This window comes from Xiphophorus hellerii, chromosome 19 (genome assembly GCF_003331165.1).
Source record: "Xiphophorus hellerii strain 12219 chromosome 19, Xiphophorus_hellerii-4.1, whole genome shotgun sequence".
In the NCBI taxonomy this organism is placed as follows: Eukaryota; Metazoa; Chordata; class Actinopteri; order Cyprinodontiformes; family Poeciliidae; genus Xiphophorus; species Xiphophorus hellerii.
In genome coordinates, this window is record NC_045690.1 from 9358746 (window position 1) to 9589276 (window position 230531).

The 230531-nt window shown below is 39.0% G+C and overlaps 7 protein-coding genes across 15 annotated transcripts; 6 read left to right on the forward strand and 1 right to left on the reverse strand.

The window, feature by feature from the left end:
* Positions 1-3637: 3637 nt before the first annotated feature.
* ipcef1 (interaction protein for cytohesin exchange factors 1) lies at positions 3638-14527 on the forward strand. Of its 3 annotated transcripts, XM_032546717.1 has the most exons (11): positions 3638-4243; positions 6066-6119; positions 6468-6507; positions 7011-7180; positions 11099-11172; positions 11590-11661; positions 11750-11814; positions 12021-12145; positions 12651-12999; positions 13143-13333; positions 13447-13647. In XM_032546717.1, the coding sequence occupies exons 1-11, from the start codon at positions 4169-4171 to the stop codon at positions 13645-13647; spliced, it is 1416 nt and encodes a 471-aa protein (XP_032402608.1). In that variant the 5' UTR covers positions 3638-4168. The 3 variants fall into 3 exon arrangements, with proteins under 3 accessions (XP_032402608.1, XP_032402611.1, XP_032402609.1); XM_032546720.1 differs by lacking the exons at positions 3638-4243; positions 6066-6119 and adding an exon at positions 6221-6359 and having other exon boundaries at positions 13447-14511; XM_032546718.1 differs by lacking the exons at positions 3638-4243; positions 6066-6119; positions 6468-6507 and adding an exon at positions 6535-6808 and having other exon boundaries at positions 13447-14527.
* A 1805-nt stretch (positions 14528-16332) lies between these two features.
* scaf8 (SR-related CTD-associated factor 8) lies at positions 16333-45096 on the forward strand. 2 transcript variants are annotated; one of them, XM_032547213.1, is made up of 20 exons: positions 16333-16467; positions 17176-17259; positions 34390-34434; positions 34793-34954; positions 35225-35381; positions 35466-35593; positions 36096-36272; positions 36355-36434; positions 36521-36632; positions 37217-37348; positions 37437-37546; positions 38087-38280; positions 38365-38465; positions 38985-39098; positions 39282-39438; positions 39725-39855; positions 40925-41066; positions 41150-41197; positions 41307-41507; positions 41889-45096. In XM_032547213.1, the coding sequence occupies exons 1-20, from the start codon at positions 16438-16440 to the stop codon at positions 43730-43732; spliced, it is 4149 nt and encodes a 1382-aa protein (XP_032403104.1). In that variant the 5' UTR covers positions 16333-16437; the 3' UTR covers positions 43733-45096. The 2 variants fall into 2 exon arrangements, with proteins under 2 accessions (XP_032403104.1, XP_032403105.1); XM_032547214.1 differs by lacking the exon at positions 16333-16467 and adding an exon at positions 20835-20928.
* Positions 43728-145326, forward strand: tiam2a (TIAM Rac1 associated GEF 2a). Of its 3 annotated transcripts, none has more exons than XM_032547212.1 (27): positions 43728-43746; positions 94155-94245; positions 95480-96658; positions 100711-101155; positions 101588-101760; positions 102500-102724; positions 105637-105822; positions 105898-106041; positions 109485-109541; positions 114932-115108; positions 116731-116835; positions 116935-117013; positions 117132-117221; positions 117314-117532; positions 119788-119882; positions 132791-133009; positions 134127-134195; positions 135502-135627; positions 136032-136140; positions 138966-139145; positions 139286-139404; positions 139626-139734; positions 140010-140068; positions 140184-140286; positions 140466-140559; positions 142175-142329; positions 143435-145326. In XM_032547212.1, exons 3-27 carry the CDS (start codon positions 95486-95488, stop codon positions 144127-144129), a joined length of 5205 nt encoding a protein of 1734 aa, XP_032403103.1. In that variant the 5' UTR covers positions 43728-43746; positions 94155-94245; positions 95480-95485; the 3' UTR covers positions 144130-145326. The 3 variants fall into 3 exon arrangements, with proteins under 3 accessions (XP_032403103.1, XP_032403101.1, XP_032403102.1); XM_032547210.1 differs by lacking the exon at positions 43728-43746 and adding an exon at positions 68457-68633; XM_032547211.1 differs by lacking the exon at positions 43728-43746 and adding an exon at positions 89704-89831.
* A 327-nt stretch (positions 145327-145653) lies between these two features.
* Positions 145654-179846, reverse strand: tfb1m (transcription factor B1, mitochondrial). Of its 3 annotated transcripts, XR_004336798.1 has the most exons (9): positions 179755-179846; positions 179100-179246; positions 177856-178007; positions 177658-177766; positions 177418-177569; positions 176764-176883; positions 150063-150190; positions 146152-148504; positions 145654-145980 (listed from the first exon to the last, which is right to left on the reverse strand). XR_004336798.1 is itself a non-coding variant. In XM_032547215.1 (8 exons), the coding sequence occupies exons 2-8, from the start codon at positions 179230-179232 to the stop codon at positions 148240-148242; spliced, it is 1059 nt and encodes a 352-aa protein (XP_032403106.1). In that variant the 5' UTR covers positions 179233-179246; positions 179755-179846; the 3' UTR covers positions 145654-148239. The 3 variants fall into 3 exon arrangements, 2 of the variants coding, with proteins under 2 accessions (XP_032403106.1, XP_032403108.1); XM_032547215.1 differs by having other exon boundaries at positions 145654-148504; XM_032547217.1 differs by having other exon boundaries at positions 145654-148504; positions 179759-179832.
* Positions 160863-166768, forward strand: LOC116709004 (claudin-20). Its single transcript, XM_032547218.1, has 2 exons — positions 160863-161675; positions 162165-166768. The coding sequence occupies exon 2, from the start codon at positions 162295-162297 to the stop codon at positions 163021-163023; it is 729 nt and encodes a 242-aa protein (XP_032403109.1). The 5' UTR covers positions 160863-161675; positions 162165-162294; the 3' UTR covers positions 163024-166768.
* Positions 179847-188082: 8236 nt separating the features above from the next.
* On the forward strand, positions 188083-219238 carry LOC116708903 (filamin-A-interacting protein 1-like). 2 transcript variants are annotated; one of them, XM_032547037.1, is made up of 6 exons: positions 188083-188261; positions 208328-208619; positions 208955-209128; positions 209320-209498; positions 215981-218786; positions 218966-219238. In XM_032547037.1, the coding sequence occupies exons 2-6, from the start codon at positions 208338-208340 to the stop codon at positions 219170-219172; spliced, it is 3648 nt and encodes a 1215-aa protein (XP_032402928.1). In that variant the 5' UTR covers positions 188083-188261; positions 208328-208337; the 3' UTR covers positions 219173-219238. The 2 variants fall into 2 exon arrangements, with proteins under 2 accessions (XP_032402928.1, XP_032402927.1); XM_032547036.1 differs by having other exon boundaries at positions 208333-208619.
* A 951-nt stretch (positions 219239-220189) lies between these two features.
* On the forward strand, positions 220190-224384 carry LOC116708904 (cell cycle control protein 50A). Its single transcript, XM_032547039.1, has 8 exons — positions 220190-220264; positions 220374-220687; positions 221490-221609; positions 222025-222132; positions 222212-222305; positions 222443-222589; positions 222681-222890; positions 223700-224384. Exons 2-8 carry the CDS (start codon positions 220439-220441, stop codon positions 223891-223893), a joined length of 1122 nt encoding a protein of 373 aa, XP_032402930.1. The 5' UTR covers positions 220190-220264; positions 220374-220438; the 3' UTR covers positions 223894-224384.
* The last annotated feature ends 6147 nt before the right edge of the window (positions 224385-230531 follow it).

Consider the following 230531-nt stretch of genomic DNA (forward strand, 5'->3'; position numbering starts at 1 on the left):
ACAAAAGAAATTGATCATTATGAAGTGGGGGGGAAACGATTAATAGTTTTCAACATGGTGGAATAAATAAATAAATAAATAATAACAAAACAAAATAAAGCTAGACTCAACTATTTATCCTTAACCTTTCACTTCATAATTATGTACTTTGCAATGATCCTAGCTCATACAACATTTTACTTTTATGGTTTTAACATGAGGAAAAGTTCTAATGATGTGAACACTTTATGCAGTTAACTCTTGGGACTTCCTGTATCCAAAATGTTCCACACACTAATATATCCGCCTCTGATTCTCTTTCAATTGCCAGAAATCGTTCTAGAAATGCCAATACTATGACAAATCCTGATTCCTCTAGCCTTCCAAGTAGTGGTATAAATACCTCTCTCCCACTGTCATATATGGCACTGTAGGATGGCAGTCTCCATGTCATCCTTGGCCCTTTTATCACTTCCGGTCTGTAATACAGATCATTGAAGAGGTGTGACTCCCCACATTAATGCTGTTGTTTAAATGGTTTGCACAAATCTATCAATTCCAGGCAGTTCTATTCTAAGGGCCGCAGCACATCCAGTTTGTTCCATGCATGATCAAAAGAAATTACACACATTTGGAAAATATAACGGTAAATCTCATTGGAAAGCAATTTGACTCATCGCCGTTGGCTGCACAAGCACAGGGCAATGGCATGAAACTGGATTTGACTGATGTAATCAGGTGTCACCTTGATTTTCCCTGGTCAATCCATCCAGTCTGGATGGATTGACCAACTGCTCTTCTGCATCCAGAAATACAGCTCATGCAGTGGAGAAAATGAGCATCTTTTAGATCGGAGATGAAAGGAGGTGAAGGGCAAGAAAATGTTAGCTGCTGAAACAGGACTCAATAGTCATGTCCTGAAATTGCAGGGTGAGGCCAAGTTGAGGTAAACTGACTGTTGTGTGCAGTGGGACTAAGCTCTTTCTCTGCCAATGATGCAGTGGTTTGTGTCCAGAATATTATCAGAGCCACAAGGACTGCAATTAAATGTAACTGTGTCCATGGATGCTCAACTCAATTGAATCAGATAAACCTGATGAGTAGCTACAGATCATTTGGAGGATGTTTTTTTTTTTGTTTGTTTGTTTGTTTGTTTTTTCTGTTTAGAAAATGTGATCTTATTTAAGCCATGACTGGGATTAGCTTAAGCTAAGATAATGTTTACTGTAAGGTGCATACTGACACATTTTTGGAGAGTGTGTTTCAAACCAAAGCTCTCTGTCTTTTGCTCCTACAGATACAACCAACCTCATATGCGATCTTGGTCTTTCTCACAAGCAGTAAGTAGATGATTATTCACCCCTCTGTCTGTGACACCATCTGAATACACCAGTTGCTAAATGCTCTCTGCAACCTGAGGAATCTCTCTGGGCTCTGTGTCAGTACAGGAGCAGAGAAATCAAAGGCATCACTTACTTTTTCCCACAGAGATAAGACAACATGCACACTCTCTCAAAGATACACTCTACCAGAATGGAAGAAAGAAGTGTGATCTACCTCATGTTGTTGTTAGCAACAGGCTTCTTCCTGTCAGAAGAATCTGATCTCTGAAGGCGAATTTTGCTCCTATTCACCAATGAAACACAAAAGATGTGTAAATAATGCAAATAATTTAGTGGTCTATGCAACCAATAAGTTCTTGCTTTCTTCCCCTAAATTAGAATTTGCGGCAATAGTTTATTAACAGATTTGTGCTTTTAAAATAATACACATCTGGGTTCGTACACTATGTGGGATTTAACTCAGGATTTTCCAGGGCTGGAAAAATGGGGAATATGAAATGTATAAAATATTTATATATTTGGACTCATGTCTGTCCGTCCTCAATATATAAATCCAGACCACTATTGGAATATCAACAATGTCATAGAAAATCTTGGTATTTGTGCTTTGAATATTGTCCAGAAAGGTCAGGGAAAATTGTTAGAATCCTTGCTAATGCATTAGCCAAAAGCAACTTCCAAAACTTATTTACTAAATGTATTTGGATAGTTTAACGTGAGTCTTCTTTTATTAATAAAGACAGTTATGGTGTAACAGACATTTTTCATGCCCTGAAGTATAACATTGTAAAAACTCAAAAATAGATTTATTTATTTGATTGGATTGCTTATAGCTGCAAATTACAATGGAAACAGTCTTTTTTGTTTTTCTGCTAAGGTCACATGATTGCCGACTTAAATAAAAGGTCCCCACTTCTAGAAGTACAGGTTAATTATTTGAGTCAGAACTACGCAAACATGAGTATTTTACTGAGGTTCCTACACAAAAAAACTACTGTCAGTTCCTCAATGCTACACATGCCGTTCACAAACCTTTGCAAATACTAGATACGCTGCACACACAGTCACTAGTGGAAAATGAGTAACACACTTGCGCAGATTTGTCAACCAGTAATGATTTGTTGTTGCACAAAGAAAACTCTTGTCGCAGCCTTTAACAAGGAAAAATTGCATTTTCCTGATAGCTTTTGTTTAAATGAGGTACGTTTAGCACAAACGGAATCCTTTTTTTTTTTTTTTTTGTCTGTCGTTGAGTGGTACATTTGCACCCAGGTCAAAAGCAGGAGGTATGCAACCACCAAACAGAGCCTCTCCCTTCCCCCTTTTTCTCTCCATGTGAGTTTCACCTGCTGAATAATGGCTACTCTGTCTGACCCCCTCTCAATCATGCTCTCAGTTTCTGGTTATCAACTAAGGACCATGACAGTTCTCAGCATGAATCACGGTGAGAGATGGAGATCCACAGTGGTGTGACCAATCCTGTCAAGGCGTGAGGCTTTTGACATGAGTCACAGCCAGGATTACCTCACTTCCACCTAAACACAGACAAACAATCTAAAATGAACTTAACTTAGAGTTACTAATGAAGATGAGAAAGGCAAGGAAATAAATGGGAGGGGGAGGAGAATGCTGCAGTTGGAGACTGGGGGACAAAAAAGAAAAGTGTCTCTCAATAGCCACTTCAGAACACTTTTTAAATTCCAAAAACAAGTGGAAGAAAGGATAAAAAAGAGAGGAGGCTCTCTGTCTTCTTCAGCACAAATGTAAGTGAGGCCTTAATAATGCTGGAATCAGAAATGTTTTTCCCATCCCAGCATAGGAAATGTACTGTAGGCCAGAATATCCATGCTTCTGCACACAGTTCAAGCAGTGATGTTGTGGCTACAAACTTATTCCCACTGAGGCAGTGAGGAGTGATGAAAGGCAGGACACAGATTCCCACAATGCTAACCGAAAAAAAATCTTAAAACATATTTTCTTTCCTGATTCTTCCTGAAGAATCATAAGATGATCTTATGTCAACTTAGCTTAGCAGTAATTTCGAAGCACCCTTCTGACTCTTATGACCTTCACACTATGAGACATTTAATTTCAGACCAGTTGGTCCCTGTTTCTGCACAGAAAAATGTTTTACTTGACATTTTGAAAATCTAAGCAGCTGAAATTAATAATCGAAAGAACCAATTTGTTGAGTCCAATCTAGATGACACTAGAATAAAGCAATTGAGATTAAATTTTAATTTGAATCAAAAATGGTTATATTTAAATATTTTTATTTGAATGTAAATGTAATTCACGTTGAAGCAAATTTAGTCTTTAGATCGAATTACTACACTTTTAAATGATTCTCAATTTATTTGAGATGCAGCTGCAGATATTTGAGTTTTGTTCCGGTTGAAGAAGTATTTATTTCACAATGCAGCCTATTGGATCCAATGAAGAAGATTCCCATCTCGTTGCTGAGCCATGTGAGAATCAGATGAGACAAAAGTGTCAAAAGCTTTTGTCTAATCTACGACACAATAAAGTTCGGCATTTTAAAGAGACTCATTTTCAGTCCATTTCACTCTTTTTTTGTTGACGTGACTAAAGATATTGAATAGTGGGGATGTCGCGACACCCAGTGGTAACAAGCTGTAACTGCTAGTTCACCTCTCCGGGGAGAAAGGAGGAATTTTGCCTGCCTGGAACAACACGATAAAATGCACCTCTAATAACCATTAGAAAGAACACAGCGGGCGAAGAAACCTAATTTGAAATGTGCAGGGTTACACCCAGAATAACCTCGACTTCAACTAAAACCAGTAGAACTTCCTTGTGCCCACACTAATTGTCTTGACACAAACATGCTCATCAAGGTTTGGTCAGACTTTGAACGGAGAATTCGGGTCAAACTACATTCACTGAGATTGTGGTGGCAGGTAGAGTACGTGCTTCATTTTAATTGTGTTGGAGTAGCTTTTGAATTCTCTTTACTGACTTTACTCGGTAGGGAAAGGGGGAAAAAAAAGCAATCAGGAAGCTATGTTACTTAACACCGAGAGTTACATGCACAGCTCACAGTGTCTGGTTTTTTGCTGTGGTTAGAGTGGCGATGTTGATCAAAAGAGCTCAAACGCACCGGAAACACGATTTGATAGCTACTCACGTGTTATGTAAGAGAAGTGGAGAGAAAACAACTTTAGGATTAGAGAATTGAAGACACCTGATGAAAATCTGTATCCTGGATTTATTTTCTTCCGCAGTGAACTGGTACTAAACTGGGTGAAAACCACCCTGTCCTGTACTGTTAGGAAATTGTTTTGAGTGATTATTCCATTTAAAGGAATAGCCACTTCTGCGTCTCCTAAAGATCTAAATCAGCTGAAGCGTCTCTGGAAGTTGAGATATAATCAGAAAGTTTAGTTATTTACAATTTTATGTTTAAAAATGACAGATTTGTTACATTGATGAGGCACGTATTTCTCACAGCTACTGAAAACACAAAAAGAAAAAGGGGGAAAGGGGACAGATACTAAAACTGATTAATATAGAAATGCTATGCTATGGCCTACACAGTCATGGAGAAGATTCTGACTTGACAGAGGCCAAGCAGACAATACTTGAAAAGCACTTCATGCTTTCTTATGCGAAAAAGGTTTATGATGCTTATTTCATACTCTAGCAGGACCTGCCGATTCTGTCGCTGCATTTGACTGCAGAAAACTTACCTCATTTGTTGTGCATGGGCATACTTTTCAATAACCCAACATTTCTGATTTATAAATACTTTTTATTAGATTTTTTTTTATTATAAATATGTTGGTTTCATTTTCTGAATGTCTGAGAAGTAAAATTTTATGGTTTAATTCTCAAGCCATAATCATATGAATATGCATTTTTAGCTTGTGCACCTTTGTCTATCATGCTTTTTCTTCCACTCAACTTTCCACTAATATGCTTGAAATACGTCAGCTGCCTGCTTGACAACTGTCACAGTCAAATTTTTTAATGATTGTGTAGTCTTTGAAATTTTTTGAAGTTTCATCATTTTATTCCAATTCATTGAGATCCACCTGTAGTTTCGGAAGATCTGCATCGCAGAGATTTTCTAAATTCTCGGAAAATGTAGAAGCAGTGCGAGGCATCATGAAGGGGTTTTCAGCTGTGAAAATGGTTAAACTTATTTGCTGGAAGTGTTTGTTCACAGTGGGAGCTTTTTAACTTCACAAATGAGGAACTTAAAAGCACAGAGGAAGTTTACCAATAATTGCAGGCTAGATTTCTCAATGCAGCCTTGTTCTTTTAGGATGTTGAACAGCAAAACTGAACATGTCATGCACGTCCCCCCAGAAAATGAGTTTTGGTACCTAGAAACCGAAAAGGAGTTCTGTCTGCGCTGCTCGGATTCCATGTTACTTACTTCATCTGTGTGTCACAGTGTGACAGAAACTTCTGACAGTGGACATCTTTGCACAAGCTGTGAGTCAGTGGTGTGTGTGAGCTCAACTTGATAGGTTTTAGCCTTTTTTCTGACTCAACTTCCCGTTGCATGTTGAAATTCAACATTTTCTTTATTCTTCTTCTTTATTTCTGCAAAGGTTTGAAAAAAAAACATTGTCAGTACTTCTGTGCCTATGACGCCACTTCCTTTTGAAGAAACAAAAGGAAAAAAAAAAAACAATTACTGCCCCATTATCTGGGGAGAAATGTTGTCAACCTACACACCTGTCAATGCGTTTTTCTTCTGGTTTCTTTCAACAGGCTGCCTTCCCTTTGTCTGTGAGTCCTTCGATGGCTGCTGACGACTACAATCCTGTGAGTACCCGTCTTTTTTTTGTGTGACATTTACAGAGGGGATACTTCTGCTTCTGCTATTTTATTATGACAGAACTTGATATACGAATTATCAAAGCTTACAAGCCTCTACAACAGGCGAGAGGGCAGTTTCCTGTCTTTTTCTTTTCTCGTTTTAAAATCCCATGGTGGCAGGGGAAATGAAGAATAGATAGAAAGACTAGGCAGAAGCTGAAAGTCAGAGAGGAGCAAGAAAAAGAAGTCGGTGCATGTGAGAAACAGGATGTTCAGCGAGCGTTTTCGTCTCAGTTGTTGCATGTGACGGTTTTCTCTTCTTGTCTTCCTTCTCGCTGTTGTCCTCTCTGAAAGGTCTCCCTGAGGCACAAGTCGAAGAAGAAGAACCGAGGGGGTAAGCTGGCTCTTTTTGCTTTGCGTCTGCAGCAGGTGCTGCCTTTCCGCTGTAGGTTTGACCACCGGTGGGCGTGTGTGAGAAGCAACAGGACAATTAGTGTGCGCAGAGGGATTTTAGACAACCCACAGTTATTTTCACTTCACTTCTTTTATGCTCTGCTGTTCTGCATCGTCTCTCTTCATCTCTGAATGTGTAACTTTTTTTTTTTTTTTTTTTTGCTTGTCAATGGTGTCTGGTAAATTATCTCATCAGGGGAAGATTACTGAACCACAGCACTTCAGAGCAGACCAAGTTCTAGGTGCTGTGTAGGGAGGGGGGTTGTTTTTTATTTATTTTAGTTTTGTCATTTCAGTGACCTACATTGGCTGGGATGGAAATTTTTTTATTTGTGTGTGTGTCTCAGCTAGGATGCTGGACTTCACCTAGGTGCTTCAGCTAATGCTTCATTTGCTTGTAGCGAGGTCTCTGTGGACTCACGTACAGGCCTTATCTGTGCACAGGCAATGGTACCATGAGTAGAAGACGAATCTCCGTCAAAGAGCTTGGTCAACCGGACCACCAGGGCTGGCTTTACAGAAAGAAGGAGACCAAGGGTTTCCTGGGAATCAAATGGAAGAAGTACTGGTTTGTCCTTAAGAAAACTGCACTCTACTGGTACACCAACCAGTTGGTGAGTAAAGAATAATGTTTGATGCATAGCCTGCTGCGCCTTTTTTTGTGTGAAATGTTTTAAAAAGTTGCTCAAGATGTTGAACATGTAGAGTGTTTATTAGCTGCAGTTATCCTGTTGTCTAGGTTACAAGCACAACATCAACATTTATATTATTGGGATGTATTTTAGGCTGCACAGTGGCACAGTTGGTAGCACTGTTGCCTTGCAGCAAGAAGGTCCTGGGTTCGATTCCCGGCTGGGGTCTTTCTGCATGGAGTTTGCATGTTCTCCCTGTGCATGCGTGGGTTCTCTCCGGGTACTCCGGCTTCCTCCCACAGTCCAAAAAACATGACTGTCAGGTTAATTGGTCTCTTTAAATTTTCCCTAGGTGTGAGTGTGCGTGTGCATGGTTGTTTGTCCTGTATGTCTCTGTGTTGCCCTGTGACAGACTGGCGACCTGTCCAGGGTGTACCCCGCCTCTCGCCTGGAACGTAGCTGGAGATGGGCACCAGCAACCCTCCCGACCCCATTAGGGACAAAGGGTGAACAGAAAATGGATGGATGGATGGATGGGATGTATTTTGTTTATGATTCTAACACGACAATGGTTGCACTTAATTTTATGGATTGGTATCAAACTGTTGTGGGATAAATACAAATGTAGGCCACACTTTTGAGAAGCTTAGTTTTAAAAACATTTGAAAATGATGGCGTATTCTTTTCTCACTCTTTTTATGCACTACTTTGTGTTGCTCCATAATCATATTGGAATTAAATCCAATATCATTATTTATGGTTGTAATGTGACAACCAAGTGAAGTTCTCCACTTTATTTAAATAATGGGGCTTTCGGTGTCCTTTGAGTATGTCCCACAATAAAAAGCCCTTATTTTGGCATTTTAGAAGTTTTCAATTAAAATATTCTATTAGCTTGCCTTTCTGGATTTTATTTAGGGTTAACAGGAGAAAAGGGGCAAAATACGATATCACGCAACATTTTACAAATCTTATTTTGTTTAAAAATAGTTCAAAGCCGTGCGTTTTCAGTCCATATTTGGACATTATTTTAGTGTTGGTTTATTACAGTGAGGTAGTGTGGGAAAAAAAAATATACAACAAATGACCTTTCTTTGGTTTGGCCAGCATGGAAAATTTGTTTCTCACTTTGGATGTTGTTTATCGAAACGATATCACACGTGGCTCTGTAAATTGCTGTTAAGTGCTGTGTCAGGGTGATGTGACATGGGAGCTGTAGACTTTGTGTCTGCAGACTCTATCTTTACTGAAACGGTAAAGAAGAACAATTGCTTTGTTGCTAGCTCTTACTTTTAGAGGTCACTGTGGGCAGATGCGATGGCATGCTGTATCTTTGAGTGTGCAGTTACTTTAAAAAACAAAAGAATTTAAGAGTTATTTTAAAGAAGGAACTAAATAACTGAGGAGTTTGTCATAATTATTTGGCAAATAGTCTGACCAGTATTCCCTGAAGAATGTTGACTCTTGATCTTATCTCTGAATATGGATGTTTTGGTAGTTCTCTGCAAATCTCAGCTTTTTCCATAAGGACAGAAACTGGAATCTCAGAAGAATCAAAGAGTAATTTTATCATTCTGTGTTTCACCTTCTTGTTGTCTACTGCTCTCACCCTTCCACAGCATGAATGATTCAAAGACATATTAAAAATAAATCTGCCTTTTAAATTGGTTCATAAATCTTTAATGTTCATTCCCTTTTATTTCATTTTGTTAAACACCAGGCAGCAACTAGAAGTCTTATTCACTTAGCAACCGCATCCACATTGAAGAGTGTTGTCTTCAGTGTGATCTTGAAGCACTTGCGATGATAATGTGTTCCCTGGTTGGAATCATGAATAAATACATTCATGACCAAATAAATGTGAGAATGAGAAGTGGAATTGCAGAGTTGTTCTATTTTATTTTTGGACAGTAGTGGAGATGAGTTGCATGAAGCTTTGGCCACAAATTATACAAAAAAATTTATTTTGGTTTTGCTTAGTCAATAATTTTCTAATGAAGCTGTTATTTTGAATAACTACTGGGGTTCATACTGATATTTCAGCCTATGCAAAGAGATTAATTTTCTTATTCACATTTATTTAAGACAAATAAAAAAAAAAACATTAAAATGTTGTCCTTTTATACATTCTTGCTTGCAGTAGCAAACAAAATCGTCAGTAAAGCTTTCGATCTGTTTAGCACTTCACACATTTAACACCCTACCTTATAAGCGCACAATGAAGTGGTATGAACGTCAGACGAGTCATACTTGCTTCTTCAACCTCTGTCACGCTGCCGCAACAGGAACTGCACTGTGTTTCCTGTATGTGTCTTTGTCACTACCAGACTGTCAGCATAGATGCAGACAGACATACATGCATGCATAAAGTAAAAATGAAAAATCTTTTCCTCTTTAGAGATTTCTTCTGTTTTTGCTGTTTTCATCACACTTGTGTGTTTTAATTATCAAACAAATGTATCAAAAAGATAACCTGAGTGAGGGGAAAAAGGCATCTAAATCAAACTGGTCCTATATAAAAAAGTAATGACTCCTTAAACCCAGTAACTGGTTGTTCAAACATTGAGTTGCTGTAGAGAAATTTTGGCCCACTCTTCTTTAAAGAATCGTACAGTCAAATTGGAGGGTTTTTAAATTTCAACAGCTTGTTCAAAGCCTTGCCACACCACCTGAATTTCAATTCCTTTTGACCAAAGCGAATTAGCAGTGCGCTTGCTTGTGTGATTTGTATTGTATACTTACAAGAAAATGTACACATGCAAGTTCTCATTTGACTTTATTAAAATATAAAGATCATTCATCAGATCTGCTTTCAACTCAACAAAGGTATTTTTCTGAGATTGTGAGGCCATTAAGTGGTCTTGTGAAATGATGGTCTATGTGAAGTGATAAATTTGTGCTTGCGGATAATTTATTGTCTCTAAAAATCATGTACACTGTGAGAGTTTCTGCTGTATGAGCCAAGTGCTCTTAAGCTTAGGCATTGGAAATAATGGCCTTTAAGTTTCATCATGTTATTCTGCCATTTTTATTGTGATCACTTTAAAGGTGATTTAAAAAGGTTTTTAGACAATTCACACCACATACTTTTGACTATAAATCTATGTCTGCCTACAATCAGAGCCCCACAAACACAAATACTACTTAATGATAAAACGCACACATTGTAAAATATGTCATGGCACTGCACTAGAAAAATAAGATATTGATCAAATAAAATTCTTAAATCAAATCCTAAGTACGGTAACCCCCAATGATCCTCATACTGCTCCCTCCATGTTTGACCACAGGGATGAAGCCCTTTTCCAGAAATTGTGTGCAGCGAACATCTCTGCAAACCCCAACATCCTGATCACAAACTGTTTAAACCTTTACCTTCAGGTCAGCACTACAAAGAGCTACTGGCAGAAATCACAGAGACATTTCTTCCCCAGGTTTTCTCTCCGGTTGATCACTATGAACAGCTTACAGCCAGAGTAGTCTTCTACTCTACTGTGAAGCAAATATGCATATTATATTACTACAACAAAATTTCTTGTTTCATGATACTGATCATAAAGACCGACCTTCACTGAGGCAAAGGATCGGTTACATGTTCTTTTCTGGCATCTAGGATGAGTCATTTCTGTGTTTTGTATTAGTTTGCCCTTTTCTACTATTGAATTCATTTGATCTAAGACATTGAAGTGTGATAAATGTCAAAAACGGAAGCAATCATCTAACAAATTTGTAAGTCGTCAAATACTTTTTTTCATGACTGCTACGGGTGTGATGGCTTTGGTCAGGACTAATGTATGTCACCATCACCGGCTGCAGCTGGGCGACAGGTGTTGCCAGGAAGTGGTTTGAAAACCATCGCTATGTCTTAGAGCTAACTATCATTCAATTCCTGTGTTGCAGGCGGAGAAAGCAGAGGGCTACATTGACCTCGCAAACTTCGTGATAGATGTAGCCATCGAGTGCAAGAAGAAGCAGTAAGCTCAAAGTTTTCCTTTCCAGGATGATGATGTTGTGATTGAGCATCTCATCTGTTTAGCTAAACATGAGACTTAATTTATACCAACAGCCTGGGTGTCATAGGAGGTTTTCCCACACACTGTGCCAGGAAATGTTTATTTACGAAATTGTTCTGAAACGATCTTTGAAATTGAAAAGTCACTTCCTTTTTCCACTGATCACATCTCATCATAGGATTAGATTCTTTCTTTATTTTTGCATATCTCTTACCAGAAAAAACATGAAGCTTTCTACTAAAAGTAGTTTGGAACCACAAGAAATATCATTCATGTACTGAGAACAGTAATCCACAGTTGCTAATCTGTGGGTGTTGCAATCTTGTGCATTAAAGTTTCTATGAACTTCCTCTCTAAATGCTCTCCTGTCTCTCACAGTGCATTCAAAGCCTGCCATCCTCAGGTCATGATGTTTTATTTTGCTGCTGAGAACCACGAGGACATGAATCTGTAAGTTACATTAGGATATAACTAAGATGAAAGCTGATGGTTTTTCTTAATATCGTATGTTTAAAGATGAATTGTTTGTTCTTCTCAGCTGGTTGAACAAGCTCGGGCTGGCCTCCATTAATTATGAGCAAACAGATCAAACCACAGCAGCTGGTAAGCCCCCCGTGCTCAACATGTGTTTTGTTGCCAGGTGTGGTCTTAAATTTAGAGCAGCGTTTGTGGCTGATTCACAGGAGATATGCCACACTGCCAAATTAGAGCAACGTCCTGTGGTCAATTTTTGTTTTCTAGTCAGTGCGTCATCCTATAAATTCATGCATTTTTATCATGTTTCTCTTCAAACCAATGTGGACGTTCAGAGTGTTACAGTGAAGCCAGCGATCACGAAGAAGCAGAGAGCACAGAGATCCCCCCTCCGCCATACTCGGAGCAGACCCTACGGGACTCTGTGGATGCATCTAATCCACCTGGGAGCACACATCAGGTAAGGGAAGATTCCTAAAAATAGCACCTACCTCATTCCTTGATTTGTTTTGGTCGATGGGTTTAAACGTGTGTCTTCAAAAAGTATTTGCAAAAAGTATTGGAAAAGGGCTGCGAAGTTCCCTTTTCAAGTTCATGTTACAAAGGTAAACTCCAGTTCTTGCTGTTATCAAAACACTATTTAGGGCATAACTATGAAGTGAAAGGAAAACACATGGATTTCAATGTTCTTAAGTAAAATTCATAAGTTTAGTGTCTCTGATGCCTTCATGGACCAGCTACTTTCAATACCGAGATTAACTTACACGCTCGTGAAACCCATGTACTACTTATGTGACTTCTATGTGTTGTCATTGTGCTTCACACATATGTGGCACTTTGCATTGGAATATCACATATAAAAAAAAAACCCAATAAAATACAGATTTTGGTTGCGACTTAGCCCAATTTAAGAAATTTAAGACATACGAATGCCTCAAACACATAATTTCTTTTCTCTCTTTAAGGGTACTGTACCACCACCATATTCTTCCACAGCTCCTGCAGTAGCCAGCGATTCGCTCTCCTCCCCCGTCAGTACGATGACGTCGCAGAGCTCCGCCTCTTCGCTCGCTAAGCAACGGCAGTCCTGGATGGACCTTGTCTCACAGGCGTCCTCTACTCCAGCCGGTGAGACAGCAGTGGTGTGCTCGGTCCAGGTTCACACTCAACGACCGCCACAAGGGAGAACGGAAGTGGGAGCAGTGTCGGAAAGCTCGGTTCCTAAGAGCTCCACAGACTCAAATGGGTCCAACAAAGAGAACCCAGCAGCTCATGGGGAGGAGCAGAGGGATGTTTTAGGTCCTCAAAGTGCAGGTGAATGTTTCTTGTTTTATTCTATATTTGCTTTCCTACCTTTATGTGTTTTTCCCCAAAGTTGATGTCTACCTTAAAACCCCCTTGGACTTTATGTTATGCAAATGGGCTGCATAATAAATTGTAACCTTATCCTCTTGCAGGCAGTCGTGGGAATAGCTCTGATGAGATGGAAAAGCTGTACATTCATCTAAAGGAGGCCAGCCTTTCACCAATAGGGGATCGGAAACCATCCACAAAAAGGGAATTCAGGGCTTCTTTTGTTAAACGCTGTAAAAACCAGACCGTTAACGATAAGCTACACCATATCAGGGCACTCAATAGCACGCTAAAGGTAAACAGTACAGAAACACTTTTGAGGTTTTGAAATCATCTGGGTATTTTGTTGTGTGGATTTCAAAAGGATAGATTTTCTCTCTCATTTTTCTTTTCTTTCTTTTGTCACAGTCTAAGGAAGCGGACTTGCAGGCAATAGAGCAGGTGCTGTGTGACCCGGAGCTTACCTCAGACAAGTTCAGAGAGTGGAAGGAAGCCAACGCACCACTGATGGTGGAGATCTGCGTCAAAGACGACCAGAAGGGGGCGCCAGAGGCTGTGACAGCTGCAGCATCAGTCACCACTGCCCCTGTTTCAGAGACCAGTTTATAAGAAGTCCCCCTGACTTAGTTTACTGTGTTTGGACTTGGACCTCATGATTACATACACTCACTGCTGTGATTTAGTCAGATGACACTTCAGTTCCATGTAAACGCATATTTAACTGCTGTTTAACATGCATCTGTAAAGTGTTTTTTTTTTTTCTGTTTTAGGTTTCATATTGACTTGGAAACATGAGCAATACACATGAAAATGTGATTTCTGTTTTAGTATTACTTTTACTTGCCATTTGGTAGAGTCGGCTAATTTTTCAGAGCTTAGTCTTTTTTAACATTTTAATTCACAGAACCTTTGCATAAACTCTGATTGTATGGAACAGAATTTACAGAAACACTGTTTTTTGTTTGTTTTTGGTATTGTTTTTTACTGTGTAATTTATCTACTTTGTTTTCATCTGCAGGGAACAAATTCCCAGAATGTTGTTGTCTGCTAATTATTGGTGCCATGCACCATCTGTGCCTGTTACAAGCAATCCAGGAGCCATGATTCTTTCCTTGTGCTGTAGATGTCACATCATGCTTTATATTAACTGTTCTGACTGAACAATAAACCCTGTAGTTAGAATAAATCACATCCTGATAATTTCAGATAAATAGGAGTCAAATTATTGTCGCTATTCAGTTTAAAACTCACCTAAAACACTAGACATTTGCCTTGAGACCGTAAATGTTGGCAGTATGTTTATTTTAGTGTGAAAAAATACTTGGTAGTATTCTTTAGCATTACTGCCCTGTATGTGTACAGAAAGTGCAATCACTATTGGCTAATGCAATGAAATATTAGCACCAACTGTCTTTCAGATAGGGTCAAATTTTAACTGAGGGAACCATCAAAGTTTAAATACAAATAGGTAAATAATTCAACTCTAAAATATGCAAAAATAAAACTAAAGTGACATTTAACTTCACATTACCAATAAACACAGCATCTCTGTTTAAAGAAGAAGTTTGTCAGCTTTCAGTTTTGGCACTGTTAATTTTTAGCAAACCTTTACAAATTATTACATTTGTCCTGCAAAACTATTGTGAAATATTTTGTAAAATGTCACTAATTTTAATTTGAACTTTTCATTAGATTTGAGCTTATCAAACAGCAAGAAAGATATCCCTTATTATGTGATTTTCCAGGAACAGGTTTAGGTACCTGATTCAACCTTGAACATGGATTATTACAGAATATGACAGAGAGTCCAGACTGGCTCCATGTGCACGTTTTTATATATATATATTTCCTTCATGTTATAGTTTAGTATAAATATGTTAATAATAATGAATGTGTAATTGTAGTGTTTTTTTCTTTTGTTTTTGCTATAAAAAGAAATAAAGCGATGCCAAAAATTCCAGGCTGTTCTGTCAGTTTGTATATCTACAGAACCTTGATTTGCAGAATAAAAATAACAAGACAAAAACTGAAAAGTTCCATGCTCAGTCATATTGAATGAAGGATGCAAACAACAGCTTTAAACTTTTGCAAATGATTTTCATGTAGATTTATGTCTAGGTTATTTTAATACAGTTGTTTTGACATAAACAATTAAATTGTAGCTCCAGTTGTATATTTAAGATAAGTAGAGTGTCATGTCCCATTCTTAACTCTTTTGCAGGGTTACTTCATAGATTTGGCCTGTATTTACCTCATTTAACTTCCCTTCACTTCTGACCACCCATATTATTGAAAAAGAAAATGTTCATGTGCCATGATGCTGCTATCACCATGCTTACCTATGAATATAATTTGTTCAGTTTCACATGGAGTGTTTGTTTTTCTTCAAACAAAGCATCTTCATGTAGGCCAGAAAGCTGAGTTTTTGACTAATCTGACCAGAGCACCTCCCTACACATGCGTGCCGTGTCCCCTTACAACTGATGTTTCCACCTGTGCCTCTCTGATTAATGGTTCATTTTGCTCAGACCAGGTCAGTATTCATACTGTTTTGTCTAAATGTTCCATATTCTCTCCATTTAGTTAGATGATGAATTAAACAGTGCACTGAGAGATGCCTTAAGCCTTGGATATCGCTTTGTAGCATAACCCTGTTTTAAAATGTATTACAGATTTATCTGGGACCTTTAAACAAGGAGTATTTACATTTTCTGTCTGATGAAATTGTTTTAAAATGTTAAATCAGATATTATAATCTGTTAGTATTTGAGTTGCCTTTTTCTGGAATACTTTTTGCTCTTGAGTGATTTCTTGGACTGGAATTATTTGCTTTTACTTGAGAAAAAATATGAGTAGTGCTACTTTTACTTGTGAGCAAGTTTTGGATACCCACCTCTGTTGTTTATGTTCTGCAGCAAAAGTACTCAAGCCTTAATTTATTAATTAGCCAACTTCTACAGGCATTTTTTGTTTTTGTTACTTTTAGGGGTGTCAGACTTAAAGAGGTTGAATATGTATATATGCCACATTTCTCAGGATTTTATTTCCAAAAGTTTCTTTCTACCTCCCATTTAGGTACTACTTTGTGTTGGTCAGCCACATAAAAATTGCAATGAAAATAGAAGTATGTGCTTCTAATGTGACGGTATTTAAAAAAATTTTTTAAAAAAAGCTGTGGGGATATGAATACTTTTGCAGGGCACAGATGATATTGCTGTGTTACAACATATAGTTCCCAAGAGCTGCCTCTAGGAGTCGCGCGTCTCACTTCAAATTCCCCATTGAGGTTATGCGCCATATTGCCACTCTCCTCCATCTCACCAAACACCGAGCATGCACCGGTTATAGAGGAGATATATTTAAATATTTACAGTGAGCTGCGAGCCGAAACGCAACACCATGGAGGCCGTCAAAGCCTTTAACAACGAGGTTTGTGTGGAACCAGTGGAAAAAAATCCCGAACAGTTCGCGTATCTGTTGTCTGACTCTGATTTTCAGAAGCTAGTTAGCTTACGTTAGCAACGGGGTAGTAAAGAGGGAGAGGAGGGTTGTATCACAGAAGGCCGCACACTATCATTACCTACTCTGTTATTCATATGTAATACACCGTCATGTGTTCAAATGTGAACAGGATATTGTTCTTACGCTACACCCCATTTGAGTGAAAATCTCTTAATATTAATTTTGGGAAGGCAAATGTTAAACGCTACAAACTAGCTGCATGCTAGCGAAACAACGCCAGTTACGTGATAACTTGTTGTGTTAACTAATATTAAAGATGATAAAACACCTCTTCACTAACTTTTCTGTGAATTTGACATTGTATTTTGTTTATATTTGCATTTATTAAGAAGGCTATGCTAAATGAATTATATTACACGTCCAAATGTTTTCTAAATAATACGTTTAGCTATAATGTGGCTCATTGCTAAAACAAGCACTGCTGTACAGACACAGACATCCGTTTGCTATCTATTCTCCACAAGCTACAGAAAATGTATTATTTTTCTCTGCGTTAATTTTGTGATAAGGCTAATTTGTAGATGAATCTGCAGAAGAGTACTTGGTCACATTTGGTTAATGGCAAAATATTAAGTTTTCCCCTTTTGTGACGTTGTGTGTTCTCTTATGTTTCAGCTGTACACATTGACTGAGTACAAGCCACCCATCTCTAAGGCCAAGATGACTCAGATCACCAAGTCAGGAATCAAGGCCATAAAAGTAAGTATATTAATGGATGAGACAGGTAACTAATGAATAAAGCAAACTTCACTGAAGCAAATTGTTGTCCACTTATTAAATCCTACCCTTTATGTTTGCTAAGCAATCAACTTATGTAGATCCAAAATTAACTCTGAAATAAAAATGACCTCTAATTTCAAGATTTAATTCTTTAAATCACATTTATTGTAGGGAATATTTTCTGTTCAGCTAGAAATAATAAAGGATTTCTTAAAAGTCCAGCTTCCAAGTATTGAAATAAAAAATAAAATATTATGTGTACTGTTATAGTGCATCAGAATGGACCAGTTTGTGTCTTGGAATTTCTTGGTATTTTTACCCATGTGTAGTATTTAGTCGTCAAATAATATTGGTGGCTCACAGTAAGAGCTTCTTTCTATGTCAACTCATAATCATCATCAATTTCGCAAAGGACTGCTTGGATGCAATATTTAGTAGAGCATCATTTTCCCCTGGGATCTATTAAGGTGTAAGAACGTATTTTCATTTCCATACCTGATAGAGAGTTTGGTAACTGAGATGCTAATGCTCACATCAATTGGAGAGGACATCTAATAAACCTTTAAAACATGTTATTAATGAAAATACCAACAGAAATATTGCAGCTGTATGTTTTACTGATGTCATAAGAGTCGTACCTCAAATCTGTGCTTATAGCTCCTGAAACTGTACAGAAACTATTACAGAAAAAAAAAAAAATACAGCTTGATAGGGCTGTTCGGGTAAGTTTCTGCAAGCATTCATAACTTCAGCTGTAGTTCAGTTTTTGGCCTATTTTGTAGAGGTTTAAAAGAGTTTTAAAAGATTTGTTCATTTTAGACTAAACTCACTAAGAAAAACAAAACTTGTATCTCACCTCAGTACTGGTTTTATAGAACATCTGTTGGATGTAGAAAAGTTCAGTCTAGCTTTGACCTGCCACAGTATTTTAGAGTTGGAGTTATAGCCAATTAATAGTTCTTTGACTCTTCAAAGGCAGTAAAATAGCTCTTCAACCAGGAGCTGAATTACAGGCTGCAAAACTTATATTAGGTTCAGTTTTGTCTTATTTACTTGTGTAACTCCTACTGGGTTTGGAAGCATAACTTAATGGTATTCACTTATGATAAAATTGCTATGCAACTTACACACAAAATGTACAAGTTGTGAGCATAATGCAGTAATAGTAATTGCTAAAATGTACCTGGCCAGAGATGGCTACTACTACGCTTTTTTATTTTTGAAGATACTCGTGTGTTCCAGTCGTGCTACTCTGAAAGTATTACACAAGTGCTATTTTATCTGTGAAATAAATTAGCCTGCCTAATTTTTTTATAGATCTCTTATTGTGGTGAAAATATGATCTTACTTCTCATATGAAGTTTATGCAACAATTGCCATCTTTGTCTCTTCTGATTTTGTGGGATATTTTAAACTATTGCTTTTTGTCAATAGTTTTCTGTATACTGTCTTCAACATTGATGTGATCAATGTTATTTTTCTTGGTTTACTTGTTTTTTAATGGTTGGCTTAAGATTCTTCTGGCATTTTTGGGGGAAAGTATATTTTATGCCAATAAAATCAAACTTGCACATACGGGACTGTGAAAAGTAATGGGCACCCTTACAGATTATTTCTGTTTATGCCATTTCAGGTCATCGAATACATTTTAATACCAGACAAGGATAACTTGTAGCATTACAAAAAATCTGTTTTCAATACATCTTTTCTTTTATCATGTATTGATAAAAGAAATCATGTATAGGAAAAATAGTTATCTAAGCCAACTTGTTTCTATGTGATCAGGTTGGTAAATCAGGATATTCCTGTCGCTTAATTTATTTGGAAAGCTCCTTATTCTACTTCCCAATCCCAGCCCTGATTAGTGCAAGATCTGTAGTATCAATAATAGCTTAACTAGAACATGCCTGATAATATAAAGTAAGCTAAAAGGACTCAAAAAGCAGCAACTCATGTGACCTAAAGAAATCTTTAAAAAAATTGAATGAGAACTAATGTTCTTGACATCTGTGAATCAGACGGGAATATGCCTTGATTTGTAAATACTTGCACAACTTTGTAAATCCAAGGTTTTTTTGTGTGTGTGTTTTGGAACCTTCTTAATTTCTATTCCTTAAGTTATGTCAAAGATCAATCTAAACAAATGTAGCGATAGTGCAATTTTTATTATTTTCTGTTTTTTATCCTATTTTTTTAAACAAGAAAAGCAAGCTTCCGAAGCGAAAAAAAATATTCTTTACGGATATGAAGAATTTTATTATTAGATCGTTTTATAAAATGTAAAACATGGATTTTCAACGGAGCCTGTTTCAGTAAAAATCACATCCTTTCAGAATTTTAAGCAACAGATTATACAAATTATAATATTATACTGGTTGCAGAATGTGAATCCCATACTAATATATGTGTTTGCATGTGTCCTAGAAAGTGAGTGTTAGTGTGAACCATTTTCTAAATAACCTGAGTGGTTTGCTCCTTCTTGCTGTACTCCATATGACATGTTGAGGGAGAAAAGGAATGTTGTCACACATTACGTTTCTTAAGAGGCAGCGGACTAATGACTAGAACAGTAATACAGGCAGTTTCAATTAACTAACTCCATTGGTGTCATGTTTGGGCTGTCCTTGTGCTCATTTGTATTGAGGAAAAAAACATCTGGCTCAGCCAGTAACTTAATGCATGCAAAACGACTGAGTTTTTCTAAGCACAGCAAAACTCAGTCTGTCAGCAGCATTTTAAAGACAGGACTGAACTAACCAGGATGCAGGAGAGTCTGAACTTACCGGAAAGTTCAGAACATCCTGACTTTTTGAAGCAGAGTTCAAAGTAAATATTTGACTTGCTGAAGTAAGATCAAATACTTTTGCCAACTTGTTAATTTAAGTCATCATGCAGCTCAATAAGTTGTTACCTATCTATACTTATTATTTTGCACATTAAGCTCACTCTTGAGCTGAAACTGGGAAATCTTTCGGAAAGTAGATCTGTCATTTCGATCTTTTTAAAATTCCTTTTTGAATCATCATTTGTCTTTAATTCCTATAAAGTTCTTTTGGTAGTTTGTCTCTGTGGCTGGTTTCCTGGATGCTGGTCCAGTCTGTAGGCTATTGCAGAAGAAGACTGATCAGGAGTTCCTGACCCATAGCCTTATTTAATCTTAATATTAGCATTAACTGCTGAACTTATTAAAAATGAGTTTTTTTAGTTAAGTGCAGTGTTTCTTTCATTAATAAAATCTTGGAGATGCACCAATCAGTCTTTTCCTAGTTGATACCAATTTCTATACGGATCATATGACTCCAACCTCTGGCCAATAGATTGATTGGCCAGAGGTCAATCAATCTCTATAAAAACGTGATCAAATTGTTCTTGTGGTTTGTTATTCTACATTTATTCATTTACAAACTAATTATTATTTCAGGACATCAGCCATCTACTGATCCTTACTTTCTTTGCAATCTGTAATAGCACTTTTGCCTCTAGCAGATCTGTTGTTTTTGGTGTTCTTTTGCTCTGTGTTGCCTGTGAATAACTCCTGTTTCCCCTTCCCTCAGCAGCTCTCCCAGCTCCCCCAAAGCACTGAAAGTGAAGCAGGAGGATGGGGTGGAGAGAGTTACAAAGAGATAAGAGAGTCCCTAACCAGCTTAGGTAGGAGTATGGGTTGTTATACAAGGAGGATGATAGAAGTCTAAAATCACTTGATCTTAATTTGCTCCCACACACCAGGGGAGGCAGAGTTTGTGCTGCCGTGCGTCGGTGGATGTTGAGCTAATAATTGGTTGAAGCTGAATACAATATCTTGGATACTGTCTTCAGTAACTGTATGAAGGCAGCAGTTGTTTTGGTGTGATTAATTCAGTAGTGGGTTTTTGTTGTAAGGTCATATTGATTATGCTTGAAGCAATCATTTGCTTGTGTTAAGGCTGCTTTACAATGTCAAATTCCTGACTTTTAGGTTAATGGACATGCAGGTTGTATAGTAAACATTAAATACAGTTACCTGTCAGGTACTGCATTTATTCACTGGGCGTGACAGAGCATTGTATTGAAAATATTATTAAAGTTTCTGTGTTGTAGTAAATATTAGGAATGCATTTTATACATTGGTGGATGATTATCATATGCAGTGAGAATCATTCTCTTCCTCTGCCATGAATCTGATGGAGGGTAGTTGTTTTTGGTGTGTATTAAAATACAACTTATTAGAAGAAAGGGAGAGGCTTTTTTGTCTTTTGGACTCTGGCATTGCTTTCTAAGTTGAGCTCAGCTTAGTATCATTTGGACTTTTGTCTCATTTGTTGATTGCTTTTTGATCAGCGGAAGTTGATCATGAAATATTCAATCAAATGCTATAAAGAGATTACCATCTGCTGCCGTTTTATTTTTAATTACGGTGTGTGCTTCAAATTATTCTGAATTTTTTGTTGTTGTAGTTAGCATTTCGTACACTAACAGGTCTAGATAAATTTTTGAATAAGTGAAACATTTTAAGTGCTTATTTCTGTTACATGTGATGATTATGGCTTCCAGCTAATGAAAAACTAATTGCAGAAAATTCCGTCATTACATAGGAATATTAAAAAAGGAAATTTTACCCCTGAAATTCCTGTTATGGAACATGTTCAAAAGTTTGGAGGGGATGTTCACAAGACATGTATTGTAGCTGGAGTAAAGATCCGTCACACATAGATGTTGAGATGTATACCTCTGTCGCAGTCCTTATCTTTAAAGCACAGCAGGACCAGAAGCTAAGTGGAAACAGGACTGGACTGTTTCTCAAAATCCTTTTTATAAAAATAAAGTTTGCATTTCATTTGGAAATCAAGGGACCAAAGCCTGGAGGAACAGAGGAAAGAGATTAAATACAAGTTACTTTCACTACACTATAATGGTTCCACAACCATGTCATGTGCTGGTGTTGGTCCTCCTTGTTTTTATCAAGTCCATAGTCAATGCAATCACCTACCGGGACCTTCTAAATGATCACTGACCATGTTTATTAAGATGCTGATTTCAATTTTAAGCAGGATTTGTCACTCACTGCCACTGGCAAAAGTAACAATGCCTAGTTTAATCGCCATTTCCAGGGTTTCCCCCAAAAAACTTGCTAATCCTGGTGGTCGGGGCGTCGAGGCGGTCCACCTTTAGGTCTACTTTGTTTTTGTATTAAAGATGTTAAGTAGACAGGAAATGTAAAAATATTACTGGGTAATTATATGTTACGAGAAAACATCTCCAGTGAAATGCTATCTAAATCCACAACTAGTCTTAAAGACAACTAATCAAAAAATACAATTAAAATGAATATCACTGATTTGCACTTCTGTTTAATCCAAATTAAGTCAGCTGCTCCATCAGGCTCCCAGACCTTCAGGGGCCCATAAATGTTAATATTTTAACACAGTTTACAGATATATAAATGTAACATTTATTGAGATGATCAATGCTGCTAAATTTGATTTAATGGTTTCAACATACATAAATTAAAAGATTTAAATTGGTTAACATTTAAGTTTAAGATTTTAAGGAGCTGGCAAGTTTACTTTGTAAAAGTTCAAACAACAATATTCATAGTTAAATTCTTTTGTTACCATAGCAACAATCTGATGCTTTGAGTTTGAGCTCTGTTTCCTCACAAATACAAATTAATAAACTGCAATTATAACTGATTGCTTTTTAGGTTGGCCAATTAAACTACTCCCTTCTCCCAGATTAAATCTAACACAGAAGCTGTTAGAGTTGCTGAGGTTTTTAGCAGCAAGAGGGGCCCATAAGTCAAATTCTGCTCCAGGCCTCATACAGCCTTGGACCAGCCCTGCATGAGTAAAATGTGCTGCACTACTCAGAGATGCAACAATCAGGAGATTTAATTCAATGGTGCTAATGTGGCTCTAGTAGCTCTTCCATTTCGTGTCTGTTGAGTTTTTAATCAGAATCAGAGAAACTGTTGTGGTTGCTCAAGTTTGAGGGACAAGTTTTTCAGATCTCCACACAGCCATGCACAGTAACTCTGTCTGACTAAGTGAACAAAGCATTTGATATGGTTTGGTGCACTGTTTAACCGGAAAAATAATACTAATAATAATAATAAAATAATGTAAAATCAGCGACTATGAGGCGAGCGCAAAAGCTCCTCACCGGGCTGAACCTGCATGATGAGGTTAGCGCTGGTTCGTTAACCACTAACACAGCGGCCAACCGGGACCACATACATAAACTTTACAGGGAAGACAGAGCCACACGTTGGGCAGCGTGTGGCACGCTAGCAAAGCATGGCGGGCCGCCAGGCTTATAATACACTGTGGGAAACACTGCGTTTCTGAGCTTGTGATTGGTTAGCTGTCTGGCCTAAACTAAACTTCCTATAAATTCTATGAAAAGGAAGAAAACAGAGCAGATGTAGATAGGATAAAGGCCTCTATCAAATCAACCTGGTCTCCCCTAACACTTCAGCAGAGACTCAGGCTGATTGCCTTCACACCACACATTATTGATGAAGCTTTTCATTCAAAATAAGGACCAACCAAATATTGAGTATCTATGTTGTACAGCACAAGGCATACTGTTTAGTTTCAAACATTGCACCTTATTTAAAATGTAAATTTTCTGAGAAAACAACATTTTGGTTTTTATATTAGCTGTAAGCCACATTCATCAAAATTTACAGAAATCACTTCTTGACTTTTATTTCTCTTTGAGTAATGATTCTATATAGTACAACTTTGACTTTTTAAGTTGAATTATTGAAATAAATTAACTTTTTGTTGTTTTTTTATTCTCTGTGCTGTGAAATTATATTTCACATTTTCTCATGTGATGTTCTCGTGTGACAGATGTTGCAGTTATACATAAAATGAAAGTCATGTTTTTCAAAGGACACTGGATAAGAGAGATGGATCATTTTGCTAAAGCTGCACAATATCAGGAAAACATCCAGTTGTAATGCAATCACCGAATAATGACATAGTGATATCCATTACACTCAACTCATACGTCTTTTCTTTCTTTTCTTCATCACACTTTTTCTCCATTCTCTGAGCTTTAGCCTTTCACCCATTGAAAAGATACATCAATCTAGAATTTGAAGGCAGTAAAGGTTTGCCCACCCATTTTATTTTATTTCCATGTATGGGATTTGAAACCTATTTGCTTTCCAAATCCAGTATAGAAGCAATTCAATAGATTTTTATATAAATAAATATAAATTCACATTTATATTGAGATTACTAGTGTGATTTAATATACAGTATATTGTAGCTCTAATTGGTTTTAATTCTGTAGGATTAAAATCTAAATTTAGTGTTGATTTGACAGTTATTTTCCACATAGCTGTACTTTTGTTAACAGGGAAATTCAATTTTTGAATTGAATTTCTCTCCACAGAGAGACACGGAGCAGTTAGTATCTCCCGTACAGTAGATGACAACTTCAGATAATAAAAAGACCAGGGTGTATATCCGTCAGCTTCAAATTATATTATTACGCTTTGCTGTTTAAATGGCGTTATAAAGCAAAGTATATTATATATTTGCTTACATAAAATATTTGGATTGATATAGATTATATGTAATGAAAAGCATGTGCTGAAATACAGGATGTAGTTTAATTAATCTAATTTTGCTTTGAATGTAAATCATTACAAAACTCATGGGTATTTCTTAAAAGAGAAAATGTCAAATACAGGGAAAAATATTAGACCTTATCTGGCAAACTTGCTGTCTGATAAATATCAATGATTCAAATGTGTGATATTGCAATCACTTCAACTGCTTGAAGCATTTTTACACCATTTAATATTTGGATCAGTTTAGCATTTCTTGAAAAATGTGCTTGACATGAAATATTGTTGGTAATGGACCAACTTTTCATTGTAACTGAGCACTTCTAGGTAAATAACTGCACTATCCATAGTGACTGCTGTGTGACATTTAATTTAATGTCTCAGAAAATGTTCATATTACATTTTGAAGGTGGGATAGATTAAATATGTCAGGGTCCTCCTTTTTTTCCTCCGTCTGAGTTGACTTCAGTTGTTATTCCTATTTTCCAAACCGAGCTTATTAAAGGGTTAGTCGGCTGCAGGTGTGATACTAACTGCTCACAACCTCTCAACAGCCCTTCTTTAAGAGAATTATCTTATAAAATATTCTAAAGTTGCCCCCGAACCTTGATCTTCAGAACATAAATAACTTCAGCATTCACTCAGTTTTCTTTATCGAAAGCTGCCAGATCTTCTGCTCAGACAGTAAACAAATGAAGAGACTTCCATTGCTGTTACCTCAAATGCATTTTTCTGACTTTATGTTGCTTTTCTTTACCTGGTAATAGTTCAGAAATTACCCAATATATCTCAAATATGTTTTTATATGAATTGAAGCTCGTAAATGTGGTTTGTCAACTGTAAAAGACAAGCTGGTTCGAGAGATTAGACCTCTTCCTCTATATTTCTTGTTGTGAAATTCACACAAACAACATAAGCAAAACAAGTTAAAAATTCATTACATTCTCCACATCTCCCATGTTGATGTATAAAAGCACACAAAATAGGCGACAAGCGGTGAAGTTCATAGTTATTCCCTTTATGTACAGTTTACTTCTGAATACGCCAATCTCAAAGTAACTTAGTGCAGACCACAGAAGTCATCAGCTGATGTCTTCTGTTGTTTGTTGTCCTTCATTCATTGACTCAGTGTTTTAATATATTCAGTTGTTTAGGCTCCTGCACAGCCAAAGGAACCCGTTTCTTTTTTTTATGATACTCATTTGTGCTAAATCTCTTTAAACAGGACATTTGATGTTAGAGCTACAATATATTGGAAGTAAGTAGCCATTGTGAAATCAATGTGTGCAATATTCATTTTGCAAAGAACTGTTTGGACTGCAAACATTGTTGGCTAATATATTAAATTTGTTATGAACTTGCATTTTACATGCTAATGTAATGATTAGCTAATTGGACAGAGTCTAGTAGCAGCAGATGTTCATACTGGACATAAATAACATTGCCCAAAATGCTACAGGTCACTGAATTTAGGAAGCACAGATGAGAAAGAGCTGAAAGAAGAAAATATATATTGTAAAGGATATCGCTATTGCTCTACTTAAAATTTACTTACAATACAAAATAGCAAGGCGTTTTATTTTCACAAACTGAAAATAAAACCCCTTCCCAACAAAGGTTGGTTCAAGACCAACCAACAAAGTCTTGAACCAGCCTTTGTTTGAAAAACACACACTGCAATAGCCATTTTGCTCAACATATGATTATTCTGTATTTATACAATCTGTAGAAAATCAGGTGTGTTGGTTCATGAATCTGCAAAACATTTAATATTTTGCATGAGGGTACTGTTGCATAGTTTTGCAACATGTAATTGATATGTATGGTACTGTGAGAGAACATGGTAAAAATTGCATAGTGCAGCAGTTACTGAAAAATAATGAGATCTATAAAAGTTTGAATAAAGGAACTATATTTTCCAGGTTACAAAGTGATAAGATTTGTTTTTAGAAATTCAATCCAACTTAATGGGAATTACAGTATATTGTCTTTCTTAATTAGAGTGTGATTAACATTATTATTACATACCACAGAACATAAAATGTGAGCGGTGTAACAAAATTAAACAGTTGTACTTAGTTAGCATTTAGCACTATAAAGGAAAGCTGTTGCCTACTTTGAGCCGACATAAATCTTTAGACTTTCATAGAAACTGTTTATTTTTAGAATTCTTTTTCATTTTCTTCTAACGTAGCGTGTCACAACCTAAAAAGAAAAATTAAACCTTATTACTACTCTATAAAAGAGGCTTGATATTTGATAGCAATTTTTTGCTATCAACATGGAAAAAAATAAAGTGGCAGACTTTTTCCTTCTCCCCAAACTGCTCTAAAATAATTTCTAGAAGGATCTCTGGAAAAAGTTTAACTGCTTTTAACATCTTAGGAATCTCTTCTACAAATTCATTTTTCAATCTTAAACCAGCAGCTTGATATATCTAAGACAAAATGTAATACATTTCATAAGGAGTAAATTGAAGTATGATTCTACTATATTAACTAAAGTAAACTTGTTGAAACTGAAGATCAGGTTTTTCTACCCAATACAGATTTCTAGGTTTTGTTGGTCTGCCCTGTTGATTACAGTTTTGGCTTACTACAGGTTCTTTGATGAAGTCAGAAAATTATAATTCATTCTGTTGGTTCTGTGTTTAATTCATAAATGGTAGGAATGATTAGTTTTGATGCATTTAATAGGTAAGGAAAAGTAATTTTGTGTATTTTACTTGCTGGTCACTGATCAGAGCTGTCTGAGGGAAAATTTTTCTGATTCTGATCTCTGACTGTCTTACTGATGCGTTTCTAATGTGTCCACGTATCAGTACTGACAGAAAAGGGAGACAGTTGATAGACTATCACCACAATGTAACTGAGACTGGTGCACCTTTGCACACACTGTTGGGTCTAAGCATAGATATAAAATGTGATAAAATATGTATGATTAGGAGGAGCAATGATGCAGAATAACAGTCCTGCAGTATTTTATTAGTTTGATCTTTACAGTACGAGTTGGCTTTTGAAGATGGATCAGTCCTTGTGTGGTATTTACTGTGAGAGAACAGCTGTGGTGACTTGTTATGCAGCTGTGCAAAGTTATGTAACAACATGAGTGAATTAATATGGCACAGCAGGCATTGACATGAAAATATATTGAGTATCTACTAAATAGAAAATGTTATGATGTGTTAATAGCTGACTATAATTTTTGTGGTTCTTCTATATTCGATTTTATTTGGAGAGGGTCAGACAACTTCTGTTTTTGTTTCTACAGATATTTAAATAGCTGATATCTTCCTCTCAGTCAAACTTGTATCTCTACATCCTCTATGAAACCATGAAGTAGCCATAGTTTGATGAGTGAAGCTAATAAGTTTCTCTTCGGCTCTTGAATTTCTTTAGATTGGTACATATGTTGCTTTGCATCTTTTAGCCTACTTTATGTTGTTAACATGGTTCTATTTAGGATTTCTTTATTCTGTTGGTCAGAAATCAGGTCCGGGCACAGCTAGTGAAATTGAACTAAGCTTAATCTTAGTCAGCTCATGGTTTAACAATGGCAATTGATGGACTAATAAACTTATAAATAATAGTTATTTTGAGTCTTTGCTGACTTGTTGTATGTATTACTATGAAAAGCCTGAGCAAGTTTTACAAACCTGAGTGTTACTGAGCTCAATGTTGAAAACCCAACCTCTGTGATGGATATTAAATGCTTCTTTTCTAGACAAAACTCATGTCAACTGTTTGCCTTTTACAGGATGTTGAAAATGTAACAAAAACACATGCTGTTATATAAAACTCCAGAAATTATTTTGGAATTATTTTCCTGATATGGTATTTCAGAGCTCTTTAGTTAGTTAGTTAGCAGAACAGCACTTATAAATCTTACTTAAGTTAATTCTTTAGCATTTTCTGTATTAACTTTTTAGCCATTTATTCCCTTAGTGGCTGAAAATATTTAGTTTTTCATATAAAAAAAACTCCAGCTTTAACATTGGAGGAAATGGCGTTTTTATTTAGGTTGAGCTTTTTGTTCTGATATTTACTGGAATTCTATTGGACAAGCCAAACAGACATCTTCTATTGCAAATTATGTTGCATGAATATAACTTTTGTAACTTAAATCTCAGCACTAATTTTAGGGCCTCTAAAGGTTCCTGAAGTCTTTTATTCAATTGTCTGAATTTAATATATTAAAAGTTGTTTTATTCTACCCTAACCAAACTATAATGTGCCTAATTATGAACAGCAAAAAAAGAAAAGAAAAAAAAAAGACCACAAATCATAGGATGCATTAGCATAGATGATGTACTCCATGCTTGCACTGCAGCAGTTGCAGTACAGATCCCTTTCTCTCCAAGTTATTCTGTTGCATGACCTGGACTCCAGGTTTGGGCTGGTCTTGACTTAAGTCAAGATCTAAAAAGTGTTGCACCAAAGATGGATTTTTAAAATAAAGAAAAAATAGATACAAATATTTATTATTGTCCATTTAACAGCTGGATTATTAACACAATATAGCTGAGAATCATTGTTCAGTTCTATTGTCTTAGTGATTCTTGTGATGCTGTGAGTTTATTGAACTCCAGAACAGTGACAGAACCTATGATTCTCTTTTAATCATGCTAAGACTAAGTGTTTCAGCATGGATATTGTTGCCAGGAGCATAGACATAGACAATTTTTCGCTACTAAAAATAAAGCTTCAGACACACAGAGCTCACCTTTCTGATGCACTCATTGATTTAGTTAGGTGGTAAATTTTCATAAATTTCTGGTCTAAAAAAATGGCTATCCTTCTTTTTTTTCTATATTGTCTCCTGTAATTTAACTTTTGAATATTAGCTGCCACATGTTTGGATTTTTACTAGGCAATTTTTTCTTTGTGTTTGTCACAGATTAAATATAATAAAAAATATCAGATTCTGCAGAAATTTATAATAGTCTTTTAAACTCCTCTTTAAAGTATTTCTACTGAATTCCAATGATGTCTCGAAAAAAGTTTTTTTATTTTCGCTAAAATTAATACTTTAGAGGGCATAAAATTATCTTACATTATGCACTACCAGTTGTTTCATCACTGGAAACTGCATTTATGGAAGTATGCAATAAATGCAGAGAATTTACATCATACATTGCAATTGTTTTAAATAGATCTTTATGGTTTCTTAAATTTAACCCACTTCCAACTTGCAGAAAACCTGCCAGTAATTACTTTTTCTGGACCTCTGATCCAACCAATGAAATGTTTTTTTTGAATTAGTCCCTTTACCCACTCTAGTCCAGTCTGTCTAACATCTCCCAACTGGTAAATTGTTGTTAAAAACATGAATGAAATGAAAAAGTGCAGTTTGCCAAGCATTACAGCAGCTTACTCCCACAGCCAGCATGAAGGATTTTATAAAAGCCTGCTGAATGACTTTTAAAAGATTATTTCTAAGCTCTGAATTGTTATGCAAGTCTTAAATCAAGAAATATTATGAAATGACTTTTTTTGTACCAACAACCAATTACAATGAAATGAAAAACCAGATTCTCTGAGGGCTACACTCTTTTCAGAATATTTAATTTAAAGCCTTTAAGAATATTAGAAAAGATATTAAAACCTGCCACCATCGCTTTTATATGCATACACAGTAAGATTTTGTTTTATTAAAGCGAAAATTTGGAATGTTTCCATCTGCTGTGGTAGAAATTATTTTATATCATGTGATGGAAAATAATAATAGACCTTTATTAAGAATACCTGCTGTTTTGTGAGTTTTCATTTGGAGCAGGAGCTGGCACCTTTTGCACCATTTTTTATGAACATGAAATGTTTGAAATAAATGTTAGTTTGTTTAACAAATTGTTATATTAAACTTGTCAAGTTATTGTTCAAAATGGGTTTTTAGTTTGAGGACAAGGGGATACATACTTTTTACTGATCACATTAACTGGAGTCAAAGGCCTCTGTTGAAAAACAAGTTAACAAAGTTGTGCCTGACATCTAACTTATAAAGTAAAGAAAATAATTTATTGAATAATTATTTGCAATTTATAGAGATCTTAAGTTTAAATCATAATGATCGTAGATAGGTGTTGGTCCTAAATTTTCGGAAATGTGGCAAAACCCTATAGATTGCTTTTTTAGTATTTGGTAACTTTTTAATTTTACTGCTGCTCCATTTTGTTGAGTGTTGAAAATCAAAGTTCAATTTGGTGACAACATTCTTGTGATTATTTATGAAATGCTGATCCAGACAGGAAGATGATGTGTTGACAATAAGACAGAAATGTGAGCCGATTTAGGAGGATTGGTCCATGACAGGCTTTCAGATTTTTATATTTACATGCTCACAACAGTTCTGTTTAATGGCTAGTAAAGAAAGGAATGGCATTAAAGCAGTTTTAATAAAAATGAATAATTATGTTTCATAGTAACAGAATAGTTAGGTTTTTTTTATGGTGAAATATAAAGTAAAATAGAATGACGTCAGATTTTAATGGTTGTAAGATTTCGCTTTTGTTGTTGGTAGAAGACTGCAAGTCACTTTTCACTCAAGTGCTAGATTCGCATGTTTGTTTTGGTTGTATTTAACCAGAATGTACTGCATTGTAGTCCGGTTACCGCTTTTGGAGCGATCTCTAGTCTGGCATTCACACATGCATTCGAACCACACCAGAGTTCAATTGTGCATTCACACCTTCCCAAACAAACTGGACTTTCTAGACAAACAAATCAGAGTTTGATTAAAGCAAACTAAACTGAGCTGGTGTGAATGCACTCTTAGTCTAATTAAGGGTGAAGGACTGCAATCATTTTGAATCTGCTCCTCAACCTGTTTTTAAAACCATCACAAATTGATAGTCATGCAGGTACTTGATCATTTTCTTTAACAAAAATGAAAAATAGTGAGATATGCCATGAAAATAAGCATCACATGCCAGTTTTTTATTGATATTTGACACCCTGGGAAGGATATTTAATTCTATTTTGTGTGTTTAATGTAGAAGATAAGGGTGTAACATTTATGCAAAGTCTGACTTTGACTTGTAGAGAAAAATGGTTCTCTCAGTGGGTATAGAAATAGACACAAAATAAAGACCAGGTATAGAATTTTTTTTATTCAAATCCTTCTCTGGACCTTGTCTGAACAGGAGGAATCCTCAGATGTAGAACATTAAAAAGATTTAGTAATTTTACTGGTTGTTGCAGTGTTTTGGAACGATATTGAAACATTTAACATTAAGATTTAGGTAAAAATGTCTTACATTTTGCAAACTGAGTTTACTGGACATTTTAAGCATCCAATTTACTTCAGTTATTCAGTTTCACTATGGCTCCATCTACAGGCTGATAGCAAGATTTACAATTGGAAGCTCTGACAGCTGGCATTAATCATCAGTACTAAGATGATACACAGAGTAAAAATTTTGAATATACACTTCAGTGACGTTATTAAGTGTAAAATGGAGAAATTGAGAGTGGTAGATATCACTGGCACCCATAATGTGATACAACATTCATGGTAACTCCATGTTACTGTAACAGTTAGTGTAAAGGCTAAAGCTGGGACTAAGCTTCCTGTTAGTGATTGTGTTTCTGTAGGAATTGAGATTTGGAAGAAACCTGCTTTAACTGACTGTATATCCAGATGTATTACTTACATATTCAACATGTACAGACACAGACGTGTTCTGATGAGAACTCATCAGATTTAATTGACTTAAGTTTAATCATTTTTCAATCTTTATGTTAGTTGCTGCAGTGAATATGACAGTCCTTAAAACTAAACAATTCATGGTTGATGTAAAAATATTTGCAGACCTGTGGATAAAAGATTCCTTGACCCCTTTTAAATAAATAGCCTGATTTATCTAATTACACAAACAAAATACTATGTCAAAGAAGGTTTCACAAGTACTTGATTCATATTAAGCATAAACCTCACATGAACCTCATTAAATTAATAAAAAAATTATTAAACACATTGTGTGTTTAATTATAGGTCAGAATTATCCCTTTGCTGTTCCTTAATTGTGAATATTCATTCATTGATGTCTTCTTCTTTTTCTGGTTTCCCCATCCTTATCAAAGAGAATCATCCCCCATAGCATGATTATGCCAGTACCATGTTTTGTCAGTGTTTTCAGTGTGATGTGCAGTGTTTGTTTCTGCTGCTCATACCATATTGCATGTCGGGCAGAAAGTTACATTTTGGTCTCACTTGGCCAGCACAGCTACCACATGTTTGGTGTGTTTTCTGCCTGGTTTGCAACAAACTCTTAAGCTGGATTTCTTATGGTTTTCTTTCTACACCGGATTTCTCCTTGCAGCTCTTCTGTAAGGGCCAGATTTTTGAACTGCACGACAAATGGATGTCCTGTCAAAAATTCTCCCATCTAAGCTGTGGATCTCTACAGCTTCTTCTAAAGTTTAGTCTCTTGTCAGCTGCCTTTTCTTTTTATGTATATTATGGCTTCTCTGATTAATGCTCTCTATATCTGACACTTCAGTTTAGGTGAATGGGCATTTATTGATATTTTTGAGATTGTGCAGTTTGTTTTTCATTTTCAGATGACAGATTGAACCTTTCTCTGTGAGATGCTCAATGCTTGGAATGTTTCTTATGTTTTTGTAATTCATGTCTTTGAATGTTAATCATAATCTAAAATGGTCTTGGATTGTGACATTTTTTTGTTGTTTTATCAACTGCAGCTTAATTTTTTTTGCGTTTATGTGTTTATCAGATTATCTAACAGAGCAGAACAGAACCAATGTTCATCACATGGTGGTACAAACTGTTTTCTGTTCTTTTGTCTTTTTATTGGATTTGTCTCAAAAAAGACACAAGCTCATTTCGCAACCCACAAAGAATTGGATTTATCTGTTTGGTCCGTTTTGCTTTTTATAAATGATATTCTTTCACAGTGGAGCTGCACCTTCTCTTTAAAATATATTGCCATTCCAATAACCATGTGTGCAATAGTTTATGAATAGTAGATTTATTGGCTGGCAATAATAAACTCAGCCTGTTTGGTGGCGTCTCCCTGCAATAGATTCCCACATTTGACTCAATGACCAATATACTCCAGTTCAGAGTGCTGGTAGCTCTTTGAGAGAGTGAGAAATCTGTGGATTTGCATCAACTAATGTATTATGGACAATAATCAGCAATGATTATGCTGGTGCATTATTTTTCTTGCATCAAGCAACCCTTTTTGACATGACTGATCATGTCAAATATTGTGGCTCAATCTCAGAAGTTTCCAGTTTAACTTTTGGGCATTTTGCTGTTTGGAGTTTGCATATGTTTCTAGGTTCCTTCTTGATACACTCGTGCATGCTAGGTAATAGGGAACTCTCCAAATAAATAATCTCTTACAATGACTTCATTGATTAGTTAATGTTCAACACGTTTTTTCCTAAATAAAATGCAGTTTATTTTTTTGTTCATTTCTCAGATTTTCATCAGGCTGAGCTTCTGCATCCCCCTCCGGCCTTAGGTTGCTGTGGCTGCAAATACAGCTGTTAAATTCATTGAAAATATTTTCTTTTTTCTTTCAGTTCTACAAGCATGTTGTCCAGAGTGTAGAGAAGTTCATTCAGAAGGTAAGTTAAATTATTAATTAGGATCTGTCTGTTATGTTTGCAAATGTAGACATCTTTGTAAAGAATTTTTTTTGTGTTTCTTTATGAAGAATTGTATTAATTTATGAAGTAACTTTGGATGGAATAATTCAAAATCATATTTTTTTTTAGTAAACATCAGCTGCATTCTACTTTGAAACAGCGGACATATTTTCTTTTTAATCTTAACCATCTGCAGAAAGTGTGTAGAACATTTATGTTTTCTTCATATTTGTAATTAGTGTTTTTAAATTGGTCTAAATTTGTGTTCCTGAAGTATCAGCTGACAGAGAATTCATAGAAATCTCTATTTTAATGTGAATTTGTGTTTTTCTCACAGTGCAAGGCAGAATACAAAGTCCCTGGGCTGTATGTCATCGACTCCATAGTCAGACAATCCCGCCACCAGTTTGGGACAGAGAAGGATGTTTTTGCGCCACGGTTCAGCAAGAACATTATCACAACGTTCCAACACCTTTATCGCTGCCCTCCAGATGACAAGGTCAGAAGATTTTTTATAGTTTTCTGGTTGTTTAGCTTTGTTGCCCTTCCATTTCTCTGGTTTGTAGTGATGTGATTGAACTTCATGTTACATGTTAAATTGGAATTTAAAAAACAGGTTTCTGCTGTTTATTTAATTCCAATTCAATTGGTCTAGTTTAATTTTAAAATGGAACAAACCCTCAAGGACAGAAAGTATAATCCTGTATTGTTTGAGGTAAAGCTTTACTCACTGTACTGTTATGTCGCTGTCATCTACCTTTTTTTCCAGAGTAAGATAGTGCGAGTCCTGAATCTGTGGCAGAAGAATGCTGTCTTCAAGAGCGACATCATCCAGCCTCTGTTGGACATGGCTGCAGGAATTCCCCCTCCCAGTACGACGCCTGTCCTGCCCAGCAGCACTGCGCCGATCAATAACACTACACCTGGTAAGTAAACGCACATGCAGGTAGCGTAAAAACACACATCAGATAACTTCTGACACCAGTGTTTACCCTTCTCTGTCTATTCAGGCACCCCAGCTACGCCCGCCACTCCAGCAAATATAGTCCAAGGTCTGCCAGACTGGGCCTCCCAGATCACAAACACAGATACTGTTGCTGCTGTTGCACAAATCCTGCAGAGTCCCCAGGGACAACAGGTGAGCGGATATAGACTATTTGTTTCAACTGTAAATTGCTTTTTGTGCAGCAGTGGACTGCCGTTGTCTGTAAAAGTCTGCCGTTTGACTCAAGTGTATCTCTGCTCTGGATAATTGTGGGAAAACAAATTAGAATACAAATATTTGTGCCTCCAGATTTGATTTCTTACTCTATTGTCTAAAAGTTTTCCATACATTTATTTGTGTTTGCCCACCAAAATCCATCCGTCCAGTTTTCAGAGTCCATATTTAAAGCTCGACTATTGGAGGAATATCAACCATGATATTTTAAAATTGCACAGAAAGGCCAGAAAAATATAGAAGTTGATTATATTTCATTCTTTCCTCTCTTCCTTTAGTGATAAAAAGTATATCTTTCTTAAAGTAAGAGAGGGCATAGAAGAAAGTGACATGTAACGGCATTATGCTCAAATGTATATAGATTTGCATTTTACAAGTTGCAGTTAATGCAACGTGTCATGTTCTGTGCATTATGCCACAGCTTCAGCAACTGGTCCAGAGTCTGCAGATGCAGCAGCAGAAGCCCCAGCCTTCCCTGCTGCAGGCCTTGGATGCTGGCCTGGTGGTCCAATTACAAGCTTTGACAGCTCAGCTCACTGCTGCCGCTACAGCCAACAGCCTCAACCCCCTGGAGCAAAGAGTCTCCTCTTTTAATAAAGTAAAGCTGCAGTCAGCAACTATTGCTGTCTTCTTTTGAGTTTGCCAAGTGTTGCTAATGCGATTACTGGATTTTGTTACAGAAACTGTTGGGTCCTTTTGACTTTGGAAACGATTCAGAACGCAGTGAGGAATCTAAAAAGGATTCCTCATCTTCTCAACTGTAAGTTCAGAGTGCTTTATTCTTTTGATTTTCATTCAGTTGCATGTTAGGTCTATGTATTAAATGAAGCTTCTGATCATTTCCAGGCCCATGGTGTCTGAGCCTATTAACAGCTCACTCTTTCATCAACTGGCTGAGCAACTCCAACAACAAAACCTGGAGCAGTTTCAGAAGCAGCTGCTAGAGCACCAGCAGAAGGTAAATCACAGTCAGAGACCACTAATCTCAAGAAAGGGGATTCTTTATTCCTTCGTATAAGTGCATTTAAGTAAATGAAAACATAATTTAAAAGTTAACTTATTTCATTGATGCAAAAGGCTGAATTATACTTTTGTTTCATCACTCTGAAGTCCTGGGGATCACCAAAATTAAAAAATTTTTGTTGGCAAATTTTTGTCCAGTCTTTGACTTACTGTTGAACAATGAAAAATAACTGAGACAAGTAAGGCCTGATTACTTTGTCAGATAATGTCAGGTTGGTTTGGATGGGCTTGTTTCTCTTAACAAATCAAGTCATCATTTGAAAACCGCATTTTATATTTAATCTGGTTGTCTTTGTCTAATACTGGAATTAGTTTGATTTGAAACATTTGTGACAGAAAAGAAAAAAAAATTGAAAAGATAAACATCAATGTTTATGAACTAAGGTTTACTGAAATAAATGTTTCAATATCATTCTAATTTAAGATGCACTTGTCTAGGACAAGTGCAGAAAAATTGTTAATTTCTGTTCACTATTTTATTAGAAAGTTGTGTGTAACTATTTCTGTTGCTTCCTCTAGGCCATGAACATAGAAGGGCAGGATTCCATCTTTGGGCAGGAAAACTCGGTGGCAACTGCTCAGAGCAGCGCTCAGCCACAGCTTCCTGAGCCAGAGAATAAAATGGACGACTCCATAGACAACCAACAGCAGGTATTTGGTTTAACAACAAACTGAACTGTTGAGTTATGGCGAATTATGCTTGCTACTTTAATCGTAAAAAAATTGCTGACTTCCCAAGGACATGGATCTAGATGAGGGCCCCGAGGGAATGGAGGAGGAGATCTTTGAAGCAGAGGAGAAGAAGACCTTAAGCGCACGTTCTCGGACACGCTCAAGGTCACGCTCTAGGTAAGCCAGTTTTTTATTCTGCCTGCTGTGCTTGTGCTTTTTCTTCTTGTTCAAAGGCTAGAGCAGGGGTCTGCAACTTGTGGTTCCTGAGTCGTGTATGGTCCCTTTGGCGAGACGAAACATTTGACAAGACAAATGTCTTGTATTGAAATATCAGTGATTGAAAAACTGGCAAAAAATATATAAAATTAAGTCTGGAACTTTGAAATAAAGTTACTGTAGAAGCCCTACATGCAATTTCAGTCAACTGTCCTGGATAGTGACACTAATGGCACACATAATGATTTGTAGGTTTTAAGCTGCATCCTGTTTTTTTTCATAGTCATGCAAATCATAAATATTAACAGTTTCATTCAAGTAAAGGTTTCCATTCTCTTTTGGATATGTTTAATTTTTTTCTAGAATTTAAAAATGGAAATAAAATAATATTTTGTCAAACATTAATCAAATTTTATATGATAGGTGTTTCCAATAGTTGATGAGTAGTGTAGGTTCCGCTCCGAGATCATTTTCAAGTATTTTTGTTTCGCCTTGCCCTAGATCTCCCAAACGTAGAAGATCCAGGTCCCGCTCTGGTTCACGGAAACGTAAACATCGCAAGCGATCACGCTCCCGCTCCAGAGATCGCAAGAGGAAGTCGTCACGTTCTTACTCCAGTGAAAGACGAGCACGGGAACGAGAGAAGGAACGGCAGAAGAAAGGATTACCCCCCATACGATCCAAGACTCTTAGTGGTAAATATAAGCGACTTTGGGTTGGTGGTGAACTCTGTAATTGTATTTCTTACCTTATGTTGTTGTTTTTCACTTTGTGCCTAGTGTGCAGCACTACACTGTGGGTGGGCCAGGTGGATAAAAAGGCCACTCAGCAAGACCTCACCAATCTGTTCGAAGAGTTTGGCCAGATTGAGTCCATCAACGTAAGTAGATGCCCTGGTTGCCCCTCTAATGTAATTGTCAGTCGGTTCTTTGATGTCTGAAATTTGTCCAGTAAAACGGCTCTTAATGGTCTAACAGTTGTTTTTTGCTTTAACATATCTGTTATTTTTCCCAAAAGTCACACAAGTCTGTCAGTATTCTGTGGTGTGTTTATTTGTTCAGATTTTTACTTCATGTCTAATACACAGGGTTTCTGTATATACGTTCTAAGTCTTGAATTTAAATATATCCCCTGAAAGTCTTAAATTATTTTTTATTTTGCTTTCTTGAGAAATGCATATTCTTTTATTAGGTTTGTTGTAGACAAATTCTCCTGTCTGAAGAATTTAGAGATTACTTTACAATTTGACAGCACTACAAATGCACATTCTTATTTTGTCATTAAATAATTAAGATAGCTTTCCTAACTTATTTCTTGTAATTTATGTAGGTCTTGCATGTAAACCACTAGGAAATTTACAAGTGTAAAGCAATGCATGTAACATAATGTGTGTCTGCAGATGATCCCACCCAGAGGCTGCGCCTACATATGTATGGTTCATAGACAGGATGCATACCGCGCCCTTCAGAAGCTCAGCACTGGTTCCTTTAAAATCGGCTCCAAGATCATCAAGGTTCCCATTTCCTTTATAATTTGATTTGTTGTAAACTCAATCCTTTTAATGTTTTCATCTAATTTAATCTCACTGTTGACCTCTAGTGGTGACAGCATACCTTCATATAGGTGCATCCTTTCATGCTGGAAGAAAATTGTTTTCAAAAGGTTGTTTTGACCTTTCTGCGTCCTTGTCTTTCAGATTGCTTGGGCTCTGAACAAAGGTGTAAAACAAGAGTACAAGCAGTTTTGGGATGCAGACCTGGGTGTCACCTACATACCATGGGAGAAGGTCAAATTGGATGACCTGGACGACTTTGCTGAAGGGGGGATTATTGATCAAGAAACTGTCAACGATGGTAAAAACATCTTGTTTTATTGATCCAGAAACCTGATTTATTGATTCACTTGCAGTTCTTATTCAAGTGGAAGTAGTAGAAAGTCACAACCACTCTGACAGGAAATATCTGGAATTTTATTAAACTAGGAATTTTGTTTTATACCCTGGTCACCTGTAAAACTACTGCAATAATCATCCCTAGTTTCTTTAAAAAGTGTTTTTCATTACGGATAGAATGTCTTCTAAAACACATTGAATACTTGAATTTTAATCTTTAATTACTTTGTTTTTGTCTGTGACTGCAGAGTGGGAAACAACCAAGACTTCTGAACCAGCCAAGGAAATTGCAAGCCAGGCGGTTAGCACTGAGGCCACAGTGGTATCTAATACCCAAACTGAGACCTACAACCAGCAGGTCACTATGATGCCTGTACAGGTGAGAGGAGCTTTGTCTGCAAGGCCAATATAGCATAATTGTACAGGAGTGGAAACTAAATGATAAAGATTTTTCAGTGCCTTACAGAAGCATCCAGAACCCTTCATGTTTTTCTTATTTCACCTCTTCAAATATTTGCAAAAACAAACTTTAGTGTATTTTGATGATATTTCATCTGATCATCTGATCAAAATTCTTCTTGCCTTACAATTAGAAATCTGAAAAGTGTGTTATGCATTTAGCCTCATTTCATCTGAATAAATAAACTCCAAATTAACCAGTTCAGAATTCTCCTGATAAGTAACTAGAGTAGTAAATCAATCTGGGTGGAAAAGTGCTCTCTGAAGACCTCAGAGGTTTGTTAAGAGAACATTAGTCAATAAACATCATCGTGAAGATCATCATCATGATCTTCATCATGATCTTCACGGCAGACAAATCAGAAAAAAGGCAATGCAGAAGTTTAAAACGAGTGTAGCTCACAAAACAACATCTTAAGTTTTTGAAGTCTATCATAGCTTCCATTTTCAGATGACAATCATCTGAAAATGGACAAGTTCGAACAATAGCAAACCTTTGACAATTTGGCTTTCCACCTAAACTTACTAAGCTGGACAAAGTAGAGGATTCCTCATAGAAGTTACCAAGAGGTCAATGATGAAAAAAAAATTATTCTGCTCCATAAAGCTCACCCTTATGGAAGAAATACAAGAAGAAAACCTTTGCTTTTTAAGTGCCATTGGATCTCCTATTTAAAGTTTTCTACAAGCCATGTAGAACACAGCAAATATGCAAAAAATGTTTCTCTAGTTAGGAAAAAACAAAGATGTCACTTTTTGTCTTTACAAAGCAACAAATAGAGGAAACTAATACTATATAACAACACAGAATCCTCAGCATGAAATATAAATCTGATAAAATACATCAAAGTTTGTAGTTGTAATGTGAGAAAATTTTGAGTATGAACGTTGAAACCTATCCTGTGATTTTTTTGTGTGTATGTCAAAATATATAATCTGAAATCTAGCTCTTCTGTTAATTAATGATTTTCATCTAAACTTAAATTTAGCTGCCAGTGGCCCAAGCAGTTCCTGGTGCCATGGGTTTGGTGCCTCCTACGTTTCCTGTCACAATGGGCATACCTCCACCAGGCTACGGACCGCCGCCACCATTTTTAAGACCAGGCTTCAATGCCTCTCAGCCTCCACCAGGTAATCAACACAAATTTATAATTAAAATCTGACTTCCAAAAATCTATGAGCTTACACTGAATTTTTTCTCTTCTTTGTTCTAGGGTTTATGCAGGCACCACATACAGCAGGAATAGCCTCTGTTACCACATGTGAGTTGTTTTCCTTACATTTTTTCTTAGCCATTCATAATGATTTATAGTGTTTTTTTACATTTTGAAATGATGTTTTTTCTTTTATTTTTTTTCCTACCTTTTGTAGCTCTAGTGCAGCCGTCAGTGGCCTCCAACCAAGATGCTGTGATGCCTCCAACTAGCACCATTCCTGGCAGCTTTTTGCCATCGGCCATCCCAGGAGCCGGTGTTTTTAACCCTGTGGGAGTCCAAACTCAGCAGGCCAACAACGATAAAATTCCACCATCTGCAGAGGGCATGGATGCTGCTGCAGAGCTCACACTACAAGGTGAGGTAGTTTTGTTATTGTTCTAGAAATGTCTATGTTTGTAATTTTTCTATTCTGTACTAGAGATGTGCCGATCAAAGAGAGCGTATTTTTATTGCCTTTGATTGAAATATTAAATGCTGAAAATTTTGATTTAATTAAATGCATCTGACCATTCAATTAGGGAAATGCATCATCCAACAACACATACGGTACTTTGGTACAAGCTTTTGTATTAAAAGCAACTCGTGTTGATTTAATAGCTGAGGAAAAGAAAATGCAAGGTCACACCTGAAAGTAAATCAGAAAAGGGCAGGAAAAGTCTGATCAGTCCATCTGGAGACTTTAGTATTTGACTCTGAAGACTTAACATTTCTGTCTATAACTTGTTTTTGTTCGCAGGCATGCAGAATGCAGTCCGCAGTGGAATGGGTCTCCTTGGAATGCACCCCTCGGCTTCACTACCCCATCCACTACATCAGACGGGTCTGAGTGCTCCACGAATGCCCGGCTTGTTGCCGCTAGACGTACGACCCAACCTCCTTCAACCTGGGGCAGCTGCCCGTTTCCCCCTGATCATGCAGCAGGGACCCCCTCAACAAGCATCCGGCCTCCTTGACAATTCCCTTCATGCTCGTCCCAGGGCGCCTTTCCCTCAGATGGACCCATTCAACAGAGCCCCCAACCTCTCCAATGAAAATGTCTCTAAAACAGAAGACGAGTCCTCTGGAGCGGATGAGGGCAAAGATCAAGACTACCGCTTCCCTCCGATGGAAAAGCCCAGCACAGGGCTCCTGCCGACCCCTCCGCCAGAGCATAGGGAGCCACTTGGAGGTGGTGGGGGAGTTCCAGGAGGAGGGAGACCTCCGTTGCTTCAGACCCCTGGAACTCAGCCACCAAGGTCCAGCTTAGTGGGGCGTCTGCAGGCTCTGGCAGGATTCACTCCTGATAGCCGCTGGAACCAAGGCAAAGGGGACTTTGATGAGCGAGACAGCATGCGAGGAGGACCGCAGCCCCCAGGTGGTCCAAAAGGTTTTCAGGATGAGCGGCCTCCACCCGGTCCAAACTTCCCCAACCGCTTTGATAACCGACCTGGCGTTACAGGGGGACCAACAGGTGTAAATGCTGGGCCTGTTGGGGGGCCACAGCCCTGGAACAGAGGAGGTGGACCCACACCTCCTTTCAACAGTGAACATCATAAAGACCTAGATGACCGAAGACGTCCATGGGAGAGGCAAAGAGACCGAGATGAACGAGATTTTGACTTCAGGAGAGACGTGAATGGTAATCGGCACCACCGCGAGAGAGAACGGGAAAGGGAGCGCGACAGAGACCGGGACAGGGACCGAGGCCGAGACCGCCCCAGGGAGTCTGACCGCGACAGAGACCATGAGAAGGAGAAAGAGCGTGGAGGCTGGACGCCTATCCTCCCACTACCTACGCCTCTTCTTCCCACTCCTCCCATTAATCCCAACATGGCACTTAATCAAGGGAAACTTCTTGCTCCTCTTAAGTTAAACCCCCAGGTAGCATCAGTTTTCCAGTCTCATGGTCAGGCCAAACCTCCTCTCCTGAGTCAGCCGCCCTTTCAGCTTCAGATTAGGTCTCCACCCCCATCACTGAACCCCCCACCTGTTTCTGAGACAAAGGAGGAAGCCCAAGTTCCTGCTACAACGCCTGAGGCGAAGTCCCCCCCCTCTGCTGGGTCACCCCGTCGCTCTTCTGACGGCCAGACTCCGAGCACATCAACCGAACCCCCCTCTCAGTCTGAGCCATCCCACCCAGACACCCCTCCACAAATGAAATCACCACCTCAGCCCGTTGCCGAAGCAACCCCAGAGACCACCGCCTCCCCAGACTGCGAGAGGTCACTCCATGACTCACCTCTAGGCTTCTCTCACGCCAACCACACCCAACAAGATGGCCGTCACACTGCAGAGAAGCAGGAGGAGCCACAGGAGGATGAGAAAGGGGCACGAGAGAGAGCCCCCATTCCTGAACCCCTGTGGCTTAACGGACCGGGTCAGCACAGTGTCAGTATGGCCGAGCTCACACCAGAGTCCTCCCCTGAGCCTGAGTCCACTTCAAGCCCCGCCTGTCATTCTTTGCAGCTTCAAAGCGAACCGGAGCTGCGGCAGGAGAAAATGTCGTCTCCTAAGGACCTAAACAATGAACAGAGTGAGCCCCAGGAGGACGCTCCCAGTCAGCCAGTGGTAGACACTGTCACAGACACTGAGGGGACATAATCATCACTCAGTAGGTAAAAGATCATTTTGTAAAGTTGTCTCTTCTTCTCTGTACTCATGTCAGAAAACTACTACCACAGCACGGGACATGACGAATATTGACTCACACCAGTTGTTGTCTGATAAGCAACGACAAAAGATTTTATCCCTGACAAATACCGGTGTACTTAATATAGATGGCTTATCAGGTGATTTATTGATAGATTTTGTTTGTATTTTATTTCCTTATTCCTTTTTTTCAGTTGTAAAACCACACCACCATTTTTAACTAATATAAGCTTGGTAAGTTTTATTCAATTGCCTGCCAAAATGTTTCACTTGTATATTGGGAAATTTAGCTTTGACCTTCCTATGGAAGACAGTGGGAAATCCCGGTTGTTCAACAATGGATTGACTGCAGAATATGAGATACTTGAAAACAGCAGCTGCTCGCCCAATCTGTCTCCTCAAATGTTAAATGGATGTTGCAAAGTTTTAAAACAAATGCTTTTATGTTGTTTTATGAAGATTACTGTGTCTTAGCAGAAGAAATTGCCTACATAAAATCAAAACGCTTTTATTTGAGGAAAATAATGATTTTTACTTTGAATTTTAAAAATATGTTTTACTTCCTAAATTTGAGAACGATCTGTAATTTGTTTCAAATAATTCATTGACATCAGATAAATCACGCAGTAGTGTGGAGAAAAAAGCAAATAAACAGAGCGATATTCTGATGTGGGGGTGCATATTGTTCTAGTTTGAAATAAACCTGCTCTTTCTGTCTAAAACACATGCTTTGGCACTGTTTCTGACCCAGGTCCAGTGGAAAAATAAGACTGCTCTGCTTTTCAGACTCATACACACTATATGGTGTGACGTCAGTCGATTTGATGATCTCAAGTTGCTGCTATACCATCCATCCACAGTACACTTTGTTGGATTCAACCGTGGAACTTTTAGATTTTAGTTTCTGATCATCTCAGCCTGTATGTTTACCTAAGCTTTTGCTGGGTGACTGTTGATGATGGCTTTGTGCCTTTTTGAATGGATTTGTAGTTCACAATGCTACCCAACGCCTCTGTGTGACATACACCAGACTGTGTGTGCAACTCGGTTTCAGAGGGCTCTCTGAAAAGAACGCCACCAGCACAGAACTGACTTACCTGTCGATTGAATGGTAGCTGCACAGCTTGTACAGCACTCACCTGTGCATGCAGGCCTCCTGTAGCCATGTTTTTAACCCTCTTTTCTCTCTTCATTTCATACTTGTAGTGGTTTTCTGTTGACGCATAATACCGGAAATCTATAGTCTGCTGTTCCTCTAAAACCAAATGTCTACTACAGGAGTTGTGATGTTAAATAAAAGTTGAAGGTGCATCAGATTTGTTAATCCTGTTATTGTCATATCTTCCAGTTAAAGCTGATCGGATGAATCATTTCATGCACAACACTTAATAGATAATTAAAAACGCTTCTATTAAATAGAAATAATATCTAGCATGGTTCATGTATTTAGGTACATGTTATAAATATTCTTAAGTTTCTAAAATTACATTTATTTGCACACATATTAAAAGTTATTTAAAAATAAAGATCAGGTTCAATTGTTAATTTTAACTTGTATAGGCTTTTTTCTACTCATTTGCTTAAAAAGAATTGTGATGAAAAGAATAAAACAGGGAAAGAAATTGTCAACTGCACTTCAAGCTACACATAAGTCAAGTTAATGTGCATAGTACATTTCAGCAACAAGTCAGCTCAAATGATTTATTTTATAAAAACAACACAGTAACCATCAAAATAATAACCTTTAACCAGGTTTGTCACATTGAGATAAAAAAATCTCTTACAAGAGAGACCTGGCCAAGAATGGCAACACTTAGTAAAAAAAAATAAGGTGACAACACATAATCACAAAAAACATAATGTGCAATAAAATATGGCTATTTATTTTGATTATGTGTTGTCACTTGTTTTTCTGTTTAGTGTAAAAAAATCTGTTATAAATTTAATAAATCCAGATCTTATGGATTTTTGAAACAGAGTGGATCCAAGCTGGCTCAGACGCCAAAAAATAAAATAAAATGGCCTTATACCACATTAGCGAATCAAAAGCTAGCTCAGCATCATGTTTAGTGATTTCTGTAACATCCAGATAATAAAATCCAAGAAGAGAAATGGTTTGTTCTCAAATTTCCAGAGTATTATTAAAACGTACCACAAGAATCTATAAATTCAAGTCAGGACAAGTATGAAATTTTCAAACATTAAACATGTAGAAGCCCTTTTTTACTACCACTCACTCCTGTCGATTCTGTTTGCAAGAAATAAGGCTGGCTGGTTGGAAAGTCATGGCGTACAGACACTAAAGGTGTGCTGCTCTTTACTCTTATTAGGATGATGCTCTGCAACAAGAGCAAGTAAAAATTAATTAAAACAAGTAATATCACCTTGTTAGATCCACTGCATTACTCTTTAAAAAGCAGATCTACAGACAGCAAATGTCAAGTACAATAAACATGTTTACTGAAAAACATAAATAAAGCAGGTGCTTATTCTACATGTGTTACATCTGACCTGTACATCTGTAAAATCTATAAATAAAATTGTTAATTTAGTAGACATTGACCTAAAAGAAGAAATTTCACAATTTATAACTGACATAGAATAAAATTTGTGTTTTTATATTTTAAAGTATCTTACTGAAAGGGGTGATTGATAAATCAGTTATGAGTTTATAAAATAGGTTGTAGTAAGAACACTATCAAACAAACTTACCTGTGCCTTTTCTTTCCATCAGAATCCTAACAAAAATGTTATAACATTTTTATATTAATAATTTATAGTTTACCCACTGGTTAAAAAGGATCAATGGTTAAAATTAGCTTGACTTTTTTTAACAGCATAAATAACCAAAGATTTTTTTACTCTGGGTTGTCATACCTGCAGAATCTTACTCTGCCCAATGTCTAATCTTTAGAGGATCAACAAAATAAGCACTTATCCAGTATTCGCTATTCACTAACCACTATTCATTTAATCAGTAATTAAGCAGGAATATAATAACTGTTTATTAGATTATTTTATACTTTGCTGTTTTAACATGGAAGGAGAGACTCCTGCACTCCTTTTATGTCCTCTTGGATCTTCTTCACATTAAACATGTGAACAGCAGTGAGGCACACCCATTTAAAGATGCACTCCACAAATATAACGCGTTTCTGCTGGGGACACGCAGCACCCAACACCATGAATCACAAAATGCTCACATGTATCTCATTACAACAACAAAAACCCATGATTGCAAAATTATTGTAAGCAGGCGTGCCATGGTGGCGTAGTGGTTAGCGCAACCCATATTTGGAGGCCTTGAGTCCTCGACGCGGCCGTCGCGGGTTCGACTCCCGGACCCGACGATATTTGCCGCATGTCTTCCCCCCTCTCTTTCCCAGTTTCCTGTCAGCCTACTGTCGTATAAGGGACACTAGAGCCCACAAAAAAAAAGACCCCCTGGAGGGGTAAAAAAAAAAAAATTATTGTAAGCATGTCTCTTTCTAATACAAAACTGAATGCACAATAACAAAAGACTAATTCAGAACTTAAATGAGGTCTATTCAGTAAGGATCCAGAACCTGCATAATCCGTTAGCATTTTAAGGTCTTATCAAGTATGTGACATAATCATCATAATTCACAATAATGAATAAGACAGTACATAGTGTATATTTTGAGTTCTACCTAATTGTAAGTCTTTTTATTTATTAAATCAAAAATAAATACTTATGCTGCAAAAAATACATTAATAAAACATTACCATAATATTATTATTCTTATGATCTTTCTGGAGTGTCTATATATGGGTGTGCCTCATCACTGCTGTTCAGATGGTTGCATAACGAAGATCCAAATGGGATTGAAAGGTTAATAAATTCTGTGAACACCAAATGTTCAGGCTTCTCTCCTTCCATATCAGCATATAAACTTGTCAACCTGGCACTTTCTGTCCATCTGCGGAGCAATGACTTCTTTCAACCATCTTCCTTTTAACATCCATGACACAATGAAATAGTGATCTTTTCACTCAAAGTTAAAAATCTCCTGACTGATGCTGAAGACGTTGTAGAAACATCATGTCCAATAAAAAGATCCAGATCATGACTGATGGTCCAAGTGTTGCAGCAGAGAATGCAGCAGGACTGAATAACCTCCATGTCTTTTCTTTACCATCCAGTGATTCTGGAAAGATGTTTACTTATCAAGAGTTAGAAAAGAATTTAATCAAGGCTTGTTTGGAAAATTCTTAAGTAAAAATATGACTCAATCTGCCCTGTTCCCTTTTAAAGTAATTTTTACTGTAAAACTATTGCTTTGGCTTTTAAAGCATTTAAAGATGAGGCCCCATTAAGTCTGAAATACTGGATAAACTACTGTCTACACAGAGCAATGCATTACATTTAGCACCTAGCAAGAAATGTGTATATTATTTGATTTATGCAACCGTAGCATTAGCTAATTCTATGTAAGTTACACGTTGACCTTCATGCAGTGTGTGTATATTTAAAAATACCACCTGGTGCTTAGCTCTGCAAAACAAAAGAAGAAACCAGGTAATATAAGGGGGCAGGGAGTAGATACTGACTCCCTCCTCCCTTCTGCTACAGCTGGAGCAAGTGCTTACTCAGCACGTCGGAACAGGCTACATTGTGCTCACTCTTGCCCTGGCCAGCATCAGAAAACACAAGCAGTAGGATTCATGTGAACTATAATCTCACATTCTAAACTAACCACAATGATGTCTTCTGCTACATGCACTATTTCTACTAAAATCAATTCAAGATGAGTCTCATCAAGTTCTGTCCTCCGTTTGACCCTACACTAAACAAAACTAAAATTACATCCATTTAATTTACTATATCTGAACTAAAAATCCACAAAACCTGAGTGGGAGTGGAGACAGGCAGAAAGAATCCAGTTGCGTGTCTTTAATTATTCCGTTCATAACTATGAAGTGCACACCTGTTTTCCCAAAAACCCAGACAGTCAGCCAAGATCAGCATCCCAGTGACCTCCAGACTGAGAGGTTTGACTGGCTCAGCCTTTGAATCCACTTTTATCTGCCTCCAAACTGACATGTACACACACGAGCTGGCCGCTGCGCACACATCCTACTATACACTAAATATTAATTCTAAAGCTCTTCCAGTAGCTAGGTATTTATTTTTCTATAGTGGGGGGAAAAGGACAATCTGGTGTTGTTTTCATAAATTAAATACATTTAATATGATTAGTAGATTAAAGTAAACTTCTGCTTTGAGTTTTCTCTCACTTGAGTCTTCTAAAATCCAACACGCATATGGATTTTAGAAAATCAACGTGGATTTTCTAAATATGTGTACATACTGAAGGCTCATGCTTCAATATGTTTACTCTCAATATACACTCCCTGACCACTTTTATTAACTTACTAGGAGGCTTTTTAAAAATCTCCGACACTACATCAGCCAATTACATAGCAGTAACTCAATGCATTTAAGCCCACATGCGGTGAAGTTCAAACCGATGAGGAGAACAGGGGATCTGATAGGATTCAAACATGGTGTGGTTGTTGGTGCCAGACATGCTGGTCTGAATATTTCAGAAACCGATGAGCTACTGGGATTTTGAATGCAAAAACGTCTTTACAGAGATGGTCCCAAAAAAGAAGAAAATATCCATTGAGCAGTACTTGTGTGGATGATGATGATGATGATGTAAGGGTTCAGAGGAGAATGGTTTCTTGATGATAGAAAGACAGCAGTAACTTAAGCAATCACTCATTATAACCAAGGTATGTGGAGTACCTTCTATGGTTAAACACTTTGAACCACGAGAGCTTTAGCAGAATAATATTACATTGAATATTACCACTCTTGTCAGCTAAAGATTGGAAACTGAAGCTACAGCTGGCCTCCAGTATCTAATAGGAAAACGTTTTCCTGGTCCAATGAGTCAGACGCTAGGGTCAGAATACGGTATAAACTACAAGAAGTCGTAACTCCATCCAGGCTTGTATAAATTGTTCAGGCTTATTGAGACAGTGTAATGGCGTGACAGACTTTCACTTTGCACATGCTTGGTTCCTTAGTAAAAATCAAGTTATTCAAACATCACAGCCTCCCTGTGTATTGTATCCATCTTCCAGTGACAACTTCCTGCAAAATAATGCTTTATGTTATACAGTCTACAACATCTCAGTCTGGTTTCATGAACAGGACAATGAGCTTGATGCTTCAGTGGAAGGTTTCTGACATTTTCATATCTATGCCATGAAGAATTAAGGTAGCTCTAAAAGCCAAACAGAATCCAATCTGGTACTAGTTCGGTGTACCCCAAAAAAGTAGCTGGTGGGTTTAAATGGTAGAGAAATCCAAAGAAAAAATACCAAAGCAGACCTTACCTTTGTGTAGGGGTTGCCCCTGCATGAGCATCTAAATGATAAAGGCCCCAAAATACCAATACTCTGCTGCCTCTTTACCCTGTGGGAGTATTAATGTGTGGCTTAAGCTGTGGGTCAGATGTGGAAAGGTTCCCATCTGTAAGGAAGTCAATTAGAGGGATTGCTGAGCGACCAAGGCGACTCATAAAATGTTCTAGTCAACATTAAGGCCTGATTTATTGTGAAGGAGAACATTTTTCAGTAATTAGTTCTATTACAGAGTAGAGATGTCATACACCTGCTGCTGTGATACCTTCAGTGTCACTACCGTGTCTGACCATTGGAGGTCAGTGTGGCACTGTAGCACCATCCTGCATAACAAGAGCGCACACCGGAGCAAAATCTGCAGTCCTCACCTCTCCTGCCTTCTGTTTTTCTCCTCTTTTACCACTGCAAACCCAAAACATATCTATACAGGACATCTTTTGTAACAACAATGCGATTAAAGTCGGAGCAGAGAAAATCCAGTCACAACGCTTCTGGAGTCACCTTTCTTAAATTAAATGTATTCCATCAGACCCTTCTCTCCACACCTCTTTTGGATCAATATCAGCGAAGCATGATAAATGGAGCCCGGTTCTTTGAATTTGAGATTTGGCTCATTTTTGCAGTTTCTCACTTGCTGCATTCCTAATTGATTAAAGCTATTGATTCGGCCTCCCAAAGCCACCTGGATAAAACCAGACACTCAGACAATGAAAGTCTATTCTAAATGGACAGAAACAGAGTGACTGTGTTCTGTGACCATGAGCACACATTCATGAATGCAAAAGATGGAGTCAGTGCTAGGAGAAAAAAAAAGCCAAGACATCCATCTTCTGTCCACCTAGTTATGCAGAGAAGGAATCCCGTATCTCAGCTCACACTCGGCCTCCACAGTAATTACTCAACACTACGGGAATGTGAGTAACTTTCCCTTTGCCTGCCTGGCTCTCTGTTATCACGGCCAGCAGACTCTTCCAGACAGGGAGGAGTCCAAAGTTCCCCAATCAGACTGCAGACTTAGTCTCATAACAAGTCCAGCATGGACTTGCAAATTGATTTAGAGGGTAAAGGCAGGTCACATTTGTTGTCACATGGCAACTAAAGTGGCTGGGAATTTAGGGGCAGGTTGGTAGTTTCTATAGTTCCAAACGCTCAGAAGTTCTCAGGGTTTACACCCAGCAACATTTATTACCCTCATAAGTTTTGATTTCCAAAATGAAACCATAACGTGCTACACTTTTATTTAAAAAACATGATGCAGAGGTTTCGGTGGGGTTCATTATGAGACAGGAGGCAGCGCTTTAACAATTCCCGGTCAGCTCCTTTACTGTGTTTACTTTGCTATATTAAATGCTGACTGTCCTTTGTTATTATCAAACGATTTCCCTGTTTGTAGTTCATGCAACAACTCTGAGTGGCTCTGATAATCGAGCCTTTTTTCAATTAGAACAGTACATCCTGGTTTATTTTCCATGCGTACACCACTGATATGGAAGTATCATTTACCATATTATATTGCTTTTATAAGCATTTTTGTTGTCTAGAAGCTGAACCTGATGGCTTTGTTAACCTTTTAATGAACCGAACTGAACTATCGATCTACTGGTAAGAAACGTGCACACCTATTGCAATGTACACAGTATATTAAGGGAATGTAAATTTACACCAAGGGTCTGCAACCTTCCGATCTTCAACTACAAATGGGTCTTTGGACCTTTCACAATGACTCTTAAGGACTTTGACTAAAAATGCTAAAGAACCAAAAACCTAATGTGTATAAGCATACAACTAAAAATATCTATTTTAACAGGTGTTTATTCTATTTTTTTGTGAAATAATTGCATAGAATTTCCAGAACAAAATTATACTAAAAGTACCAGTGATTATTCTTTTTAATCTCATTTTCTCATCAGTGGTTTGGAAACTTTAATCTTTTTACAACACTTTCAACAAATATCAACAACACATTGCATTTATCCATCCCCTTTTTGTAAAAGTTTTTACATTTTTCTTAATTTTAAAACCTAAAGACAGCTTGGTCCTTTAAAAATTATTAAAGATTTACTTGCAAAGTATTCATATCCCTACAACACTTCATGACAACCACAAATTTTATCATATTTTATTGAGATTTTCTGAGGTAAATAAACACAAAGTAGTAAACGGCCATGAACTATAACAAATTATTCATGATTTTATTCATGTTTTTATGATTAAAAATCTCATTAGTGGGTGTATATATGTATTCAGCCCTTTAATTGGATACCTCCACATGAACATCACACATCTACTTCTACAAGCAGTTCTACAAGCATCATGTAGAACCAATGAAGATATCAGGTCAGCCAGGGATAAAGTTGTGGAGAAATTTAAGGCAGGGTCAGGTTACAAAACATCAACCCAAGCTTTGAACAACAGATTGCTACAATCCGTACACATGTACACAGCAACATGTGGAAGAAGAAACATGAGACGAACACTCACATTTTTGGCCTATATGAAGAGGACTGCCCAACACAATAAAATCACCATAGCTGTGCTGAAACAGGGTGGTAGCATCATGCTGTGGGAATGCTTTTCTATAGCAGGAACCTAGAAGCTGATGGGAAGATGGCTGGGGACAAATGCAGGGTTGGAAAACCCGTTAGAGTCGGCAGGAGACTTGAGACGGAGGTTCACTTTCCAGCAGGACAAAATAAACACATAGCCAGAAGTAAATTGGAATAGTTTAGATTAAAGCATACTCATGAGCAAGAATAGCCTAGTTAAAGTGCTGATCTAAATGTGGGTGGACTTATTAACATGAGCTTGCGGATCAACCTGGAAAAGCAGTGATGACAGTATGCGATGGGCGCAAAATAAAAGCAAACATTTTGATGGCGGAGACAACATGTCAGAGCGACCTGAGTTCACGGCTTCGTCTACTGGTGCCAGTGTAATTTTACACTATAAATAGCTGGGGAATTCTCATACACAGCCTGTAACTTATCATATGCTGCTAATGTATTGACTTTCAGCTCTTGACCCAAATAAATATGTTTATATTAGTCACATGGTTGATGTGGGGATCAGTCATTTTGAACAGGCTATCCAGATCATGACCCTGCTCATGCAAAATGTTGTGTAAACACGATCACCCGGAGCACAGATTCTGTCACCAGGTAAAAGAATTTAACAAGGTTTAAAAATGCATATTTACAGAAAATTGATTCAATCAGTTTCAGCTATTTTTCTAAATGTGGACAAGTATATCAAAGCTATAGTAGACACACCCCAAAAGGATAAAAACAGGCTGAAACAGAGGAGCTGAATACAAATGCTCACCACAATCTCCAGGTATAATTTTCTTTCCACCTTACAGTTATCAACTATTTTGTGTTGGTCTATCAAATAAAATCCAAACATAATCTATTAAAGTTCATGGTTGTAATGACAGCATTTTAAAAAGTATGAATACTTTGCAAGGCGCATGGTAACCATGTGTGTCTGTCAATCATATCATACAGAGGCAGAAATATGTGATTCTTGTTCTTACAGTCGCTGATTGTAGCTTATCTTTCCTGTTCACTGCTCCTTCACATCTGTAAACACACACATCATCTGTTTACATGACCGCCTGCAGAACGGGGCAACCCTAAAGGCTGCAGGTGGTTTTTGCGTCTTGTTTTCTTCTGTCTGCTTGTTTTGCTTTTGGTGGTGGGCATGGAGCCGCTGGGATACGCGGGTTACTAGTCCCCGATGTTGGAAACACAGGGACCAGAGTGGGAAAACAAAAGGAGTTGTCAAGGAGACAGAAACAAGCAACAAACACCCTCTCTGATTTTCGCCCAGCAGTGATTCAAGGCAGGCAGACAGTAATTCGTCTTTTTTGTGTGCGGGCGTGTGTGTGTGTGTGTGTGTAATCGGGGTGACAGGGGAGCTTATTAAATCTGCCAGCACAAACGAGGACTGTGCGTGTTTGTTTGGGGGGAAAGTGGGAAGGTGGCTGCAGTAGAGGGGGAGATATGTAGAGGAACAAGGTGCGCAGAGATGCTGAGCAAGCGGAGAGAGCTGCTTGACAGTGAAGCACATTGTGCTAGAAAATGGGGGGGGGGGGGATCAGGAGACATGAAATGTATTGGGACAGACAGGCAGGTACTGGCTGCAGCCTCCTGCAGTCCGCTTCGCCAAGGGGATGCAGCCCTGCTCATTCATTTAATCTTCTGAATATGGAGGCTCTGCCCCCTTCTTCCTCTGCAGCTACGGGGAGTAGTGTTAATACACTGCAGGTGTTTTATTTCTCCTTTATTCCCCTCCAGTCTGTGTCGCCTCCTTTCACATGTCTGTCATCATTTAGGAAACCTTATAAAAGCCGGTTATTAAAGGCTGACTCAGCTCCTTCCTGCAGATGTGACACCTGTCTTATCCGCCGCAAAAAATAAGCCTCATTGTTTCCATAAAGGTTCTTAGTGTGTACCTGCCCACACTTGAACAAACAGCTAGTGTTTGTTCGCCTCTTGCTCTCCCCTGTCTCCCACCCCTTCCCACCAGGTCTCTTTTCTTCCCCCCTTCTGTGCAAATTGTTAGAGGTAGCTAGCTGATTATTAGCCTTGAAGGCCTCCTAGTTATCTGCTGGTTTGTTTGCGATGGTAAGGAGCAGAATCCCTCCTGAGAGTCGGAAGGCGTTACTGAGAAGGATGGGCAAAAGACAGAGCAGATGGTGTCAAATTAGGAAACTCCTGACTCACCAGAATCATGTCGGAGCAGGATGGTAAAGATTCATAGAGATCAATATAATATAAGAAAACCTAGTGAGGCACTTAAACCCCAAAGATAAGAGATATTCAAGAAATTGTAGTTGTATGAAGACTGGTGCTGAAGTTTATATATGGCCATGGGTGGTTCTAGACAGGGGCCAGTGCCCCTGTAGAACTGGTCCTGGTCCGTGTTATGCCCCCTGTACTGAAAAGTTAATAATAAGTTAATAAATCAGTGTCTAATGATGATATGTGTTGGTGCAGAAACTGTAAATGATTGGTTCCTCGGACCACTTTCATTTTTTACTTTCTCTGCAGACCCCCTACTAGTTTACAGATTCTTATTCTTTTTAAACATGGGGAACCAAAATGTAGGTTTATACTTTTACCTTTTCGAAACTTTTTAGATTTTTCTTTTCCCCTTTTCTTTTGTTATTTTGTTTGTATTTCCTCTAAATCATGTAGAGCACTTTGAATTGTCTTGAATTGTCTGAAAATGTGCTGTAAAAATAAAATTACCTTACCTTATTTTACTCTGGTCTATCAGATGAAAACTGTGATCTTATCCCATTAGGCTTCAGCAAAAACTGAAACTTAATTGTTAAACTGTGTAGGTAAAAATTAAAATTCTACTGGGGCACTGGCCCCTGTTTGCCCCCCTGTTAGAACCGCCCATGCCTTTTGCTTGACTTAAATATTTACAAACAAATCGTGTTTTTTAATCCTTTTTATTTAAAAATGACCAGAGCAGTTTAAACTGACCAGAAATTACTGTCATTTCAAAAGCACCAATGTGTTTATTCTGTCCTCTGATGGTCACACACAAAGGCTTCGTCTGTTTAGCTGTGGGAAAGCGCTGACATAAACTCCACGTTGTGCTGCAAGCTGAGATGTTGGTGAAAGTCCGCGTACGAGCAGCTGCTGCCGCACATCATCAAGCTAATGTAATGTGATATAAACAGTTTGTGCTCAGCACCGTGTCCCTTTTAAACCGATGTTTCATTTAGGTTACATGTAGGCGCTTATGTACTGTCAAGAGGTGAAGCCAGTAGCTTTATTTCTGCTTTTGCTGTAATTTCCAATGAAATTTAACAAAGAACACTGGATTGAGATGTAGAATTTAATGAGTTCAGATAGTTCAATGTATCAGCTGCATGTTTTTAGGGCATTTACAGATGCACCTATAAACGTGAACAATGTCCAAAAGGCACATGGAAACTCAAGAAAAACCGATAGGATTTTCTGCCTGCTACAACATCGTCTCTTCAGATGGTATTGCCTCGGGGCCTTGACATACTTCTCCGAGTTTGTGTGCCCAAGCCGTTGGGACCGTGCTGACGTGCCTGTATTCATACAACTACTGGGCCTGTTGAACCACAATTTTCACTGTATAATAGCTGATAATAATGTGCAGCTGTCTTTTTGAAGAAGAAGTTGCAAAACTTACCCTTGGGGGATTATTGTCCAACTGGGGATTACAGCACATCTTCCCTCATGCTATCTCTTTAAGTTGCTTAAAACCTTTACGTCTGTTTTTCTGTACAACAAAAACACAATAAATCAGTGTTTCAGTGCATCTCAAATAAGAAAATAAATGAAAAGCTATTTCCCAAATTCCATTTATAAAGTAAAACTCATATATTCTATAGATTTATTACGCACAGTTATGAATTTCTTTATTCTATTTTTATATATATATATATCATTATGACTTTCAGCAAATAAAATACCAAAGTTTAGTGTTTTGTCAATTTGAATATTTCTTAGGACCAATTTAGAAAATGTTGTGGTCTACTTATTTGATAGTTGTCCAGTTGACAATCAATGGCACTCTCTACAAGAAATGTAAGTTACAAAAGGCTGTTGCTGTAGAGGTGGTTCTTCACTGAGTGATGTATGCAACAGAAGGTTTAGTGGAAGGAGAAAGAATGTCAGAAAAAGGTACATAGGAAACGGGGTTAATCCAACATGAAGAAAAGTAAAGATAATTAAAGGGTCTGGGTGAGATTCCTGTCTGGAACAGGAACCACATGCAGATTTATCCAGGGCATGAACAACAGCTGGCCGGACAGGAGGGACAATCAGGAAAAACAATGACGTCATGTTGAACCCCTCAACTCCATGCTCCCATCACAATCTCAAAACAGTTTGACAGCCAAAACAATTTTTAACATAGAGTTCATGAAGCTGCAAAAGTAGAGTTTAATTTGATCCCAGAGTGGAGAGGAAGATTGGACAGGCAGAGAACACTAGTTGCTTCAATTTAATTTCTGAAAACACATAATTTTGTTCATTACCTGCGTTACTGACCTTTTATTAGAGCTTGATTTCAGATTTGCTTGGATGAATTAGTCACATAAATGCAACTAATCGCAAATTATCCTTGTACAAATCTTGTTGTAAATGTTTCTCTACAAAATGCTAACCTTTTGATTTTCCCACCAGATTGAGGGCATGAAGCTAAATTTATGGTCCTGTACTTTGACAGTGGAAAATAAGATAATAAAAATCTTAATGACAAAGATGTCTTGCAATTTGGCCTTTTACATTTGGACGGAACAAACTGTACACATATAAACCCTATTTTATTAGAGCGAATTAGATGGCTAGTGCATAAAAGATGCTGCAGGGGGAATCATTCGTCACACATCTGGTAGCAGAACAACAGAACCAGCATCCTTCCCAGGAGTCGTTAACTCCATGAGGCGCTCTTCAGAACTCCTTCCTGACTCTTCTGCTGGAAGTGTGTGTGAGTGTGTGAGGAATTTTGTCGATATCACGCACAGGGGTTTCCATGCCACCTCGCTGATGGATATTAAACATTCATGATCATGTTTATTAATGACCAGCAGGCAGTAGGAATCTACATCCTGTCACATAATTGAGCACACACAATCGTTTCCCCACGCACACATTTTCACTTTCTCACTCTCTTTTGTCAACGTGTTTTTTAATGTATCCCCGATTTCACTCCGGAAATAAAAACAGCCACTTATGCCACTGTCATAACGCGTTACACTCGATTCATAGTTGTTTCAGACATTAAGTGTGTGTTGTATCTCTGGATCCCCTTCGATGTCAAATTGAAAACGAACAGATTTCCTGTCTCTCGGTCTCTCTCTGGACCGCCGGCCTGATCCGTCCCATGGGTGGAGGGATGAACCGTGGACCCGGCTGAGAACATCTGTGACTGCCGGCCCCAGCAGAGACTGCAGTGACAGTTCCTATCCACAGCAGATGTCACACCACCAGTGTGTGTGAAAGACAGAGAGTGCATGTGTAGGTGTGCGTGGGGGTGTGTACGGGTGTGCCTTATGGGTTTAGGAGTCCATGACCTAGAGACAACGTTGAGGAAACTTTCTGATCCTTTCCCCTCATTAATCTTCTCTTTTTGGAAAGTCTTGCATATTTCTTGGTAAATATGAAATTATTATTAATGGACACAATCTGTTACCTCAGCTAGAAGTAAACTGCGCTATATTAAATTTTCGGTGCTATATTTTGTTCTACTTCTCAGTTTGCTTCTCTTCACTACACAGACACTATTAGTCGTCCTCTAATGTGACATAAAAAGTATGTTCGCTTTGCCCCACAGAGTCTGAAAATGAAATGACAAATGAGCGATGAGCACAGAAGTGCTGATGCTGCACTCCTTACACCCGACCATCTGATTCTGGGGTTAGATTTTGCGCACTCCTTTTACACTCATTATTCTTTCGCTCCAGTTCCCTCTCATATGCTTTTCTGCTCCTTTTGCCATTTTGTCTTCTCTACTTCTATGCTCTTTCCATCACTCCATGCTCTGCTCTCCATCCCCCTCACCTTTCTTTTCAGCTCATTTCGATCCCCCGCCAAAGCGAGTCACAGCCAGTTCAAATTCCCTGTTAACAGATCCTCTCAGAGGGAGTTACTCCCCAGATCATGAAGCCAACTAAAAATACAGTTTCAAAGATTTTCATCATGTCAGAGAGGCTGGAAAGCTGTAAATTACTCCTGCAATTAAAGCAATTACTGGAGCTGCCTATTAGCTGCCCTTCTTTTTTGTTCTATTTTTTAAAAACGAAAGTTTAATTCCTACTTAAGCAGTAGATGAAGGCAGCAATCTATGCTGCATGTTTTTTGTATTTCTTTTCCCATAAATATAATGCATTTTCTATTATTTGTCACATTTTTATAAATGACTATATATATTTTTATATGTGTATTTTACTGAGCTTTTGCATAAAATGTCATCACATCTCTTACATTTCACAATGTAAGAGAAAAACACCGTTTAAAAATAAAAAAATTAAATAAGATCTCTGGTTTCCAGCTTATCGCAAGCCAAGTTAGAGGCACAGCAAAGATGGAGATTGTTGCTCTGGTCAGATGTTATTAAAATGTAGCTTTTTCTGCAACATGTAAAATGTACGAGCTGTTTGTTGACAGAGAAGCAGATCTTTGTCTTTTGAGAAAGAAGAACACTTTCCAGGAAAACGTAATGCAAACTTGATAAATTGGAAAAGGCATAAAACACGATCTATCAAAGACGGCAATTAAACCAGAAGACAAGATACTTTCACTTGGTCTAACACATAAAACCCAGATAAATACACTCAATTTTGTAATTTCACCTTGAGAGGTGCAACAATAGTTTGAGAGTCAAGGAGTAGCTGAGGTACAGGGTCTGTTTGCTTTTTAAAATTAAACAATTATATAAAACAGAAAGTAAAATTTCACAAAGGGTTTCTACTATAAGGGTCATACATACACTCCTTTTTTTCAGATTGAAACTAGAAAAAAAAGGTCTAGGATTTAGAGGGTTGTATGAAATGGTTGCTGTGACCCCTAAATCTCCAGATTTAAACGACATTAAACCCCATCTGGGATGTCCTGTGTGTTCCCTTAATAACTAAAGCATGCCCCTCTCAGAGAGCTCCAATATCCTGTTAGACACAGTTCAGGATTTGTAGCGGCAACAGAGAAAACATGGAGCTGTTTGGAGGGTGACACGAAGCAGCAAGGAGGTGTTCTCATCACTGTTGCCTTTAAATGAAACCAAAGGAGAACATCTTGAAGATATGTCTGAATTTTTGTTCTTTTTTTTTAAACTGAACACACAGTCTTACATGCATTTGACTGATACATGAGGCCTAGTTGGATTTTACAGCCCAAGTGGAAAGAAATAAGAATGTGATGTACATTTCCATAGCATTCACTATGTTACTCAGTTTTAGGAGATCAGCAAGTCTTTCGAAAATAACTTTATTCTTTAAAATTGGAGCATTTTACGTTCTTAAAAGTTACATTTTATTTCTGTGCCTTCAACGTAAACTATTGTTAAATCAAAAACGTCAAACCTTACCCTTGTTGTGGAGGTAGTCTGCTGGCCAACTTTAAATTCTTCCCCATGACTGCGCAATCCATAAAATAAGATTTCTGTATTATTATTTTTTTTATTATTTTGCAAAAAAAAGTATAGGGTTAATCCTTGTAATACTCAACAAATAATGAATATAGATGTGTTGTTTTTCTACTTCATTTTTATGAAATTGATCTACCTGCTAGTACTGATCTTTTCAGTAGGACATGTTAACAAATGCAAATTTCTCTTGAACACAACTTCAGATCAGATCTTCATAATGTATTTTGTACCTCTCTGCAGTGATGATTGAATAAACACGATCTGTGATCAGTGAATGAAATTGTGTTTTATTAATCTGTATTATGAATCACTTTTCTCACGTGATTTTCCCCAAACTTGAGCAGAAACAGTTAGGAAGGCCTTAGTAAATATTTAAAAAAAACACGTTCATAATCCGACAGTTTAGATTTGGACATACGAAGTCCTGGAGCTAATCTGTTGTAAACAAACCAGCTTGGATAGTTTTAGATCTTCGCTTTCAAATTGCTACTCTTGGTCTCTGATTTCCTACTCTCTCTACAGTCGTGAACTCGGACTCGGTCTGGTCCGGTCTCTCTGCGTCGTACTATTAGGTGTTGATTTTGTGGGAGAGACACAGGCCTGAGTTTGTGTGTTTTCAATTACAAATGTGAAATGAGCAGATTTTAACAAGGCCTGCACTCTCCTCTCTCTCACATGGGTGTGAAAATGTCTCTCAGCGGGGAGCGAGGAGGTAATGAATGCAAGAATGTTACCTTAGCCTGCCAGGGCCAAGGAACAATCACACTCCTAATGGAACAATAGGAATATGTTTCCAGCACTTTGTCCTCCAGGCCTCTAATATCTAACTTAATTAGAAAGGGCTAAGAGTAATATTGTGGTTGAATGTTGAAGCAATAAAGATTCATTCTTGTTTTCTGTACTCCACTTTGTGTTGCCTGGCTTGTTTTTTTGTTTGTCTGCCTTTTATTGAATTTGAATGAGCTGAATTTAGCTCAATGGAAATAACATTATACTTCAGAGGGGATGATTGCATTTGGCTCATTGGAATCAGCCTGTACTTTTTGAAACTGAATAGAGCTTTTCTATATCTAACCCGTAACTTTGCTTGCAATGCGTTGGTCTCATTTGACTTGAATGAACTCAATGATTAAACGTGCCTTTGTTTACTCTTGGTTCTCCTCCACTGGCTGTAATCAGGTAACTAGGAGTGAAGCGATTTGAAGCAGATTAAACTGTCAGACTGGCCTGAAGCTGCAGACAGCTTCTTTATTCTCTGCTACTGGACTCAAACTAGGCCTGTCCAGAGCTCTATCTTCAGTAAATCATTCATATTCTTTTCCCATGCATGTTTTATTTGATTTTTTTTTTTAAGTGCTTTGCAAAAACATTATACCGTTTTGATCTCCAGTTCTCAGGGTGCTGTGCCCTACAACTTTTAGATCTTTAGCAGGGCTTTGTAGAAACCGATTGCATGCTGACAAGGTAATTCAGCCATTCTACTCAGGTGTATTAAACTAAGGAAACATCTAAAAGATGCAGAACACCAGCCTTTTAGGACTGGAGTTTGAAACTGACATTTCAACAGGATTTCTAAAAGGAATTTCCTCTATTTAGCTCTATTTGTCTTCCTGTCGCCTCTGACCAGCTTAGCTGGTATGCTGAAGAAATACATCCCCACAAAATGATGCGGTCACCACATTTTGTCACAGTTGGTATGGTGCAACTGTGACAAAATGTAGGGTGATAGTTTTCTGCACATAGGATCTTGCATAATTGTTCAGCCATAAAGATGGATGCTTCTGGCTTCCTTTAAAAAGATACGCAATATTTCCACTCTTCCGTTGAGGTCAGATTTTGAGGACAAATGATAGTTGTCTGGTCAACGATTCCTTGTTGACCAGACCAGTATAGTAGAATAATACTACTGATGTATTTTTCAAATAACAACTTTGTATTTGGAGAAAATTACAATTGATCACCTAAAAAAAAATACATATTTACAAAAATTCTTTCCTACCTCTTTTTTTATGCCTTAAGAAAATAAAAAAAAAATTGGAAAAAAATTTTGACACAAAGGATCATAATTCATGCAAGGGTTAATCATCATCAATATAGCTTCCAGTGAGTTTTTTAGACTGTATGTTACTCTGCCTTTGTATGCTAAGCTAAGCAAAGCAAAGCTTTCTTTGGAATAAAAAAAAATACAACAGTTCTTGCAGCCAGAGAGAAAATCTGTCAAATGCAAATAGAGAAGATATAAAACACAGAAGCTTATAGGGATAAAGAACATGTTGTTTTTCACAGAGTTTTCCTTGTGTCGCTCTGTAGTGTAATAGGATTCTGTGAAAGATCTGATTTCACACAGCAGATGCTTACACGTATCCTCAAAGTGAGTCACAGTGGGCTTTGCTGGAAAACGCCGCGTTTCGGATCTGCAAGTCTAACAAGTCTCACACTGAGGTTTCTCTCTCTCTCATTTTATGTATATTTTGCAGACGTAGAGTTTAGTTAGCTTTAAAATAATGTGGTCCAGAAGTGAGAATATCTGTGACTGAAGGGAATCATGTTTTTATTGGTTAATTCAGTGTTTTTATTTTTTTTCTATTTCTATGCATTAGAAATTTTCTATTTAAAGTGTGATTTTTAATGTGAGAAAAGTTTCCATAACATTGTTCACATTAATGCTCCCACACATCATATTCACTTATTTTTTTTGTCTGAGCAGCTAAAAAGCCAGGCTAGTGTCATAGTAGATCAGACTTACAGAAAGTTTGCAGATACCTTCCAGGGTCTTTACAAAAAAGATGTGTTATGGATGGTACTCACATGAAATTCCAGTCTTTTCTGTACTTTGCTTTCTAACCTAATCACATTGTTGCCATAATTTGAATGCTTTGGCTACATCTTAATGTTAAATGTGTACAAAACCTTTTTTTCCCAGTCCAGTCCAGTTTCTTTTTTAGTGCAATAATAAAGTAGATTTTACACATCCTTCAATAAATTTCTGTAGTTTATTTTTTCAGCATTCCCTTTATGGTGTATGGATAACAGTACAGTCCCTGACTGATGGGTCAGAAAGCTACTGGCACAATGAGTAAAGTTGGTGAAAGCAGAAACAAAACTAAAGAAAGACAAAAGTAAGTCCATTCCAAAGAGACCTGCTCGACATATACACGGTCCGCAGCCTGACACAAATTCATTTATCCAATTTTATAGAACGTGAAGCTAAACTCGTGCAGCCAAAATCTGTTTCTCGAAAGTTCTGCATTGTTTATTAAGCAGCCATGTAAATCCTTTATTTCACATGCAGCAGCATAAAGAACATCATGCCTTCACCACTGACACAAGGCAATAAAATCTCAGCTGTCTCCTTTTCCTGCTGGCCTCCATTTCTTCTCAATAATGACAAATGTGGCTGACAGACAGGTAGACAGATGATGCAATGTGTGAGGGACAAATCCTTCACCCAGGCAGTTTCCCACCCAGGTTTATACATTCTCTGATAAAAAAAGAAGAAGAAAAAACAAGCCACAGAAAGCTCTCTGCTAGTCTTTTCTATCAGCCATTACCTTCAACTCTGGGATTTTTTTTTTCCACAGAAAAGTTTCAGCTGAGTAATACTAACAGCTTTGCAGCTCAAGAAGCATTTAACACACTTAACTTAAAAAAATTGTATTCTTTCATTCAATTACATTAAAATCACAGTTAAATGTTAAATTAGGGTGCTTAAGTGCTCTGCTTTCACTCGTAAAGCGCTAAATGACCCTGGCGTGAGAGGTTCACTCGTTGTCGTCATCGATTTCTCATTAGTTTGACCCGCAGGAGGGTGCGAACTATCACTTGGATCTGACCTGTCGTGTTCAATTAAAGGCTTCTCCAACATGGCCCAGTTTTTTTCTTATCCAGTCTCTACACAGGCGTCTTCAAGCCCTTTCTGGGAAAACATCTCCCTCATCAGTTGTTTGCTTCAGTTGTTTTTTTATGTTTAGGCTGCTATTTTCAGAAGCCAGTGAGTAGTTGTTTAAGGGTGTAGCTGGTTAATGTGACCAGCGCTAAATACCTCCTTTTGTCTGGCAAACACACACACCTTCAGATAACTTCTGCCTTTTGTTTCTGGCAAACATAACCCGTTAGGAGCCTTTTTGTCCAGCTGAAACAAGTCACCCAGAGTAAATGTGAGAACTGTAGCTACACGTGGATGCTGAGCAGGCCCACCCTCCTTCGGCTGGTCGTAATTGCAATACTTTGCGTGAGATTTGCAGGCTTTTCTCTCAGTTTCTGTCACTGCAACATGCACATACTGGGACAACCCTTAGTGTAGCAGCGGGGGTAGACCAGCGCAGTGATTGTCAGAATAGCTGCAATGGAAGTATTAGAAACACTTATTTGAAGACCCAGAAGTGAGGTTGAGGTGTTGATTGGGGTGTGTGTGAGTGTGTGTGTGTATTACGGAAGGTCCTATCTGACTGCCTGGCTGTGACCCACTTTTGTGTCTGTCAGCATAAAATAGAACATTTTGGCTGATTTCACCATTTTTTTTCTGCTCCCCGATGTCTTTTAAACCAATAAAGTGACATTACCAGAGATTTATTCCAGTTGCTATAGTTCCTATGGGAGCTGTACAATTGTCTGCAACTGACCAGCAGGCTGAGTTATTGTAAGCTTCGGGCTGTAGGATGTTGTTTAGAACCAATTATTTTACATGAGAATATTCAATGCAGAAAGCTACCGGGTTCATTACAGTCAGCTTTTTGTGGATAATGTCTCCTGATAGTATTCATATGTGCTGAATTATTAACTATTGTGTAGTTTTGTAGTTTTTGTAGTTTTGTGCAGTTACAATCACAAACTTTGATTAATTCCATAGTGATTTTATGTGATACAGCAATATAATTGGTGTAGAATTGTGGAAGTAAAAATAGGCATGAGAATGAGTTCAAGCTTTGAGGAGAGAACCAAAGTCTGCATGATAAAAACATGCAAACCTGGTGCAGAATGAACCCAGACCTACCACCTGTGCCACCATGGATCTACAGACTTTTGCATTTCTACCAGAAAATGTTAATTTTGGTATTATCTGACCACAGCACCTATTTTCATATTGTTGTGTCTCTGGCTTATTGCAACCAGGAATCCCTGAGGCTTTCTTCAAACAACAGCTCACTTCTTCTTTTAATAAAGGCCAGATTTGTGGAGTTCACAGTTACTAGTTTCCTGTTGAGTACCCTTGTGCAGCCCCTTCAGAGTAACAATGGAACTTTTGGTTGCTTCTCTGGTTGATCTTCTCCTTACCTGTTGTCAGTTTAGGAGCTCTGCCATGTTTTTATTAGCTTGTAGTTGTGCCATTCTTTTCCCATTTTGAACATCTCTCTGTGAGATGTTTAAAGTCTTTGGCATTGTTTTATTTAGTTTAAACCAGGTTTGAACTCATCTATAACTATATCTCTGACAGATTTCCTTTGTCCCTTGGTCTTCATAATGCTGATTGTTAACTAATGTTTTCTAACAAACCTCGGCGGCCTTCACAAACACCTTTATTTAAAGTATGTTGTGATTAAGATAGATACAGATGGACTTTTTTTTTTTTTTTTTTTACCAGTTACGTGACTTAAGACAGTGATTGGTCAGAATTTTATTTAACAATATCAGAGTTTGTGTGTGAGCATATGGTTGGTAGATACAAATGCTTTTTACAACTTTCACATTTTTAATTGTAACAAATGTTGAAATCATATATTTTTCCTTCCACTTTTACACATTGTCAGTTTATCACATAAAATTCTAATTAAATATAAAATGTGTAAAACTTTAAAGGTACCAATACTTCAGAGGCATTTGTACTCTTATACTGGTTCTTTACCAACAGAACAGCAAAGTCCTTTCAACAAGAGTTTGCAATTTAGCCATAATCACTTTTCCATTTGTAGTGATTCAAATTCTTTCATTATCTATTTACTTGAATAATTCTTTTACACGTCTGAAAATGTGAAAAACAAGATATGTAGATTTGAAGGCAAGTGTTGTGACCGCCTGGAGCTTGAATCCCAACAGCTATATCCAAACTGTAGGGGGATGAAAGACTGCTTGTTGTGTAGACAGATCCTGATAAAAGGAGCTGAGTGTTATGGGATCTGCTGTTACAATGGGAGGAGGAGAGATAAGCATCTTCATTTGGGCCCTCATTCTATGGCAGCTGTAAAGAGGCTGATGTGGAGATAGCGTAAGTCCGGCCAAAGAGCTACGCTACAAAACCCAGAACTTACGACACTGGGGAGAGGAGAGTGAACCAGGGCAGCTGATTATCTGGGAGTGGAGGCATTTAGAGAAGTAACCATTAAAAACAAAAGGGAGAAACTAGTTTTAAAAATAGCAATGACCACTAGCGCAAACATGCTGTCCGACTGTCTAAGGAGCTCAAACCTGTTTCTTATCAGCCTGGCCATCAGTTCATTGGTCCTTATGACAGGTGGACTCGTTAGTGCTATGCAAAGTATGCATCATCTTGTTCCTCTTCTTAAGTAAAATTGAAAACTAAAGGGCTGAAAACTGTTCCAGTAAGGAGCATAAATGTACACTTTTGCAGGGAAGCAGAAATACTTTTAAAAAGGAAATGCCTGTACAGTAAAGCTGGAGATAAACAACTAAACAAAATTGCTGTAAACACAGCAGAAAGGAAATTAAACAAAAGTATGCAACTACAATGTATTCTAACTGAGTCGACAGTTAAATAAGGAAGATTACAAACAATTCCTGGCATATTTGGCCGTGTTCTGGCATTAGTTCATGAATCTAATCCAGCTCTAGTCCTGTAATGGTTGCCATACTTCAAAAGATAGCATCGTGTGAAGACTGTTAAGAGGCTAGATGGAAGCTGAGGACACTGCGACCTGAATATTGGTGTTATTTTGGGGGTGTCCAGAGATTTATTTATACTCCCCTTCAGAGTATTAATATCTCATCAGCAATGTTTGTATCAAATACAGACTTTCCGAGAACAAAATCAGAGATGCACCAATCAGAATTCAGTGTCTGATTGGTGCGTCAGACACTAAATTCCAATCTCCAGTTTTTATGAGCTTTCACATGCAGATGCTAATTTCCCTTTAAGAGTTATCATGCAAGAAAATATGACAAGTTGGTATTCAGCAAATTTTTCCCACCTTTCCTGCCTTGATAAATCAGTTATTTATATTCAGAGACATTTCAACTTGACTTTAGAATCAATATCAAGAAGAGAACAACTTCTATTATCCCCAAAGGCCAAATTACCAAGGTTACTAATCCTTGCCTTAAATCTAACATATCCAAAATGCCGTCAATGTTTCCTACAGCATATGCTCCATAGTAGAAGTTAAAACCCGATAAGTATGAAATAGAACAACTTTGTTATCTCATGAGACATTCTGGTAGCTGGGTAAAGTCTTACTGTCCCTCTCACTTACTCTAACTACTTACTCTAAATGTCTCAACGTGTCAAAGAAAATACAGTTTCCTTCTAAAGAGCATCATAAATATCTTTGCTTAATCTAAATTAATTTTAATATCTTACCAGCAATAGAAATCCAATAATTTTACTTTCTCAGTAGCATCCATGCAGAATATTGTTGGTGCTGCAGTCTTGTAGCTTATGGTGCATTTATGAATTAGAAAAAGATTGAATTTTTGAGTTTCCAACTGACTTCTCTGAACCAATCCAGGTGAAAATCAGATCGATTCCCATCTCAAGCTGATTTTTCGGTGCATCTTTGCATAAAATACACCGACTACCAATCTTTAGGTCCCTGTGGATGGACAACTGAAGGAGGATGGAAATCTTACAAATCCGATTTTACATACACAAAATGTGAAACAGAGAAAAACCACAAAGGATGCTAAGGAACTTTTATGTAAAACTATAAGTAAAATCCCATGTTTTTATTTTATTTAAGTAGATATATTGTGTTGCAGAAGGTACTTTCGCTTCCTTCCCTAAAATATCTCCTTAAGAAACCCAGCAAAATTCAGCAACCACTGATTGATCCTTTTTAATGCCTATACGGGCAGCTCCACCTGTGAGTAAACCCCCTGGTGTTCAGTGTAGCATTCAAGCATACGGCCATCCCCCATCAGTGTCCGCGGGAAGGAAGGAGGAGTTTAACCCCACATTGTCTGGGAGGAGTCCGCAGTCACTTACCGCTCCGTCCCGGGATCGTTTGCTCGGATAATATCGTGGAAGAAGATTCTTTAATACAAGTAAAATCCTACCTTATGGTTGCAGCTGTTTTGTCTATTTTACTGTAAAATGCTCTGAGGACGAGGAACATGCGAATGCAGCGACAGGTAGAGGAAACATTAAACGGTGAGTTGGAGGCGAACTTATTTCTCAGTCATGCTGCTTGTAAAGGACTCTGCTCATAACTCTTATTTGTCTGAAAATGCAACATCCGCTTCCAAGTATTGGTGCGGTTGTTTTGTGGTTTGAATAAAAGTTTGCATGTCTCGTTTAAACATGCGCCGAATTGATTTCTCCTCTGACTTTTCATTGGCCGCAGTGAACATTAATCCCACCGTGGCAGAAGAAATCCCGTAGAAACACGCGATTGAATGGTGATTTCCATTGTGTTACGTTGAAATGTTTTGTTAGAATAATGGCTCTATGTTACATTTAACCAGATCATTTGTACTTTTCCCATTCAGACCTACATTAATGTACATTATAAATATTTAAAAGTAAAATTAAATGTGTGAATGAGAATAATTTTTATTTATAGTTTCTTTTCGTAATAAAATAATCAAAAATATAAAATCCAAAGTGAAATCATAGTTGGGCCATTTTGTCATGTTTTGTCACCCTCCACATCCCATCATATGCTAGCAAGGTGTTTGCTTCATCCTGTGATGTCACAGTTGGGGTGGGGGGATTGCTTTGGGCTCACAGAATAAAATATGTTTTGATTAAAAAAAGAACACAACCTTGTAAAAGCTTATCAGATGTATTTTATGTTTCTACTCTTTAAAGCTTAAGTTTCTTGGGCATTTTATAAATTTGCAGATTTTGTTAATTTGACTCAATTTGTAGTCTGCTATGGCGACCCTGCTAGAGTTTACTTCCGACTTACCACAACAGTCGACAGTTTAAAGTAATGTCGTATATGTTTTTTACAGTCTGCTGGTTAAGTGACTTATATGTCATATGGGAGCCACTTAGATTTGTTTTTGTTTGATAAGGGTTGTTGTATATCATATTTTATGACAGTAATGCAAAATTTTAATATAATAATACCAACTTAAATTGTATATGAGATTTGGGCATTTTTATAACCATAAGAGAATACCTAACTACAGTGAAAAATTAACTCATACACCATGGTTCAAGTACGAAATGGTCTGTTCAAGAACATATGAAATGGAAGTAGGAAGTGATAAAGTTGTAATTGTAGGTGTGAAATGGCGGAATGAATTGTTAGAACGGTCCTCTAGAGTCTTTTGTTTCCATATTTTGCTTGTATGGTGAAATAATGTAGAAGTGTACTGAAGAAACAGAGCCTCTTACGTTCATGGGAATTGATGGAAAAAAAAATGGCCATCATTGGTTTGTTTCTCATGGCGAGCAACTTGTTTTTAAACAACCACTTACTGTATTATTATTATTTTTTATTTTTTTATTTTTTAAGTCATTTTGTTTTTCATCACTGGTCTATGATGAGAACATTCAATTACCAAAACATTCACAGACCATCACTGTGGGGATTTGTGATTTATGCATTGGGAGCAGAGCTCATTCCACTAAATTTTTGCTGTTTCGGGTTTCGATGTAATCTGTTATCTATTTGTATTGTCGCTTCGCTGTGTGCTGGGATGGAAGTGCTCTTCAGCCACATACAGAGGCAACAAAAGGGGCCATAGGACCCCTGAAGTGGAGGGCCAGCCCAGAGCAAACAGATCTATGAAACAGTGAGGGGGGGTCCAGCATGCCTTTTGGCTTATTAGACCCTCAGTCATGAAGATGGTACACGGGAAAGTGTCAGACCATCCAGCTACCTTTTTATATGGGTTTTAATAAGAAAAACACAGGCTAATGATTAACTTATAGAGGCTGGTTGTGTTGCTCATCTATCTGTGTTGTGGTTCTAGTTTAAACCATAAAGTCTTGTCTTATGAATCACTTAAGAAAGTGGTGATTAACTTGATTGATGATGATGTAGTTCCACCAATGTCATCTATTAATTATGACAATGGGAGAAAATAAGCTAAAATGCCTTCTATTTTTTTCTTCAGGGAGGAAACATCCTGTGTGATTGGTTTAGTATTTCATCTCTCTTCAATGGACAGAAATCATTAATTACCCACGTAATTACTGCTGTTCTTTTGTCTATATGTGAGTGTGTGTGTAGGGGTGAGTCTCCTACTTTTTGTGTGTTTTACTTGGAGATCAGTAATTGAGCTTCGGGTCACAACCACCAAGCACATATTTTGGGCTTTGTGTTCTGCATTTTCCTGTAGTAACCACAGGGAACATCAGTTTTTTTCCCTCCTTGCTGGAACCAAACAGATACTGATACAAGTGCGAGTAGTAATTTCCTCTTCATGGAAAACACAAGCTTGTTTTGGTGTTTGGTTTTCAACTTGTGAGTTGTGTAGCTGGCAGGTCTGTCAGTTGTTATAATTGTTTGGTAGTGAGGGAAGAGTAAACCGAGTGTTGCTTTCTCTCTTTTTATGTCGCTTTGGAGACGCAAACAGCTCATTGCTTGTGAAGCTGACATATTTACCACTAAAACTTCCCTAATCAGAAGATCTGTTGTTTTTTCTTTAAGCCAGTTGATACTGTGTGTGGGTCTGCTGCTAAATAAAGTGCAGCAGTCTGAAAGTGTTCCCTGCTCTTGTCTTTGGAGCTTTGATGCTTCATGAGAGCAGCAATGTTCTGACAGCCGGCTGTTTGTAGGTGCTTGTTAATTCTAAAGCTGCTGAGCAACACCAATGTTTCATGTCTTTCCTCAGCGTATTGTGTCCATATAAGGGCCTGTGCATGTGACCTGTAAGGCATGGATAACATCTGTGCTTCTTGTCACGGGGAGATGAAGTTCTCTCACTGCCTCTTGGTGGGAAAGACGCTGCAGGACAGTCAGGATAGTACAAACAGAGGATCAAACCAAAAACTTCTGTTTCTCAGAATCTTTGCCTCAGTGAATTCAAAGTTGAAGCCAAAATTTTGACACCATGACAGTGATATATATTTCTATTTCATGAAGCAGTATTTTAAACTTGTTTGACTTTCAAAGCATGTATAGTTTGTGTAAGGCCTACAGCGTCCTGAGTGGCTTTTATAAAAAGCCGTTGAAGTAAAATACAGTGTTGAGTGTCTCAAGAAAAACCTTTGATTTGGTGGTAAACAGAGATGACAAGCGAGGCCAGGATTGTCCCTGTTGATTTTTGATGCCACACTTTACTTTCAAGGGTACTTTCAGCAAACACTGTAGATGTCACAAATGAATAAAACTCAAACACTTGAATAAGTCTTGCTTTGGACTGGATTTAAACTTTTTTGCTAATGGGTTGTTTTTTGCTTTGTGCCCTTTGCATTTCTTAATCCAGACCTCGTCCAAATGGAAGATGTGTTTCCCAAAACAATTTAGTAATAGTTTTTAGTAATGATTTCATTGACCTTAAATGTTGTAGAAACTGTACCAGGCCTGTCTATGGCGCTGACATACAGCCACGAAAGACCAAGAGAATCACAGATTGTCACGGAGCTTGTGCATAAAACACACTCTGATAAAGCACTAAAAGGAATGTCTGCTTGAGGTTCATGACTTAGAGTTCAGCTTTTTGGGGATATTCCACAAGCTTTACGTGTTCTACCTGTGAATGCCATAAGTTGCAAGTCTTTTGTTCAGCAATCTCAATAGCAAAATGTAAAAACATACAGATAGTAGGTTTACTTTTTAATTATTACTGACAAATGTTGGTCTAGTCTACATCAAAATATCAGTAACCATCTGGTACAGATAACATTATTACAACTGCAGTGGTTTTCTGTTTTAAGTAAAAGCAACTAGATCATATTACACATTTGTGTTTACATTTTTGGTGTTACTACTTCAATATTTGCAGCTAGCTCAACGGCAGGGTCCAAAAGTGGATGACACCTCAATGCTCTCTTGAACTACAGGAACCTTCTGTCAAGCTAAGCAGAACAGCATGATCTTATCCAGCTTAACCCATTCATTCTCCTCTACAGCCACAACCTAAAGGCCTTTGAGGAGATTAATGTGTAGGTCTAAACTGAAGTGAACTATTCAGGGTCACTAGTCTAAACAATACACTAAAAGAGCCAAGAAGAAAATAAAGATTAAATGGAGACAGACTCTGTTTGCCAAATGAGGTATCAGATTAAGAGTTACCAAACTGGTAAATTAGGGAGTGTATGTAATTTAAATTGCACCAGATGACTTAATTTGTGAGTCAGAATTTCATTAACTTCAAAGAAAGAACTGAAAGAGGAAACACACTTTTTACTGATGGCAATATAAATCAATAAGGGGAATCTTTTTACGTAACACGACTGCAGCTGAGCAGGGGTTCATGTAATTCATGCAGGCAAACAATATTTCAATCTGATAAAGCAGTTTGTTGAACCTGACAGAGTTACGTACAGGGTGTGGATAAACCTTTCATAAAATATGTTAGTCAGTGTTGGAGCAATGAGAATATGACAAAGACAAGAGTACTGAAGCTGTTGGGGGGGCCTACCATATAGGTAGTCATACCTATATGGAAGTTTAAGTTCTGTATGTACGAGACATTTTTGGCGATGTATAAACTACGTCAGAGGCTTTAAATATAAATTAAAAGATGGATGTAACTTACATAGATCACGTTTGCAGATCAGCTACAGCTTTGAAAGGCCATGTGTTGCAAATTTACTATCCTTGTTGGTATGGAAATGAATGAATCTGCAACGCTTACTCATTAGCCCTAAGATGCCATATAGGTCAATACGTCCAACAAAAGAAATTGTGATTGATCCGCCCTGCCTCTCTCCGGTAGCCATAAGGTCCACCTTACTATCTTTGTCCTATTGGAAAAGCAAACGCAGCTGGTGCTACAGAGTAAAGTGCTCTACTTCTGGGATGTTCAGTTGGCGCCATGTGTCTTGTATTGTCACACATGATGGATGGGGGAAATTTTAGGTACACGTTTACTTAAACACGTCCCCCCTGCTCCTCGGTAGCAAGGGACAAAGACTTTCATTGAGTAAGGAAGATTAAATGCCTACTTATTTTTATTTTTTAAAATTGCATAGCTTGGTGTGTTTAATCACTGTACTGTTTTTTTCCAACTGTGTGAGAGATTTACTGGCCATTTTACATTAAATAAGATATTTTTCCATCACCAAAGCATAATTGCCTTGCAAATTAAATGCAGCCAGCATGTCAGATACATCTTACTCTTGCGTAATTACAAAAAGCAGCAAGAAAAGATTCTGATGCACATTAACGGATCATTGGCCACTTTCATATATTTATTTGTCTCAGAATTGGCCTGTCTTGTTTTGTAACTTATGATTACTGTTTTCTCTCTCAGAAGCTTGTAGGCTCTGTGGAGCTTTGCCAACCTTCTTCTGCACTGCTTCTTTGGCGAGCATGACATTTTGGAGGGTCTTTGTCTGATGATGTATATTTGTGTTTTGTCGAGGAACATTTTCAGGCTCATTAGCACTTATTCCCCGGTTTTGCCACCAACTTTGCTTTAAATGCTTGGTGGCTTGATCTCCGATCAAGATAAACTCATTTTTCCACTTCTCAGTCTTTTGTCATGTTGCTTCAGTCATTTGGAGTCCAGCCAGCGCAAACAAGAAGACGAGGGTCTTGATTGCTTTAGGTCACTACCAAACCTTGCATCTACACACTAAACACGCTCAATTAAGGCTCCCTTGATATTCCTTTTCTCCCAAAAAGCTAAACAACTCTAGAAAACCTGTTTCCTCTGATGGTATCAACAGCTTTAGCTGTTTAAAGGAAAAGGGTACAGCACATGAGTGAAGGTTTTTAATGTAGCACTTGTTGAAATGAGGTCAAAGAAAATAAAATGTCTGAACATTTTATCAGTATTTGCAACTTGGTATTCTATGAATTTGTAGCTAGCAGTTCCAAGACAAATTTGAGTGCGTCAGCCTTAAAGAACTGAAATCAAATCTCAGAATATTGATATTGCCTGAATATCATTTAGTGGAGCACATGCCAGGGAGGCATTTCTCCAACATAGAACTTAACTTATTTTTAGTGTTTTGGCAATAAATGCCAAAGCAAGGTGATTTGGGGGCACAATTATATATTTCAGTTTTGGAAGCCGAAATATCAAACTTCAGTATTGTTTTCTGGCCAGTTCAAACAATGCACATGGCAAAAACATATTGTGTTTTTTTAAATATTCAGTATGGGGTGAAAAAAGTAGTATATATATATTTTTAAGTCATTTTATGTTGGCTCAAAAACTCTTTCTAGCTCTCCTTTAAACTCTTACTGACTTGCTGTATGGGACAGATATTCTTGAAGCATAGAGTCTACCCCTTCAACAACTGTTGTTGTCTAAAAAGCCAATGTAGTTTGCAAGATACTGTGATAAATCATTCACTTAGCAAATCATCATTATGGTTAGAGAAAAACATCTTTTAGATGAAAAGAAGTATGACTCACACTAGGCAAGGAAATTTTATTTGTACATAAACATGTAAGCACAGGAGCAAACACATTAAACCCTGCTTCCTCTAGTGTAGCTCTGATCCGGGGGACATTGTGAACAGAGCTTTAATAAAATTAGGGGTCTGCATAGGAAAAATAAAAGTTGTTTGTCTTTAGCATATGTACGGTAAGAAATTTAGCAAAACTTGATATTTTGAGCTTGGAGGAGCATTTATGTATTAAAGAAAACAACCCTGAGATCAGAGCCATGAAAAACTCAACATGTGATCTCTGTTCTAAGTTCTAAATGATGCAAAGTTGTTAAAGTTTCATGGTACCAGACAATCTCACCCCTTTCTTTAGCCTTTCAGTCGGTACATTATGATCAACTTTATCATTGATTTCACAAATTCATCCTGTAGCTCTACAGTTCTAATTATTTATTTAGCATTTTCTTGCTGACTGTGTAGAGCTCTAGCTTTGTGTCACTACCACAAGGTCCATTTATCTTCACATTCACATCCGGTGTGGTAACCTTTTCAAAAAAAGTTGATGAAATTCTCTGTTGAGATATGTGTCATCATAATGTAATAAGTGTATCCATAGGTAGAGCTGAAGTAAAGCAAATTACTGAGTGCAGGTCAAAGCCCGCTGGGTTGTTGTTTGGGACTGTTGTCGATATTAATACCTCTATCTCCTCAGACGGTGTCGCAGCTTATGGTACCAGGCTCGCTCATAAGTGCTGCCTCTCAGCAGTCTAGCCTGTGGGGTCACAGTCATGTCAGTGGATTATTAAATCTATTCACGTGCAGAAACTCAACACATAACCCTGTGTCCCTTAACCTGATGGTAGGTGTAGGGCAACCAGCTCACCAGGCTACTGTAAACACACGGAAGGTGGGGGAAGGCTATTTATGGCATCACATATTCCGTTGTCATTGAAATGGCGTTTTTGCAAGCTAAAATGTGATGTTTCGAAAATTTCTATGGGATTCTTTAGTTCAAAGCAGCAAAAAAACTGATTTTAGCCTTAAGTTGACCTTGTTTTCTTAATTCTCTACACAGTAACCCTCTTTTCTTACTGTGTCCCATAAGACATGACACCTGTGGCAGTACCTTGTATGATGCATCTCATATGATTCACTTCAACCTTCTGGTGCTTTAAAGCAGTGGTCCCCAACCCCCGGGCCACGGACCGGTACCGGTCCGTGGACCAATTGGTATCAGGCCGCGCAAGAAATAATTAAATATTTCCGTGTTGGGCGTGCCGTGGTGGCGTAGCGGTTAGCGCAACCCGTATTTGGAGGCCTTGAGTCCTCGACGCGGCCGTCGCGGGTTTGACTCCCGGACCCGACGACATTTGCCGCATGTCTTCCCCCCTCTCCTTCCCCGTTTCCTGTCAGCCTACTATCATATAAGGGACACTAGAGCCCACAAAAAGACCCCCTGGAGGGGTAAAAAAATATATATATTTCCATGTTATGTATTGAGTCTGGAGGATCTTTTATTTTGAAAATCCTATAACCGGATTCTGTCGGTTACGTCTTGCGCAGCAACATTGAGCCCACAAACAACATCGGTTTCGGTCTCCTCCATACGCACACCCCCGGTCCTCCCGACGCGCCCCCCCCCCCCCCCCCCCCCCCCCCCCCCCCCCCCCCCCCCTTAACTTTGCGAAGTCTTAACCGGTCCACAGTTCTAAAAAGTTTGGGGACCACTGCTTTAAAACACTCAAGTTGACCATTGTTGGCTTTTCTAAAAGGAGCTCCCTGGATATGGACGGTCTTTTTTAGGTTTTTATTCTTTTTAGTTGAATGAGAAGATATCTGCTTTGGCTGTATAATCTTCTAAATACATGCTGGTTTTGATGGCCAGCTCACCTGCTTTGAGAAATTGTTCTAGCATATAATAGACAAAATAACAGCTCCTCATAAGCTGTATAGTCCTTGATATTCACCTTGGCTCTGACAGAATCTGATGTACCGCAGTGATGTCATTCAGTCTAAATTATTTCCCCCTTGGAGGGTGAAATCATTTATTCTCAGTCTCTTAAGGTTGGTGAACCGGGGAGCGCGCCCTGACTGCTGACTAATAGGTGAGGGATGTTGTGTCAGTCAACCCACTGACTTGAAGCGGATACGCTTTGGCATCTGCGTTACAGCAATTAATCTTCACTGTCAATACAAACTGGAACTAGAAAGCTTAATTTCACTTATCTGTGCTCGGGTGCTTTGTGTTTGCTTTTTGACATGTTGGTTTTTATTGGAGATTGCTTGTTCCTGAGTCCAAGTGGATATAATTTTTCATTTTTTGAAAATCATTTTCTCTTGTGTGTACAAATGAGCTATCTTTTTTTTTTCAATGGAAACATGTGGTTGCTTATTTTAAAGAAATAATTTACTGTACATACATGGGTTCAAGCTAGCTTCAAAGTCCTTAAGCTAGTAACAACAGTTGTGAACCACCGGGAACTGGGTTTTCCATGACTCGTGCAATGATTGTTTGGAGGAGGAAGCCTAACTTATTCTGTCATGTTGTGTTATTGGGCTCATTTTCTTTTCTCTATGTGATTAATATGTTCAGAATTTAAAACTTGAACGCATTCCAGTCTTGCCTTACACATTGAGCTGGCTTTTAAATGTACCCCAACACACAATAGGCCATTATTTTGTGGGAAGCTTCCCTAAAACGATGTGTTTAATGCATTGGATTCTCTACATGTTCATGTTTGGTCCCAGACATGCCTGCTGCTTTTGCCAATTATGCTATCATAGTGTGCCAAAGGCAAGTATTTTAACAAGCTGGAAGACTGTACTCACTCTTTCCAAGCGTCATCCATATCATCCTGCTTAATGTCCTGGCCTCTTGACAAGCTGTGCAGTAAGCTTAGTTTAGCCATGGGAGTTCTAGGCCAATGTATTTATAAAAGGCATATACTGTACATATATTTATATGTATATGTATATCACAGTTTTATACAGATCTTCCCTTTAAATTGTATTGCTTGGATTGTAGGATTGTAGCACATCATAGATTTATTCAGAAATTTAAGATAGCCCATAAAAGCAACAAAATGCAGCCAAGGAAGCAGCTGAAAGTTACAGAAGACCAATGATGTTTCATCTGAAATGAAAAATTGGGGCATCACTGCATAATTTTTCACCCAAGACAAAATCGTCACCACAAAGTCTCAAGCTTTATCTTAAACTCAAAACTCAAAACTCAAATAGTTGTATGAAGATTTATCCATATGAGAAGCTCAACAGTCTGCCTGTAATTTATCATAGCATGTACTGACCACTTGTGACAAGAACGGTACTTCAGAACGCTAAAAATCTGGCAGTGTTCAGATAGACATATTTGTTCCAGTTCTGACCAGCAAAGTTAATCTGATTCCCACAAGTGTATACTCTCCAAGCAACCCTATCACAACCCCCAGTTAACCCCCAGTCTGCTTGCTTTTTCAAGCTACTCATCTGTTTAACTTTATGCTCATAAGCACCACTGATGGTTGCCCAGCAGGTCTGGCTGTTGACTGTCTGCTCGAACTAAATGCTTCCTGTTGGAGGATTTTGGTTTTTGTGGGTGAGGAGAAACTCATCCGCCCAACTTGTTTACTCCCACAAGCTAACCAACATTTCTGTCATTGATGATCTATGTAGCAAATATACTACCGACATCCTTTTTGTGTGGCCAATATGTGGGAACCCATTCAATCAACATATTTCCATTAAAAGCAAATTTTTTGGAAGCAAAACAATCCACTTGGTAAGTGCTTTAAAATTCAATAAAAAGGCTCAATAAAACAGTCTTTTTTGAGCATTTTTTTGAGGAAGACTGTGTGCAGCCTTTTTGATTTAATCTGACACAAAAGAACTTTGCAGGCTGACAAGTCAGATCAAATTGTGTGCCTTTGTGGACATTACTGTCTTTAAAATTGGGTTAGTCTTGTGAATGTAAATTCTCTGGATCACTTGGAATTCAGATTGTTTATGAATTTTCATCTACAGTTCATGCTTTTTTGTCTTTTGTTGAGAAGCTTTTCTGAACCAGTTACTGTATAACAGTAGTAATGAGAGAGACAGTAAGGGGTTTGTGATTGACTTTTACCTCAGGGGTTAAGTGTCCCCCTCTGTTCCCTCTAAGGCCATCCCGGCTCAGGAGGAGAGGCCTGTGAATAAATGCCACCCTTGTCCTCTCGTAATGGAACAGCTTGGCCTTATGAGACCTCTGCTGGTCTAAGCATCTGCCTGTCCCCTCTTCCCCCAAAGTTGTCCTGTGGGACCCTGCCTTCCTGTCACATCTGCCTGTAAGCAGTAACTCAATTAGTCGAGGAATTTCTTTCTAATGAATAAAAATTCAAGACTGGCCTATCATTTTTCAAAACCACAAAAGAAAGCCTGTCAGCTAGAACATGTTGCTGATTTATTCTGTAATTGTGTGAAAAGTTGTTTCCTATGCGCTGTGCGTGACAACTGCATTATGAGCATGATCCTCATTGACATTCTTGAGCCTTCCTGTGTGGATGGGATAATAATGAGTTTGGCAGTGGCCTTAATTTAATCATGCCGGTAAAAGAGGTGCACATGTGGCACATCTGCTCGTGCTCTGCCATGTTTCGCCGTGCCCTCAGACGAGATGGCATCTGGTGCCAGCAGTGGCTTGTTCCTGTTTTATCAGCCCTTTCATAAAAGCACATTCCTCAATCAAAAGGCTGTGTAGCGTCGCACAAAGGAGTTTGTTTTCCAGAGATTTGCCTGTGACTTCTCTGCGGCAATCAAATGCGCTCACGTGGGTCATCATCCTCGTGAATGCTAAAACTGGTTGCACAGGTCAGTCTTTGTTTTGTGTTTGCGTGTGTTTAACTTTATCTGAGGAATACAAAGTGAAGGCTTGACTGCTTTGTTTAGCACCTGTGGAGGATTATAGGTCAGTAACGACTGCCAACTAATTTCTTGTGATAATTCAGATCTGGAGCAAACATAGTGTTATTCAGTTTGATTCTCTGAACTTAAGTGTACCACTGTACTAAAGATGCAAGATTTGTTTTTATTAAATTATAATTTTTTTTTTTATTTCTAAGCAAACTGGAGTCTTTTTGTGCACTCTCAGCTTCTTGCCAGTAGACCTCTTGCCCAGTTTTGGTAACAGAAAGAAGGTTGTACACAAACTTTAAAATGAGGCTAAATTAATTATGAAGGTTTGTCTCTATAATAAGATAATCACTGGCTGTAGGTTTTGAACTAGTTTTGAACTGTTGGCTCATGTGGCATTTATATACAATATCTCCACTCCCCAGAGTCAAACCAAACAAACCAGACACAGGAGCTCCAAGCAAATTTATACACACTGGCTGCTAAGTGGACAAACTATAGTAAAATTAAAATGACTGATCTTCTTTAATCTAGAGCCAATAAGCATCCACACCTTTGGGTTAATCTGTGTGAGAACTTGGCCTTGTTTGTGTGTTCCTGGATCCAAGACGTTTGTCTCACCCAGTATCGGTGCTATACAAATAAAACATGCAGCCGAGCTCATGTTTGTCTCTGGTATTTAGGTTTAGATGTTCTTGTTAGGAATGCACCAGTCAGAATCTTTCTGTGCATTTTTGATTTACACATTTTAAAAAGCCTGACCAACTTATACTGATTATTGTTTATTCTATTTTCTCTGTGTTGATTTTTTTTTTCTTATCCATTTCTGCTGTGTGCAGCCATTACAAGCAAAGGTGATGTCACGGTGTATGAGAAAGCGGACACTGAAAGACAGAGTCTCACTGTTTATGCAAAGACAAAATGGGCATGGAGTTAATTTAAGTTGTCTTTAGCATCTGTTGGTTATTAGTGCAGTTAGCATAGCTGGTAAAACAGCGGTTTCTATGTGGGTACCCTGAAGCAGTAATTTTCAGGCTTTTTCCACATGGGCCAAATCACCAAAGCTTGACAGAATGCTCAAGTTTGCTACTAAGTAGCAGTTACTAACAAGTACTAAGTTACTATAAAATTAAAATGTATCATAAAATGTGATCTATTAATAAACATACTCAGCTTATTTATATTTTTTAATTTGTCCACGTCCACCTACTGCCTGTGCTGGCTGTCCAAATCTGTGTCATTCTTGATTTCGAGCTGGTAATTCTGCAAACAGTTATTCCAAGGGCCAGACGTGGACCCCTTTGCCTGTACTTCAGATTGCCCTGCTCATTTCTTTACTCTGAGATTATAGAAAGAGTGTCAAAATCCAGCTTGATGATAGAAAGAGGTTGAAAGCGCAAAAGAATCAGAGCACTTTTATTGTACTGATTATAGCCTTCCTGCTATTGGGTGAAAATCTCATTCTAGTGTACATCAACTGAAAGGCAATCACTAATATAGAAACTGGCTAATTTTGAGTCTTCTTCTTAGTTGCAATCATCACCCTGAAGAGGGTGGTGTTAAGGAAGGTGTATTCACTAGGTTTGAGGTGATCTGATCTTTGATTGTTATTGATTCATTCCAGACATGTCCCCATCACTGTGTCGAGCAAATACACACCAACACTAGGATGAATCCATACATGTAAACACACATACTCATATGCACCCCCACATGACTGAACACACATAAAAACAGAATGCACACAAGAATAACTCCATAAGATAAGTATATACCCAGTATGAACACATCTATCCATACATACGTACATACACACAACAATATACATAACCCAAAAGTCCCACTTAATGTGTCTGAAAAGGCATAGGAAGAAGTAAGAAGGTTTTTGTTCAAGTTCACAATATTGTGATGCTGAGAAGGTGTTGAATATAACTATTCAACTATAACGTAAACAGAATTTTAGACTTTCCTTTACACTGTGAGTTTGTCTTTACCTGTCAGGTTTGACAACTCAGACTTTGATTATAAAGTTGTGCTATATGCTATACATCCAAAGAAAGAACATATATGTTTCTGTGTTTGATATGATGTAAAGCACTTTGAAATGCCTTGCTGCTGAAATGTGCTATACAAATAAAATTTTATTGATTGATTGAAAACTATGCAATGTTAAAGAACATTTAACATTTGACTGTACAGAAATATTAATGGGAGTGGGCAAAATACTAATCACCTGAAAGTCTTGTTTTTCACTTTGCTTTAATTTGAGCCCACAATCTAAGAACAAAACTTAGCATTAGATGGTTTTCAGGCGGCTTCATTCACCATAGAAGTTCTACTTTGGATGTTAACTTTCAACATTCACTTATTTCAGGCTTTTCTTTCTGAATGTCTGAGTTTGAAAAGGCAAAACAGATTATGGATTGCACGCTAAGCCAAGATTAGCACATAAAGAGAGGGTTGATTTAGCGAAAATGCCTCACACATGCACTCCTGAATGTGTACTCACCAGGAAACATCAATCCAGAACACTTAACTGGGTCTGACTTGTTAAATATGGAGGAAGAAAAGCTAATAGTAGCTCCTTTTGTTCTTTGCTAACCTTGACCACAAACCAACCAGACGGGCCCAGGCTGGTCTAAGCACCACTAATGCACTTAAAGCACCATCATGGCGTCTTCCTGTCAGGTTGTCATGGTTATAAGCTTAAGCAGACGTGTGATGAATAAACTGCGGTGAGTGACATTAACCTGCTTGTTGGATATATTTTCATTTCCCGTCTATTAATCATACCAAGGTCTACTGCTTGTGTTGTAAGTCGATCAGAGTGACCTGAGTGATGCATGCCATGTTTGGCCTGACTGTGATCTACAATTTGGCCTTTAATAGGCCATAAAAGTTGAACGACTGCCAGTTTTACAGCTAGTTTAGCATGAACATATGGCTCAGCTTGACTTAGGGAGAGGACGTTTGCTCTCTGAGTCTGAATCACATGCTGGTAATTCATCAGCTCTGGCTCTGCCAACATATTTGGGGGGAAGAGGGTCTTTCCTTGGACTGGGTAGAGTGGGCACCCTGTGAAGGGGAGGCTGCAGGAGCAAACTCCCATTTGGCGTCAGTGCTCCTCAAGAATGCAGAGAGGGATTAATGCATGCCTGCGGCAGTGATGGATGGAGCTTGGCGCGCCCCCCTCTCCCCCTACGCAGACATACACTCACAGAGCATATGGATGGAGACTGTTGGGCCCTACCCTGCTGCTGAATGTACCAGCTTTGCAGGTACGTTTGTATGTCTGCTGAGAAGGAGCCAGAGTTTGGTTGTTTGCCCCGCTACCCCAGATAGAGCTGTACTTAACCAGTATCAGGGCAGACTGAGCTTCTACCATCCCAGGTCACCTTTGGGACACTTTTAGTGCTTCACTTTGTAACTTTTGCATCTTTTATATCGACCTCTTCCCCTCAATGCATTTCTCTTTCCAAACACATCCGATGATCAATGTTTCTGACAGATTAGTACCTGTTCCCAAATCGACGTAGAAGCTCTGCTGCCGCTGTGTGACGTTCAGCAGCAGACTGTTTGATTTCTTTTTGTTTTGCAGTGGTCAATGATCTCTGATGGATCACCTCAGGGAGTGATCGGCGTATCTCACAAGAATGTCACAGTACACTATGGCAAATGTTGCTACGATAATGAGTGAGTGAGATGTGGGTGGAGACCATTAATCACTCACACCTCGTAGCGTGAGACCGATTATCCTGCATAGCACGAAGGACAGCAGCAGTCAATTCCAGTAGGAACAATAGAGCATGTTAATGGGTTTAATGCAGATGTTGCATGCTCCAACGAGCACAATGTAAAGTCATGCTTTAACTCAGCAAAAAAAGTTAGTTTGGTAAAGTTTCTGCCTTATTTATGACGACATAGATTAGGACTGCCCTTCCTGAAGGGTATCTGTTATACTTTCTCCTTATTTCTTGGCCTCAAAGACACTCCTTTTCTTCTGCCTCTTATCATGTGTGAGATAATTGAGAATCACTCCTCTCCCTTTGAACGAGCAAACTGCCATGCTTTGTCCCATCATCCTTGAGCATTCCTCCGCCCCCTTAACCTTCAGGTCTCTTATCTGACCCTGTGACTGGGCACATATTTGCACCATTTGCCATTCATTTCATCACTTGTCCTCTCATCATCCAGGAATTTTCTGTATAACCCTGATGAAATCTGGGACTCTCATACATTTACAGAGTTGATTTTCAGGGATTTTGCGCTGCAGGAAAGATCTTGAGACGTGAGAAGTGCTGCATCTTTGGAAGTGGATTAAGTCCTTTATTGTTCCTTGACCTATCAGATGACATTAAACTGTTAAAGAAATTGATGACGAGCACAATTGTAAATGCAGTCATCCAGCTCACTAGGTGTTTCACACTGCACCTTCTCTCTTTTGGGTCTTTTGCTCATTACTGAGTCAGATGAGTAAAAGAAAAGAGAACTTTCCTACATTTTGTCACATTACAACCACACACTTAAAAACTAATGTGTTTTTTTTTTTAATAAAACATGCATTTGTATTTAATTTGCCTCAAGCCATAAAGGATACAAAGAAACATTTTGTGGCGCCCTGGTGAGTTGAAAATGAACACATGAAGTGCTCTGTTTGGAGAAAAACTAATGCAACACATCATCTTGGACTGCACTATAACCTGTTGTTATAGTGCAGTCCAGTTTGGTAGTGGCAGCATTGGGATGTGTAGATACTTTCACCAGGACAGAGAAGCTGGTCAGAGTTGATAGAAAGATGGACAGAGTAAAATGCAAGAAAATCCTAGAAGAAACCCTGTTAGACACTGTGAAAGACTTAAATCTGGTTTGGCAGTTCACTTTCAAACTGAACGGCCCTCAATAGAAAGCCATTGCTAAGGTGGGATAGTTTAAATTAAACCTTATTTATATGTTAGAATGGCCTAGTGACAGCCCAGAGCTAAATCCAACAGAAAATTACATGTACAGTAATGAAAAATTGCTGTTCTTAGACGCTTTATCTAATATAAGAATTTTACAAAGAATAAGGAAATATTTCAATTTCTAGATGAGTAATGACAAATGAAACATGGACATCCAGCTATAATTGGTTCTAAATATTATTGATTATGGGGTGACTAAATACCAATGCATGTCACACTTTTTAGATGTTTATTCATAAAACCACACGTGTTTAACTAATTTGTCTCAACCTTCCACTTGTGCTTCACTGTATTGACCTATTAAATAAAATCCAACTAAAATGTATTTTATGTTTGTGGTTATAACATAACCCAGTGCAAAAATAAACAAAAAACTAATCTAGTGGAATGAAAACTGTTGCAAGGCACTTTGCGCTTGCCGTGAAGCAGCAGATGGACAGTGACACCCCCTTGAGGACATCTCGAGTCATTGTCTTTTGTAAACAACGCCTTCAGAAGAGGTTAATACCTCATGTCTCATTCTGAATTATTACACTAAAACCTGCACCCAGTTCATTTACAGTCTGCATGCAAGGAAGCATTTTTCTAAAAGTAAAAGCTGAACTCTATCCATCATGGGCTGACTTGTTTGAAGAGATGTGCAGATTTCACAATTTATGTCATACTGCTGTTGATGTAACATTAGGAGATTATAACGTTTTAATCATGTTAGAAAAGCCAACCAAAAATACTTGGAATCCTTCACATGATGCATCTCACTAGTTAAATTGTCAAAGATCGGATAGGGATAGATTTTAGGGTGGAGCCCAGTGTGAAACAAAAGCTTTGACCTTTCACCCTGATTCAAAGCATCCCAGCTTAAGTAAATTCCATCTGTCTGTCTCTCTTTCTCTCACCCCCCACATCTCCCATCCTGCTAATTTGAAATGCTTCTCCAGACGCATTGATCTTTTTTCAAACCATTCTTCTTATTGCGACACTCTACTAATTGCCGCTAATATTAAGCAATTAAGATGCATTTATTTGTTTCCGAGGGATATTTTGTTCACAAATTGCTGCCCATCGGAGTCCCCAGCAAGCAACAGTAATCAATGGCATCAAACTGTAAACGGCCCCCAGCTACGAATGTGGCTCCATCATGCTGTTTATGAGGAAGCGGTTGAAATATTAGTGAGCCAACTAAAGAGTCATATTTCTCTCTCCCACGATTCTGCCCCAATGCTCTTCCTGTGCCCCATCTGTCAGATCTCTCCCATGAGCAAGCGCTGCTTCAATATGAGTTTTTCATCAGAGATAGATTATCACAGGCGATCGGCCTGAGATTAAATGCAACGTGATGAATGTGTTTTGCATAAAAGAAATGATTTACTCAAAAGGTTAAGATGTCTGCAACACCACATTAAGGGGATGGATGCTTTTACTCTAGTTATTAAAATCAGATGAGGCGCTGCACAGTCCCTAAACAGGCTGCATTTATATGCATCTACAAGCTTAGAGTCAGCTGGAATGAAAAAGATTAATATTTGTTTGGTTTGGTCTAAAAAGATGCACTGAATTTGTGGTTGGTCTCCAGTATTGATAACGCTTCGACCTTTCAAATCTCAACTTTGATTTCCTTATTAAGACCAGAATTTTAAATATTTCTCTCTGATCTTCCTCCCATGAGGGGTTCTTAATTATTAATATGCGAAACAGAGGGGAGGATAGGATTTTACCCTTTTGAAATTTAAAAAATAATATGGAGTTGACATTTTATTTAGCTTGGCATGGCTAGTGCTAGTAGAAACACAAAGCATTATTTCTATCTCTATAGAAATTATTGATTATTTTAAGTCTGAGGTAAAAGTTTGACAACATTTTAAAATCCATTTTTCCCATGACATGTTGAAAACTCAGTAATGAAACAGATCACCCATGATGTCTTATCAGCCTTCCTGTTATTGACTAAAAAGTCTTGCTCTCTCATTCTTTTGCAGCCATTCAGTTCCTTTTTAAATAGCTTCTTGCATACCTTCCTCTGGCTTCATTTTAAATACATATTGTTCATAGTTTTTATTTTGAATCTTCTTCATGCAATATCAGAAATATGAAGAGTGTTTCTGTTAACAAGACTGGTTAGCTTCTGATCAGCCGAACAGCCGTAACTTGGTGTTGAGACCAATCTGGTTGGAAATTGGCAGCTTCCTCGGCACATGTCTATCCAAAAGTTATAATTTTAAAACAAAAAATGACATTCCAGGGCCTTTAGATTATTGAGTGATACTGTTTTCTGGCTTTACAACCTATGTTTCTAAATGCAAAGCGTAGTGAAATTAAATGTATTAAAAGCTTTGCTAAAGTTCTGTTTAGAGTACTCCCTGCTGTGATGTTCTGTTAAATTGTTGTGGATCTTCGTAGCATCTGTGTGTGATGAAGATTCAATCTTCTTAGCATTGAATTATGTGACATCAGGCCATCAGAAGTCACCTGAACCTCATTATGAGGGTAGAGTTACCTTTTTTCAAAGCATTATTCTGCTATTGAATGAATCCTTTGTCAATACCCGCAAACATAAAAATGCTACTCCTGATTCGCATCATGTGAAATTGTTTGACATGCTTTCCTTCATTTTTTCTTGTATTCCTTTGCTCATAAATAGTAGTTCAAAATATCTGTATGTTGAATCTTTGACCTTCAGATTCATGTGCTGCATTCATTTCGAAGTGTAAGACAAGAATAAAAATTACCTTAGTTGTGTGTGTGTGTGTGTGTGTGTGTGTGCTGTGGGTAAGTAAGTTGCCTGGAGCCTGAATATATTGGGATTTAATTCAGCTCAGGAGATTAGAGCTTATTGGGGTCTTAATTGATAATAATTAGGGGTCAGACAATTTGGCCGGGTGGAATTAGATCTAGCACCTGCTCTTCATGAATATGCATCCTATCAAGCCTCTCTCTTCGTCTGAGTCTGAATGTTTTCATGTCTCTCAGTTGCTTGAGGCGTGGCGTTGGCCAACCCTTTCTAAGGTGCCTGCTCCAACAGGCGCACAAAAACCTTTGAGAAGATCCCAGACTAGGCCACGAGAACTATTGTGCTGCTAACAATGTTGTTCAGTCCTAGTGAGCGCGGCTGATATTAGGTCTTTAGGTTGATGTCTCTGTCGACAGCAGGCCAGTTGAAGGCTGTTCCACAGCTGCTCCTGCAGCGTGGCATGGATAAGACTTTGAATTGCAATTCAAGACAATGGTTTTCTAGAGCAGAGCTCAATTTGGTGCTTTAGTAATAGACCAGGCAGCGGCTCTCATTTGTAAGGGTGATTCGAGTGACTCAGACACAAACCACTGGCACGTGAAAGCTTTCTAAACTGACTTTTCTAGCTCCGACTGTGTTTTGTGTTCTTGTGTGGCTTTCTGCATGGTCCAGTTTGACCACAGTTATGTGAACCAAAGACAAATGGAGGCCTGCATGTGCTTTTAGGCTGACGGCGGTCTTGGGTCAGTCTCCACTGAGACAAGTCTTAGTCACAACACATTGGAGAATGTGATTCCAGGGAATGTTTTTCCACATTTCTTTATGTTCTGTGATTGGCCTTAGTTTGGAAAGGGATAATGCATGTCGTTGACTTTGTTTCCTTCTGTGCAGCTTTAGTGGAATGTTATGTGATGAACCAACTCCAAGTATCACAGAGCTGTGAAGTGGAAGGAAGATGAAGCATGGGATTCAAAATTTTATGCAAAAAAAATCCACAGGTTGTGGAATGCATTTGTTTTCTGTTTACCACTTACCCCCTACGGGACACATGCCCCTGAAAACAACATCCACATGCTGGTACAAGGTGGCGGGAGCATCATGCTGTGGGAATGCAAGTACAGAAAAATGAAAACATGTCTATTTGTGCTTCTAAACTGACAACTTCACACTTTAATCTTTACTGCAAATATTTTGCCATATTTTATGTTTTGTGATTGATCTCTGGTCAGACTGCTGTGGGCATGCTGTTCATTAGTAGGTTGTAAGAGTTGGGAACATACAGTAGATGTAGCTAAATACAGGTCAATCATGGAACATTGACTTAAAAAAATATGGTAGAAGTCATGGTGGTAGTCCCATTAGGTCGTGGGGATGACCTTCTTGATGCAAACCAGAGACAATTAAACATGTCTTTGTGTATGTTGGGCTGATGGTTAGTTGCTGCTGCAACATGTTTTGTCACTTTGGAGAAACTAAACTAAATTAAAGTTTTGCCACATTTCTTTATGTCCTCTGATCAAAAGACTGGCTTAGTCTTTTGATCATCTGAAAGATTATATGTCATTGACTTCAGTTCCTCCTGGGTGACTTTTTTTTTCTCCCCCTCCCTCTTGATTACCTCTAATCACTCCATGGTCTTTTTTTACTCCCACTTACCCTTACTCATAGGACACTTGTATGCTCACATTCTTTCTTTCCTTCTCCTCTGGCCTCCTCCTGAAGTCATTGTGGTATTTAGGGTCAGACAAGAGCTCCAGTCATTGCGCCCTCCCAGGCAGTACTGCAGCCATTACACGCCAGCTTGTCTCGCCCAATCGCCTCAAACTGCTTTGGAAAAAAAACAACCCTTTTTGGCTGCTACAAACCCTGCATCCTCCCTTCTAACGGAAAAGCTGAATGATGGAAAAAGAAATCAGTTACCCAGTGTAACATTTTTTTTTTTTTTGCCTTGCACTCTTAATAGATGAGTGCTAAAAAACCTCTTGGTGTCTTGTCCTGAGTGAGCTCTTATGTTAGGAACTTTTCACTTCTCCCTCCTCTTTGCTTTCTGGCTTTCCCTGCTGCCGCTGCGTAACCCAGGGCCACCCTTAGAGGACTGTGATTCGTTGCTCCTCCAAAGTCGGGAGGGAGTTTCCACGTGTCGTCCAGTGTGTCTGGGTGAGTGTGAGTCAGATGGCATATGTGTGTGTGTGCTGCTTTAAGACTATGAGCACTGGTAGACAGAATCCACTTTGAAAGTCAAGAGAGCACCAGTGTGATTTCCAGTTTGCGAGCTCTTCAAAGAGCTTCTAGATTAAAGCCTTTGCCACGGAGGTAAGCCATGTTATGGATTCTGTTTTATCTTTCTATCCCTTTGTTTCTGCTGTTTGGTGGATTAGTAGAGATCCAAGGTGAGGAGGTTGATTCCTATTGTTCATCTGCACAGGTGTGGGTCCCTTTATGTGTTTGCTTGTGAATCCCCATTTAAATCTGGTAGATAAGTTTCATTTCTGGCCTACTTCCCTGTGGATTCTTCAGGATGCTGCTTTGTAAACACTGATATGCTAAAGTGACCTTTCACAGTCTCAGGCTTTATCACTTTTGTTGATGCATTACAAGGTTTTTGGCATCTGTTGCCCCAAACACAATAATCTGAGGAAAAGTTATATCTTGATGCATGGATGCATAGTTTAAACTGTTTGGAAACTTTAATTTTCTTCAGGTCGCTCTGAAACGAACATAGCATACGTGTATAAATCTCTGCCTGGGGGCTGCCATGTCACTCTTGGTCGGTAGCCAGCCACGGAGCTTCGAAATGCATAATGAGAAAGTCCGAAAAACACTTAACAAGCACTCTGATGGATGTTTAGTGGCTTTGCTGGATTCACCACACAGTAATATGAGCTTTCAGAGTGATTCATAGACAGACATTTCTACTCATAAGCAAACTATTGTGTGATTCTTTAAGTCTTCTTCAGATGACAGAAACACAGCAGGAGATGGGATGTTCTTTTCTCCAGTTACACAGCTTTCCTTCACTTCCTGTTGTGGTTGTTTTCCTTTTTTTCTAGGTTTATAGTTGCAAAAGCAACTATAAACTTTGTAACTTTAAGAGCTTTGTTTTTGCAGCCCCTGAGAAAAGTGATAAGAGTCTCATGGGCTGTGATTTGACAGGAGGAAGGCAGCCCGATTCAGCCCCTACGAGCAGATGACCTCATAGCTATAACTCTGCAGTGCTGGAATACTCAACCTCACTGAGAATTTGTCACTTGCACTTCTTGTTTCTGATCTTTTTTTCTGCTAGGAAAAAACCTCATACTTTTTTTTTTTTAAGGAAACAACTTAAAGGTCAAACAAGATTTGTAACATTCCTAAAATGTAGCTGGAGTTTGTTGAAAAACAAACAGGATCATGATGCTTTTCTGGACAAAAACCACGTGCAGGCTGGACCATTCATATGCAAGGTAATTTAAACGGCTTCACAGGAAAACAAAGAAGCAAAGTTAAATCAAATAACTGAGTACACAAGAAGAAAGAAACAATAAAATACTAAATTAAAGCAGATTCATATTATGATTAAATAAAAGTGACCCAAAAATGTTGTCTTAAGAAACCCACATTTAATCTGATTTGTAATCCATAAATAACATAGTTCTGATTTGCTAAGTAAGATCTCAGCCAGTCCCATTTGCCTTTGAGGCATTGGAAATTAATTATTTGATGGTATTCAGCTATTGTACTGACAATCCTATCCAGACTTGTGTTTTGTATGAGAAATATCAGGTCTAAAATACAAAATAAAGATACTGCAAATGTAAAACAAGGTAAAAGACTAATTCAAATTGAGATTTTACTGAACAAATTGTTTTGGAAGTTCTCAGGAAATCTGGAGGGAACAGTAATGTTTCATTTAAATTAGCCAAATGTTTGCTACCCATTTAATTTATGGAAACTCTGAGCTGGTTTCCAGTGAAACTGTAACATTTTTGTTGTGGTCCAGCATCTTGCTTACAAGTGACCATTGATTGGAGTCTCTGACACAGGTACTCTTTGGAACCGGATCTCAGAGTGGAACTTTTCAGAAACATTTTGATGAGGCGATAAAATCATAGCACCATGTAGTTCTCTGGCATGACAACTACAGTGAATTCAAGGTGTCTCTCGTCCAAACAGTGACGCAGTGCCATCTAAACATGGAACTTTTCCCCAATCAACATCCGAAAATACCAACAGTTTCCAGACAGCGATTTAAGTAAACAAAGCTTTAGAAAGTGGAAGGATTGTTGTAGACACATAAACTTGTGAATAAACACAATGCAAGATGTAATATGTAATCTGGGTAGATAAAATAAAAAGGATCTGAAAACATAGCCTTAAGGAACCCCACTTGAGGTCTTTGTTTGTCCAGATTTATATTTGCCATGTTAGACAAGTGAAATCTGTTACGAATGCTAACTTGAGACGGGATGTGTATAAATAGTTTGGAGCTAAAACAAAGACTATTCAACATTAGACTCCTCATTCTCATATGGGTTTGTGTTAATAGTTTGAAGCTAAGCTTCTGTTTAACAAATACATGGTGGTCTTTATGTAGGAAAAAGTCAGTTACATCTTTAACACTTGAAGCACCTTCTGTGTTTATGCCGCACCAAGGTGTGCCCCATTCTTTTGCAGCATCCCTGTCTGGAGGCACTGTTAGACTAAACACAAGGCTTACGTAGGAGTCACCCAGGGTGGTGTGAGAAGAATTCCAGGTCATAGGGTGTGCCGAGGGGCACAAAAGTGGCAGTGGTCCCTTGGCCCCAGAGCAGATGGTCCTTAGCAAGACTTTTTGATGAGAACAGAGGGCTGAAGGGAAAGAGGGAGGGTGAGTTCAAGGCTGGGCGCAGTGGTTTGCTGCTAAAAAGGAAGACGTGTCTTGTTTTCCCAGTGAAGTCACACAATGCGCCAGTTCAACTCGCAGCAGACGGCGAACGTGTGCGTCCTTGGAGTTTGTGTGTTGGGATGGCTTTGAGCCTTTCATACTCGCTGGCCTGCTTTGGCTGAATAAACCTTTGCAAGAAAGCATCAGCAGTGGTCCTCAATGAAAGCAGTGATTGTGACAAGTTCGACAACTGGCTTTATGTTGACTCCTGGTGTCGTCGGCAGCTGTTTTCTCAGTCTTCATTTAACAAACAGAATTGTATGCTACAATTTATTCGTGTAAAGGCATTTTAAAACCTTTTGGTTTGACTTCTTCAATATTTGTAGTAATTATATGATCTTCTGCCTGAATTAGATTATTGCAAGATGGTGGTATGCACAAAAAAGGGAGGTCAAGTTAGAAAGTATCTCATCTTCCCCCGAATTAACAAAGGTAATTGAAATATTTACATCAAGACCTCCCATACAAAGTGAGTCCATATATAGTTTGGCCTTTGGATTCATTGGTAATATGGCTCCAGCAAGGGTGAAAATTATTGGTGTTTTACTGCTTTAATAAGTGAGTCGAGAATTATAGTTTGTCTTCCTCTCGGGATCAGTTCTACTTGAATTCAGTCTCTGCTGATTTTGACTCAGTGAATGAAACCAGTGTTTAGCTAATCTTCCGATCAGCCCAGAATGATGGTTCAAGTTCATTAGGAGCCTTGAATGTCTGCAGCCAAGTTTCCACTGGACTATCAGGTGCTGCTCTCTATCAAAGCAGAAGGAGAAAATCCTGGTGGCTCTTCTTGGCTTGTCCTTGAGCTTCAGGACCCCTTGCATATAAAATGCTGTGGATTCACATATGAACTGCACTCTTCAACAGCAGTGCTTTTACACTGCCAGTACTATTTCAATCTTGCTAAACAGTCAAGGTTTATTCGTACAGAAGCAGTTAAACTCCTACCGCAGTGGTGCAGATCACTTAAGCCAGGAGTTTAGGACTTTTGGCAGGAGTATATTTACCCTGCAACCTTACACATGCTGTTCATGTGTTGCAAAGCTCAGTGGCCTTACCACTATGTGTTTGAGCTAAGTCTGTGCAGTTAGGTTACATTACACACAACATTCATGCTTCCTCAAGATGCCAAAAGGCGCTTCAGTTTCTCCACAAATATCGCTCCGCATTGCTTCCTATGCCCTGGATCGTGCTTTCAGACAAATTTGGCACTGAGGAGAGGGAGGGGGGAGAGAAAAAAAATCTAAGCTAGCGAGAGGAATCCAAGGTTTAAAAATAAACAAATGGTTAAACTGTAGCCGGCTTTGATAAACCTTCCCGGACCTGATGAGAAGAGACATCATTTACATGTGGGGAGGTGGAAAAATGCAACATATGTTGGATTTGGATGGATGATTAAACGAGGAGTGATTTTTTTTTCAGACCAGTAATGCTGTAGGAAGTCTATCCTGAGATTCCTGGGTGAAATCCCATACACTTCTACATTACTGTGTGTTTGTCTTTCAGGCAGTGCCTGAATATGTTTTTGCAAAGCATTTTCCAAGTTTTATACCAGCAGCCTTACCCTTTTTAAATTCAGCTGCGGGACTGATTTATCTGTGTGAACAGACACAAAAAGTAGAGGATTTGTTTTGATCTTTAGGTTGCACACCTTTTATGAAGCACAGAGCTCATTACACAAAGTAAATTACAGTGCAGCGGAAAGACTAATTCCTCTTCTTCTGTTTGTGTTCCAGGTTCCAGATGAGCCACACAACCAAGGAATGAGTTAACTTTGGAAAATGAGGCACAGATAACTCTAAATTGTGAAACAAGACTTTCTAAGAGGTGAGTTTTAACAGCTTTTTGTCTTTCTTTTTTTTTAATCAGCATGCATGTAATGGTCTATGCTCCTTCCCCGTCCAGCTTATTTGTTCTTAATCTGCTTGGTGAGCTAAATTAAAGTCTTAAAGTCGACTGTAGGGGTTGATCTGCACCTGTTATGTAAGAGCAGTCTTCCTGCGATTCATGTTGTACAGCTCTCTAATGTAATCTTGGTCTGGTCACGGCTCTGACTCTCCAATGAAAACATGCTTTGGACAGTGTGGAAGAGATTTCCTATTGTTCTGAGTACTGTCACACATAACAGCTATGACAGCCCAAAAGCCTGTTTATCTCACAGGGGTTTTCTGTTTCTAAAAAAGTAGAGGTGTAGACCTAATCATTAATGACCAGATGAGATAGAATTATTGTTATCTTCGTTTAAAAGCATATGGAAGATATTAGACACATAGCTGCTTTGCTGTGGAAGCAGTCACTACATTTTGAATGATTATCTGTCCTTGTCTGTGAGGTGTAGCATTACGTTTTCAAGCAGGATTAGATTATGGGTGCATCATAATAAGTTAGAGCATAATCTAAAAAGTTTTTTTATTCCAGTAATTCAACAAAATCAATTGATGGAAGTGAAAAGTTGAATTGAAGGAAAAAAACATGATTTGCACAACAAGCATAAACTTTGGACCACTGAACAGTCCAGTCCTTTTTTCTTTTGCCTTGGCAGGAAACATATGTTTTGCCAAAGATTGAATGAACACAAGCAATGTGGTAGTTGTAGCCCATATTCTGTTTGCATCTATGTTTGGTGGCTCTCAAGCATACACACATTGCCTTGTCAATCTTCCCCAAACTCATGGATAGTTTTTACTTCACCGTCTTCTCAAGGCCACTGTTATCATTCCCAATTGTGCTAATTTCCCTCCCTTCTACTAAACTTTCCATTACTATTCTTGAAATCCTCAGACTTTGAACAGCAGACTTTTTCCAGTAATAATCTTTTGGCATATGACTGTCTACTGGTCAGCTCTGAAGTCTGCTATTTTTCGATTGATTGTAAAGCACTTTTATATGATATATTCTACAGTACAAAAATGTAAGTTTAGCTCTTTGAATGGAGTTGCTAAAATCTCAGTCATGTTCTAATTGACTGAGATGCAGGTGTAAATGTCAATTATAGATTTGTATGCATTTCCCTTGCATTTAGTAAAGGTGACCTTTATGGTTTGTTCATTTACTTTTCCAGTGCAGGATGGGGAATTCAGAGAGCCAGTACAGCATTGATGGTCCGAAAGGCACAAGCTTCATCTTCCCAAGGAAACAAAAGCCATATTCACTGAAACTCGGCTCAACCAAAGATGACGTTCTTTCCCCACACACGTGGTGGAAAAACGCCCCACTCGGCTCAGGGTACAAGGCAAAGTGTGTTGGTCGTGGTTGTTTGTCACCTCCTAAAAGCAGACACTCTTACTCTGCCCAACGCTGTGATTATGTTTGCAAAGGAGCGAGGGGCAGCACTGAACATCACTGGCATCGCTCACCTGGATGCGGCATTCGAAGACGGCAATTGTCAGATGATTATGAAGAAAATCCATATGGGGCTGAGCTCAATGGGCACTCTATGAACAGACACGGCAATGAGCAGGAAGTTCTGGAGGAACAGAGCAGCCCAAGAGTGGTGATCAAGAAGGATGGCACTCTCAGGGTAGAGTTCACAAACACCTCAGGAAACCCCTTGCTCTTGGATGAGGCCTCTGGCCCAGTCCAGCTGCTCAAGTTCTCTCCAAATTTGGAGGCTACTTCCACTCCGAGCTTGCCTGGTTCCAGTGGCAGTAGACAGGAGGCCCACCGGGGTGGACCACCACCAGCTTCTACCTCCTCCACTGCTAGGACTAGCAAGGGAAGCTCACTGAGCTCTGAAGGCTCCTGGTATGATTCCCCGTGGGGTCCCAGTGCAGAACTATGTGATCAGGACCAACCATGCTGTACTAACAGAACATTAGAGCGTTCCCCTATACATCAGCTTGACTCCTTTGCAGAAAACCCTGCACCTCCATCTAGTTCAGAGCTCTACAGGGACTCCACAATGGCTGCTACTTTTCCTACAGCCAGCGAGTTGTCCTCCCAGTCACAGCAGCCTCCGTCAGGCCGAAGGCTGCATCGCGCTTCTCTTGCGTCTGTACTGGATGTGCCTTTGGTGGAAGAATGTGCAGAGCCACGGCAGTATTCATCGTTCACCTTGCCTTGTCGCAGGCCCAAAGCCCATACCATTAGTTCAAATATGGACCAGTACCAAGAGCCGGCGCAGCAGCGGCAGCAACGTAGGCATGACTTTGTTTTCAATAAGAAAGACTCTATCAAAAACCGGATCAGACGCTTCAGTGACTGGACGGGCAGCCTCAGCCGGAAGAAGAAGAAATCTCAGGTGAGTTGGTCAATATTATTCTATTGAGAAATACAAAATTGATTAGTTTCTTTTTTCCCCTGTTTTTGTGAAACTTTGACCTACAGAAGACGATTTTGTCCAATTCCTATTTAAGAACTGTAGAATTAGGACTCAGAAGCAGCAGCATTAAAGTAGTTTTTTTTTTAGTCTTCCTGCTGAGTCGTCATTAATTATTTATTTTGAGAGCAGAGGCGTTGTCGTGTTGCATATGAAAGAGAACCGTAATAAAGGGTTTTGCTGAAATTGTAAAACAAAGATAAATGGTTTAAAATAAATTGTTATATATATTGATTATCAACTTATATTTTCAAAAATTTAACTTGCATACGTCGAACTTCAGTGCCCCTGTAATATTTAACATGGCTACCTTATCTTATCAACCTTCTTCACTTAGTAAATGCTCATAAGGGTGTTGTAGTGAGCATGATTCAAGGTTGGATTTTTGAGTTTCCACTCTGCCTTTCATCATTCAGAACCAATTAAGCTGAAAATTGTCTGACCATTGTCTGATTTCTAATTAGGTTTTTAGTTTTGTTGGTTTTTTTATTTTGTTTTCATGTTTATGTCAGCCATAGACTAAAGGCAGAACAATGTGTTCTTATAAATGTCTTAACTTCAGTCTCTTTTTTGCTTCATAATTAATAAGATTGCTAGATTGCAAGTGTCACAATAGTAAGAAATGATGCAAGATGGATGACATTTTTGTCCACACTACAAGTGTCTATATTTTTCTCTTTTTCCAAATATTTGACTGTCTTTCTTGTAAGTGAAGCCGTCTATCAGTCACCTGATTAATTGGGGAATGGGGAGTGCAAAGGTGCACTGTGCCACCAAACACCTGGAGAAAACTTGGGTTATTCCATCACTTTCTCAATGAAAGGACTTTAAACCACAGGAACAGTGTATTAAAAGATTTTAGCACATTTGAAACTGATTTTATAACCTTAGTATGGCTTGATAACAGTCAGCTCTGACTGTTACATTGTTTCCACACTTTTTTTTTTTTTTGCATGCTAGCTGCACGTGTAAGCTGTAAGTTTGTTCATTTGGCTTTTTGTATATGGGTGTGCTAGGTTTTTCTTGAGACAAGTTCAAAGATACTCCACTAGATATGATTTCCCTCGAGTAATATGATCCTTGGACTGCACACGCACTGATCAGAACTTGGATTAGAAAGAACTACAGTTTGTCTTCATGTTTCACGCACTTGTCGGAGTTGTGTGATTTTTCTTGGCTAGTCTGCAGCTTTACTAGCTGCAGTATGATCCAGAAGGTTTGTTTAAACTGAGCCTGCACCCTTGTCCTTCGTCTTCGCAGCTTGAGAGCAATTGTTTTTGCTTTAATTCTTTTTGGCTTTGCCTTGTAAATGTTTTAAGAACGCTGGTTGGGTTCTGCCTGAAGGATAGCTGTAAGCCTTTGAGACGCTCTGCAGAGTGAAACTAAATCCTTAGCTAAAGATTTAACCCCACCCGGCCTTTAATGTTAATGAAGGAGCTGTGGTTGTTCCAGTTGTTGTGCACAGATTTCCAGGACTCCCCTCATAGTCTTTGTAGGAAATATCTGCTAATAGGTATTTGTGCTTAATCATTGAATTTTGCTTCAAAACAAATAAGACTGGACTCATTATAATATTCATAAAGTGTTCTGAGTATTTTTAGAATATTTGAGCCTCCCTTTATGCTCAAATAGCAGTGATTTTGCACTACCACAGTAAACTTTTCTAGACTAAAAACACCCCTTTATTCTGCTGCTAAATGTTCTATTGTCCAGTATGTGTTAAATTCATGATCAGGTGCTGACGCTTAACCTCTAGACTTACTTCTCTTGTCAAAGAAAATGTTTGTATCAGACAGCTTTGCTGTTTTGTCCAGAAATCCTCTCAAGAAAAACAAAAGAATAAATCTACAGCTGATCTGCTTTTTTACAGTGCAGGTTAGATGCTTAACATAATTCATTGTGAGAAAGTTCACACAAGTTAAACAGGGGGAAACGTTTACTTTGAGATGCAAGGACTCTAAACAAGTTTTTGTTTGAGTTGGTTAGGTTTTTCTCCATGGTATATGTCCTAATTTTCCCAGGACTTATTCTGCTGCTGCTGGTATCAGGAGCACCTCATCTGCTTACCCCCCTACCACCTTTCCCTCTAGGTAAAGGTCATACTTTGACCCTGATGCCAAAAACCAAGAACCTGCTTCTAATGAAAAGCAGCTGCAGGGTTAGAACGTTAACAGCAGAACATCTGGGGTGAATCACTACAAGAAAATTATGGAAATCTTAGAAAAATTCTATACTCCAAACCAGATGTTATTACAACTTAAAGAAAATATGATTAAAAATCCACAAAGTCAGGTTCTCTAAATTCACAGTTATGGTTCTTAACCAGAAAGAGATGGATTTCGCCATACTGGTTGTGAGTCTTTCTATCCCACAAGCAGAGGTGTTCAATTATCTTGGTTTCTTGCTAAGAGGTGATGGTGTCATATTATTGTTTATCAGAAGATTTGGAGGCACAATGTTATAAGAAAAAGTCTGTCTGTCCTGGTGAGGAAAAATCAAAATCTAAGACTTTGTCGAACTGGTAAAAAGTGGTTTCTCACAACCACTTTCCCCTGTGGCTGTGAGATATGGATCACGACCAGATCCTGTGGACCCAGTGTGAGACTGACCCAGAATCACATACTGAGATGGCATAATGCATTGGGATCCACCAGAATGAGATGGGCAGTGTTAATTAATAGGCAGAGTAATGTTCCGGACCTGTTACTCATAGCTTGGAAACTGTACTTTTAAATCCATCTTACCTATGATTTATGAATGGATATAGAAAGAAACCCTAGATCAACATAAAATGTGACTATGACACAGATAACATGCTTAGAACTGAGCATGAGACATAAAAAAAAACAAACAAAACAACTAAAACCCAAAAATGAACTCCGCCATGACGGCACATGCTGAGAGCACTGCACTCTGCTGTCAGGAGCAGAATCGATGCTGCAATCTAGTCAAGTGTCAGTAGACTGTCATCAAGGATGAAAAGGAGGCATTTCCATCAAGTGTTCATTTTTGGAGATTGAGAAGCCACATAAGACCACAAATGATGTAAAATTGTCTGATGCAGAAGGGATCCACACTCCCCGATGTCTTCACAGGAGATTTATTCTACTTTCTCTGCTTAGTGAAAAGTTTAGTAACTTTGAAGTAGTTTTGAGCTAGGCTACATTTTAAATTTGTTTTATATGGCCTCTAGGCTGAGTGAAAAGAGAATATTTAAATACTGTTCCATCTGTCTGTATAGATGGTTGCAAACTGGGTGCATTTTCTTTACATATAGTTGGGAATTCTCTGAATCAGCCGAGCACTTCCACTGCCAAGTAGTTCATAAAAAATGTCCTTTTATTGTCTTTCACCAGGCAACAGCAACATTTACAGCCCAAACAGTCTTTGTTGCTCTTGTTCCTACCAAATAAAATCTGTCTAGACCTCCAAAACCTACTTGACCCTTTAGAAACACAGAAGTACCTTTTAGATTTACATCTAAAATAATTGTATTCAACCAAGAAGTTTGTTTCTGTGAGACGTATCTCAAAAGACGAGACAAAGGACAAGAATGTTAGATTTGAAGAATTTTTTAGTTTTTTTTACATTTTAGCAAGCATATAGAATGTCAAATCTTTTCTACAATTCTTAATAAAGGTAAACCCTATACTGGAATTTCAATCAAATGTTTTCATCTCCAAATTGCCTATTTTACCTGACTAAAAATCCCAGGGTTCATCAAACAAATTTGCTATGAATTTCTGGTAGATAGTTGTCAGGACCTAAATATTAATAATATACTGTAAGAAGGTGGGAAGGTTGGGTAAATTATTTTAAAAAGATGAGAAAGAACAGATGGATGCTATTCCTTAATACTATTACACCTTTAACAATATTATTTATTTGTAATTGTTTTGCTTTAGGTTATTAAGAACAACTTTGGGTGTGTTCTTCTAAATTTTAATCATTGTGTTTACATTGTGCCTCCCTAGGAGACCAGATACAAAGATGCAAGCGAGGCCTTCGACAGTGGTGTCGACGGCCTTACTGCTGACACCAGCTCCCCCTCCCAGGTTTCCAGCCTCCTATGGTTCCCCGGAGCCTCCAGAGCTCAGTCGTCAGGGGCCATTCACCAGACAACCAGCGATGCTGTCCGCCAGAACATCTACGAAAACTTCATGAGAGAGCTCGAGACGGAAACCGGAACAGGAGGGGGCGATAGGAGAGACCCATCAACTGGAACGGAAGAAGACGGAAGCAGCAGCGAGTCGGCCGAGGGCTCCATGGAGGAGCTGGACCTTTTATTTGAGAAGGAGCAGGGAGTGGTCAGAAGGGCGGGGTGGCTGTCCTTCAAGCCCCTTGTTACCCTGCATAAGGACAGGAAGCTGGAGCTGGTGACCCGACGCAAATGGAAGCACTACTGGGTGACTCTGAAAGGTAAGCCTCAAACTCGTGAGTTTTAACGTAATGCTGAAAACATGAGTTGGGAGAAGCTGAGGAGATTATTCTAATATCCTTTCTCAAATGTTGCTTAGCTAAGCACAAAAGGTTCCTGTTTGCGCTCAATCAGGGTTTTTACTCTCGTTCCAGATCAGTGAGTTACAGTTGACTTTAAGTAACTTTTACTGTAAATGCTTTTAGGAGAATTATGCTGATGCTTTAGGCCACCGGGATAAAATCATTCAATAAAATGCATGTGTGCTTTTACTGATGGTAGAGAAAAATCTTGTAGGAAATGAGAGAGTGTCAACAAAGCTTATTTTGTTATTCTCTAACCTTTCAGCAGACATTATATTCATTTAAGAAAGGTACTCTACACTTTGGCATATTCAAAGAGTTCACTGAACATCTTTCCCTTTTTTTCCCCAGGATGCACATTGTTGTTCTACGAAACTTACGGGAAGGGCTCTACGGAGCAGGAGCTGTCACCCCGCTACGCCCTCTTAACCGAGGACAGTGTCGTCCAGGCTGTCCCAGAACACCCCAAGAGGGAGAACGTCTTTTGTTTGAGTAATTCATTTGGAGACGTCTACTTGTTTCAGGTAAACCCTTAACTTTTAGTCATTACTCCATGTGTGTGTTATTCTACAGTAGTGTAATAGAGACGTACATTTGTCCAATAGCAATTTAAACAGCTTCCTGCTTCTTTGCTTCCTGTGACTTCAGGTCACTGATACAGAAACTAGCCAGCTTTAGATTTTCTTCACTCAGTAAGTGTATACTGAGTGAAGTATTATTGTTAACACTCTTAACAATAACAATGTTCTTATTGTTAACCTGTTGCTACTTAGATTAGTGAAATTTGGTGATTTCACTGAAATATGGAGTTTATAGCTTCCTGACCTGGCAGTTGAGGCCAGTTTCCCTCAAAATTGACCTTTTGCACCAGTAGATTTCGCAGTGCATTGCTGATCTTCTCACAATGTATTTATACTAGGTTGCAAATACATTAGAGTATATGAGAATTGGATTATGAGTTAAGTCATTGTCATTGAAAATGACCTTCAATCAATTTCTGAGCCAATACTTTGTCTCCTAGACACGTTATTTCAATAAAATTACGGGACATTTATGCTGATGCTTTCTGATACTGGTGCATTTGTCAACCAGTCATCCAGTGATCCTTCACAGCCTATCTTGGACTCATTTATTGAAATAATGCAACCAGTAATGCACTAGCCATGCTGCAACATTTATTATCCTGCTGGTTTTGAACTTTGTCACTAAACTGAATGTCAGCCTTAAAGCCTTATCACATCCCCTTCTCTTTGTTCATCTCAGGCCAGCAACCAGACAGATTTGGAGAACTGGGTGACAGCCATCCATTCAGCCAGCGCCTCGCTGCTCGCTAAGCGACAGGGAAAGGAGGACACGGTTCGTCTGCTGCGGAACCAGGTACGCACGCTGCTGCAGAAGATAGACATGGATGGAAAGATGAAGAAGATGGCCGAGCTCCAGCTGACCGTAGTCAGTGACCCCAAAAACCGCAAAGCTATTGAGAACCAGGTGAGTTGAGAGGAAAATACAAAAAGAAATATTTTTAGTACTTTAAAATGTTTATGAGAATGAATCAGCCTGTGTCGGTGAGGATGCAGGTTAATTTTGGAACATTTCAAAAACCTTTAGTGTGCCATGATGCCCGAGTGGGTGCTCTACTTATTTTTTCTGATTTGGTGACTGTGGTGACAGGTCTGTGCGCTTAATTTTAGTCTGTGGGTGGTTAAAGTGGCCTGGATGCATCAGTCCCCAAATGCATAGCTAGGGGCTCAGGGGAGCTGCTTGTTCCTGGAGCATCAGATTGGGATTCCAGATGTTTTCTGGTAATAGGCTCTCAACATGCATTATCCTATTCCTCCTCCTCGAACAGCCTGAAGGGGGAAATCCAAAGCACTCAGTGCTGTGCTGTAGCCTACATACAGCAGATTACAGAGAGGCAGAAAAAAAGCCCATAGTTTAACTAGAAGCCTAATTCTTTTTACAAGAAACTACTTTTAGGTGAGGAGTCAGGCTGCTTATTTCCACAACTTGCAAGTCTTGTCAATTGACTGACATTCTGCATCATTTCTGCTGATGGTACTAAAAAAAAAAAAAAGCAAAACAAAGTCTCATAGTTATCGTAAAATGAATAAAAATCTAATCTTGCATGATGTATTCTCAACAGCTCACTGCAGGCATAACCATTAGAAATGTCACTGCCTGACTACCACCAAGCTGCCTGCGCTCACGTCTGTTTCCAATTAGCCAGCATGCCACCGCAGAGAGACAAGCCGGAGTTGGAGTGAATGATAGGGTCAGAAGTGGTACAGGACAGAACTCTGATAAAGGCGCCTCGAGGCTGATGATAAATTTAAGTTTCAGCGGGGTTGTCGAGCACCGACAGGGCACCACTTTGATGTCCCTTCCTACCCCCACACCCGTGTCTGCTCCAATCAGTACCAGCAGACCTTGTTTGATGTTGCCCTTCCCCCCCCAACCCCCCGACCCCCCCCAACACACAAACACACAAATGCCCATATGCACTTACACACCGTGTGCTCAGGTTTCACTAAAAGAATATTAATGCATTCAGGCTTTTGCAGATATTAAAGCAGAGAACAAGAAAAGTCAAACATCTGGTTAGAGAAAAAGTTTTCCAGACTGAGGTTCAAGTGTTGGGTCGGTAATCACTTCTGAAAGAAAGCCAGATCTTAAATCAAATCTGTTTCATTCATGAAGAAACAAAAATTTCAAACTCTAGCAAACAATCTGCATGTAATCCACTCTTTGCATAAATCGTCTAAGAAATTTTACACACAGAACATTTCAGGAAAAAAACTGACTTTTATTTTCCTGTCAGATCTGTTTTTGTTTTGAAATTTGTGCCACACGTATGTAAATAAATGGCTAAACTTGAAGAGGTCTCAGCCAATCTAAACAGGTGTGGGCTGCAGCAACATCAACAGTTCTCGAGTGCCACCATCCTGCTACTTTTGGATGCATCTCTGCTCCAGCGCACCTGAATCCATTGGAGGGTCAATAACCCAGACCTTTGCAAATGTTGCTGACTTGCCAAGGAGGTAATGCAGACTTTTATTTAAGCAGTTTTGGAGCAGAGAGGCATCCAAAAGTTGGAGAAGTGGAATTACCGATTGCCATTAATTAGAGTGTAATGGAAATGAAAGAAAAAAAGTATTTAAAAAAATCTGAAAACTGCAATATCAGTTTTATAAACACTTTTCTCTGACACCCCTAAATAAATCCCACTGCACCAGCTGCAGTCAGAAATCACCATTGTTTTTTTTTTTTTATTATTTGTAATTATTTTATTACAACAGTTTTTAGGGCCTCAATGATTTCCTTAGATGGAAGAGTTTGTGAAAAGAACAACTATTAGTCTTGGACCTTACAGATCTGATCTTTCCTTTTCTATCTTCTTAAATCTAGTCACTGTTAATAAAGAACAGGTATTTTCAATTTCTATATTTCTAAAACATAGCTAAGTAAAATCACCAGATTAAGCACATATTTTTGTAAAATCCACTTGCCTCACAGCTATTAAAACCTACGATTGTCTACATATTGAGACCACCTTACCTATCCACAGGGAAAAAAAGCAGACCTTTCGCCACAGTTGACAAGTGGGGGACATAAATCTGGTCCTCAATGACCAAGTAGTTTGCCAGATGTAGTATATTTTCAACAAGAAGAATTCACAGGGTAAGCTGGTCTTCCTGGCCTACTTGTTAACTGTGCCCACCTGCACAGCCACATAATTGTTCAGAGTGCATTAGCCGCACAGTAATTTCACCACAAGGCCTTTGTTTAAGATGTTTGTTTAAGGTGTTCATAAAATACCACCCTTTGGCCCTGTTCACAGTTTGCTCTTAATCCCGATGAATGCATGTTGATGTGAGCAAAACCCTAATGGGACATCGCCGTGGGTCCATTTTAGTAAATGAAGTCATAGCGCAGACGAGACCCATTAAACTCAGTTGTTATGGGGGGTTGTTTTAGCTTGAGTGTTCTCGTTAAAACCAGTCTCCAGCCAACAAAATGAGCACTTTTCTATAGCTAAAATAACATAACTGTATACTGGCAGTGTGGTGGAAGTTTATATGCGCAGTCTGTTCAACATCCCCCTGGTTCTCAAGACATAAAATGTGCATTTGGGTTTGCTGCTCACATAGAAACGCCTCTCTGTGAAATATACAGTCATTTGTCACCAGCAAACCTCCACCAAGACATGGTGTTGCCCTCCACCAGCATCTGCAAGCTATTACACTTTAAACTAAAACACTTGCCTGACCCTGCATCTCTTTTGATCCCCAAGTCCCCCCCTTCCCCAAAAGCACTCCTTGTTAAGTCATCACCCAAAGAAGTACAGTAATTCACATAAATCAAAATGTAAGCATTGTTTTGTTTTTTTTCCTTGCCATCAGATTCAGCAGTGGGAGCAGAACTTGGAGAGATTCAATATGGACCTCTTCAGAATGCGCTGTTACCTTGCTAGTCTTCAGGGGGGAGAACTGCCCAATCCGAAGAGCCTGCTTGCCATCGCTAGCCGTCCAACCAAGTCCACTCTGGGACGCCTTGGGGTTTTCTCTGTGTCTTCTTTCCATGCACTGGTGAGAAAGATGACCTTAGAATAGAGACAGACGTTGTTTTGTTGACTCTAGTCCTGATTCCGTACATCCCTTCAGATCTGTTCCAGGGACGAGGCCACAGCCAGGAGGCGTTCGTTGTCGGTGACTTGTGGCCAGCGAAAGAGAAGCATTTTCTCCTCTCTTAAAGGCCTGGACAACTTGACGAAACGTGGCCGGGACAAGAGACCCTCTGTAGCGCAGGTATTATTCAGCACAAAGACACATTTTAAACATAATCATCAATACTGACACCGTCACATTTTCTGTAAGTCTTACACTTAAAGGTTTCATCAAGCCTTTGAGTAATACGTCTACATTATCTTGTGAAAGTTTGGACACTTCTCCATTTTGTAACATTAAAACCACAAACTGAGTGGTTTGATGATGCTTCTCATCTGAGGATTTGTAGAAACTCTGCACTTGGGTTTCTTATGTATGAAATGTCCTGGTCAAATGAAAGTTCTTGCCATCTCTAGTAAAAGAACAATTTCTCCCTTCTTGCAGGTAATAAAAAGGCAGTGCAATGAATAGTTCAAAAAAGTAATGAAACATTTTAGGATGTTCTGTGATCAATTATCACAGGTCTGAGATGATTAATCATTCCATCTTATCTGTTCAGGAGAAGAATTTCACAAGTATGACCACAGAGTATTAGCATGCAGAATTGATGTGTGGACAAAGTGTATGCATACATATTTGAACATATGCTCTCGAGTCAGCCCTTCCATGTAAGTTGTACCTATTTGTTAAGAAAACAACCTGAAACCATGTTGCACTTTTGCTTACTTGCATGTATTTCTGCAGCACCTTCAGCACATTTTCACCCCCCCCCCCCATGTGGGCGTTTATTAATGAAGAGCACATAGGCTCACATCTCTCCTTGCTTCTTTCTAAGTCTGAGAGCAAACCTCTCATCAGCATGAGCACACGGGAACATTCCTTACCCAGGTGCAGATGGGGAAGTCTATCCTCTCAGGTTAGTAATTAGAGTTGCGCAGGCTGCCTATTTCTTAGTGCTAAATCAGTTATAAATCCTCCACTCGGCGCCCTCAGGGCCATGGACGACACTGAGGAAACACTTATTTACTGAAGCGTTTCATGGACCCCTGGGTTTTAGTTGAGAAGAGTGGGGTACATCTGAATGCCAAGACCTCAATATTTTTTATGAGCTAACAGGACAGCTACGAGTTAATTATAATCTTTAGGTGAACCCGTACTCCTTACGGCTTGCAGAATGTTCCCTGTCCTCTTTTGCTCCCTCTCATCTATCCCACCACCTGCTGTGTGATATTTATGTTTATGCATTTGTGCATGTCTGTCAGCATCTAGGTACACTTCCCCCTGTGTTGTTATTTTTCTATGGAGTTCCTGCCGCCAAGCTTAATTTAGGTGCAGTTCCATTTTGCTGTGCAGATGGCCAAGGTGGCGCTGTATCACACAGATGAATTATTAAAAGCTGTGTGTGGTAGATGGCATTCTCTGCTCTCTATCCTCACTCCTGTAGACTCCAGCAGATGGTTGGTGTAAAGAAGCTTAATGTTATGTATCATAGCTTCATAAACTTTCATTTTTCAAGGGTCCAAATCTGATTTGTAGATGAGATTAAAGGTCTGGAACAACTTGTGATGAAAATATTTATTTTATAAAATTTGTTTAAATCTCCTGCTCTCCTGTTTTATAACTAAGCACTTTGATTTGAATTTCAGAGCTATTAATGTCTAGTTTTATTGCTGCAATATATTGTCATGAGTGTTGTTGACCAAATGGATCAAATCACAGAGACAGAGCCTGTAACAGCAACCAATACAGTCTCTCTTCTTATTAAGAATGTCTGTGTAAAAAGTACACTGTCACTTAAATTTTAATTACCAAATTTCTCATGGATTTCAATTGTATTTTACACTCCACAATAATAGTAGTTTCTTCTTATGCTTCAATCTGAACTGTAAAAATCCCTGCTACCTTTTTGCAGTTCTTAAGGTTTAATTTGTTGCCAATAAGTGTCAGTACAGCACTTTGAATAGTTTTCAGAATGCTGGGTTTCACCTTTACATTCATTTTGTTCTCAGCATGACAAAGATGAGTCTATTTTTTATTTATTTTTTATTTTTTTGGATTTGAACTGAGACTTTTTGATGAGACAATCTCTCCAGAACACATCTAACTTAATTTCTGACTGTTTTTGTGACATATCTCTGCCTTTCTTGTCCTAAATCAAACATGTTGTCTTTTTACTCTTTACCTCTCCATCCTCTGCATAGGTAATCACTAGAATCTTGTGTTTTCTCTCGCTTTCCCTCTCATCATCTTTCTTCCCACCCCCGTTTCCAGCCCAATTCTCTAACACAAACAGTTCCTCAGAGCATAAACAGAGCGTTACCCAGCAGTCCTTCTCTGACAATTTCCATACTGACTCATCTATGTTGACTAAGCCTAAATCCCATTTACCACAGCAACGCTCTGCTCCAGAGCCTTGCCCTGAAGTCATGCTTTCACCCTTCCACTGTCCTTCCTTCTTGGTTACTGTTCCCTCGTCTATCTTAGCAGTGCTACAGTAGGGAGCTGGCCGTCGGTCGGCTGTGGGAAATAGGCCAAGGTCTGAGGATTTGTGGAAGCATTGGTAAATCTTTCTAAAATTAGACAGTTTACGGCGAAGCGGCACCGTTTATTGCCAGGTTATAAATGTACGCATGCTGAGGGGGAAGAGGAGACGTAAGATGAGGCCTCCTGCTACCATAACAGGGACTGGAAAGCTTTCTCTTGGATTGTTTTTGTAGTTAAGTAACTTCATGGCATTGAGTGTCACTTTCATATCAGTTTTAACAGTAGTGTGCATGCTATGACAGGAGTTTAAGATAATGGATTTGCTACTTGCATCTTTATCACTAAAGATACAAGTAGCAAATCTCGTTTGCTACAAGATTCGCAAACAAATCTTGCATAAAGCAAGCAATATTTCTTATTGAGCAATTTCTATCACATAAAAAATCATAAAAATATTTCCATGAGTTACAGTATTTATTTAAATTCAACACTTAAGTTATGGATTGTAACAGGCATCGAAATAAAACTTTTTTTGAGCATAACAACAAGGTCATATACTGCACGTATTATATCTAAGGGGACAGTGGAGCTTATTTTGACTAAACGTTTGAAGGAATGTTTTAACATTTTGTCTAGAACTATTCTTCTAGGTGAAAGGTCAAATATGAGTTGTCTGCTTCCACTATAAACCCCACAGTTTGAACAACACCATGAATTGGTAAAAGGTAATTGGTTAGAGAAGCTGGAGTCAATCAAGAAGCAGTCCTGGAGGGGAGAAATAGTGAGGATGCTTGTCCTCTCCTCTCATCTGCTATTGGACAATTTTCCTCTTTCATCTCTGCAATTGCTCAGCAGCCAACCCCTGTCTTCACACACACACATCACATTTCCACCATGCCCCCTTCAAAGACTACAAAAATCTAGTTTGGAAGCAGTATCAAAGTGCTGTTCTCGCCATGAGTAGTTTTTAATTAACTACCTAACTACCAGTGCTGTGTGTTTATTATTGTGTTACTGATGCCAAGGCTTTATGAGTCAGTCAGTCAGCATGGTGCCCTTCTGTCTGTGCTTTCTGACCATCCCTTCTTTTGATTTTTCAGGTCTTTGAGAGCGATGCTGGAGGTCAGACATCCATCCTGCCCCTCAGAAGTACAGAGGTGAGTCAGAAAATGTATTAATTCTGTCCACACACACACGCACACAAAAAACAAAACATTTCTGTCCAAAACGTGTGGCTCTGTTGATTATAGCATCATATAGCCTTAGTGCAACCACTGCTCTCTTTCCTGGTTTTGATTGTGGGCTGTGTGAAGATATTTTTACACACAAGGTGTTTGCATGATTGAGGGGATTAGAAAGCATGCGTGGGTCTGGCTGAGTATGTTACTTATTGAGGTTCAAAGCAAAGACTCCTTTCATGTTTATCTGTAGGTGTCTGCCAGATAAACACAGCAGATCTAACAGAAGAAGTTCAACATAGCCAAACTAGCACCCTCTTATACTCTGTTGTGCACTGAGTTTAGAGCATTGAGTGTTTGACAAATGTGTCAATCTGGGGAGACAGGAACATCAACCATTAAAGATTATCTTGGGATTTCATAATTGGGTCATTTCTAAATGACGTGGGCTGCACAGTGGTGCTGTTGACCTGTTGCCTTGCCTGTCTTGCGTTTGAATCTTGACCTGGGATCAGGATTCAAACCCAGAACCTTTATTGTGCTCACAAAGCATGATGTCGCATGTGTACTCTAACAATAGAAATGCACAAATTGGTGAAACCAATATTTCTCAATACTTCAGATTGTCTTGGTTTGGAGGATATCCTTAAACCAGGGGTGTCAAACTCCAGTCCTCCAGGACCACTGTCCTGCAGTTTTTAGATGTGCCACAGGTACAAAACACTGGAATGAAATGGCTTAATTACCTCCTTCTTGTGTAGATCAGTTCTCCAGAACCTTGCTAATTACCTAATTATTCTATTCAGTTGTGGTGCAGCAGAGGCACATCTAAAAGTTGCAGGGCAGAGGCCCTCCAGGACTGGAGTTTGACACCTGTGCCTTAGACAATATACAGGCCTTAGCAGCTTTAATACTGTACATGGTTCATCATTGGAGCAACAACTGAGATGTCTGTGTTCCATCAAGTCATCGTACTTTAAGTAATAGGTTGATGGCATATACTGCGAAGTGGTTTTGCAGAGTTTCGAAAACATACTTTATGGCCCTTTTGGATCAAAGATATATGTTTTGCAAAATTTACGTTGTGTGCAGAGTTAATATCAGTTTGCAAACATGCTTTAAATTTAATTTCTATGTTTCCGATGATCTCAGAAAGCCATAGAGTATCTGTCATGAGGAAATAACTCTTACAGACGTGCACAATAGATACTTTCAGGCATGGTAGGATTGGTGTCATGGAGATCATGGGTTAACTCACTGGAGGTTATGATTCATAGTAGGAGTCTGTGGTCAATGTGGCAAGTGTTAAAACTGGCCTCATTTAGGGTCTAGAAAGAGACTGATCAGGAAGTGGTTTAGGAAAACAATAAAGGCTTTCTTTAACTCTGAGCTGTAATGTTGACTTTAACGGTCTGGCTTCCTCTTTTAGTTAAGCATTGTAACTTCTCTCCATATATGGAAAATCTAAATCTTACAATAAAAAATTTAAATCATGGTTAAATCTCAAGGTATTTTTGATATGTTTATAGCTGTGTTTCCTCACAGTGTGAAAAAAAAAAGATTTAACACATTAGAGCAAGACATTTGTGAATGACTTTGTGTGATGTACTACTCGGTACTTAAATTCCCCTAAAAAGTCATCATCTTCCATTAAACCTTTTTTTCAGTAAGGCCAACTTGTGTTGGTGTGAGCAAGTGTCTAAGCTCCATTGTTACTTAAATGGTTTCTCAGAGAGCCGACAAGATATTCCAGCAGGCTGAGGATGTGCAGATGCTGTCTAGCTGTAGCTTGAAGGAAAGAAGCGAGCAGCTCCATGTGATGGGTCTGTCAGCTCTGCTGCCCTTATTGAGAGGTTAAAACTTATTCTGACTGAGATAGTTTTGCTCGTGACATCCACCCTCCACCCACTCGTGCTGTCTGCTGAGTAGTGAATTGATATGCTGTGACTGCATGAAAAATGACAGGTTTGACAGCTAGCACCACTTAAGAAAGTTATTTTATACTTAAAAGGTATTTACATCCAGTGCCTTTCTAAAATAATAATCCCTTGATATTTTTTGTGTTTTGTCATTTTATAATGATGAATATAAAGGTTATTCAGACCTTATATGATGAACTGTACAGTGAATAATTGTGACGTTTTACAAATAAAGGTTTCAAGCACAATTTGTTGTCTTTCCTAATTTGATTTTTTTTTAAATGCTCAGCCTGATTCGATAAAAAGCATCAAATTTTCAAGTTTTTTTTGCAGATTTTCATTTAAAATTAGGAATATACTTTGAGTAGGCCACTCTAGCAAATGTTTGAAACCATTTCATTGTAGCAAGGGTTAGTGTTAGGGAATTTCTTGCCCTGTTTGTAGTCATTTATAGACTCCAGCAGGTTTTCTTTCTTCTGGGGTTTCTCTGTATTTAGTGCCATTCAACTCCATATCAACTGTAATCCCTGTTAAAGAAAAGCATTCCCACAGCATGATGCTCTCACTACCATGTTGTACTAGGTTGATAAGTGCTCCAGGAGATATTCAGAGCTTTGAATTTTGTTTTATGACCTTAATCTGAATGTTGTTCCTGACCTGTGGTGTGTTCATTTTATCTACATTATGCTGTTTGTTAGTGAACATTTGTTAGGTCCCAATAGGTCTGCAGATAATAGATATATTTAAATTTGACTCATGTTATCACCTATTTACTGATAAGATCAAAAATGTGTTTTTCACAAGAAATACCAAAACAGTACATTGTAGCATGAGGTTTCTAAAGAAACAAAAGGCAAAACGTTTTGAAGGATATGAATACTTTAAGTGAGCATTCGTATATCTATTGTTTTACAAATGTAGTTTCATCCATTTTCTCTCTCTCTTTCTCAGTGGCTGGTTCCCAGACTGAATTAAAAGCAGCTGGACAGATTTTTGTCTTTTCTTCCCTGGCTCTTGTCCAGTGTCCCATCACCTCCCATCCATAACATACTGACCCTCTTTGGCTGTCGTTGCCTCTCAGCACACTCCACTAACTCCAAATGCACACATGCAGCTTTAAATCCTAAATTCTGGCAAAGATATTGTCAGAAACATCCAAAGCGTTTGCTGGGTGGCCACTGAAATCACTTAGTCCAAGAAATAAGGTGGATTAAGGAAGTTTGGGTGGAGCTTTTGGGAAATGAAGAGTAAACTTTTAAGGACTGTAAAAGATGAAAGTTGCTTTTTTGAGGTCCACTTGTACTCAGCGCTGTAATATTTGTGCTGCTCAGGGTAACAAGATGGCTGTTTTTGTGCACCGCCCGTTACTCTGCGACTCGTAGGGGGAAATGGCTTACTGGGAAATAATTTCCACACTTGAATTGAAACACTGCATTCACACACACCACAACAGAGCACCTGTTGAAGTCCACCGTCAAGGTGGGGCCTCCTGCTAATATTTGGCCGCCATTCATGGAAACAGGCAACCGTCGGCCCTCTCTCTAACCATGAATGAGCATACAGTGTTAGTCAGTTGTTGGTCAAGCTGCCGTTGGAAACCACATTTTGAATTTCTGGGTGCACGTATGTTTCTGGGAACACGTGCGAGGTCGTGTTGGGAACCATGCTTCAGTGACGCAGAGCTTGCTCATCCTTTGTCACCACATTTCACCTCGCATTACATTTCAGAGAAATCACTAGTGAATCTTGACATGTTCCCTCTTTACGACAGGCAGGGGGCGCGGGGGGGATTTCATTCATGCACAAACTTCTAAGTTGTCATTTAGCCAGAAAAGGAGACAAATGTTTGTATGTTGATGTTTCTTGAAAGAGCATGTGTGTGTGTTTGTGAAGCCATGCAATGCTCTGAATCAGAGATGTTTGCTTGTCCCTTTAGGCGGTTTGTCTAGCAGGGGGAAAAAGGTCTTTTTCCTCTTGAGCTGATTCATCAGACCAAGCAAGCAGCATATGAAATTGACAGACCTCATACACATTGGATAAAAAAAAAAAAAACTCAGTCACACACACATCACTCTCCATTTATTGGTCCCATAATGCATTTGCAATTATCCCCCCTCACTGCCATGTTTGGGTTTAACTTGATATTGTCGGTATATTTGCTGCGGAGCCTTTCCTCATGATCTATGGCCGTAATAATTGTGGCTTTAAGCTGCGATTGTGGTGCCGGCCCCCGACTCCACGACGCAGCAGTGGTGTTTTTTTTTCCCTCCAGAGACACAAAGTCTCAACCAAAAGCCCCAAATGGCTGCCTGAGAGGCCTAGAGAGGGGCTAACCCCCCACCTTAATACCCAACTCAGACCTTGCTCCTAATGCCACAAATACTGCAGCTTGTAATTACCTCCAAGATCTTGGAATCATTTCCAAGCACATTGTCGATGTACATTACAAGCCTTGCAAAAGTCTTTATACACTCTTGAACAGTTTCACATTTTTCGTGTATAAACCACAAACTTGAATGTATTTTATAGGGAGGTTTTTTTTTATTTTTATTGATGGACCAACACAAAATATTGTAAGGGGAAGAGGAAAAAAAAACGTGTGGAATCTTGCAACATTTTGTTTATGCAGATAAAATCTGAAGAGTGTGGCATGCCATTGTATTCAGTTCCCCTGAATCACTCCTGAAAATAAAAAAACCCGAAACATTTTGCTGAGGTTACAGCTGCAGGGCTGCGTCTCAACCTCTTTTGCATTTCATTGATTGAAATTTGACCTATTTTTCTTTGCAAAATATCCCAAGTTCCATCAGATGGTATGTTGTTTCTAACATTTTGTAGCTCCAGCTTTATATTTGGGGTTGTTGTCTGGCTGAAAGGTAAACCTCTATTACAGTCTCTGTTCTTTTGCAGTCTCCAATGGATTTTCTTCCAGCACTACAGTGTATTTCACATCACTGCCATTTTTCATGGTGGATATGTTAGTTTTTCAGCTATTTATTAAAAATATTTAGGGAAAATGTTTTTTTCCTTCTACTGTTCAATTATACCCATACTTTCTGCCTACAATAAATGGGTATGATTACTTTATAACACATTGAGCCTCTATCTGATGTCAGCACCAGGCAGTTTGGCCCTTGTCAATCATCTTGTGTACAGAGCTATAATCATGACTATAATGTGCAGCAACTGCCATCTATGGATGTTAAATGAATTTCTGAAAACCTAATTGTTGGACATCTTTGCTCTACTGCTTGATCTGGAGCCAAGCATTCAGACTAATGGAGCTGTATTGATTTGTGTGCTTTGACTCACAGTCACTCCCTCCTCGATTACCTTTTGTATCTCGTGTTTATCCCTTTATACTTCCTCTCTTTCTAATGCTGCTTATCCTCTTCACTCTGCTGATCCCTTTTGGGACTTACCTTAATTTTCCCCCCTTTTTTTCCACAGAAGCTCAACATGTTGACCAGCATTTACTCCATGTCGCCACCCGACGGGGGCATTTGGGACAACGTCGACGCTTCCTCAGACATGCTGACATGCGTGCACATGCCGGATGGCCTGACGGTCCAGCTTTCCATCAGAAAACATCAGACAGCAGCCGACCTTCTTTGTGCAGCCTGCAAGGTTGGTTTTCAAAGAAATGACATGTCGCCAGAGTGAGAGGACAATATTTCTGACAGCTGAGGGGAAAAAAGTGAATAGAAGCAGTGAGGTCATTTGGATTTCATTGTGTAGTGTAGGAATTCATGCAAATTTAATAGGCAAATATAATATTTTGAAGTCATGCAAGCTTTAAATATTGAAAGTATGAAGCATAAATAAATCATATGTGGTTGCTAAATTGTTTTTAAAGCAGTCAAGTCTTATCAAAAGCACTTTCTGAGCCATGGGTTTGCAAAAAAAAAAAAGTGTGTGCAATATATGGATGATGACGCATCATCTATATCCTCAGTGTTGGGGGAATTTATTGAATGCTGTGTGATCGCTTATTGGAAGACAGGAAAAAAGTTGTGACAGTTTTTCTAAAATAAATTTGCTAAATGTGGGTCAGCTACCACAGATGGCACAAGTGGGGAGTGAACTGCCAGACCACCTGTTTGTGAAAGTTTATCAGCGAAAACAGAAGGGTGTTTTACATTGCAATCCTTTTTATGTCCTGTGTCAGTGCAAAACGCCTGCTGATGTTTTGCAGGTTGCGTTAAATCAGCATAGCGCTCTTGCTTTGCTTAAGTAAAAAATATTTTTCTGTATCTGAGGTAAATTAAGGAAATGGTCTTTCAGTTCAACTATTTTCTTTATCAGTATTTTAACCTCCCTTCCAACCACAGCATATTGCTCAAAATATGACTTAATAAGCTGTTCATTTCAAAATGGACCGACAGTGTTTGAGTGACCTGACAAATCACTCTGTGTAAAGCTTTGACAGCTATGTTACTGTAGTGTAGTTAAAACCTCATTAGTAAAATATGATTTTGTGGAGAATAGCGAGAATTGCACAATCACTGCCAATGTTATAAAGTAAGTGACGCACATGTAGGAGGAAATGCTGATGCATTCCTGCGCACAACAGGTTAACAATGACGGTCACAATGACAGCAACATCAGAATGTTGACAGACTTCTTGTATTTTTTCTCAAAGTCATTTACTGCTGTGGTATATTCCAGGTACTCTCTGCTCGAGTCAGAGCTTTTAGGTCCCTCCGTAAGATGCCAGTTTGTTAGGTCTACAAGCTGAGCATGTGCTGGGGACCCTATTATCACCGTGTTATCACTACTTTTGTTTTAGTTAGCTTTTTTCATTCATGCTTATTCCATATTTTGTATTTTATTTATGGCAACAAATATAGTTATCATGACCAACAAGCCGTAACACAGCTCAGCCAAGTTGTAAAAATTGTGTTTGGCCTTTAAGTAAACAGACATTTAAACTTTGTTGTTAGAGTTGAGTCACAACTTCTGAAGCTTCTGCAGCAGTATTTGAAGTTGCACTGTGTAGGAGTTGTTTAGTTTCTGACTTTGTACTGCTCCCTGTGAATGACTGCACAAACATTGACACATGCACGCCCAACATACGAGCAATTGCTTGGGCAATGCATCTTTGTGTCTCTCCGCCACGTGAAAAGTTAGTAAATAATTTACACCTCTGCTGCACAGCAGCTGCACAGCTAAGTACTGGTCCATGAAATATGCTACATTGTTGTGTTCATGCAGACTGCTGAACATTAAAGGGCCTCTTGTGTAAACAGGTGAAGCAGCTGGACCCAGGTTTGCACTGCATCCGGCTACACAGACAAGCAGGGCAGAATGTGGAAGTTCGATATCTGGCTCCTGCCGAGCTCCTCCACGACGTGGTGAGAAGGACGTGCATGCACTGTCTGAACAACACAAATAACTCTTTATTATTCTGGCTTTTTTATTGTGTATTGATTTTATTTTCTATCTCGCCTTAGGTCTGGGATCAGCTGGAGGTGGTCTCTGCTAATGTGTTTGCGCTGCACATGAGAAGGCCGAGCAGCACCCCTGACTTTGGTGAGCCAGCTTGTGGACAAATTAATGCTTAATTAAAATGATGTTTACTCATGCCTCATAAGTTTTATTTAATTCATCTTCTCTTTGAACTTTTTATTTTATTTTTTTCAATCCTCAGGTTTTGCCATAACAGGACACATTGACAGTCAGAGGAACAGCAGGATTTTTGTGAGCGAAGTTCTCTCCGATGGGCTGGCTTTCAGTGGAGGTGGCAGCTTCTCACTTTCCCTCAAGTTTAAATCATGTCGCAGGTGCTCCCTCGGCCGCTTTTTCCTGAAACACACCTGCGTTTGCATGCAGGTCTCCGTCCAGGCGACGAGATCCTGGTGCTGAATGGCCAGTGTGTGTCTGCTCTGGACCTGGCCTTGATCCAGACTCTGTTTTCTGAACGGACCCTGCACCTGAGGCTTCGACGGGATGGCCCCACGCCATCAGCTCGGATGTCGGACTGCCCTGCTCCTTTAGGCAAACGCAGCCAGGAGGTCCGCAGCAAGCATCACCGAGCCAAGTCCTCTTCAGGTGCATTCATTTTTTCACATTCGAGCTGTGTCTCCTTACATTAAACACTGGGACAATAAGTTTCACTGAAGATCTGACTAATTTTGCAGCTTAGTCTGTTTTTGTGATCGGATACTTCTAATGTATATCTGGTCATCAGTTTAACACTGTATCGAAAAATCCTTTGTCATTCTCCAGAAAAGATTATGCAGAAGTGGAAACCTCAAGGTTATTTTCTCTTCCTGCATGTTTGCAGCTTTTGTTTATGTGCATGTAAGTTTATGCAAATAGAAAAGTTCTGCTCTGCTGCCCAACATTTACTGTAATGCCTGAGACTGTTGGTAGTTTTGACACTTGAGCCACAAAATTACCAGCTCACTTCTGTTTTAGTTAAGATCTCCACTTCCTCAGAGTCGGTCTTTTTCACAGAGGAAAGCTAAAAGAGAAATGCAAAAAGAAGTTTAGATGAAGCTTAACAGTTTTACTTGAATCGGAGGTAGAGAAAAGGCTGGAAGAGGTCTTTGACTGCAGGAGGCTCATAATCTCCATGAGTGTATGGTGTCCTGTCAGGCCAGTTTAATCTCCCGGTGGATGCGAGGTGACAGAGGTGAACGGTAAGGTCATTCATCACGCCACACAGGCACAGCTGATACCGGGCAGGCAAAGCTTTTCACTGAAACAAACAAAAAAATGTTGTTCTAGGTGCCATTAACTTGGAAACTTAACCTCAGGATGTTTATGATATGAACTTTGACCCTCTTGATGCATTTTTTTTCTTCCAATTTTTAAAATGTTGCTGCTGTCCCTCATTTACAATCTACAGAAGATTTTGTGCTGCACATAAACAAAAAGCTTCAGTTTCACTGAAAGTGTTAATTGTCATCTTAATTATAGCTATTCATTAGCGTTTCCTCCAGCATAGACATAATTGAACACAAAGGGATTAATGACTTGAAGGCCTCATTATGGCAGTTTTAAGTGATCAAAGCGCCTGCAGTTTTTGTTCTTCGGCCCTAGAGGGCGTCTGCTCCAAGGCATGGCTGATGAGGAGAGGAGGAGGTAAATGCTGCCAGCAGAGGAATTAACGGTTGTATGACAGGAATTACAAAAAGCCTTTGTTTTCTCTGGAAGATAGCATTCTGTTTTATTTTTAGAGATCCTGATGTACAAAATAAAGGATGAGAGAAATGGAAGTTGATTATATCTTTAGAAAATCTGCTCCAGCAGTAAAAGATTTGTTGACAGTGATTGCAGGCTTAAAAAGAAGTTTTTTTTTCTTTTGTTTCCTGCTGTTACTTTGGCCCGTCTCCCAGGCTACAATCACAGTTTATGTGTTTTATCTGCCAACTGCTAGAGAGTTTGCCCTTGAGATGTTGGATCTCAAAGCACTCACTTTCCTCTTTTCTGACACCATCATCCTGCGATCAGCAGTAACATGCAAATAAGCATGTTATCTAGAAGAAGCTTTATCTTTTTATCTTTAAGTAGGATTCAAAAGAGATTTGTTGGTGGATTCTAATAAACGTATTCAAATAAAAACTGAAACTCATATACATTCGTTACACACAGATTTGAAGGGTTTACTTCTCTAATTTTGATGATTATGGCTAACAGCTAATGAAAATTAAAATGAGATTTTTCTGATTATTTTATTACATGTAGACAAAAATGTTAATCTTCGTACAGGAATGTGATGTTATTGTTGACACAATCGTGGAAATTGTTCAGCAGGCAGGTATTGACACTCTACACAGGAGGGTAATCAAAGAAAAGATCGTTGCTAAAGTCGCAAGCCATTCAGAGAGCAATGGATCCTGGCATGTTTAGCTTCCACTAAGCTTTAATGGAAAGCTCAGTGGAAGGATGAAGTGTAGCAGAAAGAAAAGGCACAGGCATAACTGCATCCTTCAGAAGATTGCGAAACTACTCTTGAATGGTAGTTCTAAACTCTTGAACTACCATTCAAGAGTTTAGAGGAGATTTATTAGAAGTGGACTCCAGCTGGGACTGGTGCTTCACCTTTCTTCTCCTGATTAACTAGAGGTACTTGTCTCTATTCAGAAACTCCCATGTGTGTCCTGCTTGGCACATCTCTGTGAATGCATGCCTCATTTGTGGTATGAGAACTTTTGAAGTTTCAGGCAACAATGTTGGTTTAAAAATGGAACAAACCAGCATTGTTTTTGTGGTTTGGTAGGATGAGCTGCAGCAGAAAAACCACAATAGTTTAAATGAAACAGCTGTGTGACAACCTTTCTGTTGCTCTTTTTCTCCAGATGTGTTTGCTGCAGCAGACAATGGAGAATCTTTACGCGTAGGCCTGGAGAATGATCACTCCCACTGTGCCCACAGGCTCGTACAACACAGCAAGGTAAGATGGGCTTGAGTGGGTATGCTGTACCTTCTCCATCTTTCCTAGACCGTGTGTGTGTGTGTGTGTGTGTGAGTGAATGTCTGTTTGTGGATGGGAAGAAGGTAAAAGAACCGTACACGTCGCTTTGAGCCTGCGCCCACTTGTGTGGCAGCTATGGGGCCATCACAAGGCAGACTGGCACCAATCCGTAGCATTACCATAATTAGGATCCTCCGTCATAGCCACCAGTATAAACACAGCTTATTACTGTCACACAGACAGGAGAGGAGGCTGTTGTGCTCTCCCACTTCCTCAGGCGCACGTACACACATGAAGATGAACACATGTGAGAGGAAGGCCTGCGAGGGCTGAAAGTGACTTTATTTTGTGTGGTAATTAATCGAAACAGACTGGTTTTTCTCACCAGTTGTTCTTTAATTTGTCTTAAAGAGTCTTGGCTTTGGCCCAGTGCACTGCAGATAATGTGACCAAATCATTTTATAGGAGTTCTGTCTTTTTTTAAATAATTATTTAATAACATTTGGTGAATTCTGATGCCTATTTTTGTTTGATCATGTTTTTTTCGTAAACTGCTTTTAATTGAAGTCATTAAAGCGTGAGCCTGCCCCCCGGGGAGTTGTTCTTTTTTTCCCTCTGCAATGTAGAAATGTAATGTGCTAAAATCTGTACAGCAGTGTTTATTGAGAGCACTAATGAGTGTGTGTGGTCACTGGAAAAAAAGCCAGGTGTTAATGATGTAGACATGGCTCAGTGCCTGAAAGCTTATGAGCGCGTACGTTCATACATATTCACCTTCTCTCTGCTCACATTCTACATCCTACCAGACAAAGCCGAGTACTGTGATTGTTGTTGCAGTTGTGAGTGCGTGTTTGGCTAATTTCCTCATTGTGTAATTTGTGCTAAACGGGAAGGGATGCCTATTTACTGCAGGGACTTTTAGACAGAGATTTTGTGCCAAATATTTGGAAAGCTTCCCTAATTGCTGCTTGCCTAATTGCCTGTGCGGGAAAAAAAAAAAAAAACACCACCCAGCGTTTGACCTGAGGTCAGCCACGAAGAAGCCTGGAGAGAACAAGCCTCTTCTTCTCTATTCTTTTTGTTTGCCCAGCGACATGAGTCAGTCCTACTGTGCTGGGATCTGCACTGCACCACTTCTGCTGCTCAGCTCCCTGCCGGTTGTGTTTTTACTGGGGAATGAATAGAATATAGGTGTGTGTGTGTGCAGGAAGGATTCCCTGCGATGTGTGCCACTTGCGTCACTGAGGCACAAAAGGAGACAAATGCCACTTTTTTGATCAGCTATGTCAGGCACTGTGATGGGAATTTAAAAATAAATGGAGATAAAACACAGGGCAAGATATTGCTGCTAGTAAATCACATTTTTGCTTTCATGCAGAGCTGGATTTAATCACAGTGCAGCCGTCTGCTCATTCTCCACGGCAGAGAGAGAGAAAAATTGAGTCACCGGGTAGAAAATCGTCCCCACATCAGCAAATGGGTTTGTGCCTGCCTGCACGATATAAAAGTCAAGGGAGAAAGATAGAGGAGAAGGAAGAATTTCAAGTCTCTTGTTGCATCTTGTAATCAGCGGCCTCATTAGAGAGCGACCACCTTTGATTAATTGGTCGGCTGCAATGCAGTTTGCTCTAACACAAGAGAGATCTTCACGTGTCTGTTCTCGTTGTAGGTGTCGTTTACCATCACTGTAATCCATGTGTTGGTGTTGCATAATGAAACATTTGGATTGAGAGCACCATAGCAAACAGTTTAATACAGCGATGTGGTTCTGTTATGAGCTGAACCAATCGATTGTTGATGTCAGCTAAAGTGGTCCTGGATAACTCCCACAAGACACCTGAAGCTAAACTGGTTTGTTATGGATAGAGGGCGGAAAGATGCTTACAGGCAACATTAAAACAGATGGGTTTTTTCCCCCTATTTGTTTTCTTATCCCTCTAAATCTAGAAGTAGCTGAACATTGTGTTGGGTTGGTGTGATAAACTTGAGTAAATATATGCTTTATTAAGAAAGTTTCACAAAAAAACCTAAAGCAGAAATACTTTACAGTCCATTTCTACTGCTACCAAAATAATATAGGATTATGTAAAATAATTAAGAAAGATAGATAAATTCTATATGATTCATTAGTGCGCTCTTATGTAAAGAGCACACTAATAGAACATAGGTGTGTGTGTGAGTGTGCATCACACACACACACACAGCCGAGTGCATCTAGCCTGCACTCGGCTGCTTAACAGACATCCAGCTTATAGTTTGCCAACTGGACTTTCAAAAAAAAAAATACTTTACTTAGAATTAAATTAATAAACATTATGGCATGTTAGTTTCCACACCATGACCATCTGTGTATTTTTGTCACCAGAACTATTCTCAAATGGTCAAATTTATCTTTTTGAAATTGTGAGAAAACTGAGTGATAAAACTGAACTCCGTCTTGTTGGAACTGAATCAGTGTTATCTCTATTGACAGCTCCAAAGTCTGTGTGTTCTCCTCGTTACCTCCAGCATTGATTATTACAATTCTCTTTTTTTGTGTGTGATCTCCCTCAAAAATCCCTCCATGAGCTTCAAATGGTCCAGAACTCAGCTGCTTGGGACATCTTCATTTTATTATGACACCCTAATTATACTAGAGCTTCATTGGCTCCCAGTCAAGTTCAAAGTGAAATTCTAAATTCTTATGTTAACATTCAAGGTCATCCAACACCTCCCCCCTCTCTCTTCTTAGTTTATCTGACCTCCTTCATGTTGCCACCTCCTCTCCCTTCCTCAGATTCTTCTCTTCCATCCACCTCACTGTTCGCTCTGCTCGCTTCGGTACCACGAGGAGCAGAACTCTCTCCTGCCCTGCTCCCTAACTCTGGAATGATCTCCTACCAGAAATCCGCAACATTGATACTCTTCCTATTTAAATTCAGATTTAAAACCTGCCTAGTTAAGACTGCCTACTCATTGTGATACATATCATGTTTCTTTATGTTTTTTTGTTTCTTTACGCTCTTTGTAGACTGACCTTGAGTGTTATGAAAGACCCAAGTCATGCTTTATTATTATCATCATCACATTGTGAAGGCATCTTCAGTAAAGCCAGCGCAAAGTTCACAGAATTGTACAAGACTTGAACTTATTGCTCTGTGCTGCATGATTAAAGACGTCAGGCGGCACAACCTCATTAGACAGATCCGTTTCTGGGACTGTTCTGAATACAAGAAATTTATGTCTATTTTCAGTACTTTGAGCTTACTAGTAAGGCTTTACTTCAACTCAGGCTTCTTAGATGTGTTAAAATGTTGGTTGGTGCACAGAAGTCTCTGAATGTGCAACAAAAACACATTTCCTTCTTGCTCACTTTACTTTACGAGCTTTTGTGATGTCATTTTACTAATAATTTGCATAATATTGTTACCACTGTCCTGTCCTGTTCTTGTTCCTCCAGCCTGCTATTGTGAAATTCGACATTCCCATCTTGATTTAAGCTAAAGGTTATACAGCGAACAGACATATTAAGCTTCTTTGCATTCGTCCAGACTAGACATTTCCGTAAGAGCATTTAAATGGACTTATAAAGAGAACCATAGGTGGAGTCGTGCTCTGTCTGCCTACCAGAGTGGAGATCCAGCTTGATTCATCTAATTTACACACTGATGTTATTAGGCTTTGTATAAAACAGGCATACACACACTCGGATGGTTGCAACATTTCTGGTTCATGCCTTGTTGCAATATCATTTCCCCTGCCCTTCTGATGCTGTTCCTTTTCTACTCCTCTTGGTGGACGAGAGGAGTATGAAGTGTTATAGCAGCTTTTTAAAAAAATGTGTAAACTTTAACTTCAAAAGTTATGCCTGCAGACATAAGCATAAGTGCCTTCTTGATGCGTCGTTTTAAACTCGAGAGATTTTCCTTTACTCGGGTGTGTGTGTTTCCACATCCAGGAGGAGGGAATCATTTGAAGATGTGCGTTTGTATTATGATTAAGCCCATCAGTCGCCATCTGGTCATGAGCAGGCTAATAATCAGGGCTTAGTGCTGGCAGTCCAGTTAATGCAAGCCTCCTCTTGTCAGTCTACCCATCTGTAAACAAGACAGCGCTAAAAACTTACTGTAGGATCCCACATGGACCACGGCCCGTTATGATCCCAAGGAATGGCTACTTCAGAGGGAGCTGTGCCGACTGCAGGCCTGACCATGAACGATGAAGACCTTCAGCCGTCCCTGTACCTCACCACATTTTTTGAGGTCTTCATGCAGGAGCAGTCACCGGCCCATACCTTGTGCTCCCTGTTTGCCATGTGCTGGTTCTGGCCATCCGGCTCTGAACCCGAGGAGGACAACTTGAATCTGGGGTCTGCTCTACTCGGTTTGGGGCGTCTCATCAAAAGCAAGGTGGCCTGTCTGGCAGAGGACGTTTCTGCTTGTCTGCAATGCCAGAGAGGGTCCAAACAGGCGGTAACTATGTGCTATCGATGTAAAGATAGCAACGTTTTGTGTCATAATTGTGTCTAAATTAATTATGGTTTTATAAAAACATTATTAAAGTATGCAGAAATTATTACTACAGGAGTCCAGATTGTTTGCTTCCAGCATTATTAGTATCTTAATAGTATTATAGTAATAGTACCAGTATTCTTTCCTTCCTTTTCCCATAAATTTTAAATGTTTTTAGTGCAATATATCTGTTTTTAAACTATAACGCATTGTTTTAGGAATGCTGTGTACAAATAATGCAGAATTCAGACTAACTCTGCATGATTTTAAGAAAATGTGTCATTATTGTTCAGTCTTGCCATAACATTGCAATGTTTGGACACAATCTGGACATTTATTGAGTTTTGGCCTCCAAGTCACTGAGATTTATATTTCTGATGTGGGCATCACAAAAAGTAAAAGGCAGTTTACATAGCTAGCCAAATATTAGCTGGCAGAGTTTTTGGTATCTGACATATTATAGTCTGCCAAATATTGCATCCGAAAAGTCTTCTGCATTTGCAATATTGGACACTTTGGAATTCTGTTTTACGCCGTTGTTTTTTTATGTGGTGGATATTTTAAATGGTTTTAATTGACTTTAAAAGGCGCTTCTGGAAACTGAGTGTATAAAATGTTCCTTCAGGCAGGGATATCCAAAGTGTGGCCCGTGGGCATTTTTAGCCCTGAAAGGCTTTTCTATGGATTCTGAATGCAAAGCAAGACAGCTTTGAGTGTGACCTTAACATAACCTAACAAAGCATAATTAGTGACGAGATTTTTACTGTAGCGAGGCCTTACGAACAAGAGACAGAAAAATTAGGATTGTCTTAAATGGAAATGTTTGGAACAACAAAAAGTATTTGACCTTCACTGAGCACGTTTTTTTTTTTTTTTTTTGCTTTCATTTTTGTTTTCTTGTAAACAGAACCACAAACACGCAGCCACTTTTACTCAAAAGAGGACATGTGGACAAACCCACTTATCAAACTTAGTTACATAACTCACTGTTTCCAAGAGAAAATTGGTTTATGGTTAATGATTTACAGATCCATTTGCTATAAAAGTCAGATCACTTTGTTTCATTAAAAACATCAACAGCAAGTTTTGCTTTATTGTTGAGTGGATAAAAATAACAAAATACTAATGAGTACTTTCAACTTGAAAATTTTAAGATTCAGACAAAAGAATGTTCTATTTCGTCCCTACGGCAAAAACACAGTACCTCCAGCAATCAGGAAACCCGACTCGGGTAGCAAACTCATTACCACTACCGCCTATTAAAAGAAAAACCAACAATGTACCAATCGAAGAACAAAAGTTGTATCAGAGAGGAGCTTGCGCAGCCTCTGGAGGGCGAGATGATCCTCACAGCTCCAATCGTAGTCTCAAGGCCAGCGACAAGTAGAAGAAAACAGAAGGTCTTACTACCTGTTCTACCTGCAAGCAAGAAGATGAAAAGAGACTGAGCTGTCATTGTCACGTGACTATTTAGAGTCGTAACTTTCGTTTTGGTTTGTTTACAGTTCAGTACACTCTGGTGTGACAGTAGATTGATTTGATCACTCGTTTTTAGGGTTCCATTTCTATTTATTTGTACTTTTTATCTTTATTTACTTATTTATTTACAATTTTGAATAGCGAAAATCATCAAACTTTAACTAAAACTTGAATTTTGTATTTGACGAACGAACGGAATATTACATTAAATAATCTACCTTAAAATAAAATAAAATAACTAAGCAAAAAAATATTCTTCCTCCATCAGCAGTGCCATTCTGTTGTGAAAATATATACTTGTACTACATGAAAAACACTGAAAACTGAATAGTAGTACTAATTCATATTTCACCTTCGATTCACCCGGCTTCAGTGTATTCTTAAGATGGAAGAAAAATGTTGCCATTTAGAAGTTCATGCACTTTGTCATCAGAAAAACCTCTCTAATTAAATGTGTTTATTTTTAGACATGTTGCATTTAGAATGCTGCATAATGCTATCATTCCTTTTGCCTTTCTTCCGGTAGTCATGCAGTGAAGTGGATCTGAATAGAGTAGAACAGGTGCTTTAATCCGAAGCTGGCTTTATTATTAAAATACACTCCTCTCTTTAAGTCCTCTGAGACTTTGCTGAATAATATTTGTTAAGGATGAATAATAAAAGGTGTAAATGGGCTAGAGTGAAGCGCAACGGGACTGGCCCTCCCCCTCATCTTTCTCTCTCCTCCCCTCCGTTTGATTTACGAGTCAGTGTTTTCTTTTATTGGGGAAGCTTTGAAAAGAAGGTGGCATTGTGGTTCTACAGCCCGCTAAGATGGCACATGAATCACCTGCAGCCGGGTGGCTGCTGCTGCTGCTGCTCTCTTTCTGCCTTACAGTGTCAGGACAGGGCTGTTTTCTGCGAGGGATTGGTAAAGCCACCCACGGGGGCATGCCTGCATTTCATCCTGTCTTTTCCATCCTCTGCCTCCCCACACGTGTTTGTTTATATCAGCAAAGGCAGAGCTCCTCTGCGGGTGACGTGTAAGGCTTTTCCTTTGATTTTGTGCAGCGTTTCATTGCAAAGCAGCAGTTCTGCACATATTGACTCAGAGCATTAAAGGGGTGATAGAGATGGTGTTTATCGTTTGTCTTGCCCCCTCCCCCCCCCCGCTTTCAGATCTTTTTGCGTCTCTTGCAAGTGTTTGTGTGGAAAAAAAAGGCTTTGAAAACACTTCATGAAATCTGATTTAAATTTTGTTACTTGGTGTTGTGATTCACACATCGTCTCAATTTTAAAGAATTGCATCTGCTGAGCAACTTTAAGGTCACAAACCACCAATGAGAGACACTTGGCTTGAGTGGCCGATTACAGATTTTTATAAAGCTCGGGAGGTACAGATTTTAACTGCAAGAGCTGTAATTTAAGACCATAAAGAGCTGTGGCTGTAAAATGGGGCTTTATTATTTGAAAACAAAGGCAAAAAGATTACAGAAATACCTTTTTTTTAAGCTGTCCTCAGCATCTTATTTTCACAATTGCTTACTTAGCATAGCAGTTTCCATGTTTTCTCCAGAGATTACAGAACCATACTTGAATTTTGAATTCCCAGATGGATGCCAACATGTCCAAAACCATTATGTTTCTTAAAATTAGATATGAGTACTGCTGAGGGCATTTAAAGCTTAAGTCAGATTCATTTTTGTGTGCACAGACCTGGCCAGTAAAACTGATTATTACTTTTACTTTCTCATTTTGCAGAATGGGTAACGGGAATAGGCCTCTATGTCACTTCAGTTTTACAACCCAAGAAAAGACTGTGGCTGTAGTAAGAGAAAGCTGTTAGTCACTCTTAAATTTTATTAAAAGCTAAAGAAAATACTGAATTCATATTTCTTTTCTAGAAGTTAATTGTGTCAGCTGTTTTGAAACTAGAAGTTTTATTAACAATGAATTGTTTTTTTCCCCAAAACTAAATAGATATGATTATTAATGCAAAGTGCTGTATTAAGCAAATAACTATCACCTGCTGTAGCAGCTGGCTGGAGTTGATGTGATTGCCTCGTGCTTTGGCAGGTTACTACAATGTGAAGGTGTGTGTCATAAGTCTGGTAGTGATTTTGGAAATGGGAGAATGTATCAAAATATGTGACAATAGTTTGTACCTAATTTTTATTTAACTTAAATAAGTCCAACTAATACACGTTGAGTAAAATTGTGGTGGGAAATCTTAGTTTTGATGCAGTTATAAATTGGGAGAAAACATATTTTTCAGTTTAACCTCCAAATTGGTTGATATTGATCTCTGGCTAAAGTTTGTGATACACCTAAGAAGGGAAGGAATTGTAAACAAATCTTAATGCACATTTATTCACTGCTGTATGCAGTAATCATAACTTATTGCAGTGCTCAAGGTGATAATCACCTTCATATCACTCACTTTCTAGAAGTGCAGATCTTTTAGTAGAAAGTTTTCATCTGTTTATTAATTCCTCGTGAAACTACATTGTTCACCGAGCAATAGATGTCATGTTTTATTTTTGTGCGAGGCCATAGTTAACATTCCTGCCCTGTTACCCCCGCTGGCTCAGAGCTTCCCATTTTTGAGTCAGCCATTCCTCTGTGTGTGGAGGTAACAAGCCAGAACACTCTACATTGTATTGCTGCTATTGAGGGGCAGGACACCAATCCAGCCCCTGGCCTCTCCGTTAAGCTCTCTGGAAGCCACACCAGAGTTCCTCTGTAGCCGAGGAGGAAGGTGAGAGATGGAGGCGAGGTGTGGGGACCCAGACTGCAGTGATGATGCCGAAGATGGACTGTGAAAGCTGCGAGTGGAATGAGTCCCCAAAGTGGTCAGACTTTCCTTTTCTGATTGACATGCAAATCAAGCCGGCAGCAGGCGCTTTTTCTCTGCCCACGCTCCCAGAACGGCAAATCAATCAGTCTGTCTCTATTGGACCCGGTTTGATCGGGGAGGCAGAGGTGGGCTCAGAACCGAAGCGTGTGATCCAGGCATAACTGGGAGATGGGCTGCAAATGAGAAAAACATAAGGAAGGTGAAGAAAATCTAAGAAGCTTAGTGGATTTTAAGAATTTCCAGGTGGTGAAACCGTATAACTGATATACGGCAGGTGTCATAGAGCTGATCGGTCATGCCGACGTTCAGGGGAGGCAAGCTGCACAGGAAAGGCTGTTCGCTGGCTCGCAGGACCCGGCGGCACGCCACAGCAGCATGGAGGCTGCTCTACAGACTCCTCTTCCTGGTGACCAGAAGGCTGGGGGAGGTAGTGGCACTTTACGCTCTCGTGTTTGATGCTTCGCTTTGCATTTTGTGTCGCTGCTCAAATTTAAAAGGAGCTTCTTGGTTGGTATTTAAATAGTTAACAGCGTGAAGGCAAAATCACTCTTTAAGTTCAGCTTTTTTATTTGTTTTGATTGCAGGTAGATTTTACATAGCTTGAAAGAAAATTTTAACCTTACATTTATACGCATCTATTAGGCGTAGGTGGGAAAATCCTTTTTTAAACTTTTCCCCATAACACTTCTCAAAGTTAGAGCACACAGAGAGATCTTTCACCGTTCCTCTTTACCCCCATCTCACCTTCAAGGCTAAAAGGTTTGGATCTGAAGGCTAAGATGTGAATGGGGAAAACATTGATTTTGTATGTGGTGAACCACTTCTGGGTTGATGTTTTGGATTATTCTTCTGCTGAAAGATCCATTAGCAACACATTTTTAACTTTCTGGATTGTTTCCTGGCATTTCAAAGACATCATGACTGTAACAAAGTACCCCTAATCTTGGACCGGAAACACTCCCACAGCATCACAGACCTTCCACTGTGTCTTACAGTGGGCATGAGGTGCTTTTCCACATATTTGTCCTTTGTTTCTGGAGTGTTTGTTGCTGAAAAGCTCAAATTTAGTCTCATCTGCTCCAAATTTTATTGCAGCAGATTACTCTGCTGCAATAAAACATGAGTTGCTTTCAAGGTCTTTTACAGATTTTTATGCTGTGTGGTGACAAATTGTTCCGAATCTCTACACGTTTGCATGCAATGAATTCAGAATTTTAAAAAAATCCAGCTAGCTGTTGTCCAGAATGCTATCAGGCAAGTAAATCAAGCCCTTCTCTGATCACGCCTTGTTTTCTAATCTGTAAAGTTCTGCAGAGCCGTATGTTCTGAATCGACTTGAGGGCATGAGCTAAGGTACAAACGTAACGCGGAGCTGACACCTGTCAGCAAGAAAACCCCTGAATAGGAATTCACAGCAGCGCTGTCAGATCCACTTGTTCTTCACAGCTCTCCACGGCTTTTCCTCCGTCTCTTCTGGCTCACGTCCTTAGCTTTTAATTGGTTATTTGGGCTGGCTGTCAGGCTGTGTTGGTTGGATTGTTGTGAGGCAGTTGCAGTTCCTGAGTCATGAGTGTGGAGCCCCCACCCGTCCTCTCTTGCCGTCTGTTTCTCTCTGCCCACCTTATCTAGTCAAGCTCCGGCGAATAATTTTTTTTTTTTTTTTGTGGATTGAAGTGAACGAAATTGGGTTTCTCTGAGCAAAATGTAAGCATCTTCAGTCTCTGTTCTCGAGCTTTGACTCCTCCACGCTCTCATAGTCGTATGTGAGCTTCAGCTGCACGTATTGGGCCAGTACTAGAATGTGATGAGAATTAATTAAGCATTTGAGTGGAGATTTATGCTACCAGGCACATACTTGTTTGAAGAGAACCCGACAACCCCTCCCTGTGGGTGTCTGGAGCAGAAATAAGCGTCACATGTGAGTGTTATCACTCTCCCAAAGCCTACTCCCTTCCCTGTCTGGATGCATGAGTGGGCTGTTTGATGAATTTGTTGCTCTGATATCCTTTAACCTCAGTGCTTCCTTCAGGCCATTTCCCCCCTGTCCATCTGCCTGGTGGGAGTTTTCCCAAAGCGTATATCACTAAATGAGGGCTGACTGCCACTGCGTGCAGCGTTGTCATTGGCAGGCTTTCTGATCTTCAAAGGGAAAGTGTGTCAGCAGCAGTGTTTACAAGCTAAGAGAAAGCTGACACGCACTCAGTCGCATTTAAGAAAATGCTGCCGATCGGCTCAGCAAACGATCAGCTTCTGCCTGGATGCTCGTGTAGCTGTGGGTTCATGTTTACGAGAACATAAGGTTGCCTGTCAAGTCAAATTGGAGACGTTCTCAGCAAGCAGGGAGACATTCAGTCCCCTTGCAATTAACAGCTAATACTCCCAAGAACTGCCTCCTTTTTTTTTTTCTTTTTTTTTTTAGTTGTTTCCCAGAGACGAGGATTCTGCGCTTACATTCAGGGAAGTACATCTCTGGAATGCCCGTGTTATAATGAGCCAGCTGATGAGCCGCCGGCTTATTAACGGAAGTCCTGATTGTCTGTGAACTCCCTGGGAGTTTGTGGAGGGGTGGCAGCTCACACCAGTGCCCGAGCTAAATGACTCAGACAGGCTTTTACACGCTGCTCGCATTGTGTGCAGGCATGCGCTTCGGCGGCCACAGCGCCAGAATGGAGAGCCTATCGATCCATGTCTGTTGCCGTACATGCTTTAGTGGGGTGAGCTGCATTCAACTGCTTCCTGAAGCAACATTTTAGAGTACCTGCACACACACACGAATACACACACACAGGAGGAAGTTGGAGATTGCTGAGCAGCTGTTTTCTGTGCACTTGGACTGTCCCACTGCTCAGTGTTGCTGAGCAATAGATTGGAAAAACTGCCTTTGCTGGCACCTATCAGCCTCAGCTGATGTCAGGAGCTGGCCATAGATTGTAATGCACATCATGTCACTCACCTGCAGCTAGAAGTAATAGCCATTATGGAGCTAGAGCACTTAGATCTTGAGATGCACCAATCAGAATTTTGTGGCCGATTTATCATCTTTGAATTTTGTAAAACTTTGCAATTGTTATTTTAGCAATTAGCACAGCTGGCAACATGAAAATCGTTCAACCATCCTAAACAAAAAAAAAATCTCATTCTCTCTTGTTCGCCACCTGAATGACCCACAGACATACTGTATATGTGCATGTTGTAGATAATACACTCTTTTAAATAGGTTTTTACTTCTGACCAGCCAATCACAGCTCAGCACCAATTAAGCTAAAACTGATCAATTATGGTTGTCAGCTGATCTCTCATTGCATCAACTAAATTAAACCAAACTAAAGTGAAGTGAATGTGAATTCATAGTTGGTAAACAATGTAGAAAGTGGATTTCTTTCTCCTCATTGCTTCCCATGTAATATAAGTGACAACTTCTTAATTGCTCACTTTCTGCCACAGCCGCTAACAGACTGTACCGTCTCAACCAGCCACAGGCGGAACTTTGCAATATGTTGCCTAAAGCATATGTTCGTTTTCCTGAGGCTGTACAGGTGGAATGAATACAAAGTAAAGCAGATCATCTGCCTGTAGAGAACATCTCTGTAAATTATATGACGCTGAGTAATCCACGGGGCTCCACCTGTCAGAAAAGTATGTTTGAGCTTCCTTTTATTTAGCTGTAAATTAGCACACATTAAACACGCTAACAAAGTATTACATGTCAACGTGGGATTTCCTGACAAACTTCTGATGTTTGTTATAGTGTCAGAGGAACAATCAAATGAGCATCAAGGCGATCTGCTGAGATTTAGTATCTTAGATGCGCTGTGAAGTCTACAAAGCCAATTATTGAGTGCATGAGTAAATCTCCAATGTTTTCAGAAAACCCAAGATTGTCCATGGATTTATTTACATAATTATAATATAAAGCTTTGAAATGTCAGTCATTAGAGGTGAAGATATGAAGAATTTATTTTATTGAAGCGTGTGTGTGGATTCATGCAGTTTAGGTGTGATCCGCCATTTTATTCTTCCGGCTGTTCTAATCCCCAAGCTGCCTAACCTAAATACTCTGCCCTCTCTGTCGCCCCCTACAGAGCGTGGACACAGTGTGCACCATTTACAATTCCTTCCAGGAAGGTTCAGCAGCCGGGGGTGTGATGGATGATGTGAAGGAAACTCAGGGAGGCGAGTCAGGCTCAAGTCCCGCCAGAGAGGCCGCTCTGCTCAGACCTTGCCCCAAGCACATGAGCGTCACGGAGAGGCTGCGCAAGGTCATCCAGGAGCTGGTGGACACGGAGAAGTCCTACGTGAAGGTGAGTCTACAAAGAGTGGACAGCTGTAATATTAGTACTAGATGTAAGAGAAGTGAATTAATATTTCATCAAACTCCGCTTCACACTTCCTAAAGATAGAGTAAAGTGATCCGATGTCACCTTTTTTTTTTTTTTTTTTGAAGACATTCGCTTTGATTGAAGCCACTGGAGAGTGTGGGATATAAAAGTCTGAGCATTAAAAATTATTCATTTCCCTCTTACACCTGTCTGGCATTATTTAATCATATCCTGATTTGGTGTTTTTGATTACACTTCCTATTTTTCTGCTGCACAATAAAAGCCACAATCATAAACTCAGGGAGCCTACAGCCTTTCATGAGTTTTCAGGGCTTAACAAGTAAGGAAGAAAAAAAAAAAAGAAAACCAGTTGCATTTCGAGACTTCCTGATTTCTTTGTCCAAAAGTTGTCCTCTTGTATTTCCTTCTTTTGATCTTTCCTTACCCCAACCCATCATTTCTTTTGCCATATCTCACTTTCTTCTGTCCTTCTTGCTCTTGTTCATTGTCGTTTCCTGTATGCTTACTTTAGTGTGTTCTTCTTTCTTTTCTTCCCCCTCAAGTCTTTCCTTCATTGTTTTCTTTGTTCCCTGCTTTCTCTCTGCCTTTGTACATTTTTTTGCCTTGGAATTATGAAATTAAAAATGTGCCGGAACCCTTCAAACTTCTGCACTCTGCAGCCCTTGTGGCATTTCTTTCCCTTCTTCCAAATTTCCTTGTTGTCTTTATCTGTTCCCCCTCCCTCTTCAGCCTACCATTGAGTCGTAATTGAGGGAGGAGATTGCCTTCCCAGAGCAGCTTGATTCAGGTCATTTCGTCTGAATCCATGCACTGCTGGCTGGGGTGCTGAAGGGAAGGAGGGAAGAAGAGAATGCTCATAAATCAGCCTAATGAGAATATTCTCGCTGATTCTAAGACAAGCTACAGCCATATTAAGGGAGCGGGCTGCAGGGATAGAGAGGGGAAAGAGAGGGAAATGAGGTGATTGCGGAGGTTATGATGGCAGAACTCTGATGATGAAGGGGATTTTAAAGGATGAGCATGTTCAGGAATAAAGCACAGATGACTGACCACCTTCTGCTTCTTTCCCCACTTATAGGACCTGGACTGCTTGTTTGAGATCTACCTGAAACCGCTGCAGAGTGAAACCTTCCTCACACAGGATGAGGTAGGCTGCAGATCTCTGTCCTGCAGAAAAGGTCAAAATCATTGAGTATTTATTACCCATCGATGAACTCAACCGGATCATCTCCCTGCCACTTTAACTGGTTGCAGGAGAAATTAACATTCTCCGACCCTGACCTTCGAACGCCACAAAGGAGCGCAGCAATAAAGGCCAGCTTAGGTGTAAAGACACTCATCTTAATCCACTGATTGCTGTTCATGCTCTTTATTACATGTGTAATTTTTCTTCAGTTAAAAACAACCTTGATTTATCTATGACAGCATAATAGCTAATCTTAACATATTACTGAAATATCACAGAAGTTTATTAAGCACAGGGTGATTTATTTCAGTGTTTTTATGACCATCACTTAGAGCCATGATCATCACCAGAAACTTGTTTTTTAAAAAAAAAAAAAGAAATATCTGATAAAAAAACCCCCCACATAAAATAAATACAAAAAAATGTAAAAAAAAAAAGGCCACAACAACAAATTTTTTAAAGAAATTGGCTTTTCACAGTGGAGTATTGTATCCAATCATCTTTCTGAAAAGTTGAGTGGAAAGAAAAGGTGAGGTAGAAATGGGTGCAAAAATTGTAGCGTTGAGAGGATTTGGAGGCAAAGCTTGAACTTAACTTTTCTCTGAACATCTTGTCAATAACTGTCTGATTGACTAGGCTGTAATGTCACAATCCTGTTTTATAAACTTTTTCTTTATTAGTCTTACATAAAATTACTTATTCTGAATTTTGTGAATTCGCTGAGATGTAAATGCATAGTGTTTCTGCAGTATGCTAATGTAATCACACTTGCTGGGCATGACCTCAGACATGGGACACTCCTCCTGAGATACAGAAGTCGATAGTCCTGCTGAGACCGAGGGCAAATAGCATACCCATTATGAGACACAGGGACGTGTCCAGACATAGAACGGACAGGGCAGTGTTGGCCCCTTAATGGCTTTTAATGAACGGTACTGTCGACCTCGGCTGTATAATAAACGGCATATTCATATGGCTCGTCACTAACAGGCTTTGTCAGAGATGGAGCCATCACAGAGGAGATTTTCTAACACTCCAGAGGGAATGTGTGACTGACTGTTATGAATTACAAGTCATCCTAGCTTTATTTTGTTTCCACATAACCTCACACACTCTCTCTCTCTCTCCTCCCACTCTGTCTGTGCTGTTCGCCTTTCATACATCCCCATCGATCAACTTCCCACTGTTCCACCATTTCTCTCTCCTTTCCTTCCTTTTCTTTTCCATCCATAACTCTTCATCCCTGCCGTCCTGCTCTCCTTGTCAGATGGAGAGTTTGTTTGGCAGCCTTCCTGAGATGCTGGACTTCCAGAGGGTCTTCCTGCAGACCCTGGAGGAGAGGACTGCCTCCAAGCCTGACTTCAGCACCCTGGAGACGCCCTCACAGTTTAAGGTACACAGACACAGCGATATTTATACCCTTATCGATTAAAGCTTAACATCTTTTAAACACACCAAACAGGTAATCTGAGTTACTTTAACCATAAAAAGATGTGACCGTTGAGTTTTGGAGATTTATTAGACAAATGAAGAGTTGTGACAGCAGTACAATGTCCTGATTTATAGGCTTAGCATGGCGAGTTGTGGAGTCTATTGATTAAATCTGCGGTTCAGCCCTGAACCCAGAAAGGTTAGTGGAGAGGAAGGCTACAGAGGGGGCTTCTGAATGGTCTCCCAGGAGAGATGGAGGACGGTCATGACTTCACGTGTTCATGCTCTTTCATCTTGTATAAAGCCACTTTCTGTCTGTGTGGAAACCTCACTCCATCTTTTTTTTTTTTTTCTATTTCCTGGCAGAAGCTGCTGTTTTCTCTGGGGGGTTCGTTCCTCTATTATGCGGACCACTTCAAGCTCTACAGCGGGTTCTGTGCAAACCACATCAAAGTCCAGCAGGTCCTAAAGAGAGGTAAGGAATCCTGATAACGGAGTTCTCACCATTACTTTTCCAGATTCAGATCCACACAGTTCTGTTCTTTCCAGCCATTTAAAATGTTAGATACCAAAAAAGTGAGAATTATGACCAATTTTTTGTGGGTAGGCTTCATATACAGAGGATGAAAAACCCCACAGACTGGATGGATAGATAGATAAATGATGGGGAAATGGATAGATGGGTGGATTGATGGCTAATGGCTAGAGAGATGGCCAGTGAGATGGATGGATGGATAGATGGCAGATAAATGAATAGATGGTCAATGGGTAGATGACTGGGTGAAGGATGAGAGTGGACAAATAGATGGATCGAGGATGTTGTAGAATATTATGGCAAATGAGAAATAAAGCAAGGAAAAGTCCATCTTCAATACTTTTTCCAGCCCAAACCTGGATGATTCTTAAATTCCATGATTTTCCATGACTGTGTAGGAACCCTGCAATAAGCACTAAATAGCATCCTGTGAAGCAGAGGATCAGTGCATGTTAAGTACCTGCTTCCAAACTTTCTTCTCGTCAGCTTCCTTACACCTGAGTTGCATCAGTGATATACCCACGGCACTCCCTTCTCTATTTCTGGGCATCAACTCTTAGGAAGCAAGTCAATTATTTATGAAAGCAAATATCCCAGAGTGAGGCATGTGGATGAAAGTGAGCTGACTGATACCTTTCCAGTTTTCCATCTCCTACGTCCGGCGCAGAAATTCTGTGATTTGCGATTTCAAAACGAAGACATGTCCGCCCAAAGTCAGACTTTGAAATGATCCTGTTCACTTGACTGCTTGCTTTTCACAGCACGCATGTCCGTGTAGAAAAATTAAAAGTTAATTTGTGCATGCCAAGATGTCTGGCATTACTTGGGAATGCTGCCCAGTAAAACAGGACAATGTAAGAAGAGTGACTGCTTTGCCAACATGGGAGGGTGGCGAGGGCTTAAATCTGCCATATTAACATAACGGTTTGGGGTATTCCTTGAAGTAAGTAGCAGGAGGGATATTTAATCGGATTAACTCTCCAAAGTCGATGACGGGTCAGAGTTACCTGGAGCAAAAATAAACACTTTGAGAACTTTCTTGAATATTTTGATCCTGCAAATAGTGTTTTGTTCCAACAAGTGTCAATAAAATTTTGAGAGTAGAACATTTAGTTTTTAATATAACAGGGTTATAAATTGTTGGCAGCAGGAAAGTAACCAACAGTTATCTAAAGCTTAAAATGATGAGGTGTACCTTTATTATAGTTGGCGCTCACGAGCTAATACAATAGCGGGTAGCACAAAATTTGCACAGTGCAGATAAAAGCTGCTTTGTGTAATCTCTGATAGCTAGTTTGCTCTGAATCATGGAGAACTCCCTGCACAGCCCATAAACAGGTGCAGTTTTCATCACCCTCCTCTCCCCCACAGACCGTGAGTTACCTCGGCTTCTGTTTATTCGTTCGACTTGTTAATCGCCTGCCAATTACTGCAGGAGGTTCCGATGCAGCCGGCTGTCTGTAGCTGAAAGTGTTATAATTACTGCTGTAATGGCCCCTTCCCTCCTCTCTGTGGAAGCATACCGCAGTGGGAAAATGTCACCGCCTTTACAGACAACTCATTTTGCTGCATGCATCAAACTTTACTCTCGTTCACACTGTTGGCTTCAGCAAGAACTGTGCAGGTCAGATCTGAGAGGTTGAGTTGCCTCTACTTAGTGAGTCAATTTAAAAAAAAAAAAAACAACAAAAAAAAACTTTGCCATTTGTTATATCATAGAGGTAATTTACTGACGCAGTATCAGTGGAGTAGATGTAGAAGAAAGCTGCACTACCACCTGCTGGAGACAAGTAATTGCACCGTGATTCTGCCCTTACAAGACTGACATTTGCAGCAGCATTTCAGGAAATCCCAAGTCCCATTCATTTAAGAAGAAAAACAATCTGTTTCAGTAGTTCAGTTATAAAAAGTAAAACCTATGTTATGACTATTTTTAATGTGTTTTTCTTTCATTTCTTTACTCAAATTTCCTCTCATTAATGTTTGACAACACTGTTGTGCAACTACAAATAGGATTTAATCAAAAAGATAAGGCCAATTCCATTCAATGATTAGAATGGAATCATTGTAAAACAATTTGTTACAAATGGCAACATATTTCGATGCAGCATATATTTTTTATTATTATTTTAGATGATCATGCTTTACAGCAAATGTAAATCTAAAGTTTGGTTTCTTAAACCAATAAAAATGTAATCTTATGTTATAATAATGGGGCAGGCTTTATATTAGGTTAATATACCTATGTTATGACTATTTTTAATGTGTTTTTCTTTCATTTCTTTACTCAAATTTTCAAACCTATATTAACCTTTATATTGGGTTAATATAAAGCCTCACATTTCAGTTCAGTGGTCAAAGGTCATGAGCAACACCTCATAGCCACAGGATGTCATATTATATTGGAGGAAACCCCAACAAAGTTTTGAATGCAGATTCCGTACAGGTCATAAACATACTTTGAGCAGGTGAACATTTCTAAGTTAAAATCTTTCTTGTTTTTCATGGTTTTATTTATTTATTTTATTTAACTATGGAAAATTCCAAATAAATTTTTGAAAATCTAATGATTTTTTTATGAGTTGCACTTAGATTTAATGAACTTAATGGCCAAAATAAATCAACTATTCATGATATTCATATTTATTGAGACACACATGTAGATTCAACTTTGGTCTATCAAAGGTTTATCAGGGAACTCAAAGGATGATAATAAAGTGGTGAAATATCTCATGCAATTTTATATTTTTCTTTTGAAATTAAAGCAAAGACGGATCAGGCCTTTAAACAATTCCTGGATGCAAGGAACCCTACTAAGCAGCACTCGTCCACCCTGGAGTCATACTTGATTAAACCGGTGCAGAGGGTCCTTAAGTACCCCCTGCTGCTCCGAGAGCTGGTCTCCCTTACCGATGCAGACAGCGAGGAGCACTACCACCTCACCGGTAGGAAAACACATGCACGGTTGAGAATCTGCACACGTTCACACTTTTTCGATGACTTGATTTAATGCACATAATGATCAAGTATCAAATCTTAACCCAATACTGCATGTGAAACCCTGATGTGTTGCGTGCCCTTGCAGAGGCTCTGAAGGCCATGGAGAAGGTGGCGAGTCACATCAACGAGATGCAGAAGATCTACGAGGATTTCGGCTCCGTGTTTGACCAGCTGGTTGCGGAGCAGACGGGCCTTGATAAAGAGGTAAATCTGCTTTTCCAAATAAGAACTGCAATTATAATGTCAGAATAGTGGAGATGCACGTAGTCTCAACTGAATTTAGCAGCTTGGCCGATTACAAATGCATGAGAGCTGTCTTATTTACATGCGTCTCACATTGTTGCAAAAAAAAAAAAAATGAACATACAGCTTGTTCTTCTCCATCCTCAGCTCATTTTTGAACTTTCCTTTTCTGTTCCCGTCAGGTCACAGAGATTTCCATGGGTGAGTTTCTCATGCATTCCTCAGTGGTCTGGCTCAACCCTCATCCATCGCTGGGCCGCATGAGAAAAGATCCCGAAATTACTGTATTTGGTGAGTCTTGCAGCGTGTCATTCATGGATGTTTGCACAATTAAAGTCCATGTAGAACAAGTGAATTTGGTTTGTTAGAGAAGTGCGCAGAGGTGCATGTGAACAGCGCTCTGACTGAGACTCTCTTTGAATTTAAATATCCATAGCTGTAATGCTGATCTATGCTTTAAGGCTTCAAACTGGCAGTTGAAATGCTTCTGTGGGTTCCCAGGAGGTATTTGCAGTCAGAATCTAAGATGCTGATGTGCTTTTTTTATTTCCCTTCTCCCCCACCAGTCTTCAAGAAAGCGGTGATATTGGTCTACAGGGAAAACTACAAGCTGAAGAAGAAAATGGTAAGAATAGCATCTGTTATACTTTCCCATGACACAAATATTGTGTTTAGTTTGAAAAGTGGCATTTTCTCCTTTTATTCCAACATGGCTTTGTTTTTCTCTGCTCCATGACCAGACGAATCCTCGTTCGGCACTTTGTCACGGCGACTCAGACCCGTTTAAGTTCCGGCGGCTCATTCCTCTCTCTGCACTGCAGGTCAGGCTGGGCAACGCTGCAGGTAAGAGGCTGGCACATCGCCATATTATCCCCCTCCTCACACTGCCCCGCTTTTCACATTTCAGCTCAGCCCCCCCTCCCTCTTCTTATCTCCTTCTGAAAGCATAAAACATATTTGAACTGTTTGATTAAAAGCTCTGCCTTCATTTCTTTCCCATCTCTCTCTGTCTCTTTTTCCAGGAACAGGCACAGAAAGCAGCTGCATTTGGGAGCTGATTCACTCCAGGTCTGAAGTGGAAGGCAGACCGGAGACGGTCTTCCAACTGTGTAGCAGGTCAGAGATTTACCATTTAGGTAGTTCATGTTAATGCTTTTATGAATTCATAATTTAGTTTATCTACTGGAGGATGCTCTACTGAAGGGCTCTTCTCTCTTAATTTGTTCCCAATTTCCTAACATTACAACCTCAAGCTACATATTTTACTGGGGATTTTTTTTGATAGAAAAAAAGTCTGTGTATGTAAAGTGGATTAATAATGCATGCCACTCTTAAAAACAGTGTATTTTTTCTTCTGCTGTATGGAGTTGATCAGATAAAATCCCTATAAAATAGAAAATTGTTTATTTTTACTTTGGTGAAGCAAAATGGTCTAATAGTCTAATAATAAGAAAAATCCATTCAAAAACTACAAATTTTATTTACAATGTGTTTTATTCAATAATAACAAAAAATAAAGAGTTTCATGTGGAGATAGCAGACTTATTTAAAAATCGTCAAGCAGAAATGAATTTTCTTGTAGTCTAAAATGTACAGGGTCTCCCTGCCCCCCCCACAGCTACAGGTGCTTCGACATGTTAGCAAGCTTGTAAATGTCATTCCTGATTGGAAAGGTCAAACTTTGCGTGTCTTCAATTGGAAATTGGGACGCAGCCTTAAGAGTAGAGCTGCTTCTGCTTTGCGTCAAGATAAGAGTTGAGGTGATTGGAGAAACAGGATTTCTCCTGGGCTCCTCCTTTTAGTGGAACAGGCCCAGAACTTGCTAGAGGGAACAAATTTCTCTTCCAGCCAGACTGTTGAGAGAGGAATGTCAGGGTTTTTCTAATTAACTTATCACCTGGGTAAAGAAATTACCTATTTCCTCCAAACATAAATCCAAAAAAGTTACCTTATAATACTATATCTGATATAGTATTTGACATAAAACCTGTAGAGAAACTTAAAAACAATAACAAAAAAACATATCTAGTTGTAAAAGTGACAAAATGGCTGATATTTACACAATCAAAAATAATCCAGTCAAAATTTTCATTGACTGATGGAGAACTTTGTCATTAGACTTCAGGAATGGATTGAAATGTGTTTCCATAAAACATCCGAGGTCGAATATATTCATCAGGTAAAATTTGAAAATGTGAAAATACATTTGAATTAAATCTAGTAGATCTCTGGGAAAAAATAGACAAGCTGACTTGTTACTGAATATTGGATCTTGTTTTAGAAAAAACTGTTTTAAAGTCAGTCTACTAGAAAATAGTTGCAGCTGGACAGATTAGAATACAGCTTCTAATCATAAATGGAAATTTGCTCAGTAATATAGAAAAAATGTGAAAGTCTGTAACCTGGTTAATAATTTTCACCTGCCTCTCCCAGCAACAGTTAGGAGCCCATCATTCAAAAGCTCCTTTTTTTTCTTCAGAGGCTTTACAGAAGACTGCCATGCCTGCTGTAGTGTTAGCATTTAATAAATTATTTTCACAAGCACACTGGTGACTGAGGGCTGTGACCAAACTGGTAATTCATATTACATACTGTGAAATTGAAATCACTTCTAATGAATCAAATCAACCGTTTCACACACAAAGAGAAGCCTCACATATCTTCTATATCTAGTTCCTGAAATCAAATCTCATTGTGCCTACTTGGTCACTTTCTTCTGTCCTCTACTCAGTGTGCCCGAGAACAAGGTCAACGTCATCAAGGTCATCCGCTCCATCCTGAGGGAGAATGTGAGGAGGAACATGAGGAGCGAGGGAACACTGGAGAAGAAATGTAAGGAGCGATTGGTCCCTCTACTCAAAACGTTGCCAACCTCCGCCAAACTAGGTGAGCTGGAAGACTATTTACTCTTTTTTTTTTTTATTCAAAATCCCAAAATGTTTGTGTCTTTTACTTTTTATTATATTTCCCTAAGATTCAAATTTTGAGAAACACTGCAAAGTTGTACCAACAACTAAAATGTATGTACTATTGGTAGAATAAATTTAAACACAAAAACAAAGATTCGTGCAACTTCCTTTGACTAGGAAATGAATGTTCAAAGCAATACTACATCAATTAAAATCAAAGAATTGTTAGGAGCTCAAGGGATTCTATGAAGCCTAATATATTTTATTACCCAACTCTGATCTCTAACCAAAAGGTGTAATTTGGGGAAGATTTTTTTTTATCAGTTTTCAGAAACATGTTGGATGTAGTCAGACAACAGCTTTAGTGGAACACCTTATTTGGTCCGCAATCAGGCCGTGTGCATACAGCCATAGTAGTTTCAGTTACTTAATGAGAACAATGTATTTAAGTGGGCAGAGATGTCAGACACTAAGGGGGAAAAAAGGTTTTTACTGCAAGCTCCTAGTAAAAAGAAAGCCTTAAAGAGGAAAAACAAAATAGTCCTGCTGAAGTGGACAAACGATTTAATGTCAGTCACACCTACATTTGATGATCAGATGTGGACGATGGTATGAAAGTGCAAGTCAGCATCAATTTATTTTAAAGATATTTTCTTAGAGCATCAGAAATTTAACTGAAATCTATCTTGCTCTCGTATGAGTGTTCTTTCATCTTAGGCATGATCACATCAATAAAATAACACAGTGTTAACATTAACAAATTGACAATCAAAATTGTAACTAATCACAAGTTACTTAAAATGTTTCTGAAATTTAAGACCTTGGTACACCACCTGGTTAGAAATATGGCATGACTTGGCTGGCGGCCATTAGAGGCCATTCACAGAGGTCTGGACAAGAGTTCACATCCAACGAAGGTTGACCAGAACTGAAAGCTCATTTAAAAGTCATTAGTTTTAGATTATGAACTTATTAGAAATATTATCTTGCTTTTAAGGTCAATTGTATATTTTATTAAATGTTTTTGTTCTGATAGAAACTGCCACTAATGACCTCCATCTACCTTTAATTTTTTTTATCAGGATCCTCCAGAGCTTCCTGGTTGTGTAAGCAGCCGCTTGAGGAAGTCTCCTTCCAGGCCGGGAATCCTAAGTTGGGACCTGACTCAGACGATGGCAGCCTAAGTAGTGGAACCTACAGTTTTTCTGGCATTCCTCCAGCTTGCACCTCTTCTGACTCTCAGGCCTCCACCGCTCCCCAGAACTGGTCTCAGGCCCAAGAGTCTGACTCACAACCTCGCTCCACCTCTGTGAAGGAGTCGGACATTTTAAGTGACGAGGATGACGATGGTTTCAGCGAGGGGGGCACGAGAAGGGACAGTGGGGACAGCAGTTCCCCAGCAAGTGCCATCGAAGCCCAGTTCCTCCATCTCAAGCTGTCGGAAGAAGCTGTGTCAAAATGCGTTCTGGCACCTTGTGTCCAACCAGAGGGAATTGGGGACACTCCTGAGATCCAACACAAGCCATTGCGAAGGCACTACAACGGAGTTAAGGGTAAAACCAACAGTCTGAAGAAAAACAAGGAGCACATGAAGAACCAGAATAGATCATTGGATAGTCAGACTGGTTCAGTGTCACCGTGTGGTGGTGTGGACCTCAACACTCTGCTGGAAAGAGAGTTCAGCGTCCAAAGCCTGACATCCGTAGTGAATGAAGAGTGTTTCTTTGATCGAGCTGAAAGCTGTGCGACAGACTCTGGAAATACCATGTCTACATAGAATCCATAATGGGCAGAAAGAAAAATACTGTATCTGACCCACAGGTAGATCATAAAGGTGAGGGGGCTGGTCAAAGTCCCAGCATTACAAGTGGGGAAACCCGTGTGGCTTACAGCAGTCACTGCCAGGCAGGGTGTGAAACTGTGCCTCACTTCAGAAGTCACTAAGTCTGACACCCTGCCACAGAGGGTGAGGTGCAAATGATTTCTTGGCTGGCAGACCTGGGTTTTCCACCTGAAGTGGAGACGTGAGACAATTTCTCCCCCACTGATGACTGCAACAAATCCTCCAAGCACTGATGTCAATGTGCAAGTGTTTTGACTTTTTCAGCTTCACCTCTTTTTTTTTTTTCTCCACCAAACCATCTAAAAGACATATTACATTCCCTCCTCTCCACATCTTGGGCTGATTGGCAGGTTTGATTTGATTTCTGACCTTTTCTGTGAAAAAAATGGGGAGAATGTCCTCGACTGTCAGTTACAGAGGATTGCTGACAGAGAGGGTGAACCAACAGTGTACACATAGTGACAGGGTATGGAGAAAGAATCAAGTTTCCTATGCATGGACTGAAATTATTCAGACAGGAGGTTTCCACATGAGTTCATATTGCCTGATGCATTTACTGTAATGTAATCAAATGCTGTAGATCACAGGAGCAAATTTAATTTAGGTGATCATAGACCTTATGAGCTGCACAGGCCAAACTCTTTGGCCCAAATCTAAAAATAACTGCAAATTGATTGACAAAACGAAGCCTTTTTGCTGTATTTTGTGCACTAAAGTACACTGTTTGCCTACATATTTGAATTATTTTTTTACCTGTACAGGTTCTGATATCATTACTGCTGTTTTTTAAGTTATTTCTTGAATTATTCTTGGTTGAGAAGCTTTTGGGTGACTGCTTGAACTTTAGGCTACAGATCTGATTGACTCTTAAATTAAAAAGATGCTAAGGTTTGCTGTTTCCTTACTTCATTTTTAAAGCAGCCATTTGGATTTTGTTGTGTCACTGAAGATTGTTTTAATTCCTATGTTTATCACATTTGTAATCTCTCCTAACATTTCTGCATGCAGCATTTGTGACACTGAACAGTTATGAAATATGGCAGGAATTTACAATAAATTTGATATTTTTGTAGCCAGTTTGCCATAGAATAAATCTACATTTTGAGGTACTATTAAAAAAAAAAAAAAAAAGGCAAACCACTTCTCTTCTGTGCAACTTTACCTTGCCTTTTAATGCTAGTATACCAATGAATGTGAATGCTCTATTCTTATGGAAATGTTTTATAAATAAAAGCTTCATCTTGTGAATGACATCTAGAGACTAGTGTCTTCAGTTCTGCATTAACTTCCTTCTTATTGGCTGCATGGTGAAGAGGTTCAGGGACGCAAAGTGTCTCATCTCAATTTGACACGTGGTCCCTGATTGGCTGTCATGTAGGATTCCACGTCCTCCTTTAGATGGAAAAGGTATGTACTCAATCGAATGCATGATTATGACAGAAGTGGGGCACAGAAATATAAGATTGGGAGAAGCTTTATTCCTATGCATGGTTTTATATGCCAACAAGCTATTTATTCCCAGTAGTCAACCTATTGTTTTTGCTACTTCTTAAGCATTTCAACAAGGATTGTGCTTAGTTCATAACAGTAACACTAAATACCCAGGTCTAATTCTCCAAAGCTTCTATCCTATAACCCTCAGGTGCATCCCTTCACCAACACAACTGAATCAAACGGGCGTTTGAGGGTTTTTCCATAATTTTTATTGATGTTGAACTCTAAAGGAATCTTGTTTTCTCCAGTGTGACAGCAGCTTGTTGGTAGTGTGAAGCCTATTTTGTGGCACTTCCTCACCATCTCATTAACAATGAGGAGTGTTGCTCAAGCAAAAAATAAATAAAATAATCTGCAAAGGTTCCTGTGGCGTAAAGTGGCCATCATCCACAAAAAAACATGGTAAATTCTAGGAAAAGGCACAGAGACACCAGATCTGAAAAAAAATACCAGATACACTACTAGTACAGAACTGTGACACACAAATCAAAGCAGATACTTCCATAAAAAGGTATACTTACTCCATTAACTTTCATAGCAACTGTGTATTCTATTGGGATTTTATGTCATTGACTAGCATTACATAGCACACATCACTGTGAAGAAAATAAGTAAGAAACTGAAAGCCTACTGAGATATGGTCATCCAATTAAACTTATAGGTCCAGTTAGGACAGCATATATTAGGGAAGCAACCAAAAGGTAACTAGAGGAACTGCAGAGACCCACAACATGGTCAAGAAGGTCTGCTGGCCAAATGAGAATAAATTCATTGGGTTACAAGCTTAAAAATCACATGGTAGAAAACTAACACGACCTTGAATCATGTTGTGGGGATACTTTTCTTCAGGAGGGACTGGGAAGCTGGTCTGTGTTGATGGTGAGGTGGATGAATCTAAATACAGGGCAAGACTGGAAGATAACAGGTTAGTGGCTACAAAAGACTTGAGACGAGGGCGGAGGCTCACCTTCCAGCAGGATGGCAACACCAAAACTGCCAGCTACAAAATAATGGCTCTGATAGAAACATGCTCATCTGTAAGACTGGCCAAAAATGAAGGACTTTGGATGGTAAAGACATAACCCAAAAAGATGGACTCAGGGCAAAGAATCCAAAGGCACAAGTCAGATTCTTAATAGCAGCTACTTGTGAAACCCAGTATTTTCTTTGCTCTTCAATGTTTTGCACCATCACACAAAATCCTTTTAAAATGAATACAATCATGTGCTTGCATTTAGAAAAAGCAAGGCACAGTCTGATGCTAAATGATCTAGTTATAAACAAAACCTGCTTTACATGCAGTTCAAACAAATCTTAAATGTCGGTTTAATATTATCGAGTTAATAATAGAAATGCTGATGAGACAGAACTCCCCTATGATTACGTTGTTGATACACAATGCATGAAATTTGACATTCAAAGACCTTATAATAGCTCATAAAAATACTGCAGAGTCCAAAGAGGTGTCTGCACCACTGCACAGCCATACCTCATTAGCACATCACTACCCTGCTGCTCCTCTGCATGACATAATTTCTCACCATTAAAATCAGCCACGTTCCCTCACTTACCAAAATAAAAGCTCAGCATAGCACTGCACCACTCAGGATTTCTTTTAAAGCCAAAGAGTGAACTGTAGAATGCAGTATCTCTATCCATGTGAATTTTCCATTGCTGCAAGAGATTATCACCCATCTCTCATCAAAACGGAACGAAGTCGCTTTCTGGCAAGTCAACCCAAGCATACCATCTGTCGCACTGGCAGGGAGCAGCAGCGCCATGTTCTGCTGGTAAAAACCTGCTCTAATATTCAAAAAGGAGTATTTAAAATACTTTCATGTAACATTTGAATAATAACTACTGCTTCAAGTTTATTCACAACATTAATTTTGCTTACAAAGCATTTTAATTTGATAAAACAAAACTGGTAATATTTCATTGGCTCATTTACTAGTAGCTTTGACATACGTACAAACAACGGCTTACATAGTCAATAAAATATTTAATGAGAGAATGTAAAAAAAGAAAAAAAATTGATAAAAATTATTTTACTATGAGTTCTGATCCTTATTTTGTCTGGTTTCTTATTTGAGCTGACAAATTCGCAGCAATTTCAGCAGCCCTTTAAGCTCCGTCTCCCAAGTGACGGAGCAATACACACTTGAATGAAAAAAAATTGTCCTGGATGTGGAGCTGCCATGTTCCCGTTCCCTAAATCACTCTGAAAGCACTGACATTTCTTTCAGCTCCCACAGGACAAGGTGTTAGATAGAAATGAAAAAAGAAATGGGACATAAAGAGATACTTACTCGCCAGAAGCTGCTATGGGCAACTAGCTGCTTTCTTTCCCTTTCTAAAAACGCATGGAAGGCAAGCACCGCTCGTACACCATTCATGTGTTTCGAGTGACTTATTTCTCCCAGGGTGCAAAGAGAATGTTTAAAAATGCATGTCTGTGCCAGGTGGAAATGTCAAAGCTAAGAGCAATGTGTTGTCTTTCTGTACTAACAGAGGCTATTAGTGGGCTCCTTTTGGTTTTCATGCTTGTTTTCAGCACGGTTGTGGAGCACTCTGCATCTCCTTAAACGCGTCCACTGAAGTGTGGTGATTCCTCCCCAGGTGCTTCAGTCTGAGTTCTTCTCTGAAGTCGTAGCTAAACAGGCTGGGGTCGTTGGTGCAGAGGTGAGCGTAGGCGTCCGATAAGGCCCTTATGTGGGGTATGGTGAGCTCGGTGGGGCGCAGAACGGGGTCCACGTCTGCCCTCTGCATCATCTCCTGCGTCAGCTCCAAGCGGCACGCCTCCGGAAACAGCATTCTGGGGACAGATGGCAGGAGACATGATGGTACAGATTCCCACATTCAGGTGGCTTTGATGTATTAATATTCATGCAGTTTTAATGGAATTTCAAAATTCAAATAGAAATATATTATTCCTTAGCAATTATTGCTAAATCTGGGGAGTTAATCGAAATCACACAAATAATATGCTCATGAATGATTAATTTTCTCCCCTGCAACCAACAGTGCCTTACAAAAGTATTCACCTCCCTTGAATTTGTTCATATTGTTTCATATTAAAACCACAAACTTTGAACTATATGAATAATGAGATTGTATGTGATAGATCAATAAAGACAAAGCATAGTTTTGTAGAAGAAAGAAAATTATTAATGAATCTAAATTAATGCCCTTTGAGTGCATTCTGCAGTGATTTCTCTGATATCCCTGAATAAATTCTAGTGCTACCATCTGCCTTTAAATAGAGGAATCTGTTGACAGAACAACTATTAGCGGCGTATTCTACAAACCTGTCCAGGTAAGGATTTGAGGCAAGATTTGAACATTGATGTTAACAGATGTTTTCTATGCAATCTGACAGATTATAATATACAAACAGGAATGAGCAAAACTTTCAGTCTATGTTCTAAGCTGATGGTGGCATGGCCAAAACAACTAGCAGCTGTTCTTGAACTGAAAGGTAGCTGTGTGTATTGACTCCGGAGATCTTAATGCAAATGAACGTAATGTTTATATTTATAAAAACACCTTGAAAACCTTCCACTTCATAGCAATGTACTACTTTGTGTTGGTCTAGTACATGAAATCCCAATAACATAAATTGTGACTGCAACATGGCAAAAGTTTGTAGGGTGTGAACTATTTTGTACGGCTCTAAGAGTGAAGGAGTGTCAGTGATCAAACACTTTGACATAAAAAACCCATTGATTTACATTTTTCTTTATATTAGATTCAACGCAGACAAGCTCAAGATTTTAGTATGTAGACATTCTTCTGTCTGAAAATGTTCATCTATATTCATCTTTAGTCCGTTAGAGAACATTAGCCACTTCCAGACTCTGCAGAGACTCTTAAGGTGCATCAGTGCTGAAGGCTGCCTCTGAAATTTGGTGAAGCTGCCGCCAACCTACTGCTCTTGCATAAAACAGTCTGCCTCGTCTTCCTGTGCCACCTCAGTGAGTCATAATTACCGCTCTCTCACACAGCCTGGGTTCTTTTGTTATCCAGGCCTACATACGCTTCCCCAACAACCACGGGGGCGATGGGCAGCGATTGCATGCATGTGGATGAGTGGGCTTGTTGCTACTGGTTTTTGAACAGAGTTCTGAAGTTGCTTTACTGTCAAGGGTTTGGTTACAGAAAGGCTTAAAATCGGTTTGTCAGAGCGCTGCGTACAAAAAAAAAAAGTCAATCAAAAAGCAGCCTAATTAATGATGAGATGAAGACACTGCTGTCAGAGCGCAGAATGAAAAATGTAGAGAGAGAAAGGCAGATGAGGACGAGCCAAGATTAAAAAGTAAAAACTTGAGGATAGTGGCCTTCTAGGGCCCACCAAGTTTTATAACTGTGCTCACCCGATTCCTTTATGGCAGTGCTTCCGACGGAACTGGAAAACGTTCCTGACTACTTTTTCCACCAGTTTGAAGGACTGTTGAATCTGAGGCTTGACCAGGGGGGTGAAGTGAACTACTCCCACGTCCACCTACGGACACACACACACACAAACACAGTAAGCGGAAATAACAGCAGGGGGAGGGGGATGAGCAGAGACCTTGAAAATGGATTGCAGAAAGAGTGCTGACTGAAATGTGTGTGTGGAGGCATGCGTGCTGCATGAAAGCACAGACAGGTGTGATGGGAGAGAAGAATTCAAGAGTGTGGAGAAGAATGGTGCCGAGAAAGCTTACTTGATCAATGCCTAGAGAGGCACAAAGCTGAACAAAAAGAGACAATAGGAATGATCAACTCGCTGTGCAAAAACAAAAAGAAGAGGCGGAACAAGATGACGCAGCATGGCTGGCTGCCTGGCAGGTTAGGTCCAGTTGCCACAGTAACATCTGTGAGACGAACCAAAGAAACTGAGTCTTCCTGTGTGCTGCATCATCTGGGAATTTCTTCATAATTGTAAGCCTGATTTCCCAATTTACAGCATGCCTTCTATCCAGAGAGTGGTTATCAATGCAGAAGGAACAGATGCAGTGTACTTTGGAAAAGTATACATACCCTCTGAACTTTTCCATATTTTATCATGCCACTTGTGGCATGTATTTGAGTTTGTGCATTTAGAGGTACCAGATCAAGAGAGACTGGATACCTATAAATGCACAAATTTTTCAGATTAATGCTTTTTTGCAAGAGTTTAGACGATAATGCATCACTTTCTTTCAAGGTCGTTTCAGGGTTATGCACCTTCTAATGTTACTTTTTTGTCTAAAAAAAGTCTTTAAAATTTGAAAAAGTTAAAGTTTTGGAAATACTTTTGCAAGGCACTGTACATGTCTAGTGGTGGGCCTGTCTTTTACCAACTCCTTATAGGGGAAAAATAAACTACACAAAACTATGCCCTATGTCTTCCTTTTTATTAACTGTCAATTAAATAAAAGCTTCAGGGGCCAGCTGTGACACACAGACATATTTTCTTTCACTGTTTACCATACTCCCAGCGCATTGAGGTATCCAATCACCAATGAATAAGTATGCAAATAAAGTAGAACCTTCGTATCCACATTAGTTAGGGACTACAACCACCTGTGAATTTGTATTACTGCACATTGTGGAAACAGTCTTGGCTACGGTAGAACCTAAAATATACAGTATTCCTCATCTGTGCTTTTGGGGGTGCCGACAATTAGCAGCAAGGATCAATGGCACTCTTGGATTAGCTGATTTGCAGACATCAACTAATAGAATGTGACGTAGAATTGCACTTAGGTATGTAGGCTCCCAAACTGCATTGTCTTTTTGATATTTTAGAAATAAAATCTGAATTTTCTGTGGATAATTTGCAGCTGCGCTTCACAGTGAAGTCAGTAAGTAATGTACAGTGAATTGGTGAGGATCCACTGTGATATAAAAAAAAGGTTGATGGTGCAGTTGACAACTTTTCACCACTCTTAGTGATGGTGCCGCCCTCTGAGCAGTGAGTGACATCACTCATATCAAAAGCTAACATTTAGGAGAGGGAAGTATGTCAATCGGCAGGATAACAACCAAAACAAAATTTTTTGTGCTAAAATGAATAATAAAGACAAAAAAAGACAGTTATTAATATAGCAAAGCATGTAGGGTTTAAGTTGATGCTCATTTTCATATAGCAATATAGATAAATCTAGATTAAACTTTTTGTGTATATTGCAGTTCAACTGCTCCACTTTCACCACCACAAACATTCCAATCATCGTTTTGGAAATCTGAGTTGAACTACAGTTTAAGTACCAGAGAGAAACCAGGCTCCACTTTCATACACACCTGATCCTTCTTGTGTCAGGTTTAAGTGTACAAGACACTATGTAGGAGGAACTATTCCAGACTAGGAAGAGCCTGTTTGTTATAACTGGGAATCTCAATTCAATATTTGTATATATATCCTTCACATAATTTCTACACATTTCAAATTTTATACTAGTATTTGAGTTTTATGATGCCATGATCAGATCTTTTAAACTGTAAATACATCAAAAGGTGCTTCCTAACACTCTTTTTGGCCATATAAACCCACATAGCCGAAGTAGATACAACACAATCAGAATGATGCTCCACTCAACAAAGCATAACAGTTAGTTGTCAGATTCTCCATGTTTAGTTCTAACCTTACTTCTTTGATAAGGAGTGCACTGAGGCTAATAAAGACATTTTGAGCAGCGTGACTATAGGATTCCATGGAGACTCATTCACAACATTCGCCCTAAAAATAATAGCAATACATCTCACAACTTTTAGATGATTTTTGGATTTAAATGCCTTTCAAGATGCTAAAAGGGTTTTTGTAAGGCAAGATAAAAATAATTACCTCTATAAACTGTCTCAATGGATATCAAAAAGTGGGGAATTATTTTTTCATATCAAATAAAAAACTTGACAAAAGGAAAAATTTGAGCTAAGTAGAAAGAGGGTATGCAAATGGTCCTGTTACTGTAGTATGTTGCTTTAATGTTTGAGGGCAAACAAATCTGTAAATAAAATATTGTCCTGAGGATAAACCCCACCTCCAACTTAGATTTCACGGAGTTAAAATAAAAAGACGTCTAATTCTGCTCAACAGCTCTCCTGCTGTGAATGCAGGCCCTGCGGAGCTCCTCGTGCACCCTTCCTGCTTATATTTCTGGATTGTGACTCACTCATTCGCAGCTGCCTGTTTGCTTTGGGCTTGGGGCTCGCGTTGATAATTAGGGGAGGAAAGCTAAAGTGGTCCAAGGGCGTGTAGAGGGTTCCTAATGAAAGTTTGAAATACCCCTCTTTCTCTTTGAACAGCAGAAGTAGCATTTGGAGAGGGACTTGTAAACTGCAGCACTATCTCTTATCAGATCTATAATCCCAGTGTATCCCAGCATTGCCTGCCTGCTGCTGAGCTTCCTGCCGCAGTGGCGTTTAATGGGCCAGCAGCAGTGGGGACCGACAGTCTCAACAGCCCTGAAGACTGTGCACCAGAATTGAGAATGCTTTAAAGTCTTAGGTTCAGCATAAGATAACAGTACCAAGATGATAAAAAAAAAGGATTTTCTAGTTATAAGTGAATGCATCTGTTAAATAAAGCTTCTGTTCTACTTCAAATGTTGATTTTTGTCATATTAAAGTCTAAATAATGACCCCAGGCTTTTCTTGCGGTGATTGATAGCCCTTTCAGATCAGTTTTATGTAAGGGCTTTGAGGCAGGGAATGTCAAGGGCATCAATGGGCCTTCGCGGCATCATTTTTATTTCCATTATGAGGATGGATTTATCCAACTGTCATATCAACAACATGTTAAGAATTTGATCAGGATTTCATACCTGGACCCGCAAATTACTTTTCTCAGTCTTTCAGTTACGCAAGATCAGACCACCATCTGCAAGGAAGACGCAATAAAAAGGAATGCCTTTAATTTCACTCTCTGCTGGAATAATTAGGCCATTTATATTCCACAATTTATGATTTAAGAGAGGAGCAAAGGGAAAAAGTCGATATTGGGCCTATACAGGCAGCAGCAATTCACCCATCAGCTTGTCCAAGTCACTTTGCTGCTATGATTTATGTATGGCCTTGCTACATGGCTCGACTGGGTAGCACCACTGTAATATACCCCGCTGGCTGCCATTAATTCTTCACCGATAACCCCAACATGCAAGGGAACTCCATCTTAAATCACATGCAGTCACCTGGCCCCTCTGCAGGAGGTGTTATGGACATGCTGTTCTACTAAAAAAAAAAAAAAACTAATATGGTTCTGGTCAGAGGGTCATATATACTCATGATATGGCATCAATGTCATTTTAATATTGAGCTTTTAAAAATGCATTGAAAAGGAGGTGATTTTTCCTGGGTGGAAGGGTTATGTAACTCAACTTCTGTAGTTATTTTAAAAACAACTGATGAGTCCACTAATCCACAGTCAAAATTAGACAGAATAGCTCATCATCTCTCATACATCCTTATTAGGTACAGCAGCAACACAATGCATTTATGTATGTAAATATAGTGAACCTCCATAGTGAATATACCAAGCATCAGAGGCTCTGACTCTGAAAATGGAATAGTTGGCACCCTGGTCTGAGTATTTTTGAAACTGCTGATCTATTAAAATTTTCACACACCGTCATCTTAAAGGTTTCCAAAGAATGGCTTGAAATAGCTAGTGAATGGCAGATGTATTTGCAAAGTTAGCCATTGATGTCAAAGTAGAAGGGGCAAATTGGTTTGAGATAACAGAAAGTCAAGGTAGCTAAAGTATCCATTGGTTATATCTCGAAAAAGATGGGCTACCGTGGCAGGGTAACACTATTATCAGGTAAAAACAAGAAATGGGTAAAAGCTCCCACTGACTCTGCAGAAATGAAAAATAAATATTCTCTGGTTTATTGACTTTTGATTTCATAGAAATATTCAGATGACAAGGTCAGAATTTGATATAACAGTATGAAAGCATGGACAACTCCTTGTATCAAGAGTTTAGGCTATCAGCATTGAGTTTAGGGTATGATGAATAACCTTCATCACCCTTGGTGACCTTTCATCCTTGCGACCCAACCTCTTGATTAACTGATCAAGTAAAATTGTTTTTGGCACACTTTGGGTCACTTAGTACAACATTTATAGCCTATATGAGAATTGTTGCTGACTGTGTTCTCCATAATGTATCCATGTTTTGGCTACTTCCACCAGGATACTGCAACATGTCAAAAACCTCAAATCATCTCAAATTGGTTTCTTAAACATGACAAGTTCACTGTACTCCAGTAGCTACTAAATTTTGAAACAGCTACATGCAATACTTTTGGAATGCTGGGGAATTTGAGGTTTCCATAAAACCAAGGACTACTAATACTGACTAATACTGAAGAGTGGTCAAATAGTCAACAAGATTTATACCACAGCCTTGGTGACAGCAATAAAAGTATGTGCTTCCTTTTGTGGCTTGATGAGAACCATTTATCCAAATTTTAGTGTACACTTAGAAAATCCCCAATGAATGCAACTTGTACTCTCTTCAAATACAAAAAAAACAAAAAACAAAAAAAAAACCATTTAAGCTGTATGTCATGTCATTGCATGCTTTAAAAACAGTTCAAATAAATTAATAAGAAGCCTGAAATTAATTATATTCATGCTTCCGTTGGGTGTCTGTAAACTTGACTGAACTGAGTCTCCAACCTTCGGTGCCATATCCTAATTTTCCAAGGCCAGTGGACTTTCTGATCATGCTTACAATGTTAAACATTTTGTCTTCTAGTTCAGACGCCTTCTCCTGCACTTCAAAAGGGAAGTGAATGTAAGCCAGATAAAGACTAACTATTCTCTGATGTCAGTCATTTCTTTAATTGGTATGTAAATAAGTTAACACAGACTTACCCTTCTTATTAAAATGTTACATAAGGCTATGTATTTAATAATCTTTCTCTGGCAATAATTGGTTTAACATAATCAGTTTGGGAGAGAAAAAAAACTTCAAACACTCAAACAAACTTTTAACTTTTGCTTCTCATCTTATTTTATACTAATTAATCTGATTAACCCACATTCACTCCTTGTATTCCCTCTTACAAAAAAGGCATTCTGCTGAAAGAAAGTAGAAACTCACTAAACTTGTGAGAAGGGCATAATATGAGAAACTTCAACCTCAAAATTCCATATCTACTTCTGTCCACAGCTCAAGACCTTTTAACTACCACATGGGAACAAAACATTGACGTACATATTAAAATTTTAGCATATTATCATATTTCCTGTCTGACCTTCCCATAGCTCAGCAGGGTACTCCATTACTCCAGCTTTGCCCTATGATTCTCCAGCTCCTTTTTCTCCTATTCCACCTCTGATGCGTCTTTCCCTGAGAGTTCTTGCCCGATGGGGTGTGAGCAGTAATTTGTCATGTCCCTCTAAGCGTAACCAAGACGAGATGGCAGGGGCCTTGGGGCACCACCTGAACCACCAGCACTTGTGCTTACTTACATAATGGAAGGTACCGAGGAAAAGAAGGGAAATGGAAGAAAGATCTAAAACAACCAGGGAATATAAGAGAGAGTAGCTCACAGAGAACGTGCAACAAAAACTGTGAGACTTGCATTAATCATGACAATACCTTAAAAAGACAACCCCCATTATATCAGTGGAAGAAGGCAGCCTATTGACAGAGGTCTATGCCAGGGAAAATACCAGAACCATAATAGTTTATGGGACAGAAGAAGGAATGGTTTGATGTCCTGGGAAAAGAAATTACCCATGACATGCACAGAGGACATTCAAGACTGTCGCTCTGGTTTTCAACAAGATCAGCTCCTTGGAGAGATGCTTCTGTCATAGAAAAGCATGAACCTTGCCCTAAAACGAGCAATTTACTGTTTCAGAGAAGACGGCGTGGTAAAAAATCTTTAGTGGGATATTTAAGAATGTATAAATACCATTCTGAATGGTAGATTTGGGAGAGATGATTTAATAGAAATGTGTCACATAGGATTACATAGGGTACAAATATTCATGGAAAATATTACTTATTCCAGAAAGTTAATTAAAAACATGAAATTTATAATTTAATTACATAGTCATATAATTAGCTTCTCATTGATTATTTTATGATTATAGTTCAGAGCTCATAAAAACACAAATTTAAGCTCTCAAAAAATCAAATTTTATATACAAAGAGTAATGCTGAGTGTGAGTAATTTCATAAATAAGGACTAATGTTATGACTTTATTCACAGGGAATTCTCCATAGACAGTTGTCCAACACAAACTCACAGAAATCTTCAACAAAAGGTAATCTACTAAAGAATCTGTTCAGAGTGACAAAGTTAAGTGGTAGGGGAAAAAATGCAGAAGAACCAGGAAATGGCCTTGCGAAAATGATCAAATCCCAATCATACTTCCACTCCACTCACCAGCTTTATGCAGAGTTCATATGCATTTTCCCATATTAAAATTCCATATTTTTCCAGATAAAAAATTCTCCAGTCCTACGATTTTGATTTCAAAGATGGAACATTTAATATAATATTTCTCACAAAGACATGTTTTATTGCCTTATGTACTGAACTGTACATGTATTATTTTCAAAAGGCCCATATTTTTAAATAAAACTTTTCAATGCTTCTCTGGAAAATTTTTATTTTCTAGGAAACTGGTTTTGAGCTTTCATGAGCTGTGAAACCCTGGTCATCAAAATTAAGATATTTATAGTGCTGACATATAACACTGTGTGTAATGAATCTATATATTATGCAAGTTTTAAGTTGAAATGTGGAATTAAATTAACCTTTATATAATATTCTAAATCTTTGAGATGCACCTGTATATACACATTGAAACTGAACCCGAGCCTTTCTGCATAAATACTGTTGACAGCAACATCCCAGCAATCAGACAACACCTTGCATCTAATCTGTGAACAAACCGTCCTTGCAAGACGATGAGCATGAAAACCAATTACGTGAGGGAAGAACATAAAAGAGAAAAAATGCAAATTGATCGATAAAAGCCCCTAGTGTGGGCAAAAAGCACTGTGGCCAGCCAAGCTGTGCCTCAGAGCCATGCTGCAGAAAAAGCTAGAGAGCTCTGCTGTGGGCGATAAAACAAAGGGGACCACACTCACAACAGTCTGCAACATCTTCACACATCACAGCCTCGCACATCTGCACTCACTGGGTTTATGTCAACTGCATTTTGCTCTTTTCTCCTTCTACTTTTTCCCTCATTTCTTCCACTCCCTGGATTATCCATTTATTTATTTATCGTGCTCCCAAAACAACAACACAGCATCAGCACTTAAGATCTCATCTGTTACCATGAGAAATATCACACATGCCACGCTGGCTGTAGTGCGTCTGCGGGAAAGTAGAAAATTTCTCGTCTTGCTGCAGCGGTATTCCATGAGGAGTTCTGGGAATGTAGTGCTGTTGAAGGTCGACTGTGTGCACCAACCCACATGCTGGCCAGATCTCATTTGAAGGAAAAGGTGTCTTGGGGATAGTTTAGCAAAAAGAGCGCCGGGAGAACAGTTGAGTAAAACAAACAGATCAATACTTTCACCAATCAGCTGTAGGCACCTTATTTATACGCCGCAAATATCATTGCAACCAAAAGCAGATTGCTGTAGGTGAGGAACTGGTTTGTTTATTAGCCCATGCAGCAATAAAAAATATCATAGATCTGCACTTAGAACTATATTAGATCGATTAATCTTATCCTCTTCACAACCCCCCCCCCCCCCCCCCCCCCCCAACACACACACACATTCCTAACACTATTGTTTTGTCCGCTTTGTCATTCATGAATCAAGGCCATCTAAGCCACTCCCCTTCTGTGATACATGTCCTCTACAGAGAGGAAAGAAAGACATGCAAAGACAGGATAGCAGCTGTGAGTTTTAGTCTCCTGCTGACTGATTAAGATGATGCTCTGGGGATGGTCAGTTTTGGCATGACGGGTAAACCTGCTCCTCTGGCCTCTGGCACGTAAACAAATAAAAAATATTCTCTGATTTAAAGGTTGGTGCTGCCGATTTAATCTTTAAACCTAATGGTAGCAGACATTTCTTCTGTATAAACTAGATGGCCCTCCCCAGTTGTGCAGCGAGTCTGATTAGAAATATTATCACGGGTTTACATCTTTGTCACTTCTTATCTTGTAGCAGCAGCATAGCAGCACTGCAATATTATGACTGCTGCAATTTAATGTAAGTATGTGATATTTATGGCAGTGGCTTGCAAAAGTATTTATACATCTTGAACTTTTTCACATTTTGTCAAATTACAAACACAGCCTTATAATGTAATTTATTGGGAATGTAGTGCAAAAACATTATCGACATAATTTAATATTGTCAACTTAAAATTGTTGAACATGTTGACTGTTGAGCTTATCTTCTAACCTTGCAAATTCATATTTCCTGCCAGTTATTTCAGAAAGTAAAACTCATTATGACATATTCCAAGCCTTTGTTTCTTGTCATTTTGCTTAATACGGCTTACATATTAATCAACTCAGAAAAAATATACTAATGTCAAAAAAGTAATTAATGGAAGCTTGTGGTGTTACAACCTAATCAGCTAATTAACTCATAACACCTGCAAAGGTTCATTGAGCAGGTGACCTTCAAATGGTCTCTCACCCTGGGTCAATAGGCAACACTTATGAGGAAGACTGTTGACTTGACAGCTGTCTAGAAGACGGTCATCGACACCCTTTAAAGCCACAAACAGTGATTGCTGAAGAAGTGAATCCCTATACTTTTCAGAAGCCTGACATTTATGATAAAAACATCCATTTTTGATTAGTTTAATCTGATATCAAATTTTCTGAGAAACTGGATTTGAGTTTTCATTAGTCATGATCACATTTTCCTTATTTTGAATGGAATTACTAAAATAAATGATCTTTTATCTTACATACACATACATGGAGAGTTGTCTCATAAAAAAATAAAGATTTAAGGTCCCCGCATACTTTATCCGAAGACAAATAGGCAACGTGCAATCACGTGGTTGCAAACCTTTTATTCAACATCGTAAACCACACTCGGGGCACAAATAACTAAATGTACCTCTAGGAGCCATTTATGTTGATTCCTGTGCTTATCTTCACTAGGAGCCATGTTTCATTTGGGCACTGAGTATGTCGAAGGGGGATGAGGTTACTTAAGGTCAAGTGATTCTGTTCAGGTGTTGTTAATGGGAAGGAGCAAACAGTTTTGATTTGTCAGTTTTTTAGTCTAAATTGAAATGGAAAAATAATTTACATTGTGAAGGAAACAAATGACTTCATGATTATAAATCCAAATGAAGATCAGCATAAAGAATCTTAATTGACCACACGCAAAACCAAAGACTACCAGCAACAACAGCGACCAGTAGCCTAAAATATAGGATTTTACACTGAATAATTAACAAAACACAGTTTTTTCCCCCCAATGTGCAGCTTATTTTATTAGTCTTAATTAATTTCAGGATTTAGCTATTTATTATGCATTTCGTAATGGTGTTTTACTTTTTAACACTTTGTAAAGCTATTTTATATTCTTATTTTTTTTAGATCCGTTTTTATTTCAGAAACTTTTTATTTCATGCTCTTATATTCACATAAGGAGATGGAGTTTACTCTGTAGAAGGGGTCCAGTCAGAGCGCAGAGACCTGAGAGACAGTAAACATCTGCATTAGTGGCTGCAAAGCCTGTTGTGCTGATGCAGGAGAAACAAATTCTGTCAGGGATAACTACCTTGGCACCACACCAGCCAAAACAGAAATGTTAAATCATGTTGCTCAGTTTCATTAGCAAACCCTTGCATATCATCTCATCTTCATATTGCCCACTAAACAATTTTTCATAATGACTTTGTGAACCCAGTTGATTCATGACATGATGCTAGTTGCACCAAACAGGGCTCAGGAGGGAAAACACGTTGCTGTAATTGTTCTCTAATTTAATTAATTACTTTATTTCCCTTTGGGAACAATAAAGTATTTTTGAATTGAATAAAGGTTGGAGGAGTAGTTTGTGAAAAACAAATGTGAACTCACACCATTGCTGCGCTACAAGACCAGCTCCAGAGAAAACTCCGCCCCCTCATTTGAATATAGGAACTTGAAATAAAGAAAACACGAAATAAAATTGTTTAAGAAAATAAGTGATAATAAAAAAATTAGCTTTACAAATTAAGTGTCACAAAATAAAAAAAACATGAAATGAATGAATAGACACATCACTGACAAAATAAGCTCCTCATTTAATAGTATTTCTATATTGTTTGATTTTCATGAGATCCATTTATTTATAACTTTATTTATTTATTTATAACTTTTATTTAATTTTGTAGACTCCCCACGCATCTTTCGAGTTTAAAAAGCACATAAAGAGTGATTTATTTATGTGCCAACATCTGATGCTAATTTCCCTTAACATCGTTTTTTTGAAATAGTGCCAATAAAATACCGGATAACGGAAGTTAATTTCCACACAGCTGCGTTCTAGGACTGAATTTCGATTACTAGTGGTGATTTTTTTATATATATATACAAAAATGTTAAACCGGATTAAAAGTTGAACATTAATAAGCAGCAACGTTCGCAGTTCGGTAAAACGTTGTAAAAACGGTTCAACTAAAGCAGCAGCTAATCGGTTTGAGACGAGGCTCACGCACTGCGTGTAGTGATTAGGGCGCATTGCTGTGTAATCACTGATGAAGTTGTGAGGCAGACCGCGCTCCCTCTCTTTCACACACACACATACACACCCCAGTGACGGGAGAGAAAGAGAGAGAGTCGCGCTAGGAGAGAAGAGGCGGCGGAGGCGCTACGGTCACTTTCTCACAGGCTCCGGTCGAGCCTGTGTGGTCTCTCCCCGCGCTGTTGCTAAGGAAATGGATGGCTTGAATGGATCGGTGGTCCGGACTGAGCCGTCCTCCTCGCCCCCTCAGCTCAGCAGCCTGCCGTGTTTTAGTGCGTGTTTACGGGAATTACTGCTAAAAACGTGACGCGTCCGCTCCAGCTCTGCACCAGTCGGGGTAAGAAATTATTTTAACATCGCACCATCGGATTTAAAAAACAAAAAACAAAGAAGAAACAAAGGATTTTTTTTTGTTAACAATACAAACAACGATTTTATCCTCCTAAATAAAATAATGACATGTATATTCAGGTCAGTTATTGTGACACCTCACCTTGAGGAAAACTGGTTTTCAGAGAATAAAGTATAAATCGTACAGCTAGATGAGGTGAGGACACTGCAGCTTTAAGTCCAGATAGCTGTTGCAATGCAAATACCACAACTCCTTCCTCACTCTCCAGACTATGTGGCTGTTAAAGATTAGGAGAACAGAAAGCGCAGCAGAGTCCAGTGTTTTGATTACCTACTGTCAGCCAGAGTCAGCGTCTTCCACCTTAGAGCCATGCTCTCCTTTGTTTGCAGCCTCTGCATGTGTGAGGCAAATAATATGAGAAATAAGGTATACTGTAGTGCAAGTCAGTTTCTCATTTTGCTCTCTTTACCCCAGTCCAGTGGAGCTGCAGCTGGAGAAGAGAGGTTAAGAAAGGCAGAGGGGTCGACGAGCCTGGCTGGCGCCGGGTGGATGCTGCTTGAAGACGACAAAGGCTGAGGCGGCAGTACTGACTCAGAAGAGGAGCATGGCATCCACTGGCATGCAGATATTTGGATTTGTCCTGGCGCTGCTGGGCATTATGGGGGCCACGGTGGCTACCCTGCTACCCAACTGGAAGGTCAGCGCAGATGTGGGCTCCAACATCATCACGGCCATCTCCCAGATGCAGGGGCTGTGGATGGACTGCACCTGGTACAGCACCGGCATGTTCAGCTGCACGCTCAAGTACTCAGTGCTCTCTCTTCCTGCGTACTTGCAGACTGCACGCACCACCATGGTGCTCTGCTGCGTGTTGGCCGCCATGGGCCTCTGCCTTGCTTCTCTGGGGCTGAAATGCACACGGTGGGGAGGCGGACGCCGTTCCAAGCGACACGCCGCCATCGCCAGCGGAGGCTGCTTTGTCACCGCTGGCTTTCTCTGTCTGGTGCCCGCTTCTTGGTTTACCAAGGAGGTCATCACAAACTTCTTGGACTCCAGCGTGCCGGAGAGCAATAAGTTTGAGCCCGGGGGTGCCGTGTATGTGGCCTTTGTTTCAGCAGGTTTCCTTTTTGTTGGAGGGTCCATATTCTGCATGTCCTGCCCGGGGAAGAGACACGGCCCTCAGGACCTGGTTCTGCTTCCTCCGCCGGACAAACTGCTGCTCCAGCAGCAGCAGCAACAGCTGCTCCAGCAGCAGCAGGAGCTCCAGCACCAGTACTGCTCTCTCTCCCCTTTAGACAACAAGACTGGCTACAGCCTGCAGGACTACGTGTAATAAAGCAGCAGCTATAGGGAGGCAAGCCTGAGGGAGAAAACCGTCACAGTTAAATCCGTACGTCGGGCCGTACTGAAAGCAGCAAGAGGAGGGCAACAACTTTGAATTCATTTTTGTCTCCTTTTAGTCTGTTTTGCAAGCACAAGCAGTGGAGGTATTCCCTGAGCAGCGCCTTCGTAGGAAACAGCGCAAATGTGAAAGGAGGCAGGATTCATGCTGCAGAATGGAAGGAAGCTCCCAACAAAATGCAGATTGTTCATCAGTAAATCACAGAAGACGCTCCCGGGAATGGATTACGCAAATAAGGAAGTCGTCTGTGTAGAATTCACCCCCCCTCTCCTCTCCTCACCAAAGCTTTGAATAGAAATAAGCAATCATTTAGCTGCTATTTACAATCATTCATAAAGATCTCCCTCCCTCCCTGCTTTATTTGACTAAATAGGCAATATAAACACCAGAGTGCAGAAAGTAAAACCCCTTCCATAGCAAGCCATTTTATTTTATTTTTTTAGTATACATATCTCCTAGAATGCAACCTTGAATTGATTGAAATTAAAAGGGTAATATTTTTGTTAGCTACTAGAAGGATGCTGATATTTTTGCCTCTAAAGCATGCCGTGTGGAGCCTGTTTGCGTATTAAAACGTTGGAATGCCTGGTAGAGCGACTGAACCACACAATGCCTGTGCCTGAAAACAAAGCTGTAGAAACATTAACCCTGCTGGAAGTGTTCAAAAAGGACTGTCAGGAGCAGAGGATGTGGGGCTGCTGGCTGCATCTAACAAAGACGAGACGGACAGCCAGATGCCCGCATATCACTCTGCAGGTGGAGATATGGGAGAAAGGGAGAGAAATTTTGCAGGAAAAGTCTAATCGCTTCAGATGAATGGACGTTTTCATATTTCCCAACCAGACAAAATCAACCTGTGTGTAACTTGGAGCCTGTCTATTGCAACAATCCATTGTAGACGTTTACACCCACACCACATGCATGATTTTTGTGCGCTTTTTGTGTGCATAGTAAACATTCAGAGGCTTTTCACATGTGCTTTTCACTTGTCAACCGCCTCTTCACTGCCATGGAGACAGATTTGCCGTTTAAACATCTTTATTATCTGTCAGTCACAGAAGTTCTTTTAGAGGGGGCATCCTTTCATGCAGTCAAATCCTCCTGCTTTCAGTTTCTTCAGATGAATCTCTGTGTAGAAGCTTTTAGAAGACTTTCTTCCTTGCAACGGTTTTTTTTATAACCATTCCCTCATCATATCAGCATTTAATGGTCCAGCATCGCAGGAACACGATTGAAGATAACCAGAGGCTCCTTGAGTCAAGTGGATAGTTATGTGGCAGACGACTAAAAAAGCTTTGAGTCATTCTCCATATGTGACTTGTTTTCCAAGTGCGTCAGCAGCGAGGCGCATATGTTACCAGTCTTCACCTGCAGAAGCTCTCGGTCTTAAATTGCGTTCACGTCACTGTCCCACTAGCCCTAGTTCCTTGTACTCCTACCAGTCGCTCCTATTTTTTTTTTCCTCCTTTCCAACTCATTCACCCTGGCCTGTTTGTGTCAGCCGTCACATGGATGTGATCCCTGACGAGAGAACGCTGATGCATGCTGAAAGCGTGTCCTCCTCAAACGCACATCCACACCAGGCACACACGCTTTTCCCACCAATTGCCACCCACACGTACCTACTCATGTGTCATTTGCAGGGCTACGCTTTCATGGTTACATTTCAGGGCGAGTCTACACTTTGACTCTGAGCATAGGAATATTGTGTTTTGTGCATGGTGCAGGCAGGGATGTATAGAACTGCACATTCTCTCCTTTTCTCTCATAAGCATGCAGCTTCCTGGGGAAGTGCAGATGGCTGAGTGCAGCCTGCCACCTGCAGGCGGCTGCCAGCACACCACGGGCTCCTCAGTGGGCGCCACTGGCAACCTCGGCAGCCCTGTAGTGCTCGAACTGGCACGTGTCAGAGCTGGCCACCTGACAGTAACACACTGCCCAGGCACCACTACTGATAAATGCAATAAAACTAGTAAAGAATGTGCCATGTCATCAGCTAATACTGACACATTATGTGTTTGAGAATGTGCCAAATTGTCTCATGATGACAAATTTTAATATCTGGAATTTTTCTGTTTATTTTTCTATGAATTTTACATTTTAAAATGTTTTATGGATTTGAGATTTGTTCTGTCAGACTAGATGCTTGTGTACAGTCCTTTGCAGCTTTCGAGGGTTATTTTAAATCCTTCTTATTCCTCGTTCCCCTCAAAGCACAGCAAGACTCCACAGTGTCTTGTAAAAGTATTCCTACCCCTTTAACTGCAACCACAAATTTCTAAGTATTTTATTGGGCTTTTATGTGATAAGAGTAAATAGAATCATTAGGAATGTTAATCCCATTATAAATGCAGATGTTGTGTGAGGTTTATCTTTATGTGAGACCAAGGAACTCACGTAGGTATACCTGAGCACTTTTGACAACCTAAGCTGTGGATGTCTCAGAGTAACATTCAATCCATAATCTCAAAATGGAAAAATATGGAACAACTGTGACTGCAGTCTGCCAAGAAATGGTGCACCAAGACTAAATTTGGTGCACCAAATTTTGTCTTGGTGCACCACGACTAAGGAAAGTGAACGCGAAGCAAAGTCCTAAGTCAATACCATGTGCAGTTTTACAACTGCATAGAGCTTCTGACTGCAATATTTTGGAGTTGGGAAAATGGGAATAATGTAATTGATATTGTCAATCGTAATATTCAACAATAGTAGCACCCTTGCATCATTTCCTGTTTTCCTTTTAGCATTAATCAGAAAAGCAGCCAAGAAGCTCATCCATTCCATTGAGAGTAACCTATAGAGGCCTGAAGAAAGCCATTAGAAATTCTGTTTGCAGTGTGTTTAAACATTTTTATATGTAAAACATGTTTCAAGCCCATGCCCCCTTCCTAATCATGTACCACTTTGTTTAGCACAAGATTCCATTCATGGAGGTTTCTGGTGAAATGTAAGAGAAAAAAAAGATAAAAAGCTCATAGGGCATGAATACTTTATCAAGGCACTCTAAGTGTGGGGCTTTAAAAATGTATTTATATCAGGAAATATGATTCCATGTTGGTCTGTGACGACTGTACACAAGTGTCTGTGACTTTAACAGTGTTTTGTTTGTTTATTAGGAGGATTTGTCATCCTTCAGATTGTTTCAGTCTAAGATAAAATACCACGTTCATGCCATATCTTCTTTATAAGAAGACTACTCAGTGCACTTTTTATTTGTGTTTCTATTTGATGGCAGTTTGGTTCAATGAATGAGCATTCCAGGCTCTCTGGACCAGTATCAATACATAACACAAGTGGGCACTCTGGACAAAAAAAAAAAAAAGAGAGCAATTTCTGACTGATGGGATTTAGCAGGGAAATAGCAGTTAGAGATTTTTGTAGTGGCTGTGCAGCTTAATCATCAGCACGCAATTTTATTTGCTTATAAATGGCCAGAGTGCAATGTGACTAGGTCCTTAAAGTCTACAGAGTTACAACTCTCTGCGTATACTGTGCCGAGATGTTGGGTTTATTACTTTGATAACTGCAGCTTATTTTTGTGAATGCTTTAGCACTTCTTACTTTGCCAGAGCATATTTGTGATGAGCAGTTCACAAGTTCCGATACAGTTGTCTCAATGTGCTTGTGCAAGTAGTTCTATTTTTTACCAATAAAACTATTTTGTGAAAGCATACAGCTTTGGTATTATCTGTGTTTTTGATTTAGGAGCGCTCAGTTTCTCCCAAGCCAGTAGATTGCAGGATGCTACAGCCTATTCTGACAGGAAACAGGAAGCCGGTTTTTACAAACGCAGCATCAAAGAAATTACTGCACTATAAATTTAAATTCAAAGAGGCGTCCATAAAATGCAACTGTGCGCCAAAAGCTTTTTACAGAAAAGATTTAATCTAATATAATTCCCAGAAGCATTTCCTGTTACTGCTTGATTAAATGAGGGCATTAACTAATACAAAAGTGAAACATGGGTTTAAATGGGTTAACAACCCCAAAATTAATGACTATCAATAACATGCATAACATGCAAGTCATGATAAGAAGGGCAATATCATTGTTTCTTTTTAAATGGCAAATGTAACTTTGTCTGTACATGGTGCTAATAAACCATTTTGTATGAGTGCCAGTCTGGCAGCTCCTGCAGATTTGCCACAAAATATTTAATAAATATAGTCCTTAATTTGAGATTTTATATCATCGTCATTTAACGGCATAGCAGCTGCAGAACATAAAAGACATGCACTTATAATCATTTCTACTGAACAGTAATCAATCAGAAACTATAAAAAGGACAAATTCCTATTTTACAGCTAAGCAGAAAAAGGCTGTCATTTTCCAGAATTTAAAGAAACTGGGTTAAGAAATCAAATATTTTTTGGTCTTTGTCCACAGTTTGCATGTTCCTCTACAGCATGCGAGTTTTCTGCATACAGTCTTACTTTTCCTTTTTTTTTCCAATTAATATTAAAAATAGAAAACTAAGCATTGTTGCTAATAATATTTTATTAACACTACTAGTAATAATACACATCTCTCTGTGGGTCTATCACAAGCACTGAAAGAATACAGGCGTTTTCAAAACCTATATTTTCTTTAGCTTTAATAATATTCATCTGATTCTTAGGAAATTGTTTCTGAATATTAATTTTGACTAAAAGACTCAGTAACAAAGGTTATATTGAAAATGCCCCCCAAAAATATTCATATGAACACAAACTTTACTGAATATCATCAAGCAATGTAGGTTAATATTCTTTTGGTGCGTTTTTAGAGAAAGACAGGACTAAAAACATGAGGCAATAATGCTAAAATATTTTTTTGAATGAGTAAAGTGTATAACCGATGAGGCATTAAAATAACTTGAGACATGCAGTCTTTGATTTTTAATTCCTCTGTCCTGCAGCCTGAAAACTTCTCATGGAGCCTTTATTAAATTAGTTAGAATCTGGCATTTCATTAAAACTGATTGGAGTCTCCTCATTACTCGCCAAGTGAGGAAAATACCATGGATTATTAAAGGATGTCTTTCTCATGCATCCACTCCTCGTCGTTACGCAACAAGACTGTGCATCAAATATCTGCTCCTCTTGTGGGGAGGCGCTAATAGGATCTGCTTCTCTGTGTATTTAACCTACATTTCTCATCAAAGGATTTCACCCACAGTTGTCACTATGAAAGATTCGGGAAGTTGGTTTTAGACGAGAGAGCGAGAGAATGTGAGTGCTCCTCTGTACCACGAACGGGTTAATTAGGATACAGCCTTGAGCTCGAGGTCTTCTTCCATGTTAACATTCAGATTATTTGGTCGACCTTTCTGGCTCAGTCAACAGTCAGCCCACCATAAGAAAAAAAAAAGAAAAGAAGAAGATTTGGCATTAATGTGACAAAAGCGAGTGGAAGTGGCACTTACAACACACCCCAATTCCTAAAAATAAACTGAGCACCAAATGGCAGCAGTACGTCGCCAACCTTAATGTGCGTCTTTTTGTTCTGGTGAGGCAGTTATGCTCATGAATGTTCGTACCGGAGGTATAAAGCCGCCATCGACGCTCGAGAGGGAAATGACCTTCCATTGTCAGAGCAGCTCTGTTGTGGTCTCGACGTTCACGCGAGGCTGCTGGAATAATAGCAACGACCTTGGCTGAACAGTAAACTGCTGACAAAGGCAGTAAAAAGCTACGGAGATGACAAAAGCAGAGCTCGTAGGAAAACAATACAGGCTGACAGTTCAAAGAAGGCCTTTCAATATCTCCGCTTTGAGCCCCGGGCAGTGAGTGCGGCTGTGGGGATTTCTGCAAGATGAAGAAGGAGGCGGCTAAATGCGTGAAAGGTGTAGAAAGCTTCACCATTTTCTAATCAATTTCATTAATGATGCTGATCAATGTAAAGATCATGCACTGCTTTAAGTTTGTAAGAGAAACTCAATCAGATTCCCACCAGATCCACTCATCCTTAGTGCATCGTTGCTCATAGAATTAAGGGATTTTATGATTTAATTCAGGTTTCAGCACATGAGTTCAGCATTTAGGATTTCTGTTTTGGTTGCTTGTTGACATAGTCAAGTGAAGTTTGGGATTGCGCCATTACTTTATACAGATGATGTCCTTCAGATGGAGTCTTCATGCCGTGACCTTCAGCAGTTGGCATCCGAGGGGATGAGAGTCAGCTCCACTAAGTCTGAGGCCCAAGACAGAGTTTACCTGCTCCGTTTAGGTCACGGTTCAGTCTCTGCTTCAAACAGAGTTCATTTATGCTGATGTCTCGTTCCAGTAAAAGCTGAGTCACTGCTTCTCTTCATCAAATGGAGCTAATTCAGGTGTTTCAGGCACCTGATTTTGCTGAAACTCATTCAGCTTGCCTACATTAACAGGAAAACAAATTGTCAAGTGCTGGTTATCCAATTTTTTATTATTTGATGTTTCCTGGAGAAAAACCTCTGGAGGTGTTCTGAGCACATCCCACTGGGAGGTACATTGGCCGACAGATGCAAACAGCAGAGTTGCTGCACATTCCTTTTGGCTTCCATTTTTTGTGTTTGCAGCATTTTTCTCTTGCACTTGTGGTTTTTGTGCTTTAGACTTTGCATCATTCAAGTGTTTGCAGTGCACCAAACTCAGTGCCATGACTATATTTCCCTTCTATATTGGAAGGCATTGGGGATCCCACAGAATGAGATAAAAAATGTTTCTGAGCAGTGAGATTTTTTTTAAAACTGGTACCTGCTTGTTTTACGCACTTCATTTCCTGAAAGTGTTTTTAAGCAATGCTTTGCTCATTTGCAGCTTTATAAAACTTCTACATGCTTGCATCCTGCATGATCAATAACTACACAGAGCTTAATTTCCTAAACTGAGCACTAACTCGGAGCAAACTGCATGGTTCATTAGGAGCAGCGTCTCTGGAGAGGTGATAAACCAGCTATGCCAACCTTTGCATTTTGTTTCAGAAGAGAAGTGGAGGCCGAGTATTTTTAGGTCTAGTTTACCCTTGGTCTAGAACGACTTAAGACACTCTCTTCTGACATTTTCCCCTCTGGCACTAGTTATTGAAATATTTTTCCTCAATTCTCTTGAGGAAAGATTCATTTGACTTCGTTTATGAGATATAAATAGAAGTAGATGAATAGTGCGCAAGGAGGAGACTAGAAAGCAGTTCAGTTCCTCAGAGTCAATTTTCACCTCTGCTGCTCCTGCAGGTGGGCTGCAAAAGGTCGCACAGAAGAGATCCATCACTATGAGTGAGTTTTACCGGACTGAGCTATTTCGAATTCAGCAACACAAAAGCGTATCCTCCAATTCAAGATAAAATTTAAACAGAAAAACAAATGCTCAAGCTGCAGATGGATATGCAGGATTCTGCAGAGACTCAAACTCTTCCTGTTATTACATTACAGATGCTCAATGCAATTTAATCAAGCTCAGCTCATCTGGCCTGAGCTCTTGGTAAACAACTGCGTACAAGGCCAACATCTGCAGGGCTTTCCTCTTGTTAGCTGGTGGGTGACGGCTGATGCAGCCATTATTCAGAGACATGCAGACAACCATCTGCTAGAGGTACGCCTCACTTTCCCTTCAGATCCATCTCTGTCACCAATCTGTCTTCTGCTGCTCTGTACTGGCATGGATGAAGAAGCCCTTTTCCTTTTCCTGGATTTGTTTTGTCACATACATCACATCCAAGTCATTTCCATCCCTGCATTCTTTCAACTCAAACAATGTCCTTTTTCACATTATTTTAAAACTGCAAACCTTAATACATGATACTGGGACATTAGGTGAAAGACCAAAAAAAAAGCATTGAACAATTACTAAGTGGAAGGAACTATTAGACCTACATGCAATGAATTAAAACAACACTGTACATTACCCTAACTCACCTTTCAAACTGTGAAAAATGGTGGTGGCAGGATCATTCTGTGGGAATGTTTTTCTGATCCAGGGACAGTAAAGCTAATCTTCCCACAGGACAACAAAGATAAACATACACAGACGCCCTCCATCAAGCTTGATTGAGCTGCAGTTATGTTGCATAGAGGACTGGGCAGATATTTCTAAATGTTTGATACTAGATTTGTCTAGAAGCTTATTTTATTTAGGAACAGGATGAAATACATATGTATACCTCATGTTTTCTAAAAAAATCTTTTATGCCCTATCATGGACTAGCAAACTTTACCTTTCTCACCATTTACCTTCATTGTAATGTTTCTTGTTGAAGTTTTATTATGTAAAGCACTTTGAATTTCCTGGTTACTGAAATGTGATATACAAATAAGCTAGCTTTCTTTCTCACCATCTACAACGAATACCCATCTGCACAATATTCAGTCCCAGCGACAGCAGGTTCTGTAGCTTTATCATGTCGATACCTTTATTTTCCAATTCTACCAACACGCAAAGAAGCCGGTGATGTATTTATATATGGGCACATTGAGACAAAATCAAATCTTTCCTGGAGGATGATTCTGCATGGCTGGGTGTTCACACTCAAGATGAAAATGCCTGATGGCAGTATGCACTCAAAAACTCCTCCACCTCTGACATGATTATAAATTTCACATGACAAATTAAGTAAAGTCTGAAAAATAGCTCTTCCTATGAGATGGAAAAAAAAGTTCAATATAAGCATATAACATTCAGGGAAGTGCTCATATATGTCGGAGTGAAAATTAAAAGAAGCAGAGTGACTTAATAGAAGTAGTAGAGTGAGATTATGGGAAGAAGTAGAACTTCAAGGCAATTTAAGTAACATCAAAGTAGCCATTCGATGCTCCCTGGAAAACGTCAAGGACGTTCTCTGTCACTCAATGTGACACAAGGAGCGTGCTGCACTCTGGGGCAGAAGGGACAAATTAAGCAGGCAGGATAAGAGCCGATCTCCTCAACCCTCATCAGTATAGACCCAGCAGTGTATGATGTAAAATAGATGCAACATTTCCCCATCTCATTAGGCGGAACTGGTCAGCTCCTCTACGATCTAATCAACCAGCCAATCAAACGACAACCGTCCTACTTCCCTTCTTCAACTCAAGCTATTTTTTCCCCAGCAGGCTGTCATTCTGCAGCTTTTTAGCAACTTGACGTGACTCATTGTTTATTTCATTATACAGCACTGAATCACTTCAAAGGTTTTTAATCACACTTTCCACATAGCCATGCGTGTACCATGTCACCTTATATGGCTTATTTCATAAAAGTCCTATTCAAAGATAGTTTCTGGTGACTGCAGTGGAGGAGGTCAGTGACTGGACCGGAACGAGGGACAAAATGTTAAAAATATGCAGGAGTCTCTCAATAAATTTGAGTTTCATGTAAAAAAAAAATAACATTAAGTTAATTATATAGCCTGGAATGAAAACCCAAAATTTCTAAAAAATAAAATAAAATTTTGTGTAAGATAATAACAGCTGTCATCATTCTTAAATGTCCATGTATTGTGTGATGATTTTGAATAATTTGTTTTAGGGTCAAAGGTCTGTCTCCTAAAATTGTCAACATTTTTACATATGACCCCACAAACCTCACAAAAGATGCAAGTAAGAAAGTACACTTCTCAACCTAAGCAAGTAAGCATAAACCTAAAGTTAGTGATCACCAACCATGCAGTTTTAAATATTTCCAAGTCAATAACCAAACAGTTCAGTTCAATTCCAAACAAAATAGAAGTCCTCAGTACACTTTCCGGTCTCCAGTTGAGTCTATTTCATGAAACTTCAAAAACAAATTAATTAATCTGGGTTTTTCCAAACAATCCAAATAGCTAATGAAAAACAAGGGAAGTTATCTGAATTAACTGACTGGACAGTGCAATTCTTGCAGTTCTCTGGTTTTTCTATAGGACAGAGGAATTTTTATCTTTGTCCAAGCTGGATTAATTTTGGCAGAGCTTCTCGTCTTCAGGTTAAACTACCCGTGCTTACACTCATCCAAGTTAGAACGGCTAGTGACAGGTGCAGTGCAGTGAACCGTAGTTAAGGACAGTAGTAGCAGGTATGATTAAACACCAGCTGAAGGTTAAGACTGACGTAAATTAAAAAGTACCTTTATCTACCTTTTTTGTCCCCTTTCACTCAGCTTTACACGCAGCAATGTAAGAACAACCAGTTGTTTTAGCAATGACCTCCTGAGGCTTACTTTCTTATAGATGTTATAACATATTTGTGTGTTAAAGCCCTCTTTGTTGGTCTTCTATAGCATTTTTTAGAAACTGGACTGGGATTCAGAAAGCTGCAATCTTCAAAATGAACAGATATCTGAACTTTCTGAATTGAATTACAGAAATAAATTAACTTTTCATTAATATTTTAATTTATTTAACCTGTATGATTAACCTGACATGAACATAAAGGATAGACATAACTATCACAAAGCTTGAACTCTTGACAATTAAATTACAAGGAAAGGGAAAACCTTGGTAATTGTGCTTTAGTTTGCATAAATTCCTCTTCATTAACACAGTCAGTGATCCCTGTGCTTCCGTTGGAGAGAGATAATACCTACAATTAGACCACTAAGGTGAAGAATGATCTATAGACACGTGGTTCAATAACACCTTTACACAGCCTCAGAAAGCGTAGAGCAGTAGCAGCCCAGAGAGTATACATAAGAAGAGATTTTGCCCTTCACTGGATTTTCTTTTCTTGAGTTTCCTGTGTTGGCTTAGCTGAGCTGCTCCTTGCAGTTTTTAATGGTAAAGACAGAGCATCTGGCTGTGGAGGAGCTCAATAATGAAAATTTAATTTGGGCAAAGTTAAAAGCACATAGCAGGATGTTTCAGACACACACGAACCAGCACAGACCAGTGTGAAGATTACCTGAAGTAAAAATACACTGGATTAACTGCATAAAGAACAGCACTGGTAGATATTGTGCTTCTTTATGACCAGAGCATTAAAAACAACAACAGTACCCAACAAATACAATCTTATTCTACTTTTTATACATTAAGTATTGGAGGTCAAACTGTTGCCACTGAGGCTGGTTTATCAACTAAATAAAAAAACAAACACATTCTTTTAGTTCATTAACAGTTAGGATATATTTAAAAACTACAATCATAAAAGTATGCATTATATTTTAATAAATTATTCTAATGATGTGAACACTTGCTTTAATTAAACATTTAATATAATAGCTTAATAGTTAAGCATTACTGTATATTTACGTCAATGTTAACTTCAGAGGTTTAATATTGTGTTTGCTTTGCAACAATCTGCACACACACCTTTGATATGCATATTCATTTAGATAAAAGAATTTGATCAGACGGCTCTTGTTTCTGCATGCCACAGACTTCATCGGTTCTCTTCCTGCACCTTTTAATGTTATTCCATAAACTAGGCAGGACATTTTTACTGTTCCTGCAATTCTGTATGATTACACTGGCGTGTAACGGCAGTAAACAACAAAGAGCCATAGAACTTTTTATGAATAATACTGCATGACCTTATATCAAAGAGGGGCTCTGAGTGTTGTTGAGGGGACAACATAAAGAAATGCTTGATCTTTTATGGGGCGTAAGCAGCAGGAATTCTGCTCATCAAAGAGTGCTCATCTGGTCTAATGATATTAATTCCACCTTTAAAACACTTATCAGGAATAGACACCTGGAACATGCAAGGTGCTGATTTAGCAATGACAACGCTGAATGTTTGGTAACCATCCCATAGTGAGGAAAACTCAGTAAGAGTTTGAGATTTTCTTGCCTTTCACATATATAATGAAAAAAAGTTACACTGCAGGAATGTAGCGGCTCATCTGTGTAATCTCTGGGTTTTAAATTAAGTTTAATGGCAAAAATATTCTAAAAAGGACCCAATTTGTTATATAAATTAATGTTTGAGTTAACTAAAGCAGTATGATCTAAAACATAAAATGCATTGGCCTTCTTGAAGCATAAAAAGATCAACTATCAGATTATCATGAATATCAAGTAGTGCTCCTTTGCTTTTTAAAAGTCCAAAGGTTCTCTTTAAATGTGGATCAGTCTCCACGTGGATCCGCGTGGATCAGTCACGCCGTGAATAGATGCTATCTTTGCTGTCAAGAGAGCACGAGTTTTGATCTTCAATAAGTTTTTTTCTCAAGAGTTGAAAATTTACACACGGATATGAAAAAGAACTGAATTCAAATATAATTTTATTTCAGTCAAAACATTTTTTTTAAAAAACAAAAGGATTTAAAGTCACATGTGCACTGTTCATCATGCGAGAGTCAACATGTAACCCTGAGCAAATATTTCAAAGTGCCAACAAGCATGCTCCAGTACTGCTAAGCTGCAGTTTGACAAACAGGGAAAAATGAGATGCTCAAGAGAGAACAAACTGAGAAACGAGACAGCAGTGGGTGATGAAATAATCATTGGAATCTCTTCTAAGAGAATGAACAATCAGTGTGGCGCCCGTTCACTCTGCTGCATTTTACTCTTTGCTGGAGATTAAATATTTACCTTGAGTAGGACTCCTAAAGAACTTCCCCGTCTTTAAGGGACCACCTGACACCTATCTGCTTGATCCAAGACAATGCATACGTGGTTTCACTTGTCCCAAGGGTTTTCTACAACATTTGCATTAATGTCGATGAACCCCTTGAGCCTTTCTAAAGACTTTTGTCTAGGATTCAAAATATCTCTCTGAAGAACTCTTTATTCACCAACATGAGGGCTTGTATATTCTTAATGGATTCCCCAGTTCTGAAAAAAACCCTCTGCCACTGATTAAAAGAAAAAGTCTCATGTTACATAAGCCATATCGTCTTTCTTTTGCCACTGAGACATCTGTGTGTGGGTAAAAAGATAAAGACAGAGATATTGGGCCTAAAAAAAGAACAAGGCTCTCATTACATGGAACAGGGAGATTGTGCCACATCTCAAATACCCACCAGGCATCATTACAACTCAGAAAGAGTCCAGAGACGGAAGAGAGAAAACACTGATTTAAAATCGAATGAAGCCCAAAAGCAAGAAGGAGAGAGAAAGGAGAAGAGTAATGGGGATGAGATGAGGGACTCTGACGGGAATGTGGGTCCATATGAGGAGAACCAAGTGTCACCCGGGGGGAGAAATCTGCCAGCTGCCACCTCTCAGACAGTGATATACCAAAGACATTTTATTTTAACTTCACCTTTAAAATATGCATGAGATCACAGATTCATATATGTAGCCAGACTATTTTATCAGCCACACCTCAATCAGAACCAAAACCAAAAAAGGTTTGTGCTGATTAGGGCTGCATAATATTGAGAAAATATGATATGTATTATATTGCTGAACTGTGCAAGAACAGCATGACTTATGATAAACAAAAAACAGATAATAACCAGATGATAAGTATCCCACTTATAAAATAAAATCTGAAATTTCCCTTGTAAGCACAAAGCTTGAGTGAAAAAGTTCTTTCTGACCAGCGTCTGCTGCTTTGCCAAACTTAGTTATAGCTTTTTAATGACTTCGTTTTTATGTTGCATTAAATCACAAGGGTCACTAAATAAATTGAAGGAATAGAGAGCCTGAATCTGTGGTATTTAAGTAATGAGCCAGTACTTATTGCAGACCATCATATGCAAACTGAAGAGAGTGATATTGTAATGACAACACATTTGAGATACATTGTGCAGCCAAAGCGCTCAGTAAACAGATGAGGCCTTGTCTGATTACCGGATAAATTAAAAGTCCTACCTCTGGCTTGGGAACAAACGCTCGCCCAGGGATGACGAAGCACTTCTTGACGGTGCAAAGATACTGAGCCATGATGGACAGACGACTTCTCTGATTGCTGCCGGTGCTGGCTGTCAACCTCTGGATGAAGGGAAAAAAACAAGACGTTTCGGTAAATTAAAACCGATGTTCACAGAGTTCTGTATCTGGACATCAGAAGCATCTTACGTAGGCCACAAAGAAAAAAAAATAAAGGACTGGACTGTTTAGACTCTGCTGTCCAAAGGCAACTTCTCAGATTAAAATAAAATGTAACCTAGTGATGTTAGGCTACTCTATTTTATTAGATCCAAAAATTTGCAGAATCATCTACTAAGAAATTTTGGAAAGATTAAACCTTCCTTCTTTTGAGAAGCTCTATAGAGTTGATAATTTCATTTTTTTCAGAAGCAGAATAGGACTCTCAGCAGGTGAAAATTGTGCATAAAGACTGGATGCCAGGAGGTCAATAAATAAATAAAAAATAAAATCAAGCAAAGCCACAGTGAAATATTTTGGCGCAAAGAAAACTGAGCTGGAAGTTAAAGATCTGTTGATAATAGTCACATTGTTATTTTTAATCTGCTTTTATGTGATTTCTGACACCATGAGAGGCAGCAGTATGTGTTCACCCACCTCTGCCACCTCCTTTTGGAACGTGAGGGTGAGTCGGGTGCGTCCGAAGGTGAACGGCCCCGTCCTGTCCGCTATATTTTCCAGCCACTTGATTATGAGTGGGGTCGAGACACTGAATGGTAGGTTCCCAATGATGTGAAGGTTTGGTGGGTCTTTGACAGAACCAAACATTTAAGTCATACAAACATATTTCAACCAGAGTAATCTAACATCTCCTGTTATTTTTTTTTTCTCTCTCACCTTCCTCCCAAGGCTTTGAGATAGCTGCTGGGAATCCTCGATCCATCCTGTAGGTGAGAATGTCTCCGTGAACAATCCTCAGCCGGCCTGGTGATGCTTCAGACAGCAGCTGGAAAAACAACATCTTTAACAACTTCCACAGAAACCTGCCATTAAACAGTCCCTCTGTAAGTGGCCAACAAGTTTGTTTTAATTTACCTTCAGTCCAGGGATGAAGCGTGAATCTTTCTCCACAACTAGCACATCTGCCGCTTCTGCATTAAGAATGGAGCGGGTGAGACCACCAGGACCTGGTCCCACCTCGCAGACGTGAGCACCCCTCAAACTGCCGGCCTGGCGAACTATCTTGTCTGAAAACATTAAGGTAATGATTCAGTAAAAAAAAAAAATTAAAACATATTAGTATACACGTTATACTACCTCAGATGAGTTCAGCTCCTCCAAATGCAAACAATGCAGTCTCTAATCACATGTTTTTATCATCTAAATTAAGATTGATGCTGCCCAGTGTTACTGGTAAGCTTCTGCTGGATGAAGAGAGACATTAATCTAACAATCACCTTGCCAGAGGACAAGAGAGCAGATCAGACCTGCACTGCATCACTTATAATCATATTACCGCCGTAGCTCTCAAGGGTTGCAAAAAACCTGAGCAAGTCCTCTCATTAGGAGAGCACTGAGGCCAAATCCACAGCAGTACATCAAACAATGAATCATTCCATAATTATTTCTAAACATAAAGATTTAATTGCCATTTGAAATTAATAAATAAAATGTCACGACAAAGCATTAAATAAAATAGAAATTTTGAGTCAGCATATGTAAAACTATATTTGTATATTTATATATTCACAGAAATAACTTCCTGTGAAATAACATTATAGGAAATTCACACTTCCTGTGATGCAGTGGATATAAACTGTCACTATTGTTTGTCAAACTCATCAGCACAGTAACTCAGCTTGAGACCAAATTGATGAAAGCATATGACAGACAATAAAGTCATTATGTGCAGCAGTATGCCAGCGTAAGTAGAGACATACTGAACTAATGATGCTTCTTTTAATTAAAAAGATATACATATATTTCTTTAGGAATTACTAAACCTAGCTGAATGCAGTTTGAAATCACTGGCCTACAAGATCTCTGACGGCTGAAAAAACACAGATGCAAGTGAATGTATTTTCTAACTCGGTTTAATTGCTTAATTACACACATTTAAGACATAATTGTTATTTTAAGTCCTCCATTCAGAGGACTTAAAGTGTCCTCTGAATGGAGGACTGCCACTTTTGCCTTATTTTAAAGCTGCTTTTGATGCCTTAAAATAAGGTAATGTGTTGTACATAAAAGGTTGAAATCATCATCAAAAACACATGTCACTGCCAGGATCTCATTCACTTTTACATCATGTTAAATTGAAATTCGGTTGGAAGACTAACCTGTGAGCTTTAAGTCCAGCAGAAAGTTCTGGGAAAGCTGCTTCTCTGCTCGCAGGTTGTACAGCTTTATCAGCTCACCTACAGTGGGCAGCGGAGGCAGGCGCAACGATCCCACTTTCCTTGAAGCAGCCATTGTGCAAGTGAATACTAAAGCAATGAAATACAAACCTGATCAATTCACAATTTTCTGTTTTTAATATTCAGAGGCTTATACACCAGATCAATTATGAGTCTGACATTGAACGTTTTGGATTAAAAATTATCACTACACCACCCAGTGGTATAACAGAATATCACCTTCACAAAACAACGCAATTTTTTACCCTACATCATGAGGTAAGTTTAATGCGTGGCAAAATAACCAACGGTACAAGCTCATTCTGCACTCCGTGAAACATATTTATGTGTACATTTTTCTAGCGATAACTAATCAGTCAGGACGTAATGAATCAACCAGACCGCTTGTTGACAGCTCGCATACTCGTTAGCGGCTAATGTTAGCGTCTTAGTCCACATGCTGTTTACAGAGCCAGTGGGGTAGCTATTAATGTCTACGACACGATTAACAGTGATTCTAACAATGGGCATTAGGTTGAAATTTCACTACAAACAAAGTGGAATAAGGACATAATGATGAAACTACTGAATTATTTACCCACGTTTGTCCCCAGTGTCCCGTTTTTCTCCGGTGCATTTCCGTACACGTGATAGTGTTGATATCCAATGAGCCAAAAGGAAGCACATTTTTTTAACCAATCAAATAAAAGTATGGCCGGTTTTGCCATGTCCTTCAAAATGTGTTCTCTGGTGATGTACTGTTGCTACGTAGCCACCAGATGTAGACATTTCTTTCATTATTAGCTGGTATTTAATGTAATAAAAAAGCCATTTTTTGTAAAGTGGAGTCAACAATTACAAGTGATGGAATTAAATCAAAACGTCATTATATAAATGAGTAGTTCTAAAAATAAATGTAACAAAAATATACAAATCATCCTCATAAACTATAACAGTAGTTGAAGTGGTTTGTGTTGTCACTAACAGACAACCTTCTCTATTATACGACTTGTAAGTTTTGGAACACATTACCATCTTATTTTAAGACCATAACTGAAATTAAAATATTAATTTTATGGCTTATTTATTGGTTAAAAATCAGAATCACACTAATTTTTAAACATTGTAATTGTTATAATTCAGTAATCAAACGTACATTGTTTTGCATCTCGTTTCATCATTTTATTGTACTTACCGGTGATCTAACTTTTCATTTAAATCAGCTGTTATATGTCCTTCTAGGGACAAGTTTTGTCAGTTAGCCATGGCTATATACACTGATGCAGGCATTAGACTGTTTTGATGAAAGTTTCTTGTATCTGTCCCAATCAAACAAACAACATAAAAAACTGTCTATAGTCAAAGTCTATAGTCAGAGTCAGAAGTTAAAAAATTTAAGAATCCCTTGGAATATCAAGCCACCGCATCTCTATTTTCCAGTATTTCCTCTGCCATTTTCTCCTGACACAGATAACGTGAGGTTGGGAATCCCTAAATAACACAGAAGATGGTGGATTCAGAATGTGAAGGAAATTTAAAAACACCTGCTAACTCCAGTGAAGCCACATTTTTTGTCCTTATTAAAACATTGATCATTGCTGGGCCCTGGACTAAACGGTTTGGAGAGGTTACAAATGTACATAACAATATTTGTGGGGTCTGGAATGTGAAAAACAGTTGAAATGGACATAATTTAATACTCCTATTGATCTAGTTCTGCTGCAAGTTCTACTCAGTGAATCTGGATTTTCAATTATATTTTTTCAATTTTTTCATGTCCAAGAAATAATTTTGGTAACCCTAACCAAATTAATAAAGATAGTAATATGAATTTTTATATAATGTATGTAAATATTTGGTGTATTTATTGACCAATGTAAAAGTTGTTGTTTTTCCGTTTTGTGTGGCTAAAGGCTCCAGTGTTGGTTGATGAGTATGGAATTGTATGTGAAGTGTTTGCCCATGTTGTGAAAGCCAAAATAAAGTAAATGATTTTTGAAAATCAAATATCTTAGTGTTATTTCGAAAGAACAAAAAGACAGGGCTCTAATGTACTTCCATTATCATTTTTGCAACTTGTAAAAAAATCTCAGAATATAAAGTGTAGCCTAAGTATTTTTGTTAAGCTGGCCGATGCACAGCTGTTATTTGGACTGAGCCCAACAGCTGTGTGGTCTCCCCTCTTTGCTCCTGCTGGGGCACAGAAGTCTGAGCTCGGTTTGGAAATACCCGCCGCCTTCTCTGTTTGGCAGATGACTGAGACTTTTGTGCCTTGCTGTGGCTGACCTTGGAACGGAGACTCCGACTCTGAACAGTAGAGACCGAAATAAGCACAATGTAGGATCTGGCTGCTATGGCAACCCCATTAAGCCCATCGCAAATTATGATATGCATTAGAAAGCATTAGAGAAAAATATGCGTGCCTCTGTAGCATGCATTCAACAAATGCAGGAAATGAGACGTAAGCAATTAACATTTCTGGGTTGGTAAGTCATCACGTAGTGAGACATCAGAGAAAAAAACAAAGACAGAAATGCAAAAGGGTATATAATTTCTGAGCAAAACAGACTTACATCAATAAACACAAAACCCACAAGAGACAAAACGCCCATATGCTCAGCCTGTTCATAGTGCTATGATGATAATCACCTGCTGGGTCTCTGTTTTCCCCTTATTTAGCTGAATGTGTTATGGATGATTCAACAAGTTCAGCAGGGTTAAAAGACCCTGAAGTGAAACCAGATGTATGTGATTATGAATGTTCTGTTTACTATAGAAACTCCCAGCTAAATAGTGCTTTTTCACAACCACATAAATAACAAGGAGTTTGCATTCAAATTGAAGTGCAGTCATTACAGCAAATGAGATACAGTTTACAGTATTTGGAAAGTTATACTTTGCTTTTATACAAGAGTTGATATAAGTCTGCAATATAATGATATTGGGAAATGTTTAAACTATTAAAGGATATATTTGAAATTTGGGTCATCTTAGGAGACTTGTGACTAAAAGGAGTTTGAAAAATTGGATGATGTCATTATTGTTTTTTTATTTTTATGAAAACATGGACATCTATCAGCTTTGGACATGAAAGCATTCTTGTGTTGGAAAAAGGAAACTCTAGACCTTAATTCCTTTGTCTGTAAATCTTTTTTTTTTTTTTTTAATGATTTTAAACATCTTTTGGTACATAAATGTAGCTGTGGTGCTTTAGCATTGAAATTCCTGTGGTGATGATTGTAATCCGGTGATACATGTTTCTTGGTATTTATGTGGCTGTCTGAGGTTTGTTGGTCTTTTTTCTTTTTTACAATAAATTACTATGAGACAATTTAGGTCCCGTGGGACAGCTTGGAGTCTACAACTAGGGTCTTATTGTGGAAAAATGAATGAAAGAAATATCTTAGTTTTATTACAGTATAAAATGAAAGGATAGGACCTGGTTCATTCTTTTTGTCTCTGTTTTCTTGTCCATTTTGAGACGACCTAATTCACTCTCTCATTACCTCATTCAGGGAGAACACCATGTTCAAATTAGTATTAACACAAATTTCTGGTTCTTTTTTGTGCAAGGTGGATAAAAAACAAAACTTCTGAACCGACACAAACTTACAGCGCTTTGCTATACATTTCCCTCTAATTTCTTTAAAGTTTCTTCTGTAATTTTTTAAGGAGGTCCTCTTGAATTCCTTAAGGTTTTTCTTTGGATTTAAGCTGATTTTTAATTTTCAAGTTCCTGAACATGATATCATACTGGGCATGTATCTAAATAGGAGGATAATGAGCAAGTGGTGGGTTGCATAAGACACATCAGGCCTAATAACTATCTACAGCAGATTAGTAATATCTGAAATTATCTACAATAAAACTAAGAGATTATTGGTCTTTTAGTTGATAGTTTGCTGTTTCTAGGGTAGTTCTTCAAAAATAACACAATTGAAGCCAAATCACTTCAGTATGGTTTTATTAACATATGATTGTATGAAAACCACAAAAAATGTTTTATACTTTTTCCTGGATTCATCCAAAGAAATAGGAATCAATAAGGCAATGTGTTAGCTAAGAGCTATAATTTACCAAATCTTAGCAGAGATTTAAAATAAATTCTCTGCTAAGATCTCATTTATATGTAAACACAACAATGGTTAATCACTTGAATTTAAGAACCTGTAAAATAATTTTCTTAAGCTCTTGCAGTTTCATTTAGCATATTTTGCATGTAAGCTGCCAGCTTGGTTTCCATAATACCTTCTTTAGCATCCACCAACAAGGATTGTTCAGTTATACCCTAACATTAGATTTTAACTGAATGTGATATTAATTTTAGGCTGTCAGTGATGCATCTGAATCTGTCTTTTACAGGGGTAAAATGGGTACACAACAATTTCCCCGAATTTATTGACAAGAACTAGATTTATAAAATTCAACTTTGATAAGACGGTGGATTTTCTGTAATCCACACAGGCTCAAATATATGCAAACACTCCACTAATATTTGGAGAAATTTCCTTTTTCAAGTCCAAATGGAGCACACACATCTTGCTTTTTGTAGGTTTTCAGGAATAAAGACGACTTCTTTCAAATGTGAGAAGACTGCACTAACAGCCAAGCTTGGCAGGAGTATCGTCATGCAATGGAAGTGCAGTGGAAGTGGTCCATTTCACACAGTGTAAAGAACAATAGAGAGGAAAAAGTACCTCCAAATTCTCAAACTCTACATCTCAAATAAACAACTGGTTGAAACATGAAGTCTGCTGGGTGTCTCAACAGGATGTCAATCCCAAACACACATCAGAAGTTATCTAAATAGATTAGGCAACGCAGGTTTATGGATGAATGTATGTAGTCTATAAATTGATTATTTGTCTAGGATGGCCACAATCTTTACTCTACTGAAACTGTATGTATTACACATAAAAATGATCTGTTGATGACAAAAAGCCAGTGTATAAAGCCTGTCTAATTCTCATAAGTGGTCAAATTGCAGTCAAATTTATATCAGTGGCTTGTCGGTGTAGTTTCTCTGCAAAACACAAAGGGACCTTCAGACAAATAGTAACAGGGTTGCAAATATTTGAGTCTAAATGTGTAATTTAGACTGTGTTTGGATTAAAATAAATCTGTAACAAATTCAATCTTGTGCCACTTATTCTTGCTTTTAAGGTCCATTAAATTAGTTGTTTTCAAGTGCTAAAAGTAGAGTTCAAACACTTTATTAAAAGCTCAAAAGTGATATGTAAATCAGGCTTATTTATCAAACCCTCATCCCCGCGCAAACTCAGCAGATACAAAGCGCGCCGCTTGAGAAGAGATGTTCATCGCATTCATTGCACTCTTTGTATAATGAGCTTATATAAAAGTTTTGCTTTCTTTGTGAAATTGTAACTTTTTGAGATGTACTCGTACTTTATTATGACAAGATAGTATTAAAGAAACTTAAATTTAAACTTCACTAAGTTTAATTTTCTTTTGTTCCAGATCATCTCACAAAACCTTTGATGTGCAAGTGTAACAAATTTGACAGGGGTGAATAATTTTGATTTCCATTGCTTTCCAGCCATTTTTTAAAATAGAGGTTTTATTTATCTCTTCATGGCAGCTGGCCAGGAACATAATGTTCCCTGTAGTCTCCATCTAATCTAATCTCACTCTGCTTGGACAGCTCGTTAGTATCTGTCAGCACAGCCAAAACTGAAAATGACCCAGGAGAGCCGAGGTGATGTCCTAGGAGAAAGAGTAAAAGTGAATGTCAAGTTGTTTTGCAAGACTTGCAAGTGTTGGATGGGAGCTCTGTCATTACATCAGCACTGAGAAACGCTTCTGAAAACATGGGGTGATTAAAGGATCCTCTTATCAAAGATTGTGAAGGGCTGTATTTTCATTTGCCTATTAATGTATTATTTAATAACTTTTAAGATTAATACTGAAGCTTTCAACCAATTTATTTCAGTGTTTTTTATCATCTCATGGTGATCAGATGTGAGTCATTCTGACTGCATCATAAAAGTGATGCTACTTCAACCAGCCCTCATATCTGAAACGTTTCAAAAGAACACCAGTATCCATGGAGCCAGACAGAACCATCTTCCTGCAAGCATTGTATACAGAAAGAAAGAAAAAAAACCCCTTCTTTTTCACTAAAATCCCACGACATTACATCATTTCAGGGTGTGGGAACTGTGGCATTTAATCAAAATAGCCTTCTCATGACCTCATTTTTGGGTAGATCTTCCTCTTTGATACCACATGAACAGTATCAGGATGACTTCATTCATGAGGAAAGTGCATTTCAAGCAAACAGAATTTCTATTTGTTTTTTGCTTAGTGTTGCTTTTTTAGCTAAGAATCAGTTTGGTCTAATTGATTCTTAACATCACTCATAAGGGTGGCAAAAATCCTCCAAGATGAATAATAACAAGTAAAACCTTTAACACCCACTCATTATTGTCTTATCTATTGTCTCTATGTTTTGTAACTGGAAAACAAAACATTACAACAGCACCACACCTAGGTGAGCTAATGGTTCAGCTTCAGCAAAATTACTCTTGGGGCACATATCTGACTGAGAAGAAGAAAAAAAAACCCAACCCAAAAAACAGGGAGTGAATGTGTCCATGCTCATCTGCCATAACTCTGTTTGCTTTCGTTTCCACTTAGAAATAAACATTTCATTTTGAGCATGTGGTGTTTCCCTCTGGTCGCTATACAAAACTTTAAGTGAAGGGAAAATGCAGACTGTGGTGCACTCCCTTGACTTCTTGCATTATGTAACCACGGCACCACAAAAATCTCCAAACTGCAAATTATAACATCAATGCATGGTAATGTAAGATTTAAAACCAGAGAGTAAATGACTGTTCTGAGGTCCAAATAAATTAAACATTAACAAATAACAGCTAACACACATTTGGGTAGGAATAAAGAGATTTTTTTGTTTCCAAATATGAATTCAATCTTGTTGCTTACATTAACTCAGAAATGTCAGGAAACAGGAGATTCAGAAGTACATTCCACTGAATCTGTTGTTAAAGTTAGTCCAATTTTGAGAAGACATCATCTCTAGTCTAATAAATGTTACCCGTGAGATGAGAAAAGCTTACTGCAAAGATTTGTAACAACTTTACTAATAAAAATCCTTCAGCACCATTCATTACTTCCAACAGAAAGACAGTTTGGTCCAAAGATTTTGTAAGTATTCTGTTACAAGGCACCTCATTATACAGGCCAGTTCTTGAAAGTAAAGAGTTCACTCCATAACAGTTCTAGGAAAGTATCTTATAAGTTTGAGGTAAGTGCCATGCTAAGACCTCATTTACAAGTCAAGGTCAAGGTCAACTTCATTTATAGGTTAGCTTCATTTATTTGCAAGATATCAAATAATTAAACAAAGTTTCTGAATATAAATAATACATTCTGGGCAGTCAATCATTGAGTTTCATGCAAGTTTCAGAAAAGTTCTGGAAAACATCTGTTCCATTCTGGAACTAAGATCTAAGATTCAGCTAAATTTGATGAAAGTTCCCTGAAAGTGCTGAGTGAGTCACAGGAGAGTCTAATGCAAGTTCAGTGAAAGTTACAGAAAGTATTTATTATGTCAATTTATGCTACATGAAAATTTATTTGGTAATTTGGTAATTTCTAAGAAAGTTACAGGAAGGTTTCATGAATCTACAAACATAGCTGCTATGTGAAGGACCCAAAGGTTAGTTGGAGAACATTAGTGAATGGCAATATAGTGAAAACCAAGGAACACAGCAAAAAAACAATAACGTCTCATAGAGCATACTACAGTCTATATCATTTAAAAATAGAAAAGTAGGGGATAATTGCAACCTACAAAGACATGAGCATCTACCTAACGTAACATACCAGGCAAGTTGAGCATTAACTAGAAGCAACCAAGAGTGCAATAGCACCTCTGGAGGAGCTGCAGAAATCCACAGCTATGGTAGAAGTGAGGAAATCTGTTGTCACAACACAAATTCAGCCTCCAAATTACTGCACTTCTTAGTTCTCAGTTCAGCCTTATCCCAAATGTTAGGCGATTTTATGCATGTTGAATGAGAAAAACTGTTTGTGGATATGATCTCACTTGAATAATTACTATATGTTTTTCTTCAAAGGTCAATTTAACTTGAATTACCAGTTTTTTTTAAATGATTACAAGATCTGCTAAATACACTGTGGAGCTGCAAAGAAGGTCAACCCACAAATAAATAGGTAGGTGAAGGAAGATTTGGTGTGTTTATGCAAGACTGGTCAGGGAGCAAACAAACCTAACTGTTCCCGTTGATGCAAAGCACAATTACTGTACCCCAGCCACAGCTGGTCAAAATTAGATTGTTTTCAGCAGGCAGCACCAAAAAAGCTGCCAAATCTTTACAGAGTTTTACCACACTCAGCCCTCCCAAGTCAGCAGCTGGCAGTTCTTTGGAGAACTGCAAGAGCTCGGGTGGCTCTTGCTGTCACTGGACTTTCCCAGGATGACAGAACAGCGTTGCCTGGTTCAGCTGTCACTAAGGGTCAGCGGGGGGGAGAGTTAACGGGTCAAAAACATCCAGCATTCAGCCATCCTCAGCTGCTAACAGCACCCAAAGAGGATAAGTTAAATATAGAGTCGGCTTCTCGGAGTCTAATCACAAAGACAAGAGAGGGACGTTGGAGTAAAAAGATCTGGCTCCGTGACAAACTACATCACACAGCACCTCTGCCTCTTCTCACTGAGCAACAGCTGAGTGTAACATCCCTCACAGATCCCCCTCCTGTTTTTCATATTCACACACCCATCAGCTGGCTTCTCAAGGGGAAAGGGAGGGGAGTTACAAAAAAAAAAAAAAGATGTTCGCCTTAGTGTGAGGCAGAGCTGGGCAGGCTGTGGGAGTGACAGAGGGAGGGCAGGGTGAGAGGGAAGTTACAGTGCTCTGTTATTGCTCTCAGCCATTCCCTTCATGACCTGAAGAAGAACAGAGAGAGAACTGGATCGTGGCGCTTGTGATGGATCTTGGTGACAAGCTGTAGGAGAATCTATACGTAAAACACTTGACAAAAGGGATATAAGTGCAAATTTTTTTAAAGGATAACTCAAACCAGGGGATACAATATCAGGTAGGCTATCTTCTTATTTTCATTATGAAACTAATTGTTTTGAGTTTCTGCAGTAAGTCAATGAAAGCAACTCTGTATTAATCTGACATTCTAAAGTGCAGGCTGGTGTCAGTTTTACAAAGCCAATAAATCTTATTAAAAAAAACTTAATCTGAGCTGTGATAGAAACTTTTCAACAACAAATGAATGAGCAGCTATTCACAAACCACGTGATTAATTCATCTTAGTAATTATTCATTCAAGTAATATATGTATTCCAGCATTTTGAATTAATTTGCAATAATCTCCATAAGAAGACAAGTGACTGCTGGTTTTGTTAATATAACTTCTGTGTCGGTATTAAGAGAACACATAGAAAGTCATGACTGAAACATTTCTGAATGATTTGCACATGACTACATGAATAAGACCATTTAGTGCAAAGAATTTTCTGATTCACACGTGGGAGGAGAAGCGAATAATTCCACCAGAGAAAGTGCTGGTGCTTAGCTGAGTGTATGCTACATCATGTTTGGGAATGATATGCACTTGTACATGCATGCGACCTTTGCACCTCAACTCGCCCCCACACAGCCGCCGACACCTCTGCAGGACCATGAAGCAGACTGAATGACAAACAGCATCACTGAAGCTTAGACAACTGCCTTTTTGTCACATAACAAACTGCAGTGCAGTTTTTGCTAGAACTGAGATGAACCAAAACAAAGTAGTGCTTACTTGTGAAATGGAAGACAAATAAGACATGATTTTATCTGAGTTAAGAAATTTGAAAAGTTTCTGCAATTGCATTCAGCTCCCTTTACTCCTATACCCCAAAATAAAAGCAATTGCAACTTATTGCATTCAGAGTTCACCTGTGTGTAATTTAATCTCAGTGAAGGCCTCAGTCATTTGTAGGAGATCATTAGTGGATAAACAGTATTGTAAAAACTTAGGAACACCATAGACGTACAAATCAGGGGTAAACATATGGTATTAGAGTTATCTTTAAAACAATCTCCCAAGCGTCCAGGGAGCAGAATGTAGAACAAGCATGCAAAGACTGATAATTTGGGAGAATCATACTAATAATGAAACATGGTGGAAGCAACTTACTGTAGGGATGCTTCTCCTAAGCAGGGACAATGAAGCTGGTCAGAATTGATGAAAATAAACATTTTATTTGGAAAAAGAAAAAGTGAAAATCATGCTTTAGTTTCCTTCCACCATACAATTATGTACTCCTTTGTGCTGATCCATCCTATGAAGTTCAACTGAAACACATTGAGGTTTGTACTTGCAAAGTCACAAAATATGGAAAAGATCAAGGGAACTGAATACTTTTGAAAAGGCACTGTAGGCCTTGACAAGCTGCAGAAGGAGGACATCTTTCATCCTGAATATTTTTGGGGGTTGTAGTGACGCCAAAACGAATTCCATTTCATCCGCATGAAGTCATCCTCGTCTCAGAAGAGATGCATGGCTCCTGGGAGTCGCAGTTTGTCAAGCAGTTACATCACCTCGTCTCAGTAAGCCGAAAAGAAAATGTCAAGTTCAGCAAGACAGGAGGCTGCAAGGGTGGCTCCCACCCTCTGCAGCTTACATGGCCGCAGAGCACTCAGTGGTATAACAAGCAATAACTCAAAACAGAGAGAGGTGGTGGGGCCATATTTGCTTATTAACATTTTTGTGCTTGTCTAAGCTTTATTTGAGCAGAGTTTGTGAAGTTCAATCAGCTAAATGCTTGTCTCAAAAGACAGATTTGTGAATGTTTACTGGACGCTTATCTGGCCCAGGTTGAAAATGAATCAGTCTTACTGTAAGTCAATAATGTGAACTTTCTTTGAACTGAAACCAACCTGGATTAAAGCTTGGAAGTTTGCCAGAATCTATTGATTTTAGGGGCAGTAAATGTATCACTGGCTTACCTCACGGCATTACAATACCTGTGTGTCACCTGGGCTTTTACTTGTAAAGTGGCATAGTTTAGCAGTGACATTTGCTTTGCACCATCCATTCAAAGCCACAGCTCACTGTAAGAAACTTTGTATCTTCTTTGCATGTAAGCTTTATCACTTTCATGCTCTCAGTTTTTAGGGTTTTTTTGTTGTTTTTTTTTTTCCTCATGCGGATATTTGCTTGTGCTTTCTTATGAGGGTTTGTGTTCTTCAGAGGTATAGGAGGAGGAGCTTGCTGCTGTCAGTGGTGGGGGTTCTCCCTATATGTCTGAAGGGCCTCACCAACAGCTGTCGGCGACACATGCGCAGCTCTCGTCATATAAGAGCCTCTAGTCTTTAAATTCCAAACATACAGTTTGGACACATTTGGAGGTTTCACAGAACAGTGGCACTCATAACTCATGCTAGCCATGGTTAAAAATAAGTCCCTGAACTCCATAGCAACCCAAGGTCTTCCCAAGACCATGTGATGTAAAATAAAGCATTTGGTGTTGTAAAAATTCTTTAAGACTCTCCAAATTTATCTATTATCTATGTCTTCTCGAAAGACAGTCTTTTAAACTGTTTGCGATCTGTAATGCTCTTCCTGAAAAACATACGGTTTCGAATGCCATGTTCAGTGTTGCAGAATCATTCTGCAAGTGTCTGCCCCCTTGCAGATTTTTGTTTCTCTTTTTTTTATATTATACTTAAACAGTTAAGTTTGTCAAAGTAATGTTAACATCAGAAACCAAGGTAAATACAAAGTGCAGTTTTCAAATGATGATTCATTAAAACACAAACATTATCCAAGTCAATCTGGTTCTAAGTGGTAATGGCACCCTAAGCCAAATAACTGGTAATATCACTCTTGGTGCTATCATCCCATCTGCATATCATCTCACTACCACTGACTATTAGGATGATGTTCTTTTTATGAAATGCTGTGTTTGTTTTAACAGAACACACACTTTTTCACTTCTTTCTCCCCAGTAAAGAGAATGTATTCCCAAAGGTCTTAAAGATCTTTGCAATGTTTGTTTGGCAAATGTAAAGAGGAGCTTTTTTTTTCTTTTTTTTTTAATCAGCAAGGATCTTGTTGGAACTTTTCTTGGGTGACATTTTAGCTCAGTGTCTTTCTTGTTGTTAAATCATGAACACTGATGGAAACTGAGGCACAAAAGGCCTTAAAGTCCTTTAGTTGCTGCTCTGGGTCTTTTTGTGACCTTCTGGATTTGTGGAGTGATTTTGGCAGGTCTGGCACTTCTAGGTTCCCCACTGCTTTGTCCATTAGGAATAATGGCGCCCACTGTGCTTCACTGCACTCTAAAAACCTTACAAACTACTTTATAACCATTTCTACACAGACTGGTGTTAGTACATGATGTGTTGTTTTTGAGATGTTCTACACCTTTTTATTTCTTGTTTCCAAGGATTATCTTACAGTTTACCTGTCAATGAGACACTTCATGCCTGCTTTCAAAATACACAATTTACTCATTGTGATGTGGAAATATGGTTTTACAATCCTTAGACAATAACATTTAGTGTAATTCTGGTTTCATTGGGGTTGTAATCTACCATAGTTAATTCCCAAATGGGCATCAGATCCGAAAAAAAGAAAATATGATCCCTATTATGGATACAAATAGGCTTTGTCTCCTTAGAAACAAAAAACAACAAAGAAACAAGGGATGACTGGAGGCCGCTTGTGTATGTCTTGTGTATGCTGTAAACTGTTCCTGCCTTTCTATCAGCACATTACAACACAGGGAACACATGTCATGTTTTGATGTTACTTTATTTGATCACTTAAACTTCCACCAAAGGGAGAAAATTGCTTCCATATTTCTCCCATCCAGCCTTTCAGAAGCATTTTTGTTGTGCTGGCAGGAAATGAGTCAATCATGACTGACTGACTGAACTAATGGTAGTTTCAAATTTCCCAATAATGTTACACATAATCATTCAGAAAAGAATAATAGGTCTCTAATAATTATTGCACTAAATGTTTTTTTTTTTCCTATGAGAGAATCCTTCACTGCTTACTATTTCATCTTATATTGATCCAGCTGGAAGCAATGCAGCAATTTGGAAATGCTGTGAAAAAGCAGTAAATAGTCAATAGTACAAACATGAAACAGTACAAATTGACACTTTCAAAACTTTGATTGGTTGTGGTTTGGAGATGTGGGGTGGTGGTTAACCAACTGTTAAATTATCATTCCAACCCTTCCAGACAAAGATACTGTGAGTTAAGCAATAGAAAAACAAAACAAAAAATGTTTCATTTGAAGTGAGAATTTCTGACCTCTAAAGGCAAAATTAAGTTGAATTATTTCAACTCATCATTGGTTGGAATCATTGTAGAAACTATGTTCATCATCTTTTTGTGTACTCTAAAATTATATTTCCTCTTCAATTCCAAGGTAGTAATAGCAGGGTGTGTTTATGTTGTATCTTTAATACTGTGTATTATTCTGGACTTGTTTAGTTTTTAAATGTTTAATTCTAAAATATTTGGATTGTTATCAACATCACACCTGCCAAATACAGTTCCATGAGTGAAATATTCATACCCTTTCAACCTTGTCTCTTTTTTAGGTTGCAACAACAACCCTTAATATATTTTGAAAATGAAAGAGGATGATTGAGCTATATGACAATATAGCTCATATAACTATATTGCAACACAGACATATTAATCATCTGAAAAAAGAAAGAGTATGGCACAATTCCATATCAGAGCCTGCATAAGCGATTTTAAAATTGTGTCTGAAAGAGGAATTTGGCATTAACTTTAAACTTGTGCACCTAACTTTTTCATTTATTTAAGCAGCATGTTTTATTATGGGTCTATACAGGGAAACAATAATTCAAATGTTTAATTACATCTCAATATTAACGTGATTTTGACTGGCACTGTACATGAATAACACTTTAAGACCTGACATGTAGCTCAGTTTTAGAACAAATGCGTGACCCCATGATGAGTTTGATTCATCAATAAGTTGCATTGCTGTTTCTATTTATAATTCTTCCAAAACAGTTTCTTTATTGGAAACATTTCTCCCTGAAGGTGCTAAAACAATCAAAATCTTGGATTTTAGAAAATGAATGACCCAATTCTGAACGATGAGTACAGAACATAGTTTATGAACTGTTAGCTTGAGGAGGGAGTAAACAACCAGGATTTTGTTATTGAGAATAAACTTTATCAGGTAATAAGATTATTTCCGGTGTAGCAGCATTTTTCTTTCTCAGAGCCTGAGCCAGAAGAGAAAACATGAGACTTGCATGATTGTTGCATTTGTTACTCGTCTCTACTTATAGTGACGAATATAACAAATGATGTTTTGTTTTGTTTTTCCGTTTTTTTTTTTCTTCTGAAGACTTTCTGCTTTCCCTTGATCTTGGAGAGCCTGTAATGACGAACAGTCAGTGAGAGAAAGAAAGGACAACCGCCGTCTTCTTCCCCAAACTCTATCTTTATTACAAATTATTGAAATTATGAAATTATTAACATTTCCTAGAACAATCACATTCCTGTGTCCTTTCTTCTGCTACAAAAAACCACACACAGCCTTCACCTGTGTAAAAAGGTATCAACTCTCACCAATCAATCCAGAGTGCAGCGATATACATTAAAAAAACCATTTCTCAAATAAGAGGATTAATTATGTTGAATACTGCAAGAGGGAGATGTAATAATGGACAAAACCTTAAGCTCGCTCTAATGTGTTTTCAATAACTACTGTCCGACTGAATAAACTACAGTTTAATTGATTACATAGCGAGGGAGAAAAAGTAAAGTCTATAGTAATAATAATAATAATAACAATAATCATAATAATAATAATAATAACTCCTTTTTAACAGATAAAACAACACAATGTATCTCAGGGTACCAATGTTTAATCGGGGAGTGGAACGGAGCTAAAAAAAGATACATGTAGCGATCTTCAGAACGGCCGTTATGCGACCGTTGTAGCTAAAATGTAGCTAACTGCGATCCTAACAAATCCTTTTTTTCTTTATTTATTTTCAATGTTTCAGCACATCTATCAATCAAATTACAAATCATATCCAAATATACATTGTTACTCCACATTTTTAAAGGGGGGGCAGCCCTCACCAGCTTCACACTACTAACCTGTAATGACGAACAGTCAGTGAGAGAAAGAAAGGACAACCGCCGTCTTCTTCCCCAAACTCTGTCTGAAGAGCGAGGGGCGGGGCTCCTCAATTCCGGTCTCCTGGTGAGACGTTGCCCGAACCTTCGTTACCCCTTTTTTTTTGTTTTTTTTAAAAAAACCCATATATGTAATTAGTTGCGATACTATTAATTTCTGTGTGGTGGCGTATATTTTCTTAAACAGATTTTCTGGACTATCACCAAGTGATAATTAAATTCTCCCACTTTATGGTGTATCACACACTCCCCAACAAACAAAGGTGGCTCCTGACACTTAAGTCTCCAAAATAACTTGACTGAACATACATTTTTTTCAAAACATTGCAAAACAAAAATATGTAGTGTTTTGTGTTGCAGGTCGCTCAAGGTGAGTATACAGTGTATGATGTATATTTTACAGTAGATGGATATGTAATGTATGGTGTATGTGTGGTTCAGGTATGTAACTATCTTTCCCAAGTGTTCTATCTACAGTGTATTGGACACATAACAGGTAGGTAAGGGTAAGGGCTAATGGGTGGGGGTTGGATAGGATGGAAGTACGGTGAGGGGAAACACTGGTGCATACACTGCATTGGTTGGGTTCCAACTGCATTCACCATGGGGTGCGGCTGGTACACTGGTTGACCCAGAGTCGTGTAAGTGAACATATGTCTTGGTCGTCTTTCTCTTGTAGACCGTCTCAGGGGGACTGGGTGTTCCATGTCAGGTGTTGGGGTATTATCCTCTTGAGGGGCAGAATGTATGTCCTCCATGAATGTGGACTGGAGCTCCTCAACATACTGTCCATCTCCACTGCTTGACCCCTGCCTTCCACTTCTGACACATTCTCCTTCCTGTCCAGGTTCGGTTGGGATTGCTTCCATCAAACTGGTTTCATTCTCTTCAGCTATCTCTTGGAAAGCATCGGTAGTATTTTGATCAGGTGGGTGACCGTTTGGTCTGGGTCTCTCCACAGGTATTCGAAGCCAGTAATGAGGTGTTCCCTCATCCTCCTCTTCATCAGAGTCATCTGTGTTTGAGTACAGTACAGCATGTCTGGCCTGAAGGTTGTTTGAACTCTTTTTGGCTTTCCTTTGTGACTCTGCTGTACTTGTGGTCAGGTTCTGGACTGGTTCTATAGGTAAGTCGTTTACCTGTAACAGTAGGTTTCGGTGTAGAGTGCGAACTGGCTGACCTCCTCGCTCAGGGCTGACTTTATAGACAGGATTGTCACCCACCTGCTCTCTGACGATGAAGATCTGTTGCTCCCAGTAGTTTCTCAGCTTTCCAGGGCCCCCACGTTCACCGAGATTGCGTACCAGTACTCTGTCTCCAGGCTGAAGGACGACACCTCTGCTCTTCTTGTCATAGTATGTTTTTCCCTTTATGCTGGATTGTTGGCTGTTTGCATTGGCTATCTGATATGCCTCAGTCATTTTTCGAGCCCACCTCTCGGCATATCCATTTGGCTCTTTAAGTTCGGCCTCCTGGTCTGTGATGAGACCAAAGAGGATGTCAACAGGGAGGCGAGGATGTCGACCATACAACAGATAGTACGGGGAGAACCCTGTGGCCTCATGCTTTGTACAGTTGTAGGCATGGAGCACATGAGGTAGGTGATCCTTCCAGTTCTCTTTCTCTTTCTCCCCCAGAGTCCGGAGCATCTGCAGTAAGGTACGATTTAGTCGTTCGGCCGGATTGCCCTGGGGGTGATATGGGGAGGTTCTTGAATGGGCCACACCAGCTAATCGTCTGAGATTCTTAAAGAGCTCATTCTCAAACTCCCGACCCTGGTCATGATGGAGTTTGGCAGGGTACCCAAATCTCGGGATGAAATCATTGAAAAGCCGGTCGGCTGCTGTCTTACCAGCCTTGTTCTTGGTGGGATAGGCTTGGGCAAACCTGGTAAAGTGGTCAATCACGACCAGGATGTACTCGTACCCACCCCTGCTGGCTTCCAAGTGAAGGAAATCGATGCATAGCAGCTCGAGGGGAGAAGTCGATGTAATACTTCCCATTGGAGCTCTTTCATTTGTGACTGGTTTCTTCTGTTTGATGCATGAGCATTTCCTGGTGATGTAGTTCTCTATATCACTTTTCATGAAAGGCCAGTAGAATCGCTCCCTTGCCAAGCTCAGCACTTTCTCAACGCCAACATGATTCAGGTTGTTGTGGAGGTGAGTCAGAACTGTTTGTTTATATGTGGCGGGCAGAACCAATTGTTGTCGACTCACAGTTTTTCTGTAGAGCAGGTCATTCTCCAGGTATAATTTGCCCCACTCTCGCAGCAGCCTCCTCGTGTGTCCATCAACTTTATTTCTTTCTTCCTCTGTTAGTGGTTTGTCTTGTTGTTTCAACTCCACAACTTTCCCAATGGCGGGGTCTTTCCTTTGTTCCCTCACCAGCTCATCATGACTGACTGCCTGCAGACCCTCGAACTGGGTTTGGCTAGGGTGTGACAAGTTGAGGGCTGCCACCCAGGCCACATCTCTCTGTTGAGCTCTCCGGCTTCCTTCCCATGCAGCACCGACTGTGTCCTCTGATAGTTCTTCAGAGCATTCGACCATAAAAGTGTCTATATCTAGGGGCCATCGTGACAAGGTGTCAGCATCAATGGCAGTTTTACCTGGTCGGTATTTGATGTCAAAGTGGAAGTCAGCTAACTGCCCCACCCACCGGTGACCCACTGCATTAAGCTTGGCAGTGCTCAGGATGTATGTGAGTGGGTTGTTGTCCGTGAAGACTGTAAAATGTGGGGCATAGAACAGATAATCACGGAACTTGTCACATATCGCCCACTTCAATGCCAGGAATTCAAGTTTGCCACTGTGTAGGTGATAATTCTGTTCCGCTGGTGTCAGTGTGCGTGAACCATATCCAATCACCCTCATTTTTCCATCCTGAACTTGGTAGAGAACCGCACCCAGACCCTTTTGCGAGGCATCAGTATGAAGTGTGAAAGGGCGGTCGAAGTCGGGGTATGCCAGCACTGGGGGTTTGGTCAGTCGGTCAATGAGCTGCTCAAGGACCTGTTGATGTTCTTTGGTCCACTCTATTGGGGTTCGAGAGGACTGCTGGTGGCCTTTTGTTTTTCCCTGTGGCGATTTAAGCTGAGAAGTGTCGGCCTTTGACTGAAGCAGGTCATACAGGGGCTTGGCTATACGTGAAAAATCCTGCACATATGTTCTGTAATAGCTCAGGAACCCGAGCATTTGCCTGATGTCCCCAACTGCTTGTGGTGTCTTGTGTTTCAGTGTTTGTACTGCTTCAAAATCTTTGGGGTCCATCCTTACTCCATCTGCCGACACCAATCGCCCAACGTACCTGACCTCCTTGCGAAAGAGCTCGCATTTCTCTGGTTTCAACTTTACACCATGACGCTGTAAGGCTTGGAGGACTCTGCGTAACACCTGCACATGCTCTTCAAACGATCTGGAGAAGCACAAAACATCATCGAGGTAAGGGATGCAGCACTCATCTCTCAGCTCGTCAAGCATCCCCTCCATGCTCCTTTGAAAAGCTGCTGGTGCGTTTGACAACCCAAACGGTATTCGGACCCACTCGTACAGGCCCCATGGGGTTATGAACGCAGTCAGGTACCTTGACCCTTCAGCAATGAAGCCTTGATGGTAGGCTTTCCCTTGGTCCAGAATTGAGAACCAAGCATATCCTCCTAGGGAGTCGGTGAGGTCTTGGATTCTAGGGATGGGGTGGCGGTCAGGTACGGTTTTGCTGTTGAGGAGCCGGTAGTCGACGCAGAGTCGTAAGGACCCATCTTTCTTCCTGACACATATGACAGGGGCTGCATATGGTGACTGAGATTTCACAATCCAACCTTTAACCAGGAGTTCCTGGATGTACTCCTTCACTTCTTTGTAGAGTGGCTTTGGAATGGATGCATAGGCTCTTTGGACTGGGATATCATCCTTAGTCCTAATTTCCATCTGCAGAGAAGGGATGCATCCAATGTCATCACCGTCACGGGAGAAGGCTCCACACTCCTCACAGAGCACTTTCTTCACCACCTCTTGTTGTTCGAGGCTTAGGTGACTGACCTCGACAGGAGGGAGCCAGGAGTCAGTTGGAGAGCTGCTGGAGGATGCAACTCCATTGACCCTAACTGCAGCCATTTCTTTTTGGTGGGACCCTGGAGTGCTGGTCTCCAGGACCTTTGTGACATGTTGGATGGTTCCCAGGGGGGTTCTTTTGGGTAGGGTGACCTCATGTTTTGAGTGATTGGAGATGGGCACTTTAACATATGGTCGCCTGGCCTCATTGACTTTTAAGAGGCCCTCCCCCACACCCAAGTGTCCTAAAGCAGTGCTCCCCTCTGCAGGCTCATATAGGACAAAAGGGTCAATGATGTTAAAATTTGGGGGTACCCTGCACCACACATGAACTGTTCTCCCAGGGGGGATAATAGTGTGGTCTCTACCCACCCTTATTGTGACTGGATCATCATAGGCTCTGGGAGGCACCTGGATGAAACTCACAATGGCCTCCACCTGTTCCTCCTCTATCCCAAATGCATCACGGAGGAGACTGACCACTGTGGTAACCGCCTCACCCGAGGACTCCTTCCTTTTAATGATCTCTTCCAGTACATTGGCTCCAAGAAGGGGCTGGGGCAGGGGCAGCTGACTGACAAGAAATGGAGCCTGTATGGTCAGGTTGGGGTCATCGTTTCCTGCTAAGTTGACAGTGAGCTCCACCCATCCACTGTACGGCACTGAATGACCTGTAACTGCATAGACACTAAGTTCCTCCTCTAATAGCTCAGAAAGGGGTCTCACTGTACAATTTGAGATGTGAGTGGCAGCCCATTCTTGGTCAATTATACTCACTTGTGACCCTGAATCAAATAGGGCTGTAATTGGGTAGCCACCAAGCAGGCATTTCAGGAGGCTTTTCTTTCCAACGAGGGGTGCTTTACAGGTGACTGTTCTCTGGCTGAGAGGTGTATGAGGCTCCTGACGTTGTCTTCGTTGGAGGCGTCTGGCTATTTGACTTGAAGCTTGACCTACTGTTCGGGACTGGAACTGCTCACCGGTCTCTGGGTGTCCCTCATCAGAGACCGAGTCCCGTTTCCCTGTGGCTGGACTCGCTTCAAGCACCCAATCGCCCTGTGCCCTGCTTCTCCACATGTAAAGCAGTGGTTACACACCTGTGAGTTCTGCTCGGTACACACAGGGCAACGAGCCATCCTGCCCCTCATCTGAGCTGCGGGTTGCCTCAACAGAGGTCGTGGCCAGCTGCTTGAGGATGGTTGGTAGGGAGGGTGTGGCTGCATGTGGGCTGACCTAGTTAGAGGCAGAGACACTTGTGGGTTAGCTGTATGCAGGTCCATCAATGAAGCCACCATCTGAGTCAAGGCTTCAACTTGAGCACTGAGCTGTCCTATTGTCTGGAGATTCTTACTGTCTGCTGCGGCATCTTGTGACTTGTTGTAATCACCTCCTGTTTCAGCTTTGGTACTGTGTGCTTGTGTTGTCTTTTGTCTAGGGAGTTGGCCCAGCCTGCGTTGGTGCTCATTCTCATCACTCATGATTTTCATGACTTGGCTGAGGATTTCCTCATCTGTAACTTGGCTGTTTGCGATCAGGGGCCCCAGTCTCTGCCGGAGGTATGCATGTTTCGTTCCTAAACCCTGGTATATGGTGTGGAGAAAGACTTTTTGGATGGTCTTGGGGTCATATGTGATGTCTGTACTGGTGTGCCGAGTTTGAAAAAGAAGTTTCTGTTTTAGCCCAATCATGCGGTACAGGAACTGTTGAGGTGGTTCTTGGTCTGATTGCCTGGCACACATCAATTCTTGGAACATCTCAGTCGATGCTTTCTCACCGAGGTGGGACCTGAGGAAGCCTTTGAGCTCAGAGACAGTGATTGAGTCTTTGTTTACGAGCATGTCTTTAAAGGCTCCTGGTTTTATAATCCTCAACACCCCCCTGACCACTTCAGTCTCTGTGAAACCCTCTTTTACTCCCTCATCGATTTGTTTACTGATGTTGTTGTAGCTTAAATCAGAGTTCTGATCTCCTACCTGACCACCGTGTACTTTGAAATCTTTGCGCTGCAGGTAGGAGAGGTCCTTCAGACACACAGGTTGATCCGGGGTCATTTGTGGCCTGTTATATAACTCTGACTCAACTTGGTGGAGAGAAACTGGAATTGGTGTGGTCACACTAGATTCATACTGCCTGAGTTTCTCGCCCAGTTCTTCATACAGCTGTCTCAGACCTTCTACCGACCCCATTTTTGTGTTGGGTTGGGTAATAGAGTCAGGCTGGGACTGCATGACTGTACTGTTAAAGTGAGCATGGGGTTGTAATGTGGAGTGTTTGATTGTTATAGACTGAGTGTGACTAGGTTTAATGCGTGCACAAACATCATCTAACACACTTTCTCCAGAATTATCAGTAGCATCAGCATTCGTTAGCTTATATATCAAATCATTCAAATCCAGCAACCAACCCATACCTTTGTCTTCCCTCTCGAGTAAGGCATCAGACTGCAAAAAGGAGATGGCAAAGTCCATGCAGCTTTCTTCATCGTTTGGGTCCAGTTCACCTCCATACTGGCGATTAGTAGCAATGTCTTTTGCCACCTGATAAACACTGTCGCTTGGGAGTTGGAAAAGTTGTTTCTTAATGTTCCATATTAACCCTTTGCGAACCTCTGCCATGGTGTCTGGTTCTACTACCGATCGGTCCTCCAGTTCAGTGAGTTGACTCCTCTGAAGATAGCGTACGTTGTCCTCTGGATCAGCAACTTGGCTCAGCTCCAACTAGAGTACGTTGTCCACTGGATCAGCAACGTGGCTCAGCTGCAGCTCGAGTGCGCTGTCTTCTGAATCGGCGATGTGGCTCCTCGGCGATCAGCTTACGTTGAACTCAGGATCAGCAGTGCAGTTCCGGTGGAGGATCGCGGTTCCTTCCCACTCTGATCTTCCACTTTGGACACCCACGGGTTGACTCCTGGCCTTCAGCTGTGTCACCTTGGTCACGTGGTTCTGGTATCTCTGGATCTTCTCCCAATATTGTTGATGAGGAGATCCCGGACGAGCCCCCACAGTTTGTTACTCGTCTCTACTTATAGTGACGAATATAACAAATGATGTTTTGTTTTGTTTTTCCGTTTTTTTTTTTCTTCTGAAGACTTTCTGCTTTCCCTTGATCTTGGAGAGCCTGTAATGACGAACAGTCAGTGAGAGAAAGAAAGGACAACCGCCGTCTTCTTCCCCAAACTCTATCTTTATTACAAATTATTGAAATTATGAAATTATTAACATTTCCTAGAACAATCACATTCCTGTGTCCTTTCTTCTGCTACAAAAAACCACACACAGCCTTCACCTGTGTAAAAAGGTATCAACTCTCACCAATCAATCCAGAGTGCAGCGATATACATTAAAAAAACCATTTCTCAAATAAGAGGATTAATTATGTTGAATACTGCAAGAGGGAGATGTAATAATGGACAAAACCTTAAGCTCGCTCTAATGTGTTTTCAATAACTACTGTCCGACTGAATAAACTACAGTTTAATTGATTACATAGCGAGGGAGAAAAAGTAAAGTCTATAGTAATAATAATAATAATAACAATAATCATAATAATAATAATAATAACTCCTTTTTAACAGATAAAACAACACAATGTATCTCAGGGTACCAATGTTTAATCGGGGAGTGGAACGGAGCTAAAAAAAGATACATGTAGCGATCTTCAGAACGGCCGTTATGCGACCGTTGTAGCTAAAATGTAGCTAACTGCGATCCTAACAAATCCTTTTTTTCTTTATTTATTTTCAATGTTTCAGCACATCTATCAATCAAATTACAAATCATATCCAAATATACATTGTTACTCCACATTTTTAAAGGGGGGGCAGCCCTCACCAGCTTCACACTACTAACCTGTAATGACGAACAGTCAGTGAGAGAAAGAAAGGACAACCGCCGTCTTCTTCCCCAAACTCTGTCTGAAGAGCGAGGGGCGGGGCTCCTCAATTCCGGTCTCCTGGTGAGACGTTGCCCGAACCTTCGTTACCCCTTTTTTTTTGTTTTTTTTAAAAAAACCCATATATGTAATTAGTTGCGATACTATTAATTTCTGTGTGGTGGCGTATATTTTCTTAAACAGATTTTCTGGACTATCACCAAGTGATAATTAAATTCTCCCACTTTATGGTGTATCACACATTGCTTGTTACCATAAAGTCTGGAGAAATGAGATTGGTGATGCCCATGGGCATCAAAGTAAAAATGCTGATCAAAGCTGGAGCAGAAATGACAGCGTCCAACCTGAATGCTGAATGTAGCAACCAAATGCTATTTTTACTGTTTTTATTCTCCACTGTTGGGATTTACAGCCAGCTTAGCACAGAGCCATTTTAAACCCCTAAAGTAAAATTTCAGCTGGATACATAATTATTACCCTTCTATTGGTCAACTATTTCAAACAACAAACATAAGTAATTTTGACATTAACATTTAGAATGTGCATTTATAACATAAAATCTGTTGCGAGGGAAACCCAGAGCAAAACAGAAACACAAATTGGGACTTATTAACAACAAAGCCTAGAATTCAAACATAAGTCTTGTTTCACTCATTAGGGAAATAATAACTGCTGAAGCTACAGCTTCCTCTAGTAAGCAGATCAGTGACATGAGTAAATTACTACAAGATGAAACCCACCACCTGAGCTGACATTTTGCTGCAGCATGTCATGTCAGCTTTAGTTTGAGTTATTATAGCAGTGAGCTATTAATAGAAGTCATGGTTACAAGACAGGCTGTAAAGGTTTGAGTTTTCACCTTTGAGTCTTTTTGACAGTTCAATTTGAGTAAAGTAAAAATGTGTAGTTTTCCACAGTTAAATCCAGGCCCCATGAGGCTGTTGGAAGTCTTGGCAAAGCAGATGACCACCAAGCTTTAAGAACAGGCTTCATCCTTGCATGCGTTTGATTTTCAGGTGGATTGACTTGGAGCTTGCGCTCTCTTCCTAAGCCAGAATTTTGATTGAAATTCCCACATGTTGGCAGATTTTTGTGTTTTTCTTTTTCTCGGTATAGAACATCTTAAATGGGCCACACTGTCACGCACTCGCTTGGAAATCTCATTCTTTTTCTTGTTTGATATGATTGTGGTTGTGATCCAACCGAACAACATCAACTAAATATTATTTTTATTCTTAATGTTAAATTCTTTCAGCTACTTTTCTTGGTGGTGAATAATTTTTTGACTTTCAAAGTCAGTTGACTTTTGCTGTTTACTAGCAATTACTGTATAGTTATTTTAACTGACCTGAAACAAGATAAATTTGGTCTGATTTAATTTCAGACAGTAAATAAGAAAGGTATGTCGTTTTACTCAGTGTACGTAAACTTCTGGTTTCGACTGTAACTGGCACAGAATAAAGTTGTGATGTAGTTATCAAATTATGCTCAAACAAGTTTAAAAGTAAACTAAAATTAGGAGCAAACAAATTTTTTTAGCAACTGCTAGCAAGCCTTCCTTTTTTAAGCCTTGGATTTTAGGCACGTGCTTTGGTGGGGCGCATATATAAAAATACTTGTATGTAACAGCTGAACTTGGGACCAACCTCATTATAGATCTGGGTTTAATTTTAAATTTAGACTCAGGTCTTGATCGTAGTCTTTTGATGGATTTTAGGAACTTCTTTCAAACTAAAGTTGCATTAGTTGCTAGCTAGTCAGCTGTGGCAATGGTTTAGATGCCATGAATTTGTGTTGTTGGTGGGTTGGACTGGACTCTAGAGGCTCTGCTTAATAATCTACAAAGACAACTGGGAGTTTGGCATGCCAGACTGGAATGCAGGCAGCATGAGGCATAGAAATCCCTATGCTTCTTGAATGCAATGACCAATCAAGACGGATCAGACAGTTGAGGGATATTGATCACAATGATTTGTTGGACGATAAATGTGTTAAAAATGTCTTGCAAGAAAAGCCTGTGTGATAAAGGAACATTCCATTTATTTGTTCTTTGAAGTTTTACTGTACACAGCATTGAACATTAACTTTTACTGTTATAGCTCTCAGTTACAACCAACTCATTGCCCTGCTTGCTTTGCTGAACGAGTGACCCTGCAAAGTGAGATGGCCTGTTACAGTAGTTCTTCTGCATATTTCTGGCTTTATTCCACAAACTAAAAATAAACCATAAAGTTTCCAAGCCTGCATCAGGAATTTTGCTGCTTGTGCTCGGGCACTTTGCCCAAATGGGTGACATTACAACACACGTTTCCCCATTTGATTACACATGACCGTTTTAATACCCTGCTCTATCTGGGAATGATTCAAACTCCCTGGTATGACATGAATTCTGCTATCAACACCTTTTACAAACTGGTGTGCTACAACCTTAGAAGCAATGTAAACTAGCCTGTAGCTGAAACTAATAGTTATAGTTAGGAATATGAGACTGAAATTAATCTCGAGCTATGAGCCAAATCTTCTTGAAGCCACTGTGAACCTACTAACCTCCCAGGACTGACATAAAGACGGTAATTGAGGAGTTAAGGTGTACGTTTCCCTCTTTTTTACAGTTTGAAGTGAAAGACTCAAGCAATGTTGCAAAGCATCCTTTCAAGTCTTGTGCATGGGTTACACTAACTGAAAACAGGTGAAATTAGAAGAGTTGTACTCCAAGCATCATTAAACTTCATTGCTTTCTTAACTTCCTTGACCACTTTCACACAGAAAGATAAACATTTCCCCTGAATTACTAAAAAGTAGTGAAAGACTCCCCTTTAATCTGTTTGAGATTGTAAGTAAGGAGTCTACTTCCTCTTTAGTTTATTCTTGTAGTTTTTAGAATGCTTTAAAATTTGCCTGACATTTCAACGAGTGGAAGAGGTCAGCCTAAATGTTATGCATGTTCTTTTAGGAAAATTCCTGACTTTACATAAGCTTGTTGAAATTTTGATAGCAAAGGCAGGGTGCTTTGGTGGACTAGCAATAATCAGTAGGTGTCACATGTAAAATTACTTTTAAAGAGTGAGCACATGTTCTTGTCATTCAAATATGCTCACTTAAAGGGGCAGCTGAGGATCCCTGAAGTGAGATGTTATAAATAAGTATAAGAAGTTAATATGTCACCTGAATGAGCTGTTGTAAATGATTATTAGCAGTTAATATCTCACCTGAGTGGCTAAGTCTCCCATTGTCTTTATTTAATATAAATCCAGATAAGCACGTAAAATAAAGTTAGGCAGCAGCCACCAATTATCCTGTTTTGTGAACTTGTACTGAGAACCATTGCATTGCAAGTGTTTCTGGACAGAGTAGTTGTCTAATACAAAACTAAGTCAGGTCATCTGTATTTATAACGTAGGTTATCTATTACGGGTAAAATATTAACCACTTTTAACAACATTTCATGACAAAAATTCTGAGCTGACACTTTAAGTGCGTATTTGAGGATGTTTTCCTTTACACTCTTTGCAGTGGAAGGCCACTTGCCCGTCCAATGTTTAGGGTGGTATTTCATTAAATTTGGATGATAAGGAATTCAGCTGTTGAACTAGATTTAAATAAGATTTTAAAACTGACAAAATGTAAAAGGTGTATCTACAGTTGAAACCAGAAGTTTACATACACTAAATAAAAAGACACAAAAGCATTTTTCTACACTCTGATATGAAATTAGAATACACTTTTCCCTTTTAAATCAATTAAGATTAGATATTTTATTTCTATTTGTTAAATGCCAGAACAATGAAAGAGAGATTTTCTGTAGCAATTGTTGCAACTTTGTTCAAAGTCAAAAGTTTAAATACACTAATATCACTCAGTTCCACTCTTTTAATGTCATATCTTTGGAAGCTTCTGATAGGTTTATTGATAACATCTGAGTTAATTAAAGACATGTAATTTAAGGCATACCTGAAACACACTGCGTCCTTGTGTAACATCATGGGAAAGTCAATAGAAATCATAAATTGGGTTCATTCTTGGGTGCAATTTTCAGTGGCCTCAAGTTGCCTCGTTCAGCTGTACAAACTATTATACGCAGGTGCAAACAAGATGGGAATGTCCAGTCATCTTCAGGAAGGAAACAGATTCTGTATCCAAGAGATGAGCATGCTTTGGTCCAAAATATGCATATTGGTGCATATTTCAGGTCAGACAACATGAAAAAAATGCATGTTTCTTTTCATATAGCAATAATAATGCATTTTATTTGACAGCGCCTTTCAAAACACCCAAGGACACTTTAAAACATTAAAAACACAGATTAAACAGTAAAGAGATGGCTACGAGAAATAAAACCACAAAATAACTACACAATTAGAGTGAGAAGGCTAACTCTAACACATGAGTTTTGAGTTGTGCTTCGAAGGTCAGAAGAGAGTCAATCTTATGGGTGTCAGGGGGAAAAGCGTTCCAGAGTTGGGGAGCAGAGTAAGAGAAGGCTCTTTTCCCCATGGTGCTGAGGCGGACAAGAGGCACACTGAGGTGGAAATAGTGTAGGTAAGTGTCTGGTTTCAACTGTAGCAAAACCCCAACAGGCTGAGAACTGAGACAAGAGACTAGGTAAATTTATTTAGACCCTCTTGTTACTTGATTTACGCTCAAGATTCAGACAAAATGTTTTCCTGTCAGCAAATAGGACTCATGAGCATCACAGAATCACTTCCAGATTAAAAACACCCAACACGAGAAACACAAATCTTGTGAGCTGATTTGATGCATAAAGAAAACAGTTACACACTGACTGGACACCAACAACACACAAACAAATCTTTATGCCAGAGATAGAACAAAGATTCTATCTGATATTTACATCATGTTTGCATCTAAGTAAGTACGTGTGTTTGTCATTAGGTTAAAAGTAGGTCAAACAGGCTGCAAATAGGGAGTTTTGTGAGGAAGTTACTTGAGGCCAAAGTCATAAAGCTCTCTGTAAATTGTGACAATGCAATAAAATAATGAGAACAACTGACTCAGATTGACCTTTTTGCATTTTATAATGTTCAAAGGTAGGTAGAAAGTAGCTACACTTACTGAATTATATCTACTTTTATTAAAAAATGTATAGTACTTCAAGGAACAGTTTATTGGCACCATACATTTTCTTCTGTTTATGTAATAATAGTTTTACTGTTGTTATACACAATTTTCTAAACAAATTATGTATGCATACAATATGTATTCATCCCCATTTACATTGATGCTTCTAAAATAAAATCCATTGCAACCAATTAGTCCTAATTAGTAAAGAGAGCCTAATTTTGTGTTGCAGTATAAATGAAGCCATTGTGTAAGGGTTTTCTGGGTTTGTTAGAAAATTTTAGTGATCAAATTAGAGACAGACCTACACCAAAGGACACGGTGGTGAGGTCAGAGGGAAGGTTGTGGAGGGATGGCTTATAAAATAAGATCCTAAACCTGGAATATTTCACAGAGATTTGTTTAATCCGTCTTCTGAAAACAGAAAGAGTAAGGGACAACTTTGAACCTACCAAGATATGGCCATGTATCTAAATTGATAGGGCAGCATTAACCAGGTAAGTAGCTAAGAGGTCTGAGGTAACTCTGAATAAACTGCAGAGATTCACATTCTACAAATTTTTTTGTTTGTAGAGTGTGGTAAGAAGAAAGTTACTACTGAAAGAAAGCCACGAGAAATGTTGGTAATGGTTGTGAAAATAAAATGAAACTAAAATACTATTTGGTAGAAGGCTGACACATTATTCCCATGGTGAAACAGGGTAAAGGCATCATCATGCAATAGAAATAATTTTCTTCAGAATTAACAGAGAACATCAAAGTTTAGTTTAAACATAACAAAATGTGAAAACGTTAAAGTAATGTGTTTATATGAAATGATCTGAAGTTAAAAAACAAAATACCAAAAGCATGAAAAGGAAAGAAAGTTTCAGAAACAAATAAATATGTAAGGTAAATATGTTCTTCCAACAAAATTTCTTCTTCTTCTATCCTCAGTCCAGGGAAGATGAGGTCCAAAAGCAATGGGGTGGAAAGCCAAAACGACGGAGTCCTTGGTGTTCCACCAGGTGATCATGACATAAATGAAGAAAAGGACGTGGGTCTGCCTGTGAAGACCCTAAAGGCCAAAGTTCAGCAGAAGGAAGGTGAGGACGAGGTTGAAGTGATCTCTGATAAAGAGAAGCTGCTGTTGGATTCCACAGAGACTGGAGACAAAACAGGAATCATCACAGATCTGTCTAAACAGGATCTGCTGAAACTGCTGGGAATCATGGAGGGTGAAGTTCAGGTAGGACATCTCTTTGTTTTTCTCATTGTGTATCTGAGCTGGAGGGCAATCTGAGAACTTTACAAAGCTGGCAACAAACAACATACCTGGAAATGTCATTGTAGTTGAATGCATTCATTTTAGGTGATTGCACTGCAATTTTAGCACAATAGCTCTATCTTGTGGTTGAAAATGGCAGTTTAAAATGCCTAAAGAAACCACAGGTAAAAGATACGCTCCTGAAAATATGCTCTGTTTCAGACTTATTTTGAGAAAAAAATGCAAGTGTTTCAATGTATTTCATTGCATAGACTGAAATAAAATATAATATTATGTTTGTATCTGTTTGTTTTCAGGCCAGGGAAGATGTAATCTTCATGCTAAAATCCCAACAAACTAGTCCAGAAACCCTTGAGTCACAGTACGGATGTGCCGTACCTGCCTCAGCCCTCAAAGCACTACAGAGGGACAGCTTCATCACCGGCACAAAGCCGGATAATCACAGTGTCTATCAAAAGCCAATGGTTGAGGTTGGAATGATTTCTTTATATTTCATTAAACTTGTATTTTGCGGTTTGGATTCTTCTAAAACTCTGCTGGTAAAGAACCTGACAAAACTTTTTGATTTAAGAGTAAATTTAAATAAATTTCAGTACGAGTTTTCTCCTGATTTAAAACTAATAACCGTTCTCTCATAACCTGCTTTGTGTTCATGTCTCAGCTGAAACGTCTGCAGGAGAAGCACAAGGACACAAACCGGCGGATGCTGGGTCAACTGCTGCTGGCTGAAAAGTGTCACCGCCGCACTGTCCATGAGCTGGAAATAGAGAAACACAAACATGTTGACTACATGAATAAGAGCGATGACTTCACAAACCTCCTGGAGCAGGAAAGAGAAAGGTGAGGGGCAGAGAGGAAACAACTGCGTACCATGACTGAGACAGCTGAGGTCGACATTGGATGGTTTAAACGAAATGAAAAGCTTCACTGAATTTATTTTTAAAAAATGTTTGTATTTTATCAGGATTTTAATCTGATGGACCATCACAAAGTAGTGCAGTAGAAGGAAAACAAACATGGTTTTGGCATATTTCAAAACAAAATTGAAGAAATGTGACATGCATATGCATTCTGTGCCCCTCAAAAAAGTCTCTAAACCAAAACCAAATGAATTCTTCAAGGCTTCACCCTGTGATGGCCTCAGACAGGTCAGGTCAGGGATAAAGTTAAAGGGAATTTCAAATCAGAGGTTGGTAAAAAATAAAAACAAACAAACAAAAAAACCCAGTATTCCTAGCTCTGAATAATTGAGAGTGCAATGTTTCATTTACACTCTAAAAATAAGTTTGGCACAAGTGCAGCGATACCAAGATATGGTCATACACCTCAACTGACCAGAACATCTGAGAATGTGTGAAAGATATCTTCGCCAAGCTGAAATGTGTGGCTTCCGAGAAGATGAGATTACTGGAGGTCAGGTTAATAAAGAAGATGAGAAAGTGGATGCAGGGAGGAGATGAACAGATAAGAAAATTAATAAAAGGTGACATCCTTACCAAGTTTAGGAACAGGCCTCCTGGAAAGGGTCGAAATTGACGAGGAGTTGACTGAGGAAACAACTTCCAAATAAGGATGTTTCATCACATTCATGTTAAGGTTTCACTGAGCTCAAAAAAACTATTTGATAGAGTCTTCTTGTGAATTGAAGCCCTTCAAATTAAAACAATTTAACGATGAAAGCTCTGTCTTGTTAAAATCTCAATCAGACACTATTGTCTACTTTCCCACTTTGAGAGATGGAGACATTGTAACTATATTTAGAGGTTAATAAAAGTTTTGCTATGCAGTTATTGCTACAGCTAAGTAGCTTATAGACAGAATTCAGATGTACATGAGAGAAGTGAAAGAATAATAGTCAAATAATCCACTTGTAGCACTTTGGACAATCTCTTGTTTGAGAAAGGGGAAAATATAGACTGAAGCTAAGCAGTTCCCATTTCAGGCAAAATTAACCCTGCAATAAATGATATTGAGGAAATTTGTTGTGATGCTTGGCACACACGTGTGGATAATGTCAACACTCTATCACATAAAGATAGAAATGAATCAGGAGCCAAAACTCATAGAAAAAAAAGTTATTGGAAAGCTGGAAATGCAGAATGAGAACGCAGGACCAGTGATACGCCCCCCCCCCCCCCCCCCCCCCGCAAAGTTTACAGTTATTTAAAGATACTGGAAAAGTGTAATTTAGAAAGAATACAAAACTGTGCCTAACTGACATTCTTTCAATTTAAGTAGAATATGAACAAATTGAAATCTGAAGTAACCTACATATTTTACAAGTAAATAGAAAGAATGATTAGAGATAAAGATAAGCAACTTTATCTTGGGGTATAGCAGTGTTATATGCAGGTAAATTAGAAAATAATCCTTGACATCATAGGTGGGGCTTTGGGAACTAAACACAGCAGCAAGTTCCTGATTAAATGTGTTATATTATAATAGCAAGCAAAAATAGTGCAATCTATCAAGGTTGAGACTGTTTTGCTGACTAAAATATTGCTAAAGGAAAATAGTTTCCAAAGACCAGAATAGGTTTCTGAAATTCTTACTGTTGGCCAGCAGGGGGTGACATTTATACGGGAAAACTGTAAAATACAATACTGTACAATAAACGTCCCTGTCATGTAGATACAACAATTGTTAAATGCAATACTCCAAAATGGCTGACTGATGTGTTTTTATAATGTTGTTCAAGTATCAAACCAATCTGTGGATAAAATGGTCTCATTCTTGCAGAGGTTGGTTTCTGTTATTCTTAAAGTGAAGAGGCTGGAGAAATAGAATGGATTAGTCCCGAGTTACAGTCTCATCTTCTATTCCTTTGCTTGTTGTATTAACTTGACTATAGCTGTTTTCTATTATTAACGATAGTTTCAATGAGGCAGGTCAAAAATTCCACAATAACAGATAAATTAATCCCATAAAATTATATATCAATCCATAATAATTTCAATTGTTTAAGGATTATAATTAAATCTTTCAGTTTTTAATCAATAATGACTAATTGGTCATCTTATGTTTTTAGTTTATGTTTTTATGTGAAATATCAGAATTATCCATCCAGATATGCCCTATTTGACTGATATTAAATGTCTTTCCTACGTTCTCCGTATCTTAAGCATTACAAAAGCTCAAAAGTCAAAGTCAAAATGTGGAAAATTCTTTTCAGTTCGGTTTTGAGAAAAAATTTCAAAGTGCAGTCCAAAAACTCAATGTTGTACTTATCTGAGTCTATGTCAAAAGATGGGCTTGAAAAACAGATTCAGTAGGTTTGAGACAAGAACATGTTTCAATCATTAATTTCTGTTTTGACATTTTGCTCTCAAGAGAACATCATGGTCTCACACTTGTCAACATATTCCTCACCAGACATCTGAAAGTGAAGAAAGAAGGTTAGTGGTTTTGTGCCAAGCATCTGGAGGAATGAAGTGATTGGGCATAGAGGGAGCTGTTTCTGAGTGGTAGCCGTCAGCCATTAATGCCTTTTCAGACAACAGAGCAATTTATGTGTCAGGAAGTGAACATCTCTAAGATGGAATGTATGTGGGTTGACAGAAGAGACAGCTACAGCTGAAAGGAGTTTCAGAGTCACGCAAATGAAATAAAAATTTTCCTAACCTCCTTAAGTCCTTAAACAAAAAATTGCACAACTTCCGCTTTTTACGCTATTCCTCACATCCAAAGTTTTTCTTTTGGACAAGTCATTATAACTATTAAAATTTTTGGGGGAGCTAAGAGAGAAGTAAGCAGTTCCTCTGAATAAATTCCCCAGGGAACATGAGATGAAATGTTGTTTTGTGATTTAAAAGAATGTTTTTCAATGCATGCCAGGATGTGGATCACACCTGTGTTTGCCGTTTGTGTCACGCACACAGTTGTCTAAGATATTGAAATCTATATTTAACACATTACTATGTAGCCCCCAAAAATATTTTAAAAGTATTCAAATAAAGTTGCTTATTGCTTAAACAAGGTTTATGAATGTACACTTTCTCTTCTTTTTGTTTTAATATTCCATAGCAGGTAATTCTTTCATAGCAACAGTAAACCACAGTTCTTTTAATGACCTGACCATTAGTCTCAGATAGCACTGACATCATTGCTTCAGCCTCTTCCAGGACAGTAAGTTTAGACTGGCAATTCCTTAAATTTAAAACCCATCTCACCGTGTAAGTATGAATTTTATGAGCAGCACAAATCTACATGGCAACTGGCGCATTAGCCAGGGTTGGTAATCCTAACTGGCAACAAAAGCTACAACTTATTTTGCCTAGTGATAAAGTGCAAGTGGAAAGAAAAGGATAAATGGCTTTTAAAATCTAAAATTAAAAAAATGTTATTGCTAATTTGTAATAACTCATTTTTGCTCTCTTTACAAATATAAGGCATTTCCAGCTTTACTTTTTATAGAGACTAAAATATTTATCCATTCTTCTTTGCAAAATACCTCAGGCTCAATTTGACTGAATGTCAAATGAAAATTTCAGGTGAATTTATTTCCGGACTTTGACTAGGTAATTCTAACACATAAATATACTTTGAGCTAAACCATTCCATTGCAGTAGTGGCTGTCTGATTAATGTTTCCCTGATGGAAGTGGAACGTCCATCTCTTTTTCCAGACTTTCAAGTTGTCTTCCAGGATTGCCCTATATTTAGCTTTCCTATCCCTGATGAAACAAAAAGCAATTCCCATACCCTGACACTGCCACCACCATGTTCTACTGTGGGAATGCTGTGTTCAGGGTGATGTGCAGTGTTAGTTTTTCCACCACATTTTTGCTAAATGGCTTGTGGTGAACTGAAAATGTTAAGGCTTTTTTTTAATAATGATTCTATTCATGGTACTTTCACATAAGACACAGATTGCTGGAGGGCAGAGCTGATAGTTAAGCCCAATAACAGATGATGCCACCTGAACTGTGGATTTCTGTAGCTCCTCCAAAGTTACCTTAGGCCTCTTGACTGTTTTTCTGAATTTTGATCTCCTTACTCAACTTATTAGATTAGGTGGACAGTCACGTGGTGGTAGGTGTGCTGTACTCCTTCCGTTTTTTTCAAATGATGAATTGAACATTACTCGTTGAAATGTTCAAAGCTTGGGATATTGTTTCGTAATCTAACCATGATTTAACTTCTCAACAATTTTCTCCCTGACCTGTCTACTGTATCCCTTGGTTTTCACAGTGCTTTTTTTTCCCACCAATTTTCTCTAACAAACATCAGAGGCCAATAGCCATTCTTATACAGAAATTAAATGCTGATTTATAAATCAGTATTAAGGGGGCTGTGGGCTTATACACAGCACTCATTGGATTTTTATTTGTGAACCATTTCTGAAAACCTTGTCTCATCTTCTTTTCTCTTTTCAATTATGCACCATTTAAGTAGGTCTATTAAATAAAATCCCAGTTATATTTATTGATGTTTGTGGTCATAATGTGACAAAATGTTGACATGTTTAAGGGGTAAGAACAAAAGCACTACAGGTGATTAAGGATATAAATGCACTTAAAAGTTTAGCTTAGTTTTGAGTTGCTGTTACGGCCCTGGGCCTTATGGGCTGGGTTGCAGGTGTCTTGTTGTCTGTCTTTGTGCTCCTCCCCTTTACAGGTGCTGCTGATTTTATTCATTTGGAGCACAGAGCATTTAAACCTGGCTGTCTCCACCTTCTGGGTCGCCTTCAGCGTCCACTCTGCCTTGATGCTTGTGGTGTTTTGTTGCCAGGCCTCAGCTCCCCTCCTTTTGCACATTTGAGTTTGTCTTTGTTTTTGCACTTCAGCAATTCCATATGCACTCATACACCACATCCAAGCATTTGCATTACACCACTGATACTGACATCCTCAATCCATTGTTGTTTGTGTTAATAAACATTCCTTTTTATGCACTTTAATCCCTGCATGGTCTCCCGTTATAGTTATGACCTTGAGCCCAGTCGTAACAGCTGCATTTATTCACAAAGATGCAACTCTGCTGAATACTACGACCAGAAATAAATCTGCCTAGCAACAGTCTAAGCATTGTGTTACCTAAGGTGATTGGTTGTACTTTTCTAGATGTTCCTCACCTCAAGGGAATCATTCAGCTTATCTGGTTTCCTCATCACATATGAGGAAAACATTGCAGGGAAAGCTATTGAATTTTCCCCTGAAGTAGAGCTAGTGCACACATTCTCTTCTTCCTCCTGTGCTACTCTATCAAAAGATCTCCTAACATTTTTCTACACTGAGCTACAACTTGATTTCACCAAACATGGACAAAATGCTGATGTTTTTACTCTGTTATTGGTGCACCTTTTTGAATTGGCCTCATAGTCACAGAATTTTTGGAAAACATGCAAAACTGAGGGGAGTTCTGTTGAACACTTCCTATGAAGCAAACAGTAGATCCACCCCCTGTACTGTGTTCATTGCAGAGCAGCACACACTGTCACACACTTCACTATCTATAGATGTGGTTACACCCCTCACTACAGGTTCTACAGAGGAGCTTAGCTGTAGTTTTTTTTTTCTTTTTATACTGCTGAGAACATTATTGGAATGTCACAGTAACAAAATCAGCAGGAAACGGTGGCTTCAGCATTTTTTCAGCACTGTGATAACGATGGTGGCAAACAATCTTATTTTTTTTGCTTGCAGATCATCTTTAGTTGGTAAGTCCTGACTGGGCACTGAAGTGCTCGTACAAGTTAAGTTGAACTTTCAGTGTTTGCTAAAGATACCTTGTCTTCCTTGTTGTGTTATTGTGTTATGAACCAAATTAGGCTGTTCTAATTTGGTTCATTTTGCAATGCAAAAACTGTTCACTTTGAATAATGTATTAGAGTCTCCCTGGAAGTGGAGATGCAACTGCTTTGCATGCATTTTGTTGGAGTCTGCCCGGTATGAAAGCTGGGCATGAGCAGCATAGAAAGAAGCTGAGAGAAAAGACCACAGCTTGGTGAGGGGGCTGTTAGCAGAACTTACACTCACAGTTTGTGTTCAGAGTGTATATCCTATCAGCAGGAGGTAAGCAGCACTAAGGAATGGGGGCAATAGAGCAGTTTTTACATTTCACTATGTTCTTTATTCTCAAACTGTAAGTTTTCATGTTGAAATTGTACCTTTAGAAATAATTTGTCTTAATGGTAGATTCACTTGATTTGAGTGGTAGCTGATTAGACATTCCCAGGGTGTATGCTGCATTACAAATAAAAAGTTCTATCCAGACATAATGAAACATGTTATAGTCACAGATGACAACTTAAAAGTTACCTTTGTATATACTTAAAATTAAAAGTTATTAAAACATCAAAATCATTGTTTTTTTCTTTCTTAGACTGAAGAGGTTGCTTGAAAACGAAAAAGCCTATCAAGCAAGGAAGGAGAAGGAGCACTCCAAGCGTCTGGCCAAAGTGCGAGAGGAGCTGGTGAAGCTAAAGTCCTTTGCATTGATGTTGGTCACTGAACGGCAACAGCACCTTGAGCAAATGGACCAACAGAGCCAACGGGTTCAAGAGATCAGCCTGGAGCTCCAGCAGCGGGACCATGCACTTAATGAAGCCAAAGAGCGTGCTCAGGAGGATGGTCATAGAGTGCAAAGCCTAGAGGCTGAGCTAAAGGAGAAATCTTGTAGGATCACCCAACAGCATGAAGAGATGAGTGCCAAGCTGTCCAGTCAGGAGCTCCACAATCGTCAGCTTAATGTCAAAGTTTTGGAGCTTACACACAAAGTGGAGGAGCTAGAAGAAAGCAACAAGACCTTGAGAAAATCTGATGAGGAAATGCAAGAGTTAAGGGAGAGCATCAGCAAAGGGGAGTATGGCAGCTCTAACTTGATTGTTGAGTTGGAAAACCTGCGAAAGAGAGTGCATGAGATGGAAGGAAAGGATGAAGAGATAACAAAGACAGAGAATCAATGTAAAGAGCTAAGAAAGAGACTAGAAGAGGAGAATAGTAAGAGCAAAGACCTAAGGCTGGAAGTAGAGAGGCTTCAAAACAGAATGATGGATTTGGAAAAACTGGAGGAAGCATTCAGTGTTAGCAAAGCAGAGTGTGCACAGATACAAACTGCTTTAGAAAGAGAGAAAGACCTGACCAAAGAGCTTTCAGATGAGGTTGTAGCTCTCAAAATTCGAATGAAGGAGCTTGAGTCATCAGAACTCAAACTGGAAAAGTGTGAGCTAACACTTAAGGATGACCTGCGAAAGCTTAAGTCCCTGACAGCTGCACTAATGGATGAACGAAAGACACTGGTGGAAAAAGTAAAGTCAGAGGAAAAGAAAAGAGAGGATTTGAGCAAGGTTGTTAAACTTGAGCAGGGTCGGGTGATGGAGGTGACCGAAAAACTGATAGAAGAGAGCAAAAGGTTTCTCAAATTAAAATCTGAGATGGAATCCAAAGTTGAAACTTTAACCAAAGAGAAAGGGGAGCTCAGTACTAAGCTAGCTTGTCAAACTGATCAAACTGAGGATCTTACTTTCAAGATAACCCAAATGAAAAGGAGGCTAGACATGCTTGAACAAGAAGAAAAGCTATCTGCGAGGAATTCAGTTATGTGTGATCTAGGAAAAATCACTGATCCTGAAGGGAAAGAGAACAACAAAGTTAAAGAGTTAACATTTGAAATAGAAAGTTTAAAAAACCGTCTGAAACAACTGGAAGTAGTCGAGGGAGACTTGATTAAGACAGAGGACCAGTATGATATTTTAGAGAAGAGGTTCATGACTGAACAGGAAAAAGCAAATGATCTTTACCAGCAAGTGGAAGAAATGAAGAATCAGATTGCACGGAACAAAGCTATTGAAAAAGGGGAAGAAGAAAGCAGAGAAGAAGACCTTCGACAGAGATGCAAAAGAGAGGAGGTCAAAACTAGAGAACTACAAGCTGATGTGATAGCTCTCAAGGAGAAGATCCATGAACTGATGCACAAAGAAGACCAGCTATCTCAGCTTCAAGTGGACTTCTCTGTATTACAACAAAGATTCTTAGAAGAGGAAGAGAAGGCCAAGAACATGGGCATGGAGGTTTTTCATCTCACCAAAGAACTAGAGTTAACTAAGCGCCAAAGCCGGGCACTTCGACCCAGCTTAAATGGAAGGAGAATAGTGGATGTGGCTATCACATCCACTGCAGTGCAGACAGAGCCATCACCTACTGAATCAGGAGAGGAAGATACACCAGCTGTGTTTATCAGGAAGTCTGTTCAAGAAGAGAATCACATCATGAATAACATCCGACAGAAATGTCTGAAGAAGCCTGAAAAAGGTAATGCAGTTGAGCGATGCTCTTCATCTAGTGGTGATTTTAGTATTAAAAAATCCTGGATTCCTTGGATGAGGAAAAAGGACAACACTCCTCAAGAGCCCAACATGGAAAAGCCTCTCATTATCAATGGGGAATCAGTTTCTTCTAAATTGACCATGCCTCAAAACCAAGGGCACCCTTTACACATTCGGGTAACACCCGATCACCACAACAACACGGCCACACTGGAAATCAGCAGTCCAACCGCTGATCAAATTTTTCCAAATGCAGCTCCCCTTAGCCCTAACCCATCTCAACCAAAATCCAGAATTACTATCATTCCCACCTACTCTGTGCCAACCACCCGAAGAAAGACTCCTACTGGATCTCAAGGCCCTGCAAGAGCCAAGTCCCCAGTCACAATCACAACCATATCTAGGGCCAAATCTCCAGAAACTATCCGGAACTCTTCTTCTACCTCATTAAGGCCCCTTTCCCCAGTTTCGGTTATGACAGTGAGCACTGCTGTAGTGCCTGATACATCTGCCTCCCCAGAGCCCCAGGAGATGACCATGGGCCGGGCTGTGTTCAAGGTTACTCCTGAGAAGCAGATGGTCCCAATTCCTATCAGAAAGGGCCACAACAATGCAAACATCATCACCTCTACAGATGAAAACAAGATTCATATTCATCTAGGTAACAGTATCTCCCCAAAGATGGTAGTCAGACCAGTAGCTAGTGTAGCAGAAAGCAAAGAACTGACCCTGTCAACGGGGACAGTTTTGCGTTCACCTCGCCAGATCACCACAACTGCTACCAGGAATGTGCAGAGTAAAGTGACAAGCAGCATTACAATATCCAATGTGACATCCACGACTTCAAGATCCATCCAAAGCACGGTACGTTTTAGTTTAAGATAGATGGTTTTAGCATTTAGTAGCTACATTTTTTCATGCTTTAAATGTTGTGCCTTTGTTTATTTCATGGTTGTTTAAAAAAAAAAATTCTCTTGTGCTTGAATATTTTTAGTCTTTGTTTACACTTTATTACCTGATCATTTCTACCCATTGCAAAACAGATTGGCCATGATGTCCAGTCACCTCGCACAGGACTTACCCGTATACCAATGTCCAAGAGCCTCAAGACAGGAAAAACTGCATTAGGATCCACAGGAATCTCAAGTGGAATGAAAGTTGAGACTCGGACAGAAAGTCAGTCCATGAGGGTTGAGGTCAAAAAATCTGCTGTGAATAGCAATACATCACACAATGGAGGGAAATTGTGAAAATACAAATTGAAGGGTCTGGTGATAAGTCACTCAGATAAAAATCCTTAATTTTCCAACAAAAAACAGCTGCAAAAACTGCAAAACGGAGCAAAAAGTATAGTTTTATATTTTAACTGTTTTTTTTTTACTTATTTCTCATCAATTACTGTCTTTTAGATGTGAAAGATTTTATATGAAAAGAAATGGTATATCTGTGATTGCTATGTAACTAAGTTCTTTTGCTTTTACTGGTTGTCACAAATGTTTTTTTTTTTTAATATATGTTTTGTAAGATCACATTATAGAAACTATACATTGTTTTTGATAAATTAAGTTTTTAAGTGTTTTGGCATTTTTAATAAATATTATGCAAGAGAACAGTGTAATGTTATCATCACTATTATTATTACAATTATAATCACAGACATATTTTAAATAAAAAAGGCAATGGCAGCTGTGTTCTTCAAATCGCTTGTGACAACAGTCTAATTATAATATATAATATATTATATATATAATATTTATATATATTATATAAATATAAAATTATATAAATATAATATGACTTGTGCATTATTAAAAGATAGGATGTCCACACTTCCGAGGTTATTTATCGATTTGTCAAGTAGAATCCTTCATGTAGTTGACAATTTAAAAAACATCAAGGCAATAAACTGTGGCTCAGCATCATTTCCACCTTTGTGAAGCAAGGATCGCTGTGCGGGCAGCCCAAAATTTGGATCTGCAATGAAGTCTAGCAAACTGCTGAAAATAAGTTGCGAGCTACAACAAGTGACTTCACGTACGTTACGGCTCTTCATCACGTTTTTTTGATATCGAGATCATTTTTAGATCATTATTAAGAATCGTTAATAATTTCAGTTTTCAGGAACCTCTTCCAGATAGAAAACAAAACAAAAAACAAAAGAATACTCATATTTCCCCGCTCTTCAAACTGCTCGCTGGGTCTTTCACCGGCTAATGGTTAAGCAGCGGGTATGGGAGGAGGGCGCTTCTTCACTGTCTGCGATAACGTCACTTGTATGTTCTATCATTTCATTGGCCTGGGAGCTTCCGGCTTCTTCCTCTTGGTGCAGTTTCCCAAAACAGGTGAAACAAACGCCATTATGAGTCAATAGCTGGATCAGATTGTGGGTAAATTTCATTCATCTGAACACTGATTCAGATTCCCTAACATTTCGCCCTGTTTCCCGTTCAGGATTACCGAGTACCTCCCGGTTGTCAACTGTTGCGGATTAGTTTAGCTTGACGCGGACCGCAACAATGATGGCGTCTAGCTACAACGCTAAGGAAGAGGACGGACACCACTCGGGATCTTCAACTCACGGCGGTACGGGGGCTGCGAAAAATAAAAAACCGGACAATACAGCGTTCAAACAGCAGAGACTTCCAGCTTGGCAGCCTATATTGACTGCGGGTACTGTGCTGCCTGCTTTCTTCGTTATCGGACTCTTGTTCATCCCCATCGGTATCGGCCTGTATGTGACTTCAAACAACATAAAAGAGTACGAGGTACAGTTACAGTTCATGTTCACCAATCGTTTGAGTCTTGTCTTATTTCAAAGCTACTGCCCTGGCTTTGTTTTATCTTTTTTCTTTCTCTTTCTGGTAAATTGTGAAACTACCTGGATTTAATGGCAATCTATTATTAAGTAAACATGGAGAACAATGTTGCAATTTACGTCAAACAAGTGCATTGAGTTGTGTTTACTAGACACCAAACTACGTTAAAGTGTTATAGTGTAGGTTCTCTCTCTGGAGGTAATGTCATAAAATAATACTTGTCAGGAAAGCTAAGGCTCATAGTGTCTTTAAAAAGCTCCACTGAGTTATCAAGTTGAAAGTATTACAGGGTTCATCGTCTTGAAGTGTGGAATTGGAATCCATCATTTTTTATGAGCTGTGTATGCAGTAATTTCAAAAGCATATACGAGGTTAGGGTTCCTTTCAGGTAATTAAAACTGACTTTATGAAAACAACTGCTCAAAAAAGAGAAGTAATTTGTAGAAAAAAAGATTTTAAAAAAAATCCACTTTTCTATTCTATTAAGCCTTATGAAAATGTGGTGATTATTGCACAGACATGAGTGTTTTTACATTAAACCCAGTTCACTCATTAATTCTCCCCATCATGATACTTGGATGGGGAGAATTCAAGTATCATGATTGGGGTTAATCTCTGATACTACTTTAGTCTCCTGGTCTTTTTTTTTTTTTTTTTACTTGAAGGAGCTGTCAGTATTGCTGTCATAATTTCTGGCTCTCATTTTATCTAACTTAATTCTCCCCATCTGTGTGTCCGCTCATAATTTTAGATTGATTACACTGGCGTGGAGCCTAACAGTCCTTGCTACGACTGCGCCAATAGCTTCACCTGGAACAGCACAACATCATGCGTCTGCACTGTGAACTTCACGCTGGTGCAGCCATTCGAGGTGAGCTAATTTCCTGCATCAGTTCAGACTAATATAGACACAATGAATAATTCAATCCTTTCCATTCAATACTACAAATGCTGTTTCTGCAATAAAAAGAAAAAAAAAAAAAACGATTATCCATTAGAGTCAAATTAGAGTCCAAAAATAGAACATCCAAGGTCTGCTTAAAAGCTGCTTTCATATTGATTTATGTGCTTATTAATTATGCAGTCCTGCTTTTGAGGGCCGTTTATTGATTATTCAGCAAGTCTACAGGATTTTATGTTTATTCCTGGGTAAAACAAATTTGCCATCTGTCTCCTCTTGGCTATTTTCTTTGTTAAAATTGAAGTCGGATGAAACCTAATCTAAACGGAGGGACTGGCAGAAGTGAGAGGTAGGCCCAGATAAATAATTTCTCCCCTCTCAACAGAGCAATGTCTACATGTACTATGGTCTGTCCAACTTCTACCAGAACCACAGACGCTATGTGAAGTCCAGAGATGACAGCCAGCTAAATGGAGTTCAATCCTCTTTAACGGTGGGATTCTTCTTTTTTCTTACATATCTTACATATCAGCTATCTTCATTCTGCTGAAAAGTGTTTTTGGTTTTTCCAGAACCCCAGTAAGGAATGTGAGCCATACCGTACAAACCCGGAGACAAAACTGCCCATAGCTCCATGTGGAGCCATAGCCAACAGCCTGTTCAATGGTGAGCCCTGGCACATTTAAACTTTGTATGAAAGCTGTGCACAGAACAACAGTCTGAGAATTTAGTTTTCAAAAGTTAAGCTCATTTGCCATGCATCCTTTTCAGAAGGAATAATAAATGAGTTTTTCCCTTCTCAGACACCCTGGAGCTGTATTACAACCACCCCGACGGCAACATGACAAAAGTTAATCTGGTAAAGAAAGGCATTGCTTGGTACACAGATAAGCACGTGAAGTTCAGGAATCCTGGAAACGAAAAAGATAACTTCACTGAACGTTTCAAAGGTACGCTTTAGAAACCACTTTGCAATATGTTTTTTAACACTTGTATTTACTAAACTACTATTGACAATGGGGTATTGGGATTGTCTCTCAGGCACAGCTAAGCCAGTGAACTGGATGAAGCCAGTGTACGAGTTGGACCCGTTAGATCCTGAAAACAACGGCTTCATCAATGAAGACTTCATCGTGTGGATGCGCACAGCCGCCCTGCCCACTTTTCGGAAGCTCTATCGCATCATCCAAAAAAAGCCGGACTCAGCTCCGACTCTACCCAGTGGCAGATACTTCTTGAATGTCACTTACAGTATCCTTTACTGTCCAGCCAAGGCTAATTTATTTATTTATAAAAAGTCTGTAAGCATTTTGTCAAGTTTAACTATTTAACTAAATATAGTCAAACTGAATATTTCAGTTGGGGAATGGGTAATACAGACAGAATTATACAGAATTAAGACTGATTACATGTGATATTCCAATTTCTGAGAAACTGAACTTAGGGCTTTCATCAGTTAAAGGCAGCAACCACCTAACCTAACAGAAATAACCCCTTGAAATGTAAAATAAATATCTACAGCGTATAGAGAATCTTTATAACATGTCTATAATAAGTAACATTTAATTGTTTTGGACAGTGAGAGTAGGCCCGAGTACCTGGATGTCCTTCCATGACATGCAAACTTCATGCAAATCCCCAGTCTAGGATTTGAAGCTGTGGCAGCACTATGCCTCCTTGAAAGGAACTTTCTGATAATTTATTGGTCTCTACCTGTATCCATAAGTACACAAATCTTCAATACTAATTAGGTTTTGTAGTCGGTGTTTATTCATCTGCTCTAAGATGAGGTTTTAAATTAAAAGAATAATTGAAAACAAACTGATATCAGTAGTTTGCAGGCTTTTCTAAGAGAGGATATTAACAACCACTGATTAAACTGCAACTGTTTCTCTTTCACAACATGGCTGAAGCTCTTGCTACTAAAGAAAAAAGTTAAAAATAACTAAATATAAACAAATAGATTTGGATGAACTCTATTGTTGCTGCATTTATTTTATTGTTTTTACTTTTGGCAGCTGGGAGTTTTCTGTCTCTTTACCTTAACCTTATGTAACCAGATTACCCCGTTCGCAGCTTTGATGGCCGGAAGCGAATGATCCTAAGCACCATTTCCTGGATGGGAGGGAAGAACCCCTTCCTGGGCATCGCCTACATCACCGTGGGCTCCATCTGCTTCTTCCTGGGTGTCGTTCTGCTTATTATCCACCATAAATACGACACCCGCAGCAACAGTGCAGATATTCCTAACTAAATACCTCCTGTGTTGGTCTGCATGCGCCAAAGTCCCTGTAGGGTCTATTCTGGACTGCTTGGTTGTTTTAGTTTGGATACACTGTGAATGTCTGGTGTGTTTGCACAATGGCAGGCATGTCTGAAGCATCATATCTCAGCTCTGTTCACCTCTTCCTCATCTGTGTGTTTTTTGTGTAAATAGCTTCAAGCCGGGTCATTGTTCTGTTATTTATCTCTACGTCAAAGTTCTTGTTTTACTTTTGTGGTTATTATGCAAATAGCTTTATTTCAAGAATGTATGTATTCTTTAAGGTTTTGGCTTATATTCTATATTAAAACCAGTCCTGCTGATGAATGTAACATTTTACTTCTGGTTTTTAAGATGATCTTTACTTCAGAATCAGATATTTGTTGCCTGTGTGCTGTAAGTTATGGTAAACATTGAAGTCAAATAAAGTATTTAATCTCTGGAAAACAGGTAGCATATTCCTGGCATACTCTCCACTCTAATTGATCTAAATACATTTATGCTCTTTGTGCCCGATGTTCTTTAACTGTAAAATGCTTATTGAATGGAACATTGAAATTTCCCAATATAGCCAGTATTCCTAATTCCTAGAATGTTGGACCATGTTTCTGGTTAATTATGCCACATGTCAAGAAAACTGGCATAAGGGTATGAGATCTTTCCAGGCACACGCAGAAAAAGGTGCATAATGGCTTGGAAGAAATAAAGTAATCCTGTAGTTTGATTAAAAGTTAATTAAGTTGAATAAATCTAAATATTATGAGTATCAGTAATCACTCAATAACTTTCTGCAACGAATCTCTGATTAATGATCTGTAATGATTATGTTAATGATTAATAACTTTCCAGGCACACGCAGAAAAAGGTGCATAATGGCTTGGAAGAAATAAAGTAATCCTGTAGTTTGATTAAAAGTTAATTAAGTTTAATAAATCTAAATATTATGAGTATCAGTAATCACTCAATAACTTTCTGCAACGAATCTCTGATTAATGATCTGTAATGATTTAACTATGTAATGATTATGTTTAATGATTAATAATAAGAGAAAAATGGGATTTATTGTCAATGAATATGAAGTTGTACTCATTTGAAATCAATTCAAACAGGTTTAACAACAGGTTGAATGTGTTTGCTGAGTTGTAATAGAGAAAAGTGAATTATAGAGCAGAGAGAAATGCAGTACAGCCCTGAAAACAGGAAATGTCGCAAGCAGTTCTGAACAGATGGCCAGGGCGCACAGGATGGATGGTGCGGTGAGTTTGGCTGAGGCAACGGAAAAAAGGGGAAGTACGGGAACTTCCACTCCGGTCAGCAAAAACAGGTTGGGAAATGTAGGTACTTTTTCATGAGAGACAGCAGATGTGAAGAACGTCACGTAGACCAAACCCTCCCATACACACACAGGGTGGAGAAATGCATAAAAACGGGGCGAAAAGAGGAACCAGTTGTTCCCAGTCCGGCGGCGCAGAAGGAGAAACAACTCACAGAGCGCAGATTGAGCTACGGACCGCACTTCAGAACCACGGGGAAGCTCGGACTTCACACCGCTAAGACAGGACTGGGTCCCATCGCCCCTTCTCTGGTTCTTTATTCGACCGTTGGTCTCGTCTCAACCCAGCAACTTCAAACTCAGCAACAAGACTTGGAGGAAGGACAAAGGTCCCTTAGGAATGAGGAACTGGGTTTTGCAAAGGATTCAGACCCGTTCTACTTTGTTTCTTTTCTAAGGAGGGTTTTCCACACAAGGCAAAGACCTCAACCAAGGATGCAAGAAATTCCTGTTGCCAAAGATCCACCATCATCTGGGTATGAGTTGAATCTGCTCATTGAAATTCCATTTCAGAACTTGCGACTTAACTCTTAGGGAAAGGAGACAGGGTAGTATGATTGTACATGTAAATTTTATTACACTGTTTTTGATCTATATACGATTGATTATTGATTTGTATGTCGCATATCCCTGCTTAAGCTTGCTTAATAAATTTATACTACAAAATTCTAATGAGGTTGGTGGACATTGGAATTAATAGAGTCATTTAATCTTTGTCCAGTTCTTTTAATTAAGGTAAAACTAATGTACATGATTCCAGTAAAGAGGAGGCTTCATAATTTCCTTTGGTGAGAGTAAATAATGACCCTGGGACTTACATCTAAGTCACTAAACATAATCTAGCCGGTTCCAAGTGCCAGTTATGATTTAGAAAGTGGGCTACCGTTAACAGAAGTGGTTATTGGAATTATGCAGCTGCGAGGGCTACTCAGCTGATTGTTTCTTAACTGTAAAGGGTCATAACTTCTGGATTGGAGGTAGTTAGAGCTAGACGAGTCACTTTCGCCACCAGTTTAAATAGATTATCTCTTATAGAGTACTTTTAGGGTAATACCCAGGTCTCAGAGATTTTCCGGACCTGTTAGACGGAGAACTGGTCAGTAGGCAGCCCTGGGGAGTAGTGAGGAGTGGGCGGGGCTGACTATTGCAGGATAACCTTCACACAATAATTTATAATTTTAGCCTAGGGTTAAAATTGTGTAAAAAAATAACCTTTAATGTTGACCAAATGCTATGCACTTTACAAGTGTCACATTTGTTAGTGTATCCCTTGTTTCATTAAATGTTCTGTTACAATGTTGCTTTAGAACTGTTGATACAGAAAATGTTCATTTAAATTTGAAAATCTTGGGTTTTATAAGGTTTGAAGGGTCCAAATAAACAACTCTGTCAGTATCTGGATGTCATTGGTCGTTTTTAAGTGCTTTTTAATTTTTTGTCATAAAACATTTGAAATTGAATTACAGTACAGATTAATACTGCTGTAATAGTAGTGCTTCGGATTCTCCAAAGTTATCTGGATGTTGAGCTTTGACACTAATCATATTTCTTGTATGTTTTCATTGCAGAAGTCCAGTTTTAGTCAGATTTTATGGCGGACGGCACAAAAAAAACCCCACAGTGAGTGCCCACAGCTGTCTTTAGACTACTTAGAAAATCAGTAAAAGGTTTACGTCAGTAATTTTACTCAAAAGGCAAAATTATAGACATTCCACAAAGTGATAACGTTTTTATATCTGGTGTATATTGTGTATGTGGGTATTTAAAAAGCCTACAACTAATACACTTTACAAAAGTATTTTCTGAGAAAATTTGGCCTACTGAAGAACATGCCCATGTACACATTTTTCTTTCCGCTCAACTTTCTGTCCATGTGTTTGGATGCTTCATTTCAAACAACCAGCTACTTCAGAAATGACATTATGCAGCTTAAGGTTACTCGTTTGGATGATTCCCCAATTTTTGTCCACCATAACATTTCAAATGGAGTTTTTTTTTTTTTTTTCCGGTACCAAATTTTCTCAGAAACTGCATTTGTAATGTGTATTAGCTGTATGCTACGATCATCAAAATGAACAAAAACAATACAATACAATACTTTTTCAATTGCTGCCCCCAAAAAATTTGGGGCAGCATATTTGTTGTTTACACCTTAGAAAGGCCAACTCTCTGTTATTCCTATATCAATTTAATACAGTAGGGCCTTCCGCACTTCACATATCTGTGTCCTTTGTCACTTTTTTTCAGCAGTTATAATTGTTTAATGCGTTGTTATCAATGGATTAACAGGATCGGAACCTGTTTTTCCGAGCCGCCTTCAAAAGCAATATGAGCGCCAAGAAACTCGCACCGCTGGGCTCACCTGGTGACTTAGTGAGTGGGTGATGGCGGAAGTACTTTTTGCTGACCGCTTTAAGGTTGTATGTTTTGTTTTTTTTTCGTCTTTGATTACTGTTTAAACTTGCGGATCCGTTTTTAATGCTGCTTTTGGACACTAATGTCTGTTATCCACTGATGTTCTGCCACAAATTCTTGATATTGAGGAAAATAAAATCATCTTAACTGCAGCTTGGATTTAAGTTTTGATCACCTGGCGCGTCAACAATGATTCCCCTATTCAGTTGCTCAGCGACTTTGTTTGACAGTCGCTAATACTGGAATCTGCCACTGCCTAGACCTCATACTGGCACCTGCCAAGGGCTGCCACGCCACTTCCGGTGACTGCTGCCTTAGGTGCCACGGGCTGCAGCGACCTGACACAGGCTGCAGCGATCTGCTACTAGCACGTGGCTACTGGCACCTGGGACGGTTGCCACGGCCATTTTGTGGACAAAGAAACGCAGCATCGGCATCCCAAGGAACTGAGTCATTGAAGTTGCTAAGTATAAATGGTGCAGATTATTTGCGGCCATTTCTTCAAATCAAAAACTTAAACTATACATTTAAGCTGTGATAGTTGGTGTTACCACATTTTGTATAGACCAAAACCACTGCCGGTTAGCGCCTTGCTAGCTATTATGTAAACAAATTCCGGTTCCGGTTTACGGCGGAAGTCGCACCCAAACCCACGGTTTTAGGCAAAATAATGCCAAACTAAACGAATTTGCACAAAAATGTCAAAATTCGCACAGAAACATAAACATAGAACCCCAAGTAACCTATTCAGACACTATTGAGTTTATCAGCAAAAAAGTTGATTTGAGGGTGAGCTTCATTTTAAAGTTACTTATCATCTTTTAAAAAACTGGAATGACCAATAATAATTTATAAGTGTTTCAAACTTTTAATATATTATTATTATTATTATTATTACTGAATGCCTTTATTTCTATGTCACTTTGCATAATGGCAATGAAGACCGTCACTGTCCAATTTCCAGCTGACTTTGGCCAGCAGATGGAGCTGTAGTTGTTCTAATTATGCATAAACGCTTTGTGTGGTAGAGTCTGATGCTGCATAGTACAAGAATATTATGAAGCTTTAGTTGACCAGTGACACGGTAATGCTTTAAATCACATAATGTTAGAGAGTGCTGTTTTCCATAGTTTAATTATGGTTAACCAGAGATTTGCTCTTTACAAACAAACTGTAAATCTCTTGTTGGGAAACAAAATGATTGATCGCATAAAGCTGATGCTCATGTGGTTTTCTTTTTGTACAATAAGTTGCTTTTGTTTTTCTGTCTTTGATCAGCAGGATAACTGTATGTTCATTCATCTGAAGGGTGGGGTCGAAGGACGCTCCTTTCTACAGAGCAACAATGCCTCTCACTGTGTTTGGAATGTCAGCACTGGTTTTAGATTTGATGAGTAAGCCTTCAGATGTCTGAGTCTGTTGGATATAATATACAATGTACCGATGATTTGACCCTGGAGTTATAATGAAAACAATGTATTTGAAAGTGGAATAACTATAATTTCATAATGTGTCATCAAGATCCATATAATTACTGTTGTATTATAGTCACATCTCTGACACTTCTTTTGATCTCTTGCTTTGGGGGTTGGATAGGTTGTGTGTAAGATTTTCATATGATTAAAGAGTCCAAATGAAACTGGATAGCCCTCCTGACTGATGAAGTAGTAATATATTGCTAATATATATAATTAATCAAATCTCTGTTGTTCCTATTTCAATAAAATTATCATTTAAAGTTTTTTTCATATCAAAACTGTATGCAGACATAAATATTCTGCTACTACTTAAAAAATTATTGTAGTTTACAGTGAAGATGTGATGAAAGAAAATCTTCCACTTATACTGTACACATAAATGATCAAATAACATTTACTTTGAAGTTGAAACTCTTGTACAAACAGATTCAATTCATATTCAAAAGTATTTAAGCCAATCAGACAGATTTAAATCTCATGGGAGATAGTCCTATTTTTATTATTATATATGTTTATACCAATTGGTAAAAAGTTTTCTTGGGATGCACAGCCCGTTTCAGTGAGTTATTGATTTTACAGTGATTTCTTCTCCTGAGCAAACATGTGGCAAAAGTGGTCACTTTATTGTATGCAGTCATCAAGTAATTAATGACAAGAAGAATTTTTAGTAGAAAATGTGAAGCATGGAGACCTAAAATCACTGTACCAAATATCAGGCATGTTGGTGGTAGCATGATGCTGTGGATCTACTACCAGCTTGTGGTCCTGGTGAATTGCAGAAAGAGGGTATGATACTGAAAAAGCAGGATTCCTCCAAATTTACTTAGGGTTGGTTGGGTTTTCCAACAAGACTATGATTCTCATCAAAACTAATTTTAGAAAGGACAAAGCAGGCAAACATTAAGGTTCTGCAATTTTACCTATTATTATTATTATTATTATTATTATTATTATTATTATTATTATTATTATTATTATTATTATTATTATTATTATTATTATTATTTTACCAAATCCAATAACATTATAAACGTCTGCGTAAGGTTGTTTTGTTCATTGTTTGTAGTCAATGAAAAAAGAACTCTTTAATTATGACTGTACGTTGAAGCCAAAATTTGAATAGCCACTCATGACTATTGTTTTTAATTTGTTATTAAAATTAGGCTAAGGTACATACTATTAGCAATCCATTTTAAACTTTAGTAGATGTTAAACTTTAGTTGGCTCTAGATTAAACTCCTTTCTCTCGTTTGGAATTTTATTTGCTGCAATGACCCATTTTACGCACTAGAGGGCAGTAGAAACCTGTGAGTAGTTTTCTGAATAGATCGCCTCCGTTAAAAGACTATCGTTTCCAACAAAGTCCAATTTTCTCGTTTTGATTCACGTTCTGTATAAAGTTG

What these genes read in the sequence shown, in the direction of transcription:
- ipcef1 (XM_032546717.1), top strand. Translation starts at nt 4,169, where the DNA reads ATGCTCATCAAGGTTTGGTCAGACTTTGAACGGAGAATTCGGGTCAAA. An exon ending in CACCTGGGAGCACACATCAG is followed by an intron (nt 12,146 to 12,650) that starts GTAAGGGAAGAT and finishes TCTCTCTTTAAG; the next exon opens with GGTACTGTACCACCACCATA. An exon ending in TTTAGGTCCTCAAAGTGCAG is followed by an intron (nt 13,000 to 13,142) that starts GTGAATGTTTCT and finishes ATCCTCTTGCAG; the next exon opens with GCAGTCGTGGGAATAGCTCT.
- tiam2a (XM_032547212.1), top strand. Translation starts at nt 95,486, where the DNA reads ATGGGGAATTCAGAGAGCCAGTACAGCATTGATGGTCCGAAAGGCACA. An exon ending in GGCTCGTACAACACAGCAAG is followed by an intron (nt 119,883 to 132,790) that starts GTAAGATGGGCT and finishes CGCCCCCTACAG; the next exon opens with AGCGTGGACACAGTGTGCAC. An exon ending in CCTTCCTCACACAGGATGAG is followed by an intron (nt 134,196 to 135,501) that starts GTAGGCTGCAGA and finishes TCTCCTTGTCAG; the next exon opens with ATGGAGAGTTTGTTTGGCAG.
- LOC116708903 (XM_032547037.1), top strand. Translation starts at nt 208,338, where the DNA reads ATGAGGTCCAAAAGCAATGGGGTGGAAAGCCAAAACGACGGAGTCCTT. An exon ending in ATCAAAAGCCAATGGTTGAG is followed by an intron (nt 209,129 to 209,319) that starts GTTGGAATGATT and finishes TTCATGTCTCAG; the next exon opens with CTGAAACGTCTGCAGGAGAA. An exon ending in CTGGAGCAGGAAAGAGAAAG is followed by an intron (nt 209,499 to 215,980) that starts GTGAGGGGCAGA and finishes TTTCTTTCTTAG; the next exon opens with ACTGAAGAGGTTGCTTGAAA.
- LOC116708904 (XM_032547039.1), top strand. Translation starts at nt 220,439, where the DNA reads ATGATGGCGTCTAGCTACAACGCTAAGGAAGAGGACGGACACCACTCG. An exon ending in GAGTTCAATCCTCTTTAACG is followed by an intron (nt 222,133 to 222,211) that starts GTGGGATTCTTC and finishes TGGTTTTTCCAG; the next exon opens with AACCCCAGTAAGGAATGTGA. An exon ending in CTTCTTGAATGTCACTTACA is followed by an intron (nt 222,891 to 223,699) that starts GTATCCTTTACT and finishes TTATGTAACCAG; the next exon opens with ATTACCCCGTTCGCAGCTTT.
- scaf8 (XM_032547213.1), top strand. Translation starts at nt 16,438, where the DNA reads ATGGAGGCCGTCAAAGCCTTTAACAACGAG. An exon ending in TCAAAGCCTTTAACAACGAG is followed by an intron (nt 16,468 to 17,175) that starts GTTTGTGTGGAA and finishes CTTATGTTTCAG; the next exon opens with CTGTACACATTGACTGAGTA. An exon ending in CGCTCAAGGTCACGCTCTAG is followed by an intron (nt 37,547 to 38,086) that starts GTAAGCCAGTTT and finishes GCCTTGCCCTAG; the next exon opens with ATCTCCCAAACGTAGAAGAT.
- tfb1m (XM_032547215.1), bottom strand. Translation starts at nt 179,232, where the DNA reads ATGGCTGCTTCAAGGAAAGTGGGATCGTTGCGCCTGCCTCCGCTGCCC. An exon ending in GCTTCATCCCTGGACTGAAG is followed by an intron (nt 177,767 to 177,855) that starts GTAAATTAAAAC and finishes TTGTTTTTCCAG; the next exon opens with CTGCTGTCTGAAGCATCACC. An exon ending in CTCAAAGCCTTGGGAGGAAG is followed by an intron (nt 177,570 to 177,657) that starts GTGAGAGAGAAA and finishes GTTCTGTCAAAG; the next exon opens with ACCCACCAAACCTTCACATC.
- LOC116709004 (XM_032547218.1), top strand. Translation starts at nt 162,295, where the DNA reads ATGGCATCCACTGGCATGCAGATATTTGGATTTGTCCTGGCGCTGCTG.